The sequence below is a fragment of the Panthera onca genome, chromosome F1, assembly GCF_046562875.1.
Source record: "Panthera onca isolate mPanOnc1 chromosome F1, mPanOnc1 haplotype 2, whole genome shotgun sequence".
Taxonomy (NCBI): Eukaryota; Metazoa; Chordata; class Mammalia; order Carnivora; family Felidae; genus Panthera; species Panthera onca.
The window spans coordinates 37,771,074-38,021,933 of record NC_138355.1 but is presented as its reverse complement, the minus strand read 5'-3'; the positions used below and the strand labels follow the sequence as shown (position 1 = coordinate 38,021,933).

Below are 250,860 nucleotides of genomic sequence, written 5' to 3'. Positions count from 1 at the left end.
ACAGAGGGTAGGGAGCTGTTTTTGCTTGTGGAAAGAGGATGGAGAGAGGGGGGAGGGTACAGGAAAAGCACCCCCCATGAAAGCAACTGGAGAGAAAGAGAAAGAGTGGAAACACCCACAATGGATTGAACAAGAAAGGGAGAAAGGAGAAAAGAGAGAGTTTAAATACCATTAAGACTCTATAAACCGGGGAGCACAGAGTCTGAAACTCTGCAGCTTGATACTAGGTGGAGCTCTGGTGGGGAGGACGAATCCCCAGGAGCAGACAGTGAGGTCTGAGGGGTCCTTGGGCCACATGGGGAGACGCAGTTCCCCTGCTGGGAGGACATTTGGTAGAGGCTGTGTGGCATCCCTACAGGCAAAAGTCCCAGCAGAACCTGGAGAACAACCACGTTCACTGGTGTTGGAACAAGGACATTAAGGATGAAGCCTGGTGCCAGATATGTGTTGTGATTTACCATAATTCCTGAAATGCTGCTGCTACACCATTGTGTGAGCTGGCACCCAGCCACAGTCTCTAGGCATCTGCAGCAGCCCAGTTGTGTGAATGTTCCTAGGGGAGGCGCGGGCATCCAGCCATTGCTGGATGAGACCCTCCCCCAGAGGGTCTGAGCATGTCAAAGCCACAAGGCCTCAGAAGTAAGGAGTTGGGAAAGACAGTCCCATCTGAGATAAAACTCGGGAGGGAGGTGCCACTTGGCAGGCTGATGGCTTGGTCACAGACAGTGTAGAAGCATGGAGTGGAGGGAAGCCAGAGACAAAGGAGGGGTGGCTTGACTGCTGGTGGGCGAGAGCACAGAGTTCTGATACTAGAGACTGAGTAGCTGGGTAACACCATTTTCACTTCTCCTGCGCATGCGCATACATGTGTCATACTGATCCACATCAGTAAACTAAGCAGCGTCATCTAGTGGAGAATGGGGCCATTACACCAAGCCCCATTCAACTGGGGCAACGGTGCTCTAGAGGAACACTACAAGTCTCTGCCTGCTTAGTTACAGACTATAAAGTGCCTCATAGTTTGACTTCTAGGGGAAACTGGATGTAATTTCAATCGTATTTCATTCTGTTAGCTGGTCCACCTATTCAATTTTTTTTCTTTTTCTTTTCTTTCCTTATTCTTGAATACAGAGAAAATTTTGTTTTTGTTTTCCAATTTTATAAAAACGTTTTTATTTAATTTTTTCTACTATATTTTTTACTTTAAAAAATTTTTTTAAATTCTATTTTACTTCCTTCATTTTATTGTATTGTATTCATTTTTTTTTAATTTTCAAAGGTTTTCCTTTTTTTTTCCTTTTTATTCTTTTTTCTTTTCCTCTTTTCTGTATTCTGTCAAGCTTTTGTCAACAACCAGAACAAAATACACCTAGGATCTGGCATCGTTTATTTGATTTTTTTTGTGTGTTGTTTTAAATATTTATTTATTTATTTATTTATTTATTATTTATCATTTAATTCTTTGTCTTCCTTCAAAATGATGAAACAAAGGAATTCACCCTAAAAGAAACAACAGGAAGAAAGGACAGCCAGGGACTTAATCAACACAGATACAAGCAAGATGTCTGAATCAGAATTTAGAACCACGATAATATACTAGTTGGGGGTTGAAAAAAGCATAGAATCCCTTTCTGAAGAGATAAGAGATGTAAAATCTAGTCAGGATGAAATTTGAAATGCTATAACTGAGATGCAATCTTGAATGGCTGACACAGTGCAAGGATGGAAGAAGCAGAGCAGTGAATGAGTGATATAGAGGACAAACTTATGGAGAATAATGAAGGAGAAAAAAAAGAGGGAAACTAAGGCGAAAGAGCACAATATAATAATTAGAGAACTCAGTGACTCATTAAAAAGGAATAACATCCGAATCATAAGGGTCCCAGAAGATGAAGAGAGGGAAAAAGGGGTAGAAGGTTTATGTGAGCAAATCATAGCAGAAAATTTTCCTAACCTGTGGAAAGACACAGACCTCAAAATCCAGGAAGCACAGAGAACTCCCATTAGATTAAACAAAAACCAACCATCAACAAGGCGTATCATAGTCAAATTCACAAAATCCTCAGACAAAGAATCATGAAAGCAGCAAGGGAGAAAAGGTCCTTAATCTACAAGGGCAGACAGATCAAGTTCACAGCAGACCTATCCACAGAAACTTGGCAGGCCAGAAAGGAGTGGCACAATATATTCAATGTGCTGGATTGGAAAAATATGCAGCCAAGAATTCTTTATCCAGCAAGGCTGTCATTCAAAATAGAAGGAGAGATAAAAAATTTCCCAGACAAAAACTGAAGGAGTTCGTGAACACTAAGCCAGTCTTGCAAGAAATTTAAAGGGGGGCTCTCTAAGGAGAGAAAAGACAAAAAAAAACCCAAAACAAAACAAACAAACAAAGAAACAAAACCAAAAAAGGCTAGAAAGAACTGGAGAACACCACCAGAAACTTCAACTCTACAAGCAACACAATAGCAATAAATTCATATCTTTCAGTACTAACTCTAAATGTCAGTGGAGTAAATGCTCCATTCAAAAGACACAGGGTAACAGAATGGATAAGAAAACAAGATCCATCTATATGCTGTTTACAAGAGACCTATTTTAGACCTAAAAATACCTTCAGATTGAAAGTAAGAGGATGGAGAACCATCTATCATGGTAATGGCCACCAAAAGAAAGCTGGAGTAGCCATACTTATATCAGACAATCAGATTTTAAAATAAAGACTGCAACAGAGATGAAAAAGGGCATTATATCATACTTAAGGGGTCTGTCCACCAAGAAGATCTAACAATTGTAAATATTTATGCTCCAAACATGAAAGCACCCAAATGTATAAATCAATTAATCACAAACGTAAAGAAACTAATTGAAAATAATACCATAATAGGAGGGGACTTCAATACCCCACTTACAACAATGGACAGATCATCTAAGCAGAAAATCAACAAGGAAACAATGGCTTTGAATGACACACTGGATAGGATGGACCTAACAGATATATTTAAAACACTTAATCCTAAAGCAGCAGAATACACATTCTTCTCAAGTGCACATGGAACATTCTCCGGAATAGATCACATACTGGGATACAAATCAGCCCCTCAAGTACAAAATGATTAAGATCATACCGTACATATTTACAGGCTACAATGCTATGAAACTCAAAATCAACCACAAGAAAAACTTTGGAAAAACAACAAATACTTGGACACTAAAGAACATCCTACTGAAGAATGAATGGGCTAACCAAGAAGTTAAAAAGGAAATTAAAAAGTACATGGAAGCCAATAAAAATGTCAACACCACAGTCCAAAACCTCTTGGATGCAGCAAAGACAGTCATAAGAGGGAATTATATAGCAATCCAGGCCTTCCTCAAGAAGGGAGAAAGGTCTCAGATACACCATCTAACCTTATGCTTCAAGGAGCTGGATAAAGAAAGCAAATAAAATCCCAAAGCAGCAGAAGATAGGAAATAATAAAGATTAGAGCAGAAATTAATACTATTGAAACAAAAAAACAACCCACAAAAAAGCAAAAACAAAACAAAACAAAACAAACAGTAGAACAGATCAGTGAAACCAGGAGCTGGTTCTTTGAAAGAATTAACAAATTGATAAACCGCTAGCCAGTTTGATTAAAAATGAAAAGGAAAAGACCCAAATAAATAAAATCAAGAATGAAAGAGGAAAGATCACAACCAACACTGCTGAAATATAAACAATAATAAGAGAATATTATGAGCAATTACATGCCAATAAATTGGGCAATCTGGAAGAAATGGACAAATTCCTAGAAACATACAAACGATCAAAACTGAAACAAGGAGAAATAGAAAATTTGAACAGACCAATAACCAGTAAAGAAATTTTATTAGGAGTAAAAAATCTCCCAAAAAACAAAAGTCCAGGGCCGGATGGCTTTCCAGGAGAATTGTACCAAACACTTAAAGAAGACTTAACACCCATTCTTTTGAAGCTGTTCCAAAAAAGAGAAATGGAAGGAAAACTTCCAAACTCATTCCATGAAGCCAGCATTACCTTGATTCCAAAACCAGACAAAGACCCTACTAAAAAGGAGAACTACAGACCAATTTCTCTGATGAACATGGGTGCAAAAATCCTCAACAAGATACTAGCCAACTGGATCCAACAATACATTAAAAGAATTACTCACCACGACCAAGTGGGATTTATATCTGGGATGCAGGGTTGGTTCGATACCTGCAAAACAATCAATGTGATACATCACATTAATAAAAGAAAGGACTGGAACCACAAGATCCTCTCAATAGATGCAGAGAAAATGTTTGACAAAATACAGTATCCCTTCTTGATAAAAACCCTCAAGAAAGTGGGGATAGAAGGATCATACCTCAGGGTCATAAAAGCCATATATGAAAGACCCACCACTAATATCATCCTCAATGGGTAAAAACTGAGAGCTTTCCCCCTAAGGTCAGGAACACGACAGGGATGTCCACTCTCACCATTATTATTCAACATAGTATTGGAAGTCTTAGCCTCAACAATCAGACAACACAAGGACAACACAAAGGAATAAAAGGCATCCAAATCAGCAAGGAGGAAGTCAAACTTCCACTCTTCACAGACAACATGATACTCTTTATGGAAAACCCAAAAGATTGCACCAAAAAAAACTGCTAGAACTGATCCATGAATTCAGCAAAGTCTGAGGGTATAAAATCGATGCACAGAAATCGGTTGCATTTCTATACACCAATAATGAAGCAACAGAAAGAGAAATCAAGAATCAATCCCATTTACAATTGCACCAAACCCATAAAATACCATGAAGAAAACTAACCAAAGAGGTGAAAAATCTATACACTGAAAACTATAGAAAGCTTATGAAAGAAATGGAAGAGGACACAAAAAAAATGAAAAAGTATTCCATACTCATGGATTTTATGAACAAATGTTGTTAAAATGTCAATACAACCCAAGGAAATCTACATATTCAATACAATCCCTATCAAAATAACACCAGCATTCTTCACGGAGCTAGAACAAAGAATCCTAAAATTGGTACAATACCAGAAAAGACCCCAAATAGCCAAAGCAATCCTGAAAAAGGAAATCAAAGCTGGAGGCATCACAATCCCAGACTTCAAGATGCAAATAGAAATACCATACAACCCAACAATCGCTCTACTAGGCATTTATCCAAAGGATACAGGTGTGCTGTTTCAAAGGGGCGCATGCACCCCAAAGCTTATAGCAGCAGTATAGACAATAGTTAAAGTATGGAAAGAGTCCAAATGTCCATCGATGGATGAATGGATAAAGAAGACGTGGTATATATACACAATGGAGTATTACTCGGCAATCAAAAAGAATGAAATCTTGCCGTTTGCAACTACATGGATGGAACTACAGGGTATTATGCTCAGTGAAATTAGTCAGAGAAAGACAAATATATGATTTCATTCATATGAGGACTTTAAGAAACAAAACAGATGAACATAAGGGAAGAGAAGCAAAAATAACATAAAAACAAGGAGGGGAACAAAATATAAGAGACTCCTAAATACGGAGAACAAACTGAGAGTTGCTGGAGGGGTTGTGGGTGGGGGATGGGCTAAATGAGTAAAGGGCACTAAGGAAGACACTTGTTGGGATGAGCACTGGGTGTTTTATATATATCGGATGAATCACTGGAATCTTCTCCTGAAACCATTATTGCACTATCAGCTAACTAACTTGGATGCAAATACATACATACATACAAACAATAAAAAGTGAAAGAGTATGATTCTAGAAAATATCTGACTTGAGAGGCAGTACGATGGAGCTCTTAAGACTACACATTCTTCAAGGCAGGATGGTAAACAAGACTGACTTTTGAAGCTTTCCATCCCAAGCAAAGGCTTAGAAAAACTGGATACAGGGGTGCCTGGGTAGCTCAGTTGGTTAAGCGTCCAACTTTGGCTTAGGTCACGATCTCACGGTCTGGAAGTTTGAGCCCCCATCGGCTCACTGCCATCAGCACAGAGCCCACTTCAGATCCTCTGTCCCCCTCTCCTTCTCTGCCCCGCCCCTGCTCTCTCTCTGTCAAAAATAAATAAAACATAGGGGCATCTGGGTGGCTCAGTGGATTAAGCATCCAACTTTGGCCCAGGTCATGATCTCAGGGTTTGTGAATTCAAGCCCCGCGTCAGGCTGTGTGCTGTCAGCACAGAGCCTGGAACCCACTTTGAGTTCTGTGTCTCCCCCTCTCTCTCTGCTGCTCCCCTGCCCCTGCTCATATTCTGCCTCTCAAAAATAAGTAAACATTAAAAAATTTAAAAGAAAGAGAAAAAGAAATAAAACATTGAAAAAACTGGATACAATAAACTCACATTTCATTTTTTAAACAGACAGCTGAGCTTGAAATTGAGACTAGGAAATCCCCAGATAGAAGAAACAAATAGAATATTCAAAATCAATGCGGTGAGCAAGAGCTAAACCCAGTGACCTGTGGAGGAGCCAGAATGGAGTAAATCCCTATGGGAACCATGGTTTTAACACATACGAAGCTGTAGACTGGAGTCTGAAGTCCCAGGCAGCATTGCCATGTAGAAATGGGCCCTTTCGTAAATCTGAGAGCCAGTCCATGAAATGGAAACTAGAATAGCCTGCTAACTAAGCCAGTGAAGCAGTAAGAGGGTGGAGACAAAAGAAGTCGGAAGCCTGCATCTGAACCTTGCTTGGTGTGGTATATGAATTTGCATTATCCTGTCTATGTGGAAAACCCCAATTTATAAATTCTTATAAAAACGAAAACCTTTGGGGCCTCGGCGGACAGAGTCAAGTGTGCTTCTGCCCCACAGAGGATCCTTCGCGAATCGGGACACTTGATTCCTGTAGAAATAGCTCCCGCTGAAGAAGAGTTCCCAGTGAAAACGTGTGTCCCACGAGAGGAGACCAAGGACTGGGGAAGAGAGAGGACAGTGAATTAGGTAAATCACGTCCAGAGAAATACAGATAATAGAAAAATATAAACATGCCTTAAATAAAGGATCTTTACAATGTTCAAAGAGAAGTAAAGAGTGGAAACCACCATGGAAGAACAAAACACAATGAAAAGGAACAGATAATTTTAAAAAAGGACAAAACAGAAATGCTAAAACTTAAAAAAATACAGTCATTCACACTTCCATACCCAGTACCAGACTTGCCCCGGTACCGTAAACAACAAGTAAACTGGATAAAATACAGACTGCAATTTTCAGGCATTAAAGAACGGCCCGAGAGAAAGAGAAACAATTGCTCTGGCTTCTACATGGGCACATATTTTAGGTCACAACAGCAAAAGGGAAAACCCAAGCGGAACACAGTGGGCTCAGAGACTTGAAGAGACCGAGATCGGTGTTCGGGGAGTCTGGAGTGGCAGGAGTCGCCGGGCAGAGTGCCAGACAGAAGACAGCCACATGCAGAAGGAGCTCCAGGAATCTGCCGAGGGGTCACCTGCGTGAGACCCTGTACCAGACACAGCACTGGCCTGTGATCCTTGTAAGGAGGGGCACAGAAAAGGTGAGCTGCACCGCAGGAACAGCTGGGTACCTGGAGACGGTCACCAAGCCGTAGCACCAGGAGCCAACAGTCTCACCGAGCTGACAGGCAGACGCTGGAGTTTGGTGGGTGCAAGGTGACTCGAATTGCAGGGCTGAGTATCACAGAGAAGACAAGCTGCCCAGAAAGCAACAGAGGGATACGCTCAAGTAGTTGGCGAAGTACTCTCTACACACATATGAGAATTCTCCTGAAGCCAGAGAAACAAGCACCAGGTGGACAAAGGCAGAAAATTCTCGAAGCCCAGCAAGCCTAGGAACAACTTGTTTCCCACTGGCAAAGGTAGAAAGACCTCAACACATGAGGCATCAGGTAGAAACCTAAAAGGCTATTCATTGCTTCACCGCAGAAGCTAAATTAACTCTAAAGGCTCTTCTGAACCCACTTAATAAAACTTAAGAACAGAAAACCACAAATTAAATGCTTTTTTTTTTAAGTATTCTTTGTATTGTGGTAAAATACGCATAGCATAAAATTTACCATTTTAGTTACACCTAAGTATACAATCCAGCAGCATTAAGTATATTCACCACTTTGGGCAACCTTCACCACTACCCATGTCCAGAACTTTTTCATCATCCCAAACTGAAATGGTGTCCTCATTAAACAATAACTTCCTATCCGCCCCCCCCCCCCCCCTCCAGCCCTTGGTGACCTCTGTTCTACTTTCTGTCTCTATAAAGTTGCCTATTTTAGGCACCTCATATAAGTGGGATCACACAGCATTTGTCCTTTTGTGTCTGGCGTATTACACTTAGCATAATGTCTTCTAGGGTCATCCACGTTGTGGCATGGATCAGAATTCCATTCCATTTTAAGGCTGAATTCTAGGCTGTTGTATGTATATATCACTTCCTAAAAATTCGTTTTCTGTTGATGGACCTTTCGGTTGTTTCCTCATTTGGGGTCATATGCTAATTCCATGTCTAACTTTTTGAGGAACTGTCAAACTGTTTTCCATGGCGGCTGCACCATTTTGCATTTTATCAGTAATGCATTAGGGTTCCATTTTCTCCACGTTCTTTTTTTAAACCTCTTAAGACAATTTAATAATTAATTGCATTAATTTCATTAAATTCTTTTTTCCCAGCTGGTGGAAAATTCCTCTTTACTCCTTCCTGTGCCTTCCGTACCCATCCCAGCACTGTATCAAACTCCAAGGGACAGGGTATTAGGGGCTGAGCCCTTTGGCCCACACAGGTGATCATGAAATGATCTTTCCCATTGTCTAACAGATTCAGGGGTGGCAGCTTTCTGTTGTTTTCACACTATCTTTGAGACATGAGACATTCTTATTATGCAGAGAACCCCAGGGTCAGTAATGCAGTCATTTCCCTGACAAATCATGCAAGACCCTAGCACTACCAGAAAGCTCATTCTGATCCCTCGTCCTCTCAAATTCACAGACCCCTCTCTCAATCCCCAGAAGTCACTCTGCTTTCTGAGGGGCAAGTTTCATCTCAGTCCTCCTTCTGTTTCTTCCCAACCCCTAATTTCTCTTAAAAATTTTGCAAACCTTTACACACTCAAACAGAACACCGGAAATCTTGTAGATAACTTCTGCCTTCCTGCTGACCACATAGTTTCCCAGAAGCAAAGTAGCTTGGTTAGTCAGTTACCTGATCAATTGAATGGGAAGGACATGGGGAAATTTGGGAGGGGTGGGTGTCATTAACACTACAAAGTATTACCCGGATAAATAACCAATTGGATTTAAAACAAAAGCAAAAATAAAAACTTTTCCATGCTCATAGAGAAAATCTGAGAAGGGCATTTTAAGCATAAAGAAAAAAAAATGGATATTATTTATAACCACACCATCTAAAGGTAACGCTGTGAAATATATCCTTCCAATCTTTTCTCGGAGCACAGAAAACTACTTTGCAATTTTAAGTTCATACAATGTATGTGCTGCCTTTCAACATTTTATGGCCACTCTTTCTTAAATAACTGAATAAAATATTTTAAGCTTCTATTTCATCAGAAGTCTCATGCCCTCTCCACTAGTTCTGAGACTTCTGAAAGACAGAGAACCTACCTACTTTCTTGTGATTATTTTTTACCCACTGTTTCTAGTTTACCCAGCCTGCAGCCTGCTCTTCACTGTCCAGTATGGTAGCTGTTAACCACATGTGCCAACGCTTTTTGATTTTTTTTTCTTTTTTTAAGAAAACACTTAAAATTTTACTGGTTGAAATTGAACTGTGATTTTATGGAAAAGCACCTATGGAATTGTGGTGTTGGTTGTACATTTTTAAAAAATATAATTTATTGTCAACTTAGCTAACATACATTGTATATGGCGTGCTCTTATTTGGGGGGGGGGGGTAGATTCCCGTGGTTCATTGCTTACATACAACACCCAGTGCTCATCCCAACAAGGGCTCTGTCCTTGATGCCCATGACCCATTTTCCCCTCTCCCCCATCCCCCCCATCAACCCTCAGTTTGTTCTCTGTATTTAAGAATCTCTTATGGGTTTGCCTCCCTCTCTGTTTGAAACTATTTTTTCCCCTTTCCCTATGGTCTTCTGTTAAGTTTCTCAAATTCCACGCATGAGTGAAAACATATCTTTCTCTGACTGACTTATTTCACTCAGCCTAATACCCTCCAGTTCCATCCATGTTGCTGCAAATGGCAGGATTTCATGCTTTCTCATTGCCAAGTAGTATTCCATTGTATATATAAGCCACATCTTCTTTATCCATTCATCTGTTGATGGACATTTGGGCTCTTTCCACGATTTGGCTATTGTTGAAAGCACTGCTATAAACATTGGGGTACAAATGCCCCTAGGAATCAGCACTCCTGTATCCTTTGGATAAATTCCTTGTAGTGGTATTGCTGGGTCGTACAGTAGTTCTATTTTTAATTTTTTGAGGAACCTCCACACTGTTTTCCAGAGCAGCTGCACCAGTTTGAATTCCCACCAACAGTGCAAGAAGATTCCCATTTATCCTTGCCAACATCTGTTATTTCCTGAGTTGTTCATTTTAGCCACTCTGAACAGTGTGAGGTGGTATCTCAATGTGGTTTTGGTTTGTATTTCCCTGATGATGAATGATGTTGAACATCTTTTGATGTGTCAGTTGGCCATCTGGATGTTTTCTTTGGAAAAATGTCTATTCCTGTCTTCTGCCCACTTCTTCACTGGATTATTTGTTTTTTGGGTGTTGAGTTTGGTATGTTCTAAATAGATTTTGAATACTAACCCTTTATCTGATATGTCATTTGCAAATATCTTCTCCCATTCTGAAGATTGCCTTTTAGTTTTGTTGATTGTTTCCTTTGAAGTGCAGAAGCTTTTTATCTTCATAAGGTCTCAATAGTTCATTTATGCTTTTATTTCCCTTGCCTTCAGACATGTGTTGAGTAAGAAGTTGCTGCGGTCAAGGTCAAAGAGGTTGTTACCTGTTTTCTCCTCTAGGGTTTTGATGGTTTCCTGTCTCACATTCAGGTCCTTCATCCATTTTGAGTTTGTTTTTGTGAATGGTGTAAGAAAGTGGTCTAGTTTCATTCTTCTGCATGTTGTTGTCCAGTTCTCCCAGCACCATTTGCTTAACAGACTGTCTTTTTTCCACTGGATACTCATTCCTGCCTTGTCAAAGTTTAGTTGGCCATATATTTGTGGGTCCAACTCTGGGTTCTCTATTCTATTCCATTGGCCTATGTGTCTGTTTTTGTGCCAATACCATACTGTCTTGATGATGACAGCTTTGTAGTAGAGGCTAAAGTCCTGCATTGTGATGCCTCCTGCTTTGGTTTTCTTCTTCAATATTACGTTGGCTATTTGGGGTCTTTTGTGGTTCCATACGAATTTTAGGATTGTTTTTTCTAGAATTTTATAACCGGTGAAACATAAAGGCAAGACAATTTTTTTTCTGACATACCGAAAGAATTCATCACAAGCAGACTGACACTATACGAAATGTTAAAGGAAAAATGGAAATACTGACCTAAACAAAGGAATGTAGAGCTCCAGAAATGGTAACTACATGAGTAAATGTAAGTTTTTTCTTATTATTCTAACACTAAGGGATATTGGAATTCTGAAATGGATCATATAAGCTATTAAGCTGCCACACATGAGTATACGCTATGGGTATCTAGAGGATACTGCGTCCCCAAGAATTTGAGACATACATTGGTAAGAGGAGTTCCAGTGTTAAGTCCTTTGTACTAGATTCTCTTTGCAGGCCAGAAATGATAGTGGAAAATTCTGCTATTGAAAGGGCTTCTTTGAATCCAGTGGGGATGATTGGATCCTGAACTGATAAGGGCCAAGTGGTAACACTTATTTAATGGAGACTTAGATGGTCATTATGATTAATATCAATACCAAAGCAGTAACATGAATGGTTAGCCCACAGATGTCTTTGGCATTGGCTAATTAATTAAAGTTGACCTTTGATATAAACTAATGGTGAGTGGAATTTTGACTCAGGTCCATATCAAAGTGAGCCCATGTGGTTCCTGGACAAATTTCATAAATGTAACAGTGAAGAATTCATTTTAGCTGAGAAGAAGAAAATGAGAACTGCATTTTAAAGAGATCACCCAGGGGTGCCTGGGTGGCTCAGTCGGTTAAGCGGTCGACTTCGGCTCAGGTCATGATCTCGCGGTCCGTGAGTTCGAGCCCCGCATCGGGCTCTGTGCTGACCGCTCAGAGCTTGGAGCCTGTTTCAGATTCTATGTCTCTCTCTCTGTCTGAGCCTCCCCCGTTCATGCTCTGTCTCTCTCTGTCTCAAAAATAAATAAACATTAAAAAAAAATTTAAAGAGATCACCCAGCATGTTGTCAAAAATGGATGAGAATGGGTGACGCACAAGAACTGAAAGGAAATTAATTAAAAGACTAGTTCACTAGAATGGATAGAAGAGATATTTAGAATAAAGAATAAATGATTTCACTCAAATGGGTAATTTGAGAAACATAACAAAGAAAAACAAACAAAAAACACTCTTTTTAAAAAATTTTTTAATGTTTATTTTTGAGAGAGAGAAAGAAAGAGAGAGAGAAAGAAAGAGAGAGAGAGACAGCATGAGCCAGGGAGGGCCAGAGAGAGAAGGAAACACAGAATCCAAGGCAGGCTCCAGGCTCCAAGCTGTTGGCACAGACCCCAACATGAGGCTTGAACCCACAAAATGAGAGATCATGACCTGAGCCAAAATCTGACGCTCAACCAACTGAGCCACCCAGGTCCCCCTGGACTCTTAAATATAGAGAACAAACTGGTGGTTGCCCAAGGTGGGTGGAGAATGGAGAAACAGATAAGAGGAATTAAGAGTACACTTATCGTGATGAGCACTGAGGAATGTACAGACTATTGCATCATTATATTGCATGCCTGAAACTAACAGTGCATGTTAATTATACCTCAATAAAAAAAGAAAGAAATCTCTACCTAGATTTTAAAAAAATAGATGGATCTCAAAGATGGATTAAATGTTGGGGTTTGAAGAGAGTGCAGTTATCATGGATTTTTAACTTATGCCACCGGATGCATGGTGTCCCTATTCAGTGAGATTAGAAACATTAGAGGGAACAAACAAACTTTGCAGGGAGTTTGGCATTTGACATATGGAGGCTAAAGCACCTGCATGGAGATGTAAAATAAGACACATAGGGACGTAGGCTCAGAAGACAGATGTGAACTAGGTTTAGAATTTTTTAAGCCATGTAAATACACTTGGTAACAGCTGCATTTACCTGTGGAAGTATAATAGACTGTGAAGAGATCAGGCTTGAGTCTTGAAAAACCCCAACATTTGGGGCGCCTGGGTGGCTCAGTTGGTTAAGCGTCTGACTTCAGCTCAGGTCACGATCTTGCGGTTTGTGGGTGGGAACCCTGCACTGGGCTCTGTGCTGACAGCTCAGAACCTGGAGCTTGCTTCGGATTCTGCGTCTCCCTCTCCCTCTGCCCCTTCCCAACTCACACTCTGTCTCTCTCTCTCTGTCTCGAAAATGACTAAACATCAAAAAATTTTAATAATAGGGGCGCCTGGGTGGCGCAGTCGGTTAAGCGTCCGACTTCAGCCAGGTCACGATCTCGCGGTCTGTGAGTTCGAGCCCCGCGTCAGGCTCTGGGCTGATGGCTCGGAGCCTGGAGCCTGTTTCAGATTCTGTGTCTCCCTCTCTCTCTGCCCCTCCCCCGTTCATGCTCTGTCTCTCTCTGTCCCAAAAATAAATAAAAAACGTTGAAAAAAAAAAAAATTTAAAAAAAAAAAAAATTTAATAATAAAAAAATAAAAGAAAAACATCAAATTCTACCAAGAACTGAAAAATGTCTATTTGCTTTGGCAATATGGAGGCGATTGCTCACCTGAGTGAGACAGGCAGAGGCCAAATTAAAATAGATTGAACATTAGTAAAAGATGTCAAAAAGAATAGGGAATCTCTAACTCTTTTAATAGGTTAAAACATTTGGCTTTGAAAGTGAGGGGAAAGGTAGGAAGTGAGAGTGAAAAGGGGTCTGAGTAAAAGAAGTTGAAAAAAGGCCTTTAAAACATTTTTTTTGTGTCTCATATATAGGTCCTTAATCCATTTTGAGTTTATTTTTGTACATGGTATAGGAGAGTGGTCTGGTTTCATTCTTTTGCATGTTGCTGTCCAGTTTTCCCAACACCATTCCTAGAGCAGAACACAAGCAGTAATCTCTTTCACATCATCCATATCAACTTTTTACTAGACATGTCTCCTGAGGCAAGGGAAACAAAAGCAAAATGAACTATTGGAACTTCATCAAGTAAAAAGCTTCTGCCTAGCAGGAAGGAAACAATCACCTAAACTAAAAGGCAATCTTCAGAATGGGAGAAGATATTTGCAAATGACATATCTGATAAAGAGTTGGTATCCAAAATGTGTAAAGAACTTATAAAACCCAACACTCAAAAAATGAATAATCCAATTTAAAAAATGGGCAGAAGACATGAATAGACATTTTCCCAAAGAAAACGTACATACATATGGCCACATGAAAAGGTGTTCAACATCACTCATTATCAGAAAAATGCAAATCAAAATTCCAAAAAGATATCACCTCATACCTGTCAGAATGGCTAAAATCAACAATACAAGAAACAGCAGGTGTTGGTGAGGATGTGGAGAAAGGGGAACCCTCCTGCACTGTTGGTGGGAATGCCAACTGGTGCAGCCACTCTGGAAAACAGTATGGAGATTCCTCAAAAAGTTAAAAAATTGAACTACCCTACAATCTACTAATTGCACTACTGGGTACTTACCCAAAGAATATAAAAATACCAGTTCAAAGGGATACATGTACCCCAATGTTTATAGGAGCATTATCTAAAATAGCCAAACTATGGAAACAGACCAAATGTCTATTGACTGATGAGTAGATAAAGAAGATGTGGTACATACAGGCAATGGAATATTGCTCAGCAATCAAAAAGAACGACATTTTGCCATTTGCAACAATGTTGATGGAACTAGAGTGTATTATACCAAGTAAAATAAACCAGTCAGAGAAAAACAAATGCTATATGATTTCACTCGTATGTGGAATTTAAGAAACAAAACAACACAAAACAAACAAGCGAAAGGAAAAAGAGAGAGAGAGAGAGAGACAAGCCAAGAAATAGACTCTCGGCTATAGAGAACAAAATTATGGTTGCAGGAAGGGAAGGGGTTGGGAGATGGGTGAAACAGGTGATGGGGATTAAGGAGTGCCTTTGTCGTGTTGAGCACTGGGTGTCGTATGCAATTGCTGAATTACTATATTGTACACATGAAACTCATATTACACTGTATGTTAACTAACTGGAATTTAAATACAAACTTTTAAAAACCTATTTTTTTAGCATGTTTACATGTCACTGGGAATGATTCAATGTTAGGAAACTGTTGAATATGCAAGAAAGAGAGAGAAGTTGCTTGGTAATGTAACGTTTATGAAAAATCAGGCAAACGTAGAATCCAAGACCCAGGTGAGAGATTGACTTTAAGCAGGAGTGGAGACAAGAGAGAAGGAAAAGATAAATGCAGACAGAGGTTCATAGAATCGGTAGCAGGAAAATGGGACAATAGATCTCCGATGGCTTCTCAGTGAAAAAAGGGAGAACTTCATCTGCTAAAAGTGGGGAAGAAAACAATTTTAAGCTTGCCACGCAAGGTGGAAATCCCATTTGCAATTGGTTACCCTGAATTTATCCATGAGGGCTACCTGCAGCTGATGAAGAAGAAGGTGCAGAGAAAGTGGAAAATACGCCTTTCTAAACACGTGTAGTAAGAAAACAGAAAAGCAATGTGTTTTTGTTATTGGCAATACTGCTGAATTTGTGGTTATAGTCTCTACACTGATTGAGGAACTGAAGAAAGAGTGGGCAGGTAGACTTGGAAGTTGGGGAGGACAGAGTCCCCAACGTGGTCAAACAGCGGTCAAGGGTGAGTCGTTAAGTAAGTTGAACGTAGAGGTTATAGACAGAGAGCAGGATGTTTGAATTCGTGATTTTGGAAGTGGTGCAATATTATGACATAAGGTCAGGGTGTGACCAAGGAAGTAGATTGTTGAAATTCTCTACTTGAAACCATGCTAAATTTTAACCTCACGCTTCAAGTCAGTATAATGACAATTATTTTTAACCCTAACGTTGGGGGTTATACCATTTTTTAAAAAAACAAATCCATTAGGGATAGGTTTGCATGTTCAGTCTTTGAATCAATTCTCATAGAGTTCATTTACATGTCATCGACTGGTAGCAGCTGTGAAGTTTTATATTTAGGGCGCATACTTCCTCTCAATGGCATTCAGATTTCTCTTACCCATTTACCAATTTCCTAGTTCTGTGATTTCACAACCTTGGCTGATCATCAGAATCATTTGGAGAGCTTTTTTAAATTCGCAAGTTCCCAGTCTGCCCATGGTTAACTAGATTCAGCAGTTCTCATCTGGGGCGTGGGAATCTGCATATTAACAAATAGCTTCCCAAGTAATTTTTACCGGTTCGCCATAGATGACTACCCTTTCCCCGAGAGACAGGGAAGGATTCTGGCTCTGACCTCTCAAGTCCTCGATACAAACTTCTGGAGCTAGATACCTCAAAGGACCCAGTTGGAATGATGGAAGAAGGAGACACAAACTAGAAACAAATGGAGCCCAAATTTACATTTCATTGAGCTCATTTATGGATTTTGAAGAAATTAAAGATATAAAATGGTGTCGTTATTTATGATACTGATTTCAAGGTTTCTTATCATTTGATATTCTCCTCTATATCTGGTTTGGGGAGACTGAAAAAAGATAAGTTGGGAAGCTATTGTAGAAGACTGTGCTAAGGAGAATGGTGGTGGAAAGCATAAAAATTGCAAAATAAATCCAAAGAAGAGCAAAAACCGAAAATGATTTTAAGATAGGATGGAGACAACCTGGGGCTGGAAACCTGGGGCTTCAGATTTCGACAGGAACTCTAATCAAGCTTTGTAAGAGCTGTACCTAAAGTGCCACAAAGTAGAAAGCTTTTTTATTTGGCTGTAAGGACTGTATATATAATCTTATTTCAGATAATAGGATTACTCCTAACATTAGCTTATTCTTTAACAAAAACACAGAGGCTTAAAACCAACTTTCAAAGTGAATGTTGTCACACTCTTTAACTCCAGGACCAGAAAAAGAAGAATCGAAACACAGGTGCAACGTACCTTGGTTCCTATTTCCTACGGGAACTCTTTATGAGAGCTTAAGTTAAAACCCACAGGGGAAGGGAGGAAGTGAACTTAATTATGTAAGTCGGATCAACCAGAGAATACCTAGAGTAAAATAGTTTTAAGACTCACCAATTCCAGGTAGAGGAGATGAACCCCTTTTTAAAGTCCACATGCTCAGAAACCTAGTCAATGTCCATAAAACATGACTGAATGTGCATGATCATGAAGCACATCGATGATCTGAGTTTGTGCATAAATTAAACTCATTTTCCCTTGACTTTAATACTTACAAAATAATGATTCCTTGCAAATGATATTGCACCCTAAAAAAAAAAAATATCTGACTTTGGCCCTTTCAGTGACTTGAAAGAATTATTGATGGCTTGTGTGTAAAATTTGTGATTGCTATGATGTAGGAATGAATAGCCAGAGATAGTTGGAAGAATAAGGATGCAAAATAACATCGATCTAGGAAAACTTTAGGTCAAATCCAATATGAAGAAATGTCACAAACGTCTCAATAAACACTGGTACTTAATTTAAAAAAGTCTTCAGATGTTCAAATATGTAAGTTTAGCATGGCCACTGACATGGCTTAAGAGCAGAACATGTAAAAATAACTTCTGGCTTTAATTAACTCGGTATTAGCCAATAATGTGATAGAATGATGTAAGTTGCTTCTGTTACTGGAACACACCCATGCAAGTATAGCATTCAGGAAAAGGGAATTAATCTCAGTTCTGCTGATTACACCGCATGGTGCTGAGGTCCACCATACTTTAGGAGCACAAGCAAACTGGGTTGTACCCGACAGCAGGTGAAGACAATGGTACAAGAACTTGAATCCGTAGTATAATGAATTAAAGAAGTAAAATACTTGGCCTATAGAAGAAAAGACACAGCTGGTGTTAAAAATGTGAAATAACATTAGATTTATTCTGTGTAGTTCCAGATGACAGGACTCAGCAAAGCCAATGAGTAAAAAGAACAGGTTAGACAAATTTTGTCTATACGCCATAACAAAGAAGGAGACGATGCCTCAACAAACTTCACCCACAAGAGGAAACTGGTAAAATTCTTCAGGGATAATGCTAACACAAAGAGTCTTGCATAAGGCAGAGGAATGAAACGTGCAGCAGCCTTCAAAAGTTATTCAAATATCAGTGCCAAGCTGCCAAATAATCACCTGGGAGATCATTTTTAAAAGTTTAAAAAATCATCTAAAAAGTCCTTCACCTGGGGCTTCTAAGTTATTTGAACTACTTTGGGTTGTAGCACAGGAATCTATATTTTTAACATGCTTCTGAGTGATTGTGATGACCGGCCCTGTTCAAAAGCCACTGAATCATATTAAGTCTTTTTTTTTTAAGTTTATTTATTTATTTTGAGAGCAGAGAGAGGCAGAGAGAGAGGGAGGGAGAATGCCGACACATGGGGCTCCAACTCACAAACTGTGAAATCGTGACCTGAATCAACTTAACTGACTGAGTCACCCAGGCATCGCAAATCATATTATCTCTAAAAAATATTCAAATGGATAAAGAAGATGTGGTATACATACAATGAGATTTTACTCAGTTCTCAAAAAGAATGAATCTTGCCATTTGCAACAATGTGGATGGAACTAGAGTGTATCATGCTAAGCGAAATAAGGCCGTCAGATGAACATAGTGGAAGGGAAAGAAAGATAAAAACAGAGAGGGAGGCACACCGTAAGAGACTCAAAATACAGAGAACAAACTGAGGGTTGCTGGAGGGGAGCTGGGTTGGGGGGGATGGGCTGAGCAGGTGATGGGCATTAAGGAGGGCACTTGTTGGGGTGAGCACTGGGTGTTGTACGTAACGTGCGAATCACTAAACTCTACTCCTGAAACCATCACTATGCTATATGTTGACTAACTTGCATTTAAATAAATAAATAAATATGAGTGCCTGGGTGGCTCAGTCGGTTGAGCGTCTGACTTCAGCTTAGGTCAATATCTCATGGTTCGTGAGCTCAAGCCCCGTGTTGGGCTCTGTACTGACGGCTCAGAGCCTGGAGACTGCTTAGGATCTCTCTCTGCCCCTACCCCGCTCACGCTCTGTCTCTAAAAAATGAATGTTAAAAAAAAATAATAAATAAATATAAAAATATATTCCTACTGCAAATGCTATAATTACAAATACTTTTAAAAGATGATGCTATTGGCTAACTTGTCTAATGAAATATTCAATAGGGCTAAGATTTAATTTATGTTTATTAATTTGTCACTAGCTAACTTACATGAATATTCTAGAAATGTGATCTGAAAGAGAATTTGGAAGAAATAAGAAACAAAAACAAACCCTAGCTTGTTTATTGTCTAGTTATTCCACTAGATTCACTAGAAACATTGGCGTTTGCTAGATATTATGGAAGTCCTCAGGTCAAAGACAATACTCCTTTGCCATCCTGCAGAAAGCACCGGTCTTTCTTAGTCTGATACAGGGATTTTCCAAAAGGGAGCAAAGGATCTTTTGTCCCAATAGCCAACTGTATTGCCTGATTGCCATTGCCACTCATTAAAAAAAAAAAAAGATATTATAAAAAATCCGCTATGTTAAAAGTTTCACAAAGCACAGATGTCCTTAGTCAGCATGAAGACAAGCCAGGAAAACACAGGAACTGTTTCTGCAATATCTGATATCTCCCTCTGGATTCTGGCTGCACTGTGCATACGTGCTCACGTGGTACATGGCAACAGGACCTCAGACAACACTTTGTTTCTGTAGAGCAAGGAGAACTGAACTGAAAAGGCTGGGACAAAGTCAGAGCTTCCACAGATTAGGTCATTGCTGTCCTACCCATTTGTCATTAGTGGTTGAGAACTGCTTATAAGAACATGACTTGCCCTCTATGGGCCCAGCATTCTTTCGTAGAGGGGAAAAAAGCAGAAGATCCCAGGGTTTTCAGTGAACAGCCTTGTTGTGTAGAGATGAACTGACAAGGGGCATCCATAGCTGCAGCACCTGTTCTAGACCTTTTCACAATGGATGAAAGATATTCCTCAGGACCAATCTCTGTGCTTCAGTTATTCTCTCCTTGTGTGCAACTCAAACACTTTGTTACTTACCCCTCCCACCTTCTCTGTACTGCAGATTTTTAGTCTATACTTCAAGTCCTGCTTTTCCCCCAAACCCTGGTGCCATATTCCTGGCTGTCAATAGCCTAAGCCCATTTGGAGATCTCATTGTCATGTTCAAAACTCCAAGTCTTTTCTCGTTGTTACAGAAAAGCTTTGTGCTTTTTACAAATATTTGTTGAGCCCTAACTACGGTGCCAGGCATTGCCGAGGTAGTAGGGATATGTCAATAAATAAACTAGATTTGCCTTTACAGAGTTCAAAGTCTGAGGTGAATATAGGAATATAGGCAGACAAACGGGTGATCCTAGAGTGTGAAAAAACCCTGGGTTATGGGGCAGCCCAGAGTCTAGGAGGTGACAAAGGGACATAAACCTGGATGAAGAGTCAAGAATGTTCCTTGGAAGAAATAAGGCCTAAATTGAGACCCCAGGAATAAGTAGGTGTTAATGATCCTTGTCAAGACTGTTCGTTTTCCCAAGACCCAGCACAGGGCCTAGAACACCAGAAATTCCCAATAAGTTCTTGCCAAATGCATGAATGAGAAAACACATTTCAGACTGAGATAAAAATATATGGGAGACTCTTTCCTATATATTTAAGAGAAACCACTTTGCATTTGGACAAACGGTAATAACATTGTACGGATAGGAAAGGAGTAAAAATATCCATCTGGGATCAATGATACTGACGCTGAAAGAGGACTATGTATGCCAATAGACAGAAATGTGACGGTAAACCTTTAAAAGTATTAGAAGGATCATCGGGGGATACGATCTCTAAGTTTGAAACCTGAGAGATGAGTGGGAGTCGTCCAAAAGAGAGGTGGTGGTGGCAGTCATGGCAAAAGAGCTGGAAAAAAGGTCAAAGGAAGACTTTGTTCAAGGTTGACATCTCAGAGACTTGACAAGTTCAGGTGGCAATGCAGGCAATTCAGTAGTGTGGAGGGGAAGACCAGACCAAGAAGCCAGAGGATCTTATCGTAAATCTTACAGATCATGTTAAGATAGTTGGGCTTTGCCTGAGGATAATGATCAATCGAAGGATTATAGATAATCAGGTAGAAGGGAAGAGTGAGATCGTGATAAAATCAGCCTGGCTGACCACCTAGACAAGGTTTCTCAAGGTTAATATTTGTGTCCCCACATTCCAAGGCCTAATTTTTGATTTCACAGTTTCAGAAGTGCGGCTCAGTAGGTTAAGCGTCCGACTTCAGCTCAGGTCACCATCTCATGGTTCATGAGCCCCGCGTCGGAGTCTGTGCTGACAGCTCAGAGACTAGAGCCTGCTTCCGATTCCGTGTCTCCCTCTCTCTCCGCCTCTCCCCTGCTCACGCTCTGTCTCTGTCAAAATATGAATAAATGAAAAATTAAGTCATGATCTTGCGGTTTGTGAGTTAGAGCCCTGCTTCGGGATGTCTAGCAGAGCCTGCTTTGGATTCTCTGTCTCCCTCGCCCTCTGCCCCTGCCCCACTCACGCACGCACTCGCTCTTTCAAAAAAAAAAATAAATAAAACATTTAAAAAGTATTTCAAACACACAGAAAAAAAATAGAATAATAAGCAACTATGAATCCAATACCAAACTTTGCCAAATCTTACCATTTTGTAAATCTTCAGATTTTCTGTAAAATGAAAGATATGAATTTAAGTGCTCTATACGCCATGGTCGCTTCCAATCTCTGTCCTCTGCATGGAGGTGACTACTATCCCCAAAGTGGTAGTCATTATTTCTCTGCACGTTTTATCCTTTTAGCAAAAGTGCATGCATTTTTAAATGAATATAAAAACAGTAGTTTTATATATTTATACTTTTTACATAAATGGCTTCATCCTGCACGTACTAGGCAGTTTTTCATCTTTGCTGAAGAGTATGCTTTTGAGAGTTATTCATGAAGATACTTGTAGTTTTAGTTCAACAATTTTCACTGATGTATAAATTACATAAATTTGTATAAATGTAGCTCTCATGCTACAGTTTCTTTGGGATATATACCTAGAAGTGGAATTGTTGGGTCCACAAGTATATGCACCCTTCACTTTACTAAATGTGACAAGTGTTCTCCATAGAAGCTCTAACTTAATTTCCAGCAGCAGGGCATGAAATTTCCCTTGTGTCACATCTTTATCAACACTTGGCATTGGTGCCGATATCAACTTTCAAACTTTTGCCGATTTCATAGGTACGAAACAATATTGGCATTAATTTGTAATTTTTCAATTACTGGTGAGCGTCTTGTCGTGAATTTATTGGCCACGAAGTTTTCAAGGAAATAAGTAAGAGTCATGACATATTGGAGCCAGCAGCAGAGAAAAGTGTATTACGTGCTTCAGGGAAAATATCTCAACTGTGATTATCGGTGGAAATGCAAAACTGAATACTCATTTGATAATGAATTATGACACATTACATGGAAGTATAGGAGAGATACGTGAAAAGTATACTGACATGTAAAAGCCAAAAGTGGAAAAATGTATGCAGTTAAATGGTTTAGGCAAGCAAAGGACTTGGATGGAACAATGGAAATTATTTTTAAAAAGGAATTCCTCAAGGTACCTGGGTGGCTCTGTCCGTTGAGTGTCCAACCCTTGATTTTGGCTCAGGTCATAATCCCAGGGTCATGGAGCCTGCTTGGGATTCTCTCTCTCTTCCTCTGCTCCTTTCCCTTGCTCATGTGCACTTGAGCACACACACACACACTCTCTCTCTCTCTCTCTCACACACACACACACACACACACACACAAACAAACAAATAAATAAAATAAAGGAAGGGATTCTCCTATATCATTGGCAAAAGAGATTGACTTTTCATAGTTTTTACAAACTTCCACATTTTACCTACCAGATAAATTCTGTCTCATGAGACTTAAGTGAAGAGACTGGGAGAATCATGACAAGATTCACTGACAGGTGGAATTGTAACAGTTGAAGAAACCAATGTTAAAGGTACAAGGAAAGAGTGATGCCATGTGGGAGGGATTCAGAATTAATACAGTGAGAGGGAGACATCAACAAATAACAACCACACCCTTTACTGAGGCCTAAAACAGAGCCTCTGAGTGAGTATGTAGTTTGCTCCATCCAACGCTAAAGGAAAGACTGATGTCCAAGCTAGGTTCCCAGCATCGGATTCTTTCTGCCTGGAGGGTACCTTGTTCTAGAGGCTATCACAAGGTGGTACAGAGAGTATCTAGGCTTGCAAAATCACCAGCCAAAAAAGCAGCAGAGGCTAGGAAAACTAAGGATTCCTAGAGGAAAAACTGCAGGTCTAATCACCTTGAGCAAGTTCAGATTTTATTACTCAGCCTACTTCTTAGGTAAAGTGTTTTGGAGAAGCCAAGTTTTAGATGTATGATTTACAACATACTGCGGAGTTAGTATCTGTAACTTGGGATGGCTGAAAACATCCAAGATGTTAAAGGATGAATGGTTTCTACTAGGACTGGAGAATATGTTTAGATGTAGTGGCTCATTAACATTTTCGTGCATTATTTAACCTCGATGAATACGCTGTTTTCTTTCCTTCCGAAGTAAGAAAGATTTTCTTTTCTTTCATTTGCCATATATCCCAGAACTAAAATGGTCACTAATTACCACTTAAAATTATATGTTAGCTGGCAAGAATTTGTAGACTTTCTGGGAGATTTACAGTTTGGGGGATGATAGTCTAAACTGCTTATCTGCTGTCACTATGGGTTCTATGTATCTTTGCTCCATATTAAGTGGAATCAAAAATGAAATTGTATATATGTATGTGGTTCAGTATATTGACTGTCAATTGTCTTGTGAATTCCAAGTTGTAAACCCTTTATGAGCTTTGACCTTTTCATCTACTTGCTGTATTTGCAAATATTAGCTATCATTGATCGAACTTTTACCAAGTAGGTACAAAAATAGCATAATCCTAAATTATTTTCGTGATTTAGGAGGTTTAAAAAGGGGTCTTTGGAAATGTTTATAAAATGAAGGTTTTGTTCCGTCGATTGTTGCTGTTGTTTGTTATCGCTTTGAGTTTAATTGCTTTCATTTTAATTTTCAAACCCTATGGACTCAAGTGAGCATACTGATTTGGAGCTTTTACAAATGTGTTAAAATTGCTTTAGGAAGTTTACCAACATTTTGTGTATTCCGTTATTTTTGTCACGAACAAATTAATTTTTTCACTGAGCCAATTATTTGTTATATTAATTACTAATTGTATAGCTTATAGATTGTGATAAAATTCAAAACCACTTTACTTGCTTACTCTTTGTCTTATTTCTGGTGTTGAGAATAATTCTTTCTAATTTTTCTTAATACGCAACCTGAACTCCAACTTAGGAAAATTTGCTTCCTCTTCGAATGCCGAATGCCCAGGTTTTTAAACAAAGCCCATGTTGTTCTTTTGTAAACCTGAATATATATTTTAATCAACTGCTAATCATCTGTATCACTTGGCATTGTCTTCACTTAATCTTCAAACCCTCAGTAAAATTTTTTTAAAAAAATCCTTGATTGCTGAGAAAATTAGGGACCTTGATTTCTTTTTAGTGACATTATGTCTTAAGTGTTTGGAACTTAATTTAGTGCCATCAGAAAGTTAGTTGGCACAAGTTCTTTTCAAAGTGAACTCTAGGCAAGAACGATCAATGACAGGACTTCCTCCCATGTCGGGGACAAATAGAAATAAAGACAATGAGCCATGACTCATTCTGTGTCTTCTCGAAACCAAAGATCTTTGTTGACGTGAAAATTTGGATCAATCCCAAGTAAGAGACACAGAGGAATTATGAAGAAAAAGTGGAGAAGGTCTGAAAGGAGTGTGACTGGACACCCTCTTCCACTGCTTAGTAGTCCCTCATTGTCCTTCTTAATCGGGCCACCCTAGGAGGCAAAGATAGGCCATAGATGACTGCAATCGGTCTCCATTCCCAGAGGCGTGGGCGGGGTGCACCTTTTGAGTATTCTGCACTTTGGAGGGCTGTGTCAGGTCTTTGCTTCAGTACCTACAAACACAAGATCCGCAATAGGTGAAATGCAGTAAATTCTGAGATGCAAATCTGTGACTTTTGCAGGAAGGTAGGGCCAAATGGTAGCAAAAGCCCTTCTGGCTCGTCTTTGAAAATGAGAGCAGAAATGGTGATGAAATGTCTGTCGGGATTTAGGTAGCCTGGAAAGCCCCTGTAATGTCTCTGTCCTCCAGCCTCCTGACCCACACCACATCATGAATTACCATCACTACTACCATCACTGAGCTGGTCTTAAGGTTCTAAAATGCAAGCTGACTTCTGACTCGTTTCCTGAAAAGGTCATTCGTTGACTGGTATTGTGTAACAGAACTTTCTTGAGGTAACTCACTGTTGAGTGCATTGGTTTTAAACTGACAGAAATGATCAAGTGGTTGGGGGGGGGAGAAGAAATTGTCCTGGCCACGATCTAGACACTGATTCTATGGAATCTGATATTACATTAATCCTGCTTTCCAAAAGGAAAAGAATATTTCTCTTCATGTGACTCCTGAATGAACTTCTTTCACCATTGAGGGTCCAGCATTACATGCTCTGAAGCCAGTGTGGAAACCCCCCAAAAGGGAGGTTCCTCTTCTGCTTTTTAAATGAACTGACCAAAGTTTTTTTTCCAGGAAATCTCAAGGAATTGGTCTTTCTTTCTTTTCTTTCTTTCTTTCTTTCTTTCTTTCTTTCTTTCTTTCTTTCTTCTTTCCTGTGTGTGTGTGTGTGTGTGTGTGTGCAGGTGCATGTGTGTGTGTGTTTAACATATGACTTTTTATTGCATTCAAGAGACCCACATTCCAAGTTGTGGAGTTATTTCCAGAGGACATACTGTAAGCCCCTGGGAAAGTGGACGGGGTAGTTGCTGGAACATCAGTGATGTTCTGGTCTCAAGGCTGCCTGAGCCCATAGCACTATGAGAACAGAGCCCCATGATCTCCCAGGAGCCAGTTAGGAGACAAACCCACCGTAATTGCCCAGGAGTCCTCGAAACTGCACATTTTCCCTCCATGCTTTCACGTAAACACCAGATGTCTGTTTGGTCTATGTCTAGAGGCCTCTGTGTTTTCCTCCCATGCTTTAACATTCTTTGATGTTTATACCTGGAGGACGTGAAATAAAGACATGTGCAATTTGCTGCTGCTGCTGTTTGCTGGCAGCCCTGAGAACTTTTTCCTCAGTGCGCGGCTACACCCAGTAATGTTACTTTAATAGATGGTAGAAACATTGCAGCTGTTTTTAAATTCCATATTAATGCCATGACAGGATTAGTGTCATGACAGCTTTTTAAAAAAATACTATTTGACTTGGGAAAAATTAAATCTCATGGAGAATAACTTTCTTCTCTTGTGCCCTTCTCTGGGTGCCCCCCGACTATGCCCATAGACCCACTGTTCTTATGTGTTCCTGGCAATACCCCAAGACGTTCAGGTCCCAGGCACCGTCACCACTGAAAACCACAATGTGTAGATGTGTTAGACCCATTTGTATGATGGCAGTTGCTCAGTGCTGGTGCAAGAAGCTCATCTACAACCTGAAGTCCAAGGTTAACCTTAGCACGAATATATATATATATATATATATATATATATATATATATTTTTTTTTATTTATATATTTATATATATTTATATATATATTTATATATATATATATATTTTTTTTTTTTTGTAAGAAAGGGGGATTAGACAGAAATCGTTTAGGATGATTTGATATCAATCTCCTTCCTAATTCACCAGAAGCTAGGAAGTTCCAAAACTGATCGTGGTCATAGACAGTATCTTTTGGTAAGTCACAGGCTGGGAAGCGGTTTGCTAGGGACTTCTGGGTTGGTTCATTCAACAAACTTAGCTGTCTTCTTGATCTCTCTGCAGTAATGACCCCAACATTTCCACTATTCACCATTATTTTTATTTTTATCCTTTATTTTTGATCACTGTCATTATTTGTCCAGTTAATTGGACTTTTTCAAGAACACGACTTGTCTCTTACTTGTTTTCTATTTGATTGATTTTAATTCTTACTTTTAGAATCACCTTCATTCTCCTTTCTTTGGATTTCTTTTCCTAACTTCTTGAAACAGATGTTTTTCAGACTTCCTTTTTTTCCCCCCGGAGAACTGTTTGTCAATTTTTATTTTTATTTTTTTGATATAATTTGTTTCCAAATTGTCTTACATACCACACTCAATGCTTATCCCAACAAATGCCCTCCTCAATGCCTATCACCCATTTTTCCCTCTCCCCCACCCCACCATCTACCCTCAGTTTGTTCTCTGTATATAAGAGTCTCTTGTGGTTTCCCTCCTTCCCTCTCTGTCTGTAACTACTTTTTTCCCTCTCCTTCCCTTCCCCCATGGCCTTCTGTTAAGTTTCTTAAGATCCACATATGAGTGAAAACATACGATATCTGTCCTTTTCTGACTGACTTATTTCACTCAGCATTTTTTCAGTATCCGTGTAAAACTTTGAACTTCCTTCTAGAACCTGCATTAGCTGAATCCCACAAATTTTAATGTGATATACCCCTATGGTTCACTTTGAAATACATACAAATACATGTTAATTTCTACTGTGATTTTTCTCTACTGCATGTATTACTTAAAATGTCTACCTTAATTTTCAAACATACAGATTTTTAAAATTACTTGTCTTTTAGTTATAGATTTTAGGCTTAAGATATGGAGGTCAGAAAACATACACTTTGTGATTTCAATCTTTGAAGTTGTTTTCCTAAATTTTTAAAATTGTTATTTTTAATATAGAATAGTTGACATACAATAGTATATTAGTTTCAGATGTACAACATAGACCACAATAGCCCCCTCTGTGTTACCCAGCTTAATTAAAAAATTTTAGGTCAAGTTGCCTACTCAGTGCACTTCCCTACAAAGCTTAGTCTCCTGATTGTAGTAAAACTTGATGCTTGCCCTCAATACAACCTGCCATATATGTATGCCTATAACTCACTGCCCCAGTTTCAATTTTTTTGAGATTTTATATTGGTCGCGTTGGCAAAAATTTCTATGTATTCTGGGTTTTATTTATTATAAACAATCAGAAAATGTTTCCATTGCATACTAATGTCTTAAGTGCAGTACAGGGGGATTACCATATGTAGAATCCCCAGCCCCCCATGGGATTCATGTATTTATTTATTCAACAGATTTCTATTGAGTGTCCATTAACCATGTGCCAGGTAATGTTCTTGGAACTAGGGGTTTTGTCATAAAAAAATAAATACACATAGACGAAATTCTGCCTTCGTGGGTCTTAGGTTATAGACACAGATAAACAAAATCAATGTAAAATATATAAAGTGTTCAATAGAGCTAAGTACTAAGGAGAAAAAAAATAGATCAAAGGGAATATAAATAGAAAGGTAGGTAAAAATGTGCGATAGACCATCCAGGGAAGACCAAACTAAGAAGGTATCTTTGAATAAAGGTTAAAAAGAAAAGGGCAGCTGGCCATCGGCATATTGTGAGATAATAGAAAATATAAGCATTGGTCTCTGTCCCCAGTTCCTGGCACAGAGCCCCTAAACTCTTGTAATTTCCTAAGTGATAAGAACCTTAGGAACATATTTCATTCTAATGAGGCTACTGTGAATGAGCTCCTCCTGGATGGCTCCTGGGCAGGAGCTGGTCACCACAAAGACCAACCTATGCTTAGAAGCTTGGGATTTTCAGCTCTCTGCCCTTCTCTAGAGACGGGAGTGGGACTGGAAATGAAGTTAATAATTGATCATGCCTGTGTGAAGAAGCCTCCATAGAATCTCAACAAGTTCAGGGTTTGGAGAGTTTCCAGGTGGGAGAACACATCCACACTGGAGGGAGGGTGATGCACCCCAACTCCACAGGGACAGAAGCTAGTGTGCTCAGGACCCTCCCAGACTTTATCCTATGCGTTTTTTCATCTGGCTGTTCATCTGTATCCTGTATCTTTCCCTACAATAAACTGGTAAACATAAGTGTTTCCTGGAGTTCTCTGAGCCACTCTAGCAAATTACTGGAACCTGAGGAAGGGTTCATTGGAACCTCTGATCTATAGCTGGTCAGTCAGAAGCACAGATGATAAAGTGAGCTTGCGTGCAACTGGCATCTGGAGCGGGGGTGGGGGATGGTAGTCTTATGGAACTCAGCCCTTAACCTGTGAGTTCTGATGCTATGTGTAGATAGACCGTGTCAGAATTGAGTTAAGTTACAGGATACCTTGCTGGTTAAAGGTAGGATATCTTGCTGGTGTTGGGACTTGCTTGTTGTTATAGGGAAAACCCTACAAACATTCAGGGACCAAAAGTAAAGTGTCCCACGTAAAAATAAAGGAGACACACAGGGAAGAGACACACGTGGGGAAGAGCTGGGATTTTCCCTACATAGGGAGTTTCTTCTTTATAGGTATTTGGGAGAAGAACCACTGGGTAGAGGAAACAAGGCACTGAGGTCTAAGGACCTCAGTCAGAACATGATGCCTACATTTTAGAATAGCAGAAGCCTTTGCCATCAGAGCACAGGAAGGAAAGGGAAAGCAGCAGATGACTCAGAGAGGTTAAAGACAGCCATATCACATGAGACCTTGTAGGTCAAAGTTACAACATTAGTTTTTACTTTGAATGAGATAGAAAATTAGTGGACAGTTTGGGGAAAAAAGAAGTGATTTTTTTTTTCTGACAAAGATTTACAGAGGATCACTGCAAGATACGAGACACTGAGCACATTTAACCTGCTGAGAACTTGGGTTTTGGTCTTGGTGAAAGGTGTTTATCTCCAAAAGAATATAGTTTGAAGAGTCAAGAACAAGTACAAGAATATACCAAATGTTTTGTGGATTTACCTGTAAAATAAGGAAAATGATACAAGTGCAAGAAAATATGGATGAATTATTTTATTTGTTTATTTTTTGGATGAAATACCTTACAACCGGGGTAAAGGCTTTCTCACTATGGATCATAATCCAGATACAATTTAAAAACAATAGATCAATTTGACTACATTAGATAATGTTTACAAGGCAGAAAAGCCACAAACACATGATATTTGCACACCTGTGCGAAGGGAAAAAACAGAAAGCTGGATAATGTCTAGGGTTGGCAAGAATACAGAGGCAAAATGTCCCTGATTCACTGTTGCTAGAAGTATAGAATGATGCAGAGGATACAATCTGGTATTATTCTATTGAATAACACACATACTCTACAACCCAGTAATTCTGCTCCTAGGTAAATTTCTCAAAGAAATTATTTTATAATTCCATATAGTAAATATACAAGGACATTCATGATAGCATTGTAATGGCAAAGAGTTTAAAACAATCTAGGTTATGTCTCTTGAGGCAAGGGAAACAAAAGCAAAAATAAATGATTGTAACTTCATCAAAATGAAAAGCTTCTGCACAGCAAAGGAACCAATCAACAAAACTAAAAGGCAACTGACAGAATAGGAGAAGATATTTGCAAATGATATATCTGATAAAGGATTAGTATCCTTAGTATCCACACTGAAGTCAGCGGAGATGATGTGTGATAATTAATCTAAGTAACTTTTGAACAGAGCAATGTTATTTTTATGCTCCCAGGCTAAAAAAAAAACCAAAAAACAAAAGTCTTAAAAACTAGTAGGTTTGCTTTCCACCATGGTATTGGATTACAATTCCAAAACTTTCTGTGTATTTTAGGACTGAACAAATAAGTTAATACATGGTGGATATGAGTACTAGGTACCATGCTGTTGAAGAAAGGAAGTACAAATATGGAAAAAGTAAACATTAAAATGACATCTATGGGGCGCCTGGGTGGCTTGGTCGGTTAAGCGTCCGACTTCGGCTCAGGTCATGATCTCACGCTCCGTGAGTTCGAGCCCCGCGTCGGGCTCTGTGCTGACAGCTCAGAGCTTGGAGCCTGCTTCAGATTCTGTGTCTCCCTCTCTCTCTGCCCCTCCCCTGTTCATGCTCTGTCTCTCTCTGTCTCAAAAATAAATAAATGTTAAAAAAATTTAAAAAAAAATAAATAAAATGACATCTATGGTATTGGATTTGAATTTGAAGAACTGATATGAATTCATGACTTAGATATAAAAATAGATTGGAATAGATTTAAATAGATATAGGAATATATATCCATACATATATTTCCTACACTGCCTTCTGAAAGGGTATAGATGCAGTGATATTCCAATAGCAGTGAACATACTTAGCAACCAGATCTTGGCTTTCAAATACTGTGCTCTGCTCAAAAGAACCAACATTCTTACAAGAAATGGTAGATTTCAATGTTGTGTCTGGAAAAATACAAGTTGAGACTGGAACAACTTGTTTGGACAACCTAGAAGAAATGCATAAATTCTGAAAAACATATAACCCACCAGGACTGAATCTGAACAGACCAATTACTAGTGAAAAAATTGAATCAGTAATCACAAACCTCCCCACAAACAAAAGTCCAGACTAGATGGCTTCACTGGTGAATACTGCTAAACATTTAAAGAAGAATTAATATCAATCATTTTCAAAGTCTTTCAAAGAAATAAAAGAGAAGGGAATACTTCCAAACTCATTTTATAAGGCCAGCATTACCCTCAGACCAAAACTAGACAAAGACACTACAAGAAAAGAACACTGCAGAACATTACATCATCAACATAGATGTAAAAATCCTCAACAAAGTATTGGTAAATTGAATTCAACAATACATTGAAAGGATCATACACCATGATTAAGAGGTATTTGTCCTAAGGATGCCAGGATGGTTAAACATCCATAAATCGATCAATGTGATACACCATATGAACAAAATAGAGAGTAAAAATCATATGATTTTTATAGATGCAGAAAAAAATGCATAGATGCAGAAAAAACAGTGTCAAAATCCAACATTTGACAGAAATTCATGATAAAAACTCAACACACTGGGTACAGAGAAATGTACCTCAACATAACAAAGGCCATATATGACAAGCCCACAGCTAACATCATACTCGGTGGTGAAAAGCTGAAAGCTTTACCTTTAAGATCAAGAACAAAACAAGAAGGCCCACTCTTGCCATTTTATTCAAGATGGTACTGGAAGGCCTAGCCAGAGTAATTAGTAAAGAAAAACAGGTAAAAGCCATCCAAATCAGAAAGGAGGAAGTAAAATTATCTCCATTTGCAGATGACATGATATTATATATAGAAAACCCTAAAGGGGCACGTGAGTGCTCAGTCAGTTAAGCATCTGACTTTGGCTCAGGTCATGATCTCGCAGTTCATGAGTTTGAGCCTTGTGTTGGGCTCTGTGCTGACAGCTCAGAGCCTGGAGCCTATTTCAGATTCTGTGTCTCTTTCAGTCTCTCTGTCCCTCCCCCACTCACACTCTGTCTCTCTCTGTCTCTCTCAAAAATAAACATTAAAAAAATTTTTAAATAAAAGAAAACCCTAAAGACTCCATAAAAAAATTGTTTGAACTAATTCAAACAATTTGAATTCAGTAAATTTCAGGATTCAAAATCAATATACAAAAATCTGTTGCATTTCTATACACTAACAACAAACTATCAGAAAGAGAAATTAAGAAAACAATCCCATTTACAACTGCATCAAAAAGAATAAAATGCCTAGGAATACATTTAATCAGGGAGGTGAAAGATCTCCACACTGAAAACTATAAGACATTGATGAAAGAAATTGAAGATGACACTAATAAATGAAAAGATATTCCATACTCATGAATTGGAAGAATTAACATTATTATAAAGGCCATGCTACTCAAAGAGATTTTTGGATCCAATGCAATTCCTATCAAAATTCCAATGGCACTTTTCACATAAACAGGGAAAACATTCCTAGAATTTGTAAGGAACCCCAAAGACCCCGAATAACCAAAGCAGTCTTGAGGAAAAAAATGAAGCTGGAGGCATCACACTTCCTGATCTCAAACTATATTACAAAGCCATAAAAATCAAAACTGTATGGCATTTGCATGAAATCAGGTACATAGTTCAATGGAATAGTTTAGAGTACTTAGAAATATGCTCAAACATATGTGGTTAATTGATTTATGACAAGAGAGCCAAAAATATACAATTGAAAAAGCATAATGTCTTCAGTAAATAGTGTTGATAAAACTGGACAGCCACATGCAAAAGAATGAAACTGGACCACTCTCTTACACCATACACAAAAATCCACTCAAAACGGATTAAAGACTTGAACATAAGACCTGAAACCATAAAACTCCTAAAAGAAAACATAGGGGGTAAACTCCTTGACATTGGTCTTAGCAATGACTTTTTAATTTGACCCCCAAAGCAAGGGCAACATAAGAAAAAATAAATGTGACTACATCAGACTAAAAAGCATCTGCACAGCCACCATGAGAAGATACTCGATATCAATAAATGCAAATCAAAACCACAATGAGCTATCACCTCATACCTGTTAGAATCGCCATCATCAAAAACAGAAGAGGTAAGGGTTGGTGAGGGTGTGGAGAAAAGGGAACCCTCAGGCACTTTTAGTGGGAATATGAATTGTTGCAGCAACTATGGAAACCAGTACAGTAGTTCCTCAAAAAATTACAAATAGAACTATCATATGATCCAGCAATTCCATTTGTGAGTATATATCCAAAGGGGAAAAGAAATCACTGTCTTAATGAGATAGATGAACAGATAAAGAAAATGTGAGATACACACACACACACACACACACACACACACACACACACACGTAGTGGAATATTATTTAGCCATAAAAAAGAATAAAATCTTGGATAGACTTTGAGGGCATTATGCTAAGTGAAATAAGTTATACAGAGAAAGACAAATACTACATGACCTAACCTATATGTGAAATCTGAAAAAAATTGACCTTGTAGAAATAGAGAACAGATTGGTGATTGCCAGATGTGACACAGGTGGGGAGTGGGGGAAATGCGTGAAGGTGGTCAAAAGGCACCAACTTCCTGTTAGGTGATAAATAAATTCTGGGGATGTAATGTACAGCATAGTGACTATAGTTAACAATACCGTATTGTGCATTTATTTTAAATGAATAGATCTTAAAAGTTCTTAATATGAGAAGAACAATTGTAACTACGGTAGTTAACTAAGCTTACTGTGGTAATCATTATCAAATCGTTACATTGTATACCTTAACTACTATGTCAATTATATCTTAATAAAACTGGAGAACAAAATGGAAAGAATAAAAATATCAGTTACCACTGTAAAAAAAAAACTGTTAATCTCATCCCAAAACACCCTTACCGAAAGACTCAGAATAATGTTTGACTATATCTCTGAGCATCCTACAGCCCAGACAAGTTGACACATGAAATTAACCATCGCACTATCCAATAGGATACTGTGGAAATAACATAGAGTGACTTCTGAGAACAGATTATAAAAGACATTGTGGCATCTGCCCTTCTCTCTTTTTCTGGGAGAAGCCAACTGCCATGTCACAAGGAGACTCAAATAGTCCTATGGTGAGGTCCACATGTTGGGACTGTGAGGCCTGCAGCCAACAGCCATGAGTGAGCCCTCTGAGACCTGGATCCTCCAGGGCAAGTCCAGCCTTCAGGTAACCAGTTCTGGCTGATGTTTGGACTATAGCCTCAAGACAAGCCTGAGCCAGAACTGCCTAGCTAAGCTGTTCTTGGATTCCTGACACACAGAAACTGTGTGAGATACTAAATTCTTATCCTTGCTTTAAACCAGTGAGCATAGGGTAATCTGTTACTGTGCAATAGCTAACCAACATAAAAATCGTTCTACAAAAATACTTGCTGTGTACTCTTCAAAAACATCAAGGTCATGAGAGACATAAAAAGGGCCAAGGATCTTTTGCAGATAAATGAGGGGAAATAAAAGACATAACCCGCTAATGTAATGTGTGAACCTTGAATGATTCTGGACCGGAAAAACGAAAGGGTGAGAGAGAGAGATTGCAATAATAAAGATTACTGAGATGAGTGGAGAAATTTGAGTATAGCCTGTTGCTTAGATATTTCAATGTTTATTTCCTGTTTTTGTGCATTTACTTAGTTATGCAAGAGAATGTCCTTGTTTTTAGGAAAAACGCACACCAAGTATTTATAGCAGGGGGTATCATACCTTCACCTTACTTCAACTCCAAAGTAACAATTCTATAATTATAGAATCATATGTATGTATGTGTGCACACATCTAGATCGATCTCTATATAATTATACCTATATGTCATCCGTCTATAGAAGGAATAATAAAGAAAATAATAGTGCCATGTTAACAGTGCATAATCTGGATGACGGGTATATGGGAATTCGTTGTACTGTTCTCAAAACTTTCTGTAGAAATTGCTTCAAAATAAAAAGGGCCAAAGAGCAGAGGGGACTGCTGTTTGTAACTTTCCTTTCTAAGTAAACTATTTCTTTAAACAGAGGATTTGAAACATTAATAGCTTTTGAAAATATTTTAGTGGAGTCAAACCAGAATTTTGGGATAGGATGGGATGGGATGGGATGGGATGGGATGGGATGGGATGGGATGGAGCATTGTAGATTAGCAAGGGTGAGTCCTAGTTTGTGAAACGTGTTTCATTTCTCCAGAAAAGACGAAGTGGACGCATCGTTGCACGGTAGAAAAGGTTGGAAAGCCACAACGCTGAGGGCTAGAGCCTGAGCCAAAGACCGGGTCACAGTTGCTCCGCCCCTCTGCCCCCCTGACCCCGTCGCCCCCTCAGCGGACGCCTCGCAGCCCGGGCCAACCTAACAGGCGCCGGCGTCCCGCCCCAGGCAGCCTGCAGGTGTGCGCGCAAAGCTAGCACGTGGTGCCAGGCTCTATTTAAGGACCCCCTCCGTCCCTCCCTTGTCGCCGTCTGTTGCTTCAGCCGCGTTTTCTCGGAGCTGCCGCAGGCTCGAGCGTCTCGGAACGCATCCCGCCGCTGGGGCTGCCGCCGGGGCATGGGCGCTGCGGGCCTGTTCTGCGTCGTCTTGGCACTCGTCGCGCCGGGGGTCCTCGGTGAGCTGGGAGGGGGAGCACGGAGGTAGGGACACGTCTGGGGCAGGGACGCCTCTGTGCGGCGATGCAAAACGGAGTAAGTGAGAAGGTGGGGTCAGGGCCGGACGCTTGACTGCCTCCCGCTCGCTCTGGGGGACCCCTAGGATCTCCTGGTCCTGAATGTGCTCGCTGGCTCCTCCCGGGGCTGGGATCGCTCGCTCTGCGCTGTCTGGGCTCCCGGGCCCCGGGGACTCAGCTGATGCTCCTCGCACTCGCCCGAGGTCTGCAAGCGCTCATAACGCTGGCCGCGTAACCAAACCCTACGGGGGCCGGGTGTGCGAAGACCTCCCGCTGCGGGCTTGGTTCTCCCACCGTCTGCACTTTGATGCGATGCTGGTAAAGAGATCCTAAATGACAAACACCTAGAGCTATTGGAGGAAACTTGGTATGTGAATTAAAACTACAGCCTTCGTGTTATTTACCTCCTGCAATGGCAAGGGCCCCAGAAGGTCTCCTTCTACGTTGATGCTAACTCCCCCCACCCGCGATTGGCTTCATTTTAGAGAAGCACAGCAGTTTGTTAAGACTAGAATCTCGTGGCTACAACGTGGGTCTAACTTTGTAATTGTCTCCAGGGTAGAGTGAAATCTTAGTTAAAAGTTTACTATCTGCACATTCCAATAACTGGGTGACTTTTGGCAAGTCTTTTAGCTCCCTGACCCTCAGTTTCCTCATCTGTGAAAATGAAGCTAGTGAGGTAAGCTGCCCTACCACCTTACAGCGCTGCCCTGAGTGTGAGATGAAATTAGGCAAATGAAGGTCAGGCGTTACTTGTTACTACTAAATACCAGTCCTGAGATTACTGTATAGATCCGGTTTTATAGAGCCAGCATCTACGCATAATCCACCCCCCCCCCCCCCCCCCCCGCCTTGCTAAGGCATCCTGCATACAATCAATGGTTCTGTTACAGCTTACTTTGCTTCCTGACATTCTGCTTTCTCCGGGCCCTCAGTTGGACATTTCCCCCAGACCAACATCTTCATCTCTCTTTCCTACGCATGAACTCCCTTGGAACAAGTGCACGTTCACAACTTTCTCTAACACCTCTGCATGGCACGGTTCCAGACCTGACTTCTCACTGACGCTCTGTTCCTGTTACTAAATTTTGCAGAGGATATTATCCATTGAAAATCAGGTTCTAGGGGCGCCTGGGTGGCTCAGTCGGTTAAGCGTCCGACTTCAGCTCAGGTCACGATCTCACGGTACGTGAGTTCGAGCCCCGCGTCGGGCTCTGGGCTGATGGCTCAGAGCCTGGAGCATGCTTCCGATTCTGTGTCTCCTTCTCTCTCTGCCCCTCCCCTGTTCATGCTCTGTCTCTCTCTGTCTCAAAAATAAATAAATGTTAAAAAAAAAATTAAAAAAAAAAAAAAAGGAAAAGAAAATCAGGTTCTACACCGGCCCTGCCAGTTCAGCGCCCCTTCCAAGTATGCCCGAGAGTTCCCCGCCCCCCCCTCCCCCGTCCCAGCCCAGTACCAGCGTGCCACCGTCCTCTCTGGCCACTTAACTGCAGACTCATGAACGACCAGGCCTCCCTGCCTGCTTCCAGCTAATGTGCTTCCGTTGTTTGTCTTTGCACCCACACACCAATATTCTAATCCTGAGCATATGATTGATTACCTGTGTAACAGCCTCTTCTCTTACCAGTCACTCTGATACCCGCCTTTAACTTACCAGTGGTGACCACCAACATTTTAACATATCTTATCTAGATCTAGATCTAGATCTAGATATGTTTTTTTCATTACTCCACTCTGTTGCTCAAAAATGTAAGAGGGCTTCCCACTGCCTGTGGGATTAAAAAAAAAAAAAAAAAATCTAATGCCTCAGCCTTTCAAGCTTTTTGTCATTGGATCTCATCTAAACATGCCCCTCCTGACTCCCCATCGCTTCTGCTGTTCATCCTATTGCCTGACTGTCCCCTCCCCCCTGCCACCACCACCACGGTCCTTTGCTGGTGCTGTGCCCACACATCCCTTCTGACTTTTGCTTCTACTGTGTACATCCCGCAGACCGTTCCTTAGCTCATGGCCAGTTCTTGACCTTGAGCATTCTTAAGAAACTCTTGAGGTACCTTTTGCAAAATTTAGTGATTTTTCCAGTTTTGTTGAGAAATAATTGACATACATCACTGTATAAGTTTAAGCCATGATGGCTTCATTTACAGATACTGGAAACGATTACCACCATAGGTTTAGTTAACATGCATCATCTCATTGAGATACAATAAAAGGGAAACGAAAAGTTCTCCTTGTGATGAGAATGCTTGGGATCTATTCTCTTAACTTTCCTATGTATCCTACAGCAGCATCCGCTAGAATCACCATGTTGAGCATTATCTCCTAGTACTTATTTACCTTATAACTAGAAGTTTGCACCTTTTGACCACCTTCTTACAATTTGCCCTCCCCCAGTCCCGCCTCTGGTAGCCGCCAACCTGATCGCTTTCTCTACGAATATGGTGTGGCTCTTTGGATTTTGTTTGTTGTTTGTTTTCAGAGTCCACATATAAGTGAGATCATACGGTATTTGTCTTTCTCTGTCTAACTTACTTCACTTACATAATGACTTCAAGGTCCATCCATGTTATCACAAATGGTAGGATTCTGGCATTTTTAATGGCTGAATAATATTGTATTGTGTATATATATATCACAACTTCTTAATCTGTTCATTTATTGATGGACACTTCGGTGGTTTCCATGTCTTGGCTATTGTAAATAATGCTACAATGAACATGGGGGTGCAGATCTTTCTGAGTGTGTGTTTTCATTTCCTTTCGATATATTCCCAAAGGTGGAATTGCTGGCTTATATGGTAGTTCCATTTTTAATTTTTTGAGGAATTGAAGTGCCTTTTAAAAATTCAGGTTCCTGGGTTCCATCTCATTCTTCAGAGATTCATAGGTTTGGGGTGTGGCCCAGGAAGCTGAGTTTAACAAGTACTCTGGAAGATTCTGAAGCAAGTGTCTATAGGATGCACTGCTATGAGCAAAGTCATAAGGGAAGTGAACTCCCTTCTTAGAGTGTTTTCCCGCTTTTCCCCTTTTGTCTGTTTGCATAAACCGATTCTAATGTCCTGCTCTTAAATTTCACTCTTGCCTAGACTGACCACTTCATTTCATCCTACACTAAGAAAACAAAATCATTAAATAGGAATTCCCTTATTTGCCAATCATCTATCTCCATCTGAGCTCAGATTCTTTCCCCTGCTTAAAACCTGCCAAGGGCTTCCAATCACATTAGAACAAATCCATGCTCTTTAACCTTGACCGTAGATCTGTCTGTCTCTGAAATCCTCTGTTCTCCTCCCTCACTCCCTCTGTTCCAGCCACACTGGCCCTCGTTTCGTTCCTTGAACACAGTCACGTTTGTTTAGCTTTGGCACTAGGGGCTCCCTCCGTTGAAATGCTCATCCTGCGTATCATCCCTTGCCTGTCTCTTCGACATTCAGGTCTCTGCTCCACTGTCACCCTTCTCTGACTCTCATCGGAAGTAGTCTGTACCCCAGGTCACGCTCTATCACACAACCGTGTTCTGTTTTCCACAGAGCACCTATCTCTCATCCTATGAAAGCTTCTTATTTATTTTTTCGCTGGCTTGTCTGTTCTCTCGTTGAAATACAAGTTCCATGAAAACAAGGTCTTTATCTGTCTTACTGCCTGATGAATCCCTCACACTAGCACATAACAAGGAGTTTAGTAAGAACGTTCTTTTTCCTCCTGTAACAATGGAAAAAGTATCCTTTCTCTTGACTGGAGTCCACTCCTCCTTCAGAATTACGGTGTGCAAGGACTTGACTTCTGCGTATACCCCATCTCGTATCACCTATTTGTATCTCCCTGTTGGATCATCCCCACCAGCAGTTAAATATGCTGGGACGTTCTTGATTGAGGTCGTCAGAAGACTTCTCATGGCCTAGTGAAACTCCATTTTCCCAGCCCTCTTCTCATCCTTCTCAGCAAAACTTCTCATGGACTACTTGCTCACTTCTCTTTATCTCCTTCGCCCACTCCAGACAGGCTCCTTCTCCCACATTCTCCCGAAGCTACTCTCTCTAAGGTTACCACTGACCTTCATGCTGACGCATCCAATGGCCATTTTTTCTATCCTTCTCTGTCTCAGTCTTTCAGCAAAAGCTGACTCTTTCTTTTCTCTTGGAACAGTTTTCATTCTCCTCTTCCAAAACAGGGCACTCTTATCAAGTTTTTTTTTTTTCTGTACCTCTCTGGTTGCTCTGGGTCTGTTTGCCCTATCTCTAAATATTATAGGGTTTGGGGGCTCAGCCCTGAGCCTCCTGTTTTTCTCCATTCCTTTTTCCTAAGAGATCTCATCCAGTCTCATGGCTTTAAATGCTATTTATATGTTGATGGCTCATTTACTATCTGTAGTCTTGAACTCTCTCCTGAGTGGAAAGTTTGTACAGCCAACTTCCCTCCTGCGTCTCCATATGGGTTCCCAGTAAATGTGTTAAATATACCAAGACTAACATAAAACCAACCGCACACACTCCACAACACACACACACTGGTGCTTTCCCATCTTAGTTCATGGTCTTACCATCAACCGAGTAGCTCAAGTCACTACAAGTGGCCTAGAAGACATTACTGAATCCTGCCATTTCCTTACCCCCACATCTAATGCAACAAGAAGTTTTTGTTCTAAATTCTACTTGTAAAATATATTCCAAACTTATCCTCACTTGCCAGGATATTCTTTTTAAAAGGTAAATCGGGTCATGTGACTCTCCTGCTTGTACTCTCTGGTAGCTTCCACTTAGAGCATCTAGACTTCTTTCTGAAGCCTAATATGAACCCACCCCCCCCACCCCCCACCGCTGAACTTTCTAACTTGATCTCCTACCACTCTGTTGTGATCACTACATTAGAGCCACACTTGCCTTCCGTCTATCCCTAAAGTATAACAAATCCATCCCTGCTCTTAGACCTCTGCCTAAAATGCTTTTACTCCATGCTTTACCTGACTGGCTCCTTCTCCGGTCACAACCCAAATGCCTCCTCTTCAAAGGCCTTCCTAAACCATCATAAGCTGATGGTCGAATTCCTCTCCATCCCCTCCTCCTTCTGGCACGTTACATTGTGACACATCGCCCCATTTATTTCCTTTACATACCGTTTATTTACTGGTAGTACCTGTCTGTCTGTCTCCCTCTATTGGAGTATGAGTTCGGTGAGCGTGGGAACCTTGTTTCTAATGTTCACTAGAGTGTCTCCTGTGTTTGGGACAGTACCTTGGTTAATATGCATAACTGCCATTCAAAAATGATCAGGGGCGCCTGAGTGGCTCAGTCAGTTAAGTGTCTAACTCTTGGTTTTGACTCAGAACATGATCTCACACTTCGTGAGTTCGAGCGCCACATTAGGCCCCAGGCTGTCAGCATGGCTTCTCTCTCTCTCTCTCTGTCCCTCCCCAGCATGTACACAGCTGTGCGTGGTCTCTCGCTCAAAATAAAAAAGAAAACATTTAAAAAAAGGAAGAACAAAAACAAAAATGACTAGTCAGGAAACCCATTGTTAAAGCATTTGGTTATAATAATTCTCGTTCTCAATAATAATTTTTCCTATCTGCCTTCTGACCTAATTTTCCCTTTCATTTTTATTATCTTATATATGTGTTCTTCATTCATTTCGAACGGATTTCTAAGCAATTCTAGGTAAAGCCCCTTGGACCCAAGCAAAGAGTTAAATGTATCCCTGCTCTCCAGGAACTGCTTGGCCTCTTTAGTTTTCAACACCTTTTGAAGAATGCATATGTCGGTGTCTTAACCACTATCCTCTGTTTTAGATCCAGTCGCGATCTACTCTGATTTTTTTTCCTCCTGATAATAGAAAGATGTAAAGGGGGTACAGTGACCCTGAAGAAAAGTCTTCTTACTCAATGGCTCAGGGACTAACCTTTTTTTTCTGAGATGGCAGAGACCATGATTGATGGAAATTCTTTCTGTGAGCTAGATTTTTGGCAATTCGTTACAAATAACTCTTGTCCCCCAAAAGAGACAGGGTCCTCGAGTCTTCTTATCGGGGATAAGGTTTTATCATTATTTCCCATCCAGAAAGTATGACCCTTCTCTCCTTTCACCCCAGAAGATCATGTTATAAAGTGTTCTGCTCTTGCTGCTTTTAGGTCTCAGTTCCATCTCAGGCCATGTCATTGCTACTGATTATTACAACTTTAAATTGGCTTTCCGGTTTGTAGAGCATTATTTGGTATTGCCCCTATTCACATTATGTATTTAGAGATTAAATCACTTGCTGAGGATGACTTGGTACAAGAAATACCAGGATCGTGAAGATGGTGTTCGTTGAGGTCAAACCTTTACTTTCCCTACAGAGTCTTGCTGTTTTGCACAGGTATGCAATTGGAGCTATTTGTGGGGGTTAATGAAGAAAAACAAAGGAGTTGAGAGAACTAGAAGAAGACCTACAAGTGATCTGGGTCCTGACAGTGATGGCTGTTCTTAGACCCTGTCTATGACTTCTCCAACAGAAGTGCCTGGCTACCGAAAGGCCGAGTCTGGCTACAACCTTGGGAGCTCTACGTTTGCCTTTGTGTCATTTCGTTCATGTTTGTTCTTGGACTTTCACCTGTACCTGTGTCAAACTTCTTTGAAAAAGAAAGATTTATAAATGTGATATTCAGATATTCTGCCATTCTGGCATCGAAACTTGAGCTCTCTTTCATGCCTAGAAAAATGACTTTTCCAGGTACATCCTCAAGTATATAGGTGTTACAGTTTCTCACCCATCACCTATGATGATATTTGTTTCATTAAGCATCATCATCATCATACTATTTTAAATCACAGGGAACTATTTCAAAATGACTAGTTCCTTTTATCTAGTACCCATCAGAATTATATACTGTGGTCTCTTAAGAGGCCTATTACACTATTAGGTTAATGGAATAAAGTAATGAAGAATTAATAAATGTATTTTCGTCTTGCTAAGACCTAAAGGTTTAATGATTAACAGAGTAATGTTAATTCATTAAAGTAATTTTAGAAGATCATACATGTGCTGAGCTTACAAGGTCTCTGATGCACTTTTGTTCCCTGTGCTATCCCAGAAAAGCTTTGATTTATAAGGCTTAGTTTTTTTAATGAGTCTTTAAGGAGATGAAACAACTCCAAGGTCCTTATGGGATTTTGTAAAAATTTATTTTCTCGAGCTCTTCCTCTTAGTCCATTCTAAAAAGTCTTTGAACTTCTGAGCTTATATCTCTGTATATTCACCCATATGTTCTTTGTCCCAGAAAATGTTGCCCTATTTTAGGATTACTTTCTAAAGATCAAAATTGTCAGGATGATCGGTGACAAAAAAGCAGCAGAGTAGCAGTGTTAGCCTTTCCTAGTTTTGATATTCCTGTGGTCTTTGTCTCTAGGTCAGTGTAAGTTCCTGCCAAGGTATCATTTTGCTAAGCCTAAAATTCAGAGTGATCAGTCTGAGTTTGCTGTTGGGACATCTTGGGAATATGAATGCCTTCCTGGGTATATCAAGATGTCATTCCTTATCACCTGCCTAAAAACCTCCAAGTGGTCAGATCCTCAGCGATTGTGTCAACGTGAGTAATCTGTAATAGAAGCATCTTTGGGTCTATCTGTACCTCTGTGAGATAGCCTGTTATTTTCAAGGTGAAAGACCAGAAAATTACTAAATGATTTCAAATGAAGGGTGCTCCTGGGTTCTCCGTGTTTCTTTTACTCCCAAGAATAATATTGGGTATTGGGGTTAAATCATCACAGCTGGCCAGCCCTGTTTATCCTGTAATCTCCACAGCTTTGTTCTACAGTCTCTATACTGTGTTAAATGAGCTTAAGAGTTAGTATACAAGGAACACTTGTGTGTCAACTCATTCTTGTCCCATTCAATTCAAGAAATATTTTTTAGTAACCATCAGGTGTGAAGCATTAGGCTAGATGATGGGGCTGGGAATACACATAAAAATTAGCTAGTCTTTGCCTTTGAGGAGCTCCTATACTAGCTGTAAAGACTGACTTTTAAATAAATGCTGTACTATGATGTAATTTATGTATAGGTATAAAGCTCTGTAGGGAAGTAAATAATACTGTCTTGGAGAATTAGGCAAATGTAGGCATTATAGGCAGAGGAAATAGCATATTCGAAAGCATAGAGCTATAAAAGAACAGGACATCTTTGGAAAATAGAAAAATTCAATGCGGCTGGAGTATAAGGTACATAGTGGGGAATAATAGTTAATTAAGTGCACTGAAGCTTAATTTTGATGGGCCATGCATTTGTTCCCCAATAAACAGTGGTAAGTCATTGTAAGTTTTTCAGTGTGGGGAGGGGCATGGCCATATTTGTGCTTCCAAAAGATAGTGTGTGCTGTGCTATAGAAGATGTATGAAACCAATGGAGACCAAAGATAGAAAGGTAAATTTTGGTACTCAATGATCCAATGAGAGATTACAGCAATGACTACATAGTTGGTTTGGAGAGAGATTTCTGGAATCCAGTCGCTAAAATTTGGTAACCAATTGAGTGAAGAGCAGTAGGTGGAGGATGAGTTACAGAAAGGAAATGACGTCTGTGAGGTTTTTTAAGCCACAGACTTGGTAGATGATGCCATCAACTGACAGGATATAAAAAAGGGGAAATACAGATTATAAATTATGGTTGACCACAAATAATGTTTGCATCCATGCTCAGAAATAGAGAGTGCATGCTTCAAACAGATAGTGTTCTGAAGTTGACTGACCCTTTGGAGGATAGAAGTTTTGTAGATATCAAAACTATCTTTGAATTAATTTAAGTAGGCTAGTTGGCAAGTCCAGTCAGGTTGTATCTAATATGAAACACAGAACATCCCCCAAATCCCAGTCCCAAATTTTGTTTTGTTTTCCATTATAGGTAAATCATGTGGGAGTCCTGGAGAACTCCTCCATGGCTCTGTCCTCATACCCACGGGTGTCCTGTTTGGGTCAACAATTACATATTCTTGTGATAAAGGGTGAGTTGGCAGGAGACATCTCCAGAATACATGGGTATTAGAACAGTGGTTTCAACCATAAACCATCAGTTTTCCAAAAGAGATCCAAGTAATTGCCACTTACCCTTAAACATAGATAAGCAAAAAGAGAATTACCACCCTGATCTGCTCCAGAGACAACACTTCTAGAATACCCACTAGAAGAGAAAGAAATTTGGGCTACTCGTCTTCTAATTTTACATCTCCAGCATTACTGACCAGGAGCCAAATGTCATTTGGCTTCAGATTGTTGAATTTTTTGTATGAGTCCTTAGTTTATCACCATTACTTGTCTTCCATGATGATCTATTCTTTGCCATTATTTCAGTAGAGGAAGAACTAAGCTTTCCTAAAATGTACATCTAGCTGGGAGATGATCACTCATCTGTTTGTCTTTAGATATCGACTCATTGGTGATTCATCTGCTACATGTATTATCTCAGACAATATTGTAACCTGGGATAAGGACATGCCTTTTTGTGAATGTGAGTAAAATGATCCCTTTGTCATACCCTTGGCAATTCCTCTTGTCCCCTTCTAGAGGGAAATTGGGCATCTACACATCAAAACAAGTACCCAGGAGAGTTACACTTGGTTTGGGTAGCTCTGGGTACAGAGCTGTGGTTTATCTTCTTCCATGTCTCCCAGTCTCACCACACTTTCCTTCGATTAATGTTCTTACAGGATAAGTTATTTCATAGTGAATAAGTGCTTGAATCTAAAATACACTATGAGATTACACACTGCCATCTTTATTCTATGCAGAATGTCGGCCATCCTAGGTGTTTCCCAGAATAGTTTATCTGTACTTTGCAGTAGAAGGGGCGACTGGTGACCAGATCATAGGTTTTTTTTAAGTTTTCTTCAGGCCAGTTCCATGAATCTTCCTACCTTGCTACTTCTTATTTAGAACCATCTTTGAGATGAGGATGTAGAGTTTCAACAATCTGGGTTAATTGTTGGCTGAATTGAAGTGTGGTTTGCAAGAGTGAAGACAAGATTCCAAGAAGGTATAACATTTAAATGCCTTCTCTTTTTTCCCACCTACCCCCCAAAAGCTATTCCTTGTGCACCACCCCCAGCCATCTCCAATGGGGATTTTTACAGCAGCAGTAGAGAGAACTTTTACTATGGAATGGTGGTGACTTATAAGTGCCACGTTGGAAAGAATGGAAAAAAGTTGTTTGACCTCGTGGGTGAGAAGTCCATATATTGTACCAGCAAAGACAATCGAGTTGGCATCTGGAGTGGCCCTCCCCCTCAGTGTATTACTTTAGTCAATTGCCCAATTCCAGAAGTCGAAAACGGAATTATAGAATCTGGATTTGGACGTTCATTTTATTTAAATGATACTGTGATGTTTAGGTGTAAGCCTGGCTTTACCATGAAAGGCAGCAACATAGTATGGTGCCAAGCAAACAGCAAATGGAATCCTCCACTGCCAAAGTGCTTTAAGGGTGAGTTGGTCTGAAATTCTGGGGATCTAGAAACAAAATGAAACTTTTAGAGAAATAGATACATGGTACCTGTGGAAAAAAGAAGGGGAAAGATAGTATATGTAGTTCGGTATCTTGGTTAAAGAATTTGAAGGTATACTTTCAAAGCAATATCTAAATGTTGAAGAAGTAGGAAATTTACTATATTCTTGGACAGTACGAGATGTGCATTAGTGTAGAGCAAATTAGAAGACACTTTGAAAAGCGAAGAAAAGCAGAGCCAATGATCAGAGATTTTTTTTCCAGGACATAGGTGATTAGATTTTATTTAAATGAGGATAAAATAAACTCTGAATCCTATTGGCCATGCCAATAGAGGAAATTGACTGATGTCAATTTAATCAAATCAAATCAGAATCTGATTTTAATCAAATCATAATTTGATTAAAAATACTGTAGACATTATACATGCTCCTGTTGAAAATGTGGCCTTTATGGAATAAGGCTAGAATTAAGATTGAGTCACTTCCCCATTCTGCCTTTCTCCCCTACTCTTATTAAGAAATGTCTGACTTACTAAAAACATGACAATATTGGGAGCCCCTCCCACAAGGCTCAGGAACTTCATCAACCTGGTTTGGGGACAGCAGGAAGAAAGAGGTAGATTTTGGCAATAAAAATGTATTATAATAGTTAGGTTCCCTTGGCTACAATATTAGTGAGAGAATACCTGAGACCTTTTTAGTTAAATAAAATGGAAAATGATGAGTGGGTGTAATGTTTTCCAGCATAGATCAAGATAGGGAAAGCAGAGAGTTTCATGGTTCATCATATCTAAAGAAGTAATGCATGTTAGTTCCACGCCACCTCCACCCCACACGAAGGAGTCTCTGCCTTCCGCTTAGGAGAGTTGACATGCCACCTTCATCCCACCCCTACACACCTCAAGTTGGCTTAGGTTGTAGAGGAGAAAGTTCTTATTTCAGGAATAAAAGACCTCTGGTCCTGTTCTTTTCTCAGGGTGTCTACCACCTCCACCTATCAACCATGGTAGTTATAACATCTTGGATAAGGAATTCTTTCCAATTGGACAGGAGGTGTCCTACAGCTGTGACCCTGGCTACACCCTCATTGGAACTAACCCTATTCAGTGCACATCCTTGGGAACCTGGAGCCATACAGCCCCTGAATGTGAAGGTGCCTAAATCTCTATTCCATCTTCAGGAAACTCAATTGTTTCCTACTCTTCATGTGCCAGCCTTGTCTCTTTTTTCCTAGCAAAATCATGTGATGCCATCCCAAACCAACTTCTCAATGGCCGTGTGGTGGTCCCCCCTAATCTCAAGCTTGGGGCAGAGGTTTCGTTTGCTTGTGATAAGGGGTGAGTGTGAGGTGAGAGGGCCTGAATTGAGACGTATAATATAGAGCTAAGCATTGCAAAGAAAAATCTGTAAAGATGGTTAAAAATTTTTTGCTCTTTCTGATTTTTTTCTCTTATTTTCTTTACCTTATATGACTCATAATTCCATTGTTAAGCAAATCCTGTTGATTTTCTCCAACTGTATATATTGTGCATAGCCAGAGAGAGCTAGAAATTGTCCTTTAACCATTTGAAAAAGCAAAATTTAGGGTCAGAAATTAAGGCTCCTATTATGGAGAATAATGGGGGTTCACTAAGAGGGGTTCTTTGGAATGATCTTAGGGAGCAAGGTCTTTGACGTTTTCTTCACTAAGAACTGAGGTTTTTTCCTTCTAAATGGTAAAGAGAATCTTGACATTTGGATGCCAAAGAGGAAACGGAGAGTACAAAAACAGAATATGATTGTTAGGAATTTTTTTTCCCTCTGTGTTTTTACCTGGTCTGAAGTCATCACATAGCTGAGCTGATTCACAAACTTGGACTTTTTCCTTAAGTCAGAAATGATTTAAAAAATAGAGGCCATTAATAACACGTACTTGAGGGAAGTGATTAATTCCATGCAGCCGAGAACTGATTTGTTCTGGTGATGATTTGCTACCCCTTATTGTTTAAGGTACCGATTAAATGGCCAATCTTCTAGTCAGTGTGTCTCAGAAGGAACGAGAGTACTCTGGAATAATAAGTTTCCTGTCTGTGAACGTGAGTAGAAAACAAAAATCATCAAGTATGGATCTTACCCCTTGATTTTTGGTGTATTCCCGTGCATTTATCAATCATAACATCTTCTTCATACGTGTGCTTTGAATGTATGGATGCCAGTCTTCTCTATGTTCTAGGAGGCAGACCAAAGCCAAATTTATTTGACTACCTATTGTATTAGATATTCTATATGTATAAAGACGAATGCTTTGAAAGTTCCCCCTGTTGAAACTGAGTAGCACCAATGTGTTGAAATGGGTTGGCTATGTCTTCTTTTGCCAGTTCCTCTAGTGATGAGCAACTCTTGGGAGCTAAATGGAAATCAGCCATAAGTTGTGGGAATTGGCCATTTTCCCTTCATTCTGAGTCTCATTCAGGAAAGGTGTGCATATATCAACACAGCTGTAAACCATCAATATCCTTCTTGTGCATTAGGACAACTAAATAAAGGATGTGAGGTCATTATTCAAAACCTCTGATCACTTTCTGTGGCTTTTTTAAAGGCGTCCAGCATCAAAGGATGACAAATGATCTGTGGTGAGGCCGTAGTATCTTCACTAGCAAAACAGAATGTGTTCTCACCACTTGTGGCCCCAGTTGTGTGTTTGAAACAGACATTGAATTATTAGTATGTTCCAGGTATTGTGCTTGCCATTTTTAGGTACTCTTAGCTCACTGGCTGCTTCTTGTAACCTTATGAAGTAGCTTGAATTCTACTATAGACTAAGAAATTGAGGGTTAGAGAGGTTAAGACTTGCCTAAGGTCACACAGCTATTGATGACAGTGGGGGTTTGAAACCAGGTCTGTTGAGCCCAAATTTCATTAGTGCATGGTGCCTCCCCACATGTGATTAACATGTGACTAAGATTATTTTCGTGTGCTGTTTGCCTTTTATTTCACTACTAAGATTGATGAGATCCACAACTATTCAATAAATTCTGTTTCATTGTTACTGTTTGGTCGGGATGGTATTTATAGACCAGTTGATTTGTTTGCTGCTGATTGGGAGAAAGGTAAGAACTTACGAGGTTGGGGATAAGCACAGACTATGAGTAAGAAACAAATTACACAAATATCTGTTTCTGAAAAAAAAATGACATGACCTGTATTTGGACGTTTTATCTAAATTTAGATCTTTTCGTTGTCAGGATCAGTATGACCATATCTTTCCTTGTCTACTTTTCAGGAATTTCTTGTGACCCTCCTCCTCCTATCAAAAATGGTTGGAGTAGTTATTCTTCTGGTCCCATACCTCTTAACACTGTGATACGGTACACTTGTTCTGGTAACTTCCGCCTCATTGGAGACAGAGTCATTTTTTGTATAAGTAAAGACCAAGTGAAGGCCATCTGGGATAAAGGTGCTCCTGTATGTGAATATTATAATAAAAATTCTTTTTGCTCCGAGCCCATAGTACCAGGGGGATACAGAGATAAAACATCTAGACCACCATACAGACATGGTGATTCCGTGACATTTACCTGTAATACCAACTTCACCATGAAAGGCAACAAATCTGTTTGGTGCCAGGCAAATAGAACCTGGGGGCCAACACCACTACCCATCTGTGAGAGTGGTAAGTAAAAACCCAACACAATGCTAAGTGGGGAGGCTGGAGCCTTGCATTTCTGTGCAGATCAAGTTTTTATTCTGAAGGAAGAACAGTATGGACATGTGAATGGTGAGGGCGGAAGGAAGGGAAGAGGGTGAAAATTAGGGTTTCTGGCTTGTCCTTAGTTCTGGAGGGATATAAGTGTTCATTCAACAACCATCCACAGAGCAAAGAATAAGGAGGAGATGTAACTGTGAACGTACCTAATAACTGAATGGAATAGATCTCACAAGAATAGGGGCCAATGTTGGTTGGGATGTGGGAATTAGATGGTTTTAAACTGCGTGTCTGGGTTACTGTTAAATTGAGAAGAAATGTGGGATCTAATAGCAAGATGTACGCAATGGATTTAAAACGCATCTTTGAATAGCTGTTGGGATAGTCTGGCAGAAATGATGCCCCTTTTATCTATGGTCTTTGTGGATTTTTTCTGGAGTGATCCACTATTATCCAAGTCACCTACTAAGTCATCGCATTTCAAATCAAATCCCTTTGAAAACAGGGACCACTGTAAGTTCTTAATTTTCTTTTCATTTGGTTTGGTTTATGTCACTGCCAAAACCCGAAGCTGAATTTCAGTTCTACAATTAAACGGACTGGCAATACTTGGCAAAAACTATACCATCAAAATTAGCTATTTTCTTAATAAAGAACACTATTGACCAACTCTAAATCAGTTGAGTTGAACACACTGTTGACTCATTAGAAAAATATGGGTCTATCTATGCATAGGTAAGTATGTAATCTTGGAGGTAGGGAAGATCTTAAGATAGTCACAAAATGGGGTGACCATGGAAAACAATGAGGCCTTTAGAAAGATTTAGATAGATCTATACATATAGACAGATTATGAGGCAAAGAAAAGGCATAGAGTAATTCGTATTAAGTATTACACATACTGTGTAATTAAACAGGTACACATACCTGTGTGTAGATATGTATCATATATAGGATCCCCAAAATCTATGTTACTAATGTCTTTGAGGATCCCCCCGTAAATGATAACCTGCTACTCTTGGAGCAGAGAACAGGCTAAGGGTAGGAGGACAGTATGGGTGTAAAGGAACTTCTTTGGGTAACTGAAATTTTTCACAAGGCAAATGTAACACATAAAGTGTAACTAAGAATGAAAACTACAGTACCATTTGTGGTATAAAATGCATACACTTAAACCACACCTGCCTGATCTTGAAAAGACTGAGTTGAAAATTAGTGATGACTGTTTACCGTCCACCCCATGTCTTCTGTCTGGATCTCTGTTCTAAGTCAAAGTCTAGGTTGTGAAGGATGTATCATCTGACAGCCTTTTTCCTAACGTGTGCATGTAAAGATTTCCCGCGGGAGTGTCCATCGCTTCCCAAGATCCCCAATGGACATCACACAGGGGAGAGTGTTGGCTCCTTTGCCCCAGGATTGTCTGTGACTTACAGCTGTGAACCTGGTTACTTGCTCGTTGGAGAAAAGACCATCAGGTGTCTGTCTTCAGGAAAGTGGAGCGCTGCTCTTCCCAGGTGTAAAGGTACCTAAGTTTGCAACCAGTTTTAAGAATTTGGGCTATTCTGTGATTTGCCAGGCTTCGCTCACCTTTGGCTTGTTTCCTTAGAGGCACAGTGTGAACCTCCAGGACCGTTTCTCAATGGAGAGATAGAGGGCCCTCCCAGTCTTCGGGTTGGTGTAACTGTGAACTTTTACTGTAATGAAGGGTGAGTGTCGGCAGGGCCTGGGAGATTTAATTCATTTGGCTTATGTGTGCACGGTAGGACCCGTGACACCTGCACAAGGCTCCTCCATGAGGATGCAGGGACAGCCTGGTGTGAGTGAGGCTGTGAGAGAGAATGCTTATAAAAGGAGTTGGTACGTGTCAACTAAGTGCATTTGTCTTGGGTTTTAAGCGGGGGCGGTTGCCCTGTAACGCCAACTGCTTAATAGTCCTGAACGTCCGCCTTCCGTCTCCAGGTATTGGTTACAAGGCCAACCTTCTAGTCGGTGTGTAATTGCTGGACAGCGTGCTTCTTGGACCAGAATGCCAGTGTGCAAAGGTATGTTAGGAAACTGGTTTGCAGCTAGTTCTCTGGTCCTTGACCAGAACACCTCATTCTCAGCTTAACTAAAAGTTTTTGGTTCAGTCATTACTATACAGAATCTCATCGAGCAAAGATCTCACGTAGACCTCTCGAAGGGATAGGCTCTTCACTGAAGCATTCTTCAGCCACTTCTTTATTCCCTGCTTCCTCAAGTAAAACGGGGTTCCTAGGCTTTTCTTTGTCTGGAAACTGTGGAGACTTGCCAGCCAGGCCAGGCATATAAAGGAGATTGTATATTCAGTAGAAGAAATCAAAGGATCATGCTAATAGATATAGTCAAGAATAAAGTTCCGAATCATACTTTTAAAATTATACTGCTGTAGGTGTCCTGATTGATATATTACAGATTCAAGTATCACTGTCCCTGAACCTTGGATGGGACCACGGTTTCAAGCAACATCTGAGGCGTTCTTTGTTTGCTGTACAGCTGCAATCTTGTCATTATTTCTGATTTCTCTAGAAATTCTTTGTGGGCCACCTCCTTCTATTCTCAACGGAAGGCATACAGGCAACCCTTCAGGGAACATCCCATATGGAAGCATGGTCACTTATGCTTGTGACCCAGACCCAGAGAGAGGAGTGAGCTTCATCCTTACTGGGAAGAAAACCATCCATTGTACCGCCAATAGTCAGAAGACTGGAGGAGTCTGGAGTGGCCCTGCCCCACGCTGTGAACTTTCTAGTTCTGCCATTCAGTGTCCACCTCCCCAGATCCCAAGAGGCCAAATATCATCTGGATGGAAAGAGCAATATTCCTATAATGACACCGTGGTATTTGCTTGCACATTTGGCTTCACCATGAAGGGCAGCAAGGTGACCCGATGTAATGGCCAAGGTGCATGGGAGCCATCGGTACCTGTCTGTGAAAAGGGTGGGTGTTCCAATACTCAGAAAAGTGCTACTAATTCATCTTTTTGAAGAGTTAGAAGACGGGGTTATAGATTTAAGCAGGGCCTTTTCCAGGTTCTAGTCCCCTCGATTCTACTAAATATAGTGAATATAAATTATATAGGTTTTCTTAACATCATCACCCCACCATTGTTTCATTTTGTGGAAGCATCCTTGGGAGAAAAAACACTGAGGATCACTAAGTTGCCCACTTCTCTAGGGGAAAAAAAATGCTTTTTTGTCTCAGTATTGATTTTTTTTTTAAGAGAAGTCAACAAATCCTCTACCCCACGGATATATCCCATGAAACACATATGAGATCGTTCCTTGAGAAACAAAGAGACAGGAGGGGAGTTGGAGCACCAAATGGAAACTGAACTAAATGCAGAAAAGAAAAAAGATGGAGAACCACTGATTTAAAATTACCCCAAACTGGACTGCACAGATTACTTGTATCCCATATAACTGCCACCAGAGCGGATTGTAGATATTCATGATAATTTCTTTGGCTGTTTCTTTCAGTTGTTTATATAAGAAAATTTTTCTTCTTTTCCTTTAGAGTGCCAAGCCCCTCCTAAAATCCTCAATGGGCAAAAGGAAGATGGACACATGGTCCGCTTTGAGCCAGGAACATCCATAAAGTACAGCTGTGACCCTGGCTATGTGCTAGTGGGAGAAAAATCCATACGTTGTACCTCTGACGGGGTGTGGACACCCACCGCCCCCGAATGCAAAGGTGCCAGGCTTTGAATGCAGATGTTTTGTGGTTTTGAGATTGCCTTGAGTTGATTTCTCATCCCGCTCTCTTTTCTTAGTGGCAGAGTGTGAACCCATAGAAAAACAAGTCTTTAAGAGACCCCGGGATCGATTTATTAGACCAGATGTTAACTCTTCTTGCGATGAAGGGTGAGTGAGGGCTCTCAGCCTGAACCAAGTCTGGCTTATCAGTGCACACTACAAGCTCTGTTGCAAGCATCTATCTCAAAGACCCTTCCCTGTCACACGTTTGCAGAAGGGTTGATTGTGCCGTTGTTCCATGCCTGGAAGCTCTGTCCATGCAATGGGTGGATGGTGTTGATGCTGGCTACATTTTTGCTCCTGTTGTTTCTTATCCTAAAAGTGGGGAGTCCGCTTTGAGCCAATAGCTCTTGCTTAGCTTAGTGGGCACCGGATGGCAAAATGACATGACTCTTTGTCTCCAGGTACCGGTTAGGTGGGAGTGTTTATCAGTTGTGTCAAGGTGCGATTCCTTGGTTTATGGAGCGTCGTCTTTGTGAAGGTGAGTAGCAAAAATTACGGAGGACCTCAAACAGGGTAAGATGTATGCGTTTCCCGGGAGATTTTCACTTGAGGCCCTGTTACGGGAATAAGAATATTAGATTCTATTTGACTCACTCTGTCACCGCTTCTAGTTGTGCAGTCTTGCTGTCTTTCTGCTGTCCCCTCTTTCTACTTCAGAGCATGACCAGCAATGTAAACCTATTTAGTTTCTGATTCTCTTTTGTGATTGAGGAGTATAAGAGTAATAAGGACAGTGAGTATATGAGCCACCATCCTTGATAGAGGGAACACTGGAGTTTAGTGGGGAGAAAGGGGAATCGTGTGGGATCTGAACCCAGAGTCTGCTGCTATTGCTTGATTGGACCTTGGGCAATTTATGTAACTTCTCGGAAATCCTAGACTCTTACCTGTGAAGTTAGCCTAAGGCTGCAGACTTCCACATTATTAGAATTAAGTGGTACTATTCCTATTTAGTAGCTAAGAAAATTGCCTGTCAAAATAGGTGCTCAATCAACAGTCTTTCTTGCATAACCTATCATATCACATCAGCACAAAGATGATACTCAAAAAAGCTTAATTCTACTCCCCTGTGCCTTTTATTCACCTCTTAGTGATTTTTAAAAAAACAATGATTTAAAAAAAATTTTTAATGTTTATTTTTTGAGAGAGAGACCGAGTGTAAGCTGGGGAGGGGCAGAGAGAGAGGGAGACGCAGAATCCGAAGCAGGCTCCAGACTCCGGGCTATCCGCACAGAGCCCAACACGGGGGGCTTATTTTCTACTGGACTTTACTGCCTCACAACATGATACTGATGTACATGTTCACTTTAAACAAAGATTTCCGTTACAAAGATCTTTGCTATGATATCTGTTTAAATCACATTTTACACACATAATGAGCTTTGATGTAACTTCTACCATCAAAACTCATCCATATCCTCCAGGAAACCTGATAACAAGAGGTCTGTAACCAGCCTCCCTTCTCTTCTTTTGTGCCTAATACTGGAACAGAATTCTACAGTAAATTCTTCTCTCTCCAGAAATCACCTGCCCGCCACCTCCTGTGATCTACAATGGGAAACACACCAGGAGTTCCTCTGAAAATGTTCCATATGGTACCACAGTCACCTACACATGCAACCCTGGGCCAGAGAGCGGAGTGGAATTCGTCCTCATTGGAGAGAGCACCATCCGTTGTATAAGCAATGACCAAGAGAGGGGCATCTGGAGTGGCCCTGCCCCTGTCTGTAAACTTTCCCTCCCTGCTGTTCAGTGTCCACCTGCCCACGTGGCAAACGGATACAAGATATCTGGCAAGGAAGCCCCATATTTCTACAATGACAGTGTGACATTCAAGTGTAATAAGGGATTTACTCTGAAGGGCAGCAGTCAGATTCGCTGCAAAGCCAATAACACCTGGGATCCTGAAATACCAGTCTGTGAAAAAGGTAACGACCCAATGAGGTATTTATTTATTTATTCCTATTATCTCCAACCCAAAACTGGAGTCACGGAAAAAGGCAAGCATGCACACATTACTATCCCATCTCTTCCATTCTGTGACGGAATGTTCTATGTGGTTTTATATATTCTTCATGTGAATGCCCCCATGGATCTGTGATGTATTCAGGGTAGGTAATGAGAGGACCTTTTTATGGTTTCCAAGTTTTTAGTTAAATTCCAGTTAGTTAATATACAGTGTAATATTAGTTTCAGATGTAGAACTTGGTGATACAACATCAGCTGCTCATCACAAGTGTCCTCCTTAATCCCTGTCACCTATTTAACCCACCCCCCAACCACCTTCCCTCTGGCAACCATCAGTTTGTTCTCTGTAGCTAAGCATCTGTTTCCCGACCTTTTTAAAGGCGCCTAGTTCCTGCAAAAGAGCAGAAAACATTCAGTAATGAATTAGCACTTCGTGGTCTTTGGCTTAAGTTTCAGATTGTCTGCTGTCGAACGATGTATACTTAATGTTCTCACGTATAAATTCCTTTTTGTTGTTGTTGTTGTTGGTATTTATGTGGGGAGTTTTCTCTTCAGGCTGCCAGCCACCTTTTGGGCTCCAGCATGGTCGGCATACAGGTGGAAATAGGGTCCTTTTTGTCTCTGGGATGACTGTAGACTACACCTGTGACCCTGGCTACTTGCTGGTGGGAAACAAATCCATTCACTGTATGCCTTCGGGAAATTGGAGTCCTTCTGCCCCTCGGTGTGAAGGTACTTTCAGTTCCAGAGTTGTCTTTCTCTGTGATATCAGGCATGTATAAGTAACTCAAACTTTGCTCGTCCAGAAGCACCGTGTCAACCTGTGAGAGAAGATCTTCGAGAGCCTCCTGTTCACTCACACGTAGTACTGGTTAATACGTCCTGTCAAGAGGGGTGAGTAGAAGAGGGTCCACTCTTGGGAAGGGTCTCCACGAGTTTTATGCATTAATCCTATCCTCAACCTGTCTTGGTGACTCCATTTAGAAGTCCCTCATTGTCGCACTCACAGGGAACGTGAGGTTCTAAAGGTCTAACATCTAGGACTTTTCAGTCCTTTCTTGACATGGAAATAACCGTGCTGCGAAAAACTTTGTTTAAAGTAGCTTTTGTGCTTGGAGGGCCGAGAGTTTTAGCTCCTGTCCCCCCGAAGTTCTTATTTAGAAATGCCTCTGCATCTGTGATTTGAGGAAGAGAGACGGCAGAGATGTGCTATCAGGAAGAGGAAATGCATTACAGTCTCTCTCTAGGTACCGGCTGACTGGACATGCTTATCAGAAGTGTCAAGATGCTGAGAATAGGGTCTGGTTCCAGAAGATTCCACTTTGTAAAGGTAAGTCAGAAAAAAAAAGTTGTTGGAGGGGCAGTAGGGGGTTAGAGAGGGCAGGCCACTGAGGAGCTAGCCTATAACTACCTCAGTGGTCTGTGTGTTCAGTCTCCGTGTACATAAGATAAGGCAAATCTTTCCGTGTCTGATGGGCACTGACACTGGGAAATGAAGTTGCCAAGTAGGAACTGAGTATTTGCCGTATATCTGCTCAAGATTTAAGAAAATATATATATGGCCTAGGTTTCTAGTTCATGGTAGCATAGCCGCATTTATTCCTTTCTGAAGACTTCATCGTGTTTCCTGAATTTTTTTTGAATGAGTATGATGTATTAGTCGCATAGAGAATTTAATAAAGTTGTTTTTTTTAATTTTTTAATATTTATTTATTTTTGAGAGAGAGAGAGAGAGAGAGCATGAGAGGCAGAAGGGCAGAGAGAGAAGGAGACACAGAATCCGAAGCAGGCTCCAGGCTCTGAGCTGTCAGCACAGAGCCTGACGCGGGGCTGGAACTCACAGAGTGCAAGATCATGACCTGAGTCGAAGTCAGAGGCTCAACTGACTGAGCCACCCGGGTGCCCCAATAAAGCTGTTTTTAAATATTTAAATTTTTTTTTAACATTTATTCATTTTTGAGAGTGAGAGAGAGCATGAGTGGGGGAGGGGCAGAGAGAATGGGAGACACAGAATCCAAAGCAGGCCCCAGTCCCTGAGCTGTCAGCACAGAGCCTGACGTGGGGCTCGAACTCACAGACCGCGAGATCATGACCTGAGCCGAAGTCGGACGCCTAACCGACTGAGCCACCCAGGCACCCCTAATAAAGCTGTTTTCAAGAAAGTATAACCCGGGTCCTAAAATCTAAGTTATTTTATCGCTCTGTGTAATACCTACAGTTGCCTAGTTTCATTCGTGCCTGAAGGAAGACTGTCCAACTGAAGTAGAATTTCCTAACTCTCTTCTACAGCCGTTCACTGCCCGCCTCCACCAGTGATTGACCACGGAAGGCCCAGGGGTGTGATGGCAGAACGCTTCCTATATGGAAATGAAGTCTCTTATGAATGTGACCAGGGATTCTCCCTTGTGGGAGAGAAAAATATACGATGCATCATTGATTCTAACGGACATGGGTCTTGGAGTGGACCTACCCCCCAGTGTTTCAAATCTCCTCCTGTGACCCACTGCCCTAACCCAGAAGTCAAACATGGATATAAGCTAAACAAAACTCGTTCTTCATATGCCCACGATGACATAGTATATGTCGCCTGCAATCCCGGCTTCATCATGAATGGCAGTAACTTGATTAGGTGTCATACCAACAACCAGTGGGTGCCAGGTGTACCAACTTGTATCAAAATGGGTAAGATATTTTAAGGAATTAAGTATGGGATGGTGCAGAGAATAAAGGAAAGGGCTTTGAATCTCCACCGGCCATTTGAACTGCAGAAAAGCATGTAAAAGCAAAGACAGTCACGTTGTTTTACAAGATACCTGCCTTGTCTTGTCTTTTCATCTGATTCTTTTTTTCCCCTTTTCTTTTCTTTTTTTTTAAATTTTTTTAACGTTTATTTATTTTTGAGACAGAGAGAGACAGAGCATGAACAGGGGAGGGGCAGAGAGAGAGGGAGACACGGAATCGGAAGCAGGCTCCAGGCTCTGAGCCATCAGCCCAGAGCCCGACGCGGGGCTCGAACTCACGGGCCACGAGATCGTGACCTGAGCTGAAGTCGGACGCTTAACCGACTGAGCCACCCAGGCGCCCCTTTTTCCCCTTTTCTAAGTGCGTTGAGCAAAAGTACACGAGAGGATAATGGTTACCTCCCAAACTGATGGAGTCTCTAAAATCTATTCTTTTTACTAATTTATAATTTAAAAAAATACACAGATCTTTGGGAGGGGAAATGTCTGGCGATAATACTGCTTGATGATTTGATATGTAAAACTGTGATAGCAGCCAGAAAGAGAACTTTGTGTTTCTCAAGAGGAATGCTGGCCTTCAAACCCATTGAATTGTCTTTCTTTTTTTAGTTATTGTGTGGCAGTTTTGCTCCTGTCAGAAACTACCTACCACCGAGCCTGCCAATTGGTGCCCTAAGAACCGAAATCAGCTCACCAGAACTGTTCTCTTTGGCTGAAATACGGTGCTTTGCTTTCCTGCAAGGCGCCAGTAGCTTGAATTGGGTAGCAATGGCCGCCATTTTTAGGACAGATGCTCTTGGATTCATCATATATAGCGGCTTCCCTTCCTGGTTCCAGTAGGCATTTGAGTGTGAGACCCTTAAACTACAGCCTCTCTGCTATTTAAAGGGAAAAGAAAAGAATACTATTAGCTGATAGATTACAACTGTGGGCTACAACCATTGATTTTTCATTATTTCACTTCTGACATCTTCAGGTCACGTACGAGAGATGTAGAAAATGCACATTTCCGTCCATTGCTGCTTGGCTTGGGTGGGATGAGTATTTCTGGGTACCAATTCATTGGCTTGTTTCCTACCTTCTTTCAGTATCACTGTCACTCACGGAGAGTGTTGGCTATATGTTCCTCTGTGCTAAATTAACGATCCTTTTTTTTCTTGGTGTCCAAGCTTTCTTAGGATGTCAGCCTCCACTAGATATACCCAATGGGAATCACACTGGTGGAGATATGGCTCGATTTTCTCCCGGAATGTCAATCCTGTACAGCTGTGACCAAGGCTACCTGCTGGTGGGAGAGGCATTCCTCCTTTGCACACATGAGGGAACCTGGAGCCAACCTGCCCCTTATTGTAAAGGTACGGTGTCTATTATTTTCTTATTTGTCAATTAAATTTCTCCCACGTAGATATATTCAGTTCAGTGCTTTCAACTTAAAATAGACAAATGCATTAATTGGATCATTTAATACAATGTATTTGATTGGACTGATTTAATTGGATTAATCCATTAATTAACCACAAAATAAGAAAAAATGACTTAAGGAATAGCTTGTCTGATGAGTGATCGCTTATGTAGTCCTTTAAGTACAGAAAATTGAAGTACTTACACAACTTATATAACTAAATACAGGTTGAATTTATACTACGGTTGTAGTTATGGAAGTGTGCATTCGACAAAATGCTGATACAACGCACAATGACCTTGTCAGTATATTTCCTATGAGTGGTGGTGGCATTATGGGTCTATTTTTTTAATAAAAGTTTCAGGATTTCACTTTCGTTAGCATAAACAACACATGTGAAATACGCAGTGAGTTAATATCCAATACCTGTCGAGCACTTTTTACTAAATACCAGAAACCGTGCACAGCATTTTGCATGCATTATTTCATTAATCCTCCTGAGAACAATATGAAGTTGGTGCCACTATTATTTCTGTATGACAGGTGAGGTCTCGGTAGAATGAGAGATTTCTAACTTACCAGAAGTCACACAGCTGGGAAGTCTAGGACTCATGATTCAAATCCCAAATCTCCCACTATCGCCCCCTACACTGCTAGTTGAAAGAAGAAATGAGGGAGAATGTTCCTGTAAGGAGAATTCTAGGTAACAGTGAAGCAGATGAGATAGTCATTCAGAATTCTTAATATTACCCATTCAGTCCTCACCATTTCTCTGGGAAGCCATCAAAACGATCCAACGCTATCCATGTAGAAACTAAAGCACAAAGAAGGAAAATAATCTGGCTTCAATTGCCTAGAGGTAATCGAGATGGATTGTTGACACAAAAAGACTGCCTAAGATATCCTTTTGTGTTATCACAGTGAGGCTTTACTTAGAATGAACCGAGTTGGTTTCCTAAACCATTCCCTTCAGGGTGGCATCTACTTCCTTGAGAAAAGGCTAAACTATGACCCAGCTTCCATTAGCTTTCTTCCATTTCAGAGGTGAACTGTAGCTCCCCAGAGTATATTAATGGAATCCAGAAGGGGCTGGAGCCTGGGAAAATGTATCAGTATGGAGCTATTGTCACTTTGGAGTGTGAGGAGGGGTATACCCTGGAAGGCAGTCCCCAGAGCCAGTGCCAGGATGATCACCGGTGGAACCCGCCCCTGGCTGTTTGCAAATCGCCAGGTAAGTACCAAGGGCTCTATTGCAGCTCGTGTACTTGCCTCACTGGAGAGAAGACAGCAAGGGCTATGCCTCAGCATTAAGTTCTAGGTTTTAACTTGACATGGGTCTGTGACCAGCACTACACTGATGGAAGAGTTTGAAGTTAGTAGTCGATTCTACAAAAAGCAAAACTCTCTGAGGATGGAGGAAATAAAGAAAGGAAATAACGGGAGAGGAATACTAACTTATAAGGTGCAAGACTAACAACCTTCCGTTTTGAAAGGAGTCACTACTGAGCTTTCCCTTGCTGAATCTTGTTTTATAACCACTTACCAATTGGACAACGGTGAACATTGTTGTTATGCCAACTAAGGGCGTTCGTTCACCTGTTACAAACTATATGGTTCACCTCTGACAACTCTCTATGGTGAACAACCTGTTAGAGTTAATGATAAATATCAACAGCTAATATCTGCATTGTAACCTGAGAAGTCTCTGATTATGAAATTGACTATGTTGGTTTTTTCGTTCAGGAACTACCCCGACTTAAAGTGAATTTTTTTTTTTTTAAGTTCAGTGAGTTGTCACATAAAAAATGAAGCGTGATTATAATCCAGGGTCCCATCACATCTTTTTAAAGTGGATTTTGAGAGAGAGGAGCTGAATGTTAACTTTGGGGACGTGACCATGGGACTTTGGGCTGCACTGAAGCATGCAACTAGACTAATATTTTCATGATTCTGTATTCTCTTTAGCCTCACTTGCTCCTCTTCTTTCTGGTAAGTTTTCTTAAATATTTGAATTAAATCTCTAATGATTTTTTTTAAGTTTATTTATTTATTTTGAGAGAGCTAGAGCACGTGGGAGGGGCAGAGAGGAAGTGGGAGAGAGAGAATCCCAAGCAGGCTCTGCACTGTCTGTCAGTACAGCGACCGATTATATTAACTTCTGGTCATTTGCATGATTCGGTACTATCAAATAGGTTGGCTTATTCTGCAGCGGCCAAATCTATTTCACAGCTGAGTTACGCTGTTAGGCCAAGTCGCGGGACCCCGGTGTCCTGAGCTCCTCATATCATCCCAGGAACGAGAATATTGCTAATAAAACTGAAAGGAGACACAAACGTGACTGGAGCCCTGTGGTCACATGCTCAGTGCTTTAGATTAAATGTGGGCTGGACTGAATCAAAAAAAAACCCACTTAATCCCAAGTATGATTATTTAGGAATTCGGTATTTATATGGCTGAAAAAGGATAGGTATAAAATCACATAACATTCCCCCCACACACTAGGAATAGCCCTGCAATGACTTCAAAACAACACAGGTCACACTTTTCTGGCATTTGATACTTGCTGTTTTGTTTTCTAGGTCTTTCTGCGGGTTCAGTACTTCTTATATTCTTGATTGGTGTCACCTTATGCACGATATTAAAACACAGAGAACGGTAAGTTCATTGCACGCTTGACCAAAAGGCACAAAAGGTTTTGGCTTCTTGCCTGAAACTAAATTCGGAAGCACACGTTATATGCCATGAATATTGTGTTGTGATCACTGGAGTAAGGGATCTTGTGTGGATCCCTTGTCCTCTCAAGGGCTCTTGAGAGGAAGCCCTCTCTGTAAGAACTTAAAAAAATTATCAAACACTTACTTTATTTCAATGATGTTTATTCAGGTGATATATTATTTAAAAAATCTAGAAAATTAAAATTTGAAAAATCGCAGTGGTAACAACTGCAGATATTTTGGTATATTCCTATCTGATCTTTCTCTTACTTTCTTTCTCTTTTTCTCTCTTTAACTGAAATTTTAGCATGATAGTCTCCCACCTAAATTTTTAAAATTTGGCCTTTATCTTTTGTATCATATGTTTTCTTTTTAGTTACTTAACAGCAGATTGTTCTATGTATTTCTGTATTGTAGAAATTTTAGGTTGCTTCCACATTTACTTTGATAATAAATAAAGATACAAGAAACCCCTTTGAACAAAACCTTTTTGAATAAAACCTTTCCCCCCATCTACTTATTTCTGTAGCACAGATGTCTAGAATTACTAAGAGTATGAACATCTAAGGTGCTTAATAAATACTGCCCAATGACTTTCCAAAAAGTTTGCTCTAACTTGACCAAACATTGAGTAATTAATGTATTTTGGATGTGTTGTGTTTCTGGACTTTTTTTTCCTGCTATATCGACTTATCTGTTCTTCTATCACAAATCACTTTGTGTTTAATTAGTATAGTTTTATACTGTTCTAATATACGGCGGGGCAAGAATTCCCTTGCTATAATTTTTACTATTTTCTTTTCTATTGTCTTCTGTTTATTCTTACCAGGCGACTTTTAGATCATTTGCCATTTCCAAAAAAAAACATATGTTGTGATTACACTTAAGTCTATAGATTAGTGGGTGAGAAATTGGCATCTTTTTCTGTAATGTGTTCCTCTTTGGAAGCATCGTAGGCCTTTCTATTCATTCAAGTGATCTTTTCTTCCGCTTGGTTGTTGTTTTCATGACTACTTTTAAATATATTACTAGGTTTTCTGTGTTTTGTTATGTTTTATTATCCAGAGATTAGATCTAGTTTTATTTTTAACTTATTAAAGTTTTAAAATATTTTAATCTATAATGTAATATTGACTGCCATAGTAGGTTATGTGCTATTTGGTGGGTGCACAAAGCAAATGGTCAAGTCACAGAGAATTTGTAGCAGAAAAAAAAAATTCCATGGTGAACAAAATGTTTCAAAAGCGCCTCAAGAAACTGTAGACCAGGAGAGAAAGGCTTTCCTGGAAAGAGTAAGCGAGCAGTTTGAGTGAAAACCCAGAGGCTTGTCATTCCATCATGTGTTATGAGAACTACGCAAGCAATCTGACACAACTGGGACATGGTGACTAAAGGAAAAGGCAGCATAGATTTAGGTGGAGAGATGGCGTAAAAGGCCCCTCTAACCCATAAATCTTGTTTCAAAATATTCTGATAAGTGCAAAGGATACCTTTTTAGCAAATGAGACCATCAGATGTCAGCCTAGGGATGGTCTGTGTGCATAGGTTCTTGAATCTCTGTATGTGCCAGTGTTAGAGAAGATAATCAGGTGAAGCCTTACCACGTCTCAGGTAACCTCTAGTGTGTGTGTGTGTGTGTGGGGGGGGTGACCACGTCATGTCACCCCAAACATGTCACCCATAAACTCCAGCAACATTACTTTCACATGCTAAGTCACTTGGATCTATCAGGGCTGACGCACTGTTCACCGTTGTAAAATGCCTGATGGAGGCATTAGACATGACGGGTTACACTGAACCTCTGTAACGATGACATCTATGAACCTGAGTGCTTTGTTCTGAGCCCGGCGGGGCCTGAGCACCGCAGGTCCTACAAGGATCTACAACTGTGATATACTTTAGCCTGTAGTGTTTACCAGAATACGGACCATAGAGCCCTCATTTTGTCAATGACTTCAGGAAATAAAAAGGGTGTTCTGTGACCAAATAACATGCGTTATCTTTCTCATGAAGATTCACAATGACCATGAGAATATTTAAAGCCCTACAATGAAGAAGCCTGTTTCATTTTATTTTCAAACCGGAGTTCCCCAAATTAATTGGACTGGAGAACTCTTTCTCAACTAATGCTTGAACATCCCATGGAACTAATGTTCCATTGAACAGTCACTGGGAAATCTAGAGAGGTGGGCAGTAGCTAGATCATCAAAAGCCTTGCATACCGTGACAGAGGAGTTGGTGGGTATCCAGTCAGATCTTGAGCAAGGTAATAATATGTTCAGATACGCATTTTCAAAAGAAGGGCAGGATTGGGCTTCCAACCAAAGCAGCCGTGGTGGGGATCGGGAGGATGGAGGTATCATCACTATTTAGAAGAGAGGATTTCTGGGACTTAGTGACTTGCCAAATGCGGGCAGAAGGGAGAGAAAAAGAATGACTCATGTGGAGTGGATCCAGTGGTTCACCAAAAGAGGAGAGGGGCAGTTTTGTGGAGAAAGAGGAGTTCACTTTGGGGGCACTCACGACGCAGGACGCAAGAGAGGGACCCGGACTCTGGCAGGTGACATTTAGATCACATTTGAAGCCTTGAGACCACAAAGAACATAAAAGGTAAGAATAGGGATGAAAACGGACCTCAGAAGGACAGTAATGCTTAAAAGGGAGGAGAAGAAGGGACAGTCAGAAAACGGAAGGAGTAGTCTCACAGAGTCAAGGGAGAAAAGGGTCTCAAAAAAAAAAAAAATAGGGATGTCAGTCACATGGCTTTCCTCACAGGAAGTTAGAAGATAATTTTAGCCAAGAGTAATTAGAAATTTAAATAAATAGAAAATGTGGTCTCTATCACTTTCCTTCATACTACTAATTTTGTTATCAGAGAGTCACATGTGTAGGAAAATTGGCAAACTTTAGGAATGCCTATAAGCTCAAATAATTTATAATGTTCCAGGCAGATTATTTAGTTTATGAATGGGACTATATCATGTACTATACTGAAGCACCTCCATTGATATAAACCAAACCTATATGTTAAACTCCATTCCTAAGCATCACTCGTTTTATTTCCAATTTGTAACTGACTTCAATTTATTTTCTGATAGTTGATCTAGACGTTTGAGCTGCCTTAAATACTTTCTGTAAACGAGATAAATAATCGGTCACTTAGAAATTTTGCCTAAGTAACAAAACTAAATATTTTCTAAAATGTTTATTTATTTATTTTGAGAGAAAGAGTTTGCGTGAGGGTGAGGGGTGGAGAAAGAGAAAATCCCAAGCAGGCCCCACGTTGTCAGCTGTCAGCAAAGCCCAAGGCGGGGCTCGATCAAACTGTGAGATCATGACCTGAGTCGAAATCAAGAGTCAGATGCTCAACTGACTGAGCCCCCCAGGCGCCGCGAAATTAAATATTTTTTAAAGCCACCCAAACATTTGAGAGAGACCACTCTTCTCTAGACATCTAAGATCTTTTAATGAAACCTAAATCTCAAGTAGACCTAAAAATTACCATTGTATAATATTCTTGACGCCTCTATCTATAAGCTGACTTCTTAAATATGGTAGTAAGTGACATGCTCTGAGTAACCTTAGCAGAAATCATTCTTTGGTAATTCTGTAATACTTTATTTCAGAGTGCTACCTGATAATGTGATCACATTTTCATGTCTCTTGCTAATTTTGGCCAAGGGGTTTTAGGAGCACAGTGAAGTGTGTGGGCTTTCAAAGAGTAAAAGTAAAAATGTCCTCTTAAAAATTATCTCAAGCTTTTAGTGCTGTAAGACTACAGAAGGGTTCGGAATTTAACATCAAATATAAAAACTTTCCTTTAAGTTAGACTGGAAGACTGTGTCCCACAAAGGTAAATTTATGGTCATATCCTAAAATTAAAGCTTCTTTTTTTAATTTATTTTTTCAAACTGAGGATCATAGTTCTAAGTTATTGAGGGTCCTGGATCCGAGGGAAGGCAACCTTGTACCAACTTTTGATTTGGACACTTAGCATCCTAGCAAGTTATTTATTTTTAGGGGTCTTTCCAAATAATAGGGGTTATAGTGATCATCTCATATGATACTTAGGACATCAAAATGAACCCATTCATGAAAAGTACTTATCACGTGATGGGAATTACAGAAAACAAATAACTATGACATGTTTATAGTAATCATGGCCAATGAGCAAAGAGTTTACTTTTTTCTTCCTTTTTCCATTTAGGAATTATTATACAAACAAAAGCCCTATAGAAGGAGATCTTCATTTAGAAACACAAGAAGTCTATTCTATTGATCCATACAACCCAGCAAGCTAATCGGCAGACAAACTGGTATCTAATGAAATTGAAATATTTTTATTCACCCATCCGTCAAAATGCCTTCAGTTTATATTTGTCAATAAGTATAGTACTAAATGAGTATGGTTGTATTGCACAAGTCTTCAGCAATCATGCGCAGAAATTGTTAACTTACCTACTTCGTATTGCCAAACTGATGCCATGGGTTCTTTTCAGTTCATTCATCCATTCAACAAATACTGAATACATAGTGTAATAATTAAGGATAAAATGGAGAAGATGATATGTATTTTGAAGAGAAAGAAAGCATACTCCTATAGAGTATGCTGGGTCATTGTAATGAGCTTGGTGAGTATTCTGAGATGGAAACCAGTGGAGGGTTTTAAGCAGAGGGGAGAATGGTCACTTTAACTGCTGTGTGGAGAACGGACTTTAGGAAGACAAAGGTGGAAGATGGAGGCATCCATTAAGACTTTATCACAACAGTCTAGGCAGGAGGTTGTGAGTGGCTGCCACCAGGATGGTGAGAAGAGGGCAGCTTCTGCATTACTTTGAAGTTTATTTATTTATTTTTGAGAGCGAGAAGGAGTGGCGAGGGAGAGGAAGAAGAAGAGCAAGAATCCCAAGTAGGCTCTGCGCTGTGAGCGTAGAGCCCAACATGGGACGCCATCTCACAGCTTATGACCTGAGCCGAAATCCAAGAGTTGGACACTTACTGACTGAGCCACCCAGGGGTCCCTGCATTATTTTTAAGAGAGCAACAGTAGAGTTTGCTCATGGTTTGTAAGGGAGAAGGCAGTGACGATGGCAAGGTTTTTTGGCCTGACGACTGGAAGGACAGAATTGCCACTAATTAGGATGACTGGCAATGTGAAAAGGCGGGATTAGGGAGAAAAAAACAAGAGTTTCACTTTGGAGAGGTTAGAAATGAGATATCTAATGGGCATCCAAGTAGAAGTATCAAGAAGGCAGTGGATGTACAAGTCTGTATTTCAGAGAATAAGTCCAGGCTCAAGACATAAATACGGGCCCTGTCAGCATATGGATGTATGTAATAATGAAATCAAATAAGATTAGCAAGGGGGTGAAAGGGGCTAGGGAAGAGAAAAGGTCCACGTGCCGGACCTTGAGTCCTTCCACATCCAGAGTCATGGAGTATGAGAGGGAACCTCGGTATTATTTTGAGATAATACTCACTTTTCATGCCTTGTCTCAGTCCCCGCTACAACAGTGAAAAGTATTATCTCCAAATAATACCAAGGTGAGCATATACTCTCCAAGGTGAGAGAAGCAAAGCTAAACTATCGGCTAGGGTCTCAGGATCAGTAATGGGCAGAGGCTGAATTCAAACTCAAATCTACATTCAAATTGTTTTCTCTTACATAATCTATAAAATACAAAAATAAACCCCTTTGCCCGCTTGGAACTTATTTACAACAAAAAATAGACAAAACAATAGAACAAAAAATAGAAAACAATAGAACAATATAGAATGGAAAACAGAAATAGAAATATAGAAATAGAAAACAATAGAACAAAATAAAAAACAATAGAACAAAAAATAGACATCGACTTATCATAGTGTGAGAGTAAGTACCTTAAACAAGATACAGAAAAACTGGTGCGGTAGCTAAGAAAGCCAAGATTACCTACTGCTGGTGAACCATGGAAAGAGGAAAGAGAACAGCAGAGACCAGGCCCGAGTGATACCTAAATCCAAACCGCTAGGGGTCCCAAGTAAAACTAGTTTATGAATAATTTGTTGAATGAACGCATGAATGAGAAAGAATGATACCATTGCTTGGATTTCTATCTCATGACTTATTACTTATCAACATAAAATTTAATCATCATTTCCTTCAGATCCTGTTTCTGAAGAAGGGATCTCTTGATAGAAAGTGTCTTCTAAGAGGCTTGATGCTCTATCGGTTATAGCACATTTGGGGGAGAGAGAGAATGTTAACGTTCTCATTATGTAAATTTTGAGTCACATCACTGCTCTTCCTGCTGCCCCCTGAACAGAAATTCTCTATTGCAGTGTGCCTTGTTTGGATCCTACTGAACATCAGTTGGGACGAAACGATTTTAATATCAGCCAGTCTATGAGTATGGTCTCAACATCAGTGAAATGTCTTCATAAGCTGTGATTTCCCATATGCACTTTCTCTCAAGCAGAACAAAGAAAGTTTGCGTGATAATAAAGATGGGATCCCAGTCTCACCGCCACACTCTCTTCAAGGACTTTTTGACGCCTCCCCTGTGATGTGCCTGGAGCCTGGCTATGGCTACAAACAACAGAACTCCTTAAGTGTCGCCATTTTAATTAAGGAAGGCGCTAAAAAGCGCTGCCGTCCTATCTCGACCCTTCTTTTGTAATCAGCATACTTACTGTCACCATATATTTTTGGTTCTAGAGTGGTTTTAACTATTTAAGCAAAGGAGAGAGGATTTCATGCAGTTATGATGGGCATTCTTCTGTTGGGAAGTCTAATTTTATTTTAATAGTAGCATCTTGCTCTCATATGGTTAAACATTTCACCTGTATTTCCGCTTGTTTTGAGGGTTGTTGTTCTTTTTCCACAATGTATACTTTGCCTTTCCATAATCACTCAGTAATTCCAATTTGCACATTTTTTTTTCATTATAGGAGTCAAGTTTTCACTGTAAGGTTTTGGTGTACAATTCAGGCTCTGGATATTTCCTTGGCAGTTTTGTCAAAGCTCTGTGTCCTTTAATAATGTGTACAGTGGTTACTCAAATAAATTTTATCCTTTAACAAAAACATTTGCCTTTCAGGATTTTTTTTTTCTTAGAGCCAATGAACTCTTAGAGTTTTTGTTTTTCATTTTTTGTTTTTAATTTTAATTGCAGTTAGTTAAGGTTTCTGGAGTTCCTGATCTAACATTTATACATTCTGGATCTTCCCACTTTGTTGTTTTAGCCGACTTGCAACCCACAAACTCCATTCCCTCATCCTCAAGATATTCTCTATTCGTCCAGACAACGCCTTTCCCTAGCCCCCTGCCACCACACTCGAAATCCAGCTGACAATTTTCCTTACTGTAGCATTTATACTATTGAGAAAATAAAACCTTGCTCCATGGCTACCACAAATTTCTCTTGCCATCCTCTCCTAGACTACGTATTCTGTTTGGCATCTTTTTTGTTTTAAAATATACATAACATAAAATTTAGAATCTTAACCATTTTCCAATGTACAGTTCATAAATGTTTGCATATTCATTATTGTGCAACAGATTTCTAGAACTTTCTCATCTTAGAACATTGAAATGCTATATCCATTAAACAATAACTCTACATTCCCCTCTTCCTCCAGCCCTCAGAAACCACTACTCTCTGTTCCTGTGAATTTGACTACTTTAGATACCTCCTATATGTGGAATCCTACCGTGTTTGTCTGACTGATTTATTTCACTCAGCATAACGTCAACTTTTCTCCATGGGTAGCATGTGTCAGAATCTCCTTCCTTTTTCAGACTGAATGATATTTCGTTGCTTGTATATATCACATTTAGTTCATTCATCTGTCAGTGGACATTTGGGCTGTTTTCATGACTACCGTACATAATGCTGCTGTGAACGTGAGTGTGCAAATAGCTCTTCAATTCAATTCTTTGCTTTCAATTTCAATTCAATTCATTGCTTTCAATTCAATTCAATTCACTGCTTTCAATTCAATTCAATTCAATTCAATTCAATTCAATTCAATTCATTGTTTTCAATTCGTTAGACACATACCCAAAAGTGGGATGCTGTTCAGCATCTTTTATTCAGTCATAATCAGTACTATTTTCATTCCTCCAAATTATCCGTCCGTGCACCTCAAGCCATCTATTCTACCTTTGTCTCTATTCTCCTTCTCTTAGGAGCTGATGAAAGCATCACAGGGTAACTAGGTCAACCTCCTCTCCCTCCACCTCTGTCACTTCACCCAAATACTTGTGTCTGGCTTGTACAGCTTCCTTAGCTTCTGTGAGTATGGGGATGGTAACAGGAGTAATGGCAGAGAAGGCTGCTCTGAGCTGAGAACTAGACCTTCAAGAAAGGGGGTGAGAAAGCAGATGTCAGGAAATCAGTGCAAAAGGAAGTGGCAATGGGTGGTCTAATATCTGCTACTATATCTTCCCACCCCCATCCTCCTCCCTTCTCTACAGCATTTGACGGTTGCAATTATTCCACTCTCCACACAACTCATTCCAAGTCTTGCTTTACATACAACTGACTCTTATTTTAACTTTTATTTTTTTTATTTATTTTTTTTTAAATTTTTTTTTCAACATTTTTTATTTATTTTTGGGACAGAGAGAGACAGAGCATGAACGGGGGAGGGGCAGAGAGAGAGGGAGACACAGAATCGGAAACAGGCTCCAGGCTCCGAGCCATCAGCCCAGAGCCTGACGCGGGGCTCGAACTCACAGACCGCGAGATCGTGACCTGGCTGAAGCCGGACGCTTAACCGACTGCGCCACCCAGGCACCCCTTTAACTAACTTTTAAATCTGGGGTCCTTAGGGACCACAGACCTCCAAAGGTTTATGGCTAGAACTAAATTTCAATATAGCCGCTTTCCTTTGTAATCCTAGATATTCTAGTTTGTGCATTAAAAAGATTAATTCTAGGGGCACCTGGGTGGCTCAGTCGGTTAAGCATCCGACTTCAGCTCAGGTCATGATCTCACGGTTTGTGAGTTCAAGTCTCACATCAGGCTCTGTGCTGACAGCTCAGAGCCTGGAGCCTGCTTCAGATTCTGTGTCTCCTTCTCTCTCTGCCCCTCCCCTGCTCTCTCTCTCTCTCTCAATATAAATAAACATTTAAAAAAATTAAAAATTAATTCTGGAGGCACCTGGGTGGCTCAGTTGGCTAAGTGTCCAACTCTCAATTTTGGCTTAGGTCATGATCTCACAGTTCTTGAGATCAAGCCCTGCAACAGGCTCCACATTGACAGCTCAGAGCATGCTTGGGATTCTCTCTCTCTCCCTCTCCCCCCCCCCCCACACTCTCTCTCAAAATAAATAAATGAACATTAAGAAAAAATAATTCTGAGAAGGGGTCCAAAGGCTCAGCCAAAGAGACAAATGGGTCCACCATACACAAAAATATTAAAAACCATGAACCACATGTGAACCACATCTAAATGTCTCCATCCTGATCTTCCTATCATTTATTCTACATACATGTTCTCCCTTAAGAGTGCCATCAATTCCTGAGGTTTTGACCCTCTACCACCCATTTCCTTTTCAAAAGGCCTCTTGCTGGACATCTCTGGAAGTCTGGTTTCATAATCAAACTATATTCCCAATATTTTCCTAGAACATTCTCACACTTCCTGGCTCTCACTAAAACTCCATCTGTCTCATGCCCCCAAGTCTTTCTCAGGTTTTAAAAAAAAAAAAAAAAATCCTTTGACACTCTCTCTTTAAAAAAAAAAAAGTTTATTTTTGAGAGAGAGCATGTGAGCTGGGGAGGGGCAGAGGATCCAAAGCGATGCAGGGCTTGAACTCATAAACTGTGAGGTCATGACCTGAGCCAAAGGCTGACACTTTACTAGCTGAGCCACCTGGGTGCCCCAACACACTCTCCCTTGATCAAGTTACCCTCTCTCTCCCATATGTTTCCTACTGGTGCTGCAACAAGTTACTTTGTAGCTGGAAATGACTCAGATTTATTCTTTTACCAGCCTGGAGGTCAGGAGGCAAAATGAATCCTACAGAGCTAAGACCAAGGTGCTGCCTTTTCCAGCATCTAGAGGTGGCTGTCATTCTGTTCGGCTCATGGCAGCACCTCTCCAGTCTCTGCTCCGGTCATTGCCTTCTCTCACTCTAATCTAGTGCCTCCCTTTCATAAGGACCCCTGTGATAATACTGCCCACCTGGATAATCCAGGGTAATCTCCCATCTCAAAGCCCTTAAATCAATCACATTTGCAAACCCCCTCTTGCCGCCTAAGATAACATAATCACTGGTCTGGGGATTAGGATGTGGGCATCTTTGGGGTCATTATTCAGCCCATCACAGACACCCATTTCTCTCACCCTTGAATTCTTAACCCCCTGCTCCAAATGCATCCTTCCCCCACGTTTTTGTTCATTTCAATAAATAGCACCATCATTCATTTTGAATCATGAGGCTAATTCAGGATTCAAGGCTAATTCTCTTTCTCAGCACTAACTTTAAGAAAGGAAGTAACCAAAATCCAATGCATGAATAAATTCTGTTCATTTTGTCTCCAGTTTCTTAATTGTCCACTTTACCTCCAGTCAAGGCCACCATCAAATCTCACCTGGATGATGGCAAAACCTCCTTGCTGGTCAGCCCCATTCACTATTGCCTTATTCCAAGCCAGTCTCCCCGCCGTATAGACAATTATATGTTTAAAATGTAAATCTGATTAGGTCAGCTAAAAAATTTTTTTTCCAGTGGCTTGGTATCTCTCAATTCAACTTAAAGGAATTAGTTCCTGGTATTTCCTACATACTGTACATGTTGCCCCAAACGGTGGCTTTCACACAAGGAGCAGGCATTTCGTTTGCTGACTTATTCACGCGGATTCTTGACCAGAGGAAAAGTCATGCGGAGGCGTTGGAAAGCTGAGCAGCAAGATTCCACCGCCTTTATCCGGAGCCGCCCAGCCTCCACGCGGACGACATCAAGGAAACGAAGCATCACCAGCTTTTGCTCCTGCGGAGGGCTCCCGATGGTGGTCGTGGGAGCGAAACTCGTTAGAAACGATGCAAATTAGTAGTAAACAGGACCTCGCCCCTTAAGGGGAAGCTGCGGTCAAAGTCTTCTTTCCGCCCCTCCCAGCTGCGCTCTCCACACTCCGCAGCGCTGGGAGCGAGCGCGTTGCCTCTCATCTCCCCGCTGCGCTCTCTGCTGCGCTTTCCTTCGAGGTCGCACCTCTTCCTGGAGAGGATGGGAGCCTCTTCTCGGAGGAGCCCGCAGCCTCTCGGGCCGCCGGCGCCCCCTCTCTCCCGCTCCGGAGGAGCCCTCCTCGCGGTTCTGCTGCTGCTCACGCTGCCGGCGGCCTGGGGTGAGACTCGGGGCTGGGCGCTGGGTGGGGCGAGAAGGCAGGGGGACTCTGAGATCCCCGCCCATGCCCGGACCCTGGTGGCTCTGGGTGATCCCCTCTGCCGGGGCTTGTGTTGTGCCAGCGGCCCGGGAGCGCGCAGGTGCCGAGCAGGTGCCGAACAGGTGCAGCAGGAAATTTCTCTGCCTTTGTCTGTTAACAAAGGCCGGCGAGAGCGGAGCGTAGTGCGGATTGCAGCCAAGAAATGGGGGGCTGGAAATACGACCACCTTGGGTTCTGATCCTAGCAAGTTCTTAAGTGTGAGGAAGGTTCCTGCACCTGCCCGAGTCCGTTTCCTTTTCTGTGTGGTGTGAACCCGGATTTCTACCTCGCGGTGTTGTTACCTAAATGGCATGAAGTGCGTCCAGGGGTCTAACACACAGCCTGTCACTTAAGTTCTTTCCTCCAGCCATTCTTTCTGAACTTTGTGCATGAGCGTGTTTGGACAAGGAGTCCTGCCGGTGGAGTTTTCACCGTAAACTGCCTCGCATCTGGTTGGATGCGACCCACTCACACCCCAGACCACCACGTGCACCTATTGAGCGCCAACGTGTGAAGAAGTCCCACGGGGTTGGAAGAGCCAGCGAAGTTCCAGAACCCTCAGTGTCACTAGTCGCAGATAGAAGGGAAGTGTAGAGATGTTTTCACGGTGTGGCAGTTTGGTCATGTGTTTTAGTAGAAAATAAAGCCTGTTATAACTGATGGGAAATTTTGAGGTGGCATCTTCCCTTCCTTCCTTCCTTTTAAATAGGTAAACATTTTCAGTTTGAACCCTTCTCTTCTTATTTTTGGCTTTCTGAGAAGTCTTAGTTGCTTGGACTCATTGGTAAAACCTCTCCGTTGAAATGAGAGTCTTAATTATTTTTGTCCAGCCTCTTCTTGACCAAGTGACTTTGTTCTCTGTTGTCACTAGACATTGTGTGTTCATTGTTTGTGCCGTCTAAGAGAGTAAGGAAAAAGGAAAACCAAGTTTCCACTGAAGTCATTACTAATAGACATCCTAAAGTAACCAACCAGGTGAAGAAACGTGATAAAGCCGAAAGTTTTATTACTAGAAGAGAAGCAAGCCAAGTGTATTAAGCAATCTATGGTCAATGCGTAGAAATTTTTGTGAACCTTTTGAGTATATTTGTGTCTCTTCTTACTGGAATGTTAATTACAAAAAAAAAATATTTACTAAGGTTATCATAATAACCTGAAAATGTGAAACAGCTTAGTAATTTACTTGCCAAAGGAATTTAGGTAAAGAAAATGTTTATGGAATGCTGACAGTGTGCACAGCACTTTGGACTTTATGAGAGAGCTATTTCTCCAAGGTGCATTCATGTAGAAGCTGTGTGGTGTTTTATGAACTTTTCTTAATTAGGAGGCCTGGGTTCTGTTTTTTTCAGCCGCTACTTACTATCTGTCGGCCTGGAGCCCAGCAAGCCAATCACATCCCTGACTTTCAGTGTCCATACATACAAAATGAACATAGTCGACATCCTGCCATATGAGAGGACTATTGTGAAAATCAAATGAGGTAGTGTATGTGACAGTGTTTTTTGTAACCTGAAAAGCCCCTGTAGATCTGAGAAACCATGAGTAGGACCTTCCCTGACAAGAGCCTAAAGACCACAGCATGACTCAAAAGGGGGACATCTCAGCTTTGATGATCAGAGAAGGCAGAGGGCAAGGAGCATGGCGCTCGCAGCATTTAAGGAGTGAATCCAAATTGGACATGCGGATTCACCCGGATAGTTATTTCACATACACATGAGCACACTCGGGGTACTAGGGCAGTGTGGAACATAGGACGGACTCTGGCGCCCTCACCTGGTCCTTGGGGCAGCTCTCACTCTGTTGCCGCGCTGTGTAAAGACGCAAGGTAGAAAAGATGGCAAGTCCAGTGGCTTTCTGTGAATTGTCCCCTATTTCAGTTTACATGTGTTCAGATGAGCAGGTTTATGGTTTATGTTACCTCGTCTTATCTAATATAACCTCTGTGATTGCACAAGTAACTTCGAAGTGTTTCCACATAGAAACAGAATGAAGATAATTCTAATAAGACCAACTTAAGCAAACAAGACAATCCCTTCCACGCATGGACACACGCAGACATGCGCACACAGACACACGCAGGCGCACACATATCCAAGCTCTTTGTCAGAGACACTAAGAGGAAGAAACATTGTCAGTCTAATCACAAGTCACCAGAAGTTCACAAAATTAAAAAAACGAGAAAATGTCAAGACTACTTGAAATGAACATCCACCTTGTGAACAGAGAAACTCATTGACTATTTTGTCCCTTTAGACATTAATTAATGATCATATTAAGTCATCATGATTAGCAAAGCGTTTAAAATGTTTATTTCATCTCTATCGCATATTTTTAAATTTCTATTTATGTATAACATGTGATATTATATAGTTTTATAAATATAAAATTATCACATATATTTAAATATATTTACTATTTTAATATATGATACATGTAATATAGTTCTTTTATATAACAATGTTATATAAATTATGTTATATTTATATATATATAACATGACATGACAATTTTTTATATAATTAACATATATAATGACATCATACACATGTGAAATTTATTAAGTGGTATAATATGAATATAATTTAATGTGTAGTATTAAGTTGTTATAGTTTGTATATATAGTTTATAAGTAATTTATAATACACATTAATCTGTATAATAGATATAGTATATATTATATATTATAATATAATAAATTAATATGTTATATATAACATAATATTCCAAACTATATATTATAATACATAATATTATATATTACATTAGATTACATAATATACCAAATATAATATGTAGTATGTACTAATATTATAAAATATATAAATATTTTTAAATATTAAATATAAGTACATTAAATTTTTTTTAATGTATGCTTTCTTTCCTTAACTGATGAAGGTGTTTTAACAAAACATTTGCAGACATTTGCAGATCTTTTCATAAAAGAGTAGAATCTGCAGACTGGAGACCAGAGTGTGCCCCAGGTTGACAGTTCATGTTTGAACAGAGGCATGGAAGTAATAAGTAAATTGTGTTTCTAGCACAGAATAAAACAATCTGCCTTGAATGGAAGTTTGGATTGGGAGTATTTCAATGTGGGCTGGGTCACCCAAGACAAAACCACAGCGAGATGATTGCATACACCCACTAGAATAGCTAAAATGTTAAAAATTGCCAACAGTGTTGGCAATAAGATGAACTAACTGGAATGACTTCCAACTCCTTTGGAAAACAGTTTGGCAGTTTCTTAAAAAGTTAGGCACAAATGTGTCATACGACTGAGCGTTTTACCCCTAGGTATTTACTCAAGAGATGTGAAAGCATGCGACCACACAAAGACTTCTATAGAATTTTCACAGTGGCTTCACTTGTAATAGCCCACAACTGGAAACAATCCAAATAACCTCCAGCAGCTAAAGAGATGAACTAAATTAAGTATATTTGTACAACTGAAGATTACCGAGCAAAAAGAAATAATTTTTTTTTTAACGCAACAACCCGGATAAATCTCAAAATAAGCTTTCTGTGTAAAAGCTAGACCAAAAGAAAAGAAAAAAAAAAGTACCAACTGAGTGATGTGGTTTATATGAAATTCTAGAAGGTCAAATCAGTCTGTTGGAAGAGGAAGCAGGTCAGAGATCACCTAGAGGAGGAGGTGGAGAGATGGATGCATTACAAAGGGACCTGAGGAAACTAGAGGGAGCCTGATGGAAGTGTTTGTTATTTCCATTGTGGTAATAGTTTCATGAGGCATACATGTGTCAAAAGTCATCAAATTGAATACTTCAAATATTTTTCAGTTATTGTATTTAATATACTGTAAAGCTATGCGGAAGAGGTTTTTTTTAATAAATTAGAGTAGATCTTGAGTTTATGGAGTTCACGTTAATATATTTATTATAGGACAAATAGGATAAATAATTTATTTATTATAGGATAAATAATTTGAGGGATTGGAAATGAAGGAGGAAAAGGAAGCTAGGTCAAGCTTTCTCTAGTGAGGATTCATACATTCTTTTTTATTTGGGCTATTATCCATATTTGCATTTTTACTTTTGCCTCACAGCTAGTAAGTAGAAGTTCAAGTCCAGATCGATACGAATCCAGTTCCTAACACTATACACCATTATATTTTGTATTAGTTTCTTATTACTGCTGTTACAAATTACCACAAGCTTAATGAACCAACTTCAGTTCAGGTCATGATCTCACAGTTTGCAAGTTCAAGCCCCACATCGGGTTCACTGCTGTCAGTGCAGATTCCCTTTGGATTTTTTGTTGCCCTCTCTCTGCCCCTGCCCCACAGGAGTTCTCCCTCTCCCAAAAATAAATAAAAATTTTAAAAAATTTAAAAAAATTTAAAAAATTTTTAAATAATAAAAATTAAAAATTTGAAAAAACAAAACCGACAGATTTCCAAACCTAGAATAAAATATTTTTCCAACAGATATTTCTTCTTGATTACATACTGTTTGACTGTAAATATTATTTTTATTACCTTAACTTAAACCTATTAGGCCTGAAGGGGAGATAGCTGAGTCTAGTATTTAAATATATATATATATATGTATATATATAATATACATATATTATTAATGTATAATAATTAAATAGATATTTATATATTAAATATATTTTATATATATTAAATATGTATAAATTATATATTATATATAAATATATGTAAATATATATTTATATATTATATATTATATATTTTATATTTTATATTATATTTTATATTATATATATTATATATTATATATATTTATATTATGTATTATATATATTTTATATTATATTTTATATTTTATATTTTATATATATTTTTATATATATTACATATATATTTATATATATATTTATATATTTTTATATATTTTATATTATATATTATATATTTTATATATTTATATATATAATTATATATATATAAATTATATATATAAATATATATGTACATATATATACATACACATACACACATATATATATATTTAACTCTTAATTGCCTTCAAAATAGCAATGACTTTCTAAGTGAGTAGATGCTGATTTAAAAAGTTCATATCTAAGATCGCTACTAAGGGAAGCAATAATTTTACCATTATTACAGTATTCTTCTTCTTTGATCACATCCATGAAGCATATTGGAGACAAACAGACAGCAGAGTAGAAGTTTCTCCATTAACTTTGATGCCACTGTGGTCTTGGTCTCCAGGTAATTGCAAAGCCCCGGCACAGCTCCCGTTTGCCAGGCCTACAGAACAGATTGAGAAGTCTGAGTTTCCCATTGGGGCATCTTTGAACTACATATGCCGCCCTGGTTACTACAAGAAACAGTTCCGTATCACCTGCCAAGAGAACTTGACCTGGTCAAGTGCTGAAAACAAATGTGAACGTAAGTACCTTTAGACTGAGAATTCCACTGTGTCAGTTAAATGTCCATAAGAGCTGATTCAATTGTTCAGGTTTTGGAACCAAGATGCATATGACTTAATAAGTTTGCCTAAAAGGGATTGCAGATGTGAGAGTTATTCTTTGCGTCCTATCTTCCTATTGCTTTGACTTCCTGACACCTTCATTACAAGTTCGATTCATGAGAAATGACTATCACAAGGCATGACTGAGGGAAAACCTCCATTCAGTAGGGGTTCCCCGTTGTCACCACTGAAACTGAGTAACGAGTGACTTGGGAAAGGAAAGAGAAGTGTAGGCGGGGAGAAAATCCCACACTTCGAGACCCCGATTTACACTGGTTGAATTACAAAGTGAACACTTTGGGAATAAGGGAAGTTTACATTTTTCTGGGAGGCACAGTATGAGGATGAGGTAGATCTGGAGGAAGGCTCTTTTTGAAAGTGGTGCTTAGTGGGTGGCTGGTCCTAAGGCAGTCTTGTAAGTGTCTTTCAAGGGGGCAAAAGCCTTGGAACTACAAATGCTTTTCAGTAAAGGTTGGGACAGCCAATTGGGATCTTATGTACTTACTAAGAGAAGTTTGGAGTGTTCGATGTCCGGTCCCCAAATTCTACTTCTTTCCCATAGGTAAATCATGTGGAACTCCTCCAGAACTCATCAATGGCAGAATGACCATAAACGGAGACACCAAGTTTGGATCAACTATTAATTATGCTTGTAATGAAGGGTGAGTCTAGTGCCAAGCATCACTGTTTGGGAGGACAGTTCCAGAATTGTAGCACCAATCTCTAAGCAATAGTCTTAGAAAGTCTACCTGCCTATTAAAAACATAGCAATAAGAGAGGTGCCCGGGTGGCTCAGTTGGTTAAGCTTCTGACTCTTGGATTTGGCTCAGGTCATGATCCCGATATCATGAGTCTGAGCCCTGCCTCGGGCTCTGCTCTGATGCTGAAAAGCCTGTTTGAGATTCTCTCTCTCACCCTCTCTCTCTCTGCCCCTCCCCTGCTCTCTCTCGCTCTCTCTCAAAATAAATTTTTTAAAAAAGAGGTTAAAAAAACAGCAATAAGATTTCTAAATAGAAGTGGTGGCTTGAATCCAGGCATTCAACTCTGCCTGAAATGACTAAACAAATATTGGAAAAATAGGAAAAAACCTATATCCATGCTAGAAACCTGGGGGTGGAGAGGAAAGATGCCTACTGCACAACCAATTAATGTACCTAAAACCAAGCGAAACATTCATTAAATGGGAAGGACCAGCTCTCTAAAGACGCAAATGGAACAAACAGTAGTTGATCCATGCATATATTCTTGCCCCAAAGCGCCAAGAACTAGAAATGTTGGACTGAGAAGTGGGAAAGAATGATTTGTTTGGGATGATGGAGCTGAATGGTAGACAGGCAAATTTCGATTGTTAGAGCACCTCTCCAGAAACGCACACAGTGCAGAAATCTTGCTGTGGGCATATTCTTGGCTTATCCTGAAGGGAGACAACCAATTCAGGAAAGAAGTAGAGAGACTGCTTTACCATAGATCTTAACTTTTGCTTTGTTTTTATTATTTATTGCTCACTTAAAATACATTTACTATAGCATAAGCAATAACGATAAAATGAACTTCGGCGTATACACCACCTACCTTAAGAAACATTGCTAGTACCTTGGAAGCCACCTATGTGCCTTTTCCAATTCCCCTTCTACCTCCAACATCTGTGTGGAAGGAACGACCATCCCGAATTTTGTGTGGTTCGTTCCCTTCCATTTGTTCCCCTTTTCTCCCATACATACTCCAAGTCAGTTTCTATTTAGCTTTCCCTAGTTTAAGCTTTATGTCACTGGCATGATACGCTATGTACTTCTCTTCAACTGGCTTTTCTATTTAACAGTTTGTTTTTGCCAATTATCTATGTGGTTGTGGTTAATTCATTTTCACTTGGGAGAGTATTTCCTTATGTGGGTATGCCACAATTTATTTTTTCTTGCTTGTTATATTTGGATTGTTGCCAGTTTGTTTTACTTTGTTTTGTTTTGGCTACTCTAAGCATTCCTGATATGAATATACATGCCTCCTAGCGCACATGTACAAAAGTTTCCTTAGGACAGTGGTTTTCAAACTTCTCTTCCCATGATCCACAGCTAAGAAATGTAGTTTTATAACACACACACACACACACACACACACACACACACACACACACATACACATCACACACAATTTTAATATAAATTAAAAGTTATTGAAAACTTCTTACCACTTCTAATCAACATTGTACTGGAGGTTCAAGCCAGGACAATTAATCAAGAAAAAGAAGCAAAAGGCATCCAAATTGGAAGGAAGGATTAAAACAGTTTCTGTTTGGGGGCACCTGGGTGGCTCAGTCAGTTAAGAATCTGACTTCAGCTCAGGTCATGATCTCACAGCTCATGGGTTTGAGCCCCGCATTGGACTCTGTGCTGACAGCTCAGAGCCTGGAGCCTGCTTCAGATTCTGTGTCTCCCCCTCTCTCTGTCCTTCCCCTGCTCACGCTCTCTCACTCTCTCACTCAAAAATAAACAAACATTAAAAAATTTAAATAAATAACTGTTTGAAAATGATGTGTGTTGTATAGAAAATCCTAAGGAATGTACACACACACACACACACACACACACCAAAAAACCTATTACAGCTAATAAATAGTTCAACAAGTTTCAGGATATCAGACCAATACACAAAATTAAATTGTGTTTCTATACTCTAGCAATAAACAATCTGAGAATGAAATTAAGAAACCAGTTCCACTTACAATAACATCAAAAAAATAAAATCACTTAGAAATAAACTGAACCAAAGAAGTATAAAAGTATACACTGAAGATTATGAAATATTTTTGAAAACAAAATTAAAGAGGATCTACATAAATGGAAATATATTCTATATTCATAGATTGGATGACTTAATATTGCTAGTGTTATAATAATATTGAATATTATAGAATTATAGAATATTGACTTCACCAAATTGACCCGCAGATTTAATACAATCCCTATAAATTCCAGCATCCTTTTGCAGAAATCGACAAGTTGACCCTGAAATTCTTATGGAAGTGCAAGGCACCCATACAGTCAAAAAAAAATCTTGAAAAAGCAGAACTTCTCAATTTCAAAACTTACTATAAACCTACAGCAATCAAGAATGTGTGATACTGACATGAGGACAGATGTACAGATCAGTAGAACAGAATTGGGAATCCAGAAGTAAAACCGTACATTTATCATCAACTATTTTGCAACAAGGCCCCAAGACTGTTCAAAGGTAAAAGAAGAATCTTTTCAACAACGGGGCCTGGGGCGACTGAATAACCAAATACAAAAGAGTGAAGTAGGAGGAATGCATGTCATGAATTGCGCTAACAGATTAAACCTGAAATGTTGGAGGAACCCAACTCAGTCTGGAAGTATAATAAATATTTTCTATATACTGCTAGATCTGTTTTATCATATTTTATTTCAGATTTTTTTCCTTTTTATTCTCATAAGTATGATAGGCCTCATAATTTCCCATTCTCATGCTGTCCTTGTCTGGCTTTATAACCAATTTATCCTCATAAAATGAGCAGAGTGTGTTTCTTTTCTAAAGCAGGCTTGATCTATCAATTTTTTTTCCAATTTCCTCTTGTATTTCTGGGTTTTGTTTTATATATTTGAGGCTATGTAATTAGGTGCATACACATTTAATACTTCCATTATCTTCCAAGAGCATTAAAACTTATGTCGATTGCAAGAACTTCCAGTTCTAGGACACGATGGGCAGACTCACTTTTCTCTGCATCTCTCTATGTAGCTAAATACCCTGGAAACTGGTCAACACGTAACCATGAAAGGACCACAAAAGGTGGAAAGGAGATGGGCTGGAGGACTATAAAACTTAAAGAATGACCCCGTAGTGAGGTCCCTGGATTTCCTTTTTATCTCCAAGACTGGGTGCTTGGAAGGAACGCAGCCCTGAATATTCAGCAGGCAGGAAGAGAGGGAGAGAGAAGCCTGTTCTCTGGTCAAAGGGCTGGGAAAAGGGAAGCTTAGTGGGGAGGTGGTGGGGAGACATGTGGATGGCAATAGTGGTCTAATCTGCCCAGCTTAGCAGCATAAGCAGAAATCACGGATAGGGCAGGGGAGCATCTCTCCTTCTCAGAGAAGCCCTGAGAAGCAGCAGGTCCCCAGGTCACCAGCAGCTGTATCAATGGTAGAACCTGGGCTTCAGTCCCAATGACAATTTTATCTAATGCCCCACACCAGCCAGCAGCAGTGAGCTCTCTTCTGCCGGTGGTGACGGCGTCAACAGAACCCAGTTGGTGAGACCTAGACTTCAACCCAGCAGCAGAAAGGGAACCAGGTTCGGGGTTTCCTCCTCCTCCATGCAGTAGGAGAGAGCCTCCCAGACCCATGACTCCTGGTTCTCCACCCAGCAGCAAAATGCAGCCTAGATAGGGACTTCCCTCCCCTGGTGGCCACAACACAGAACGAAGGGGGAGCTCCCCCCTCCCCAGATAGCCAGAGAACAGGCCAGAGGGGTTCCTCTCCATGCAAGGGTTGAACATCTCTCACGCCTCACCTAGTGGTACCAGGCAGGTCAGAGAAGCGCCTCCGCCGTCCCAGGCAGTGTCAGCAGGGATGCGGAGCCAGGAGAATGAAGCCGACCAGAATAGCCCTGCAAGACTGGAAAATCCAATTGTCGTTGGAACTAAAGCCCACAAAAATAGGCCAGAATCTACACACTACCCTAAAGAGAGCGGTTACGTGCTAAACTTGATTTCACTAAGAGCAAGAGTCGCTTAACACAATATCCCAAGTGTTAGGATCCAAGAGAAAAATCACATGTCACATCAAGAACCAGGGAAATCGCAGCTTCACTGAGAAGGGATAATCAATACCAGTAAGGATGCCAATGCCAAGATGAGTCAGATGTTGGAACTATCTAACGAAGATTTTAAAGCAGCCTTCATAAAATCGCTTCAATAAGTAATTACAAATTCCCTTGAGAAAAATCTTAAAGGCAAGCAAAGAGAAAGGACACACTACCTATAGGGGAACACAATTTGAATGGCAGTGGGTTTACTATCTGAAAATATGGAGGCAAGAAGGAAGTGGCACACCTTTTCCAAATACGAAAGAGAAGAACTTATTAACTGTGAACTCCATGTCTTTAAAAATATTAATCGCATACCTGGAATAAATCCCAGTTGGCTATTGTAAATGATTCTTTTTATGTACTGTTGGGTTTGATTTGTTAATACTTTATTGAAGTTTTTTACCATCTATAAAATGTTAGCAAATCAAACCCAGTAAGGCATTAAAAAAATTGCCTACAGTGACCACAGTGGAAACTACTCCGGGTATGCAAGACAGATTCAACATCCAAAAATCAATCAACATAATCAACTATATTAACGGGCTAAAGAGGAAAAAAATTTTAATATTTTAGAAGTGTTTTATGTATGTATTTTAAGAGAGAGAGAGAGCGGAAGAGGGGCAGAGGGTGAAGGAGAGAGAGAGAATCCCGAGCGGGCTCCACACTGTTAGCATAGAGCCCGATGTGGGTTCTAGCTGGTGAACTGTGAGATCATGACCTGAGCTGAAATTGAGTCAGACACTTAATCAACTGATCCACCCAAGCTCATATTAATTTGTATGCTCAAAGTAGAAAATATATATGCTCATATCAACGGTCCCAGAAATTGTAGTTGACAAAGTCCAGTAACAAATCATGGTAAAAACTCACAGCAAGTTAGGGATGGAATTGAACAAGTCTGAAATCAAGGTGTTAGCAGGTTGGTTCCTACTGGAGGCTCTAAGGAAGAATTTATTCCATGCTTTTCCTCTAGCTTCTGGTGGTTACCAGCAGTCCTTGGCATCACTTGGCTATAAACACATCTCTCCATCTCTGCCTCTGTCTGGCTTTGCCTCACATGACTTTGCCTCTGTACGTGTTACCTTTGTCTTCCCTCTGTGTGTCTCTTTGTCCAAACTTCCTTCTTCCTTTGAGGACACCAGTCATTGGAGTAGGGCCCCCGCTAATCCAGTGTGACCTCATCCTAACTCTGTTACATCCGCCACAAACTTATTTCCAAATAAAGTCAGATTCTGAGGTTTCAGGACGTAAATTTAGAGGCATACTATTGAATCCAGAATGGACATGAATGGACATGTCATCGAAGAGAATATGCGATGTAAGTACATGAACATATATTCAGCTTCATTAGCCATTAGGAAAATGCAAACTAAAACAACATGGCGGGGGGGGGAGGCGCGCCTGGGTGGCTCAATTGGGTGAGCGTCCGACTCTTTGGATACATGTCATTTTACATGTGTCCAAGCCCATAGAATGTCCAACACCAAGAGTGAACCCTGATGTAAACTATGGACTTGAGATGATAATGATATGTCCACGTAGCTTCATCAATTGCAACAAATTGTACCATTCTGGTGGGGGATGTTGGTAATGTGGGAGGTTGTGCATGTGTGTGGAAAGGGAGTATATGGTAAATCCCTGTACCTTCTGGTCAATATTTCTGTAAACTTGAAACTCCTCTTAAAAATAGTCTGTATAAAAAAAAAATTGCATAGATGTAAATACACATGCACCCCTCACACAAACTAGCACAAATAAAACTGAGGAAATTTGAACCAAATTGGCAGATCATACCTATGCCAATGTCCTGGTTGTAATATTCTACTATAGTTTTTGCAAGACCTTATCAATGGGGGAGATATTCCACATTTATGGCACGCTTGGAATAGTTTGTGGCATACTAAGTGAGAATTTCTGCCTTGACCATTTTAAATATGAAATCAGTGTTGGACTTTTGTTGTTCTATTTGGATTTCCTTTGGTTTGAGGTTGATGAATCTTAAATACTGTAGGCTTCTACAAAACCGTGGCTTAAAGTAGAGAGAGCCCATTTAGTTGAGAAGGCGTGAAGAAAAAAATTTAAAGTCCAAATGAAGACATAAACTTTGGGAAAGTGATCGTACTATGACAAATGGAAATTGTCCTGAATTCTCCAAGATTGTGAGCTCTAGTTAGTAGCAATATAAGTAGGAAAATGAACAGGGAATATAACATTCATTCTTCTTTATCTTTAGATACCGACTCATTGGTCAGCCCTCTAGCACGTGCCTCATCTCGGGCAATATTGTCGTCTGGGATAACAGCCCACCTACTTGTGAAAGTGAGTTGAGATATTCTTTCCTGTTACCTTCACCAATGGATTCTAAGTTTCCTCCTTGAGTTGTAAAAATCTTAATTGAATTCCTTTTGTGCATTTGTCCCTCAATCCCTAGGGGGTTTCTGGCAACTCTTTCCTTAAATGTTTCCTTATCCCAGGATGTACCTTTTCTGAATCTGGGGACTTAAATGCAGAAAAGCCTTCAAACTTTATTTTTACTTCAAATAATTTGGAATTATGTTGACTGTACCACCCCCAGTATAACAATCATTCTGCTTGGCAAATTAGTGAAGATTTTTTTTTAAGTGTTACTCTCCAAGGTTGGTGAAGCTGTGTATGAATCAACACTTTCATGTACCTAGAGTTACACAAAACCTCTTGAAGGGTACCGTGTACTGTGACCCTCAAAAGTGGGCATCTATTTTGACCCAGTTCTTAGAACCTATGCTTGGGAAATAAACACAGACTTTTACTAGGAGTTCACTGTAAACGTTTCATTGCTGCATTCTTTATAATGGCAAAAATGTTAAAGTAACCTAAATGTTTCAAATCATGGTCTGGAAAGTACTGGAAGGAGTCATGTTAAAATGACTATGGAGAGGGGCGCCTGGGTGGCTCAGTCGGTTAAGCGGCCGACTTCAGCTCAGGTCATGATCTCACGGTCTGGGAGTTCGAGCCCCGCGTCGGGCTCTGTGCTGACCGCTCTGAGCCTGGAGCCTGTTTCCGATTCTGTGTCTCCCTCTCTCTGACCCTCCCCCATTCATGCTCTCTCTCTGTCTCAAAAATAAATAAACATTAAAAAAAAAATGACTATGGAGAATTCCCTAAGAAACATAAAATCAAAGTTACAAGAAATACCAGCCATGCACCAGAATATTATTCAGCCATTAAAAAAAGGGGGGGGGGGTCACCTGGGTGGCTCAGCTGGTTAAGCTTGGGACTTCAGCTCAGGTCATGATCTTAGAGTTTGTGGGTTTGAGCCCCTCCATCGGGCTCTGTGCTGACAGCTCAGAGCCTGGAGCCTGCTTCAGATTCTATGTATCCTCTCTCTCTGCCCCTTCCCAACTCTTTCTCTCTCTCTCTCTCTATCTAAAAAATAAATAAGCATTAAAAAAAAAGATGTCATGGAAAAGCACTTCATGACATGTAAAGATGTTAATTATATATTTTATGTGAAAACATTAGGTGACAGGACAGTACTCTGGCTAGATCTCTTAATTTAAAGATAACACACCTATATCTATTCCTGTATTTTCATCTCTGTTTCTAAATCTGTAACCTTTTGGGGCGCCTGGGTGGCTCAGTCGGTAAAGCGTCCGACTTCAGCCCAGGTCACGATCTCGCGGTCCGTGAGTTTGAGCCCGGCGTCGGGCTCTGCGCTGATGGCTCAGAGCCTGGAGCCTGCTTCCGATTCTGTCTCCCTCTCTCTCTGCCCCTCCCCCGTTCATGCTCTGTCTCTCTCTGTCTCAAAAATAAATAAACGTTAAAAAAAATAAATTAATTAAAAAAAATAAATAAACCTGTAACCTTTTGTATATCTAAACCTTGGTGAATGGCTTTCCACCTCCTTGGTGAAAGTGGGAGGAAACTTCTGGTATACATTTTGACTGTGCAGCTGCATGCTTTCTCAAGAAGATCCAGTCTCCTATTTATTCAAACTGCCCTAGGTCCATAAACTGGCTCTCAAGTCTGGGCATTGGTTGGTGAATAACCATAACTTTTTTTTTTTTTTTTTTCAGTGATTCAAGTCAAACCTAGATCTTTTCTGCTTCTGCCCATCTAATAACACTGTAGTCCGTTATTCTTCTATTTCGGTTTTAGAGATTCCGCAATCAATCAGCCCGGAGCAACGATTTCTGCAGGCAAATCATTCTCATTTCTGTTTCAATTGTCTCTGGCCCTCTGGCCCTCGAGTGCTGCCACTTGACCTCTACCATCCTGAGGTCCTTCCGTCACCATTAAATTCAGGGAAGACAATTCCATAACTAAATCCCAACGTCATTCCCAGCCTACAGAGAATAAGCACCATAGATGTTTTTCAAGGTTACTGAATATTCTGCATGAATGTATTACTCAAAGCCTTGGGTGAAAAGATAAATGTTCTCTCTTTCTTTTTTTTTTTTTATTTTTTTAACACTTATTTATTATTGAGAGACAGAGCATGGGCTTGGGAGGGGCACAGAGAGGGGGAGACACAGAATCGGAAGCAGACTCCAGGCTCTGAGCTGTTAGTACAGAGCCCAATGCGGGGCTTGAACCCACAAACCGCGAGATCCGGACCTGAGCCCAAGTTGGATGCTCAACTGACCGGTCCCCCCAGGCGCCCCTAAAAGTTCTCTCTTTCAACACCCCACCCCTGTGCACACCCCTGGTGGGGAGTTGACAAACAGATACTACATAAATCCACTCTGGCATTCGTAAATCCCCAAGTCATAGAATTGCTTCCTCAATAGTATCCTGAAAAAGATCTGGTATTTCAGCTTCGTTCAGCAGAGGCCAGACTCTGACCCGCTGAATTCACAGTCTCATTTCTGGTGTTCTGCACCTTCTTGTAGGTCATAACTTGTACTCCCCACCCCCTCCTGTACTTCCAGGTCTGCCAGGACTTAAATCAGGTTTAAGGACCAGAAACAATGCGAAGTAGTAGGGGTAGGTCCGGAGGAAGATCAGCGGTCCCTGAAATTTGGGCTGCCCGATTTAGTAAATAAAAATACATGATGTTCAGTTAAACTCAAATTTCAAATAAGCAACAAATACTTTTGTATTCTAACTATGTGCCTTGTGATATTGGGGATATACTTACCCTTAGAGCTTTTTCAATGTTTTTCTGAAATTCACATTTAACTGGACATTCTATATTTTCTCTGGCAATCCTATCAGGGCAGCTGCCTCATGAGAGATCATTACAGTTTCTTTAGAGAAGGGGAGGACCCCCTCAGACAGGGGAGGAGGGCCTGTTTCCCCTAGCAAAGGAGACTCAGCAGAACTCCCAGGTTCAAGGTATTCAGCTTTGTTCGAATCTGTCCATATATCTCCATCCCAATTTTCAGAGTCCTCCTTCCAATCAGCTCTCAAACTTTAACATAAGAGACCCTGTCGTGAATTCAATTTGTCGTGGAATCCAGCTACAGGATTGATTAGATGTTAGATTTGTGCTTCAGAAGTTTTGGCTCTGTGGCTACGGAATGCAAGTGTTTTTCTTTTGTTTGTTTTTTTTAAGTTTATTTATTTATTTTGGGAGAGAGAGAGAGGAGAGACAGTGAGCATGGGAGCTGGGGAGGAGCAGAGAGAGAGGGAGAGGGAGAGGGAGAGAGAACGCTGTCAGCGCAGAGCATGAAGCGGGCTCTATCACACCAACCTTGAGATAATGACCTTAGCCCAAATCAAGAGTCAGACACTCAACTGACCGAGCCACCTAGGTGCCCTACAAGTATTTATTTTAGGGCAGGTAGAGAAGCTTTCAGAACCAGACCCTGAACAGGAATTTAGAGCATTTTCTTTCTCTTAAGTTCTCCAAAGCACTTGGAAGCAAGCAACCAACCAGCTCGCTTTTCCTCCCTCCCTCCCTCCCTCCCTTCCTTCCTTCCTTCCTTCCTTCTCTCCTACTTGCTTCCTCCCTTCCTCCCTCCCTCCTTGTCTTCCTTCTCTCTTTTGTTCATATACTAGATAGGACCCCTAATAAAATCTTGATGAAGGTATCTTTGTCTTGTTCCCCATCTCAAAGGGAAAGATTGAAATATTTCACCATTAACCAATATTTGCTGTAGGCTTTTGTAGATACCCATTTTTAGATTAAGAAAATTCCCTTATAATATTCTTCATTGCTAAGAATTTTTTTTTATCATTAAACCGTAAAGTTTACCAAACACATTGGCTACATATATTGAACAATCGTATCTGTTTCTCTGTTACTCTCTCTCTCTTTTTTTAATGTTTATTTCTTTTTGAGAGAGACAGAGACAGAATGCGAGTGGGTTGGGACAGAGAGAGAGGGAGACACAGAATCCGAAACAGGCTCCAGGCTCTGAGCTGTCAGCACAGAGCCCCACGCGGGACTCGAACCCACGAGCTGCAAGATCATGACCTGAGCTGAAGTCGGATGCTCAACCGACTGAGCCACCCAGGCGCCCCTCTCCATTACTCTTTTAATGTAATGAATTGTTTTAGTTTCTTTTTGAAAGACAAACTGATTTTGAATTCCAATTTTATATTCTTGGAATACATCAACTTGACAAAATATTTTATAATTTTTGTATGTTGTTTAATGTGCTTTTGTAATGTATTTTAGATGTTTTTGAGATATAATTTACATATCATAAAGTTGCTCTTTTAAAGAATACACTGTAATGATTTTTAGTATATTCGTAAGGTTGTGCGACCAGCACCACTCATTCTAGAACACTTTTATCACCCCATTCCTAATGTTTTTTAGAGAGATCAGACTGTAATATTTTTCCCGTGATTTAAATACCCCGTGTAATATTTTTCCCATTTCATTTCTCCCGTGAGAAAAAAAAAATGAAATATTGTTCTCATGTCCTTATGAGGTTTTGGTATCAAACTTACAATAGACTCATAAAGCCACCTGATTGTGTTCCATAGATTTGTTTCCCTTTAAGGCATTATTTCTTCCTTAGATATTTGAAAAAAACTCACCAATAAAGCCCTATTGCCTATAGTTTATGTTGCTGGCAGTTCTTTCTTTCTTCTCCTTTTTTAAATCTCCAAGTTTTTATTTAAATTCCAGTCAGCTAACATATAGTGTAATATTAACTTCAGGAATAGAATTGAGTGATTCATCACTTATATACAACAGCCAGTGCCCATTACAAAGAGTGCCCTCCTTGATAGCCATCACCTACTTAACCCATCCCCCTGCCCGACTCCCCTGGAAGGTCTTTTTTGCAACATTTTTTTCACACCATCTAGACTTTTTATTGAAAGACATATATTTGTATATTACTACATATATATATAAAGTGCTCAGTAGCAATCATTCACTTCAATGAAACTTTACAAAGTGAACACACCCACATTAATAGCATTCAAATAAGATATAGCACATCAGAAGCTTCCCCATGCTCTTCCTCAGTGATCATCTTTCCCAAATAACCATTATTCTGGCTTCTATCACAAGGATTAGTTTGCCCCGTCTTGAATTTTCTATTAAAGGAAACAAAAAGCATGTACTCTTTTGTGTCCAACTTCTGTTGAGTGTTATATGTAGGAGACTTATCCATGTTGTTGTATATGGATCAATTGGATCTTTTTTTTAATTGTTGTATGTATTTGTTGTATGTAATTGTTGTATGTAATTGTTGTAAGAACTTAACAATTAATTTGTAAACTCGGCTGTTTATATATCAGCAGTATTTTATGCATGTGCATATGCAATAAATATCCATATATATGCAAATACAAATTTTCAAATCTTTATATATATATATATATATATATGCACATCTATATAGTGTTTATATTTACATAAGTGGAATTGTTGAGTATGAACGTAGCCAGTCTTAATAGATACTGCCATAAGATTTCATACTGTGGTTGTACACATTACACTTCTACCAAAATCAGATGAAAATTCCAGCTGCTCAATATCTTTGTCAACTTGATAGTTACCAATTGTTTAAATTTCAGCGATTCTAGGGTCTCACTGTGGCTTTAATTTGCATTTTCCTAATGACTGATGATGCAGAGCACCTTTTCATATCTTTGTGCAGTGCCTGTTCAAAATTTTCACCCAATGTTTGCTAGTTTGTGTATCTTTTTTATTGTCTTGTAGAAATTCTTCATACACAATGAACATAACACAATAAACAAAACACATTTTCTTCCAGGCTAAAATTGGTCCTTTTGCTTTCTTAATGATGTCTTTTGATGATAGAAGGTATACATTTTTATAGTGTTTTTTAATAAGACTTAATAAATCTTTTCCTTTCTAGTCACTACTTCCTCTGTTCTTTTTTTTTAATGTTTTTATTTTTTATTTTTGAGAGAGGGAGAGCAAGTGTGAGTGGGGGAGGGGCAGAGAGAGAAGGAGAGAGAGAATCTTAAGCAGGCTCCACACTCAACATGGAGCCTGACATGAGGCTCGACCCCACAATCCTGGGATCATGACCTGAGCCTAAATCAAGAGTTGGATGCTCAACCAACTAGACGGGCCACCCAGGCGCCCCACCACTTTCTCTGTTCTATGTAAGGAAGCTTTGCCTGTCATTTTATCTCTTAAGTTGATGATTCACCTCAGATTTATTTTTTGTGTGGTGTCAAGTATGGTCAAGGAATGTATTTCCTTTTTTGTATGTGTTTTTGTTTGTTTTTTTTCCTAATGGGTAGGCAATTCACCTAATACTACTGATTTTAAAAACCATTAAAAAAACATTTTTGTATATCACAATACAATAGTTTAATATCTGTGTCAGGTGTCATTATATGTGGGTCTCATTTCAGAGAGGTTCTGTGCTATTTTCATTACTATAGTTTTCATTACTATAGTATTTCATTGCTATAGTATTCATTACTATAGTATTCATTACTATAGTATTCTAATAAGAGTTGATATCTGGTGGCATCTCCTCTGCCATGTACTTCTTCCAAGATTTATTTGGTGATTCTTGGCCCTTTGCATTTCCATATAAAATTTAGAACCAGTTTGTCAGTTTCCACAAAAAGAATACTGCTTGAATTGGCATTCGGTTTCTATTGACTCAGCAGATGCAATTGTGGGCCACTTACATTTTTTAATTTTAAATTCATGAACATGAATTTTTGAAATTTTTGAAATCTTAATAATATTTGCCAATTTACATTATAGAAAATAATGTAAACATAGATATGTAACATTGAAAAATGTAACATTTTCTAATTGTTTCTTAAACACGCAATCATTTGACCTTGGAACCAACAATCTTGCTAAATTTACTTAGAAATGCAGTAGTTTATCTGCATATTCTTTTGGATATGCTGTATACATAATCATGTCATTGGTAAATAATTATCCTATTTTTTTAATCTTTTCCTTTCTTGCAGCTTTTTATTTCTCTTGCTTTACTGCATTGGCTAGAACCTCCAGTACAATGTTGAATGGAAGAGAAGATACTGGGTTTTAAAAAAAATTTTTTTGTAATGTTTATTTTTGAGAAAGAGAGGCAAAGTGTGAGTGGGGGAGGTGCAGAGAGAGAGAGAGAGAGAGAGAGAGAGAGACAGAATCCAAAGCAGGTTCCAGGCTCCAAGCTATCATCACAGAACTTGATGTGGGGCTTGAACCCACAGACTGTGAGATCATGACCTCAGCCGATGTCAGATGCTTAACAGACTGAACCACCCAGGTTTTTTAATAGTCATTATATTGGTTTTTTAATATTGGTTTTTTAATAGTCATTATGAAGCATGATGTTTACAGAAGGTTTTAGGGAGATATTCTTTATCAGATTAAGGAAGTTGCTTTTTATACCTAAGTTGCTAAAAGATTTATCACGAATGTGTATTCTAATTTATCACTGTGTATCTAATGAGGCGATCAGATCCTATTTCTCCTTCATTGTGTCAGTTTTTGTGCTTTTACATTGATCTCACAAGACATTATTGTTGTTTTTATAAACAGAGTATTTATACTCCTCCATCTATTAACTATTTCTGCTATACTTCCTCCAAATGGCAGTTCAGTCAGTTAAGACACTATTTTCCTTCAATCTAAAAAATTATCTTTTAGCATTTTTGTATTGTAGGTCTTCTGGCAAAAGATTCTTTAAATATTTTTCTAGGCATGGTTTCTTAAAAGTTATCACCCCTGTTTTCTGGCTTCTTTTAAAATTGATTGCTCTTGATTTTTTTTTTTTTTTTACAATATTACTATGATGTGTCTAGGTAAAGTTTTTCCTTTTTTTTTTTTTTTAGTATTTGTATTGTTTGAGTTTGTATGGCTTCTTGAATCTGTAGGTTTAATGATGTCTTTTATTGGTTTTGGAAAACTCTCAGCCATTACTTCTTCAAATGTTCATGCCCTGTGTTATCACTCTCCTCTGATTATCGGAATTCACTTAAATATGCATTAGGCCTTCCTTATCCCTCTATCCTATAAGTCTATTACTCTTTTTTAAGTATTTCTGATCCTTCTGTGTCTCTGTGTTTTATTCTGGATATTTTCTTCAGTCCTGGCTTCCAATTCATTGATCTTTATTCAACTGTGTCCCACCTGCTGTTAATTCCATCGGATTCTTAATTTCAGTAACTGTATGTATTTTACAATGACAACAACTTTTATTTGATTCCTTTCAAAATTTTCCCTGTTGTTTTTAATTGTTTCTTGTTCTTACCAAAAGTTTGGGTTTCGTATATTTTACCTTTGAATAGATAAACATAATTATCTTAAATCTGCGAGTGAAAATTCCAATAGCTGGGGTCCTAACGGTTCAGTTTCTATTGTCAGTGATAACGCTGCTTCTCATTCATGTTATTTTATCTCATTAAGTACTCATTAAGTATTTTATCTCATTAAGTATCTCATTGATTGTATGTCAGGAATTATACTTGAGAACCTTTCTCCGTACAAATAAATTCAAGGTCTTAGAAAACGAACCTTCTTCAGGAAGGATTTTTGTTGTTATTTCTTCCAGAAACCTGGGGACCTAGCAGTCTGGGACCACTTTCATTCAATTTCAGAAACTGTTATTTTTCTAGGCCACCCACAGTACTTGAGGAACAACTCCAGTAATCTTGATTCCCAAGGCCTATTTCTTTGAGGTCCCTATTAGTATACAGCAGAAGATATTACCAAGGCTTCCACCTTGCAAGATCTGGATTCCACTTTAGTTCCTTGACTCCATGAGACTATCAAAGTCTGCTCACCACTCGGATCCCCCCTCCTGATTCAGCTATCCTTCCCGCAGAACAGCAGCCTAAATGTCTCTTACCCAGCTTTTTATCTTCTATAAGATTATGGTCTGGTAATGCTTCACTAGTTCATTGCTTTCTGATACATCCACAGACATAGTTTATATTTTATCCAGCATTTATAGTCTTTCTTGGGGCTGGGGGGAGAATGCAGGGGTAGAATGATGTTTGATTTAAATTGTTAAGGTTACCCTTATCAGAAGGAGTATCCTTCTTAAGAATTTCTATTTTTAATTTCAAGTGTTTTGGAGTTTTGGCTGAAGTTACTTCATTCTAGTTATATAGTATTATAGTCGTACAATGTACTATGTCCTACTTCCAGATTTTCAACTGTATTGCGAGTTGTTTTTTTTTTTTTTTAATGAGCTAATATATGATCCCTTTTACATGGGTATCATGTTGTGATACCAAACTTAGGCTTGATGAAATGAGTTGGTAAGTTTTCTATTTTCTACATCTTGTGAAAAATTTGAAATTACATTTGAAAGTACATATTACCTGAAAGTAACTTGATAGCATTTTTATGTAAAATATTTTCTTCTATTCTTACAAGTTTTTTTGCCCATTCTGGCTTTCTATATCTTCTTGAATGCATATTGGTAATTTACATGTCCATTTATATCATTTAGATTTTCAAAATGTTTAATTAACATATATTAGCCTACAGCTTTATAAATTTCTCATATATATGCAAATATATTTAATACTATTTCCCACTGTTGTATATCTGTGTTGTTTCTCTTCCCTTACATTTTTTTCTTTTAGCAAGGGTTTTTTTTTTTATTTTTTTAAAGCTTTACTGAGCTAATAACAAAAATGAAAATTAAGAAGGAAAATGGAAAAGAGTAGGGGAAAGCTGTGTAAAGTATGGTAAAATAAAATGATCAAAGAGCTGTTTAAGATGAAAGGAATGTGAATTATATTAAAAATGCATATGCTTATAGGAAATAATGTAAGTAAGAAAGGCAGTATGCATGCTATTTATTATGCCCACCTAAATTACGACTTTGTACATTGAGGAGGGCACCTGTTGGGATGAAAACTGGGTGTTGTATGGAAACCAATTTGACAATAAATTTCATATTAAAAAATAAATTAAAAAATAAATTATGACTTTGTAAAAACATACCCACATGTGAAGAAAGATCAAAAGCAAATAGCAAATGTAAAAAGAGTTATACTCATTGGATCTCTGACTAGTTATTTTAATTCACTATTATTTATTTATTTATTTATTTTTTTTTTTTTTATTTTATTTTTTAATATATGAAATTTACTGTCAAATTGGTTTCCATACAACACCCAGTGCTCATCCCAAAAGGTGCCCTCCTCAATACCCATCACCCACCCTGCCCTCCCTCCCACCCTGCCCTCCCTCCCACCCCCCATCAACCCTCAGTTTGTTCTCAGTTTTTAACAGTCTCTAATGCTTTGGCTCTCTCCCACTCTAACCTCTTTTTTTTTTTTTTTTTTTTTTTTTCCTTCCCCTCCCCCATGGGTTTCTGTTATGTTTCTCAGGATCCACATAAGAGTGAAACCATATGGTATCTGTCTTTCTCTGTATGGCTTATTTCACTTAGCATCACACTCTCCAGTTCCATCCATGTTGCTACAAAAGGCCATATTTCATTTTTTCTCATTGCCACGTAGTATTCCATTGTGTATATAAACCACAATTTCTTTATCCATTCATCAGTTGATGGACATTTAGGCTCTTTCCATAATTTGGCTATTGTTGAGAGTGCCGCTATAAACATTGGGGTACAGGTGCCCCTATGCATCGGCACTCCTGTATCCCTTGGATAAATTCCTAGCAGTGCTATTGCTGGGTCATAGGGTAGGTCTATTTTTAATTTTCTGAGGAACCTCCACACTGCTTTCCAGAGCGGCTGCACCAATTTGCATTCCCACCAACAGTGCAAGAGGGTTCCTGTTTCTCCACATCCTCTCCAGCATCTATAGTCTCCTGATTTCTTCATTTTGGCCACTCTGACTGGCGTGAGGTGGTATCTGAGTGTGGTTTTGATTTGTATTTCCCTGATAAGGAGCGACGTTGAACATCTTTTCATGTGCCTGTTGGCCATCCGGATGTCTTCTTTAGAGAAGTGTCTATTCATGTTTTCTGCCCATTTCTTCACTGGGTTATTTGTTTTTCGGGTGTGGAGTTTGATGAGCTCTTTATAGATTTTGGATACTAGCCCTTTGTCCGATGTGTCATTTGCAAATATCTTTTCCCATTCCGTTGGTTGCCTGTTAGTTTTGTTGGTTGTTTCCTTTGCTGTGCAGAAGCTTTTTATCTTCATAAGGTCCCAGTAATTCACTTTTGCTTTTAATTCCCTTGCCTTTGGGGATGTGCCAAGTAAGAGATTGCTACGGCTGAGGTCAGATAGGTCTTTTCCTGCTTTCTCCTCTAAGGTTTTGATGGTTTCCTGTCTCACATTCAGGTCCTTTATCCATTTTGAGTTTATTTTTGTGAATGGTGTGAGAAAGTGGTCTAGTTTCAACCTTCTGCATGTTGCTGTCCTTAATTCACTATTATTTAAGTCACTGTCTCTTTTCCCAGGAATTCCTTGTGGGCCGCCCCCGAACATTGCCAATGGAAGTTTCACTAGCATCAACAGAGAATATTTTCCATACGGGACGGTGGTGACCTATCGCTGCAATTCTGGACAGAGAGGGAAAAAGCCGTTTGAGCTTGTGGGCCAGCCGTCAATATATTGCACCAGCAAAGACAACCGCGTCGGCACGTGGAGCGGCCCTCCCCCTCAGTGCATCATACCTAATAAATGCACACCTCCGGAAATTGAAAATGCAATAATAGTATCTGAGCGCAAAACCTTATATTCCTTGAATGAAATCGTGGTGTTTATGTGTGAGTCCGGCTTTGACATGAAAGGACCCTCCAGTGTGAAATGCCAACCTCGAAACAGATGGGAGCCACAGCTGCCAAGCTGCTCTAGGCGTGAGTCTGACTGAGGCTTTGAAGGGGCCTACAAATGGCATGAGTTGTAAAAGGATCGGGAGATTAGTGTTTGTTCCGGGGGAGGATGCGTGGGAAGCAGTGTGGGTCAATTTGGGGGGATGGAGCATGAAATTAAGAATCTCTCTCTGCCCCTCCCCCGTTCATGCTCTGTCTCTCTCTGTCCCAAAAATAAAAATAAAAAACGTTGAAAAAAAAAATTAAAAAAAAAAAAAGAAAGTGGGCGTGTGCATGTATGTGTGTGTGCACTTATGTGTACGCGCCTTCGTTTTGAAAGCAGGAGCTTAGTTAATCAAGGAAGGAGACATTTGAGACTCTCCTGTTGAGCACGTCTCCGGGCGAAATACCAGCTCCAGTATCTCTCAAATATATTGAAAACTGAGGTGGACTTTCTAGTCAGCTGTGTCACAAGCACTCCAATTTTTTTAGTCTTTATTTATGTTTGAGAGAGCAGGCAGGGAAGGGGCAGAGAGAGAGGGAGACAGAGCATCCGAGGCAGGCTCTGCACTGTCAGTGCAAAGCCTGATGCGGGGCTCGAACCCACTAACTGTGAGATCGTGGACCTGAGCCGAAGGCAAACGCTCAACCGGCCAGGCGCCCCTGCGATCAGCACCTTAAATGCATGATCTCATCTACCCTTCACAACACTCCTTTACAATAGGGCTATTCTTATATCCATATGGCAGTGAAGTTTGTTTGGTATTTCAGAGGTTGAGTAAACCGTCCAGATCACGTGCTGTTAAGTGGAGTACCCAGGAATGGAAGCAAATGGGTCAGACTCCAGGGCCCGAGTTCCCTGGTCCTAGTTATACTTCAGTCAGCATCTCTCCCAGAAAATCAGAAACTGGCTTATGAAGACAGATATCATAGCCTCAGACTAGTGGCCAAGACCTTAGAGTTTGTCTGTTCTGGTCCATCTCCTACATTTTATCATTAGGAATCTCAAGTTGAGAGTGAAAGTTGCTTAAAGCCAAACAGATTTTCCCTCATTGTTAATTGGATATAGATTAGGTTGAAGTGCAAATGAGCTCAGATGCCTTGAGCACGAAGAGGGCTATGAATGGAGGTTGCCAGACCTTGAGTCAAATACTCTTTAAGCAATATGCCCTCTCGTTACAAGGATGGGTTTATTGAGTGGACGTTGTTCTCAATGGCTTCTCTCAATGGCCTTGTATGCCACAATAGCTGCCTTAGGAGTGGATGGGTAAATGCTGTGGCTGATCCGTAGGGACAAAGACGGAGTTTACCAACTTGTAAACTTGTACCAACTAACACCAGCCTTGTACAACCACTGAGAGCTGGAAGGACAAACAGACAAAGTGATATAAATATGAATGATTACTACATTCGATCATAGGAGTACAGTAAAAGACATGGGAAATCTATTAAATAGATTTAGGCTCCAGCAGCCCTCTCTTCTGAAAGATGAGCCTATAAATTGGATCGCCTTTCTACCAAATATGTGGGTGGAGAACCCCACCAATACTAATAACTCCATCTTGAATAGCCAGCACTAGAAGAAGGGACTTGTAAATGTATTTCACCTTGTGCTGGGGAGAACTTGGCTCTAATTATCTGCTTCGGACCAGCTGTGAGGTCTTCGGCTACATCTCCATATTTTTAACTGCCATATCAGTAAAAGGAGGGGGCTAGAGTATCGTTTGATTTCCCTTCTTATAACACCAAACCCCTTTAACTGTGTCTCTGACTCCTCAGAAGGGTTAGAATTTAGCAAAAGATATTTCTCCATAAATGACTGGTACTTTGCACCTGTGCTTTCCACAGTATGTGCGCCGCCTCCAGAAATTCCGCATGGTAAGCCCACCCCAAGCGACAAGGACAGTTTTTCCCCTGGGCAGGAAGTATTCTACAGTTGTGAGCCTGGCTATGATCTCAGAGGGACCGCTTCTGTGCGCTGTACGCCCCAGGGAAACTGGAGCCCAGCAGCCCCTACATGTGCAGGTACCTGCGGTTTCCTCTGGTTTGCAGATCAGTCTTCTTGTTCTTCACAGAGGCAGTCTTACCTCTTTGTTGTTGTTGTTGTTGTTGTTTTCCTAGTGAAATCATGTGATGACTTCCTGGACCAACTCCCTAACGGTCGTGTGCTCTTTCCACTTAATTTCCAGCTTGGGGCAAAAGTGTCCTTCATTTGCAATGAGGGGTGAGTATGATGACCTGGCACGGAGACCAGGGACTCAGTTCTGGATGCTAATATGATGGTGCCCTGGGCAGTGGGGGTTTATCCAAAAAGCAAGCTGTCTAATGGAACAGAAGTACCAAAAAAGACTAGTATTTGAGGCAACGATTGGGAAGTATTGTAGCAACCACATAGAACCATGAACGGATGCTTAAAAAGGAAGAACAGTAAAATATACTGAACAGCGGAAGTATAACAACTGATCTTGACTATTGAAGTGAAACTATTTATTACTACTGATGCCTATTTATTACACGTATGAATAAAAAGTAATTTGTAGGCGCGAAGGGAGAAATATTGCAGAGGGCTTGTTTTAAAAAAGTTTGATATAGAAAAGAAAGTTACTTATAAGGTAAGTGACATGCAGGGACTGTTTCAAGAAAATCTGAAACCAGTCAGTAGTGAAATGTGGAATAGGAATGAAAGAGTAAATGGGAGTATTTTTAAATCTAATTATATGTCATCTGATTAGGATTAGGCAGTGTTGAAGGAGCATGAAGACTGATGTTCATGTTCCAAGCAATGTCATTAACTCTTTATGTGACTGTAAGTGATCTTGGTATTATGTTCCCACACCGCTGACAGGTAAAAAGCATGTTGTTCTCAGTACATTCCAAGGGCCCTTCATCAGGCATCAAATATCTGTCACCCAATAAACACCTGGAGGCAACTCAGGCAGCTATTGGTCCAACAATAAGCCAGATGTTTGGGGATGATTGTCCTCCAAAGAATCCTCTCTTCTCACCTTTTCTTATTTTTCCTAGATAATTTGGTTTTCTCATCAATAATCTGGATATGCCACAGGTGTCATTCGGGAACATTCCGAATGTGTTGGCAAAAAAGGGCACTCTCTGATGCCTTTCTCTTTGCTAACTTGAATTGGAAGTTGTTTCCCTCCTGGTCCAGTAAGAAAGGAAAGGGCTACGGGTTGCGTTAGAGGACAAAGTTCCTTACAGAGACAAATAGGGAGCTGTCCGAGGGCAGTCAGGGGCAGACGACCTCCTGAAGGCCGAGGACCAGAGACAGTTGTTACTGCTCTGTCCTCACTGGAAACTGCAATCTCTCCAGACGTCTTGGTGTCAGACCCTCTATCAGCTGAGAAAACAAATGAGCGGAACTTTTTCACCCGGGGTTTAACTTAGGAACGAAACTGTATTTCAGCAGAAGGACAGAAGCTGAGATCTGTCAGTGAAGGGGAGAGAGACATGTGCGCTCGCCCGGTCACTACTGCTTTTGTTCCTCAGGTTCCGTTTAAAGGGAAGTTCTGCTAGTTACTGTACCTTGGTTGAAATGAAAAGCCTTTGGAACAACAGTGTTCCTGTGTGTGAGCGTGAGTACAAGGGATATCTGTTCAGGTCTGCACCTTCCTCCTTGTTTGTTTGTTCAATGTGCTTTGCCTGTAAAATTATCTAATGTTTGCCCCTCTGTTTATCTTCACTTTTGATTGAAATATTTCTTTGTTGCAAGGATTGTTTCTGGGGGAAATAAATCTGCGCATCGTGTGTTTTGGATACCATGCTATAAACGTTTACGAGCATCCTTTGTGCTCCAGGTGGAGAGACATGCTTCACAGAAGGAGAGAAATTTAAGGCCTGGGCTCTTCTTCCTGTCAAAAATGATACTCCCGCTTCTGCTTTTCTGTCCTTCTTCGATCATCTATTCATTCCTGTCCTCATTCTTTTAACAAAAATTTTTGAGCACCTGTTATGTGCCAACAACCAGTCTTCTAGACACTAGTAATATACCTGTCAACAAGAAAGACTAGGACCCTGCTTTCGTGTTGTTTATATTCTTGTGCAGAAGGAAAGACAAAGAAAATAACAAGCAAACGCATAAATAGATGATTTCAAATAACACCAAGTGTTATTAAGAAAAAAAAACAGAGTGACGCAATAAAATGGTTATATGAAGGGGGATAAGGAATGCCAGGAAAAGAATAAAGTCTCCATTTAAAATAAGGTGATTATAGAGGGGCACCTCGGTCCCTCAGTCAGTTGAGCATCCAACTCTTGGTTTCAGCTCAGGTCGTGATCTCATGGCTTGTGAGACTGAGCCCACGTCAGGTTCTGCACTGGACAGCATGGAGCCTGCTTGGGATTCTCTCTCTCTCTCTCTCTCTCTCTCTCTCTCTCTCTCTCTCTCTCTCTCAAAATAAATAAATAAACATTTAAAAATAATAAATAAGTAAAATAAGGTGATGATGAGAATCCTCACTGAGAAAGTGACATTTGAGTATTGGTGGGAAGTGGTTACTACCAATGGACATAGACAGAGGAATAACTTCCCATACAGATGGTAGAAAGGCCCAAGGCAGACACGTTCCCGGCATTTTCTTTGGCAAACCTGTTTTTGACATGTTCTCAGAAGCCGATATGGCTGATACGGGGCGAGCAAATAGAGGAGTGGTCGGAGGTGATAAGAGAGCGGTAACTGTACATCCCGTAACAACGTGGGTTTTCATTCTGAGCAAGATAGAAAGCCACTGGAGCATTGTAAGTAGAAAAGTAACATGATGGAATTTATTTTTAATGATATCACTTTGGCTACTCTGGAGAGGACTCAGTTGGAAGGAACATACCTTAGATCGAGATTCCCTGGAAAACAGTGTTGGAGGCAAAGCATAAATTGTCACGCTCTATTAGAGGGTGCCGTTCTGGAGCAACAAGAGTGAAGGAGGAAAAAAGGGTGCAGGAAGGAAAGAAAAGCTGATAAATAAAATATGTTGTGTTGCTGAGGTGGCCGTAGGCTTTACCAAAACGAGCAAACAAAAAAAACCAGCTGGCTGTTGGCTCATATAACACATCCCTGAAGAGGTTCTGTGAAACCAGAACTGTCTAGTAGAAAGAGAAAGAATGAGCAGTTTATTTGCTGGATCTTCCCTGTCTCTTGTCTCCTGTTTATCCCAAGGGTATTAAGGCTCTTGTTTCTACGCTGTATTATCTCATCCCTCTGGACAAACTCTGAAGACACTGGAACCCATGACCTGCTCCATTTAAGACCAGAAGTGGTGGAAGGAGCCAGAGTGGCCATGGATCCCAGTCATGTTGGCTTGGATGTGGGAGTTACTGTGACCTCTACGTAATGTGCGAGAGCCCCTATCTCCCCCTCACTTCCGGGGGGCTGAGACAGCCAGTACTGTTAGAAAAGGAGGTGACAGGGGTGTCAATCAGCATTCCCAAGTGAGAAAGCAGCTGAGGGCCCAAAAGGGAGATGCAGCCAAGGAAATGTAGGGGGATGGCTGAGGGTATAAGTTGGAAGGCTGTTACACAGATCTAACCACAGATGTTGGATAGCAGTGGGAGAAGAGGTAAGAAGTGGTCACAGGCTGGGTATACTCTGAAAGGTGAAATGACACAATTTGCCGATGGTTTAGAAACAGAGTTTTTTTTTAATGTTTTTATTTATTTTTGAGACAGAGCATGAGCAGGGGAGGGGCAGAGAGAGAGAGAGACACAGAATCCGAAGCAGGCTCCAGGCTCTGAACTGTCAGCACAGAGCCCGACGTGGGGCTCGAACTCATGGACCGTGAGATCATGACCTGAGCCGAAGTTGGATGCTTAACCAACTGAGCCACCCAGGCGCCCCAAGAAACAGAGTTTAAAATAGAAATTCAGTGAGATCACCGAGGTGGGGAATGGGGCCAGAAAAGGAATGCGTGGGCTGAGCCTTGTAAATCCAACACTAATAAGTTGGAAAGGTGAGAATGAATCAACAAAAGAGATGAAGAAGAAGCAGCCAGTATATTAAGAGAAAAACCAGGAAAGAAGGAGGTACAGGCTTCTGGTTACAGAACGAGTACGTCACGGGAACAAAAGATGCAACGTAAGGAATACAGTCAATGATACTGTAATGGCAATGGGTGCGGACATACAGGAGCTTCACTTGTGGAGAGCAGAGTGTAAGATACGGGAAGGGATAGGGTTGTCCAGTCACTATGTGGGTCAACCGTACCCAGGGAGAGAGAGAGGGAGACAGAGACAGAGAAACAGGAGGGTGATATATCTTAGAAGCCAAGAGAAAATTCTCTGAAGGAGGTGAGATTCTCCAGAGAGGTCAAATAAGATGGTGGAAAATTATTATGGGGTATAATGACTTGAAGGTACCAATTGGCCTTAACAAGGAGTTTCAGTGGAATTGTGGGACAAATGTCTGATTGGAATGAGTTCAAGGGGGAGTGAAGGGAAGGAAGGGCAGACCATAGGCCACATCTCAGAGGAGTCCTGGTGTCACAGGAGTAGAGAAATGGGATTATTGCTGCACAGGGAAGTGGGATGAAGGGAGCTAGTTTTTTGGTTTTGGTGTTTGTGTGTGTGTGTGTGTGTGTGTGTGTGTGTGTGTGTGTGTGTTTTAATGTTTATTTTTGAGAGAGAGAGCTCAAGCAGGAGAGGGGCAGAGAGAGAGGGAGACAGAGGATCTGAGGCAGGCTCTGTGCTGACAGCAGAGAGCCCGATATGGGGCTCAAACTCACAAACCATGAGATCATGACCTGAGCCGAAGTCAAACCCTCAACCGACTGAGCCACCCAGGCGCCCTAGTTTTTGTTTTTAAGAGGACAGAAATATAATGTGTTAAATACAGAAATACTATGAATATATTCAGTCTGCCCATTTACTTCTTCACTAAAACAAACAGGATGTTGCTTTACCTTCTGATCATAACTATTGAAAAATATGTTTACAATAGAATTTTTTTTTTTTCAAATGAATGTTTTGCTCTAAAATTGTTTGGAACTTTTGTATTTATATAACGAAACTTGATCATTATATCCTTCATATTTGGAAGCCAGCTATTTGAAAATGTTAACTTTCTTAGCATATAGTTAATTAAGAAGCATGAAAGAAAGAAAAAAATGCTCCCGAGAAGCCAGATACAGCTAAAATCACTTGCTAGAGGACAAACGTTGGTTAGGTTAGTCCACCTTTGATTAGCTTATCCATAATCCTTTCAAGAGTATCATCTTCCCAAATATAGATCAAAGCAGAAGGGGAAAGGAGCTTCTCCAGATCGTTATTTAAAAACAAACACACAGGGGCGCCTGGGTGGCTCAGTCGGTTGAGCGTCCAGACTCCCTCTTGGGTCATGATCTCACGGTTTGTGAGTTCGAGCCCCGCATCAGGCTCTGTGCTGACAGCTCAGAGCCTGGAGCCTGCTTTGGATTCGGTGTCTCCCTCTCCCTCTCTGCTTCTCCCCCGCTCTCTCTCCTTCAAAAAAATAGAAACATTAAAAAATTAAAAACAAAAACGAATAAAAACAAACAAACAAAAACCCCTGTAGAAACCAATAAGTATCTCAAAGTCGTAAAACATTTCTGAGTCTTCTGGAGCATGCACAGGGGCATTGGGATGTTTCATTTCATTATGATGGCATTACTACAACCATTCATTTTGCTTTGGAGCCTAACAGCCTCAAGTCATCAAGAAAAGATTAAATCAGGGATGCCTGGGTGGCTCAGTCGGTTGAGCGGCCGACTTCGGCTCAGGTCATGATCTCACGGTCTGTGAGTTTGAGCCCCACGTCGAGCTGTGTGCTGACAGCTCAGAGCCTGGAGCCTGTTTCAGATTCTGTGTCTGCCTCTCTCTGACCCTCCCCCGTTCATGCTCTGTCTCTCTCTGTCTCAAAAATAAATAAACGTTAAAAAAAAATTTAAAAAAAAAAAAGAAAAGATTAAATCAGTGATAGATAGTAAATGTATAATATATTTTGAAAGATTTCTCTGGGATGAAGAGCCTCGATGTTAAAAGACTTGGTCTATCTTGTACTTAAAATAGTAGGGGATGTACAGTAGGTCCTCAAAAAAATTCCTGTTGAATTAATGGATAACTTTCTTATTAAATGAATGCCTTCCTTGTCAATGTGGTTAAGATTTTTGTCTATTTTAAAAGAATGAGCTCTCAATTATCCAGAAGTTTTACGTCTTCAAAGAGTTCAGGATGATTAAGTCCCTCCTAGACTTTGTAATAATAAACATTGGTTTCAGTGTCATTTCATTTGGAAGCATCTCAACAGCGGCCTAATATATTTATTTTATGGTTTATACTCTCCCTGAGAGTTTAATCATTTAATTGGCTACACAGTCACAGCATCCCATAATTGTAGAATCAACTCGGGTTAAAATGTAAACATTTTGATGTAACTTATAGCTCTTGTGTTCCTTCTAGAAATCTTTTGTCCAAGCCCTCCATCTATCCTTAATGGGAACCACACCAGAACTCCTCAGGGAGGAGTTCCCTATGGAGAGGAAATTACTTATATGTGTGACCCCCGCTCAGCCAGAGGGATGACCTTCAACCTCGTCGGGGAGAGCACCATCCGCTGCACAAGCGACAGTGAAGGGAACGGGATTTGGAGCGGCCCTGCCCCTTCCTGTGAACTTGCTGGTCCTGCTGGTCAGTACCCACGTACCCCAAGTGGATTCAGAATATCAGGCCCAGATCCTTCATATGTCTCTAAGATTATGGTGTGTGCTTGTGAGTTCAACTTTGTCATAAGTGGAAGCGTCAAAGCTCTAAAACTCTTCTTGCTGGTGCAGTGGTGAGCAGAGTGGGGTAAGAAGGGAGAGGGACGGGGAGGGGAAGATCAAGAAGAAAAACGTATTCACTGGAGAGGACATGAAAACAACTGGCTATGAACAGTAACGAATGCCGGATGATTGCCAAACACTCCCCGCAAGTTCATCGTCTGCCAAACTGGCAATATGGATATTATTTAGCTAAGGCTTTAGCCAGTCCTATGCCAAATAGGCTAAGTGACCAAAGAAACTACTTTTGTAGCTTAAGACCTTGACTCAAAATATGCCCATCTGTCCACTGGCTTGTGGGGCCCACCTTAATCTTTGCCCTTGAACTTATCCGTTCTGAGAGTTAGAAGCAAGGAAAGATCAGCTCAAGGGAAAGAGTATGGAAAGGAGGAGGCTGTTTCTTCCGAAGGACTGAAAATTACCTGGTTCTTGAGGACTGACTGTAGGCCTTCCCAAGACAGAAGCAGGGTACACAGGGAGGTGGCACCAGACTTGGGATACCACATGACAGAGAAAAGCAATCTGATGAGAAAAGGCAACACATGATAAAACGCGTTTAACTTTTCTTTGCTGCCCCTCCCCTTCCCATTAGAATCTAGTGAGATTTCTTTAAAAGCAGTTGCCTAGGCCACCAGGCACGCTTATGGAATGGCAAACAGAAGCAGTCTCCTCCAAAAAGGAGATCGTTGAGGTCAGACTCTATTTGAAATATGCAGCACACAATATACCCTCTCATAAAAAAAGACATAGCTTCTTTTTTTTTTTTTTCCAGTGCAAAAAGGTGTTTTTATTAAAGGATGGAGACAGGACCCATGGGCAGAAAGAGCTGCCTCGGGACCTTGAGGAGAGACTGGTTATATGGGTGGGGGTGGGGGGCATGGCGGGGAGGTAAAGGCAAGGGGAAGGGGAAGTTTCCAAAGGGATTTTCATATGCTAAAGAAGCTACTTGATGGCTTCCTCTGTTTTGTCCTTTTCCTTAAATCTCTGGTTTAGCATCAGAAGAAGAGCGGTCTGTTCATTCCCTAGGACTGTGTACAAATTACCACAAACTAGGTGGCTTAACACAATAGAAATTTATTCTCTTCACTGATCTGGAGGCTAGAATTCTGAAATCAGGGTTTTGGTGGGGCCGTGCTCCCTCCTGTGACTCTAGAGGAGAATCCTTCTTTACCTCTCTTAGATACTGGTGGCTCCTGGCATTCCAGGGCTAGTGGACACATCGTTCTAATCTTTGCCTCTGTCTTCACATGGCCTTCTCCCCTGTGTCTCTGTGTCTCAAATGTCCCTCTCGTTTCTCTTATAGACACCACCAGCCATTGGATTGAAGGCCCACCCTGGTAATCCAGGATGATCTCATCTTGAGATTGTTACCCTTAATTATAGCTGAAAAGATCCTTATTCCAAGTACATTTCCATTGTGAGGTCCTGGATGCATGTATCTTTTCGGGGGACATCATCCAACCCACTACAAGTAGTGACTGCTATTTAGTGCCAGAGAAGCTACTTATGGTGGACACCCTGAGAATGAGGTTGGGAGGAACAAATGGAGAGAGATGTGTCTCCAAGATGTGTCTCCAAGAACAAATATGTCTTGATGGATATGAGTATATTAACGCAAATAAATTAGGGTATGAATGGTTAACTCTACACAGAGGCAGTCTGATAGGCCTGACACATGATACCCTTAGCTAAAATCCTTGCTTTGGGTGCCCAGGTGGCTCAGTCGGTTACGCGTCCGACTCTTGGTTTTGGCTCAGTTCATGATCCCATGGTTTGTGAGTTTGAGCACCGCATTGGGCTCTGTGCTGGTGGTGTAGAGCTGGCTTGGGATTCTCTCTCTCCCTCTCTCTCTGCCCCTCTCTTGCTTGTGCTCTCTCTGGCTTTCAAAATAAATGAATAAACTTTAAAAATCAATGAAATTCTTGCTTTGATGAAACAAGAGCAAAAAGGCCAAAAAGGTGAATCGTCTTCCAAGTAGTAAAAATTTCCTGATGAGTAAATGCTGCTGGAAAGCCCCATCCTAAGGTAACTTGAAGGGGAAAAAGACCTTTTGCCGTTTTTAGAAGTCTGTCTCCATGAACCCATCTATCAGCTTAACTGGACAGAAAGAGGAGGAAGGGCGGAAATCTCTCGGCTCACTTTTGTATTCCTGTGGTTTTGCTCTCCAGGTTACTGTAAAGCCCCAAAAGAGTTTCCATTTGCCAAGCCTACAACTCAGACTGATGAATCTGAGTTTCCAGTTGGGACATCTTTGACTTTTAAATGTTCCCCTGGGTATTTTGAGTCCACGTTTTCTATCACCTGCTTAGAAAACTTGGTCTGGTCCAGTGCCGAAGATACGTGTAGACGTAAGTAACCCCATCCTGGGAGCTAATTCATGTATGTCAAAGCGTCTGTGGGATCTCATTTAATTTGTTCAAATTTTGTAGACATCTAAGTTTGCCCACGGTATTTAAATGGAGGGTGAACTTGTAGGTCAACCTTTCTTACTGCCTGGAGTTTTTGCGGTCTTGACTCAATATTTATTTTGCAAGAATGTCTCTCACAAAAAGAATCAGGGGGGAAGTTTCCATTCCCTGGAGGTTACTTTTGATGGCTAAAACCATGACATGAGTGAAATAGGGACACAAAAGAAAATCACTTAGACCACAGTGACCTGTGCTTCAATAACCAAGATGGAGGGGAAATCTCAAATTCTGAGGCCTTTGATTTAGGCTCGTGGGATGAGAAAACAATTCTCTATCCATATATTTCTTCTGTTGGGAGATTCAGGCATCATCTTTTATTTTTTTTTTTTTAATTTTTTTTTTCAACATTTTTTATTTATTTTTGGGACAGAGAGAGACAGAGCATGAACGGGGGAGGGGCAGAGAGAGAGGGAGACACAGAATCGGAAACAGGCTCCAGGCTCCGAGCCATCAGCCCAGAGCCTGACGCGGGGCTCGAACTCACGGACCGCGAGATCGTGACCTGGCTGAAGTCGGACGCTTAACCGACTGCGCCACCCAGGCGCCCCAAGGCATCATCTTTTAAAAAGCAGTGCTCCAGAGCTGCTTGAGTCTGTAGTTGGTGCACTTCCTCGATGTGGTCAATCCTTTGGAACAATCAGAAATAAATAGACTGTTCAGTCTGCTACACTCCAGACTGAATCGTAAAAGCAAAGGTAATTTGAACTCTACACCTAGTCCCAAATTTTCCTTCTCTCCCGTAGGAAAATCATGTGAAGCTCCTCCAGAACCCTTCAATGGCGTGGTACATATAAACACAGATACCCAGTTTGGATCAACAGTTAATTATTCCTGTAATGAAGGGTGAGTTGAAAGCACTATCCCTGGAAGATGAGTTTCAGAACAACAATGCTATCTCTGACCTACTCCCAACCAGACACACTAGACTATCATCTACACTTCAAAAAGTTGCCAATAGGAACTTCCGGATAGAGATGGTAGCTTGAACATGGGCATATGACCAAAGGAATATAAAAAAGAAATAGCAACAGCTGGAATGCCCAGGTGGCTCAGTTGGTTGAGTGTCTTGACTCTTGATTTCTGCTCAGGTCAGTATCTCATGGTCTGTGGGTTCAAGCGTCGTGTTGGGCTCTGTGTTGGGCACAGTGCAGAGCCTGCTTGGGATTCTCTCTCTCTCTCTGCCCCTCCCCCCCACCTCTCTCAAAATAAATAAGTGAACTTTTAGAAAAAATAATTTAAAAAATAAAATAAATTCTCAAAATAAAAAAAGGAGTAGCAAGCAATTTGTATTTTAACTAGAGGACAGCACCAGGTTCCTGCTGAAGGTAGTATGTGTGAAGCCTGGTAAGATATTCACTGGATAAAAAGGACCAGTCTATTGGGGCGCCTGGGTGGCTCGATCGGTTAAGCGTCCGACTTCGGCTCAGGTCATGATCTCACGGTCCGTGAGTTTGAGCCCCGCGTCGGGCTCTGTGCTGACAGCTCAGAGCCTGGAGCCTGTTTCAGATTCTGTGTCTCCCTCTCTCTCCGCCCCTCCCCTGTTCATGCTCTGTCTCTCTCTGTCTCAAAAATAAATAAACATTAAAAAAAAAAAAATTTTAAAAAAAAGGACCAGTCTATTAAATGAGTAAAAGGAAAAATGCTAGTTGTACCATGCATGGAACATTCTTTAAAAAAATTATTTTTAATTAATTTTGAGAGAAAGACAGAGTACAAGCAGGGGAGGGGTGGAGAGAGAGGGGGACACAGAATCGAAGCAGGCTCCAGGCTCTGAGCTGTCAGCACAGAGCCTGACGCGGGGCTCGAACTCAAGCTCTGCGAGATCATGACCTGAGCTAAAGTTGGAGGCTTAACCAAATGAGCCACCCAGGCGCCCCCATGCATGCAATGTTCTTAACTAAGATCAGCGAGCACTATAGCTGAATTGGAGGACCTTGAATTAGGGGTTGCAAGGTAAATCTTAACGTGACAGCAGCTCTGGGAAATGGAAGTATGAACATGCACAGAGCGGGAACATTAATGAGTTCTTGCTCTGAACTTTTCCTTGGCGCAGGGAACCATGCCAGAAACATCGCCTCAACTTAGAGGGAGCAATTAAAGAATGTGTATTAATTTTCAGTTGCCACAACAAATTCAGAGAAAAAAATAGAATTTTATTGGATTGTAAAATCCAATGAATTTTATTGGATTGCACATATTTATTGGATTGAACATATATTCATTAGACATACTTGGAAGCCATGATCAAAAAACCAAAAGATCCTAAAGATCAAAAAAGAACCCAAAAGATCAAAAAAATCACCACCCACAGTTCTACCACTCATCGTAGTTAATATTTCGCTATGAAGTCTTCTAGCCTTTTTTACCTGAAAATATGCATGTAACCCACATGTCAGTTGAGCTCAGTTACCCTTAGAAGAGAGAGGTGGTTAAATTGGACACAAGTATCAGTTGCATTATCTAGAAAGTATAGGTTTTGCCCTGCTCACCCCTTGCCCCCAACAAGGAGTTCTGACTTCTTAGTTCATCAGTCCTTCAAATGACGGGAGCCCCCAGGCAACACCAGGGACATATCAAGGCAGTGACAGGACAGCCCACAGAATGGGAGAGAATATTTGCAAATCATTTCTCTAATAAGGGTTTGATATACAGACTATATAAGGAAGTCCTGCAACTAGACAACAAAAAAACTAACAACCCAACTTAAAAATGGGCAAGGGATTTGAGTAGACATTTCTCCAAAGAGGACAGACAAATGTCCAGGAAACACATGAACAGATACTAAATATTATCAGTCATGAGAGAAATGCATATCAAACCCACTCCATACCTTATAGGCTGGCTATAATGGAAAACAAAAGTGTGGTGAGGCTGTGGACAAAATGGAACCCTTGTGATTGCTACTGGGAATGGAAAATGGTGCAGCCTCTGAGAAAAACCGTTCGGTGATTCAAAAGTTAACACAGAAGTACCATATGATCCAGCAATTCTGATCCTAGGTACATATCCAAAAAGATTAAAAACATACGCTCAAACAGATACGGGTTTATCAGCTGTTCTCCCTATTTTTAAATACATCCTGATACATTTTATTTTTCCTTTAGATTGATCCATCTCATGGATGTTTTCAATTTCAGTAAGATAGAGAGGATATAATATTTTGATAAAGTATTGAGTTGTTTTTTTTTTAATTTTTTTTTTAACGTTTATTTATTTTCGAGACAGAGAGAGACAGAGCATGAACGGGGGAGGGGCAGAGAGAGAGGGAGACACAGAATCGGAAGCAGGCTCCAGGCTCTGAGCCATCAGCCCAGAGCCCGACGCGGGGCTCGAACTCACGGACCGCGAGATCGTGACCTGAGCTGAAGTCGGAGGCTTAACCGACTGAGCCACCCAGGCACCCCTTGAGTTTTTTTAATATCTGTGATGATAACTACTTTCTCGTTCATGTATATATATTTGTAGATGTGTCGTTTTGTGAGGTTACAATTGGCCAAGTTCTGTTTATTTCAATCAACCACTTTAAAGAAATGGCTCTTAGATTTATTCATCATTTATATTCTATTTTTCTTACTTATTAATTTATTTTAGTAATTCCTCAGACCAGCTTCTTTCATATGTTCATGTTTATAGTCTATAAACATCTAACATAAAATGTTGTGTTCATTTATTTGAAAATTTTCTTGTCAAATAACAAAAGTACTAAATATTTCTCTAAGGACGGTTTTGGCATCAGTGTCCTAGAAATTTTCAAAGAGTAATATTTGCATCAGCATTTATAATGAAGTAGCTGAATAATGTAAGGTTTATTACTACAGGCTGTTAAGGCCAATTAACATTATTCAAACTCGAACCTCAATATCTGTCATGTGAATTTGAACAAATTTGTTAAACTCTCTGTTTCCTCTTTTGTAAAATGGGAGCTATGCATAACATTCACTTCAAAGCATCATTTTAAAGATTAAATTAATTGGGGGCGCCTGGGTGGCTCAGTCAGTTAAGCGGCCGACTTCAGCTCAGGTCACAATCTCACGGTCCGTGAGTTCGAGCCTCGCGTCGGGCTCTGGGCTGATGGCTCAGAGCCTGGAGCCTGCTTCCGATTCTGTGTCTCCCTCTCTCTCTGCCCCTCCCCCATTCATGCTCTGTCTCTCTCTGTCTCAAAAATAAATAAACGTTAAAAAAAAAATTTAAAAAAAATAAAGATTAAGTTAATTGATGCAAAGCACTTTGAAGAGTTTTGGGCACATGACTCAATGATCATGCGTCATTGTTATCCTATAGGTAATCTGCAATGGCTGTTTTACTTTTGTCTTTGACCAAGATCCAAAACTTTCAATTTTGTGTTTATTCTGTGATTATTAATTCCTAGTGTTGTTATATTATAATGAGGGTGTAGAGCTGTTTTGATTTTTTCTATGTGCAAATTCTTGGGGTACACTCTGCTGAGTGATATGATACAACTTTTATAAATGGCTCCTGGAGAGAAAGTTGATATTCTCTGTGAGATGCAAAGTTTAATACACAATTGTGTTATGATTTATTGTTATGATTTATCATATTGTTATATGATTTGTGCCACAGCATCCTATCTGTGAGCAACTTTTAATCATTTGCAGCCTATTGAATATCTCCATAGATTCCCTCTACTCCCAAATACTTAGAAGTCCGTGAACAAATAGGAAGGATGGAAAGAGCACCACCCTCCAGCCCTTAATTATCCCATCCCTGACCTCATGCAATGGACTCTCCGATGCCTGTCTCAGCATGCTTCTCACAGTGTGTATATTTGCTTATAGGGAAGGGAATCTCATGGCTCTTCTTGAACAGTGGTTTCGCTTTATGGCCACCCAAATTTCTAAAGCTGATGGAAGCTAAGGAGTAAGGCTTGAGTAAAATTATGAGTTTCGGAGAGATGGGTAATCGAGTCAGGAAGAATTACAACATAATGGCGATCGTAGCATATTAGTGTCTTATAATACTTTAAAAAATATTCACTGTTTTTTACAGCCACACATAGGCTGGAACCTGCTTCACATTTTTTTTACTGCAGTTCTCTAACTTAGTCATAGTGAACACATTAAGAGCAACCTCTATAGTCAGAAGTCGAGCAACATCCGTGATGTTGTGCTCGTAAGACAACTTTTAAATGTAGGACAGAAAGCAGGCGGAAGGAAACATACTTGTGTCTCTCAAGCTGTTTCTTTGAAGAAATTTTGAAGATTAAATATTTGTTGGCACATTTGAAAGGATTTTACACTATAATCAATGAAAAGTAACAGTAAGTAAAATTCACTCAATTTGTCTACGATTTGTCAACCAAAGTGACTCAATATGCCTCCAAAAGTATTCACTGTCATTGCTATACCCACATAGCTCCCCATCATATTTATATCACTATTTTTGCAAGAGCTGGTATATATTAGGGTTAGATTAAGCTATAAAAGAACAAATAAAATAATAGGAGCTTAAACAAGATAGTAGCTTACTTCTCTCTGAGGTTAAGAACAGGGGCAGTCCTTCAAAGAAGACTGTAAAGTTTCCAACTCCAGGGCTGATAGCTGGCTCCATGATCCACATAAACCTGGGAGCCTTCTATTTGAGACTCTGTGTCATCACATGGCCCAAACTCCAGCCAGCAGAGAGAAATAATGGAAGAAGAGAACACCCATTCCTTTAAAGACACTTTCCAGAAGTTTCACAAGACCCTCCAGGGGCATCCCTTTAGCCAGAACTTAGCCATATGGCTGTATGCAACTGTAGGGAAGCTGAGAAATGAAGCCTTTAATGAGGTGGCCAATGGCCCAGTTAAAAACACACAGTTTCATTACTAATGAAGAAGAGGAAAGGAGATACTGGAGATATCAGTAGACTCTGCTACAAATGGTTACTGTCCTGATCACGTGTCTTGGGTAACCAAGAAGCCAAGTTCTTAGCTGTTCCAGTAACTGCTCACTATTATATGACATTGCATTATATCCCTTACCTTTTACTTAATCAAGTTTAACCCTACTGTACATGGAACACGTGAATGGTTTAGCTGGATATCCTTTGTGACTTGTCTCACAGTAACAGTATAGTTACCTAATCAATAAAAAATAAGTGATGACAAAATGTTCCAAATTTTGTGGCCTACTCTGAGTGATTTGATGGCAAAATAGTTAAGTACCCCTGCCTTTTACATTTAAGGTGTGAAGATGGTTAGCTGTTTCGCCTGCTTCTCACTTTTGAATCTTCTTAGTAAGGCCGTCTTTCTGTCCTTTGAGTACCAGTTGCTTGATCTCTAGGCAAGGTGCTAGAGGATGTGAATATTTCAATAAGGCATCTTCCCTGTTAATCAAGGAGCTTATCATTTCCTTGATGGAAGTGCGCATGAATAAAATAACTCCTGAGGTTCCCTAAAGACCAGTACAAAATGTCCCACGATGAAGGGAATTTTTGTGTTCAGTGGTGAGGCACTAGCAGTAAGCATGGATAAAAGCAGTAAGAATATAAGCTTGTCCTTAGAAATAAAGGACTAATTCGCAGATAGAGATGAGGTTTCTTCCTTGACTTCTCCTGTTTTAATCTGCCTGTAATTTGTAGCATCTACCTGCAATTATTTTCTCATGGCGACTTAAGTAAGAAGTGTAGAGTATAATCATTTTTCATTCTTTGCTTCTAGGTATCGACTCGTTGGCTCCCCTTCTGCAGCTTGTCACCTCTCAGGCAATACTGTCACTTGGGATAAGGAAACACCTGTTTGCAAGAGTGAGTTGAAGTATTTTTTCCCATAATTCCCTCTGCTCCATCCATATCTGCCTCATGTTACGAAGAGGAAATCCAATCCATCTTGCAGAGAGTAGTCTCCCCGATATTTGAAATCCAGAGTCCTATGCTACATAGTTGTCCAGATTTTTCTTTATTTTAGGAGGTTATTTGTCTAAAACTGTGAACCTGAACTCAGGTAAAATTGCTCTCCTTTCCTACTTTGATAGTAAATGCTTCCCAGTGGAAGGCTTTTCCCCATGACTAAATTAAAAGACATTGAAGAAAATAAAATTTGTCTCTGCCACCTCTTAGTAGCATATGATAAGCCCAAGAAGTAGGTAACTCCCTTTCTTATTATTTTTACTCTGAAAAAGGAAATAAGATCTCGTAAATCTTAGCAATTGCCCCAAGCCTCTGATTGTTCTGCGCTTTATCCTTTCTTTAAATTCTTCCAGGTTGTATTTGTTCTTGATTAGTTGACCCTGCATCTTTTCAGTGGGATATTACAAAGTGAACCTCCAAAACTTTGAGGAACGTGGAAGAATGACCGATTGCAAATTGGTAAAATTTTAAGGCTCTGAGGAAGTCAGGATCAAACACACAGGACTGATGGCAGTAAAAGTGGGCACAAACTTCTGGAAGGCTTATGAGCAATATATACAAAAGCCTAATGTAAATACCCTTTGACCTAGTAATTCAATTTCCCAGAGTTTATCCCAAGAAAACCATCATGGAATTTTCCCATGATTTTGGTTCACAGACACTCAATGCAACAATACTTATGACAGTGGAAAATGTTAAAAATCTAAATGTTCAGCATGGTTGGAAAATAGCTAATGGAAGAAATAAAACTTATTAAAAATAAGTCTGATAAATTTTTAAGAAACGTAAAAAGTATACCATGAGGAATTAGAGATTGCCCTTTTTAAATCAGACTGTTTGGCTTTTGCCAGTGAGTTGTTTTATGAGTCCTTTATATTTTTTGGATATCAACCCCTTTATCTGCTATATGATTTGTAAAAGTTTTCTCCCATTCTGTAGATTGCCTTTTCATTTTGTGAATTGTTTCTTTTGCTGTGCAAAAGTTTTCAGGTTTGTTGTAGTCCCATTTGTTGATTTTGCTTTTGAGGTTTGTGCTTTTGGTGTCATGTCCAAAAAATCAATGCCTAGACCAATGTTAAGGGCATTCTCTTCATTTTCTGCCAGGAGTCGTATAGTATCAGGTCTTTGATCCATTTCGAGTTAATTTTTGTGAGTGGTGCTCTTGGCTGTCTTGCCAACTATTAACTGACTGTATAACCAGGAATTTCATTCTGGGATTTCTATTCTATTTTATTGGTCTATGTATCTGTTTTTGTGCCAGTACTCTACTGTTTTTATTACTGTAGCCTTGTAGTATAGTTTGAAATCAGAATGTATGATACCTCCAGCTTTGTTCTTTTTCATCAAAATCGCTTTGGCTAATCTGGGTCTTAGTGTTTTGATTTGTTTTTACATTGTGATTCCAAACAAATTTTAGAAATGTTTTTTTTTCTATTTTCTGTGAAGAATACCATTGATATTTTGATGTGGATTGTACTGAATCTATAGATGGGTTTGGGTAGTGTAGACATTTTAACAGTATTTATTTTTCCAATCCATGAACATAGGTTGTCTTTCCATTTGTTTGTGTCTTCTTTGATTTCTGTCAGCAAAGTCTTGTGATTTTCATTGTACAGATCTTTCATTTTCTTGGTTAGACTAATTCCTAAGTATTTTATTCCTTTTGATGTTGTTGTTAATGGGAAATTTTTCTTGATTTCTTTTTCAGATGTTTCATCCTTAGTGTATAGAAATGTATCTTGATTTCATATCCTGCAGCTTTACTGAAATCATTGGTTAGTTCCAGCTGTTGTTTGATTCATTTGAATTTCCTATATATAGAATCATATCATCTGCAAAGAGTGACAGTTTTACTTCTCCCTTCCTGGTTTGAATGCCTTTTATTTCTTTGTCTTACCTAATTGTTCTAGCCAGGATGTCTAATACTACATTGAATAAGACCAGTGAGAGTGGGCATCCTTGTCTTGTTCCTGATCTTAGAGAAAAAGCTTTCAACTTTTCTCCACTGAGTATAATGTTGGCTGTGAGTTTGGCATATATGGTATTTATGACATTAAGGTATGTAAATACTCCTTCTATACCTAATCTGCCAAGGGTTTTTATTATGAAAGGATGCTGTATTTTGTCAAATGTTTTTTCTGCGTCTGTTGAGATGATCATGTGATTTAAAAATTTTCATTTTATTAATGTGATATATTATATTTATTGATTTGTGTATGCTAAAGCATCCTTGCATATCAGGGATTAATCCCACTTGGTCATAGTGTACAATCCTTTTTTTGTGTTCTTGAGTTTGGTTTGTTTGCTAATATTTTGTTGAGAATTTTTGCATCTATATCATCAGGAATATTGATCTATAGTTTACTTTTTTGTTGTGTCCTTATCTGGCATTGGTGTCAAGGTTTCATAGAATGAGTTTAGATGTAGTTTAGATGTAGTCCCACCTCTGCAGTTTTTTGGAAAGGTTTGAGTGGGATTGGTATTAATTTTTCTTGGAACGTTTGGTAGAATTCACCAGTGAAGTGATCAGCTCTAGAGTTTTCTGTGTTGGAAGGCTTTTGATTCCTGAGTCAATCTCTTTGCTTGTCATTGGTCTTTTCAGATTTTGTATTTCTTCCTGAGTTGGTCTTGGTAGGTGTTATGTTTCTAGAAACTTATCCATTTCTTCTAGGTTATCTAATTTGTTGGCATATAATTGTTCATAATAGTGTCTTATGGTCTTATGTATTTCTGTAGTATCAGTTGTCTCCTTTTTCATTTCTAATTTTATTTATTGAGTCTTCTCTCTCTTTTTTTGGTGAGTCTGGCTAAAGGTTTGTCAGTTTTTGTTTACCTTTTCACAAAACCAACTTTTAGTTTTGTTGATACCTTCTATTGCTTTTCTGTTCTCTATTTCATTTATTTCCACTCTGATCTTTATTATTTCCTTTCTTCTCATAACTTTGGACTTAATCTGTTCTTCTTTTTCTAGTTACCTGAGGTGTAAAGTTAGGTTATTTGAGGTCATTCAATTTCTCAATATATGCGTTTATCACCACAAACTTTCCTTTCCGAACTGCTTACGCTCCGTCCCATTAGATTTGATATGTTGTATTTTCATTTTTACTTCTTTCAAGATAACTTTTTAATTTCCTTTTTGGTTTCTTCTTTGATCCATTGGTTGTTCAGAAGTGCGTTGTTTAGTGCACATATTTGTAGATTTTCCAGTTTTCCCCTTGTTGTGGATTTCTGGTGTCCTATTATTGTAGTCAGAAAAAAATAGTTGGTATGATTTCAGTCTTCTTCAATTTGCTGAGATTTGTTTTGTGCCATATCATATGATCTACCATGGAAAATGTTTTGTGTGCACTCAAGAAGAATGTGTATTCTGCTACTGTTAGGTAGAATGTTCTATATATGTATGTCAAGTCCATTTGTTCTAGAGCATGGTTCAATTCCAATGTTTCTTTGTTGGTTTTCTGTCTGATCTATCCTTTGCTCACAGTAGGGGTACTGAAGTCCCCTACTATTATTGTAGAGTTTTCTGTTTCTCTCTTTATATCTCTCAGTATTTGCCTAATCTATTTAGTGCTCCAGTGTTGGGTGTGTATATTCGTACAATTGTTATATCTTCTAGATATATTGACCCGACCCTTTTATCATTATATAATGACGTTCTTTGTCTCTTATCATTTTTGGCATGAAGTCTATTTTGTCTTATAGAAAGTATGGCTATGCCCACTTTCTTTTGATTTCCACTTGCACAGAATATCCCCTTCTATCTATCCACTTTGAGCCTATGTGTCTTCAGAGCTGAAATGAATTTCCTGTGGGCAGCATGTGTTGGGTGTTATATTTTATCCACTCAGCTACTCTGTGCCTGGTGATTGGTGAATTCATCCATTTATATTTAGAGTAACTGTTGCTACATAAGGACTTACTACTGCCATCGTATCATTTGCCTTCTGGTTATTGTCTTGTTTCTCCTCCCGCCCCCCCCCCCCCGTTTTTGTCTTTGCAAAATGGTGGTTTTCTAGGGTGATTTGCTCATTCTCTTCATGTTTTATGTTTCATGAGTCTATTCTCAACTTTTGCTTTGTTGTTGCCATGTGGCTTACATGAAGCATCTCATAGATAAACAGTCCTTTTTTATGTTGATAACACCTTATCTTCATTCACCTATAAAGCTTCCACCCTTCTACTCGTCCCCTTTTATATTTTTGATGTTACAGTAAGACCAGGGTATATTTTTTTAAGTTTATTTATTTGTTTTGGGAGAGAGAGGGAGAGGGTCGGGGAGGGGCAGAGAGAGAGAGAGAGAGAATCCCAAGCACAAAGCCCAGCATGGAGCTGGAACCCATGAACCATGAGATCATGACTGGGCCAAGATCAAGAGTTGGACACTTAACTGACTGAGCCACCCAGGTGCCCCTCTGTAAGCTTTTATATTATAATTAAGTGGTTAATATGCCATTCCAATATAGAGTTACAGTTTTCTTTATTTTTTGCCTTGGCCAGAGTGCTGTGTACTTTCATCTGCTATCATGTCACTCGTTAACGTCCCTTCGTTTCAGCTGAAGGGCTTCCTTCAACATTTCTTGTAAGCAGGTCTAGCGGTGATGAGCCTCCCTCAGCTGTTTTATTTTCTGGGAAAGCCTTTATCTCCCATTCATATTTGAAGGCCAGTTTTGCTAGATAAAGTGTTGGTGGCTGGCAACTTTTATCTTTCACCACTTTGAATATATCATTCCTCTCTCCTGGCCTATAGAGTTTCTGCTGAGAAATACACTGATAGCCTAATGGGGGTTCCTTTGTAGATTGTTTTATTCCCCACCCCCCTCCACTAACTGCTTTTAAGATCCTTTCTTGATCATTGATTTTGACAGTTTCATTATAATATATTTTAGGAGGGTCTTTTTGCAATGGGATAATAGGGTGTTCTAGTAGCTTCTTAGATGTGTATGTTCAATTTCTTCCCCACGTTAGAAAAATTCTCAGCTACTGTTTTCCAAAAGACACTTCTTGCTCCCTTCCCCCTCTCTTCTTCTTCTGGCAAACCAGTTATATTTGTTTTTCTCATATCGCATAGCTCTAATAGGGTTTCATCACTTTAAAAAAATCTTAGCTCTCTCTCCTCTTCAGAGTCCTTTCTAAATTCCTATCCTCCAAGTCACTAATTTGTTCTCCAATCTGATCCATCCTATTTCCTAAGCTCTCCATTCTGTTTTTCATCTGATTCATTGAATTTATCATCTCCGGAATTTCTGGGTTTTTTTTTTCTTTTAGAGAAATAGAAAACTTTATTGTACATGAATAAAAGGGTAGTTCAGTGGGTGTCTGGTTCTTTTTTTTTTTTTTAATTTCAGTCTCTTTGGTAAAGAACTCTTGTCCATTAATTTTATTCCTAAACTCATCGACTCGTCATGCTGAATTTTCTTGTAGCTCATTGAATCTCTTCATAACAGCTGTTTTGAATTCTTTATCAGTTAGATTGCAATACTCCATGCCTTTGTAACCGATCGCTGGAGAATTATCATTTCCTCTTTGCGGTTCAATATTCCTGTGATTTTTCATTGTGTTTGACAAAATGTATCTCTGCCATTGCATTTTTTTAATATGAAATTTACTGTCGAATTGGTTTCCATGCAACACCCAGTGCTCATCCCAACGGGTGCCCTCCTCAATGCCCATCACCCACCCTCCCCTCCCTCCCAACCCCCATCAACCCTCAGTTTGTTCTCAGTTTTTAAGAATCTCTTTTATGGTTTGGCTCTCTCCCTCTCTAACTTTTTTTTTTCCTTCCCCTCCCCCATGGTCTTCTGTTAAGTTTCTCAGGATCCACATAAGAGTGAAAACATAGGGTATCTGTCTTTCTCTGTACGTTCCTCTGAAAATTAAAAATAGATCTGCCCCGTGGCCCAGCAATAGCGCTGCTAGGAATTTACCCAAGGGATACAGGAGTGCTGATGCATAGGGGTACTTGTACCTCAATGTTTATAGCAGCACTTTCAACAATAGCCGAAGTTTGGAAAGAGCCTAAAAATCCATCAACTGATGAAGGGATAAGGAAATTTTGCTTTATATACACAATAGAATACTACTTGGCAATGAGAAAGAATGAAATATGGCCTCTTGTAGCAACATGGATGGAACTGGAGGGTGTTCTGCCATTGCACTTGAAGTAACACACACCTTTATTTTACTCCAGTTCAACTAACTTGCAATTAGAAACCATTCTTTTGTTTTCCAGAAGGTGGCGCCTTAGCTCAAGTTTTTGGTTTCTCTTCACCTGCAGTGGCTCTGGGCTGCACAGGGGCGCATGCTGGTTTTGAAAAGCTGGTGTAGAAACAGCTGACGGTGGAGTGGGAGGAAGTGTGGGTTTAACACCTGTTGCTCTGTGGGTGCCCACTGCCCACAGACCAGGGGTACTCCCAGAGGTCTGAGAGCAAACCTCCCGCTAACATCGCAAAGCTGATAGGCAGGGAACAGGTCCCTTCAAGGCCCTTTGTTATTCTTGACTGCCTCTCCTTCCCTTTCCTCTCTCTCCCAGGTGCACAGGTGCCCCCCTCAGAAATCTGTGCAGCTGGATAGAAATGGGTCACAGTCACTCACCACTTTCACTTTCCACCTCTTCTGTGAGGGAAGTCACTGGCCCTAAAGAGGGAGCTGGCTCCTCAAGATCCTTCTCCTCTGCCTCTGTCCTGCCTAGATGGGTGCCCGCTTCTCCCATCAAGTTGGCTGGGCCTCTGCAAAACCTCTGTCTCTGGTGCATGTCCACCATGTTTTTCTCTCTCCAGCAAATGTGGGTGGGGCAATTCCCCCCAATTCCCTTGGATCCCAGCTCCCTTGGATCCATAGCAGCCTCTGAGATAACTACCCTCATTGTTTTTCGAAGCGCAGGTGTGCAGAAGTGTAATGTACAGAGGCACCTTTGTTCACTTGTGAATGGCTATTTTCATCTGGATTTTGTTGAAATATCTTTGCTAGAAATCTATTTGGACACCTGATGGGATCGTGATGGAACTTTACAAGAACAATCGGTATAAATAAAACTCAGATATCCGACAAAAACAAACTCTACTTTCCTGAGACATGTAAATCTGAAAGTAAATACATAAATAAACTTTAGATAAACATAAACACATGGGTAAAATCCAGATATGAGAAGTCAATCACTGTTTGACGTCCTAGGACCTTCACTTCGTTTATTCACACAATTCTGACAGGCTTGGGTATCTATTCTTAAGTTCATGCCAGATTCAAAGCATCAGATTAGTTTAGGGAGGGAACTGCTAGAAACAGATACACTAACAGCAGAAAGAAAGGACAGCTGGTCACCTGAAAGAAAGAAAAAAAAGCAAAAGGGAAAAAAAAAGCCTCCCTAGAGCCACTTAAAAGCTCTGTAAAGCTCTGAAAAGCCCTGTAATCAGTGTATCCTGAAGATATTATTGTGTATTTGTTAGTGACACAGATAATGGTCTTGAATTATCAAGAAACGTTTATATCTGCTGAAGGTGGTCATCTGTGTTTAATAAAGATTTACAAAGATTTCTTGGCAACTTCGGATCTTTGAGGGCCAATCTTGTCTGTCTTGTGTCTCAGTGTCAACCCAGGACCGTCTTTATGCCAAACAGAAAGTAGACAAATGATAGTTGCTGAAAAAGCAAATTAGTTACCTTTCAAATTGATTAAAACCTTAGCTACCTGGAGGGTCTTGGCACTTTTGCAATAAACTGTAATTAAAGTCTCACTTCAGTTCGTTCCTTCTCAGAAGAAGCCTTACATACTTAAGTCCACCCACTGTAGTTGTGTTCTCATGGAAAAAATACAGTCCCAGGGCACCCCTGCTACATGTACGATCGTTTTGATTAAAACTCTAATGGGATCTAAAGCTCTTGCTCTCTTTCTAGGAATCTTTTGTCCAAGTCCTCCATCTATCCCTAATGGGAACCACCCCAGAACTTCTCAGGGAGACGTTCCCTATGGAGAGGAAGTTACTTACATGTGTGAACCCCGCTCGGCCAGAGGGATGACCTTCAACCTCGTTGGGGAGAGCACCATCCGCTGCATAAGCGACGGTGAAGGGAACGGGATTTGGAGCGGCCCTGCCCCTTCCTGTGAACTTGCTGGTCCTGCTGGTCAGTACCCACATCCCTGTGCCCCAGCCGGATCAGAATATCTAGGCTAGAATGTCCTCATTTCTGTGGTGACAGCTGTTTTTGCTTGTGAACGTGGCTTTGTTATAAAAGTCAGACACACAGAATTACCTGCTGAGCAACTTAAGAGATGGGTTCTAGACGTGCCATGCTGTGTCCCAATCCGTGGTACTCTGATGATCCTTCCCACGGGGGCGAGGAGTGTGGGACAGTGAAAAGAGGAGGAGGTGGAGAATGGGGAGAATCAGCGAGGCCCAGATTTTCTCGAGAGTATTTTCAAAGCAGTAAAATACAAGTGCCAAAGAAAAAACTCTGTCCTGCCATCTCCAGTACAAGTTGTCTTTATACTCGCTAAGTGGGTGTGCAGAGCAAAAAGCACATGTTGATGGCCTCATTTTACTTCAGACTGGAGGCTACAGAAATAAAGAAACTCCAATGTAGGCACTTGTATTCCTTTTGTTACTTCTAAGTGTTCTGCTCAGCCTGTAACTGCATTTTGGTGACCCTTTGTCTCACTTGTAGCAATAGGAACTCAACACGCCCTAGAGAAGCGGAGTTCAAGGTTGTGCTCTTAGCAGCTCATTCCTTTTACACATTAGTCTGGCATGAAGTGACAGTGCCTGGCACTTGGAGGCTCATCTGTGGCTGTGATTGTCCACACAAGCTCTGTGAGCCAGCGAGGACAGACAGCATGCAACTGGTCATTTGAGATCCTGGTGGTATTCCCAGCCAGTGCAGTTTGCAAGGGACAACGCAGATGGTCCTGCTTAAAGGCTGAGAGGTCTCCATTTGAAGAATCATTCTTCCCAGGGATCAGTAAATATTTAGTGCCTTTGGAACCTGCCTGCCTTGGGTCTCCGTGTGGCTCTAATAGAAATGTTATTAGATATGTTGGCGTATTTGTACTTCTTTGTTTAACTGAATGTCTTTTCTTGTGTTTTTTTTTTTGGGGGGGGGGGGTCTTGTTCTTAGCATGCCCACATCCACCCAGAATCCACAATGGGCATTACATTGGAGAACATCCATTTCCATATCTTCCTGGGATGACGGTCAGCTACACTTGTGATCCAGGCTACTTGTTGGTGGGAAGGAACTTCATCTTCTGCACATACCTGGGAACCTGGAGTCATTTTGAACATTATTGCAGAGGTATTTCTTATTCTTGCTGGGTTTTGTTAATGGAAAATTGATGAATGAGGCTGCTAAGGCTAAACCACCTTTCTGAGAGGATTGTGAAATGAGTATCAATAGAAGGGGGAGAAAAGCAGAGAAAAAGATAGGAAGGAGGCTGCCCAAGGATTCTCAGCTCTACCAAACAAGTAAGAAGAACTGATGGAATTTCCGGTAATACAGTAGACATCAAACACCAATTTAAAATGCTTTGCCGGCTTTTCACTAATAAAATATCTCAGCTCTAAGAGACCTCAGAGGAGTTACAAGTGGTCCTCATAAATACCTTCGAGAGGAGGCTGGAAGCACACTTGCTTGTGAGGAAAACTGAAATATGGAGGAAGGTTGAGAGCAATTAATTACTGGAATTACTGGATATGGGTCCTCATTATAATTTCCAAGACCAAAGGTGAAATGTCTGTTTCATCTCTTCCTTAAAACAAGTGCCAAAACTTACTTCCTTTATTCCTGTCTATGTTTGCGAAACTGGCATCTGACTCAAAACGTCTTTTGTTGGCAATATTCTTTAAAAAAAAAGCCCACAATTGGGGCGCCTGGGTGGCTCAGTCGGTTAAGCATCCGACTTCGGCTCAGGTCATGATCTCGTGGTCCGTGAGTTCGAGCCCCGCATCAGGCTCTGTGCTGACAGCTCAGAGCCTGGAGCCTGTTTCTGATTCTGTGTCTCCCTCTATCTCTGACCCTCCCCCGTTCATGCTGTCTCTCCCTGTCTCAAAAATAAATAAACGTTAAAAAATAAATAAATAAATAAACCCCCACAAAATATGGAATTAAAAATATTATTCAGTGACTAAGCATGGTACCGAGGTCTTTATAAAAGTCATTTGTGTTAGTCTCCAAAAGAATCTGATGAGATGGGATTATTCTTGCTATTTTACAGAAGAGGAAATAGAGAGCCCCAGTAACCAGTCGACGATAGGCAGCTCCCAGACGGGGGTGCCAAGACTGGGTGACTGCCCAGCCCATGCTTTGGAACACTGCACTGTATTCTGTCTCCTATTAAATGTGGTTCTTTTGACTTGGCACAACTTTAAGTTAGCAGTTTGCTCTTTGTCTCCTTTGTAGTAAACTAGGCGAAGGGCAGGGATGAGGTAGGAGGGACTTCAGACAGGCCTGTGTTTCCAACGTTAAGGAGCAGTTAGTCCTATGGCTGCTGGGGTGGTCACAGGATCATGGGGCTCTCCCCAACCTAAAAGTCTTAGAAGTCCTTCTTGTCTAGCCGACCTGTGGTTTTAGAGATAGAGAAAATATCCTCTACAGAGACGGTAAGTGGCTCTTCTCTATTTATTCTCCACGAACTGTGGAGTCCCTGCGCCTCTGCAGGAACAGGAAGAAAGCTCACCCCTCTTTGCTTTAGTTACATGGAGAAGTACGAAGATTCAGAGAATACTTCAATGACGGATTATTCAAATTAAGACTCCGGGAAGTTTCTTCTCCTGAATATAAAAGGGTACTATTCTAGCCTCTTGGCCGCTGCTTCCAAGTGAAATTCGTTTTGTCTTAATAATTGTCCTCGTCAAACGTGCTTTATAGCGGTCATTCCGTATTTAGCATTAGCAAAATCAGCCAGGCACCTAGTTAAGAAGATTCCAGTCTCAAGCTCCATTCCTAAGAACTCTGATTCTGACATTTTGAGGTGGGATCTTGAGGTCTATTTTTAACAGACCCATCAGCATATTCTGATGTAGGAAGGCCACAGACCATATTTTGGGAAATGCCACTTCGCCTTGTTGGTTCTTTGAAAATAATAATTTCGCCTAGTTTTGAGACAATTACAACTGGAAAGCGGGCTTTGCTGGTTGAAGGAGGTATCAATAGCTGGGCAGAGAAAGAAAGCAAAACAAAGGATAAGATAAATGAGATAAAATAAATTAAATTTTAAAATTATGTTTTAAATTGAGAATCATGATTTACTAGCTTCTATGCATAGAAATGAGCCAGAAACATGCATTTAACCAAGAAGCAAAATACCAGTATTTGTTGTATACCTAGAGAGAGTTAATGTGATATTCCTCTTTCCTTACGGTGTGACCCAAGCGGATCCAGGATTAGAACATGGTTATCATAACTCCCAACCTGTCGACCACTTTACAGTTGCAGAGTTGTCAATAATTAAAAGCGGACTGCAGTACCTTCCGTATTCTCTTTCTTTACCTAAGAAATGAAAGAGAATTTAAAATTGTACGGTGTTGGGTAGGTGTCAATAGGTCTTGATTGAAAACATGACTCATCTTTGCTGAAGGCAGGGTAGTTTGGGGGTCATAGATTTTTGCATTATGGCAGTTTGAACTAAAAATTAATAAAATGTCCATTTCCTTCTGATTTTTCTATTTTCAGAGGCAAAATGTAGACTCCCAGCGCATATGAATGGAATCCGGAAGGACGTGGAAATGAAAAAAGTCTATCACCATGGAGATAATGTAACTTTTGAGTGTGAAGAGGGGTATACTCTGAAAGGTAGTCCCCAGAGCCAGTGCCAGACAGATAACACGTGGGACCCTCCTCTGGCCATATGTGCATCTAGTAAGTGCACCTGCAAGAAATGTAGGTCCTTCCTTCGTCATGGTCACTGTTCATTCACTCGTTCATCCTGTCATTGAATGTGGTGTGACGTTCATGGCACCTGCTAAGAACGAAGGAGTCCAGTGGGAGAGCCCCTAATTCTTCCAAGAAAGCCCTTGGCAATGAAAGTAAAGCGAGCCTTGCTCTTCTCACGGTGCTCAACCCATTCAACTCTCCTCAGGACCCCCTCTGACCCTTTTTTGTCTATATTACTCTACCACTGATTGCATGGCATGGAAATGATTTCATAGCCTGTGGGCCTTAAGAGTCAGAGGAAGCACATCAGTGGTAAAGTAGACCTTCAAGAATATTTCAACATGAGTGAGGGAGCACTTTCCAAGTTGCAGAGACCAGATGGTCAGCCTCGCTCACTGGTGTAGGCTACAGGATTTTAAGCTGGTAGAGTTGACTAGAGCAGTTTAGAAATCATGTATCCTTGAGCTCAGTAGACGAGTAGCCCTCTGCTGGAAAACAGAGAATGATGTAAGATAGAAAATCCTAAACCCCAAACTCGTACACAGCAAGTTGCTGATGAGCAAAGTCAACAATGCATAATCATCCTTAATCTAAAGTAGTGCTAGGCTGCCCTCCATAATTCTTGTACCTTTTTTTTTTAAAGAGGATTTATTACAATATTTGTTGGGCAGAAGAAACAGGTAATAAAAAAAATCATTTATTTCAACAGTCTCAATTAGTGCTAGGCTGCCCTCCACAATGCTTAGAACTCTTTTTTATAATACATGATTGAATACTAAGATTGTTCAGGATCTATTTTTTTATAGTTAATCCCTTAAACACGTTAATTAAGCTGACTCAGTAATATTTCCAAATTGTAAACTTGACCCTCCCTTCATGTCAAATTATATTCACTTCTTTGGCAAAAATCTCACCATGGAACTGACTGGATGCCTTTAGAGTATCCTGAAGAGGTGGCTGTGAGAGAAAATTCACATAATTGAGGAACCAGCCCTACCAGATATCAAAACAAAATATAAAACCACATTACATAAATCACTTTATGCTAGCACAAAAATAAACTTATTTTTTGTAAGTGGAACAAAACAGATATTAATAAAATAACGATTACTAAAAAGAAAAGTTGTAAGTAAAATTTAATAACGAACATCAACCCATGGGAAAGGAAAAGATGGTCAGATACTCGAGGTAGCATGGAAGAAAATTTAGACCCTTTCTTTTTATCTTACAATAAACACCAGATTGAATAAAGAGAAGTTTTCAACGCAAATACGGAAAAGCCAAGGTAAACCATAAAAAAAGAATGTTTATGAAACAGCTAGAAGAAGGCCAACAGCTTGAGCCTGTTGATAGGATGGAGGAAATCATGAAAGGTCAACAAATTTGACTTAGAATTTACGTACGTTGAAAAGTAAATGGGCGACGTTAGCCAGATGAGAAATATGTTCAATATAACGAAGAGCTAATATGTTATCGTGCAAATTAGCAATAGTGATGGTTGTGAGGATTGCAAAAGTTGATTCCATCGTTCAAATATTAGATGCATATAGAGAGTCTAGAACCACGTAAAAACTTAGATGCATGGGAAAATGTCCCAGGAAAGAACGTACCAAAACATTTCAGGATATTAAAAAAAAAAAACAAAAACAGAAACCAAAAAACAACAGTGCTTCTCAACCAAAGTGATTTTGTTGTCTAGAGAAAATTTGGCAAAGAAAAAAAAAAGAAAGAAACAAAGAAGAAAGAAACAAAGAAATCACTTGATGCTTCCTGGATGAATACTGATTATAACCAGTTTTTGGCTTATTACATCCTGAGAATTCATTTCATAGATGCCCTAGGAAGAAAAGTCCACCAAATACATTGAGCCTTTTTTTTTTTAATGTTTATTCACTTCTTGAGAGACAGAGACAGAGTTTGAGCAGGGCAGGGGCAGAGAGAGAGGGAGACACAGAATCCAAAGCAGGCTCCAGGCTCTGAGCTGTCAGCACAGAGCCTGACGCGGGGCTCGAACTCACGAACCGTGAGATCATGACCTGAGCCGAAGTCAGATGCTTAACTGACTGAGCCACCCAGGCCCCCCCCCCCCCAAATTCTTAACAGTACAGGAGAATATTACAGGGACTCTTATTTTTCCTTCACATGTTTGTACATTATTTGGATACTATTACATTTGTGATGAAGAAAAAATACATATACATTATGAACAGTAAACAAGAACTAATATCTATTTATTAATACCTTTACGACAAGCACTTCTCTGAGTCCTTTACATTTGTTCTTTTAATTCTATGAAATCTTGAGCAAGTTAATTAATGATTATGCCTAAAGTAATAAAAAGTTTGTCCCATTAAGTGGTTTTTAATATTTTTTTTTTAATTTTTTTTTAACATATATTTATTTTTTGAGACAGAGAGAGACAGAGCATGAACGGGGGAGGGTCAGAGAGAGAGAGAGGGAGACACAGAATCTGAAACAAGCTCCAGGCTCTGAGCTGTCAGCACAGAGCCCGACGCGGGGCTTGAACCCACGGACCGTGAGATCATGACCTGAGCCAAAGTCGGACGCTTAACCGACTGAGCCACCCAGGCGCCCCCTTTTTTTTTTTTTTTTTAATTTTTTTGGTTTTTAATATTAAATTGGGGGAAATATATGACTATAGATAGAGAGATAGAGAGATATAGGAATATAGATGTATAAAACCTCCATGAGGGCAGAGATTTTTGCTCTTTATTTCACTTCTGTGTCCCCAGTACCCAGAACTAAATAGCTCATAATATGTGCTCCATAAATATTTACTGAATGAACGATGTTATGAGGTAGATGTACTGTGAACCCCAATATACAGATAAGATAAATGAGACACAGAGAAATCAACTAACATGGCAAATATATGGCTATTTAGTAATAAAACTGATTTTTAACCAAGCCAAATTGACTGCAAGGACTTGTACCCTCTTCTATCATTCTCCTATTATTCTTTTTAGAACGAGGTAAAAAAGAGATAGAAGGAGAATTAGTCCTAAAAAGTAAGATCGAATTAAAGTCCCTCTAGTCCCTGAAGACTTAACCAGAGTTATGAAATCATAACTTCCAGAAATAACTTTTTAGAGCTGAATGTGGAAAAAAGGTACCATTAGGCAAGCATAGTCTGCTTAGGAGCTGGATAAATGTACCCCACAATTTTTGGACAATCTTACCAAGAACAAAAAATTTCAGGGTAGTGGGACCAGGTGTGATATTTTTCTTTTGTACTGTTTTAGAACTCTCTGCTGTAATTATGTTACTTTTATGCTAAAATGTTAAGTTAAAAAGAAATAAAAACATACTTTGCTGAGAGCACAAGATAAAATGAGGTCGTGTGAGGGAAACCAATGGCTTTTTATATCAGAAAAACGTTAGACTGTGTGCTGAAAAATATCAGATGAATTTTCACTGGCTGAGAGCTCCTGTTTGATCACCCTGTGTACCAGACTGATGTCGTCCTGGCTTCTGTCTTCCCTTTAGGCACACATGATGCTCTCATAGCTGGTAAGTTCTGTGAAGGGTTTGCTGAGGAGCTCTAGCACGTTCCACAGTAAGTACTCACTTACAATGGGTGAGATGTATAAGGAGAGATCAAAATCTGTAACGTTACAATTTCAGTCAGAAGGAAAAGAGTCTACATTCAGGCCATGGTATCTTCACAGGCACAGAGTGAGTGAGTGTCCTCTGTCGAAGGTTCTACACCGTCTTTGAATCATTACAAATGAATAATCGTCATCCTTCCTATTTTAACGGGGCTGGAGAACACAACGTCCCCTTTGGTTTACAACCCGGGAAGATTCTTCAGGATGGTAGTTATGCCCGCTTGCGCAGATTAGAAGCCACAAAGATCAATTTTCTTAGCCATTTCTGTGACCTGCCTGTGCAAGAGGAGTGGTTTGTTGAGACTTTGCCTATAGGGATCAGTGGAGTCGGTAGCCTGTGCCTGACATAAGACACGAGTGCGAGTGCGGGGCCCTGGGTGCCACAGCCAGGAGCTCCCGGGTGGTTCTCGGCTTCTTGATGAAAGCCTGCTTTGGACCAAAGGTTACGCACTGCTCTGCTCACCCCTCGTCTGTGACCCTGGGGCAGGAAGACTAATGTGCCAGATCAAACCAGGAGCAGAGGGAAAATCTTCAAGCTAAGCCTGTGTGAGGGGTTTCTTAAAGGCAGAATTTATAGTTTATAAAAAACTCACTGGCAGCCTCTAGCGGGACTAGATATTCATTGTTTAAGACCCATGGGTTATATTTGCCATGCACTCAATGACTCTGTTTTACTGCCTAGGCATTTTCTTTGGCACGATCTTCTTTCTTTTACCCATCATCGTGGCCGGTTGGATAATTGTAAAGCACAAACAAGGGTAAGTACAACCAAACTCGCCTAGAAAAAGGTTGTAAGTGTCCTTGCCTCCTCTTGGAAGTCAAGAGGAATAAAAAAGAAAACCTAAAAAAAAAAAAATAAAAAAAAAAACAACACCCCACCACTACTATATAAACAGATGTAATAATCGTCAAGAAGGCCCTGAGGCACACTGTGGATAGGTAAGTATTCACACTAAAAGAAATATATATAATAATATGTTTTTAAAAAGCTTAGGATTTTAAGGACTCAAATTTTGCAAAAGGGAAAACAGAAGGAATTTTTCCAAAGATGAGTGAGACAGTTAGTATCCCAGTTTTGCCGAAACATTCCAGACTCAGACCTCTATACACAGCCCTCATCAAGGCACTAGAAGTTAGAGAATGTGACCCACTGGTTGCCATCACAGGCTGCCAGTATGGAAGAAGTGAGACTTGCTTTGGAGTATTCAAAAAAAACCCAAACTTTTATAAACACCATTTACTTTTTAACCTTGCAAAACCTTTGCAAAGATTAAGATCTAAATAAACATTTTGACTGGGAAAAGAACGCATACAGCTTTTGTACTATTTATTTCTAACAAAATCACTGCGTCAAAGTCAATGAGATCAATGTTATAAGATTGATGAGCAAATCCTAGATCTATGAGAAAGTTTATAACTTTAAGTGAACGGTTTTCTGCGGTAAATGTTCTAAGCAAAGAGTCTCTTAAACAAGCTTTACAGAAACTGAAATGTTGATAATTTACAGAGGATGCCAATCCAATGTAAACTTTTTAAAAAGCAGAGGGTCATGTGTTTCCTCTCTCTGCCCTGCATTGGGCCTTCCCATGCTCTATTAAATTAGCTCTTGTCTCCTCAGTCCCATCCCTAGACGATGAACATTTTATGAGCAGGGACCGCCTGTAGCTACTCAAAATCATTTTTTAGGTGATTTCTTTTGTTTTTGTTTTGTATACATATTTTTGAGAGACAGAGCATGTCTCTTTGGAGACGGAGCCTCCAAAGCAGGCTCCAGGCTCTGAGCTGTCAACACAGAGCCCGACGTGAGGCTCGAACCCACGAATCTTTAAGATCACGCCCTGAGCTGAAGTCGGAGGCTTAACGCACTGAGCCACGCAGGCGCCCCTAAGTGATTTCTTTTTAACTGAGGTATAATTGACATATAACATTATATTGGTCTCAGGTGTGCAACATAACGAGTTGGTATTTGTATACGTCGCAAAATGATAACAACAGCAAGTCTAGTTTAAAAATAATTTTAATGATTTTTTTTTTTACTTTTCCTTGCATTAGTAGTTAAGATTCATGAAGAGTTGTAACAGCTAATATATTTGTTTACAAAATACTTTGCCATTTATTGTCTTGTTTCTTCCTCAAAGCAACCCTGTGAGGTAGGGAAGCCCAAAAACGGTGTTATCCCAAAGCAGAAGGCTCTGAGTTTGCAGAGACATTCAGTGGCTTGCTTAAAATTGTACCAGCAGGAAGTTGTTCAGGGGTAGGGCTTCAGCCTGATGATCTTAGAATCCTGAACCCATTTGGCTCTCAGGTAAAAATTTCAGCTGCTCATTTCTGAATCTGATTCTGTATCATCCAGTACAGCATACAGCACAAAACGGGAATAATTCTGTTTTTCTTTCAATATTTCCCATCTGCTTTATTGGATTTTTTTTTTTTTTTAGGGACTCTGGTACATTAAGAGTACATTGTTCTCCTAGAGAATAGTATGCAATCTCTTCCTTTTTATTCTCAGTTATCTATAGGATAATTATAATTATCTATAGGATAATTATAATATTTCCGTCAGGGCCTCCGTCCTTATGAAGCCCTTCATTAGCCTTTATTAGGTTTGCTGAAAACTTAGGGAAGTCCATTCATGCAGACTTAAAGTTCTGTGACTTTTTAAAATCGTTACTAAATAGGTCCTTTTAGGCTCTGAAGATCATGTAGACCAGAGTAAATTACAGTTTGGTTTGGGTCACTATTCATTGTCAAGTTCATTGGGATGATCATGTTTGATAAATGCGTGTTCACTGGAAATATTTTGTTTTCAGATGCTTAACTGGGCAATGAAAAGTAACCACGGGTTCAACTTTCTCCTGCTTAATCTCAGGCTAAATGTAAAGGTTGTTTGTAAGGTGTGAATAAAAGTCTGCTTACTCATTTTGAGTGACTGCATGTTTAAAAATTGAAATTGTTCATTTTGTGATTACAAAACCTCACTGGCCTGATATTTCACTAGTGAAAAATGCTGTTATCTGCACAGTTGGCATTTCACTGTGTATTTACTAAATACTTGCGACAAATGTTAACAAGGTAAGTCATGCGCTTGATCACTGAGGAGTAATGCTGTTACACTTGTCCATTCAGAGCCCGTTTATCCTTGCCTCGTTTCTGCCGCTGATCTATTTCCTTTTCTCTACAAACAGCCTTCTTGTCCATAGTGAGACAGCACTTTAAGGCCTTTGTTGGCTTAATGCTTAGTGTGACAAAACTATTAAAGCCCCTCTGTGCAAAGGCTCCCTGTGTTTTCCTATGTTCACATTAACCACAATATTACAAAAATCTGTCTTTCCTCCTGTGGGTCCCCTTCACTACTCGCACAGAACACTTCACTTTTGACTTCTGGTCACTAAATGTGTGGGGGTTTTTTTTCCCCCCATACCAAACAATTCTGTGACACCAGCTGTGTGTCCTACAATTTAACTTAATTCAATTCTTAAACTGTCTACCTGGAGATAATGTCAGATCGCACAGCTTCGGGTCTCAGTTCTGCAAGACTATTCCCACCCCACTTCACATGTCAATCTCAAGTACAAGTTGTCATCTGTGCTTCTGACAGATGGGCTATAAATCTGAGTTCCCGGGAATCCCTCCTTGAGTTTGATGTATTTGCTAAAGTGGCTCATAGAACTCAGGGAAGCATTTACTTATATTTATCCGTTTATTAAGGGATATGAGAAAGAATACAATGAACAGCCAGCTGAGGAAAGACATAGGGTGTGGTCTGGAAGGGTCCCAAGCACAGGAGCTTCTGTCCCTACGGAGCTGGGGTGCATCACATTCCCCAAACATGGATACATTCACATGCTAGGAAGCTCTCTGAACCCCATACCTCTGAGATTTTATGGAAGTTTGTTGATGTAGGCATGATCAATTATTAATTTCATTTCCAGACTCTCTCCCCTCTCTGGACGGTAGGGGATGGGGCTGAAATTCCAACCTTCTGATCACAGTTTCATCATTCTAGTGACCGATGAGCTATCCGGGAGCCATCCAGGAGCACAGCCAGAGTCACCTCATTTGAAAAAAAGATTCTCCTAGTGCTCTTACCACTTAGGACTTCACAAGGATTTTAGGAGAACTGTGTCAGAGATGGGGTCAAAAAATAAATATTAAAACAAGAGATCATCCTAGTGCTCTTAAAATTATACACGGGCTTCAGATATCCATGCCAAGGACTGAGGGAAGAAAACAATATATATTTTCTGTTATCTCATAACCACCATCAATCAACTGGATAGGTATTCATTCAATGTATATTAAGGTTGTATTTTCTCACACCCCACGTACCACTCACCCAAGACTGCTTTTACGCCATTCCTCGGCTAACCACTTAGTCATTGCTCCGTGGACGCCCATAACACCTGTCAGTACAACCCTCTACTCTTCCTCAGGCGTGGATCTCAAGTTTGTCCTTCCTCATTCTGGGAACACTTTGGCTTCTGACTCAGTCTTCCTCTTTGTCTCAGGGACACCCTCATTCTAATTTCCACCAAAGGGTAAAGACGAACTGAGCAATGAGGAAGTACTGGGAGGCAGTGGAGTGAGTTAACTCTGTGCTTCGATCCTTAAGTCCCTAATACCAACACATATTTGACCTCTAAGAGTACTGGTATTGTACCATTTACCATTTCGTTTATGTAAAATGAAGTGCTTAAACAACTGCCAAAGAGGCAGAGTAGCATCCCAGGTAAGATGATGGGCTTTGCAATCATTAGGAGCCGTGTCATACCCACGTACTAGCTATGAAACCCTCAGCAAGGCACTCATCTTCTCTAAACTTTATTTTCCTTGTCTGTAATGTGGGGACAATAATAGCTCCTACCTCACTTAACATGGTGCCTCAGTTAGGATGAATGTCAGAAAGTGTGAGCTATTGTTATTTACATGTGATTGTTATTGACATTTAAAAGTGCTTAGGGGTTCCTGGCTGGCTCGGTTGGTTGAGCAGCGAACTTCGGCTCAGGTCATGATCATGGCTTCAAGCCCGGAGTCAGGCTCTGTGCTGACAGCTCAGAACCTGGAGCCTGCTTCCGATTCTGTGTGTCCCTCTCTCTCTGCCCCTCCCCCACTAACATTTCAAAAAATTAAAAATAAACAAAAGTGTTTAAATGCTTGGATTTACCCTAGTCCTCATATGCCTCCGGACAACTGCTGCTGCTGTCCAAACTGTGGGTGTTAACTGTACACAAAACAGAACTTCTATCTTCGCTGTAGCAGAAGAAGGAAGCCTTGTGTAAGATTGTTGTGCAAAGCTGTTGCCCTTGTGAAGCCTAAATGTCACCACCTGGTGGTAAACAGTATTTACCAGTCAAAATGACTTTGGAAGCAAATGTCCTTTGAAGGCATGGACACTTGTGTATCAGCAATTCAGTCTCCTGGCAACGTACAGGATGGTTTTAGTTTTATTTCCTACTCTGAGCTATTTAGTCTTGAGAGGTGGGATTTGGTTGTTTTCCTCTTACATATTGTGCAAAGATTTCAGAAACATGAGGCAAGTTATGCCCTCAATTTCAAAATGAAAGCCACTGACTACTTTCTTCCAAGACTGAAATGTATAAAATTATTTGTCTTATTTTTCTCCCTCTGCCAATTAGCAAAACTACAGATGAAAAACGTAAGGAGAGTATCCATTTACATCCTCAAGAAGACAGCGGTGTAAGTCCTCAAACTGTGCAAACAAATCAGGAGAACAGCAGGTACCTAATGTATATATTGAATTCATAATGTTGTCAGTAACTCAGAGCGAAAGTGAGAACAGGATGTGCCTAAGATGTTGCTCTGGCTGGATCCCTGGGACCACCGGAGATAGAAAGTTCTTCAGGAACTGGAAATGCCTTGGTTGTTGTTTTCTTAGATTCTTGTTTCCAGGGAGTTGGGTGATGGCTGTCAGCGCTGTGCTCCGGGCACTGTTTTCTCAAAGCATTCTTGTATTTTTGTGCGCTGGTGCTATAAACCTTTGAGAAGAAGCAAGCTTTTGTTTTCTTGTGGAACGCAAGCATTTGGCACTTGGGTGTCCCCCTGGCTCCCCCTTCCCTTAAATGTGCAGGATCACCTGGGGATCCTGTGGAGACTTTGCATTTACCTCCCCCTGCTTTCTGACTCCCACTGAATTCTCTGCCTCACCAGGTCTCCTAGGACTGCTCTCTCCTTCCTGTTTCCTGTCCTCCCCAACAGGGGCTTGTCACCACACCTCATTCCTGCATGCCACCTAGTCAAAGTACCAGCCTACTACCATAGCTGTTGGGTGCTCACTGTTTAGCTGTTTGCTACAGGACCGGGGTGAAAAGGGAAATTACCAAATTATGTGTGCCGAAGTGGCACACACGTAGAAGTGAATATTAGAAATCAATGGACTAAAAAGTGACTGTTTTGTAAATATAGGTATTGGAACCCAGCCTCCCCCACTATTAGCCTATTTATGGCTGCTTTCATGCTCTAACAGCAGAATTGAGTAGAAGCCACACAGACCAAGACTTACTATCTGGTCCTTCAGAAGAAAAATGCCAAACCCTGAACTCTATCATATGATCAGGGTTTTCTCACTGTTTAGTTTCCCTGTAAGCCTTGGCTTTCCAGTCTTTTCCTAGGCCACTCTCACATTAGACACTTGTCAGTTTTGTTAAAATCTTTAATGTGTTCTCAGGGTACCTCATTTTGACTCTTGGTCTTGTCGTAAATTCAAAATTCCATTTTTCTTTACCATACAGAGCAATTCACCCAGTCCTTGCTTCCTCTGGCTGTGCCTAAGTATCCTAAAATTTTTATTCAGATTCTTGGGTGTCTGAAACACCAGCACGAAAATGCCATAAAGGGGATTGGCCACTCCTGTAGAAAGCAGAAGCAAAAAGTATCATGTGTTTTCGTCAATTTCCTTTCTGTCCTCTTTCCCATATATCAATGTGCACTTATCTAAACTTGGCATTTTATATCTGCACACATGTCCCAAATCTTAAATTCAACATCGGACAGTAGAAGTGGCCACAGGAAAAGGCAAGGGGTCAGAGAGGCATTTTATAATCAAGACATAGGCAATTCAAATCGTTTGAACAAATATATCGGGTATGGTCAACTTTCTCCTAAATAGAAATTTGCAAATCCCTACGTTTATTTTCTGGCTTGTACTCACCTTGCTTTTGCTGAACAGTTTGTTTTTCATGACTGTTTATGGAAGCAAATGAAATGTGCATTGCTTTTTAAAAACTCAGTATTAGTAATTAACTTTTTGAAGCTATAATAACCATCAGCCTGATTCTTCTCAAAAGAGCATATACTTAGAGAAGCTTGACTAGTGTATCAGTAGGATATAGAAGTCATGAGACAGGAATGGCATGATTTCCTAAGAGAGTGTTTTTTTTTCCTACTGTGATCCCAGTAGTTTGAAATGAAAAGAGCATTATTTATATCTTAACACAAATACATAGGTATAGGAACAGAAGTCAAATAATGCAAATAATAAAATAAAAATTTTATTTTAAGATAAAATAAGACAGATAATACTATGCTTTCAGGAATACTTTACATTATGCCTCCGAGGCTCTTGGGGTGATGTACTGCTTTACTATGTAAAGTACTATAAAAGTACTTTGTAAAGTACTATAGTACTTTACATATAGTACATATAGTACATATAAAAGTACAATGTAAAGTACTATAGTCCTTTACTATGATGGAAAAGCTGGGCCAGACTGATTCATCCCTAGCCAGATTGCCACCCACTGTAAACACACAAAGTAACTGCCCACTGTGAGGGCAATGGTTGTCTTTACGAAAGTCCATTCAAAAATAATACAGAATTATACTTAAAATATCATTTGATATCTCCTCAATCCTGGCCGGTTACCCACCTAAACGCTTTACCATTTTCCTTCCAATCCTATCTGCATTACTCCACTCAGAATTCACTCACCCAAGAAGCCCTCCCAATGTGCTGTGGTCCAAAGTAATGTCTTTCTTTGGCACTCATAGAACTTAGTGCCTATACCATTTTTAAAATAGTGTCTTTTAATAGTAATATGTGCTTATTGAAAAGGTAGAAAATACAGAAAATATAAAGTATATAAAAATGACCTATAATAGCCTTCATCCAGTGGCTAGTACTCTTAAGCTTCTTCACATTTACAGGGTTATACACTGAGATTATATTGACTGTATAACATTATTCCTGGTGTGGTTTCTACCAAATAACCACCATCCTTTTATCATTAAAAACTGTATATACGCTTATATGCCATAGTATCCAATATTTCATTTATTGTTTTTGCCCAGTAACACCAATGCATTCATTCGCTTGCTCATTCATTCTTCAAACATTTGTCACTTGTAATCTACCAATATCATACTTATGTGTTTTCTTTCCCATGCTAAATTAACTTATGAGTAAGTTAATTTCCCCAAATTCTAAGTACAGACTTACTAAAATGAGAAGTGTACACTAAACAGTTGAGAATACATTTATCAAAATTTCATTTATCCTCAACTTTTTGGACACATTTTTTTATATCAAGGTGCATCTCAAATTGTGTGGACTGACTGTTGACCACCGTTTTAATAATAATACAGGAAGTCTGAAATAAATTTGTCACAAGTCTCTTTTTCAAGATTGGGATTTTGGCCACAGTGCTCCACATGAGCAAGGTTGATCATCTGTGGCCACATATGGCAGACAAGGAGTGAGTTAGTGTCTGTACCAAGCTTAGGACCCGTGCACTCGAGCTAAGTGCAAGGGCAGAGGGTGATACAGGGCAAGAGGCAGACTCCAAAGACACAGCTGCATGCCGAAGGACGTGAGAATGTTCAAAGATGACGCAGGTACCAAGCGTTGGGACGTGTCACGAGGTAGAAAGGGAACAATGATGGGGGATCAGGTGGCAGTAATAGCGGGGTGTCCGGTGAGCCGATGGGCCTCAACAGGGATCTGTCCGCTGGCGGAAGGACAGTCTTCCCGGCCTTGAGGAAGAGGAGAGGCTTCAGCATGGGCAGGGAAGCATTTGGACATCACGGACCATACAATAATTTCTTTCAGTCTTGACGGTGTTGGGGGACGAGGACCTGTTCTCTGAGGCTGGCCCTCCTCCAAACTACCAGCTCCTGTTTGCTTTCCCCTGCCACAACATGGCTCAGAAGAGACTCAGAAATATTTGGTGTGTTATGAGGAACCTCTGTTTTTGGAATGAGGCTCTTTTTATTTAGTTGCCCAACGCTGAGAAACATTTTTCCTTTGATAAAAGCAGCAACGGGGAAAGGTCAGCTTATTCATTAATCTCTCTCTTATCTATTAAGTGTCTCAGCTTTTGCAATACCTTCTTGTGCCCTGCACAGCAACCGCTAAAGAAGGCAATAAACACTTCTTCTGAACTCATAATTGGTGTAATACTGTCATCATGATTATTAGCAGTAAGTTCTGGGTAATTCATTTCAGCCATGCTGTCATCTGAATAAAAATATCCTGTTATTTCAGTGTCCTTCCTTGACAAAGTATATAAAGCTGGAGAACACCTCGAATTAAAACGTTGGTCGGGAAGGAAGCGATTCATTTCAACAGAATAAGATGTGAAACGCATAAAATCCCAACTGGAAGTGACCTCACAGAGATGCAAGCATGTGCACTTGAAGATGCCGAAGTGCCTCCAGAATCTAGGAAAAGCTCCCTCCTCTTAGTTTGGATTACTGTCACCCCTTCACCTTCTGTCCTTGTGCTCAAAGCACACACCATCCATTTAGGGGAAAAGACTGCCCTTGGGCTATATAAATAGCCTCACTTACTTAAAGGACAAAGGTGTTGCCTAGGATCTTGGTTTACCAGTTTGTATTTTCCTTTCTTATTTTCAAATGTCCATACTATGGAATGGGTTCATTAACGAGAATTTGAAAATCCAGAGGGACGATGTGAAAAACAAGTCACATAGAATTATACTACTCTGTGATAACCGCTGGTAATATTTTGATTTTTCTGCTAACCTTTGATTTTTTGCTAACCTTCCTTCATGTATGTTTCTTTATACATAAGTCTTACTTAAATAGTTAGGTTTTCTGTTATAGAGCAAAATCTCCTCCTATTAGATCTGAGTAAAATATAGCTATATCAGTTTTTACTTTCCTTAGAAAAAAGAATATTTTCTGTTTATTAAAAAAACATTAAATGATTCTGGAGAAGAGGTTTTCAAGAGAAATATCTGAAACAATGAGTTTTGGATATTCCTAAGTTGATTTTCAAAAGCACTTTTACTCTATTCTTTACAAAAACATAACTATTTTAAATAAAAGAATAATTTTATTATAAAAGCAAGTGGCTTACTTTTGTATGGATTCAGAATACACTAAATAAACTAAGAAACTATGACTTTAAGAAGTTAAAAAATTGGGGCTCCTAGGTGGCTCAGTCGGTTGAGTGTCCGACTTCGGCTCAGGTCATGATCTCACAGTTCAGGAGTTCGAGCCCCGCATTGGGCTCTGTGCTGACAGCTCAGAGCCTGGAGCCTGCTTCAGATTCTGTGTCTCCCCCTCTCTCTGCCCCTGCCCTGCTCATGCTCTGTCTCTCTCTGTCTCTCAAAAATGAATAAACGGTAAAAAAAAAAATTTTTTTTAAAGAAGTTAAAAAATTAATATATAAATAAGTGGTCTTGGAGTCCTTAACTAGTCCACATACTTACGGATCAAAAATTATCTGGTGTGATATTATGGGTCATGCTAATAATCTAGAAAATATCAGAATCTTCCTGGATATTTAACAATAGATTCGCATATGACTACTGCTATCTACCATGTAATCCTGGGTTTTAAGCTGCTTTTAGAGTGTATTCTGCCAAATTGACCTTGATAAATATAAAGAGTGAGCTGAACATCAACTTGAGGTTTTCTTTAAAATCATGGAAGGTAGGGAAAAACAGAATAAGCAAAGTCAACTGACAGACCAGAAGAAAAAATTACAGCTTATATCATGGACAGGGGAAACAGGCATATTTAGAGAGTTAAAAATTCAAAAACCATCCCTCTCCATTCCCCCTCCCTGCAAAAGGGCAAAAGATATACAGCCAGGTCACCAAAAGAAGAAAGGGAAGTGACCTATGAATATATAAAAAGATCCTAAATGGCTTTGCTTAGCTGGAACATAGGGAAATCTATTACATCTTAAGCTTCTGAAGAGTACATTTTTTTAAAAAAATTTTTAACGTTTTATTTATTTTTGAGACAGGGAGAGACAGAGCATGAACAGGGGATGGTCAGAGAGAGGGAGACACAGAACCTGAAACAGGCTCCAGGCTCTAAGCTGTCACCACAGAGCCCGACCCGGAGCTTGAACTCACGTACCGAGAGATCATGACCTGAGCTAGAGTCGGCCGCTTAACTGACTAAGCCACCCAGGCACCCCTGAAGAAGTACATTTTAAAGGAGGGCTAGAAAATAGTTGTTGGGGACTGGGCTGTTTTCGAATCAAAATTCCCTATCACATGAAAAAAATGTAAATTCCTTTTTTTCCACCCAGAATGAAGTAGGTCTGTGAGTATTGTGATTAACAACTATCTGATGCCTGGGACATTTAATTTCAAGAAATTCATGAGACTTTTTTTACCTGTACAACATTTATATAAGGGAAATACTCTATATACTAACTATGGGTAAAATACTGAATTTCAAGTTTAAAAATTTTTAAATACAAACTTTATTTGTATTCTTGAGCAATTGTGTTAACCTCTGGCCTTACATTTTCCTTCTGAAAAGCAGGGGCTGGTCCAGCTGGTCTCCAAAGTTATTCCTAGTGCTAATATTCTCTTTTTTCTCATTTGCCTTTTGTGTGCATGCAAGTGTGAGGTGTACGTTAGTTTAAATCTATGACGTTTAAATAAAATGTTCTGTCTCCATCATTATAATAAGAAAGGGATAAAAGATGTTCCTTTCTAAATCTACTTGTGGACTATGGTTTGTAATATATTTACATTTTAAACCTTCACAAGCCAAGAGGAAACAAAATGAGTATGTGTTCCTTCTAAGAAATGCCTTCCTTTCTGCACTTGGTTGTTTTAGAATCCCGGGGCAGGTAATGGCTTACCACAGGAATGCCCTCGCTGGTAAGAGCTAAATAAGAAGGTCAACTGAATGGCAGGTGTTTACCAGATACAAAGGGCGGTGGCACAGCCCCCAGGGCCAACATCAGCAAGATGGTTGAACCATCCTGTTTAGCCATCCTCTTTCGGGTTTTCACAAACGCCTCGTGTGTAATTCACCATGGCAGCGGAAAGCCTCTCCTGAGAGCACTCACAGGCCCATTCCTGCTGCTAGCCCGACCTCTGATAAGCGCGATGCAAACAGACTAATTTAGGAGGCCAGGGATCATCCAACATGACCATTTATTTTCCAGAAGTTGGCCTGTGTTTAATGACAGCCTCACACACCTACCTCCTCCCCACTGGCCTTCACACAGTCTGAAAGGAGATGTAGCACGTAGCTCCAGACCTGGTCTACGCACAGGCATGTTCTCCGTGCTCTCCTCTCCTGCACTTCAGCAGTGTGACAGAATCTCCAGGGGGAGCGGCAGAAACCATGAGTGTTTACTCCCCTGCTTCACTCAAAGCCTGGACTCTTGAGTGCCATTCCCGTCAGGGCTTCAAGGAGTTCACTGTCGACACTCTCCCTTTGAACCAAGTCACTAAAACGATCTCAAGGCTAAGGGACAGACAGCGGCTCTGCTTCGTAACACAGCTTGCAGTGCCCGATCCAGGAACGGTTTGTGTGCACACAGTTGTAGCTCGTTCCTTTTAGAGGCAAACCCCACTTTGCTCCCAGTATCTTAAAATTCTTACAACAAAATCTCTCAGAGCTTCCCCGGCATTTGGTAAACCCATGGTGGCGGAGAATTGGCAGAGGCATGTTAGATGCACGAGACAGCAACCCCCATTTATTTCATTCAGTATATATAGGTTTTTATTATACACCTTACAGACACAGAACTGTCTCAGCACTGAAGCTACAGCAAGAGAACTCTGTCCCTGTCTCATGGAGCTTGTCCAGAAAAATAAGGAACAGGGCTCGGGACCTTTCAGATAAATTATGTGATGCATCGCGTCAAATAAAAATAATCAATGTGAAAGTACTCAATTATATTAAGAGTGGTTTGATGAACGCCAGGCATAGAAACTTGACTGATTGAAAGTTCCAGCAAAACCCCAAGTCTTGAATCTAATCTAGTGTATGACACTAAGAAACCAAACACTAGCCATATACCGTTCCACATCTTTTAAATTTTTTCATGAGAAAATGTGACTTCCAAGCCTAGAAATAAATGTGGAAGTTTTTTTCAGCTTTACTGAGATACAACTGACATATATCGTTGTGTACAGATGGTTGCAAAGAGTAAGAAATAGATTGTCTGTTTGCAGAAATAATGTCAACATTGAGCTGAAAAACATTTCTGTCCTATCACTCTTAACAATTCTAAGAATTTCCAGAAATGATAATTCTCCCTCATTTGAGTTTCCAGTGTCTCCTTAATTATATATACCTCCTTCAATTAAGTGTCATCATGGAGTGTCTAGTTTTTATACTCCAAGATAGTAGGTAAGGTATTGATTTTATACAACAATCCACAATTTTGTGGCCTACAGGCTGCCCCCAGAATTGAAAATAATGTTTTGGTCTGGGAAGAGGAAATTCTACGGTTTGTCCAACCCAGAATGTCTTCAGTGCATTTTGGGTACAGAATTTTAAAAATAGAGATTTCTGTAATTCCAGAATATGAAACTGAAGTTTATGCAGAGAGCTTACATGTCCTTCCCATCGTCTCATACCTTGACTCTTTGTGGTGCAGGTTTCATCAGTACCATTCGTGAAAACAATAGCAGTTGGGTTTTTTTTCTTTACTGATTCCAAATGTAATGTAAGACCGTAACAGAAAACTGAAAAGCACAAAGAAAATGAAATATCCATAATCCTCTCAAGTATTAGTTAATTTTGGTATATGTCCAACTAATCTCTATTTACATGTATGAATATACTACTTTCGTTTTAATAAAAGAATACCAAAAGGCACATACTGATCTGGAATCTGCTTTTTCCACTTACATAGGTATCATATTTTTAACATGGATTTTTTTTTTTACACTGCTTGCTGCCTAGACATTCATACCGTAAAGCCACCTATCAAAACTGCCTTCTACTTTTGCTAGACACTTAGGATTTATTTTCCCCCCCTAAATTATACATCTTTGATCACAGCTCTGACGATTTCTTTGGCATGAACCCTAAATGGAACAACTAGTGGTTTAAAAGTCATGTCCATTTGAAAACTTAATATATGGACAAGTTAACTTGAAAGCCAAAAGTTTGAGGGTGTTGGCCCCCCGATACATTTACTCACGCTGGTTGAAAGCCAAAAGTTTGAGGGTGTTGGCCCCCCGATACATTTACTCACGCTGGTTGACATTTATCCTTCTTTGCCAGCTAATAGGAAGAAAATGTCACCTCCTTTTGTGTGCTCTTTTAATAAAGGTCATGTTACTTCTCCTCTTACTAGTCATACAGGTTTAATCACAACGCTACAAATAGATCTGGCTCATTCTTCATTTTCCGCTTGACTTTCCACCGAGAGATTGTTTCCCCAGAAAAGCTCTCTCTTATCAATTCCTCACATCCCGACAATAAAGGCTTTGAGTTATCTCCAGGAGATTGGCAATTAATACTCCCTTGTCCTTACCTTTTTCGTGCATATTTTTTCCTCTTCAATAAAACATTCAGTTGCTCAAGGGCAAGGGCCCCAGAGAGGTGAGGCCCGATATGCTAATGGCCCGGTGTCCTTTAATAATTCATCTCCTATCCTTTCCTTAGGGGTTGGGAGTGCAGTGGCCAAACCTTTGAGATTCTGAAATCTAGCAGGCCTTGAGAAGATCCAAGAGCAGGTGCTGAGCCCCAAAAATCACAAGTATTGTCCCTAAATATGCCCGATCACTGCCAACTCTTGAAACAAGGGCCCAGGGGGTCCGGACAGTCCCGAGTGCCTCAGGACACGACCGGAGCCCCGAGGGGTGCTGGCCCCACGACGACCCGCTGCCTGGGCTCTGGGTTTGTATTTTCAGGGCGAGGCGCTTTTCCGCTCCGGAAAGGAGCGGAGAGGATGACCCCCCCAGCTCTCGTTTCTTTTCGACCCTTCCAGATGCGGTGGGGAGCCGGCCGAGTCCCGCAAGCCGCCGGGGGCCTCGCGTAGGTGAGCAGACGGGGGCGCCGCAGGGCGCCCGCGGTAGTGGACGCAGGCGGCTGCCCACCGGGTGGGGAGACCCCAGTCTAACAGGCCCCGCTCGCAGGCCCCGCCTCCAGCCGCCTGCCGGCCCCGCCCACACTGACTGGAAGTCCAGGCACTTCCGCCCAAGCACCGCCCAGGCCACGCCCCCGCGCCTGGGCGAATGACACCTGGGTACTGGGGGAATTGTTGCGTCTGGTACCGGACTCGGGACGGTCCCTGCTCTGCGGACTCTCGGGTTCCCACAGATATCCAGGAGGATGATGGCGTCCTGCGCGCGGCGCCCTTGCCGTCCCCGCCTCCCCGAGAGGCGCCTTTCTTGGCGCGTGGTCGGGATTCTTTTGGTAGCCCCAGTGCTCCTGCTCTCTCTAAACTCTGGTAAGAGCCTGGAGAGGGTGTGTCCCCTGGCTGCAAGGGGGAGCGGGTCCAAAGGCCCAAGGCCCCGGACCTTTACTTTCCTAACTTTCGGATCCTTGTCTCACTATTGATCTGGTTGCAGTCACATCGATAAGCAGAGACTGCATGAGTCACTGTGAGACCCCCAGTGCCGTGCACACAGTGGCCGTCAAGAAATAGTTGCTAAAATCTATTGGGAGTGGCAGACACCAAGCATACTACTAATAAATATGTTGTAGCGCAGAAGTGCTCTGGAGGAAAGGAGCTTGAGTCCCTGACAGCATTTAACTGGAGGCAGGAACAGTTTTCTCTTTAAACAGGCCATGCTCTGCCACTGTGGGGCTTCTGCACTTGTTATTCCCTTCGACTTGGAGCATCCACCCCCGGCCCCTTGTGCCGAAGGCTCCTTTTTGTCCTTCACACTCAGCTGAGATGTCGCCCCCTCGGAAGGCCCCTCTCTGACCACCCCGTCTCAGGTGGACCCACTCACTCCACCTCAAATCCCCCGCCTGGGAGTCACCCTTGCAAACCTGTGTCTTCTGCTCTCCCCACTAGAATGCAGAGAGCTCCTCTGTCTTGTCACACTTGTGGTTCCAGATGCCCATTTTCTGCGGCAGCATCAACACTCTTGTATACACATTAAGTACCAGAAAATGAAATAAAGGATTCAGGTGAGGCTTACAGTACCGGAGGAAGGTTCTTTAAAGAATCGTGCTTAGGATGGCCTATCCGTGGTGCCTAAGCTGAGGCAGGGGCGCCTGTCAGAGGGGCTCTGTCTTCCATTGTTTATGTAGAGTCTTGCTTGATACTGATCATCAAACAGTTCATTTCTGTGTGGGGGGAGTGGAGTGGAGAGGGGCCAGTGGTGGTAAAAAGAAAACAAAAAGAAGTTTTTAAAAAGGATCAAGGTTAGATTAGCCTTCTAGCTAAAAGTGGAAGGAGACTCTGAATGTTATTTGGAATAGAGGAAAGAGACAAATGAAATGAACAGAGTGCAACATGGAAGGAAATAAAACTTAAAAACGAAGAAAAGGGAAATCAAGGCCAAATGTAAGGTTCAAAGGTAAAATCATGGGGTGCCTGGGTGGCCCAGTCGGTTGAGTGTCCGACTTCAGCTCAGGTCATGATCTTCCGATTCGTGAGTTTGAGTCCTGTGTCGGGCTCTGTGCTGATGGCTCGGAGCCTGGAGCCTGCTTCAGATTCTGTGTCTCCCTGACTCTCTGCCCCTCCCCTATTTGCACTCTATCTCAAAAATAAAGATTAAAAAAAAATTTTTTTTTAAAGGTAAAATCAGGACAGGTATGAAATTAGGAAAAATACAAATGAGCCCTCATTACGTTGGGCAGGGAAACAGTGGGAAGGGCATACACGGTTCAGTTTTGATGCCTCTCATCCTCTCAGGAGAAGGTGTGTAGGCAGACAGTGTTGTGCCCGGAAGCCCACCACCTCAGAGGTAGTTAGTTGCCAGCTGCACGAGATGGCAAGAAGGGAACATTTGTCCAGTTTCGGGACCAATCTCATTCTTCTCCAAAGGGTCTGCTGTTTTGTATAAAACCCACTATCTCCTGTTGTGGGTCATATCGTTAGGTCTTTTCTTTCTCTCTAATTAAAGAAGCCAAGATCTACAAGTGCTTACATGCTAGTTTCTTAGTTTCTTTACTCTACATATTGTAATACCCAGAGGACAGTCCTTCTGGTCAGTTGCTAGGTTACAGAATACTGGGAGATAGGCAACAGAAGGAATGACATGGCCAGATCTTTCTCCAGTGCTTAAAGCTTAAAGATGGTTAGTTTCAGTGTCAGATGCCTGACAGCGTATTCTTCCCCATGGTGTTCTGTTTGACACCAGTGGTCCTTTGAGTGCCATGTTGTTTTGCCTCGCTACTCTGAGGGACATGGTGTGCTTGGTGTTGTGGCTGCATGGATGAATGGAGCCAGCCATGGGAACTGTTAAACACAAAAACATGTGATAGTGACTTGAGAGGTCCATGCAAAGGACGGTGCAAGGGAAGGGGAAGGGGCCCTGCCTCCCCGGGGAAGTGGAAAACGCTTGCTGGAGGAACAGTTGAGTGGATTCAGTGTAAGGAGACGAGAGTTGAACAGGGCTTGCGGGTGAGCAGGTAGGAAGGGTGTTCAGAGCAGAGGGAACGCTGTGATCAGAGGCTTAGAATTGTGACATGGCTTAGGGCATCCATGGACTGTGGAGCTACCCGGTGTGGCAGCAGGAGGACACAGAGGCGAGAGAAAGGCAGAGGACTAGATCACAGAGCAGATCACTGTGAAAGCAACAGGATAGTCAAGAATGAACAATCACCATCATTAAAATTCAGCATGACGTTAGCATCTGTCCTTTTAGGGCACCTTGAGCCCTTTTGTTTGACTTGGCACATGGCAAATCTAAACCAGAGTTACTTTAATTTCTCTAGACTCGGTAGAAGATCATTTCTTGAGGACCACATTGTAGATTGTTGGTGTAAGCGCGGGAGGGTTTCAGACGAATGTGGTGGGAAGAAGTGTTGGTAGTGGAACCATGGTGCCTCGCTGCTGGAATATTTTGGGGGGTAATTTACTTAGTCCCCTTGCCTCAGTTTGCTCATCTTATGGGGTGGGGTGGGGAGAGGGTGGATGGAACCCAACTCATTGGATGCATATGAAGATTGTTAGTTAAAATGCTCTTAAAATAATGGTTGCACAAGTAGTGTTGAATGTTTGCAATTTCTAAAATTATTAATGTCACCACTGTTGTTTGAGAAAACAAGATACGGAATCCTTCATTACTGTACTTTGGGAGAAAATAAAATCCCCAGTGTTTGGAGTTCACCTTCTGTAATGTCAAAATACTGTTTCTAATAATAGCAGTAAGGGAGAAAGCGTTCATAATAAAACAAGAAAGCATAGAAAGATTGACATGAAAGAAATTAAATACTCTGACAAGGGGAAATAGTTGTCATTAAACCGAAGGAAAAAGTTTGAAGACAGGCATAAAACAGCAGAGAAAAAAAACAAACCAACTGTAATTTGCCGCTATCTCCGGAAGAAGTTAGCTGAGCAGAAAAGAATTTGAGTTTTGATCTGAGAGCGTATGGAATTGATGACAGTGCTCATTCAGCTCTGGCACCAGGCATTGGAAGTGCAGTGATGAATCACACATGGTCCTCAGAAGGTGACCGTCTCATAGGGAGTATGCACAATAAAGACTAACACTTTGAAGTGTTCTCTGGAAGAGGTAAATGGGACATCATGAGGATACCTAACCCAGTTTTTCGATGAGAGATGTCAAGAGCCATAAGAAGTGGCATCTCAGCGGAAGCTGACGGATGAGTGGGCGGGAGGGACTTGGAGTCTCTCTGGTCGAAAAGTTAAATGATGCATGGGAGGTCTGGAGTGCTGATGGCATTCAGAAATGCTAGTGGCAATGTAGATAAGACAGGGTGGTGATTTGAGCTCAAAGGAAAGGCAGAATTAGAGAGATGGAACAGGAATTTCAGTTGTGAAAACCCTCTATCTTGTTTGCTGGGCATACGTGAGGCTGAAGAGTCAAGAGGCCACACTCTGCCTTCATAATGTTATTTGAGATAGCTTGACACTTTCCAAGTGGAGCGTGTGGGGATTGAACCAAAGACAAATTCATCTGCCTGATATGCAGTAAAGCCCAGCACAAAGCTATCAGATGTGCAGCGAGGAAAGTTTATTTGAGAGGCAACCCAAGGAGGGGATGGGAGAACAAGCCCCAAAGCCCCCTCTCTGAAGGAGGCAAGAACAAGCTTTTTTTTTTAAATAATCATAGGGTTGGGATTATATACATATTGATAAAACAGTGGGGAAACTTACAACTAATCATGAGGAGAGGTAGAGCATGTGCATTCAGTGACCGCAAGCATATATCCCACGTTCCCTTTGGGGTGGATACTTAGCATCAGAAGGAGGCAAAATTTAGCCCCCGGCCTCATGCAGTTATCTTAGGACAAGGAGAAGGGGCTATGGGTCTGCTCTGAGAGCCAGTATAACCTGGATTGGGTCTTGGACTCCTTATCTCGGGTAAGGAATGTACGGCCTTGCTTGTTCATCCATTGACCTTGAAACCAGGCTGCTGCAGAAAAATCTTCTGAGTTTTTTTAGTAGGGTCTGAAAAGAAACAGTAGCTGATCAGGGAGAAACAGTTCTCTGGAAGAAAAAATAACAAAGGTTTAAATTAAGCTTTCTGCTAGTTTCAACCTCATTAAGCCGATGGGGTACAGTTTCAGGGAGGCAACTGAATATATGCAGTAGGCTCCCTGGCTAGAGATCGAGGATCTCCCTGGCAGACCAGGAGATGAGAGGCAGGTCTTCTCAGTGCTAATGAAGTCATGAGAGTATGCACACTCACCCCCGGAAGGATCTACAGAATGAAGTAACAAGAGCTCCTACAGGAACCCGTCGGGAACATCACATTATCTAATGAGGCGGAGAAGGAAAGGTAGCCAGAGGACAAGCTGAAAACCAGGGTGGTTTGCTATCCTGGAAACCGAGGAGAGAGCTTTTTGGGCAGGAGACAGCTAAGAGTCATCAATGGCTACACATGTTATACACAGGGTAACTGACATCACTCAGGAAGAAACTGTTAAGATGAATTTACCAAGAAGAGAGCCACCTAATGACTTTGAATAATTTAAGTGATTTTTATAGACTCAGAAGTGAGTGGAAAGTGAGATTACAATTGACAGGGGTAGATGCCACAGTCTGTGTTTTAAGGAAGCAAAGAAAACTAGGTTGTGTAGATGCAAGAGATGTAGCGGGTAGGTCAGGTTTCACTGAGATTACAGTTTTGGTCAGAGACCATGATTTTCTGAAGGTAGCGTTTTGGGTGGAGCTGTGGGTGGGTGCAGCTATCTGGGAGTTATTTTAATTGTTGCAAGGTTAGGGAGTGCTTGCATGATTTTTGCAAGTGTAGAGGTGAACAGTTGTCTTGATCCATAGTAGAGCACTATTTCACTTTCTTGAAACTCCTTTGGAACATTGGGGAGTTTTCTGTATACTGCCTATGGTATTATATAATGGCATCTATTATTAAAGTATACCATTGCCGGGTAATAGTAATTACATGTAAACTATCTAGAACAAACTAAGCCAAGATACTCTTTTTCTGGAGCTGGAAATATTTAGTTTCAAAATCCCCATAGGAAAAAAATTCTGAGCAATAGAAGAAGTCTGATTATAAGAGGTATAAAGCTTGTAATCAATCAACTGGTTGCGAAACTAAATTATAAACTCTGCATGTTGTTGAAAGCATGTCCTTTATAGTGCATGTTAGGAGGAAGAAATACTTCAACTTAGTTGAATAAGTTAAACAATCCAATTGATTATTTCTTTTTCCATACAGATCACGGTCTATGAAAGTCATATTTGGAATTCTATCTTCTTTATCTGCTTTCAAGATAGTTACTGAAATTGAATGCATAAAACAGGAATACTTGTATAATTTAATCAGGGGTATGCTGTTACTTAATCTTTTTCTTGGTGGTTCCAGGATTTCTAATGATGTTATATATTTGTATCTACAATGGAATTATGTAGCATTTTTAGCTTTTTTTTTTTCCTATTGTAAAATGACTCAGGGTATTCAGTGCATGTAATGTCATTAATACAACTCTATATTAGTCCTTTTTTTAAACAATGCTTTTAATTACTATGATTTTTTGTTTGCTTTTAGCTTTTGTTCTAATTTGGACAGTTGATTGAGGAACACTCACTTATCTTGGTCAGCATAGTGGAAATGTTAAAAACAAAACAAAACAAAACAAAACAAAACATATTGCCAGTAGGTGGATTTGAGGACATGATGTAAAGGAAATGTTAGACGGTGTTTATAGATACAATTTTAGGATTTAGGAATATGGTGTAAAAGGAGAGTAATATTTCACTTGAGTAGAGTTCTCTTGACCAGTCTCTTAATCTGAAGTAAGACGGAGATCCAAGGAGTAAGAAAGAAAAGTTTCCTCAGGGATCAAAGTAGATCTATCTCCTTTGTCCTGAGGTCCTCACCCTTACAGGAGAGGCCTCCATGTTCTTTTAGCCCTTTAGGACTTTACTGGATGTGTCTCCATCATGTTGTTTTACAGAATTGTTCTGACAGATCTGTTCGGTTTTCAAGCTCATGGTCAATTAAAAAGGAAGAGGAGTTGCTGAAGTAGAAATGACACTATTCTAGGGGGAAAAATCTCCCCTCCACTCCCCTCAAAATTCTAAAAGCATAGCAACATCGTAGCTTTTCTGTAAGTGGATATTGGATAAACAGCCCAGACAGCTACCTCAGGGAGTTTCTGAAGGAATGTGTGATCCACTGATCAGTAGAGGAAGATGAACTTTTATTTGACATAATGCCCTAAAACGCAACCTTTTTTTTTCCATGTAGGGCTACTCAGAGTAGTAAATTTTGATATTTAAGTGACATCTTTTCACTTATGAAAAGCTCAGTTCACTAACATGAAATGAAGCCTTATATTTTGAAAGCCTTTAATGCATATTTATTTTGAGCTATGAAATATGTAATGCTTATTTAATAATCACTTGTTACTATACCATTTCTTAAGCATCCACTGGGTACAGAGTATACTAGAAAAAGAAGACATAAGTTGCCTGACCTCTAGGACCTTTCCTTCTGAGAGAGACTGAACCTGAAGTGACAAGTTATCATTAGTTTGTTTCAGATCATGGGAGAATAATCAGAGCAGAGTGCTTGCTATATGCTGTAGAAGGCTTCTTAGAGGAGGAGCAAGGTTTTTTTTTTTTAACTTTTTTTTAACGTTTATTTATTTTTGAGACAGAGAGAGACAGAGCATGAACGGGGGAGGGTCAGAGAGAGAGAGAGGAAGGCACAGAATCTGAAACAGGCTCCAGGCTCTGAGCTGTCAGCACAGAGCCCGACGCCGGGCTTGAACTCACAAACTGTGAGATCATGACCTGAGCCGAAGTCGGCTGCTTAACCGACTGAGCCACCCAGGCGCCCCAAGGAAGAGCGAGTTTTGAAATGAATTTAGATAAAAGTGGGGAAGGTTGCCTATCTGTATATATTTTAAGAACATGAACATTAATTTTGTCTTTTCAGTTTTATTGTTGAATGTAAATTCAGCTTGTTCCCCATCAAATCAAAAGCTAATAGGCGGTTATTTAACGCAAGCAAGGCACACATCTTACATACTCCCACTAAGTGGGTGAAAGCATGGAAGAATCATTAAAATCTTGCAAAGATCTTTCCCTTTTGTATTCTATTACCTACCTGCTGCCAGACCAGAGCCTTGGCTGGTGAAAGAGATAAATACTTCATTTTCATATTCTCGTTGTCTTATCACTAGATGCCTGTGGTGAACCACCAAAATTCGAAACTATGAAGCTCAAGGGTAAACCTAAAAAATATTATGAGGTTGGGGAGAAAATATATTATGAGTGTCTTCCAGGACGCATTACTGTGTTTCCTGTCATGGCTTATTGTGAGCAGAATCACTCGTGGTTCCCTCTCCAAGAAGCTTGTATGAGTAAGTAAACAAAACAACGTATATGTATATATATTGTTTTCTCTAGAGATTTTTACAAATATTAGGGTCCAGTTTCCACTACCGCAATTTTTCTCATGTGAAAAATTAGTTTCAGATAGCAATATTTTTTCCAGAATTTGATAAATCTCCAGGGGATCTTTTTCTTGGCAATAATTGTTTGCCTGGTTGAATGTGAATTTTTAAGTTTGCATAACAGCTAGGTATAGAAGATAATATTGCGTTAGTTGCAGAGAGTCGTGCAGAATTTTGACCTTGATTTAAATCTGTTCTGAAATTGGCATTAAAGTTTTTTTTCAATCTTATTTCAGAAAAAGAATGCGATTGGCTAGCACTTCAACATGGTGAAGTTGTTGCCCCAAATAAAACCTTTTCGTTTGATCACGAAGCTCACTTTTATTGTGATGAGGGGTAAGTTGCTCCTTAGAGAAAATCAGGTGAATGTCACTAATTCCATTTTTGTTTTGTTTCGCAAGCGTTCCCATAAAGTTTATTTCATTAATTTGTGTGTGACAACTCACACTTATAGCCAAACAACTCTTGGGCTTTTTATGGAGACTGAAAAGATGCATAATTAATTCAAAGAAATTTATATTGAAGTGAAGCAAAATTGTCTAATACTATACCTAATAATAAGTTTATTGTAAGCATCAAAAATGTAGTAATCATGGTGACTTTATTCTTGACCAAGTATATCCTATTTAAAATGCCAACTCTCAGTTTGAAGGAGGACGTACAGAAATGTTGTGTTCTTAAAGTCCTCTATTTCTTTCTTTACTTACATTGTCTGCTTGTTCTATCCATTATTGTGAATGGGGTAGTGAGGCTTCCAACTACTGTTGTAGAAATGCCTATTATGTAGAAATGTGTATTGTTTTGTCCAATTCTGTCAGTTTTTGCTTCAGATGTTTTGACAGTCTGCATTAGGTGGCATAAATGTTTACAATTGTGACATCTTCTTGTTGCATGAACCCTTATTAATTAGTAACATATAATATCCTTTGTCTCTGGTAACCTTTTTTAATTTAAAGTCTACTTGGTGTGATATCAGTATAGCCAACCATACTCTCTTTTGGTTACTATTTGCTGAAATATCTTATTTAGTCCATTTACTTTCAGCCTGTTTTCATCTTTGGATCTCAAGTGAGTCTCTTATACATAGCATATGGTGGGATCATGTGTTTTTATCTATTCTACCAATCTCTGTCTTTTGATTGGAGAGTTTTAATCCACTTAAATTTGAAGTAATTACTGATAAGGAGAGGAATTAGTTCTGTCATTGTGCTATTTGTTTTCAGTATGCCTTACAGCTTGTTTTGGCCCTCATCTCCTGCATTACTGTCTTCTTTGTTTATTTGACTTTTTCTGGTAAACTGTTCTTATTCCTTTCTCATTTCCTTTTGTCTATACCCTATGGCTGTTTTTTTGTGGTTACCATAGAGATTACATTTAACATCCTAAAGTTAAAACATTCTAATTTGAATTTATACCAGTTTAACTTCATAACATACAAAAACTTTTATCCTTTATAACTCCATCCCCACCCCATTTGGTTGTTAATTACACAAAAGTACATCTTTATACATCATGTGTGCCATAACATAAACTAATAGTTCTTCTAAATTAGTCCTTTCAGTTATGTAGAAAACAAGATTTGGTGTTAAAAACAAAGTCACAGTAATACTATGTTTTACACTGATTGTTTCTTTTTTTTCTTTTAAATGCACTAGTCTCTTAAGTTATAAAGAAAATAAAAATTGCAATTATAAGCCATTGTTACAATAATACAAGCTGTAATAATTTCCCATGTATTTACCTTTAGTGTGATATTTATCTCTCCTTATGGCTCAAAGATACTTTCTAGTATCCCTTCATTTCATCTTGCAGGACTCCCTTGAGAATCTATTTCTTGCAGGGAATGTCTAGTGGTCACTAACTCCTTCAGCTTTTGCGTATCTATCAAATCTTAGTTTCTCCTTTACTTTTTTTTTTTTTCAGAAATACACATTTAACCTTTATTTTTTTTAATATGAAATTTATTGTGAAATTGGTTTCTATACAATACCCAGTACTCTTCCCAACATCCCCTTCACTTTTGAAAGACGCTTTGCTGGATAGAGGATTCTTGGTTGACAGTTTTTTTTCTTCTAGCACTTTTTGAGTATATTGTCCCACTGTCTTCTGGCCACCAAAGCTTCTGATAAGAAATCTGCTGATAGTCTTATTAAGGATCCCTTGTATGATGACTCACTTCTGTCGTCCTTCTTTTGAAGATTCTCTCTTTGTCTTTGTCTTTTGAAAGTTTGAGTGTTATGTGTCTTAGTTACTCTTTGAGTTCACTTTACCTGGAGGTTTTTGAGCTTCTTGGATGTTTATATTTATGTCTCTTTTTCTTTAATTTTATTTATGTATTTTGAGAGACAGAGAGAGAGAGAATATGTGTGCTAGAACAGGGGAGGGGCAATAAGAAAGAGAATCCCAAGGGCTTCATGCTGTCAGCCCAGAGCCCGACATAGGGCTCGATCCCATGAACCATGAGATCATGACCTGAGCCAAAATCAAGAGTCGGAGGTTTAACTGACTGAGCCACCCAGGCGCCCCCAATATATTCATGTCTTTCATTCAATTTGGGAAGTTGTCAGCCATCACTTATTCAGATGTTCTCTCTGCCTCTGTCTGTCTCTCTTCTCCTTCTGGGACTCCCACAATATGTATGTTGGTCCACTTGATGGTGTCCCACGGGTCCCATATGTTCTGCTCACTTTTCTTCACTCTTTTTTCTTTCTTTTCCTCAGACTCAATAATTCCCATTGTTCTGTCTCCATGTCCACTAGTTTCTCCTGCTGCTCAAATCTGCATTCAATTCCTCTAGTGAATTTTTCATATCCCAGTTATTTTAATGTTCCAGAATTTATTTTTTATTTCTTTTTAGGGTTTCTGTCACGCCATTGACATCTCCATTTTGATCATGCATGATTTTCTTGACTTTCTCCAGTTCTTCCTTAGTTTTTTGAGCATGTAAAAATAGTTATTTTGAAGTCTTTGTCTAGTAAATCTGCCATCAGGTCTTTTGGGGGAACAGTTTTCGTTTATTTATTTTTTTCTTTTCAGTGTTCTAAACTCTCCCGTTTCTTTGTATATCTTGTGATTTTTTTGTAGAATACTGGACATTTGAATCTAATAATGTGGGCACTCTGTAAACCAGATTCTTCCCTTTCCCCAGGGCCAGTTGTTTTATGTTATTGTTCATGTTTTTTTGTTTTGTTTTGTTTTTGAATGTTGTACAATATCTCTGTTGAAGACCAGCCTGAAATTTAAACTGAAGGCCTTCTCAGTCTTTTCTCAGCCTTTCCTTGGCCATGCACATTCACTTTTTAACTTTATTCACATATTAAGATGTTTCTGAATAATCTTTAATGTCTGGCTCCTGAGAGGGGAAAAATGAAAAATGATATGAGGATCAAAGAGCACTGGCTGTTTAAATCCCCTGGAAGTCACTTCAGCCAATTAGGAAGGGGCTTAAAAGAGTTAGGAGTAGATGTGACAGCAATGGCTGCCCACCTCATTGACTACATCTCTGTGACCAGAACCAGAATTCAGTGATAAGAGCACAGATCCCTGCTATTCAGAGGACGGGGCCCTTTTTGTCCACCCTTGATCCCCCAAACTGCTTCCAAGCTGCTCCAGGAATATATGCACAGCTGCCTGCTGGGGGTCAGGGATGGGTACCTGACACTGTGCTAAGATGAAATCGACTGAAATTAATGGAGTTTACCTGTCCAAGTCTTTCCTGGGAAGTTGCAAGCCATCAACAGACTCCAGAGTTCCACAGTAGTAACCCTTGACAGATTCTGCCCTTGCAGTTGTTGCCCAGTTGGGTAGACAGGTTCCTGGCACTTCCCACTCTGCCATTTTCCTGGAATTCTCCCCCAAACACTCTAATATAGAGAAAAGGCTAACCGCATCCATGTATAGACATTTTCACTGACTACTTTTTTCACTTGATCAAGAAAACATACTGGAATGTCCAGTCAGTAGTTTTAGAGAGAGAGCCTGCTAGGCAGTTTGAGGGATGCCGAAAGTTTAAGACCTATTCTTTTCTCCAAGAAGTTATAGCCTTGTTGAGAAACACAATGTATACAGAGAGGTGTCAAAGCAAAATAATTAATGAGAAGTAGCAAATAAATAAAATTATTCATGATTGTTACAAAAAAGTCGAGCAGAAGAGAGTACTGTGAATTTAAATCATGAGAGAAAATTTCATTATGTAGTATTCCTGAGCTATTCCCAGAAAAATATTCTTGCCTAAAAATATTAAAGGGGCTGAAAACTACCCGGCACTCACTATGGACCAGATGCTAACTCATCTAATCCTTAAAACAATCCCATGGAATATTTACTATGATCCCCTTTTCATAGATGAGGAATCTGAGCAAGAGAAACACTAAAGGACTTGCCTGAGCTCAAACAGAAAGTGAGTCATGGAACTGGGACTCAGATCCAGGCAGGCAAGCTCTAGGGCCTAATGTCTCTACTTGGTTGCTTTTACTTGAGAAGAAGGGAGTGAGCACAGACATAGAAATGGATGTGTAATGTGGTTGCTGGAGATGACAGAGAGACCAGACTGACAGGTACGACAGAGTTATTTCAAAATCTTCTGGCTTTTGGTCAGTGAGCATTCACCTGTGGAAACTCTATTTCATTAAGTGCAGACATGGTTAGCGCTTTCACGGTATAACGTTGTTTAAGAAACTTCTCCCTCAGACTACTGTAGTGCAGAAACGCAACAGTATTGAAATTTTCATTATTATGCACATCTTGTTAACTAATAGAGAAAACAGTAAGTTTTTCTTTTCTCATTTAGTTATTACTTAGTTGGGCAACAAGTTATAGTTTGTAACCTTCGTGGAAATGACGTGTATTGGAGTGATAACCCCCCACAATGTAAAAGTAAGTAAATTTTCAGTTTAGAATTTAGACTAGCAAGCCTCAGTCTTTTTTGACCTCATATCCCCTTTAAGCTTTTAAATTGTCAAAGATCCCAAAGAGATTTTTTTTTTTTTTTATGTGGGCTGTGTTTATTGATATTCATTATATTGGAAGAAAAACTGAGAAGTTTGGAAAATAATTATATATTCATTCCTGTTTAAGAACAGTAAGCTCAATACATGTTAATGTATGTAGCATATTTTTATGAAAAATAATTTTCTGAAACAAAGGCTGAAAATAATGCCTTTCTTTTTTTACATTTTTGCAAATCCCTTTAATATCTGGCTTACAGAAGGACATCTGGATTCAGTCTGTTGTGAAAGCTCACAATTTGTAGCTTGGAAAATTTCACTGTACATTCATAAGGATGTAAAGAAAGACAATATCTTGGCATTATTGTGAATCACCCATTTAGCAAATGGATATATTTAAATATTATAAAGAATTTCTCAAATAGCAGTGAATTTTATTTTTAATCACAAGCATTTTTTCTCATTACATTTTCAGTAATGAGACTAGAACGAAACTTAGCATGGCCTTCTAAAGTAATAATAGGTTTTTCATAGAGGTATTTGAGAAAAAGAGTTTTGTTCTGAAAGTTCATTTGTATATGGCTTGAATTGGGGATAATAATACATTTTCTCATAGAAGCCTAAATAAACAGCTTGTAGAAATCATGTTAATGAATTTACTGAAGGCAGTTCATAGGACTTTACAATGCTATCTTGACACTTTTCCTTTGGCCCTGTCTTGCCTCTTTGTATTTCCTTTTTAAGAGATTTACTGTCAACCGCCTGCAAAAATAAATAACGGAAAATACAGCAATAGCCACAGAACTATATTTGAATATAATGAACTAATAACTTACAGTTGTAATCCTTCACAAGGATCAGACGAATTTTCACTTGTTGGAGACAGCAAACTTATTTGTGTTGGGAATAACAAGTGGAGTAGTGACCCTCCTCAGTGTAAAGGTAATGATGTTTCCATTTATTTCCTTCTTCATTTGTTAATTGTAAGTTTGGAAACAGTTTGTAAATGGTTTTATCTGTAAGTAAGCAAAACAGTCACATGTGCTTCCTCCTCCTGTTAAATTGACTCCCAACGTAGATTAATATAGAGAAAGTCAAATCAGTTTTAGTTACAGAGCTACCCACCCCCCATTTCACACGTTCTCAGAATTCTAGTTCACACATTGTGAACCACTGCGTTTATGGCATGAGTTAGGAATTTTTTGCTTGAAAGAACTCAAAAATTCAACATATACTGTCTTAAAAATAAGAAATCCTTTCTTATGTTACAAGATGTCTGAGAGTTCTGGCTAGACAGTAAATTATAAAATCTAACCCTCTCACAGCCAAGATTGATAAGCTCTGTACAAAACATATTTAAAAAACGGGATCGCCTGGGTGGCTCAGTCAGTTGAGCGCCGACTTCAGCTCAGGTCATGATCTCACGGTCCGTGGGTTCGAGCCCCGCATCAGGCTCTGTGCTGACAGCTCCGAGCCTGGAGCCTGCTTTGGATTCTGTGTCTCCCTCTCTCTCTGCCCCTCCCCCACTCACGCTCTGTCTCCCTCTGTCTCAAAAATAAATAAACGTTAAAAAAAATTAAAATAAATAAAATAAAAAACAATGATTAAGACACTGGAGAACGATCAAAAGCAGGGGGTCACTGGAGAGGATTTGACTCTTGGAAGAAAGGGACCACTGAATAATAGCAAAATATTTACTGTTTTCGAGCACACGTGGAGCATTCTCTAAAATGAGCAAGATAATTTTTAACAAATTTCAAAAAATTGATATGATTCCAAGTACATTACCTGATTACAGTGGAATGAATGTAGAAGTCAAAACAGGTTAATAACCTAGAAATCTTCAAATATTTGAAAATTATGCAAGATACTGCTAACCAACCCATGAATCAAAGAAGAATTCATAAGGCAATTTAGAAAGTGTTTTGAATTGAATAAATTGGATAAAAAGGAAAATACAGCATATCACAATATCAAAAACATTGCTTAGAGGAAAATTTATGACATGAAATAGTTAATGTTAGAAAAAAAGAAAAGTCTCAATAACCTGTGCTTCTAAAAAAGAACAAACTAAGCTCTAAACAAGGAGACAGAAAGAGAGAATATCTTTAGAAATAAATCAATGAAATTGAAAAGAGAAAATTACTGAAACCAGCACCTGGTTTGGGGGGAAAACCAATAAAGTAGATAAAGTTATAGCCAGACTGAAAGAAAAAAAAGAAGATACTTATTATTAACATCAAAAATTAAAAAAAAACCCCAAATATCCTACAGATGTTTAAGGGATAATAGGGGAATATTATGCAAACAAATTTGTGTTTATAAATTTGACAACATATGTATGAAATTGACAAATTCCTTCAAAGACACAAAATACCAACCCAAACTTATTCAAAGATGTACATAAGCTGAATAATTGTCTCTTTCTTCTCCTTCCCCTCTTCCTCCTCCTCCTTTTGCTTTTTTAAGTAAGTTCTATGCCTAATATGAGGTTTGAACTCACAACCCTGAGATCAAGAGTCACATGCCATACCCACTAAGCCAGCTAGGCACCTCTGAATAGTCTTATATCTATTAAAGAAATAGAACTTACAGTTAAAAACCTTCCTAAAGGGGCGCCTGGGTGGCTCAGTCAGTTGAGCATGGGACTTCGTCTCAGGTCATGATCTTGCGGTTTGTGAATTCGAGCCCCGGTCGGGCTCTGTACTGATAGCTCACAGCCTGGAGCCTGCTTCTGATTCTGTGTCTTCCTCTCTCTCTCCCTTCCCCACTTTTTGCTCTTCCCCCCCCCCACCTCAAAAATAAGTAAACATTAAAAAAAAACAAAAAACTTCCCACAGTGAGAACTGCAGGCCCACATGGCCTCCCTGGGGAATTCTAGCAAACATTTCAGGAATGAATAATAGTACCTTCATGCAAGCTTTGCAAGACATATAAGAGGAGAGGGACACCTGGGTGGCTCAGTCAGTTGCATCCAACTCTTGGTTTCAGCTCGGGTCATGATCTCATGGTTCCTGAGTTTGAGCCCAATGTCAGGCTCTGTGCTGACAGTGAGGAGCCTGCCTTGGATTCTCTCTCTCTCCCTCTGTCTCCTTCTCTGTCCCTCTCTGTCCTTCTCTCCCTGCTCCTTCTACATGCTTTCTCTCTCAAAAATAAAAACAATAATGAAAAAAATTTAAAGACATATAAGAGAAAGGAATATTTCTCAACTCATTTCATGAGGACAGCATTATCCTGATGCCAAAACTGGACAAAAACATTGCAAGAAAATTACAAACAATATCTTTAACGACCATAGAACCAAAACTTCTCAACAAAATGTAACAAAGCAAATCCTGCCATGTATAGCAATAATAATACATCACAACAAAGTAAGATTTATCCCATAAATGCAAGATTCGTTCAGATTCAAAGATTAATCAGTATACTAGATGAGGAGACTATAAATAAAAAAAAAGTGAAACTTTTAATAGATATTTAAAAAAAAGCACTTCACAGAATTCATCATCTTTTTCAGGATAAAATTTCTCAACAAAGTGGGAATAGAAAGGAAGTAACTACTTCATTCTGATAAAAGCCATCAACAAAAATCTCAGAGCTAACATTATACTTAATGTTAAGACTAATTTTCCCCCAAGCAGGAACAAGAGAAGGAAATCCACTCCCACCACTCCCCAGCGTTGTACAAGAGGTCTTAGCTACTATACCAAGGCAAGAGAAAGAATTAGACATACACATTGGAAAGTAAGAAATATAGTCTCTATTCACTTACGACTTGGTTGTATACAATATTCCAATGACTGAAGTTTTAACAAGGTTTCAAAATATAAGATCAGCATATGGAAGACAGTTATATGTCTATATACTAGGAATAAGCCATTAAAAATTGAAATTTTAATTAACAAAACTAAAAGGCAAACGACAGAATGGGAAAAGATATTTGCAAATGACCTATCGGGTAAAGGGCTAGTATCCAAAATCTGTAAAGAACTCTCCAAACTCCACACCCGAAAAACAAATAACCCAGTGAAGAATTGGGCGAAAGACATGAATAGACACTTTTCCAAAGAGGACATCCAGATGGCCAAGAGATACATGAAAAGATGCTCAACATCACTTGTCACCGGAGAAATACAAATTAAAACCACATTGAGATACCACATCACACCGGCCAGAGTGGCTAAAATGAACAAATCAGGAGACTACAGATGCTGGCAAGGATGTGGAGAAACGGGACTCCTCATGCACTGTTGGTGGGAATACAAACTGGTGCAGCCACTCTGGAAAACAGTGTGGAAGTTCCTCAAAAAATTTAAAAAAAGATCTATCCAATGACCCAGCAATAGCACTACTAGGAATTTACCCAAGGGATACAGGAGTGCTGATGCATAGGGGCACGTGTACCTCAATGTTTATAGCAATGCTCTTAACAATGGCCAAATTATGGAAATAGCCTATTGTCCCATCAACAGAAGAATAGATTAAAAAGATGTGGTTTCCTATATACAATGGAATGCTACTTGGCAATGAGAAGGAATGAAATCATGCCATTTGAGCAACGTGGATGGAACTGGAAGATATTATGCTAAGTGAAATATGTCAGTCAGAGAAGGACAGATATCATATGTTTTCACTCATATTTGGATCTTGAGAAACTTAGCAGAAGGCCACGGGGGAAGGGAAGGGAGAAAAAAAATAGTTACAGAGAGGGATGGAGGCAAACCACAAGAGACTCTTAAATACAGAGAACAAACTGAGGTGGATGGGGGGGGTGGGGGATAGGGGAGAATGGGTGATGGGTATTGAGGAGAGGGCTCTTGCTGGGATGAGCACTGGGTGTGGTATGCAAGCCAATTTGACAATAAGTTATATTCATAAAAAAAAAGAAATTGAAATTTTAAGAAGTATTTACAGTAGTTCCAAAATATGAAATTCTTGAGTATAAATCTAACAATATATGTGAAAGATATTAATGCTAAAACCTACTAAACACTAATAATGGAAACTAAAGAAATCCTTAATCAATGAAGGGATACACACTAGGTATGGTTTGGAGAATTCAATGTAATAGTCAAGCCTCTCTAATTTATCTAAACTCAGCACAATCCCAACAAAAATCCTAGCAGAACCTTTTTTTAATGGTTATTTGTTCTTGAGAGACAGAGAGACAGAGCATGAGTGAGGGAGGGGCAGAGAGAGAGAGAGACAGAATCCAAAACAGACTCCAGGCTCTGAGCTCTCAGCACAGAGTCCTTCGCGGGGCTCAAACCCACAAGCCATGAGACCATGACCTGAGTCGAAGCTGGACACCCAACTGACTGAGCTCCCCAGGTGATCCCAGCAGAACCTTTTGTATAAATTAAACTGATTCGGAAATTTATGTGGAAAGACAAAATATCTAGAATAGTGAAAATAATTTTGAAAAAAATTAGAAGATTCGCTCTACCGGACGTTAAGACTTAATATAAAGTACACTTAAAGCATATAATCAAAACAATGTGGTATAGGTAAAAGGATAGCCATATACAGCAATGGAATAGAGTACTACATCCAGAATTAGATACCTGCCAATATGTCCAATGGATTTTCTTCAGGTGTACAGGTATACAAACAGTTCAGTGGAAAATGATGATATTTTCAACAAATGGTACAACACAATCGGATATCCATGTGCCAAAAAAAGGGAACTTTCATCGATGTTAGAACCATAGACAAACATTTATTCAAAATGAATCATAGAGATCCAATAATTCCACTACTGCGTATTTACCCAAGGAAAATGAAAACACTAATTTGAAAAGATATATGCACTCCTGTGTTTATTGCAGCATTATTTAGAAGAGTCAAGCTATAGAAGCAACCTGAGTATCCATCAAGAGATGAATGGCTAAAGAAGATGTAATGTATGCGCGCGCGTGTGCGCGCGCGCGCGCGCACACACACACACACACACACACACACACACACACAGGAATATTACACAGCTATAAAAAGGATGAGATGAGAACTTGCCACTTGCAACATGAATGGACCTAGAAACTTTATGCTAAGTGAAATAAGTTAGACTGAGAAAGACAAATGCCATATGATTTCATTCACGTGTGGAATTTAAGAAACAAAACAGATGAACATAGGGAAAGGGAAGGAAAAATAAGATTAAAACAGAGAGGGAGGCAAACCATAAGAGCCTCTTAAATACGGAGAACAAACTGAGGGTTGCTGGAGGGGAGGGTGGTGGGGGATGCACTAAATGGGTGATGGGCATTAAGGAGGGCACTTTTGGGGATGAGCACTGGGTGTTATGTGTGATGAATCACTACATGCTGCCTCTGACCACAATACTGCACTGTATGTTAACTAACTTGAATTTAAATAAATAAATTAAAAAATATATAAAAAAGGAAAAAACTAAAAATGACTTCTATTTCTTTGCATAATGAATTCTACACGCTGAACTGTGATGTGTAATTCTCATGCTAAAAAAATAAAAGAGCAATTAAAATTAAAAAATTAAAAATAAACTTTGGGAAAAAATGGATCATAGAATTACATGTAAAACCTAAAACCATAAGATTTTTGCAAGAGAACATACAAAATACTTGTGACCTAGCCAAAAATTTCTTAAATACCACCCATAAAGTGTGATCCTTTAAAGAAAAAAACTTGGATGTTCCAAATTCGAGACTTCTGGTCTGCAAAAAAATTGTTAAAGGAATGGGGAAAAAATTAGCAATAGACTGGGAAAAAAATATTAGCAAAGCATATATCAAATAATAACTTTTACCTATGATACATAAAGAATTCTCCAAGCTCAATCATAGAAAACAAGCCAATTTTTTTAAAAAATGGATAAAATATTTGAGTAGACCTATTTCAACAAACATGATATATGGAAGACAAAAAAGCACATGAACATTTCTCAATGTAATTAGTGATTACAGAAATGTAATTTAAAACCACAAAGAGATACCACTCAACACCCCTAATAAAAGAACTGAAATTGAATACAAAAAACTAACAATACCATGTACCAGCAATGATGTAGAACAATTGGAATTTTCACACATTGCTAGTAAGAATACAAAGTGGTATATGACCGCTTGGAATATATTTTTACATTTTTCATAAAGTTAAACATATACTTACCATACAACTCATCAATCCACGTAAATGAAAACATGTTCACACAGAAACCTGTGTGAGAATATTCAGCTGCCTTAGTCGTAATTGTCCCGCACTGGAGACAACCCACTAGCCCTTTAGCTGGTGAATGGCAAACCACCATGGTACGTCCATACAATGCAATTATACTCAGCAATCGAAAGGAGTGAGCTCTAACCCATGCAGCAATAGGAATGACTCTCAAATGCATGATGCTGAGTGAAATAACTCATACTCAGAGGCCGTGATCCCCTTATGACATTCTGGAAAAGCGACTCTTTAGGAATGGACAACAGACCAGTGTTTGGCTCGTTGGTGAAGGTGGTTGTGGGGGTGGGAAGGGTTGATTCCAAAGCGGCATGAGGAAATGTTGGGGGGCAATGGAGCTTTTCTGTGTCTTTATTGTGGTAATTACATGATTATTTGCCTCTGTCAAACCTCATACAGCTGTCCGCTTAAGAGGACGAGCTTTGCTGTACGTAAATTATGTCTAGCCAGCATAACATAAAGAAAATTATTAGTGCAGTTAACAGTAGTTTCGCACAACGGCGAAAAGATTAATTAATAGATTAATTCATAGATTCTGAAATGAATCTATCAGGTCATGAGCAGTAGTTTACTTCCCAAGAGGTGGAGTAGAATGGAAAACAGCAGAGCACGCTGGTATGAGGCTGACCTGTATTTCAGGCCTGTGTGCTTATATACGGGTTTACGATGTAAAATGTGCCTTTCGATCTCTGGCTTGCAGGCCAAGATGTTTGGAAAACACTGCCCTAACTCCACTGGCCTTTCTGTTTCTTGAACATCCCATTTGTGTATGTTGTTGCTACCTGAGCACTTTCTTTTTGGGTATCTTTGCATGGCTACTTGCTTTTCAACTTTTAAATCTGAACTCAAGTATTACCTTCTCAGAAGTCTTTCCTACCTTTCTAGAAAAGCAGGGTACTGCAGCCAGTGTCAGCATGACCTTTTAAAAAATCCCTAGAATTGATGAAGATCAAAACTTGCCTCAAATTTGTATGTGGTGGTCAGACCTTTCTCAAAAATTGTCAGTAATGGAGGGGCGCCTGGGTGGCTTAGTTGGTTGAGCGTCCGACTTCAGCTCAGGTCATGATCTCACAGTTCATGAGTTCGAGCCCCACATCAGGCTCTGTGCTGACAGCTCTGAGCCTGGAGCCTGCTTCGGATTCTGTGTCTCCTTCTCTCTCTGCCCCTCCCCAACTTGTGCTCTGTCTCTCTATGTCTTTCAAACAATAAATAAATGTAAAAAAAAAAAATTGTTAGTAATGGGAAAAAAATATAGGAAAGTCAATAAAGTCTAATGACAGTCTTTCTAGGTGGAAAAAAGTTATTAGATTTCTCTAAATCCATTTCCTTCGAATTAAAATGTGCATATGTATAAAGGTTTCTTGGGTATTTTTTTTTCCTTTTAATTAACACCTTGCCTTTCATTCCTTGTATGTTTCTTCCCGCAGGAAATTACTACTTGGCGCTATTTTTTCTAATCCTATGTTAAAGCAGCTTTCCATTAATTCTAGAGTTTCTGTACTTTTCAGTGGTCAGATGTGAACATCCAGTACTTGTGAATGGAAGACTGGTATCAGGAGTCAGAGAAACCTATTCCTACCAAGCAGTGGTTCTATTTGAATGCCTCCCAGGTTTCTATCTTAATGGCAGCAACCCAGTGTTCTGTGGTGGGAGAAATACTTGGGAACCTGAGATGCCAACATGTATTAAAGGTACAAATGTGGTTTTTTTTCCCATCTTTTTAGTTTTAATTTTTTTGACATGAAATATCAGTGAAAACAAATAATTAAAAAAATTTAGTATTTTGTTCCATCTTGTATTTATTTACATGATGGAGATATGACATCATTCCTATGTTGTGATTTTGTACATCTTCATAGGGTCTTTCCACGTTATCTACATCACATACAAATTTCTCATTTAGTATTTTTATGTATAAAAATGTATAGCAGCCACTTTTAGAGTAGACTGAAGCATGAGAATTTTTTACATTTGTAAGTCAAGACTAAAAGAATTTTATGTACATTTATTTACACTTATAAGTCAAGAATAAAAGAATAATATTCATTTATATAAATGAAGCCAATAATTCTGAAGTCGTTGATTCTACATTATTTCGTTTTTCGGTACAGATTTCTCCCAAAATAAAACCTCTAGTTTTGAGTCATTCCGATTTGTACTTTCCTGCTTATATTTTACAACAATCCTTTACATTTATGTGATTTATAGTCATTCACATTTTGAGTAGTGAAAGGGTGAAGGACGTATTTACAGCCATTTTAGTTCTATTTAGTTTTTCTAAAATTATTTGGCAGAGTTCACAGGTATAAACAGGTATGTAAACTTGGGAAGGTTACATACCGTTTAAGTGGGATGCATTTAACACTTAGCATAGTGCCTGGCATATGGGGAGCTTGTAAAGGTAGCTCATATGACTTATAGCATCACTCGAATTAGTATCAGTGAAGAGGAAGGCTTATGGCTTCTGTTTTTTAACATGTGTGTTTTCTGGGTCGACTTTGCTGTTTCTTTTTTTTTTTTTTTTAAAGTGATCAGTTTGCTCCCAGGGTGTCTTCCTGGTCTAGGACTATGTTTCACTTGCTGGACTACAACCAGTTTAGTTTGTTGTTTTTTACGTAGCACAATTTAAACTGGGAAATATCTGCTATCTCCAAATAAGACCCGTATGTCTTCCCCCACCCCCACCCCTTCCAACTTCATACAATTTTTCTTTTTCCCTTTACTGGGCATTTTTATTTGGCAACTGCACCTAAACTTCATAGCAACTGAAAGGCAGGAAAAATCCTTATTCATTGAAATGAAATGAAATGAAGGATTTCCTATAGGTCAGCTACTTTGTTTAAGACTTAAAAGATTATTTTTACTATGTTGGAAGGAAATATCTTCCTGATTTCAGTGCTCCTATCTTTGGCCTCTCTTTCCATCAGAAGCAAGAGACAACAGGAATAGTGGGAAGAACATTATCCTGGGCAACCTCACTAAGGTCCTAGTTTGGCTCAGCTTACTCAAGTAACCTCATTTCTGTGGACTTTAGCTTCCTGTTTTTTGAAAGTGTTGAACTCAAACAGATCATGATTAATAGCTTTTAATTTGTTTGTATATTTCCTATGGCCATAGTATTTTAAAGGATTTGTGGAATTATGCATGTTAATACGGTAATTAGAATATATTTTTTAAATAATTCCTGTAAACCTGGTACCTGATACCCTCCTTGTGTGCTTTAGTTGAGGGCTATGAGGTTTGGGGGGGAAAGAAAATGGCTTTTTGGTGGACTGATTTATTAAGATTGCATATGAAATTTATACTCCATGAACCATCCGTATTTACTTACATGATCCTAGTGAGTACATGCACTGTGGTATATCCTATGTTTGTTGATATGCTCTTTTGAAAGAGTTGAACCATAAGCATTTCATAGACTTATAAAACACTGATACAGTTTAGTTTTTAGAAGAAAAATTGTAAGAAAAAGCTTATAAAGAAGAGAAACTACAGGGATCCTTTTTAAAAAATCAAAATCAAAACTCTCCATGGGATTGTCAATCATTTTTTTTTTCATCAGTCAAAGAAAGACTATATCAAAAGGACCAGCAACAGATAATGGTGTTAAAGCAGATCTAAATGTGCAAATATTTTTTAAGTCCAAGAAATACAAGGCAGAAGAGAAAAAGGTACACCTTCTTACGTAGTATGATACGACTTGGATGGTATTTTTTTTTAAAGATATGTGTGTTTACTCTGAACACATTAATTTTATGATTTACTATTAGTCAACTTCTAGGATTTCCATATAAAATACAAAGTTGTAGGGAACATTCTTAGTCATACATGCTTATGAACTTGTGCAAATATATGTTAGACTACATTCCCAGAAGTAGAATTGCAAACTTTGGAAAGTATTTGTATTTTTCATTTTGAGAAATAATGAGTCTTTTTTGAAAATAATTCAAAATTAAATCCATAATTTTGTGTTGATAAGGCTAGTGAATTGTATCCAATTTACTTTTCCAGGTTTCAAGCCTACTCATCCAACCAAACCTCCAGTTTCAAAGTATCCAGGTTCAGTAATTTTCTCCTGTTTATATAGTTAACAACTTTATAGGGGCGCCTGGGTGGCGCAGTCGGTTAAGCGTCCGACTTCAGCCAGGTCACGATCTCACGGTCCGTGAGTTCGAGCCCCGCGTCAGGCTCTGGGCTGATGGCTCAGAGCCTGGAGCCTGTTTCCGATTCTGTGTCTCCCTCTCTCTCTGTCCCTCCCCCGTTCATGCTCTGTCTCTCTCTGTCCCACAAATAAATAAACGTTGAAAAAAAAAAAAAAAATTAAAAAAAAAAAAAAAAAAAAAAAAAACAACTTTATAAGGTGATGAATGCCACGTTGTGTCTTGTTCTAATTTGCATTTCTTTACTTATCATCAAAGAATTTGAACTTTTTTGCCCCACTTTGATTTATCCAGGCCCTTTGCTCATTTTTTAAAGATTAGATTTCTAAAATATTTTTCTTGTTGATTTATGAGAGTTCATTATAAGTTAAAACACTTTTAATACGAAGTGAACATTTTTTCAGGGGCTTTGGGGCCTTATTTTCACTGGTCAGTTTTCTTTCAAGATTTTTATGGTGTACTATTGGTTATAGATGGCTTTTTGTAACATTTTGTTACATGAGTGGTAAATGGATGATATATTTTTATAAATTTTCAAACATTGTGAAAGTATACAGAGTAAAGAATTACCTTAGTCTTTAGATACATCCTTAGATACATATAGTTGGGCATTTTTTCTTTTATCTTAAACAAAATTGACATCTTGTATGTAATTTTTTGAAACTTGCCCTTTTCCCATTGAATGTCTTATAGTGGGGTTGTATTTAGATTTATTGCCATTCTTTCCGATGATGACTGAAATGTATACCGTATTTATTTATTTGACTATTCTGTTAGTGGTCTTTTACATGTATAGAAATTTTACATCAATAAGTAGATGGACTGACGGACGTATCGATCTTCTCCCTAATGGCTGTGTGCGTTTTGTCTGTCTTATAAAAGCTTTAGGCTTTTCCCATGCTAAAACTTTATAAACATTTCAACCCTGTGTTCTGATTGTATTCTTTGCATTTAAATCATTGGTGCATCTGAAATTCATTCTGACAAATGGAGTGAGATAGGTCTCCTCTCCACTCTACCCACCCCCTTGTAATGGTGAAATAGCAACATCTGTTGAAGAAGCTGTCCTCTCTCCAACTGTTTTCCAGTCATCTTTATGTTTCCTTGAACTCTGGCCATTCTTGTAACAGCACTGAGTCATTTTTTTCCCCCACTATAATACTATGATATGTTTTGGGTTTTTTAAATTTTTATTTAAGTTTATTTATTTTGAGAGGGAGAGAGCGAGAGCAGAGCAGAGGAGGGGCAGAGAGAGAGGGAGAGAGAGAGAATCCCAAGCAGTCTCCTCACTGACCGCACGGAGCCCGACGTGGGGCTTGAACCTGCGAACCATGATGTCGTGACCTGAGCTGAGCCATCCAGGTGCCCCACTATAATTTGTTATAATATCTGGCATAACACTTCCTTTTTAGCAACATTTAGACTATTCTGTATATTAGTTTTTCTAGATAAACTTGTTTTATATTTTATTACTGTTTTAACCATTTTCAGTGTGCATTTCAGTGGCATAAAGTGCATCCATATTGTTTGTAACCAGCACTATCCCCCAAACTTTTTCATCATCTCAAATTGAAACCTTATACACATTAAACAATAACTCTCAATCCGCCCCCGCCCCCCTCCCCCCCCACCCCATCCCTGGTAACCATTCTGTTTTCTGTCTTTATAAATGTGACTAGTCGAGCTACTTCATAGAAGTGGAATCATTTCTGCCTTATTTCATGTAGCATAATGTTTTCAAGGTTCATCCACCTTGCAGCATGTATCAGAACTTCATTCCTTTCTATGGCTGAATAATATTCCATTGTTTTGTACATTTTGTTTGTTCATTGATCTGTTGAAAAGACACTTGCTTGGGTTTTTTCCACATTTTGGCTATTCTGAATAATGTATCTCTGAATATTGGCTTTCAAGTGTTTGAGTCCTACTTTCAATTGTGAACTTAACAATTGAAAAGTTTTAATTTTGGGCCCCTGTTTGCAATTTTGGGGTGCTATATATCTAGGAGAATTGCTGGTTATATGACAATTCGGTGTTTACTTTTTCGACGAACAACCATACTGTCTTTCATAGTGGCTACACCATTTTACATTCCCATCAGCAACAAAAGTTCTGATTTCATGGGGTGCCTAGGTGACTCGCTCGGTTAAGCGTCCAACTCTTGGTTTCGGTTCACGTTATGATCTCAGTATCATGAGATCAGCTCCGTGTCAGGCTCTACACTGGGTATGGAGCCTGCTTGGGATTCTCTACCTCTATTGCCTGTGCTCTCTCTCTCTCATAAAAAAAAAATTTTAATTTCTTTTCTTTTTGTTTTAATTTGAAAAAGTTTCAATTTCTTGACCTCTATCAACACGTATCATTTTCTGCTTTTTGGTAATAACCATCATAATATATGTTAGGTAATATACATGAGATATATTGTGGTTTTTACTTACATTTCCTTAACAATTAATAATGTGTTGAGCATCTTCTTGTGTGCTTAATGGCCATTTGTATATCTTCTTTGAAGAAATGTCTATTCAAGTCCTTTGTCCATTTTTGATGGGTTGTTTTTCTGTCTTGTTTTTGAGTTTTAGGAGCTCATTTTATATTTTGGATATCAATCCCTTATTAGATATATGATTTTCAGATTTTTTTTCCCGTTCTGTGGGTTGTTTTTTCACTCTATTGTTAGTGTCCTTTGGTGCACAAAAGTTTTTAGTTTTAATGTGGTCTAATTTGTTTGGTTTTTCCTTTTGCTGCCTATGCTTTTGGTGTCACATTCAATAAAACATTACCAGATCCAACATCATGAAACCAGATCCAACATCTTATTTTCTTCTAAGAGTTTTATGGTTTTAGATATTTAGGGTCTTTGATCGATTTTGAATTAATTTTTGTGTTTGTTGTAGGGCAAGAGTTAAAATTCATCCTTTTGTGTATGTGGATATCCAGTTTTCAAAACCATTTGTGAGAAGTTTGCTCTTTCCCTATTGAATTTTGATAGCACCCTTGTAGAGAATTATTTGACTATATATGCAAAGGTTTATTTTGTGGCCTCTCTTCTATTCCATTGGTCTGTATGTCTGTCTTTTTTTTTTTTTTTTTTTTTTTTTTTTTTTTTTTTTATGTTTATTTACTTTTGAAAGACAGAGAGCAGGGGAAGGGCAGAGACAAAGGGAGAGAGAAAATCCCAAGCAGGCTTCATGACATCTGCTGAGTCTGACATGGAGCTTGAACTCACAAACCATGAGATCATGACATGAGCTAAAATCAAGGGTCAGACGCTTACCTGACTGAGCCACCCAGGTGCCCTGTACACCTGTCTTTATGCCAGTGCCATTCTGTTCTGATTATTGTACTTGTAGTAAGTTTTGAAATCAGGAAGTACAAGTCCTTCCAACTTTGCTCTCTCTTTTCATGATTGCTTTAACTATTCCTCGTGCCTTGAGATTCCATATGAATTTTCAAATGGATTTTTCTATTTCTGCAAAGAGCATCATTCGGCTTTTGGTGGGTTGCACTTCATCTGTAGGTTGCTTCATATCACATTGGCATCTTAACTTTATTAGGTCCTCCAATCCACGAACACAGGATTTCTTTCCATTTACTTATGTCTTTTTAAATTTCTTACTGCGGTGTTTTATAGTTTTCAGTGTACAAATCTTTTACTTCCTTTGTGAAGTTTATTCCGAAGTCTTTTATTATTTTTTTAAGAACTTTATTTAAATCCAAGTTAGTTAACTATAGTGTAATTATGGTTTCAGGAATAGAATTTAGTGATGCATCACTTACATATACACCTAGTGCTCATCCCATCAAGTGCCTTCCTTAGTGCCCATCACCCGTTTAGACCATTCTGCCACCAACCACCCCTCCAGCAATCCTCAGTTTGTTCTCTGTATTTAAGAGTTTCCTTATAGCAGCACTATCAACAATAGCCAAATTGTTGACTGTCCATCAACTGATGAATGGATAAAGAAGATGTGGTTTACAGATACAGTGGAATACTACTTGGCAATGAGAAAGAATGAAATCTGGCCATTTGCAACTACATGGATGGAACTGGAAGGTATTATGCTAAGTGAAATAAGTCAGTCAGAGAAATACAGATACCATATGTTTTCACTCATACGTGGAATTTGAGAAACGTCACAGAAGACCATGGGGGAAGGGAAGGGGAAAAAATAGTTACGAAGAGACAGGGAGGCAAATCATAAGAGACTGTTACATACAGAGAACGAACTGAGGGTTGAGGGGGAGGCAGGAGGGAGGAGGAAATGGGTAATGGACATTAAAGAGGGCACTTGTTAAGATGAGCACTGGGTGTTGTATGTAAGCAAGAAATCATGAGAATCTACTCCCCAAACCAAGAGCACACTGTATGCGCTGTATGTTAGCTAACTTGACAATAAATTATTTTTAGAAAAATAAATAAACAAACATTTTTTAAAAAGGGCCTCTTATGGTTTGCCTCCCTCTGTTTTTCTCTTACTTTTCCTTCTCTTCCCCTATGTTCATCTGTTTTGCTTCTTAAATTCCACACATGAGTGAAGTAATATATTTGTCTTTCTCCAACGGACTTATTTCGCTTCGCACGTATTGAATGTATTCGTTCTAATTCCATCCACATTGTTGCAAAGGGCAGGATGTCATTGTTTTTAATCACTGAGTAATATTCCATTTTAAATATATTCCTTATCTTCTTTATCTATTCATCAGTCAATGGGCATCTTTCCATAATTTCGTTATTGTCAATAGTGCTATAAACATCGGGGTGCGTGTGCCCCTTTGAATCAGCATTTTATATCCTCTGGATAAATATCTAGTAGTGCAATTGCCAGGTCATAGGGTAGCTCCTTTTCATTCAATTGTAAATGGAATTGTTTTCTTAATTTCCTTTTTATATTGCTTACTGTTAGTGTGTACAAACACAATTGATGTTTTTTAATTTATTTTATTATTTTTTTTATTTGAAATTTATTGTCAAGTTGGTTTCCATAAAACACCCAGTGCTCATCCCAACAGGTGCCCTCCTCAATACCCATCACCCGCCCACCCCTCCCTCCCACTCCCCATCAACTTTTATTTTTTTAAATGTTTTTATTTATTTTTGAGACAGAGAGAGACAGAGCATGAGCAGGGGAGGGGCAGACAGAGGGGGAGACATAGAATCCGAAGCAGCTCCAGGCTCTGAGCTGTCAGCACAGAGCCCCACGCAGGGCTCGAACCCATAGAGTGTGAGATCATGACCTGAGCTGAAGTTGGATGCTCAACCGACTGAGCCACCCAGGCGCCCCAAAACACAACTGATTTTTGCATGTTGATTTTGTATCCTACAACTTTACTGAATTCATTTATTGGTTGTACTAGGTGTGTGTGTGTGTGTGTGTGTGTGTGTGATCTTTAGAGTTTTCTATGTAAAAGATCATGTCATGTGTGAACAGAGATCATCTTATTTCTTCCCAATTTGGATGCTTTTTATTTTATTTTTTTTACCTAATTGCTCTAATATGAACTTGCAGTATTTATGTTGAATAGAAGTGACAAACATAAGCACCCTGTCCTGTTCCTGATCTTAAAGGAAAAACTTTCAGTCTTAAATAGGATGTCGGCTATGGGTTTTTCATAAATGGCTTTTATTATGTTGAAGAGTCTTTCTATTCCTGATCAACCTCTAAATTGTTTTAAAGTCCTCCTCTATCTTTTAATTTTAAGTAGACTCATGTTGAATTCAGGCTAATTTTGAGGCTGCGGTGGTGATAAATTTGCTTGCCATACTGCAGAATCTTGTCACAGGAAATACCAATGTACAGGAAGAAGATTGTTGGTGACATCAAATATAAATTTATAACTTATGATATTTTTATTAAGAAACATTAATATATAAGGAAAATGAAATTATTAGCAGTTTCATACAAAAGCAAAAAATGAAAACCAGTGAATTTATGGATCTTTAAGGTTTAGTCTTCCTTCTTTTTTTCCATTTTGCCCCCCAGGCTATCCTGAGCCCAATGAATCAGCATTATTTGAAGAACTGGAGGAATTAGGTATTATTTTGGCTATTAATTACTCTTCCTTATGAAACCTCGGAGTACTATATAGAAATAGCTATCACGTTCCAATTATTTGTAGTTAAGGAAGGAGCCAAGTTTCACAAAATTTGACATCGATAGGGATTTTAGTAGTCCAGATAACATGATAAACATAAGTGGTGCTTATGTGTAGACACATGTAGGTAATTTCCTCCCATCTAGGGAATTCTAAGCGCCCAAGAAGCTTTACTAAATAACCTGATATGGCAACGACAGCACAAAACAATGAAAAGTGAGGTTCCTCTGAAGAGTCTTACAAGGTGGACCCTGGATGTGGGATCAGAGTCCAAGGGCTCTGTGATCAGAACGATCTGGACACACTAGCAGTCGTGCTAAAACTACACTGAGGACCTCTTTCTTTGCTGTCGTGTATCGATGTAGTGTATGATCCGAGCAAGGTTAAATGCGACTACTCTCTGGGACCCTTGTGCGCTCAATGATCTTCAAACTGTTTTCATGTTTTCCCAGATGCAGGTATCATTGCTGTGATTATTCTTACTCTCCGTAAGTAGCCCAAACTTCAATGCCACTTAAATCAAAATAGTATTGCGAGGAAGTGCATTATTTTTTAAGTGACTTTTCAGTTTCTGTGGTTTTTATAGCTTGAAATGAAGTACAGCAGTCTAGAACAGTCTGACCTTGTATATGATACTACACGTTTTGCTGGTGAATGTATATTCTTTTATATTCCACTTGTCCACTTAGTAACAGACCTAAATACTCCATGTGTCCTCAGGACGATTAGTCATGACTCTGCGTCCCAAATATGCTTTGGGTACTTTTCTAAACTCAGCAAGGATTCTTCCCTGACTTACTGTGGACTGTTCACGAACTTCTGATAGTGAAGAGTCTAGACGGAATATGAATATATATGTGCTTAAATGAAGTAGCATTTTCTGACCACTGAAATGTAACCAACACTTACTTATTTCTGCTGCTACAGTTTGAATCTTGGCAATTAGCTCTCAATTACATGTCCTTTGTTTCCTGGTTTCTTGTAGTTGTCGGCCTTGGAGTACTTTGCACCTGCCTGTACAGATGTCTTCAAAGAAAGAAAGGGTAAATTAAAGGACATTTCTTCCAACTTCCGGTCCTTCTCACTCCTCACCTACGTGCGCGCAGCATTTGCACCTGTGCCTGTGCCATCTCTCCCTAAGCTGAGCCCGCATCAGTGTGCCCTGCCAGTCGCATCTGTTTACTAACAATATTTTAGGCTGCTTTTCCTGTCCCGGCGGCCAGAGCGACCTGTGCAGACTTGCTTCGTCTGTTATGACTTCACGAAAAATTTCTGTGGGACTTGAGACCTAAGTTCTATAGCAAATCATGGACTGTTACGGGGCCTTCCCCACCCAGCTTCCCCCTATTTCCTAAATTGGACCAGGGGCCAAGATGAAACTTAGAACAGTTCACTGTGGAGACTCGGACAGTTGTATTCAGTGGAGTTTTTATGTGAAAGTTTCCATTTGTCCGGAGAAGTTAGGGAATTGTTAGAAGCTGTGCAGGTGTCTCTTTCGAATACCCAGTTTGATTTCTTTTCCTTTAGAGCTGTTACTTACACTTGTTAAACCGGGGAGTGAAAAGCAGCAGTGTTTGATTTCCCTCTTATGTTCTCTCAATTTACTAGGTTGCAGTAAAACTGTTGGGGTTAAACTTAACATTACTGAGGGGTAAGATTTACAAGGCACCTCATTACCCTTATTTTTGTTTTCATCTATAAAAATGAAAAATGTGGGGGAGGGACTTATAATAGAAAAAAAAGTGTACAAGTACGTGTCTTCTAGGGAGAATAGGGTTTTTAAACATCAAACTTAAATTTTAATGAAATACTTTTCAATGTTGTGAAAGACTTAGAATAAATCCTGGAGCATAGACTAAGGTTAGGTACTTTGAAATTTGATTTTTATTGATTTTCAATAATTTTCTTTCCTTGTAGTTTTGGAAATGACTTTCACAGCAAACCTAATAATTTTAAGACTTTTGGTATTCATGGTTTTATGATATATTTTGCCTTTATACTAGTCATCTGGTTTAGGGCATGTAATAAAAATACATTCTCTACACATAACGAGCTCAAACTCTTTTATGTTATTGGTTATCTTTTTTAAATCACAATGCCTCCACTTGAATCTTCAATCTTCTATTTGTAGGACACTTGATGTGCATATTTGATTTGTCAATCACTAGCATACATTTTTTAAATTACACATACACATAGCGTGAGTAGGAAATATTGTCAGTAGAATATTCTTACAAGTCTCAAAAAGCTTTGTGCAGAGAGCAAAACAAGATAGCTTTTTGCTCCTCACTTTCCTTTTTTGTTTAAATTCTCTGCATCAATATGCTGCTTCCTTCAAAGTGTTAATCGAAATCTCTTCAGCTACCAAGTAATGGGTCTTGTAAGCTGAGCCTCTGGTTCAAGATGGCAACGTGAGAGGATCCCCTGAACTCACCTCCTGTCCGACACGCGATGTCTATAGCCACGTTCGGAACAGTTTCTCTCTGAAGGAGATCTGAAAACTAAATCTCCGTTGGGTGGATACAAAACCACATCAAGGGGTGCCTGGCTGGCTCAGTCAGTGGAGCATGTGACTCTTGGTCTCAGGGTCATGAGTTCAAGCCCCACATTGGGTGTGGAGCCTACTTGAAAAAGAAAAAGAAGACAAACAAACAAACCCACATCAAAAATGAGTAGGAGATAGTGTCTCACCATAAACTCCTCCCCCAGTGTGGCAACCCACAGTCAGATAGAAGCTCACAACTCTGAGCTTCTTCCTGGGAAGCCAAATGTTTGAACCCCACGTCTGGCACCCCAGCTTTTAAGACCTGCACCCCAGAGATGGGTCCACAAAACATCTGGCTCTGAAAGCCAGTGGGGCCTATGTCCACAAGGCTACAGCCAACTGAGAAACAGTTCTTAAAGTGCTCGTGTGGTTTTACTTTGGCCAACCCTCCAGGGTACAGCACAGACACAGCAGTCTGAAATGCACCCCCAGTCTTTCTGGGAAAGAGGCCTATTAGCTTATCTGTGTAGCTGAGGCCTGAGGTGACAGGCTTCTACCTAGACCCAAGTCTGGCCGCAGTCCTCTCCACAGACCTTGGAGAGCCGGAGCGACCTTTCACCCTCCCTCTGCCGTGCTCCACATCGCCGGTACCTCCCGAAAAGGAGCTTGTGCACCTGTCTGGTGGCCCTCAGGGCTTATGTTGGCAGGTCACGTAGGACTGGAATAAATGGAGAAACAGTTGTTAACTGGCCGCCCTACCCAGGACATAGCACAGAGGTGGCCAACTGAAATCATCCCGGTCTTTCTGTGACTCGCCTTTTAGCTTATCTGCATAGCTATGGCCTGAGGAACGGGCTTCTAATTAAACACATGTCGGTGAGCCCAAGGCAATCCCCCCCACCAGAAACTGGGGAGACTGGTGGGCAGGCACCATCCTTGAACTCGCCTATCCTGCCCCAGATTGTCGGTGTCTCTGAGAAAGGACCTCATACACACGTCTGGCAACACAGCTTTTGTGGCTGCAACTCACACGACACATCCCTTGATAGCCAGGCCCTGCTGGTCAGCAGTACAGTAACAAGTAAAGAGACGGTTCTTTTTTTTATGTTTATCTTTGAGAGAGATGGAGAGACAAAGCATGAGCAGAGAAGGGGCAGAGAGAGAGACACAGAATCCAAAGCAGGCTCCAGGCTCCGAGCTGTCAGCACAGAGCTTAACGTGGGGTTCAAATTCACGAACCCTGAGATCATAACCTGAGCCGAAGTCTGACGCTTAACCTACTGAGCCACCCAGGCACCCCGACATGTGAAATTATATTGAAAAGAATCATTTATTTCCTAGATCAGGGTCTCTTGCTACTACAAATATATGTTTTTAGTTGTCCATTTTCCTACTAGGTCTCTGGATTTAACTCCTGTACTAAATTATGCTATCTGTATACCTTGCCTTTTAGTGAAACAGAGGTTAGAGGTGAATATACCACTTACTGGAATAGATCAACCACTGAGGCAGAGCAGATGTACCAAGTGGTTTCTACGAATGAGGGCATCACTTTATCTTTCGATACAATTAAAATCTTAAGATCTACAGAAGCTGTTCTCTAGTGCTTGTACTCTCACGATGCAACCATTAAGCCATAAGGCTGACATTTCAATGCGGTTTGAGTGTAATCACCACCCTTTGATGCTGCTTTGAATGGTGTATGCATTTGGGTATGAACATCTGGCCTGTTTTCCCTTAAATAACACTTGTATTTATAAGGCAACTCTGTACAATACCCCTGGGAGTATTTAGATGGGGAAATAATTTTTAAACTAAATCTCCATATCTAGGGAACTATCGTCCAAAATAAATTACATTGCATTTGTAAAGAAAGTTATTTTAGGGACGCCTGGGTGGCTCAATCGGTTAAGCGGCCAACTTCGGCTCAGGTCATGATCTTGCGGTCCGTGAGTTCGAGCCCCGCGTCGGGCTCTGTGCCGACAGCTCAGAGCCTGGAGCCTGTTTCAGATTCTGTGTCTCCCTCTCTCTGACCCTCCCCTGTTCATGCTCTGTCTCTCCCTGTCTCAAAAATAAATAAATGTTAAAAAAAAAATAAAAAAAAAAGAAAGTTATTTTAAAGTCTCTTTTGTTCACAGAGTAATGCCAAGTCTTAAGATTCATTCTTTCAACAACTCTAAAATGTGTTTTATATATGGTTGGGTGTTAAATGCATTTACAAATATATATATATTCTACCTCAGCCCTTAAACATTAGAAACAAGAACACTGAAAACTGGGAATGTGAAGAAGTTTGACTTCCTGAACTAAGAATATTATTGAGAAATACTCAAAGTAAATAGGGTAGAATTCTATACACTTTTTAGCTATTTATAATATCTTGGTGACCGAAGGAAGCTATAAAGTTTATGGCCTTTGTTCTTCACTTTTTCAAACAACAATACCAGTGAGAAATCAGTTAGGAATTCAGAATCAGTCAGAAACTTCTGTACGTTAGAGAGCTCTCACACTCGTAGCAGTGCTGGGCGGGGGCAGAGTGAACCTGTGGCCTGTAGTCTTCTCGAAGAGGATTTCGCTCTTTAAGAAAGTTAGATTCCACTCTAAATTCCAGCAATGGGTGATTTTCTCCCCGTACTTGAATAAGGACATGTCTTACTTTAAACAATGTCATATAAGAGTAGTGAGTTTTGGGGCGCCTGGGTGGCTCAGTCGGTTAAGCGTCCGACTTCGGCCCGGGTCACGATCCCGAGGTCCGTGAGTTCAAGCCCCGTGTCGGGCTCTGGGCTGATGGCTCAGAGCCTGGAGCCTGCTTCCGATTCTGTCTCCCTCTTTCTCTGCCCCTCCCCCATTCATACTCTGTCTCTCTCTGTCTCAAAAATAAATAAACATTAAAAAAAAAAGTAGTGAGTTTGGCAGGAACATCTCCAATAACCTCAGGTTGTATCAGAATCTTAGTGGTGTTTTTTTTTTGTTTTTTTTTACTGTTACTTACTTTTGAGAGAGAGAGAGAGAGAGAGAATGAACGGGGAAGGGGCAGAGAGAGGGGGACAGAGAATCCAAAATAGACTCCTTGCTGAAAGCAGAGAGGCTGACACAGGGCTTGAACCCACAAACCGCAAGATCATGACCTGAGCTTAACGGACTGAGCCACCCAGGTGCCCCCGGAATCTTAGTTTTTATGTGCATCTTACCATATCTGCTAAATGCACAGTAAAAATTAAGCCATGCATTTCAGGAAAGGAAACAGTATCTGCTGTCAGTGGAACAAAGGAACCAAAAAAAGCAAACAGCTGTGCTAGCACCGGATGCTGGGGTGGAACAGACCGTGACCTCGCTGAGTCCTCACATCAGGCAGGGTCTCTTTCAAACAAACCACTGGGCAGAGAGGAGGGACGGCCGCTCACATTCAGAGTACGGTTTTACAAATTTTGTTTTGCACTTTCATAGTTAGTAGCATAAGTTAGGCCAAAGAAACGCTGCCTTGAGAAGGACATGATTGGGAATCATGTTTTACAAGTATTGGTTTACGGATAAAGCATGTTTATGATGCACTGTAAGTGTCCCCTTCCTGAGGGATCGTGAGGTACTTCGGGAAGATCCGCTTGAGCAGAAAGAAACAGGAATTTTGAATTAAGTACAGAGTTGAAGTTTTACTATACCCATTTGCACATACTTTTCAGGGATGTAGCACTTGCTCAGGAACAAGAGATGGCTGTACTGTTGATTTTTAACAAGCCCAGTTGACTCTTTTGCAACCAAAGATTGTTATGCTATTTTCCAAAAAAATTGTTATGTTATTGTTACGTTGTTTTTCCAAAACAGACTTTTATACTAGTTTCTGCTTCAAATTTATTTTTTTTTATTTTGTATATTTATACAAAATTGCTCTCGATAGGTAAATCTAAATTTTGTTTTTCAAATAATGGCAATTATATATGCCATTATATACATTTATATATATGGGATAAAATGAAAAGTTTCTCTAATGACGTGGAAAGCAGCATATGTGAAAGGTTGCTAAAACCGGAAGAATGTATTTGCAGTGAGATGAGAAGTCCCATGTGGGGGGGGGGGGGTCTTTATTGTTCATATTTTGAAAATGGGATCTTCAAGTGTTGTGAAAAATAAAATCCAAGATTGGGAGAGTTTTCGTTTGTGACGATGCGTTCATTTCCAGTGTGTTTTAGCTCAGAGCAGAGCATGCTTGTACTTGGCCCGACTTCTATACATGTTCCACTGCAGCCCCTCACATTGCAGAGCCTTGAATGTGTCCAGGCTCCTCGCCCAGCCCGTCCTGGGCCCCTCCTGCTCAGAGGTGTTCAGTCCCAGGTGCACGGCGTCAAGTGCAAGGTTTCTCGCAGGCACCCTGAAGCTTTCTACAATTAAATCCCAACTTGCCTTCCGAAGACTTCCGCTCCATTTCTTCAAAGAACCTATTGTCCATCGAGCGGACCGTCTGCCCCACGTGCTGGGCTGTGTTCCCGGTTCACTGTCGCCTGTAGCACTTCTAGTCCTGGCCGGGTCCTGGACATCTTCCCCAAGGCTCAGCTCCTACTGCCTGTTCCGTGAAGCTTCTCCCAACTGGCCCAGGTCTTAGAGCCTTTGTGATGTTACTGAACCTTGAGTTAACTGGGTGTCTATATGCCTGTATCTGGTGGCAGATATACCTTCCACATCACGTCAGTGCGTGGGTATGATTAAGTGCTTACAAACCCAAGCCCCAATGATGAAAGTAGAAAGTTTGATTTGTGTAATAACAGGGTTTGCTTTTGTTTACACAAAAAATTTTCTTGGTCTTTTTTGCAGATTCGAATTAAATCAGATTGCTACATGTCTGAGATCAGACCTCGGTATTTTTTGTATCACGGCTGCACATTAGAATAGCCTGGGGAGTTTTGCTGATGCCTGGGTCCCACCCCCCATAAGTTTCTCATATCATTGATCTGGGATGATGCTTTGGCATTGATATTTTTTCTAAGTTTCTCAAGCGATTCTAATAATGCAGCTATGGTTTAGAACCTCTGCATTAGTGATTCTCAAGCTCCATAGCCCATTTCTACATATAAACTAATAAAAACAGGACGTAAAGGCTTATATTTACAAAATGCTGTTTGTTTTAATTGAGCATATTACATCACAATACAGTTTGAAACTTAAAATGTTATTGCCTGGTTAACAAAACAAGACTTTTTGTGGTTTGAAATAAACAGAGGCAATCTTTCTGATAACAGCTCTGGATGAAAGTTAGGTTGTTTATAAATATAGAAAATAACTTACTAAATTCTATATGGCTTTAGATTGAGAGTGTAGCATATTTTTTAAATTGGCATAAAATATACAAGGAAGTTTTTTTGTTGTTTTTGGTTTTTGGTTTTTTTGTTTTTTGTTTTTTTGGTAACCAGGGGAGCTTTTAAGGTGAAAAGGTGACTACCAAAAGTCTTCTCAAACAATGCTGAAGAGAGAGAGGATGGGCACAGATCCGAATTTGCATTGTTACAGAATACTCTAGCTTTAAAGAAACAACCGCTCTGGTATTTGAAAACTTAATAATGTCTGACAGCTAAACTTAATTTTAACCAAGAATGCACTTTCTTAGATCTTTTACAAATTTGCATATTTTTACTTAAGAGCAGGATTTAACATAGTCTACTGACTTCCAGAAAGATGTTAAAAATTGAGTGTCCATGCATTTCCTCCCCCCCTTACGCATGGTTGCTTTCATCATTTTCAGGTTCGTTTCAGAAAAGGTGACACTATGGGGCGCCTGGGTGGCTCAGTCTGTTAGGCGTCCCACTTTGGCTCAGGTCATGATCTCATGTTCTGTGAGTTTGAGCCCCATGTCAGGCTTCGTGCTGACAGCTTGGAGCTTGGAGCCTGCTTTGGATTCTGTGTCTCCTACTCTCTGCCCCTCTCCTGCTCACGCTCTGTCTCTCTCATTCTTAAAAATAAATAAACATAAAAAATTAAAAAAAAAAAAGGTTGCACTAAACTGAAACGGTCAGCCTTTGCATGACGGGGCACTGCTGCCCTCCTGTGGCCTTCCCGGGCATTGACAGTCCCAAAGTCCTTCCAACTTTGTCATCTTTCAGAGGCTCTGACCATTGCGGTGATTCCCAGAAGCCCTTTTTAATTTCATGTTGTATCCAGTATTAACTAGGTCTTTTCTGCTTTCCTTCTGTGAAATTACCATTCTAAAAGGGCTTAACTCTGCCCCTTGTTGCTTAAATATGGGAGAAACCCAGTACTGGGGTCTGTAGTCAATAACATTTTCCTTCCCTCTCACATCCGAACCTGAAGGTAAACAAACCGCCACAAGTATAGATCACCTGGAGGAAGTTCCCCACTCTGATTCCTGACTTGCTACCCCAAGAACATTTGCATCTGGGTAATAAAACTGATGTTCGCATAAGCTACTTACGTTAACATCATTTATCTCCCTTACGCAGCTTTTAAAAACTTGAACCATTTTCTGTGGCCGTGGCAAGCCTTGTGCCGATCTATGGAAATCAAGCAAGAGCTCTGCCATCCTGGTGCTTAGGGCTGGTGGCTTCAGTGAGAATCTGGAAACCACCATTGTTTAGATGACACTTAGTTATGGTGTTTGGGAAAATGACTGGTCAACTGGTCACCCAGCACCACCTGAAAAGGCTCCCAGGAAAACACCCCTTCGATTTGTAATCGATGTTCGTTATTGGAGAATTCCTGGTATAGGACCCCATGGGACTGCGCTTCAATTTCGTGTGTAGTAAGTCTTTTTGAAATGCAGATTCTGATTCCCTAGGTCCCAGGTGGGGCCAGGGTTCAGCATTTCCATGAGTTCTACCTACTGCCATTTGTGGTAGGCTAATGGCCTCCGGCCCAGTGCCTGGGAGGCACAGAAGAGTGTGGAGGGAAACAAACTGGCCCACTCATGCTAGGGGCACTGGGAGGACAGCCTGAACAGAGTGGTTTGGGACACCTGGTGGGGAGGGTGGAGAGACTGGGGTGTTGTTATTTTTTGCCTGACGACCAACATGGTGGGGCTTCAGGGAATCGACAGTGGGCCCACAGTGGAGGCGGGACCCACCTACACCAAACCACACCCCTCCGTGGGACCAAACCAGATGGCCCCTCCTCCAGACCAGTGCAGCCACTGGTTCCAAGGCACCATCAGATATCGGTCCAGTGGCTTTCAATTTTCTGATTTGATTCTTGGTCAATTCTTATATATATATGAAGGGGAAGGAGGCAGACTTCCAAATCCAGGAAGCATAGAGAACTCCCTTCAGATTTAACAAGAATAGTTCTTCTCCACGGCATATTAGAGTGAAACTGGCAAAATACAAAGATAAAGAGAGAATTCTGAAAGCAGCTAGGGACAAACGGGCCTTAGCCTACAAGGTAAACACATAAGGGTAGTTAGCCAGAAGGGAGTGGCAGGAAATATTCAATGTGATGAATAGGAAAAATATGCAGCCAAGAGTCCTTTATCCAGCAAGGCTGTCATTCAGAATAGAAGGAGAGATAAAGGCTTTCCCAGAAAGACAAAAACTGAAGGAGTTCATGACCACAAAACCATCCCTGCAGGAGATCCTAAGGGGGACTCTGTGAATGGAAAGCAGCAAAGACCACAAAGGACCAGAGATATCACCACAAGCCTGAAACCTACAGCTATCACAATGGCACTAAATCCATATCTTTCAATAATAACTCTGAATATAAATAGGCTAAATGCTCAGATCAAAAGACATAGGGTATCAGAATGGATAAAAAACAAGATCCATCTATATGCTGTCTACCAGAGACTCATTTGAGACCTGAGGACACCTTCAGATTGAAAGCGAGGTGACGGAGAACCATCTATCATGCTAGTGGAAGTCAAAAGAAAGCTGGAGTAGCCATACTTATATCAGACAAAACAAATTTTAAACTAAAGACTGTAACAAGAGATGAAGAAGGGCATTATATCATAATTACGGGGCCTATCCATCAAGAAGAGATAATAATTGTAAACGTTTATGCTCCCAACTTGAAGGCACCCAAATATACAAATCAATCACACACATAAGCGATCTTATTGATAAGAATACAGTATTTGCAGGAGACTTTAATACTCCACTTACAACAATGGACAGATCATCTAGGCAGAAAATCAATAAAGAAACAATGGCCTTGAATTATACACTGGACCAGATGGACTTGACAGATATATTCAGAACTTTTCATTCAAAAGCAGCAGAATACACATTATTCTCGAATGCACATGGAACATTCTCCAGGATAGACCACATACTGGGTAACAAAACAGCTGTCAATAAATATAAAAGAGTTGAGATCATCCCATGCATATTTTGAGATCACAATGCTATAAAACTTGAAATCAACCACAAAAAATTTTTTTGGAAAGCCTCCAAATGCATGGAGGTTAAAGAACATCCTACTAAAGAATGATTGGGTCAACCAGGCAATTAAAGAAGAAATTTAAAAATATATGGAAGCAAATGAAATTGAAAACACAACAGTCCAAACCCTTTGGGATGCAGCAAAGGCAGTACTAAGGGGAAAATACATTGCAATTCAGGCCTACCTTGAGAAGCAAGAAAAATCCCAAATACAAAACCTAACCACAAACCTAAAGGAACTAGAAGCAGAAAAGCAAAGAAATCCCAAAGCCAGCAGAAGAAGAGAAATAATAGAGATTAGAGCAGAAATAAACAATGTAGAATCAAAAAAAAAAAAACAAAAAAAAAAACAGTAGAACAGATCAATGAATTTAAGAGCTGGTTTTTTGAAAAAATAAACAAAATTGAAAACCCCCTAGGCAGACTTCTCAAAAAGAAAAGAGAGAACCCTGATAATATCATGAATGAAAGAGGAGATCACAACCTACACCAGAGAAATACGAACAATTATTAGAGAACACTATGAGAAATTATATGCCAACAAACTGGACAACCTGGAAGAAATGGACAAATTCCTAGACACCCACACACTACCAAAACTCAAATGGGAAGAAATAGAAAATGTCAACAGACCCATAACCAGTGAAGAAATTGAATAAGTTATCAAAAATCTCCCAACAAATAAGAGTCCTGGGCCAAATGGTTTTCCAGGGGAATTCTACCAGACACTTAAAGCAGAGTTAATACCTATCCTTCTTAAGCTGTTCCAAAAAATAGAAATGGAAGGAAAGCTTCTGGACTTATTCTCTGAAGCCAGCATTACATTGATTCCCAAACCGGAAAGAGATCCCACTAAAAAGGAGACTACAGGCCAATATCCCTGATGAATATGGATGCAAAAATTCTCAACAAGATACTAGTAAATCAAATTCAACAGTACGTTAAAAGAATTATTCACCATGATCAAGTGGGATTCATTCCTGGGTTGCAGGGCTGGTTCAATATTCACAAATCAATCAATGTGATACATCACATTAATAGAAGAAAGAATAAGGACCATATGATTCTGTCAATAGATGCAGAAAAAGCATTTGACAAAATTCAGCATCCTTTCCCAATAAAAACCCTCAAGAAAGTTGGGATAGAAGGAACATACTTTAACATCATAAAAGCCATATATGAAAAGCCCACAGCTAATATCATCCTCAATGGGGAAAAACTGAGAGTTTTCCCCTGAGGTCAGTTTTCCCCTGAGGTCATCCCACAACGGGGATGTCCACTCTCACCAGTGTTGTTTAACATAGTGTTGGAAGTCCTAGCATCAGCAATCTGACAACAAAATGAGATAAAAGGCATCCCACTTGGCAATGAAGAAGTCAAGCTTTCGCTTTTTGCAGATGGCATGATATTATACATGGAAAATCCGATAGACTCCACCAAAAGTCTGCTAGAACTGATACATGAATTCAGCAAAGTTGCAGGATACAAAATCAATGTACAGAAATTGGTTGCATTTCTATACACCAATAATGAAGCAACAGAAAGAAAAATTAAGAAATTGATCACATTTACAATTGCATCGAGAACTATAAAATACCTAGGAATAAACCTGAGCAAAGATGTAAAAGATCTGTATGCTGAAAACTATAGAAAGCTTAGAAAGGAAATTGAAGAGGAACACAAAGAAATGGAAAAATAGAGTAAAATATTCAGGTCAGGATGCATGAATAGACTCTTCTTTTAAAAAAATTTTTATGTATTTATTTTGAGAGAGAAAGAGAACATACACAAGCAAGGGACAGAGAGAGGATCATGACCTGAGCCGAAATCAAGAATCGGACGTCCGACCGACTGAAAACCCACATGAATAGACCTCTTAACAGAAAGAGAACTGGACAGCAGCCATTTACAGAATATACAGCACTGCCACATTTTAGCAAAATGCACCCCAGGACATCATAAACATTATAGTGATTTGTTTCAAAAATACATTAAATTCTCTTTTACCTCTGGAATAATGTATCATTAATGCAGTGAAAGAAGTTAGTGAAAAAAGCGTGATCGTCCTTCCCCGCCTTCTGCCCATCCGTCTTCCGGGAGACCACGTCTTCCAGGAGAACAGAGGCTGTTGCTCACCAGACTTGGCGTGAGGTTTCGAGGCTGCTGTTTTTCCCCCTACATCATAACCGATTTCAAATGGTGCTAGACAAAAACAGACTCTGAACACCAGGAGAAATCAGTCAGCCTGTGTAAGAGATGGGTCCAGTGGTGCTCCCGGGGGTCCGGCACTTGACCGTGCAGGTGGCAAGTCTGATTCCAGCCGCACTGCAAGTGCAGCTGGGTGTTCCGGGGCCTCTAGGAGGGGGTGCAAGTCTGATGGGGATGGAACCGTCCTCCAGGCACACAGCCAGTCACACAGTCCGGGTACAACGGAGAAAATCTCAGGGGTGCTTGGGTGGCTCAGTCAGTTAGTTGAGTGCCTGTCTCTTGGTATCAGCTGAGGTCATGATCCCAGGATTATGGGATCGAGGTCTGCATTAGGCTCCACGCTGAGCATAGAGTCTGCTTAAGATTCTCCCCCTCTCTCTCTCTCTCCCTCTTTCTCTCTTCCTCTACCCCTCCCCTCCTGGCTCTCTTGCACATGTGCTCTCTCTCTCCCTCTCAAAAAAAGAAAAAAAAAGGAGAGAAAGATAAAAATCTCTTTTTATTATTATCATTTTTTATTTTGGACAGAGAAAGAGTATGAGCAGGGGAGAAGGGCAGAGAGAGAGAGAGAGAGAGAGAGAGAGAGAGAGAGAATCCAAAGCAGGCTCCATACTGAGCCCAACACAGGGCTCAATCTCACAAAGTGAGATCATGACCTGAGCCAAAACCAAGAGTCAGACGCTTAACCAACTGAGCCACCCAGATGCTCCTCAAAATCTCTTACAATTTCAGTCAGAAGGAAAAGAGTCTACATTCAGGCCATGGTATCTTCACAGGCACAGAGTGAGTGAGTGTCCTCTATCAAAGGTTCTACACCGTCTTTGAATCATTACAAATGAATAATCGTCATCCTTCCTATTTTAACGGGGCTGGAGAACACAACGTCCCCTTTGGTTTACAACCTGGGAAGATTCTTCAGGATGGCAGTCATGCCCACTTGCGCAGATTAGAAGCCACAAAGATCAATTTTCTTAGCCATTTCTGTGACCTGCCTGTGCAAGAGGAGTGGTTTGGTGAGACTTTGCCTGTAGGGATCAGTGGAGTCGTAGCCTGTGCCTGACATAAGACACGAGTGCGGGGCCCCGGGCGCCACAGCCAGGAGCTCCCGGGCGGTTCTCGGCTCCTTGATGAAAGGCTGCTTTGGACCAAAGGTGACGCACTGCTCTGCTCACCCCTCGTCTGTGACCCTGGGGCAGGAAGACTAATGCGCCAGATCAAACCAGGAGCAGAGGGAAAATCTTCAAGCTAAGCCTGTGTGAGGGGTTTCTTAAAGGCAGAATTTATAGTTGCCTTTAAAAAACTCACTGGCAGTCTCTAGCGGGACTAGATATTCATTGTTTAAGACCCATGGGTTATATTTGCCATGCATCCAATGACTCTGTTTTACTGCCTAGGCATTTTCTTTGGCACGATCTTCTTTCTTTTACCCATCATCGTGGCCGGTTGGATAACTGTAAAGCACAAACAAGGGTAAGTACAACCAAACTCGCCTAGAAAAAGGTTTTAAGTGTCCTTGCCTCCTCTTGGAAGCCAAAGAGAAGTAAAAGAAAACCTCAGAACAAGCACTACTAGATAATCTCTGATACGATTCATAATTATAAAGAAGGCCCTTGACACACATGATGGATAGAGAAATATTCACACTAAAAGAAATACATGATAATAAGAATACTTTAAAAAAAAAAAAAAAAAAAAAAAAAAAAAAAAAAGCTTGGGATTTTAAGAAGTACTCAAGTTTTACCCAGAGGAAAATAGAAGGAATTTTTCCAAAAGTGTTGATGAGGCCGTTGCTATCCCAGTTTTGCTGAAACATTCCAGACTGAGGCCGCTAGATACAGGCCTCATCAAGGCACTAGGAGTTACAGTGTGCCCACTGGCACATACATCACAGGCTGCCAGTGTCGAAGAACTGAGGCTTTGTGTAGGGTGTTAAAAAATATTTTATAAATCCACCTAATTTTTTTAAAGTTTATTTATTTTCACAGAGAGAGAGAGTGCGCATGCGTGTGGGTGCGAGAGGGGGAAGGGCAGAGAGAGAGAAGGAGAGAGAGAATCCCAAGCAGGCTCTGAACCGTCAACATGGAGCCCAACTCAGGGCTTGATCTCACAAACTGAGATCATGACCTGAGCCCAAATCCAGAGTCAGGTGCTTAACCAACTGAGCCATCCAGGCGCCCTACACCCACCCAAGTTTTAAACTTGCTAAAACCTTGCAAGGATTAGATAAAGAAACAGTTTTGACTAGGAAGAGAACATATACGGTTTTTGTGTTAATTGACTTATTTAGAACAAAATCTGGGAGCTCGAAGTCAATCAGATCAGTGTTATAACCTTGATCAGCAAATTCGACACCCATGAGAAACAGTTTATAACTTTTTCTAAGCAAATGCAGTCTCCTAAAAGAAGCCTGACAGAAACGAAAGTTGCTATTTCACGGAGGAGGCCAGTGTAAACTTTTTAAAGGCAGAGCATCACAGCAGAACATCTTAATGATCTAGTCAGGAACTTAATTTCATGGTAAAGCAATTAGTAGGGATTTACATTTAAGATACGGTTTTATCTTTCATAACAAATGTTTTCTAGATGTTGCGGTTTGACAAGTAAATATGCTTCCCTCATCTGCACTATAAATAGAAAGTGAAAGTAGCCTTAATGCTCGATGTTAGCAAAAGCCTTTGTGTCAATAACCTTTTCCCCTCAAAGTTTCTCTTTTATTACTACTATAATTTGAGTCAAAAAATTTTTTAATTAGGCTGTTTTAAAAATTAAGGCTGAATTAAAGTAGTTGGGGCTCCTAATTTTCTATTTCTGGACCAATGTCCGGCTAAAACCAGCCAGAGTACACGACTCTTCTCTTAGAGATATTCACAACAGTGTCTCTCTTCCTCCCTTCCAACTACTTCATTCCAACTCCTGTGGCCTGGTCCAAGTTCATCAACTGCCGATCGAATTCCCTAGCCCAGCTATTGATTCGTTTCACCCATGTAACTTAAGATGGTTCCCTCCTATTATCATCCTTGGGCATGAAAAAGATTCAACAGCCATTTCATAAAAATGATTTCCTTAGAAATGGTGATCTCATCCCCTCTAAGTACCCTCAGATCATATGACATTTCTTCGTGTACTCCATGGCTTTGAACCTGCCTCCTGTCGTCCCTATGTTCTTTAGAAGTGTAAAGCCATGGCATAAGCATTTGCTGACCAGTAGCAACCAGGGATGTGGCAGGGAAAAAGATCATGGAGTAAAACCTCCCAAATGTCTAAATAATCCACCATGGAACATATCATACATATGTAATCCATAAAAATTTCAAAACCTAGCTAAACATGTATGTATTTGGCCTGTTTTCACTTCTTGGAGTAATGAGTGAATTACTTTAAGAAAATGCCATTTATTTTCATGTTAGAAATAACACGTGAGATTAGTAGGAGGGGGTGTTGTGCTTAAATAATCCAAGACCTTGTTCTTGGAAGCAGTTGGGTGAGTAATCATTGTTCTGTGTCCTTGTGTGGGTGTAGATTGATTATTCTTATCTGGATCTCAAGCTTTCCTCACAGGAAGGGAAGAAAGTTCCTTACAGTAACGAGAAGGAAGCCATGTGACAGGCACAGAATATGACCTCGACAGAAGAGCAGTTTATGTCAGAGCCCCAAAAGACTGACTGACAGAACAGTGTAGAAGGAGTGGCCTGCTCCATGGGAGACGCAGGATCACACCAGGCCTGGAGGGTTGCAGGCACAAGTCTACCTCTCGGACACGGGAGACAACACGCTACATTTTGTGGGAACACTCTTAGATGATGTTTTAGCACAGCTCATTTCATTTTGTAAATATTTTATTGAGTACTTCCCTGTCCCAAGGACAGTTCTGAGGTTTGTTACATATCCATCAGCAAAGATGGACTCCTTTATGGAGTTTTCATTCCAGTGGTGGCACAGAGACTATAAATTAGACACACAATTAATTAATTAATTAGAATAAAGGCGATGAAGGGATGCCTGGGTGGCTCAGTTGGTTGAAGTGTCCAACTTCGGCTCAGGTCACGATCTCTCAGGTTCGTGAGTTCGAGCCCCACGTTGGGGTCTGTGTTGACAGCCCGGAGCCTGGAGTCTGCTTCAGATTCTGTGTGTCCCTCACTCTCTCTGCCCCTCCCCTGCTCACACTCTGTCGCTGTCTCTCAAAAATGAATAAATGTTAAAAAAATTAAAAAATAAAGAGGATAAAAAGACTAGGAGAAAACTGAGCAGAAGAACAGAGTTTCGAAACGTGGATGTGGGAAAGACACAATCTTTAATACCATGATCAGCATGGTCCCCATTGAGGAGTGCTTTAAAGTGAGATCATTCCTGTATGTCTGTGTGCATCCTATTTTTGTCTAATTTTTTAAAGATGTCTATATTGAGAGAGCAAGCGAGTGAGTGCGAGTGGGGAAGAGATAGAGACAGATGAAGAGAGAGAATCTCAAGCGGGCCCCGTGATCTCAGTGCAGAGCCTGACGCGGGACTTGATCTAATGAAACGTGAGATCATGACTTGAGCTGAAATCAAGAGTCAGTTGCTCAGCTGACTGAGCCCCCCATGCACTCTGAGATTGCCTCATTTTAATTAGTTAGTAAATCTTTAAACTGCTTATGCTGTCTTAAGAAAAGAAGATTGTTTTCTTCTGCCCTGTTTAAAGAGCAAGGCAGGAGAAGTGGCCCGAAGTGGGGTTAGCATGGAAAATACCAGCTACAAAATATGAGTCAACAGGCTGAGGTGTTGGTTAGTGTCCAGCACAAAGCAGGGTTGTGATCAAATAGTGGCATCTTCCTGTGGTTGTGTTATGACCCAGGACTGAAGGACTTGACGACTGTAGCTAGCCCTCTCCTCCGCCAGGGAGTTCGGCGGCAACTGTCTACCAGGTAGTACGTTTTTAATTGTCCTAAACTTACCACAGGTTTCAAGGATGCTCGTTGTTTTAATATTCTGCCGCTGGACTTGGTAAGCAAGCCTGCTTTGGACTTATGTCACATCACTGATGATTTCATATGCCTCCTCGGTCCTTAGCTTTCCCAGATTCAGCATGTCTAATTACTCGGTACGTTTGCTCCCTCTGCCCCATGCTGCGTTCCCCACACTCTGTTAAATTATTTCTCGTCTCCTTAACCCCCCTCCCGCCCCAAATCACACACACACACCAAGCAGAAAATGAGCTTCTCGTAAGCAGAGACCACCTCTAGGCGCAAAAAAATCATTTTCAGTTAATGATTTTTGACTTCCAATTGTACAGCAGTCAGGATTAATAGGATAATAGCAACAGCTAATGTATTTGTTTACAAAATATTTTACCATTTATTGTCTTCTTTGACCCTCAGAGCAACTCTGTGAGGTAGGTAGGTCCAATTGCATTGTTATCCCAAAGCAGGGAAGGGTCTGAGGTGCACAGAAATTCAGTGGCTTGCTTAAAATCGTACCAGCAGGTGGTCCTTCAGGAGTAGGGTTTCAGTCCTGATGATCTTAGGACCCTGAACCCATTCAGCTACCCGGTAATAATCTCACCTGCCACTTCTGAATTCGGTTCTGTACCACCCAGAACTGCATATAGCACAAAAGTGGGAGGTTTCCTTTTTTTTCTTATAGTACTTTAACCTGTCCATTTTATTGGTATGTGTGTTGTTGTTTGTTTGTTTTAGCTAGTCTGGTACATGGGGCAGGTATCCTAGAGAATAGTATGCAATCTCTCCCTTTTACTCTATCCTGAGTTATCAGCCTCTAAGGAAATTACAGTAATTCGGGAAGGGCTTCTGTCCTTACTAGGCTTAGTGAAAATTTTCCTGTCCATTCACATAGACTAGCAAGTTTGATGACTTAACTTTACTGGTTTTCCACTAGTAAAAAACACATCATCTCTGCATACATTCCATTTCAACGTGTATTTACACAAGAATTTGTGGCAAATGTTGTTTTTTGTTTTTTAGAGAGAGAAGGGGGGTGCAGAGGGAGAGAGAGAGAGAATCTTGAGCAGGCTCCGTACTCGCTCAGTATGGACCCTGACACAGGGCTTGATCCCACGACCCCGGGATCATGACCTGATCAAAACTCAAGAGTCAGATGCTCAATGGACTGAGCCATCCAAGCACCCTGATTTGTGGCAAATGTTAAGCAGGATAAGTCACGCACTGATCACTGAGGAATAATATTGTTAAATTCCTGCATTCATAGCCCATTTAGCCTTGCTCCTTGTTTCGGCCTCTGATCCATTCCCATTCCCATACAAAACAGCCTTCTTGTATATACTCAGATAAAGCTATAAAGTCTTCATTGGTATGATGCTTGGAGTGACAAAATTACTAAGACCGCCCTCTATGAAGTATCCCTGCATTACCCCATGCCCACATTGACTACCACCAATCAAGTGGATAGCCATCCACTCAGCACATACTGAGGTTGTATTCTCTCAGGCGCATGTACTGGTCATCATCCAAAACCCCTTTCAGCCATTCCTTGGCTAACCACTTACTAGTCATTGCTCCGTGGACGCCCATAACACCTGTCAGTACAACCCTCTACTCTTCCTCAGGCGTGGATCTCAAGTTTGTCCTTCCTCATTCTGGGAACACTTTGCTTCTGACTCAGTGTTCCTCTTTGTCTCAGGGACGCCCTCATTGTAATTTCCACCAAAGGGTAAAGACGAACTGAGCAATGAGGAAGTACTGGGGGGCGGTGGAGTGAGTTAACTCTTTGCACTTCCATCCTTAAGTCCCCAATACCAACACATATTTGACCTCTAAGGGTACTGGTATATTGTACCATTTACCATGTCGTTTATGTAAAATGAAGTGCTTACTTAAACAACTGCCAAAGAGGCAGAGTAGCATCCCAGGTAAGATGATGGGCTTTGCAATCATTAGGAGCCGTGTCACACCCACGTACTAGCTATGAAACCCTCAGCAAGGCACTCAACTTCTCTAAACTTTATTTTCCTTGTCTGTAATGTGGGGACAATAACAGCTCCTACCTCACTTAACATGGTGCCTCGGTTAGGATGAATGTCAGAAAGTGTGAGCTATTGTTATTTACATGTGATTGTTATTGACATTTAAAAGTGCTTAGGGGTTCCTGGCTGGCTCGGTTGGTTGAGCAGCGAACTTCGGCTCAGGTCATGATCATGGCTTCAAGCCCGGAGTCAGGCTCTGTGCTGACAGCTCAGAACCTGGAGCCTGCTTCCGATTCTGTGTGTCCCTCTCTCTCTGCCCCTCCCCCACTAACATTTCAAAAAATTAAAAAAAAATAAACAAAAGTGTTTAAATGCTTGGATTTACCCTAGTCCTCATATGCCTCCGGACAACTGCTGCTGCTTTCCAAACTCTGGGTGTTAACTGTACACAAAACAGAACTTCTATCTTCGCTGTAGCGGAAGAAGGAAGCCTTGTGTAAGATTGTTGTGCAAAGCTGTTGCCCTTGTGAAGCCTAAATGTCACCACCTGGTGGTAAACAGTATTTACCAGTCAAAATGACTTTGGAAGCAAATGTCCTTTGAAGGCATGGACACTTGTGTATCAGCAATTCAGTCTCCTGGCAACGTACAGGATGGTTTTAGTTTTATTTCCTACTCTGAGTTATTTAGTCTTGAGAGGTGGGATTTGGTTGTTTTCCTCTTACATATCGTGCAAAGATTTCAGAAACATGAGGCAAGTTATGCCCTCAATTTCAAAATGAAAGCCACTGACTACTTTCTTCCAAGACTGAAATGTATAAAATTATTTGTCTTATTTTTCTCCCTCTGCCAATTAGCAAAACTACAGATGAAAAACGTAAGGAGAGTATCCATTTACATCCTCAAGAAGACAGCGGTGTAAGTCCTCAAACTGTGCAAACAAATCAGGAGAACAGCAGGTACCTAATGTACATATTGAATTCATAATGTTGTCAGTAACTCAGAGAGCGGAAGTGAGAACAGGATGTGCCTAAGATGCTGCTCTGGCTGGATCCCTGGGACCACCGGAGATAGAAAGTTCTTCAGGAACTGGAAATGCCTTGGTTGTTGTTTTCCTTAGATTCTTGTTTCCAGGGAGTTGGGTGATGGCTGTCAGCGCTGTGCTCCGGGCACTGTTTTCTCAAAGCATTCTTGTATTTTTGTGCGCTGGTGCTATAAACCTTCGAGAAGAAGCAAGCTTTTGTTTTCTTGTGGAACGCAAGCATTTGGCACTTGGGTGTCCCCCTGGCTCCCCCTTCCCTTAAATGTGCAGGATCACCTGGGGATCCTGTGGAGACTTCGCATTTACCTCCCCCTGCTTTCTGACTCCCACTGAATTCTCTGCCTCACCAGGTCTCCTAGGACTGCTCTCTCCTTCCTGTTTCCTGTCCTCCCCAACAGGGGCTTGTCACCACACCTCATCCCCGCATGCCACCTAGTCAAAGTACCAGCCTACTACCATAGCTGTTGGGTGCTCACTGTTTAGCTGTTTGCTACAGGACTGGGGTGAAAAGGGAAATTACCAAATTATGTGTGCCAAAGTGGCACACACGTAGAAGTGAATATTAGAAATCACGGGACCAGGGGCGCCTGAGTGGCTCAGTAGGTTAAGTGTCCAACTTTGGCTCATGTCACCATCTTAACCCTTGAGGGTTTGAGCCTTGTGTTGGGCTGTGTGCTGACAGCTCAGAGCCTGGAGCCTGCTTTAGATTCTGTGTCTCCCTCTCTCTCTGCCCCTTCCCTGCTTGTGCTCTCTCTCTCAAAAATAAACAGAAAAAAAAAAATCACTGGACTAGAAAGTGACTGTTTTTGTAAATAAAGCTACTGGAACACAGCCTCCCCCACCGTTAGCCTATTTATGGCTGCTTTTCATGCTGCAACAGCAGAGTTGAGTAGAAGCCACAGAGACCTAGACTGCGTGGTTGTCTTTACAAAAGTTACTTTAAAAACTATTTCAGAAGAGGGCTTAAAATATCATTTGATTTCTACTCCTTCCTGCCTGGTTATGTACGTAAACACTTTGCCACCTTTTTCCAATCTAAGTGGCATTAATCAGGCTCAGAATTCACTCATCTAAGGAGCTCTCCCAAAGTGTGCCAGTCCAAAGTGATGTCTTTCTTTAAAACTCACAGAACTTCCTATCTATAACATTTTTTAAATAAACTGTTACCTTTCAAGACTAGTAAGTGCTCATTGCCAAAAATACATCGAAAATAAACACATAAAGAATATACAAATTATCTGTAATAGCTTCCACCCAGTGGTTAGTATTTTAAGTTTCTTTTATTTACATATTGTTTAATATTTGCAAGATTATGCACTGAGAGTATATTCACTGTGTAATACTGAATCCGGATTCTGTTTTCACCAAATGAAGACCATTTTCGTTATCATTAAAAACTTATGTCACACAGCAGTCAATGACATTTGTTGTTTTTTGCCTGTTACCACTATTGTATTCACTAGCACATTCCTCTGTTCTTCAAACATGAATTAGTCACTTGTAACACGTACTATGCATTGTGCTTATGTTTTCTTTCTCATGATAACTTATGAGTAATGACTCCTTTTTAAATTTCCCAAAATTTCTGTGTATGGACTTAATCAAATGAGAAGTATAGATATTTGAGAGGGAACTGTTTGAAATTTCATTTTAACTAACTTTTTGGAAATGTTTTTTGACATCAAGGTGCATCTCAAATTGTGTAGACTGACTGTTGACCACCGTTTTAATAATACAGGAAGTCCGAAATGAATTTGTCACAAGTCTCTTTTTCAAGATTGGGATTTTGGCCACAGTGCTCCACAGGAGCGAGGTTGATCATTTGTGGCCACATATGGCAGACAAGGAGTGAGTTAGTGTCTGTATCAAGCTTAGGACCCGTGAACCCGAGCCAAGTGCAAGGGCAGAGGGTGATACAGAGCAAGAGGCAGACTCCAAAGACACAGCTGCATGCCGAAGGACGTGAGAATGTTCAAAGATGACGCAGGTACCAAGCGTTGGGACGTGTCACGAGGTAGAAAGGGAACAATGATGGGGGATCAGGCGGCAGGAATAGCGGGGTGTCTGGTGAGCCGATGGGCCTCAACAGGGATCTGTCCGCTGGCGGAAGGACAGTCTTCCCGGCCTTGAGGAAGAGGAGAGGCTTCAGCATGGGCAGGGAAGCATTTGGACATCACGGACCATACAATAATTTCTTTCAGTCTTGACGGTGTTGGGGGACGAGGACCTGTTCTCTGAGGCTGGCCCTCCTCCAAACTACCAGCTCCTGTTTGCTTTCCCCTGCCACAACATGGCTCAGAAGAGACTCAGAAATATTTGGTGTGTTATGAGGAACCTCTGTTTTTGGAATGAGGCTCTTTTTATTTAGTTGCCCAACGCTGAGAAACATTTTTCCTTTGATAAAAGCAGCAACGGGGAAAGGTCAGCTTATTCATTAATCTCTCTCTTATCTATTAAGTGTCTCAGCTTTTGCAATACCTTCTTGTGCCCTGCACAGCAACCGCTAAAGAAGGCAATAAACACTTCTTCTGAACTCATAATTGGTGTAATACTGTCCTCATGATTATTACCAGCAAGTTCCGGGTAATTCGTTTCAGCCATGCTGTCATCTGAATAAAAATATCCTGTTATTTCAGTGTCCTTCCTTGACAAAGTATATAAAGCTGGAGAACACCTCGAATTAAAACGTTGGTCGGGAAGGAAGCGATTCATTTCAACAGAATAAGATGTGAAACGCATAAAATCCCAACTGGAAGTGACCTCACAGAGATGCAAGCATGTGCACTTGAAGATGCCGAAGTGCCCCCAGAATCTAGGAAAAGCTCCCTCCTCTTAGTTTGGATTACTGTCACCCCTTCACCCTCTGTCCTTGTGCTCAAAGCACACACCATCCATTTAGGGGAAAAGACTGCCCTTGGGCTATATAAATAGCCTCACTTACTTAAAGGACAAAGGTGTTGCCTAAGATCTTGGTTTACCAGTTTGTTATTTTCCTTTCTTATTTTCAAATGTCCATACTATGGAATGGGCTCATTAATGAGAATCTGAAAATCCAGAGGGACAATGTGAAAAACAAATAAGTCACGGAGAATTATACTACTCTGTGATAACCGCTGGTAATATTTTGATTCATTTTCTGCTAACCTTTCTTCATGTATGTTTCTTTATACACAGTCTTACTTAAATAGTTAGTTTTTCTTTTATAGAGCAAAACCTCCTCCTATTAGATCCGAGTAAAATATAGCTATATCAGTTTTTACTTCCTTAGAAAAGAATATTTTCTGTTTATTTAAAAAAAAAAAACATTAAATGATTCTGGAGAAGAGGTTTTCAAGAGAAATATCTGAAACAATGAGCTTTGGATATTACCTAAGTTCTATTTCAAAAGCACTTTTACTCTATTCTTTACAAAAACATAACTATTTTAAATAAAAGAATAATTATATTATAAAAGCAACTGGCTTACTTTTGTATGGATTCAGAATACACTAAATAAACTAAGAAACTATGACTTTTAAGAAGTTAAAAAATTGGGGCTCCTGGGTGGCTCAGTCGGTTGAGCGTCCGACTTCGGCTCAGGTCATGATCTCACAGTTCAGGAGTTCGAGCCCCGCATTGGGCTCTGTGCTGACAGCTCAGAGCCTGGAGCTTGCTTCAGATTCTGTGTCTCCCCCTCTCTCTGCCCCTTCCCTGCTCATGCTCTGTCTCTCTCTGTCTCTCAAAAATGAATAAAGGGTAAAAAAAAAATTTTTTTTTAAAAAGAAGTTAAAAAATTAATATATAAATAAGTGGTCTTGGAGTCCTTAACTAGTCCACATACTTACGGATCAAAAATTATCTGGTGTGATATTATGGGTCATGCTAATAATCTAGAAAATATCAGAATCTTCCTGGATATTTAACAATAGATTCGCATATGACTACTGCTATCTACGTGTAATCCTGGGTTTTAAGTTGCTTTTAGAGAGTATTCTGCCAAATTGACCTTGATAAATATAAAGAGTGAGCTGAACATCAACTGGAGGTTTTCTTTAAAATCATGGAAGGTAGGGAAAAACAGAATAAGCAAAGTCAACTGACAGACCAAAAGAAAAATTACAGCTTATATCATGGACAGGGGAAACAGGCATATTTAGAGAGTTAAAAATTCAAAAACCATCCCTCTCCATTCCCCCTCCCTGCAAAAGGGCAAAAGATATACAGCCAGGTCACCAAAAGAAGAAAGGGAAGTGACCTATGAATATATAAAAAGATCCTAAATGGCTTTGCTTAGCTGGAACACAGGGAAATCTATTACGTCTTAAGCTTCTGAAGAAGTACATTTTAAAGGAGGGCTAGAAAATAGTTGTTGGGGACTGGGCTGTTTTCGAATCAAAATTCCCTATCACATGAAAAAAATGTAAATTCCTTTTTTTCCACCCAGAATGAAGTAGGTCTGTGAGTATTGTGATTAACAACTATCTGATGCCTGGGACATTTAATTTCAAGAAATTCATGAGACTTTTTTACCTGTACAACATTTATATAAGGGAAATACTCTATATACTAACTATGGGTAAAATACTGAATTTCAAGTTTAAAAATTTTTAAATACAAACTTTATTTGTATTCTTGAGCAATTGTGTTAACCTCTGGCCTTACATTTTCCTTCTGAAAAGCAGGGGCTGGTCCAGCTGGTCTCCAAAGTTATTCCTAGTGCTAATATTCTCTTTTTTCTCATTTGCCTTTTGTGTGCATGCAAGTGTGAGGTGTACGTTAGTTTAAATCTATGACGTTTAAATAAAATGTTTTGTCTCCATCATTATAATAAGAAAGGGATAAAAGATGTTCCTTTCTAAATCTACTTGTGGACTATGGTTTGTAATATATTTACATTTTAAACCTTCACAAGCCAAGAGGAAACAAAATGAGTATGTGTTCCTTCTAAGAAATGCCTTCCTTTCTGCACTTGGTTGTTTTAGAATCCCGGGGCAGGTAATGGCTTACCACAGGAATGCTCTCGCTGGTAAGAGCTAAATAAGAAGGTCAACTGAATGGCAGGTGTTTACCAGATACAAAGGGCGGTGGCACAGCCCCCAGGGCCAACATCAGCAAGATGGTTGAACCATCCTGTTTAGCCATCCTCTTTCGGGTTTTCACAAACGCCTCGTGTGTAATTCACCATGGCAGCGGAAAGCCTCTCCTGAGAGCACTCACAGGCCCATTCCTGCTGCTAGCCCGACCTCTGATAAGCGCGATGCAAACAGACTAATTTAGGAGGCCAGGGATCATCCAACATGACCATTTATTTTCCAGAAGTTGGCCTGTGTTTAATGACAGCCTCACACACCTACCTCCTCCCCACTGGCCTTCACACAGTCTGAAAGGAGATGTAGCACGTAGCTCCAGACCTGGTCTACACACAGGCATGTTCTCCGTGCTCTCCTCTCCTGCACTTCAGCAGTGTGACAGAATCTCCAGGGGGAGCGGCAGAAACCATGAGTGTTTACTCCCCTGCTTCACTCAAAGCCTGGACTCTTGAGTGCCATTCCCGTCAGGGCTTCAAGGAGTTCACTGTCGACACTCTCCCTTTGAACCAAGTCACTAAAACGATCTCAAGGCTAAGGGACAGACAGCGGCTCTGCTTCGTAACACAGCTTGCAGTGCCCGATCCAGGAACGGTTTGTGTGCACACAGTTGTAGCTCGTTCCTTTTAGAGGCAAACCCCACTTTGCTCCCAGTATCTTAAAATTCTTACAACAAAATCTCTCAGAGCTTCCCCGGCATTTGGTAAACCCATGGTGGCGGAGAATTGGCAGAGGCATGTTAGATGCACGAGACAGCAACCCCCATTTATTTCATTCAGTATATATAGGTTTTTATTATACACCTTACAGACACAGAACTGTCTCAGCACTGAAGCTACAGCAAGAGAACTCTATCCCTGTCTCATGGAGCTTGTCCAGAACAAGAGGGAATGGGGCTCAGAACCTTTCAAAGGGAGCCTTAATTGGGTCATTTGAAAATTAATTAATCAATGTGAAAGTACTCAATTATATTAAGAATGGTTTGCTGAACCCCAAGGACAGACTTTGCTGACAGAAGGAAAGTTCCAGTGCAACCGTGCAACCCCCATTCCTGAATCTAATCCAGCACTTGTAACTAACAAACCAAACCCCAGCCATGTTCTGAACCTTTAATTTACTCATAAGCAAAAAACCCACTTACTTCTAAGACCAGAAATAGATGGGAAAATGCTTTCATCCTATTGAGATGTCAATGATATATACCATTTTATACAGATGGTTACAGAGAACAATAAATCCATTCTCTGTTTTTACGCGTTAAGTATCAACATTGGTCCATAGGACACTTCTGTTCTGTCAGTCTTTTGCAACTGTTAAGAATTAACAGAAATAATTCCCCCTCACTGTCTCCTTAACTATACTTCCTTCAAGTCAATGTCATCACGGAGTGTCTGGATTTTACAATCTAAAATGCTAAGGTGTTTGTTTTATGTATCACTTTACATAACGTTTTATACGCAGTGCCAAGAATCTAGACATTGTTTTGTTCTGGGAGAAAGAGGAAATTCCACGGTTTGTTGAACCCACAATGTTTTTAGTACATCTCTGCTTTAGAATTCTTTAAATGCATACAGCATTTTATAATTCCAGAAGATGCATTTGAAGTTAATACAAAAAGCTTACATTTCCGCGCCATTCACATTATAACTTAACTCTGAGAGATTCTATGAACGAAATAGCAGTGGATGTAGAAGTTGGACTTTGACAATTTTTTTCTTCATCTGATTCCCAGTGTAGCACAGGGGCATTAAAGAAAACTAAAAACCACAATGAAAATGAAATCTCCATTATCCTATTGAAGTTTTGGGGTGATGGGGGGTTCGTGGGGTCTGGCACCAAGGGCCAAGAAAGCACTCTTGGAGCCGGCTTTGGTGCAAAAAGGTGATTTTGTGAAAGCATGGGGACAGGACTCATGGGCAGGAAGACCTGCACTGTAAGTGTGGGGGTGACCATTTTATGGAGGCTGGGGACAAAAAGTCAAGAGGGAGTTTGCTAAAGACTTACTGGAGGCCTAGCTATTGCCCAGCTAAGGTTGTTTTTCCCTCTAGCAAGGCATTAACACTGAGACAGTAGGGAGAGCCTGAATTTTAGGCTGTTGATGGGACTGACTTTTTCTGGTAAACTGGTGGAGACTCTCATCAGTTTAACCATTTGGTTTTTTGTCCTTTCTGGTTTGGGGGTAGGTGGAAGTGTCCAAGGAATATCACACATGTCCCACTGTGGGAGAGAGGGGTGCTAGTTTGTGTTTTGCCCTCAGCCTGCCTCATACTCCCTCATCACTATCACCATTAGTTAATTCTGGAATATTTTACACTAATTCCTCTAGAATGCCAAAAGTCAAATACTTTATGGAGGTTTTTTTTTTTTTTTTTTTTTTAAACTCACAAAAATATTGCGTAGTTTCTCGCGTGGATTTTTAACTGCTTCTGCCTAGACATTCATACCGTAAAGCCACCTATCAAAACTGCCTTCTACTTTTGCTAGACACTTAGGATTTATTTTTCCCCCCTAAATTATACATCTTTGGTCACAGCTCTGACGATTTCTTTGGCATGAACCCTAAATGGAACAACTAGTGATTTAAAAGTCATGTCCATTTGAAAACTTAACATATGGACAACTTGAAAGCCAAAAGTTTGAGGGTGTTGGCCCCCGGATACATTTACTCACGCTGGTTGATGTTTATCCTTCTTTGCCAGCTAATAGGAAGAAAATGTCACCTCCTTTTGTGTGCTCTTTTAATAAAGGTCATGTTACTTCTCCTCTTACTAGTCATACAGGTTTAATCACAACGCTACAAATAGATCTGGCTCATTCTTCATTTTCCGCTTGACTTTCCACCGAGAGATTGTTTCCCCAGAAGAGCTCTCTCTTATTAATTCCTCGCATCCCGACAATAACGGCTTTGAGTATCTCCAGGAGATTGGCAATTAATACTCCCTTGTCCTTACCTTTTTCGTGCATGTTTTTTCCTCTTCAATAAAACATTCAGTTGCTCAAGGGCAAGGGCCCCAGAGAGGTGAGGCCCGATATGCTAATGGCCCGGTGTCCTTTAATAATTCATCTCCTATCCTTTCCTTAGGGGTTGGGAGTGCAGTGGCCAAACCTTTGAGATTCTGAAATCTAGCAGGCCTTGAGAAGATCCAAGAGTAGGTGCTGAGCCCCGGAAATCACAAGTATTGTCCCTAAATATGCCCGATCACTGCCAAGTCTTGAAACAAGGGCCCAGAGGGTCCGGACAGTCCCGAGTGCCTCAGGACACGACCAGAGCCCCGAGGGGTGCTGGCCCCACGACGACCCGCTGCCTGGGCTCTGGGTTTGTATTTTCAGGGCGAGGCGCTTTTCCCTCAAAGCGGCGTTCCGCTCCGGAAAAGGGACAAAGATGACTCCCTAGCCCTCCTTTCCTTTCCACCCTTCCGGATCCCTTTCTCATCCTAAGCCAGCCAAGACCCGCACGCCGCCAGGCAGGTCCCGCTTCCAGCTGCTGGCTAGCCCCGCCCAGTCCGGAAGTCCTCTCACTTCCGCCCAACTCCGTCACTTCCACTCACTTCCGCAGGCCACGCCCCTGCGCCTGGGAGCCTGACACCTGCGTACGAGGGGGATTGTTGCGTCTGGTACCCGGACTCGGGAAGGTCTTTGCCCGGCGAGCTCCCCGGTTCCCGCTGGTCTCCCGGAAGATGATGGCGTCTTGCGCGCTGTTCCACGCAGATCCCGGCCTCCCCGAGAGGCGCTCTTCACTGTCCTGCTTTGTAATCCTTTTGGTGGCCTCAGGGCTACTGCTACCCATGCCCTCCGGTAAGAGCCTGGATCGGGTGTGCGCTCAAATGGCGAGCCGGAGCGGGTCTGCGAGCGGGCCGACCGGACCCAGGGCCCCGGAGCTTTCTTTGGTGGGTCGGGAGCAGGCGCGGGCCGGGGGTGCCCCTGGACGTGCTGTGCGAGCACCTATCGGTTGGGGATTCTGGGGTGCCGGAGGTGAAGACTTGTGAGGCGTTGGAGTAAGTCTTGCGGGCGATGGGTGCGGCGGGTGTTTTCCCAGGGCGGATCCCTGACCCCAGCGATAGTTTGCAGTGTGCTTCCGGGCCTGAGCACTTGCGGACCTGGAGTTCAGGGTGAAGGTTTGGTCTTCGTGTTCAGTGCGTGCAGCTGTTGCTAGGATCCGCGCTGTGCCTGTGGGGATATTTGCCCTGTGTTTCTTGGAGGGGTGCTGCCTTGGGAAGAGGGTATAATTTGTGCGGGGCTAGGGGACCCCAGGCTGGGTGTTACCGGGTGTGTGCTTTACGGAAGTGACCAGGCCTATGCTGTCGAGTGTTGGGTAAGGAAGCTCTCTGCTTGGTTTACACGGGGGCTGAGAACCCCCCGTGTGTGTGCAAGCTTGACTGAGAGCCTCTGAGTGTAAAAATGCTGTGGGTCCCTGGGGCTTAGAGTTTGGGAAGGCCACACCTTGCTTTTTGTACCTAAAGACAACAGTCTCCTTGTTGTCCAAGATCATATTGGTGTTGGTCGAATGCTGTTCTTTTTTTTTTTTTGGACATAGAATCATCTTCCTGTTCCTATCCAATAGACATTACCCAATTCCATTACCTAATGGCTTTTTGGCCATTTCCTTCTTTTCATTAGGGTGGGTCATATTTGAGGGAATTTTTTTTTTTAATTTAATTGTATTTATTTTGAGAGAGAGAGTGAGAGAGCGTGCGCTCTCAAGCAGAAGAAGAGCAGAGGCAGGGAGAGAGAATCCCAAGCAGGTGCCCCGCTGTGTGGGGTCAGATGCAGGGCTCCAACTCACCAACCATGAGATCATGACCTGAGCCAAAGTCAGGAGTTGGAGGCTGAACTGACTGAACCATTCAGGTGCCCACTGAATGAATCAAAAAGATTGGTAGCTTACTGATAAATGAGTATCCTAAGAAATAACATGATAAATAATGTCAGTGTGGTTTTCTCTTGCACGCATTAACAGAAGCTGAAGGCCCATCCGTTAAGTTTGTGTAATGTTTCATTGAATAGGAATGAGTGCTTATAATATGTGTGTGTGTGTGTGTGTGTGTACGCATGTGTGTTAAAAAAGAGTGCTCGTGGGGCGCCTGGGTGGCGCAGTCGGTTAAGCGTCCGACTTCAGCCAGGTCACGATCTCGCGGTCCCTGAGTTCGAGCCCCGCGTCAGGCTCTGGGCTGATGGCTCGGAGCCTGGAGCCTGTTTCCGATTCTGTGTCTCCCTCTCTCTCTGCCCCTCCCCCGTTCATGCTCTGTCTCTCTCTGTTCCAAAAATAAATAAAAAATGTAAAAAAAAAAAAAAAAAAAAAAGAGTGCTCGTTGTTTAACACTTAACATTCAAGCAACAACCATTTTCAGCACTTTAGTATATTTCATTCTGTCTATATCTGCACCTGTGTTTCTCTGCCCAAGTTATTTCTAGGAGCCTATTAGGTATACGTTATGCATGCTCATTCTTTCCTTAGTAGCATTCATTCACCAAATATTTGTCTTCTGTGTGCCAGGTTCTGTGCTGGTCCTCAGGATACACTGGTGAGCACTCACAAAACTGCCCCATTTTCATGATCCTGATTTCACTATTGATCTGGCTGCAGTCACATCGATATAAGCAGAGACTGCATTACTCACTGTGAGACCCCCAGTGCCATGCACACAGTGGCCGTCAAGAAATTGTTGCTAAAATCTATTGGGAGTGGCAGACACCAAGCATACTACTAATAAATATGTTGTAGCGCAGAAGTGCTCTGGAGGAAAGGAGCTTGAGTCCCTGACAGCATTTAACTGGAGGCAGGAACAGTTTTCTCTTTAAACAGGCCATGCTCTGCCACTGTGGGGCTTCTGCACTTGGTATTCCCTCCGACTTGGAGCATCCACCCCCGGCCCCTTGTGCCGAAGGCTCCTTTTTGTCCTTCACACTCAGCTGAGATGTCGCCCCCTCGGAAGGCCCCTCTCTGACCACCCCGTCTCAGGTGGACCCACTCACTCCACCTCAAATCCCCCGCCTGGGAGTCACCCTTGCAAACCTGTGTCTTCTGCTCTCCCCACTAGAATGCAGAGAGCTCCTCTGTCTTGTCACACTTGTGGTTCCAGATGCCCATTTTCTGCGGCAGCATCAACACTCTTATATACACATTAAGTACCAGAAAATGAAATAAAGGATTCAGGTGAGGCTTACAGTACCGGAGGAAGGTTCTTTAAAGAATCGTGCTTAGGATGGCCTATCCGTGGTGCCTAAGCTGAGGCAGGGGCGCCTGTCAGAGGGGCTCTGTCTTCCATTGTTTATGTAGAGTCTTGCTTGATACTGATCATCAAACAGTTCATTTCTGTGTGGGGGGAGTGGAGTGGAGAGGGGCCAGTGGTGGTAAAAAGAAAACAAAAAGAAGTTTTTAAAAAGGATCAAGGTTAGATTAGCCTTCTAGCTAAAAGTGGAAGGAGACTCTGAATGTTATTTGGAATAGAGGAAAGAGACAAATGAAATGAACAGAGTGCAACATGGAAGGGAATAAGACTTAAAAACGAAGAAAAGGGAAATCAAGGCCAAGTGTAAGGTTCAAAGGTAAAATCATGGGGTGCCTGGGTGGCCCAGTCGGTTGAGTGTCCGACTTCAGCTCAGGTCATGATCTTCCGATTCATGAGTTTGAGTCCTGTGTCGGGCTCTGTGCTGATGGCTCGGAGCCTGGAGCCTGCTTCAGATTCTGTGTCTCCCTGACTCTCTGCCCCTCCCCTATTTGCACTCTGTCTCTCAAAAATAAAGATAAAAAAAAAAAGTTTTTTTAAAGGTAAAATCAGGACAGGTATGAAATTAGGGAAAGTACAAATGAGCCTTCATTACGTTGGGCAGGGAAACAGTGGGAAGGGCATACACGGTTCAGTTTTGATGCCTCTCATCCTCTCAGGAGAAGGTGTGTAGGCAGACAGTGTTGTGCCCGGAAGCCCACCACCTCAGAGGTAGTTAGTTGCCAGCTGCACGAGATGGCAAGAAGGGAACATTTGTCCAGTTTCGGGACCAGTCTCATTCTTCTCCAAAGGGTCTGCTGTTTTGTATAAAACCCACTATCTCCTGTTGTGGGTCATATCGTTAGGTCTTTTCTTTCTCTCTAATTAAAGAAGCCAAGATCTATAAGTGCTTACATGCTAGTTTCTTAGTTTCTTTACTCTACATATTGTAATACCCAGAGGACAGTCCTTCTGGTCAGTTGCTAGGTTACAGAATACTGGGAGATAGGCAACAAAAGAAATGACATGGCCAGATCTTTCTCCAGTGCTTAAAGCTTAAAGATGGTTAGTTTCAATGTCAGATGCCTGACAGCGTATTCTTCCCCATGGTGTTCTGTTTGACACCAGTGGTCCTTTGAGTGCCATGTTGTTTTGCCTCGCTACTCTGAGGGACATGGTGTGCTTGGTGTTGTGGCTGCATGGATGAATGGAGCCAGCCATGGGAACTGTTAAACACAAAAACATGTGATAGTGACTTGAGAGGTCCATGCAAAGGACGGTGCAAGGGAGGGGGAAGGGGCCCTGTCTCCCCGGGGAAGTGGAAAACGCTTGCTGGAGGAACAGTTGAGTGGATTCAGTGTAAGGAGACGAGAGTTGAACAGGGCTTGCGGGTGAGCAGGTAGGAAGGGTGTTCAGAGCAGAGGGAATGGTGTGATCAGAGGCTTAGCGATGTGACATGGCTTAGGGCATCCATGGACTGTGGAGCTACCCGGTGTGGCAGCAGGAGGACACAGAGGCGAGAGAAAGGCAGAGGACTAGATCACAGAGCAGATCACTGTGAAAGCAACAGGATAGTCAAGAATGAACAATCACCATCATTAAAATTCAGCATGACGTTAGCATCTGTCCTTTTAGGGCACCTTGAGCCCTTTTGTTTGACTTGGCACATGGCAAATCTAAACCAGAGTTACTTTAATTTCTCTAGACTCAGTAGAAGATCATTTCTTGAGGACCACATTGTAGATTGTTGGTGTAAGCGCGGGAGGGTTTCAGACGAATGTGGTGGGAAGAAGTGTTGGTAGTGGAACCAGGCTGCCTGGCTGAAAGATGGGTGGTAGGTAAGGAGGCCTATTCATAAATGCTAGTAGCAATGTAGATAGAAATGATGGTGATCTGATCTCAAAGGAAAGGCAGAATAAAAGAGAAGGAACAGGAATTTCTGTTTTGAAGACCATCTATATTTAACTCAAGAACAAAAAACCCCAAATAATCTAATGAAAAATAGAAGGCATGAACAGACATTTCTATAAGAAGACAGACAAATGGCAAAGAGACACATGAAAAGGTGCTCAACATCACCAGTCATCAGAGAAAGCAAAACAAAACCACAATGAGATACCACCTCACACTTGTCAGAATGGCCAAAATCCAAAATACAAGGTTGTGGGTAAAAAGTCCTCCTTGTCCACTCTTGGTGGGAATTCAGACTGGTGCAGCCACTGTGGAAAACATAGAAGATTAAGAATACAATTACTGGGGGCGCCTGGGTGGCGCAGTCGGTTAAGCGTCCGACTTCAGCCAGGTCACGATCTCGCGGTCCGTGAGTTCGAGCCCCGCGTCAGGCTCTGGGCTGATGGCTCGGAGCCTGGAGCCTGTTTCCGATTCTGTGTCTCCCTCTCTCTCTGCCCCTCCCCCGTTCATGCTCTGTCTCTCTCTGTCCCAAAAATAAATAAAAAATGTTGAAAAAAAAAAAAAAAAAAAAAAAAAAAAAGAATACAATTACTGTATGATTCATAATTCCACTACTAGGTATTTACCCAAAGAATGTGAAAACACTAATTTGGTAAGAGACATGTATCCCTATGTTTATTGCAGCATTAACTTACAATAGCCCAGATACGGAAGCAACCCAAGGGTGAGTTGATAGATGAATGGATAAAGAAGCTATATATAATGGACTATTACTTAGTTATGAAAAAGAATGGAATCTTGCTATTTGCAGCAAGAAGGTATAATGCTAAGTGAAATAAGTCAGTGAGAGAAAGACAAATACTCTACGATTTCACTCATATATTGAATTTAAGAAACCAAACAAATGAACAACAAAAAAGATAAACTAAAAAACAGACTCATAAATATAGAGAAGAAACTGGTGGTTATTAGAGGGTAGGTGGGTGGGGAGATGAATGAAATAGGTGAAGGGGATAAAGAGTATGTTTATCGTGATGATCACTGTGTAATGTATAGAGTTGTTGAATCACTGTATTGTACACCTGAAAACTAATAACACTGTATGTTAATTATACAGGAATTGAAATTTTAAAACCCATCTATTTTGTTTGCTGGGCATGTGTAAGTATGAAAAGAATCAAGAGACCACACTTTGGCTTCAAAATGTTATTGGAGATAGCGTGACATTTCCAAGTGGAGCATGTGGGTGGGCAATTGGATATATACATTTGGCACCCTGGCTAGAGATTGAGGATGGGGACCAGGATGCGGGAGGCAACTCCTCTCAGTGATAATAAGGTCATGGGAGTATACATATTCACCCTGAGGGATCTGCAGAATGAAGTAACACAAATTCCTAGAGCAAGCCATCAGGAATATCACATTATCCAATCAAGCAGAGAACAAAGGGTAGCCAGAGGGTTAAAAAAAAAAAAAAAAATCATCAGTGTTCCCAGCAAGAGAAGAAACTATTGTAAAACAGTGCAATATTGGACTCAATTATTATAGTGTATAAAGCTTGCAAACCAAGTTGTCAACTTTGCATGTTTTTGAAAGCATGTCTTATAATTATGCGTGTTAGGAGGAAGAAAATACTTCAAATTAGTTGAATGGATAAACCATCCAATTGACATTTCTTTTTCCATACAGGTCACTATATATGAAAGTCATATTTGGAATTCTAAAATGCTTATCTGGTTTCAATATAGTTACTGAAGTTGAATGCATAAAACAAGGAATACTTGCATAATTTAATCAGAGGAATGCTGTTACTTGATTTATTTCTTGGTGGTTCCAGGATTTCTAATGACATGGTGCATTTGTATCTAGATTGGAATTATATTAGCATTTCTAGCTTTTTTCCCCCTATTATAAAATGACTCAGCGTATTCATTTTAATGTAAATGTAATGTTATTAATAAAATTCATCTCTTTATTAATCCTCTTTTTAATGCTTTTAATTGCTATGACTTTTTGTTTGCTTTTTGCTTTTGTTCTGATTTGGACAGTTGATTGAGGAGCATTCACATATCTTGGTCAGCATAGTGGTAATGTGGAAAACATATTGCCAGTAGGTGGATTCGAGGACATGATGTAAAGGAAATGTTGGCCAGTGTTTATAGATACAATTTTAGAATTTAGGAATATGGTGTAAAAGGAGAGTAATATTTCACTCGAGTAGAGTTCTCTTGACCAGTCTCTTAATCTGAAGTTAAGACGGAGATCCAGGGATTAAGAAAGAAAAGTTCCCTCAGGGATCAAAGTAGATCTGTCTCCTTTGTCCTTAGGTCCTCACCCTTACAGGAGAGGCCTCCATGTTCTTTTAGCCCTTTAGGACTTTACTGGATGTGTCTCCATCATGTTGTTTTACAGAATTGTTCTGACAGATCTGTTTGGTTTTCAAGCTCATGGTTAATTGAAAGGGAAAAGGAATTGCTGAAGTAGAAATGACACTATTCTAGGGAGGGGAAAAAAAACCCTCCCTTCACCCCCTCAAAATTCTAAAAGCATAGCAGTATCGTAGCACTCCTGGAGGTGTGTATGGGATAAACAGCCCAGACAGCTGCATTCAGGGAGCGTCTGAAAGAATGTGTGATCCATTGATCAGTGGAGGAAGATGAAATCATACTTAAAATAATGTCCCCCAAAGCAACGTATTTTTCATGTAATGCTATTGAGAGTAGTCAGTTTTGAGTGGTGCCTGGCTGGCTCAGTCAGAAAAGCCTGCAACTCTTGATCTTGAGGTCATGAGTTTGAGCCCCACGTTAAGTGTAGAGATTACATAAATAAATAAACTTAAAAAAAGGATTTCAGAATAGTAAATTTTGATATTTAAATGGTGTTTATTCACTTATAAAATGCCCAGTTCACTAATATGAAACAAGAAATGAAGTCTTGTATTTTGAAAGGCTTTAGTGAATATTTATTTTGATCTATGAAATATGTTACGCTTATTTAATAATCACTTGTTACTATAGCATTTCGTAAGCACCCACTGGGTACAGTAATAGAAAAAGAACACATATGATCCCTGACCTCTAGGAATTTGCCTTCTGAGAGGAAACTAAGCCTGAAGTGACAAGTTATTTTAGTTTGTTTCAGGCTATGGAAGAGTATTCAGAGCAGAGTGCTACATATACTATAGAAGGCTTCTTAGAGGAAGGGCAATTATTCATAGGTTTTTTTTTGTTTTTTGTTTTTTTTTTTTCATTTTTGAAAGAGTGTGAATTGAGGAGGCGCAGAAAGAGAGGGAGAGAGAGACTCCCAAGCGGGCTCAGGGCCCGATCTCACAAAACCATGAGATCATGACCTGAGCTGAAACCAAGAGTTGCACCCTTAACTGACTGAGCTACCCAGGCACCCTGAGGAGAGGCGAGTTTTGAAATGAATTTAGAAAAAGATGGGGAAGGATGCTTTTTTACATATATCATTAAGACAAAAACCACTGATTTTGTTTCTTCAACTTATTATTGAAAGAAAATTCATCCTATTCCCCAAACCTAGTAGGATATTATTTTTATTTAAAATGAGCAATGCACATCCTTGACTGCTATCACAACTTTGGTAAAGGAATGGAAGAATCATTTAAAATCTTGGATTTTTCCTTCTATTCTGTATTACGTTCCTGCTGGGAGACCACAGTCCCTGCTTGGTGACAGAGAGAAAATACTTCCTTTTCATGTTCTCATTCTCTTATCCCTAGATGCCTGTGACCCTCCGCAGTACAACTCTATGAGGCCAACTGTTGTTAAATCCAGTTATGATCCTGGGGAAAATATACAATTTCAGTGTCGCCCAGGATACAAGCGTATTATACCTCTTCTTCCCATATCTTCTGTTTGTTACCCTAATAACACATGGACACCTCTCCAGGAGGCTTGTACAAGTAAGTGTACAGATTTTTTTTTTTTTATTGCTCTAGAGATTTCACACATTTGAGATTGCATATTCCACTAGTGCAGTGATTGTTTTCTCATGTGAATGTAGGTTTTAAATAGTAGTTTTTCAGTCCTCGAAAAATCCCCAAGGAATCTTTTTCTTGGCAATTGGTTATCTGGTTAAATGTGAATCTTAAGTTTGGCTTTATAATAGTCAAAAATAGAAAATGCTCTCATGAATTCAGATAAGCAATGCAGAATTGTTACTTTAATTCAAGTATTTTGAAATTGACATGAAACAACAAATTTGAAAATCTTCTTTTAGAAAAATCATGTCAACATCCAGGAGATCCCATAAATGGCCATATGGTCAGCGTAAATGGAAGTTTTCTCTTTGGATCACAGGTTCACTATGCTTGTAATGAGGGGTAAGTAAATTGTTCCTTAGAGGAAATAAGGTAAATATTCCTAATTCCATTTTTGTTTTGCTTCTCTTCATCAGCGTTCCCATAAAGTTGATTGCATTTTCCTCCTATTGACAAGTCGTACTTACCGCCTAACAAGGCTCAGGCTTTTTATGGAAACTGAAAAGATGTGTAATTAGTAGAAAGAAATTTAAATGAAGAAAAACAAAATTCTATAATATTTACCATATCTACTATATATCTATTGTGAGCATTAACAATGGTGACTTCATTTTTTACAATAAAGTGCACCCTATTTAAAATGGCCAACTCTCAGTTGAAGTTGGGCTTATAGAAATGAAAGACCAAATTGCCAACTGAAGATATTCTTATATTGAGAGCAGACCAAAATTCACCTGGTTAACCTGAACCGTTAGGTTGATCAAGATCTGTTAGAATTTTGTGATTGTTACAAAGGTTAAGTATCTCAAAAAGAGGTATTGAGCACTTAAGAATAACAGCCTTTGAGGCCTCTCCTCTGAGTGGCTTGGTTGGTTAAGCATCTGACTTCAGCTCAGGTCATGATCTCAAGGCTCATGAGTTCAAGCCCCACATCGGACTCTGTGACTACAGCTCAGGGCCTGGAGCCAGCTTTGGATTCTGTGTCTCCCTCTCTCTCGGCCCCTCCCTCACTCACACTGTGTCTTTCTCTCTCTCTTTCAAAAATAAACATAAAAAAATTTTTTTAAAAAGATTAACAGCCTTTGTTCTATAGGGTTCTTTCAATAGTATATATTGGGGATACTGGACATTTATGAAAAATGTTCATTTAGAAGGTAAACGGAATACAATATGAAAATGCATCTGATTTTTTTTTTATATTGTCTTTTATCCTGCTACTTTGCTGAATTCATTTATTAGCGCTACTAACGCTTGTTTTGTTCTGGTGGAATCTTTATGATTTTCTATAGATAAGATCACATTGTCTACAAACTGATAATTTTACTTCTTCGTTTCCAGTTTGGATGTCTTTTATTTCTTTTTCTTGCCTGATTGCTATGGCTAGAACTTCCAGTACTATGTTGAATAGAAATGGTAAAAACAGGCATCCTTGACTTGTTCTTGATCTTACAGGAACAGCTTTCAGCTTTTCACCATTGAGTATAATATTTGCTGTGGGTTTTTCATGAATGGCCTTTATTATCTTAAGATAGTTTTCTTGTCTTCCTAGTTCATTGAATATATTTACCATGAAAGAGTGTTGAATTTTGTCAAATGCTTTTTCTGCATCAGTTGAGATAATTGTGTGGTTTTTGTCCATTCTGCTGATGTGGCATATGACATTGGTCATTTTTCATATGTTGAGCCATCCTTGCATCCCAGGAATAAATTTTGCTTGTTCATGGTATGTAATATGCTACTGAATTTTGTTGGTTAGTATTTTTTGATGATTTTTTGCATCATGGTTCATAAGAAGTATTGGTGTGTAGCTTTATTTGCTTGTAGTGTCTTTTGGTATCATGTTGATGCTGGTTTCATTGAATGAATTGGGAAGATTTCCCTCCTCTTAAATTTTTTGGAAAAGTTTGAGAAGGATAGGTATTAGTTCTTTAAATGTTTAGTGGAATTCACCCATGAAACCATCAGGTCTGGGGTTTTTCTTTATTGAGAGAATTTCAATTACTGATTCAATCTCCTTACTAGTTATAGGTGAGTAAGTAGTCGTAATTTCTGTTTCTTCATGGTTTAGTTTTGGTAGCCTTTGTGTTTCTAGGAATTCGTCCATTTTATCTAGGTTATCCAACTTGTTGGTGCAAAACTGTTAATAGAACTCTTTTATTATATTTTATATTTCTGTAGAATTGATAGTAATGTTCCCACTTGCATTTCTGATTTCAATAAATTGAGTCTTCTCTCTCTCTTAGTCCATCTAACTAAGGTTTGTGAATTCAGTTGATCTTTACAAAGAACCAACTTTTGGTTTTTCTCCTCTATTTTATTTATCTCCTCTCTAGTCTTTAATACTCCCTTCTGCTAGGTTTGGGTTTAGTTTATTTTGACAGAAAGAAAGAATTGAGTTGGGGAGGGTCAGAGAAGGAGAGAGAATCCTAAGCAGGCTATGTGTTGTCAGCACACAGCCCAACACAGTTTGATCCTATAAACTGTGAGATCATGACCTGACACAAAATCAAGAGTCAGATGCTCAACTGACTGAGCCACCCAGGTCCCCCTGGATCATGCATGTGTTTTCATCCATTCTGCTGATCACTGTCTTTTGATTGGAGAATTTAATCCATTTACATTTAAAGTAATTACTGGCAAGGAGGCACTTTTGAAATTGTGCTATTTTTTTCTATATGTCTTATACCTTTTTATGTCCCTCATTTCCTGTATTACTGTTTAATTTTTTGTTTAGTTTATTTTTACAGTGAAATGTTTAAATTCCTCTCTCATTTCCTTTTGTGTATATTCTACAGCTATTTTGTTTGTAGTTACCATGGGGACTACAGTTAACATCCTACACTCTTAGCACTCCAGTTTGAATTTATACCAGGTTAGCTTCAATAAATTACAAAAACTGCTCATTTACAGCTTCATCCCCACCCTTTTGGTTGCTGATGCCGCGCTGATCTCTACACTAATAATTGTAATACTAGCTTCTGCCCTAATAATTTTTTTTCTTCTAAAAGATTGGTGTCTTAAATCATATAGAAAACAAAAATTTTACTTACAAACCATTGTTACAATAATACTAGCTTTTAATGTTGCCCAGGTATTTACTTTATTGAGATCTTTATCCATACAGCTTCAAGTTACTTTTTAGTGTCCATTCATTTCACCTCATAGACTCCCTTGGACATTTCCTACAAGCGAAATTGTAGTCACAAACTGTTGGTCACAAACTCCCTCAGATTTTTTTTTCTGGGGAAGTCTTGATTTCTCCCTCACTTTTGAAGGACAGTTTTACTGGATAGAGGAATTTTGGTTGCCAGTTCTTTTTCTTTTAGCCCTTTGAGCTTTCAGTCCATCCACTATCTTCTGACCTCTAAGTCCTGATGTGAAATCTGTTGAGAATCTTATTTAGGATTCCTCCTAGGCGATGATTCACTTCTTTCTCCCAGCTTTCAAGATTCTCTGTCTTTGTCTTTGTCTTTTGAAAGTTTCTTATGCTTTCTAGTGTGGGTCTCTATGCATTCTTCTTACTTGGAGTTTGTTGAGCATTTTAGATGTTTATATTCACAACTTTCATCAAAATTGGGAAGTTTCCAACCATTATTTCTTCAGATATTCTCTGTGCCCTTTCTGTCTTCTTCTCGTTGTCTTACAGCATGTATGTTGGCTAGCATATTGGTGTCACCTAAGTACCTGTTGTTGTCTACTTTTCTTCAATCTTTTCTCTTTCTGCTCCTCAGACTCCATAATTTCCATTGCCCTCTCTTCACCAATTCTTTCTTCTGCATGTTCAAATCTGTATTCGATTCCCTAGTGAATTTTTCATTGTAGTTATTATGCTTTTCAACTCCAGAATTTCATTTTGGTTTTGTTGTAGGTTTTCTGTCTCCAGTAGATGTTTCCATTTTCTTCACACATTGTTTTCTTGACTTTCTACATTTCTTCCTTTAATTCTTTGAGCATCTTTAAGACTTTTATTTTAAAGTCTTTGTCTAGTTCTGTTAATTTCTGTCAATGTATATTTTCCTTTGAATGGACCAGACTTTCCTCTTTCTTTGCATACCTTGTAACTTTTGTTGAACTGTACGTTTGAATCTACTAATGTGCTAACTCTGGAAATCAGATTCTCCTCTTTCCCTAGGGTTTGCCATTTTATGTTATTCTTGTAGGCTGTCTCCATGCGAAGGATCAGCCTGACATGTAAACTGAAGGTCTTTTCAGTTTTTTCTAGCCTTTCTCTGGGCATGCACATTCACTTTTACTTTTTCCCACATATGCAATTGTCTTTCAGTGTTCTAGTCTTTAATGTCTGGCTCCTGAGTGGAGAAAAATGAAACATGAAATGAGAAGCAGAGGGCACTGGATGTTTAGTCCCCTAGAAGTCACTTCAGGCTGGTAGAAGGGGGCTTACAAGAGTTAGGGGCAGGTGTGACAACAGTAACTGCCTGCCTCACTGCTTCTCTGTGATCAGAAGCAGAGTTCAGTGATAAGAGCACAGATCCCCGCTATTTGGAGGACAGAGTCTTTTTTGCCCACCCTGGATCTCCCAACTGCTTCTAAGTTGCTCCAAGAATGCATGCACAGCTGCCTGCTGGGGGGTGGAGGATGGGTACCTGACACTCTGCTGAGATGAAATTGACTGAAATCAATGCAGTTTACCTGTCCAAGTCTTTCCTGGGAAGTTGTAAACCATCAGCAGACTCCCTAGTTCTAAAATATTTACATCACATAGATCCTAAGAGTGCAGTTGTCTTCTAGATCGAGAGACAGATTCCTGGTGCTTACCACCTTGCCATTGTTCCAGAATAATCTCCTAATACATTTTAATAGAGAATCAGTGATTGACTGATTCTGGGGGAAAATTCAGCTAGAAGCATTTGCAGGCAGTTTCACTGTCTGTTTTTTAACTTGGTCCAGTAAAAATATTGGAGCATGCTGTCACCATAGGCATACCTCAGAGGTTGAGGGTTTGGTTCCATAACCCCTCAATAGAGCAAGTATTTCAAAAAAGTGAGTGAAATTAATTATTGGGTTTTCTAGTGCACATAAAAGTTAGGTTTATGCCATGATGGAGTCTAGTAAATGTGCAATAGCATTATATATTAAAAAAAAAAACAATGTACATACCTTAATTTAAAGATAAGTTTACACAGAGACGCGAAGTGAGCCAATGCTGTTTGAAAAATGCACTGATTGACTTGCATGTTGTAGTATTGCCACAGATCTTCAGTTTATTAAAAAAAATACAGTATCTGCCAAGTGCACACACACACACAAAAAACACAATAAAATGAGGTAGGCCTATAGTTATTTAGAGATAGCTTGTTAGGCACTTTAAGGAACAGTAAAAATTTAAGACCTATTTCTCAGAGAAGTTGTAGCCTTATTGAGAAACAAAATACATACAAAAAGATGTCAAAACAAAGTAGCAAATGAATAGTCCCAAATAAATATAATGATTCATGATCATTACAGTGAGAGTTCAGGAGAAGAGAGTACTGTGAATTTAAATCATCAGAGAAGATAATGAGTAGGCATATCCCTGAGCTACTCCTTGTTAGAAAGATACTATGGGGACACCTCGGTGGCTCAGTCAGTTGAGGAGCCAGCTCTTGGTTTCGGCTCACGTCATGATCCCACGGTTTGTAGGATATAGCCCCACATCGGGCTCTGCACTGTCAGCTTTTCTCTCCCTCTCTTTCTGTCCCCCCCCCCCCCCAATGAATAAGCATTTATAAAAACAGATACTGTGATGTAAACATGAATAAGAACTAAAACTCACCTAACACTTGCTATGTGCCAGATGGCAACTCATCTAATCCTCAAAAGAGCTCCATGATGGGGGCGCCTGGGTGGCTCAGTCGGTTAAGCGTCCAACTTCGGCCCAGGTCATGATCTCACGGTTCGTGAATTCGAGCCCCGCATCGGGCTCTGTGCTGACAGCTCAGAGCCTGGAGCCTGTTTCAGATCCTGCGTCTCCCTCTTTCTCTGACCCTCCCCTGTTCATGCTCTCTCTCTCTCTGTCTCAAAAATAAATACATGTTAAAAAAAGAGCTCCATGATGTATATGCTGTTATCCTCTTTGGCGGGATGAGGAAGCTGAGCAAGAGGAACATTAAGGGACTTGCCTGAGGTCAGATAGAAAGCGAGTCATGGAGCTGGGACTCAGCTCCATCCAGGCAAGCCCTAGGGCCTAATCTCTCTGCTTGGTTGTTCTGACTGAGAAGAATGGCCAGAGCATAGAAGTGAATGTGTAATGTGATTGCTGGAGATAGCAGAGAGGCCAGACTGACAGATGTGACAGATTTATTTAGAAATCTTTGCTCTAGGCCAGTGTATATTTCAGTGCAGAAATTCTTTATTTGGTTAAGTTGCAGCTATGGTTACCATTCTCATTATATGTCCCTTAAGGAACTTGTTCCTCAAACTACTGTAGTAGAGAAAAACAACCATGTGAAATGTTTTTTCGGGGCGCCTGGGTGGCTCAGTCGGTTGAGCGTCCGACTTCAGCTCAGGTCACGATCTCATGGTCCATGAGTTCGAGCCCCGCGTCAGGCTCTGGGCTGATGGCCCAGAGCCTGGGGCCTGCTTCCGATTCTGTGTCTCACTCTCTCTCTGCCCCTCCCCCGTTCATGCTCTGTCTCTCTCTGTCTCAAAAATAAATAAATGTTAAAAAAAAATTTAAAAGAAATGTTTTTTCATTGCTCTACACGTCTTGTTAACTGCTGAAGAATCCAGTAACTTTTTTTCTTTTCTAGTTATCGATTATTTGGGGCAAAAGTTATTTATTGTGAACTTTCTAGTATCGACGATAATACAGTGACTTGGAGTCATAATCCCCCTCTATGTACTAGTAAGTATATGCCTTCTTTTGAATTTAGAGGATTAGTCTTTAAAATAGCAGCACTTTCAACAGTAGCCAAATGATGGAAAGAGCCTAAATGTCCATCAACTGATGAATGGATAAAGAAATTGTGGTTTATATACACAATGGAATACTACTTGGCAATGAGAAAGAATGAAATCTGGCCTTTTGTAGCAACGTGGAGAGTGTTATGCTAAGTGAAATAAGCCATACAGAGAAAGACAGATACCATATGTTTTCACTCTTTTGTGGATCCTGAGACTTAACAGAAGGCCATGGGGGAGGGGAAGGGGGAAAAAAAAGTTACAGAGAGGGAAGGAGGCAAACCATAAGAGACTCTTAAAAAACTGAGAACAAACTGAGGGTTGATGGGGGGCGGGAGGGAGGGGAGGGTGGGTGATGGGTATTGAGGAAGGCACCTGTTTGGATGAGCACTGGGTGTTGTATGGAAACCAATTTGACAATAAATTTGATATTAAAAAAATAAAGTCTTATAGCAACAACAACAAAAATAAAATAAAATTTTGCTGTTGGGATCCCTTTATGCTTTGAAATTAATAAAAACCACAAAGAGCTTTTCCTATGCAGGTTATGTCTATTGATATTCATAATTATTTATTAATTCACTTTTAAGAACTGTAAGCTCAATGCATGTTAGCCTATGCAACAATTTTTTTTAAATGTTTATTTGTGGGAGACAGAAAGAGTGTGAGCAGGGAAGGGCAGAGAGAGGAGACACAGAATCTGAAGCAGGCTCCAGGCTCAGAGCTGTCAGCACAGAGCCCGATGTGGGGTTCGAACCCATGAACAGTGAGATCATGACCTGAGCTGAAGTCAGACACAACTGACTGAGCCACCCAGGCCGCCCCAACAAATTTTTTAAAAAAGCAGAATTTTCGGGGTGCCTGAGTGGCTTAGTACGTTAAGCGTCCGACTTCGGCTCAGGTCATGATCTCACGGTCTGTGAGTTCAAGCCCCGCGTCGGGCTCTGTGCTGACAGCTCGGAGCCTGGAGCCTGCTTCGGATTCTGTGTCTCCCTCTCTCTCCCTGCCCCTCCCCTACTTGCACTCCGTCTCTCTGTCAAAAATAAACATCAAAAAATAAATAAATTTTAAAAAAGCAGAATTTTCCACAAGAAATAGAATAGGGTATGGTTTTCCATTTTTGCAAATCTCTTCAAAATCTGGCTTAAAGGAAGATGTCTGGATTCAGTCGGTGGTGTTATCACACAATTTATAGTATCTGGATGATTTCACCATAGACTCATATGGATAAAAGTGAAAACAGATAATAATATTTTGATACTGTGAACTATCAGTTTAGTGAATGGTTATACAATTGACTCTTGAAAAGCACAGGTTTTAACTGTTGTGGGTCCACTTACTTGTGGTTTTTTAACAGTACAGTATGGTAAATGTGCTTCTTCTTCCTTGTGGTTTTCTTAATAACATTTTCTTTTATCTACCTTGTTTAATTGTAAGAATACAGCATATACTACATATAACAAAAATATGTGTTAATCAACGTTTTATGTTCTTGGTAAGGCTCTGGTCAGTAGGAGCCTATTAGTAGTTAAGTTTGGGGGGAATCAAAAGATATGAGGAGTTTTAACTGCAGGGGATCAGTTCTAACCCTGATGTTGTTCAAGTGTCAAGAGTATTTATAAATTATAAAGCATTTCTCAACTAGCACTGTGTTTTATTTTTAATCACAAGCATATTTTCTCATTAAAGCATCAGCATCTCTTATGATGAGAACTTAGAATGGTCTTGCAGATAAACATAGGTATTTCATATAGGTATCTTTTGTAAGTATTTAAGAAAATGAGTTTTATGCTAAAAGTTCATGTCTATATTAATGGTTTGAATTTGGAAGAATACATTTTCTCACAGACACTTTCTTGTAAATGGATATTGGATTTATAGCCAGCTTGGAGAAATCATGTGTTAATGAATTTATTGAAGGCAGTTCATAGGACTTCACTAATGTTACCTTCATCTTTTCCTTTCCTTTTGCCTTTCATGTCCTTTTTTTTTTTTTTTTTTTCATTTTTTAAGGGATATTGTGTCTACCACCCCCAAAAATAGCAAATGGGAAATATACCAATAGTGGCAAGGAAGAATATGAATATAATGAAGTGGTAACTTACAGTTGTGATCAATCAAATGGACCAGATGCATATTCACTTATTGGAGAGAGCAGACTTGTTTGTACCGGAGATGGTGAATGGAGTGATAACCCTCCGCAGTGTAAAGGTAATACTTCCGTTTTCTTCCTTCTTCATTTGTAAATATGTTGGAAACCCTTGGTAGATACCTACCTACAAGTAAACAAAACAGCCCCATGTGCTCGTTCCTCCTGTTAAATTGGTTTCTAATTCAATTTAATACAGGTAAAATTGACTCAAAAATAGTTCTATTTATAGAGTTCCCCAGCCCTTACCCTACACATTCTTAGCATTCTAATTTATTTATTGTGAACTCCTCTGTGTATGTGTGAGTTAGGATTTTTCTTTTTTCTTTTTTTTTTTTTTTTGGGAGAAACATCAAAAAAACACAGCACACACTGGCTTAAAAATAACAATTTTCTCTTCTATTACAAGATGTTTGAGAGTTCGGGCTATAGGAAATGATAGAATAAATTGTAAAAGACTACCCATCTCAAACAAGAATAACAAACCCTAGACAAAACATATTTAAAAATTAATGTATAAGGGTCTAGAGAGTGACATAATGCGGGGAGACACAGGAGGGGATTTGATTGTTAGAAGAAAGGGACCACTGAAGAGCAGTAAAATATTCATTCTGTTCAGGTACACATGGAACATTTTCTAATACCATATTCTATGCAATATGATAGTTAAAAATTTTTTTTAATTGAAATGATTCAGAGTGTAATATCAGATCACAATGGAATGAATGTAGAAATCAAAAGTATCTATAAAAGTCCCAAATATTTGAAAACGATGCAAGACACTTCTAACCAACCCATGAGTCAAAGGAGACGTCACAAGGAAAATTGCAAAATGTTTTGACTTGAATAAAAATGAAAAGACAACATATCAAAATCTCACTATTTGTGGGATACAGCAAAAGCATTACTTAGAAGGATATTTATAGCCTGAAATACTTATATTAGAAAAAAGTCTCAAACCCATGATCTAAGCTTCCACCATAAGAAACTAAAAAAGAAGAAATTAAGCTCATTATGACATTCTGGAAAAACCACCCCATAGGAATAGACAACAAATCATTGTTTGGTTGGTTGGTGAAGGTGGTTGTGGGGGTGGGAAGGGTTGATTCCAAAGCGGCATGAGGAAATGTTGGGGGGCAATGGAGCTTTTCTGTGTCTTTATTGTGGTAATTACATGATTATTTGCCTCTGTCAAACCTCATACAGCTGTCCACTTAAGAGGACGAGGTTTGCTGTACATAAATTATGTCTAGCCAGCATAACATAAAGAAAATTATTAGTGCAGTTAACAGTAGTTTCGCACAACGGCGAAAAGATTAATTAATAGATTAATTCATAGATTCTGAAATGAATCTATCAGGTCATGAGCAGTAGTTTACTTCCCAAGAGGTGGAGTAGAATGGAAAACAGCAGAGCACGCTGGTATGAGGCTGACCTGTATTTCAGGCCTGTGTGCTTATATACGGGTTTACGATGTAAAATGTGCCTTTCGATCTCTGGCTTGCAGGCCAAGATGTTTGGAAAACACTGCCCTAACTCCACTGGCCTTTCTGTTTCTTGAACATCCCATTTGTGTATGTTGTTGCTACCTGAGCACTTTCTTTTTGGGTATCTTTGCATGGCTACTTGCTTTTCAACTTTTAAATCTGAACTCAAGTATTACCTTCTCAGAAAAGTCTTTCCTACCTTTCTAGAAAAGCAGGGTACTGCAGCCAGTGTCAGCATGACCTTTAAAAAAAAAAATACCTACAGCTGGCGCACCTGGGTGGCTCATTGGGTCAAGCATCTGACGCTTGATTTCAGCTCAGGTCATGATCCCAGGATTGTGGGATTGAGCCCCAAGTTGCTCAGCACTCAACCTGCTTAAGATTCTCCTCCTTTCTCTTCTGCTCATGCTCTCCTTCTCTCTAAAATAATAATAATAATAATAATAATAATAATAATAATAATAATTAATTAAAATTCCCGGAGCTAATGAGGATCAAAAGTTGCTCTTGAACTTGCCCTGGATTTGTATGTGGTGGTCAGACCTTTCTCAAAACCTGTCAGTAATGGAAAAAAAGTAGGAAAGTGAATAAACTCTAATGACAGTCTTTCTAGGTGGAAAAAAGTTACAGATTTCTCTAAATCCTTTTTCCTGGAATTAAAGTGTACATACACATAAAGATTTCTTGGGTATTTTTTTTTTTTTATTTTAATTAACACCTTGCCTTTCATTAGTTGTATGTTTCTTCCTGCTGGAAATGACTACTGTGCACTATTTTTCTTTTTTCTTTCTTTTTTTTTTTTGGTCCTTTGTTGAAACAGCTTTCCATTGATTCTGGAGTTTCTTTGCTTTTCAGTGGTCATATGTCCACATCCTGAACCCGCCAATGGAAGACTGACGTCAGGATTTGGAAGAAAATTTACCTACAAAGCAACAGTTATGTTTACGTGCTCAGAGGGTTATTACTATAATGGAACCAACATAGCAGTCTGTGGCAGTAACAGCACTTGGGAGCCTGCAGCCCCAATGTGTTACAAAGGTACAATGGGTATCTGTTTCCTCCCCTCTCTCTCTTTTTTTGTAATTTTGTTTCTTTGACGTTTAATAACAATGACGCCAAAAATAGGTGCACGGTCGCAACTCTAGTATTTGACTCTGCCTTATATTCAGTTCCATGACAGATGTATTACAGAATTCACGGAAGCATTCTGCTGCTGTGATCTTACCCGTTTTCCTAGGGTCTTTGCATGTTACGCTGTGATCTTATCCGTTTTCCTAGGGTCTTTGCGTGTTACGTATGTCACACAGGTATATAAGTTTCTCTTGTATGGCTTTTTTGTGTGTAAAAATGAAGGGGAGGTGGGTGGGAGATGGGGTGAATGGATGACCGGCATTAAGGAGGGCATGCTTTGGGACAAGCACTGAGTGTCCTGCGTAAGAGGTGAATCCCTGGGTTCTACTCTTGAAGCCAAGACTACACTCACTGTATGTTAACTAATTTGAATTTAAATTAAAAAAAAAAAAAGAAAGATATAATTCACTTAAAAGAAAGCAGTAATTCGGGGGGAGGGGTGTACTAATCCAGTCTACATTATTTATTTATTTTTTTGTCAGTACTGATTCCTCTCAGTGCTAGTCCTCCGATTTTGAATCATTCAGATTTAGTTAACTTTCTGCTTATATTTTCCAAAAGTCTTTTAAATTCCTGGTGCAAATGCCAGCAATAACCCCAAGATTTGATGCATCTACATTATTTTGTTTTCCAGCGTCAACTCCTCCCAGTACAAAACCTCCAATTCCGAGTGTCTCAGGTTTAGTACCTTCCTGCTTATATTTTTCAAAACCTTCTAAATCTCTAACGCTTTACACACATTTATCATGTTTAGTAATGAAAGGAGGAAGAACGTATCGATAGCCGTTTTAAGTTGTTAGCGATTCTAAAATTATTTGCCATAGTATGCAGATATAAACAGGTATGTAAACTTGGGCAAGTTATATAAACTTTAAATGTATTTACGTATTTGTAAAATGATTTTTTTTTTTTTTTTTTTTTTTTTTTTTTTGAGAGAGAGAGATAGAGCACTAGCGCTCAAGCAAGGAAGGGACAGAGAGAAGGGGAGGGAGAGAGAGAGTCCTAAGCAGGCTTTACTCTGTCAGCACAGAGCCCAATGCGGGGCTCGATCTCACCACCGTGAGATCATGACCTGAGCCTAAATCAAGTCAGACACTTGACCAACTGAGACACCCAGGAGCCCCTGCAAAATGATTTAATGCCTTCCTCAATGAGTGATGGTAAATGTTTAATGGAATTCATTTACTTTTTTTTTAATGTTTATTTTTGAGAGAGAGAGAGAAAGAGAGGGTTGGGGGGAGGGGCAGGGAAGGGGGGGACACAGAATCGGAAGCAGGCTCTAGGCTCTGAGCTGTCAGCACAGAGCCCAGTTGCGGGGCTCGAACTCATGAACCGTGAGATCATGACCTGAGCCGAAGTCTGATGCTCAACCCACCGAGCCACCCAGGCGCCCCTTAATGGGATTCATTTAAAACAGCACAGTGCCTGGCACATGGGAAGCTCCTAAAGGCAGCTTATATGACATCACTCAAATTAATATTAGTGAAAAGCAAGGCCCTTGGCTTCTGTTTTTTAACATGTACATATTCTGTGCTTTTGACTTTGATGTTTTACTCCTTTCAGAAGTGATCTGTTGGCTCCTTTAGGGTATCTTCCTGGTCCAGAACAATGTTTCAGTTGCTGGACTGCAACCAGTTTAGCTTAGGGTTTTGTTTCTTTTTGTTTATAGATGTGTGTGTGTGTGTATATATATATATAATATATATATATATTACATATATATTATATATATATAAATAATATATATAATATATATTAATAATATATATAAGTATATATATAATATATATAATATATAAATAATATATATACATATATGTGTGTGTATATATGTGTGTGTATATATATAAATAATATATATAAGTAATACATATATGTAAGTAATATATGTATAAATTATATATATATATATATATATATATATATATATATATATATATATATACATATACACACACACATAATTATTTTGTAGCTCAGTTTAAACTGGGAAATTTCTGCTACCTCTAGAATTAAAGACCTGTATTTCCATCCCCCACCTCCACCAACCCTCCTCACCTCGTACACTCATTCTTTTTCTCTTTACTGGCATTTTTATTTGGCGATAGAAACTAAATTTCATAGTCACCGAAAGGCGGGAATAGTCTTTATTCGCTGAATCTTGCATGTTCTGCTAATGAGCTACTCTGCTTAAGAACCGAAAAGATTATTTTGCTAGGGTTGGAAGGAAATATCTTCCAGGGTTCAGAGTTGCTATCTCTGAACACATTATTTTTGTGATTTATTGCCAGTTAACTTCTGGGATTTCCATTTTAAAACACAAAGCTACAGCAAACGTGGTTACTATGCATACATTCTGATGGACTTGTGCAAATAGATACTTAGTTTAAATTCCCAGAAGTAGAATTACAAAGTTCAAGAAGTATGTATTTTTTTACATACTCTTTTTTACATAATCTTTTTAAAGTCAAAATCAAAACTAAATCCGTAGTTTTGTATTAATAAATTTGGTGAATTGAAACATTAATTTTTTCAGAATCCAAGCCTCCTCTTATGACTACGACTCCGGGTTCAAGCCATCCAGATTCAGATCATCCAGGTCCAGCACTCTTTATCCTACTTACATTGTTAAGAGCTTTATAAGGCGATGCATTAAAAATGATGTCCTACATTAATTTGCATTTCCTTTGCTCGTTTTTCTACTAGGTTTCTACAATATTTTTCTCGATTGTAAATGAAAGCCCTGTTAATATGAAGTGAACAATTTTTTCCTGGGTTTTTTTCTTTGTTTTAATTTTACTAGTCAGTTCTTTTAAGATTTTTATACTCTTAGATGTAGATTGTTTTTCATAATTTTTTTTTTTTAATTTTATTTTTATTTCAGAGAGAGAGCTCACGAGTAGGGGAGAGAGGGAGAGAGAGAGAGAGAGAGACGAGAATCTTTTTTATATGTAAATTTTTTTAGCATTTATTTATATTTGAGAGAGAGACAGTGTGAGAGCGGGAGAGGGGCAGAGAGACAGAGACAAAATCTGAAGCAGGTTCCAGGCTCTGAGCAGTCAGCACAGAGCCCGACGTGGGGCTCGAACTCACAAGTCATGAGATCGTGACCTGAGATGAAGTCAGATGCTTAACCAACTGAGCCACCCAGGCGCCCCAAGAAAGAGCAAGAATCTTAAGCAGGCTCTTTTCTCAGTGCTGAGCCTGACAGGGGGCTCGAACCCACGACCCTGGGATCATGACATGAGCTGAAATCAAGAGTCGGACACTCCACCAACTGAGCCACCCAGGCACCTTACATCGTATAATTGTAATATATAAGTAGTATACAAATATAAGTTTATAAAATTTCAAACATTACAAAAGTATTTAGAGTAAAAGATTAGTTCTCATTCTCTTTCTCTAGTCTGTTACTTGAGTTAATCACTTAATAGTTTAGGGTATTTTTTCATCTATTTCTGTACATAAGCATCCTTTTATGTGTAGTTATACATACTTTGGTGCTTTTTTTTTTCTTTATTCTTAAATAAAAATGGCATCATGCTGTTTTTTCTGAAACTTGCACTTTTCCACTTCATGGATTGTGGTTGTATTTAGATGACTATATCCCATCCTTTTAATGGTGACTTTAAGATGTGCCAGAGTTGATATAACTATTCTCCTATCAGGGGTCTTTTATATATGAAGACGTTTTATATTAACAAGTAGTTGGATATATTGATCTCTTCTCTAATGGCTGTGTGTATTTTGTCTTCTTCATAAAAGCTTTAGGCCTTCCCCTCGCTGAAATCTATTAACCATGCATTCTGATTACTTTCTGTGCATTTAGATCATTGGTGCATCTGAAATCCACTGTGGTATATGGTGTGATGTAGGGCTCCTCTCTACTCCACCCACCCCTACCTGGTGGCAAAACAGCAACATTCATTGAATAAGTTGTTTTCTCTCCAACTCTTTTCAAGTGCCAATTTTTATTATATATTAAATTCATGGGTATCCTACACATCCTTCTGTGCCCTTGAACTCTATACACTCCTATGCCAGCACGAAAGCATTTTTTTTACTATGGGACTATGATATGTTTTAGTATCTGGCAGAATACTTCATTTTCAGGAATGTTTAGACCATTCTGTATGTTAGTTTTTCGAGATAAACTTTTATTACCATTTTAGCCATTTTAAATGTACATTTCAGTGGCATTACGTGTATCCGCATTATTTGCCACCATCACTGCTATCTGTGCCTCCAAAACGTTTTCATCATCATCTCAAACTGAACCTTTATACCCATTAAACAATAACTCTCCATCCCTTCTCCCCCCCACCCCCCTTTAGCCCTGGTAACCACTATTCCACTTTCTGTCTTTACGCGATTTCACTATTGCAAATACCTCCTAGAACTGGAGTCATTTCTAGCTTATTTCAGTTAGCCAGTGTATTCTGGCTTATTTCACTTAGCATAGTGTTTTATTTATTTATTTTTTTAAGATAATCTATTGTCAAGTTGGTGAACATACAGTGTATACAGTGTGCTCTTGGCTTGGGGGGTAGCACGGATCAGAACTGACTTCCTTTTCTGGCCGAATCCTATTCCGTTGTATTATGTACCATATTTGTTTATCCATTCATCTGTTGACCGATGCTTGGGTCGTTTCTGCCTTTTGGCTCTTCTGGATAACGTTCCTCTGAATAGTAGCACCTAACTGTCTGAGGCCCTTTTTTGCACTCTTGGTGGCTCATACACCTAGGAGTAAGGAGTACGATTGCTGGGTCATGTGCTGGTTCTGTGTCTACTGTTTTGAGGAGCAGTCCTGCCGTCGTCCACGGTGGCTGCGCCGTGTTGCATTCCCATGAGTGATGCACAGATATTCCAGTTTCTCCACCTCTTCGGCACCACCTGTTCTTTCCCGGATTTTGAGAGTAGCCATCCTAGCACACGCGAAGTGGCATCTCCTTGTGGCTTGTATTGAATTCCCTAATGGTTAGTGATTCATCATCTTTTTATATGTTTCTTGGTCTTTTGCAGATCTTCGGAGGAAGGTCTTTTCAAAGTCTTGGCCCATTTTTTCTTATTAAATATAATTTATTGTCAAATTGGTTGCCATACAACACCCAGTGCTCATCCCAACAGGTGCCCCCCTCCATGCCCATCGCCCTTTGCCCATTTTTTTAATTGGCTTGTTTTTTGTTACTGAGTTTTAGGAGTTCATTGTGTATATTGTGTATGGAGGTCTTATCAGGTGTATGATTTGCAGATGTTTTCTCTCATTCTGTGGATTGCCTTTTCACTATTGACAGTGTCCACAGATGGACAGAAGTCTTACATTTTCACGAAACCTAACTTTACCTATTTTTTTCTTTTGTTGCCTGCGCTTTTGGTATCACCTCCAAGCAATCGTTGCCAGATCCAGCATCACAAAAGCGTGTTCTATATGTTTTCTTTGAAAAGTGTTACACTTGTAGCCCTATTTTAGTTTTCTGTGAGTTTTGAATTTTTGTGTGTAGTATAAAGTGAGGGTCCAACTTCATTCTTTTGTGTTTGGATATCCAGTTTTCTAAGAACCATTTGTTGAAAATTTTGCCCTTTCTCCATTAAATATTCCTAGCACCTTTGTGGGCAATCATTTGACCACAGACATAAGGGTTTATTCCTGGGCTTTCTATTCTGTTCCATTAGTCTTGTGTCTCTTTATGTCGGTACCACTCTGCTTGATTATTGTAGCTTTGTAGTAAATTTTAAAATCAGGAAGCGTCAGTCCTCTCAACTTTGCTCTTTTCTTTTCAAGATTATCTTGGGGGCACCTGGGTGAAGTCGGTTAAACGTCCGACTTTAGCTCAGGTCATGATCTCAAGGTTCGTGAGTTTGAGCCCCACATCGGGCTCTGTGCTGACAGCATGGAGCCCACTTCGAATCCTCTATCCCCTTCTCTCTCTGTCCCTCCTCTGCTTGTGCTCTCTCTGTCTCAAAAATAAACATTAAAAAAAAAAAAAAAAGAATATCTTGGCTATTCTTAGTCCCTTGAGATGCCATATGAATTATAGGTTAGTTTTTTCTGTTTCTGCAAAATGCATATTCAAGATGGTGATAGGGGTTGCATTTAATCTGTAGATTGCTTTGTGTAGTATGAACATTTTAATAATAGTCTTCTAATTCGTGAACACGGGATGTCTTTCCATTTATTTATATCTTCAGTTTGTTTCAGCACCATCTTGTAGTTTTCAGTGTATGAGTTTTTCGTCTTGTTTTATTCCTGAGCATTTTGTTCTTTTTTGATGCTATTGTAAATGGGATTTTCTTAATTTCCTTTTTGGATTGTTCATTGTTAGTGTATAGAAATACAACTGATTTTTGTGTGTTGGTTTTGTGCCCTGCAACTTTGCTGAATTCATTTATTCTAATAGGGGTGTGTGTGTGTGTGTGTGTGTGTGTGTGTGTGAGAGAGAGAGAGAGAGAGAGATCCTTAAGACTTTTCTGTGTAAAGGTCACATCATGTGGAATAGAGATCATTTTAGTTCTTCCTTCCCAATTTGGATGCTTTTTATTTCTTTTTCTTGCCTAATTGCTCTGACTAGAACTTCTAATATTATGTTAAATAGTAAGTGGAAAACACAAGCATCTTGTCTTGTTCCTGATCTTAAGGGGAAAACTTTTCAGTTTTCGAGTAAGCTAATGATGGCGTTTTCATAAATGGCCTTTATCACAACGGTGTCTCCTTCTATTGCAGATCAACATCGAAATAGTTTATTAAGCCCCCCCCACATTTTTACTTTTAAGTAGAATCCCATTGAATCCATAGGCTAACTATGATGCAGTTGCTTGTTATACCATAGAATATTATCACAGGAAATGTTACTGAATAGGAAGAATACTAATAATATACAAATTTATGATATATTATGATACTACTTTTAATGGGAAACATTTAACATAGTTTACATAAGGAAAATGAAATTACAAGGGTTTTTATACAAAAGCGAGAAATCAAAACCTCTAAATTTGGAGGCCTTTAAGCTTTATTATTTTCTTTTTTTTTTCTTTTTAACTTATTTCCATTTTTTCCCCCCTAGGAGCTCCCACTACACCACCATCTGGAGACGTTAATACTTTAGGTACTATTTTGGTTATTGATTGCTTTGTATTATGAGACCCTAGAGTTCTACGTGTAAATATCATATTTCAGTTATGTGTAGATAAGAAAGAGCATGTCACAAATTGGTAATATGTCACATTTGGAGTTATTTTGATAGTGCAGATACGATGACAGATGTAAGCAGTATATGTAGATACATGTATACAGTATAGTTTTTAAGAGCTGTCCCCAAATAGGATTCCTAGTAGGGTGAGGTCACTTTCTTAAATACTATGATTATATGTAGGTTAAAATACATACAACATAACTTGCTGTTCATGGGGTAGTGTTATTTTTTTTGTGGCAATTTGGAGATAAAGTTTCTTTCTACTTGTACCTTGTATACATAAGCCTTAAAATGCTACAGGTTGGGTTAGTTTTTTTCTGTTACAGGCTGGTATGGCAAACTTGACATAGGCTCGCATGGCTCACACAATGTATGTTAAAGAAAATGAAGAAAAAGCTATAGTTGCGACAGTTAAATGGAAATATAAAGGTTTCTTGATAAGTAAATGAGAAATGCCTATTACTTTTATTTATATTAGACTAGTAAGTAAGGCTAACCTTTTTATAACTCTTTAGGCTTGTTGTATTTTCCCTCTGAACACTGTAGTCAGACCGTCATTGTACCAGTAAAACCAGTGCCATCCTAAGATGGTAAACGCTTCCTAATATTTTATGAAATGAAAAGAACAGATGTAAACATGACATTTTATGCTCTGACTTCCAGAACTTTAATATAAGTAATGGCAGTTCACAAGCCGAGGTACTCCTGACATCATTTCTAAGAATTAAGATTTTGTAGTATGATTTATTGCTCTCTGGGTAGTCAACAATGCATGTTTAAGTCTCTATACATTATTTTCATCTATGTGCCCTGGTGTTTCATTTACATATGTAGAATCTCCTTGGTAATTAGGATTATGTCTTACTTTTTTTAGGGGGTAGAGGATCAGGAGGGGTTGATGATAAAATATTATTTTGAAGATTCTGAAACTGACATCCTTGTTTGTGATACATGAGTAGAGATTTATTTATGACCCAGTCCACAGAGCCCATTTTGGTGGAAAAAATACAAATTCCTAACAAAATCATAAATGATAGGATGAGTACTGATTCAAGTAAACCAACTATAATGGGGTAATACATTTTAAAGCAATTTCCCTCTGATCTACTGAATTCTTAGTTGTCCTAGTAAGCTTTACGAAATAACCTGATACGGCAACGACAGCACAAAACAATGAAAAGTTAGGTTCCTCTGAAGAGTCTTACAAGGTGGACCCTGGATGTGGGATCAGAGTCCAAGGGCTCTGTGATCGGAATGATCTGGACACAGTAGCAGTCGTGCTAAAACTAGACTGAGGAACTCTTTCTTTGCTGTCGTGTATAATCTGAGCAAGATTAAATGCGACTACTCTCTGGGTCCCTTGTGTGCTCAATTATCTTCAAACTGTTCTCGTTTTTTTCTCAGGCAAAGGAATCATTGCTGTGATTGTCATTGTTGTTCGTAAGTAGCCCAAACTTGATGTTACTTAAATAAAAATAATACTGTGAGCAAGTGCATTTTTTAATGTATGCAGTTAAGTTGTTTTTAATTTAACTTTCCAATTTCTATAGTTTTTATAGCTTGAAGTGAAGTACACCAGTCTAGAATGGTCTGACTTTGTATATAATACACTATGTTTTGTTGGTGAATGTATATTCTTTTATATTCCACTTGTCCACTTAGTAACAAACCTAAATACTCCATGTGTTTTCAGGGTGATGAGTCATGACTCTGTGTCCCAAATATGCTTTGGGTACTTTTCTAAACTAAGCAAGGATTCTTCCCTGACTTACTGTGGACTGTTCACGAACTTCTGATAGTGAAGAGTCTAGACGGAATATGAATATATATGTGCTTAAATGAAGTAGCATTTTCTGACCACTGAAATGTAACCAACACTTACTTCTGCTGCTACAGTTTGAATCTTGGCAATTAGTTCTCAGAGTTACATGTCATTTGTTTCTGGTTTCTTGCAGTTGCTGGCATTGTATTCCTTTGCTGCATCCTGGTCATATTTTATCGACACAAGAAGAAAGGGTAAATTAAAGGACATTTCTTCTAACTTCCGGTCCTTCTCACTCCTCACCTACGTGCGCGCAGCATTTGCACCTGTGCCTGTGCCATCTCTCCCTAAGCTGAGCCCGCATCAGTGTGCCCTGCCAGTCGCATCTGTTTACTAACAATATTTTAGGCTGCTTTTCCTGTCCCGGCGGCCAGAGCGACCTGCGCAGACTTGCTTCATCTGTTATGACTTCACGAAAAATTTCTGTGGGGTGGGACTTGAGGTTTAAGTTCTATAGCAAATCACGGAGCGTTACGGGGCCTTCCCCACCCAGCTTCCCCCTATTTCCTAAATTGGACCAGGGGCCAAGATGAAACTTAGAACAGTTCACTGTGGAGACTCGGACAGTTGTATTCAGTGGAGTTTTTATGATGAAAGTTTCCATTTGTCCGGAGAAGTTAGGGAATTGTTAGAAGCTGTGCAGGTGTCTCTTTCGAATACCCAGTTTGATTTCTTTTCCTTTAGAGCTGTTACTTACACTTGTTAAACCGGGGAGTAAAAAGCAGCAGTGTTTGATTTCCCTCTTTTTGTTCTCTCAATTTACTAGGTTGCAGTAAAACTGTTGGGGATAAACTTAACATTACTAAGGGGTAAGATTTACAAAGCACCTTCTTATTTAACTTTATCTGTGTTTTAATCTATAAAAATGAAAAGCAGGGGATCTTAAAATAGAAAAAAAAATACAAGTATATATCTTCTGAGCAGAATAGGATGTTTAAACATCAAACAAATCTTAATGAAATAATTTACAATTTATGAAAGACTTGGAATAAATCCTGGAGCATAGACCAAATTAGGTGCTTTGCAATTTTTAAACTTTAGTGATTTATTTTTTTCCCTGTTGCTTTGAAAATACCTTTGAAATCAAACTAATAATTTTAAGACTTTTGGTATTCATAGTTTTTTGATACAGTTTCCCTTTATATTAATCATCTGGTTTGGAATATGTAATAAAAGAACATTCTTTACGCATAAAGAGCTCAACTTTTAAATTTTTTTTTTTTTTTTAACGTTTATTTATTTTTGAGACAGAGAGAGACAGAGCATGAACGGGGGAGGGGCAGAGAGAGAGGGAGACACAGAATCCGAAACAGGCTCCAGGCTCTGAGCTGTCAGCACAGAGCCCGACACGGGGCTCGAACTCATGGAGTGTGAGATCATGACCTGAGCCGAAGTCGGCCACTTAACCGACTGAGCCACCCAGGCGCCCCAAGAGCTCAACTTTTAAAACAAAGTACCGCAGTGCCTTCACTTGAATCTTCAGTCTAATATTTGTAGAACATATGATATGCATATTTGATTTCTCAATCAGCAGTATATTTTTAAAATTGTACATACACAGCACTCTGAGTAGGAAATACTGTCATGGAATGTTTTTGCAAGTCCAAAATGTTTGTATAGAAATAGCTTCTCACAATAACAAATCAAAATAGCCCTCTGGGGGCATGTGGGTGGCTCAGTATTAAGCCTCCCACTCTTGATTTCGTCTCAGGTCATGATCTCACAAGCCCCGGGTCAGGCTCCAAGCTAAGCACGGAGCCTGTTTGGGATTCTCTCTCTCCCCTCCCCTGCTCCCTCATGCTCTCAAAATAAATATTTAAAAAAAAAAAAAAAAAAAACAACCCCTAAAATAGCTCTCTTCTCCTTATTTTACTTACTTTACTATTTATAATGACAATCAAAATACGTGTAGATTCCTTAACAAGTATTAATGATACTCTCTCTAGCCACCATTAATGGATTTTTTAAAGTTGAACAATTGAGCATTGTACCCCAGATGAAAGATTCAGTGACATTAGTGATCTGAGATTCCATGTCTAATGAGCCCCCGGCGATGTTGCTGCCAGCCGGGGCGACACTCTGAGTTACCAAGTGTAGGTTATTAGTGATGCACCCATAGTCTTGAAATTGGAAGAAATGCCATCAAACATAAAGGTGAAATTTCCTCCTGTTTAAGATAATTGAATTTTCAAAAGGTACCACATCTATGTGTATGTTTTTAAAAAGTGCGTGGGCTAAAGTTTGCCTTTATGTTGCTTTTCTTTAAAAAGAAAGAAAGAAAGAGAGAAAGAAAGAAAGAAAAGAAGAAAGAAAGAAAGAAAGAAAGAAAGAAAGAAAGAAAGAAAAAGAAAAGAAAGAAACAAAGTAAAGATTTCTATTATATCCTTTGCACTGTTTAATGTCCTTCATCTGTTCCCCTGAAACGGAGCATTGTTGCCTTAGAAACTTCCTTACAAGACTATGAAACGTAGGCAGTTCCTTGTCTATTTCTAGGCAGGTAAGAACTCTGGAAGCAGGGCACTAGGCACAGATAGTCCCAAATGGCTGCTAAAACTTGGTACAAAACGGATTTTGATGTAAACTTGTATTTATGATGACCTGGGAACACCGTTACCCTCCTGCAGCCTCCATCCCAAAGTAGTGTAAGTAGTCATTTTTTTTTTTTCAACGTTTTTTTTTATTTTTTTAATTTTTGGGACAGACAGAGACAGAGCATGAACGGGGGAGGGGCAGAGAGAGAGGGAGACACAGAATCGGAAACAGGCTCCAGGCTCCGAGCCATCAGCCCAGAGCCTGACGCGGGGCTCGAACTCACGGACCGCGAGATCGTGACCTGGCTGAAGTCGGACGCTTAACCGACTGCGCCACCCAGGCGCCCCAGTAGTCATTTTTCAGATCGATGGACAGATCCCTAAATTACGTGATGAAAAGTGGCCCCCGGTTGGAGTGTTCTGCTAGGGTTGCGTAGTCTCAGCTGGGAATAGAACGGGATCCCAGAGCCTCGGAAATGCACCTTCTCCTGCCGGTTGCCTTTAACTAATTTGCTCCCGTCTCCAGTCTTGGAATCCGCAGCCCTTGCCCTGTGTCTTGCTATTGCTCGAGTTCTGTTTTGCTTGTCGTGACTGTGTGGTTCTAGAAAACATGCCATTTGTTGACAGCAGTGTTCTCATGCACGTGTTTCATAAATGCATGGTTTTCTTGCGTCCGGTTAAATCATCTCTGGATAAGTGAGAGTTGGCTTAAATCCATTCGACTCATATACATACTTTATGTATTTTATCACCTGTGACTAAATCGTTTCTCCTTTATTTCCGTTAAGGATATTTATTATTTGGTATAACTTAAACCTGTTTTTAATGTTATATTAACAATGACTGACCCACTAACTTTGTAACTTTTTTTTACATTTTTTAAAAATTTGCACTTCTTAAGCTGTCTGTGCTTAAGTGAATGTTACACAACATTTTGGGATGTACTACATAGAGTGTGGCCAGATCAGGTGGTGGGGAGTATAGTGACATGGGGGAAAAAACCCAAAAGATCAAATTAACTTGAACATTGTTCTACTTGGCTCTCGAATTCTGGAGCTGTAAACTTCAAAAAATTGTATAAATAACAAAGGATGCTGTAGTTAGTTGAGAGCAAACTTTAGATCCATCCCAGGAAAATGGGATGTTACGTAGTAAGTTTTACAGAGGTCTTTCCGCGGGGTGAAAACAGATGTGCCGCAGGGAGAAACTGTACTCGATGCAAAAGTCAGGATGCATCTGAAAATGTCTGGCTTGTCCTAAAATTGATTGCTAAGATAATGTTTAATATATGCTCTGTGTATTCCCTCTAAATCTAAGATGTGAGAGACAAGGGCCGTTTGTCCTCACACAGTCTTACTCTATGGGAGAGAGTTTACATTGTTCGTATCAGGCTAATTGGTTTTAGAGGTAAACAGATTGCACAGAAATTCCGAATCAGTTCATCTGCCAGACGATCTGTAAGATATCAACATTAGAGTAGCTCCCTGCACCTAATTCCTGTTTCAGATTCCTAAAGGAGAATCAGAAAAGTCGTACTTTGTGACTCTGATTGTCAGCCCTACTTCCATTCTCTTTGTCATTCATTTTATCCCACCTGTTGTGCCATTCTGCTTCCTTTTGGTTTGTTGTGACTATTTTATTCAGCATTTTCCCTTCCTCTGTTCAGCACATACCAAACTGGTGAGAGCCACAGAGAAGTAAAATTAAATTCTCTCTGAGAAGAAGAGATGAGAGAAAGGTTTGCTTTTATCATTAAAAGGTACCTGCTTCTGTATGTTTCTTTTCAGAGATACCCTTTCTAGAATAGAAAACACCCAATGACTATTTAGATATCAGTACCTTGAACTAAGATATGGTGGCTTTAGTAAACATCAGGGGGAACACTTAGATTCCTGTTCCCTTTGCTAAATTATTGGTCTTTATACCACTCCTGTTTTAAAAGTAAAAACAAAAAAATACATACTGGCAGACTTTTACTTTGACGTAGGCTCCAACTGAGTAATGTCCCCATTGTCCTTTTATTAGACTATCTAGCTTCCTTGACCTCATAGTAGCTGTGAATCCAAAATGCAGACATTTTTTTAGCCCAGTGGGAAATTATCCTAGAATCTTATTATTTTAAGTGTAGGGAGGAAAAATACCCCTTTTCAGAAACTTAAATACATTTTACTTAAGCTTGTAAATGCATTCAATTTTTTTTAATGTTTTTAAATTTATTTTTGAGAGAGAGAGCTAGAACGTGAGCGGGGGAGGGGCAGAGAGACAGAGAGACCCAGAATCTGAAGCAGGCTCCAGGCTCTGAGCTGTTAGCGCAGAGCCTGATGTGGGGCTCAAACTCACAAGCAGTGAAATCATAACCTGAGCCAAATTTGGACGTTTAACCAACTGAGCCACCCAGGCACCCCGCAATTTCAACTTGTAAATATTAATTCTGTAAAGACATTTATGTTTTCCTTTACCAGAATATTTTTAGCATAGGAGAGAGAAACCAACAACAAAAATCCTAGATTTTGGAAAATGATGAATTGTGTTGCCTTAGACCCTTCGAGCCCCACTGCCCTGTGTCTGAGTGAAATGAAGTGTTCTTCTGTTTGTGCCAGAATGTGTGTCTGCATAGCCAGGAAGAGAGCAGATACGTATCCCACCCACTCACAATGTGAGGTGCTCCTCTCCCTTACGGTCTAGAGTTTGGGAGCAGACTGTGTCAAAGCCAACAGGAAGGGCAGTTTCTTGGTAAAAGCAGAGTGGTGTCTTGGGTCACAGCAGCAAAGGGCAAGACAAGACATAGGAACTAGAACTGGCAGCCGAGGCCTACCCAGCCCAGTGTATCTTCCTGGTCCCAGAATTCCTCTGAGGCTAAAGCCAACCAGGAAGGGAGATTTCAGTCTGTCGTGAGCTTTACGGTGTCTGTGAACACCTGAAGGTAATCTAATGGATGCTGAAGATAACGTGAACTTTCTGTGATTAGTAATCCAGTGTTAGATTTTCACCGTCTTGAAATAGCTTCGTTGTTACGCCAAATAAATGTGTCTTACAATGTAGGAGAGTCTTTTTGATCTTTCTCCCGTATCGGATTCTGTTTAAAATTCCATCAGAAGAGGATATGCCACTCCCACACCCACAAAAGGAGTTTTGACTCCAAAAAACTAGAAAACGAGAGCAGTCGTGGAGAATTCAGTGACAGTCCTGACCCACAATCGAAAGACGCTCCCCGTCGCCCTCAGGAAGTGGCTCTATGACGAGTGTAGTTCGGTGACGGTGGTGGCTCCCAGGACGGCCTCCCCCACAAGGAGAAACGGGAGGGGATCCAAAGCCGCCATGGTTGGCTGTTGTGTTGGGTAGCATCGAGCGTCCCTGAAGTGTTGGCTGGGGCGCACGCACCGGTGAACAGCTGACTGGCCACCGTTAGTTTCCGTCTGCCTGTTCTAGTCTGTTTACTGAGGCAGGGACTACACCTGCGTTTTCCAGTTCCATCGTCCGTAGTCCCGTGTGGCTACTGTGGACTTGAACGTGGCTGGTCCCGCGTAAGTTGTGCTTATAAAACACACGCCGGACTCTAAAGACTCAGTACACATAAAATGTAAAATAACATGCATGTTCGGTTAAGCAAAATACATTAAGATTAATTTTGCTTGCTTCTTTTACTTTTTTAATGTGGCTTCTAGAAAATGTAAAATTACCTGTGTGTCTCACAGTGTATTTCTTGGGATGGCACTGGACTGGAATAATCGATTTTAGATGTCTACTGCCACCATAAAATTGTGACGTAAATTTCAGTTATTTAGGAGAATCGCTTACCAAAACTCATGGCTTCCTTGACAGTGAGGGCTAAATGGGGCATGATTGAACTTGAGCACTGGTGGAATCGTTCTCCCTTTAAACATTTCATTTCAGAGCCAGATTTAAAATGTTGGTATTAGGAAAATAAGTGTTTCTCTCCACTAGCCCTCATTTTAACTTAAATGGGAAAATATTTACAAAGTACTTTGTGTCACGCTGTTCTGTTGTTTCGAAGAGAATCAAAAATGTAATACAGGGATAGAAGCGTTTCTAGACTGGCAGTAGCTGCACATTCGAAATCGTTTCTAAAAAACCATTTATCTCCCAGTCCTGGCACCCCCGCAGTTTTTTGTTTGAACTGTGGATTTTCTACATAGGCTTTGGAATTGATTTTATGCTGCTCTCTGATACTGTCTTTTTTACCTCGCCTTCTAGGAAAACAGGAGTTAGCGCCTCATACAGCACTTACCAGGATAAATCCACTTCGCCAGCAGAGTCCACACAGTAAACGGTTTCCACACAGTGCATCTCCTGATTCTTTTAGAATGTTGACATCGATGGTAAATTCATATCGCCTCTATGGAAAACATATACGCCTTCCTCGAAAAACTAAAAACCAAACCAACGAATGATTCACCAGTTCCACTTGCTGGTATATATCCAAAGGAAACAAACAAACAAACAAACAAAAACACTGCAGCTCTCTGTTCTCTGCAGCATTATTTACGACGGCCACCACACGGATGCCAACCTAAGTGCCCCCGGACAGATGAATCGTTAAAAGAAAACATGGCATCCAAATACGGTGGCAGACTGTCCAGCCATGAAAAAGGAAGGAAATCTTGCTGTTGGCCACAAAATGCACGGACCTTCAGGCATTTTGCTAAGTGAAATAAGGTCGAACAAAGACAAAATACTGTATGATCTCATTTGTAGAATCTAAAAGGAAAAAAAAAAAAAAACCCACAAAACAAAAACAGACCCTAGAAACAGATTGGGGGTTGCTGGGGGGTGGGGGGCAGATTCGGCTGAAGGTGGTCAAAAGGGACACACTTCCAGTTCTAAGACTAACAAGTGCTGGGATGTAATTATCGTTCAGTCTGCTGTCAGTAGTATATTGTATTTTTGGAGAGTTGCTGAGCAGAAGACAAACGCTTTTATAATTGAAGTAATGGATGTGAACTAAGTTCGTTGTGGTAATCATTTCATAGTATATACATTCTCACATTATGCTCCTACACCTTATACACAATGTTACGTGTCAGTTAATAAAACCAGAAAGGGGGAGAGAAAGGATGTATAAAAACTATTCCCTAGGGTTTTTTCCCCCACTTCCATGAATGCAACTGTTAATTAAGCCATCGTGCTAGCGTTTTAATGTGCTTTGAATGTACTCACCATTTTCGATGCTTCTTTGAACCGTATATGCATTTGGGTATCAACATCTGGCCTGTTTCTCCTTAAAATAACACGTGCATTTATAGGGCAACTCAATACAATATCCCCGGTATTTAGGTGCGGAAATTATTTTTTAAAATGAAATTTCCAACTTTAGACAACTATAGTGCAAAATAAATTACATTTCCTTTGTAAAGAAAGTGACAAATCTTTTTTGTAAAAAGATTAATGAGAAGTCTTAAGATTCATCCTCTCCACAACTCTAAGACATGTTTTACATATTGTTCAGTGTAAAAAGTCTTTCAAATATGTGTATGCTACTCTCACCCTTCACATTAAAAAGAGGAACACTGAAAATTGGGATTTTGAACAAGTTTGACTTCCTTAACTGAGAATATTATCAGAAAACAAAGTAAATAGGGTTGAATTCTATATGTTTTTTAACTATTTGTAATTTCTTGGTGACTTCCAGAAGCTAGAAAGTTTATGGCCTTTGTTCTTCACTTTTTCAAACGTCAGTAAACAGAGAAGTCAGTTAGGAATTCAGAATCCGTTGGAAACTCCTGTACAACTTTAGAGAGTTCTCACACTCATAAAAGGAATGGCAGCTGGGGGTACAGAGTGAACCTGTGGCCTATAATTTTCTCTAAGACGATTCTGCTCTTTAATAAAATTAGATTCCACTCTAAATTCCAGCAACGGGTGATTTTTTCCCTGTACTTGAATAAGACGATGCCTTTAAACAACGTCATGTAAAAGTAGTGACTTTGGCGGGAATATCTCCATCCGATAACCTCAGGTTGTATCAGAATCTTAGTTCTTACGTGCATCTCACCTTAACTGCTAAAAACAGTAAAAATTCAGCCACATTATTTCAAGAAAGGAAACTGTGTCCACTATTGGCCGAACAAAGGGACAGAAAGCAAACGGCTGCAGTGGCCCCTGGGGCTCAGGTGGCACTGACCGTGACCTGAGTCCTTACACCAGGCAGAGTCTGAAATAAGCCACTGGGCAGAGAGGAGGGACGGCCACTCACATTCAGAGTACGGTTTTACAAATTTTGTTTTGCACTTTCATAGTTAGTAGCATAAGTTAGGCCAAAGAAACGCTGCCTTGAGAAGGACATGATTGGGAATCATGTTTTACAAGTATTGGTTTACGGATAAAGCATGTTTATGATGCACTGTAAGTGTCCCCTTCCTGAGGGATCGTGAGGTACTTCGGGAAGATCCGCTTGAGCAGAAAGAAACAGGAATTTTGAATTAAGTACAGAGATGAAGTTTTACTATACCCATTTTCACATACTTTTCAGGGATGTAGCACTTGCTCAGGAACAAGAGATGGCTGTACTGTTGATTTTTAACAAGCCCAGTTGACTCTTTTGCAACCAAAGATTGTTATGCTATTTTCCAAAAAAATTGTTATGTTATTGTTACGTTGTTTTTCCAAAACAGACTTTTATACTAGTTTCTGCTTCAAATTTATTTTTTTTTATTTTGTATATTTATACAAAATTGCTCTCGATAGGTAAATCTAAATTTTGTTTTTCAAATAATGGCAATTATATATGCCATTATATACATTTATATATATGGGATAAAATGAAAAGTTTCTCTAATGACGTGGAAAGCAGCATATGTGAAAGGTTGCTAAAACCGGAAGAATGTATTTGCAGTGAGATGAGAAGTCCCATGTGGGGGGGGGGGGGGTCTTTATTGTTCATATGTTGAAAATGGGATCTTCAAGTGTTGTGAAAAATAAAATCCAAGATTGGGAGAGTTTTCGTTTGTGACGATGCGTTCATTTCCAGTGTGTTTTAGCTCAGAGCAGAGCATGCTTGTACTTGGCCCGACTTCTATACATGTTCCACTGCAGCCCCTCACATTGCAGAGCCTTGAATGTGTCCAGGCTCCTCGCCCAGCCCGTCCTGGGCCCCTCCTGCTCAGAGGTGTTCAGTCCCAGGTGCACGGCGTCAAGTGCAAGGTTTCTCGCAGGCACCCTGAAGCTTTCTACAATTAAATCCCAACTTGCCTTCCGAAGACTTCCGCTCCACTTCTTCAAAGAACCTATTGTCCGTCGAGCGGACCGTCTGCCCCACGTGCTGGGCTGTGTTCCCGGTTCACTGTCGCCTGTAGCAGTCCTGGCCGGGTCCTGGACATCTTCCCCAAGGCTCAGCTCCTACTGCCTGTTCCGTGAAGCTTCTCCCGACTCGCCCAGCTCTTAGAGCCTTTGTGATGTTACCGAACCTTGAGTTAACCGGGTGTCTATATGCCTGTATCTGGTGGCAGATACCTTCCACATCACGTGGAAGCCCCAATGATGAAAGTAGAAAGTTTGATTTGTGTAATAACAGGGTTTGCTTTTGTTTGTACAAAAAATTTTCTTGGTCTTTTTTGCAGATTCAAATTAAATCAGATTGCTAAATGTCTGAGATCAGGCCTCAGTGTTCTGAACCATGTTGCACATGGAATCACGGGGCATTTTACCCATGCCTGGGTCCCACCCCTCTTGGATTTCTTATGTAACTGATCTGGGATGTGGCCTGCCTGGGCATAGAGATTTTCCCAGCTTCCCAAGTGATTCTAATATGCAGCTAAGGCTGAGAACTTCTGCATTAGTGACTTACAAGTTTATAATGACACAGGCTTATATTTACAAAAGAAAATCGAGGTTTTATTCATTCAGCGTACTTAATAAACCCGAAAACGTCTAAGACTTAAAATCATGGTCTTGTTGCATGGCTAACAAAGCTCTGGTTTAAGAAAAAACAAAAGCTGTCTTTACAATATCAACACTTGATGTAAATTAGGTTCTCTATAAAATTTTTTTTTAACCTTTATTTATTTTTGAGACAAAGAGAGACAGAGCATGAACGGGGGAGGGTCAGAGAGAGGGAGACACAGAATCCGAAACAGGCTCCAGGCTCTGAGCTGTCAGCACAGAGCCCGACGCGGGGCTCGAACTCATGGACTGCGAGATCATGACCTGAGCCGAAGTCCATGACCTCAGCCGAAGTCGGACGCTTAACCGACTGAGCCACCCAGGCGCCCCAATTAGGTTCTCTATAAATGAAATTAAATTTTATTGGGCTTTAATTTGAAACCACACCCTATTTTTTAAATTATCATAAAATATACAGGGAGAAGTAACAAAAAGTCTTTTGTAGGAATGCTTAGGAGGGTAAGGCAGAATTGCACTGTTAAGGAATATGCTTGGTTTAAGGAAAACAGGCAACTTCAGTAGTCTAAAATTTAGTGATGCCTGCCAACTAGCTGCAACCAAGAATGAGCTTCCTTGCGTATTCTAAATATTTGCATATTTCCACTAAAGAGCAGGATTTAACATAGTCTACTGACACCCAGAAATGATGCAAAAATCAAGTGCCTGTGCACCATCTATTTTTAAATTTTTTTTTTTTTTTTTTTTGTCCTAAGTGATGTTGCTTTCATCATTTCCAGGTTCATTTTAGAAAAGGTTGCACTAAACTGAAGCGGTCAGCCTTTGCATGACGGGGCACTGCTGCCCTCCTGTGGCCTTCCCGGGCATTGACAGTCCCAAAGTCCTTCCAACTTTGTCATCGTTCAGAGGCTCCGACCATTGCGGTGATTCCCAGAAGCCGTTTTTAATTTCATGTTGTATCCAGTATTAACTAGGTCTTTTCTGCTTTCCTTCTGTGAAATTACCATTCTAAAAGGGCTTAACTCTGCCCCTTGTTGCTTAAATATGGGAGAAATCCAATACTGGGGTCTGTGGTCAATAACATCTTCCTTCCCTCTCAGTTCCGTACCTGAAGGTAAACAAATCGCCACAAGTATAGATCGCCTGGAGAAAGTTCCCCGCTCTGATACCTGACTTGCTACCCCAAGAACACTTGCAGCTGGGTAGTAAAACTGATGTTCGCATAAGCTACTTACGTTAACATCATTTATCTCCCTTACGCAGCTTTTAAAAACTTGAACCATTTTCTGTGGCCGTGGCAAGCCTTGTGCCGATCTATGGAAATCAAGCAAGAGCTCTGCCATCCTGGTGCTTAGGGCTGGTGGCTTCAGTGAGAATCTGGAAACCACCATTGTTTAGATGACAGTTATGGTGTTTGGGAAAATGGTCAACTGGTCACCCAGCACCACCTGAAAAGGCTCCCAGGAAAACACCCCTTCCATTTGTAATGGATGTTCGTTATTGGAGAATTCCTGGTGTAGGACCCCATGGGACTGCGCTTCAATTTCGTGTGTAGTAAGTCTTTTTGAAATGCAGATTCTGATTCAGTAGGTCCCAGGTTGGGGCCAGGGTTTAGCATTTCCATGAGTTCTACCTACTGCCATTTGTGGTAGGCTAATGGCCTCCAGAGATTTCAGAGTCCTAACACCTGACACCTGTGAGTGTCACCTCTCTGGCAGAGGGTCTTTGCAGATGGGATCTTGGGTGGGGCCCTGAATGTAATCACAAGGTTCCCTAGAAGGGAAGGCAGGGGGGACCTGACTGCAGCACAAGGAGGTGTGACCCGGAAGCAGAATGTTCTGCTGTTGGCCGTCAGGATGGAGGCAGGGGCCGCAAGCCAAAGGACGCAGTTCTAGAAGTGGGGAAAGGCAAGTAAATGTTTTTTTCTAGGACCTCTGGAGGGAGACCGGCCCTGCCAATGCTTTCATTTCAGCCTAGTGAAATGATATCACACTTTTGACTTCCAGAACTAAAATAAATGATGTGTTTTTTTTGTTTTTGTTGTAGAGAATGTACGTAAACGGGGTAGAGGAACGGCGGGGAGAGAGAGAATCTTAAGCAGCCTTCACCCATAATGAGCGTGGACTCTGGGGCTTGATTCCGGGACCCCGGTGTCACAAGCCAAAATCAAGAGTCAAATGCTTAACCAACTGAGCCACCCAGCTCCTGTGTGGTAAGACAATCACTGTGTGAATGTGTCCCACGAAAATCCTGTTAAAGTCCTGACCCCCAGTGTGATAGTATTAGGAGGTGGGGCCTTTGGGAAGGGATTAGGTCATGAATGGGTTTAGTGCCCTAATAAGAAGAGGTCCAAGAGAGTTCCCTCAGGCCCTCTGCCCTGGGAACGCACAGCCAGAAGGCACCGTCTTTGAACCAGAAAGCGGACTCTCACTCGACACTGAATCTGCCAGTGCCTTGATCTTGGACTTCCCAGCATCCAAAACAGAAATATCTGTTGTTTATAAACTTCCCAGTCTAGTATTTTCTGACAGCAGCCCGAGGGGACTAAGACCAACACCAAGTTGTGGAATTTGTTACAGAACATGAATACACCCTTGCTAGGGGTCCTCCCACCGCAATTGGAGTAGAAAGCCTCTTAGAACAAGACCACAGAGGAGCGGCTCTCACCCGTTGCTGCCAATCAGAATCATCTGGAAAAACCTTAGAACAAAAATGTAAGCCCCTAAAACAGTATAACCAGAACCCGTACAGGTGGGCCCGAAGTATCACTAATTCAAAGGCTACTTGGGTGAATCTAACTATAGAACACTACTGGGTTAGTATAAACCAAAAGTATGACTTGTGTTCAAGGAATGGTCTTAACCTTACCCCAAATATGGACGCCCTAGTCTGCTAGGTAGCCCCTAAAACATCCACCAGCTTCTCGTTGCAGGCCAGGCCAACATCTTCCATGAATTACCAGTTTCAAGACTTAAAACATTCTGTTTTACCTCATTTGATCAGGTTGGATTTGTGTCATATTAATTCACCTGCACTCATTTTCACAGACGGGAATTAGTCGCCAGTTTCCAACTTGCATGAGGCTTAGATTCAATCCTCCCTCTACACTTAAGATGTGGTAAAACTGAGGTGATGGGGACCCATGCCTGACACGGCATTTCCTATCTAGATCGATAGCGTGGCCTTAAAAACAGATTCAAGATGTCTCCAGGAGAGGGACGCCTGGGTGCTTCAGTCAGTCGAGCATCTGACTTTGGCTCAGGTCATGATCTCACGGTTTGTGGTTCGAGCCCCACAGTGGGCTCTGTGCTGTCAGCATGGAGCCCGCTCTGGACTGTCTGTCCGCCCCCTGCCCT

At 40.2% G+C, this 250,860-nt stretch overlaps 4 protein-coding genes and 5 long non-coding RNA genes across 25 annotated transcripts; 6 read left to right on the top strand and 3 right to left on the bottom strand.

Moving 5' to 3' along the window:
- Positions 1-36,115: 36,115 nt before the first annotated feature.
- Positions 36,116-70,133, top strand: CR2 (complement C3d receptor 2). 9 transcript variants are annotated; one of them, XM_060643960.3, is made up of 27 exons: positions 36,124-36,303; positions 43,741-43,920; positions 45,231-45,330; positions 45,748-45,833; positions 46,407-46,805; positions 47,805-47,981; positions 48,063-48,165; positions 48,818-48,903; positions 50,091-50,480; positions 51,847-52,035; positions 52,120-52,219; positions 52,473-52,555; positions 53,061-53,471; positions 54,048-54,224; positions 54,304-54,394; positions 54,691-54,767; positions 55,810-56,217; positions 56,813-56,989; positions 57,064-57,151; positions 57,505-57,587; positions 58,547-58,939; positions 60,168-60,353; positions 61,443-61,631; positions 62,366-62,389; positions 62,980-63,055; positions 67,322-67,430; positions 69,436-70,133. In XM_060643960.3, the coding sequence occupies exons 1-26, from the start codon at positions 36,246-36,248 to the stop codon at positions 67,413-67,415; spliced, it is 4,425 nt and encodes a 1,474-aa protein (XP_060499943.3). In that variant the 5' UTR covers positions 36,124-36,245; the 3' UTR covers positions 67,416-67,430; positions 69,436-70,133. The 9 variants fall into 9 exon arrangements, with proteins under 9 accessions (XP_078297523.2, XP_060499943.3, XP_060499944.3 ...); XM_060643961.3 differs by lacking the exon at positions 56,813-56,989 and having other exon boundaries at positions 36,128-36,303; XM_060643962.3 differs by lacking the exon at positions 46,407-46,805 and having other exon boundaries at positions 36,130-36,303.
- On the bottom strand, positions 69,961-73,805 carry LOC132686283 (uncharacterized). The gene is made up of 2 exons (XR_013553326.2): positions 73,697-73,805; positions 69,961-71,453 (listed from the first exon to the last, which is right to left on the bottom strand). It is a non-coding gene; the product is annotated as an uncharacterized LOC132686283 (long non-coding RNA).
- A 401-nt stretch (positions 73,806-74,206) lies between these two features.
- Positions 74,207-142,479, top strand: LOC132686278 (complement receptor type 1-like). Of its 2 annotated transcripts, XM_078441403.2 has the most exons (20): positions 74,331-74,446; positions 75,874-76,004; positions 79,740-79,919; positions 80,564-80,663; positions 87,056-87,141; positions 98,603-99,001; positions 100,805-100,981; positions 101,078-101,180; positions 102,461-102,546; positions 107,375-107,602; positions 109,902-110,081; positions 110,945-111,044; positions 116,863-116,948; positions 124,940-125,167; positions 126,158-126,334; positions 128,711-128,896; positions 132,419-132,442; positions 133,223-133,298; positions 138,177-138,278; positions 142,040-142,479. In XM_078441403.2, the coding sequence occupies exons 4-20, from the start codon at positions 80,605-80,607 to the stop codon at positions 142,050-142,052; spliced, it is 2,310 nt and encodes a 769-aa protein (XP_078297529.1). In that variant the 5' UTR covers positions 74,331-74,446; positions 75,874-76,004; positions 79,740-79,919; positions 80,564-80,604; the 3' UTR covers positions 142,053-142,479. The 2 variants fall into 2 exon arrangements, with proteins under 2 accessions (XP_078297528.1, XP_078297529.1); XM_078441402.2 differs by lacking the exon at positions 75,874-76,004 and having other exon boundaries at positions 74,207-74,446.
- LOC132677740 (uncharacterized) lies at positions 127,165-147,895 on the bottom strand. 4 transcript variants are annotated; one of them, XR_014136434.1, is made up of 4 exons: positions 147,269-147,626; positions 146,364-146,471; positions 128,362-128,527; positions 127,165-128,191 (listed from the first exon to the last, which is right to left on the bottom strand). It is a non-coding gene; the product is annotated as an uncharacterized LOC132677740 (long non-coding RNA). The 4 variants fall into 4 exon arrangements; XR_014136435.1 differs by lacking the exons at positions 127,165-128,191; positions 128,362-128,527 and adding an exon at positions 138,543-139,407 and having other exon boundaries at positions 147,269-147,895; XR_014136433.1 differs by lacking the exons at positions 127,165-128,191; positions 128,362-128,527 and adding an exon at positions 140,048-141,528 and having other exon boundaries at positions 147,269-147,886.
- A 109-nt stretch (positions 147,896-148,004) lies between these two features.
- On the top strand, positions 148,005-179,284 carry LOC132686279 (membrane cofactor protein-like). Of its 5 annotated transcripts, none has more exons than XM_081791899.1 (10): positions 148,005-148,186; positions 155,536-155,715; positions 156,045-156,144; positions 160,598-160,683; positions 161,610-161,696; positions 169,454-169,654; positions 171,975-172,022; positions 178,105-178,155; positions 178,669-178,704; positions 179,202-179,284. In XM_081791899.1, exons 1-10 carry the CDS (start codon positions 148,069-148,071, stop codon positions 179,261-179,263), a joined length of 969 nt encoding a protein of 322 aa, XP_081648025.1. In that variant the 5' UTR covers positions 148,005-148,068; the 3' UTR covers positions 179,264-179,284. The 5 variants fall into 5 exon arrangements, with proteins under 5 accessions (XP_081648025.1, XP_081648024.1, XP_081648023.1 ...); XM_081791898.1 differs by having other exon boundaries at positions 161,499-161,696; positions 169,472-169,654; XM_081791897.1 differs by having other exon boundaries at positions 161,499-161,696.
- Positions 179,285-192,586: 13,302 nt separating this feature from the next.
- Positions 192,587-202,269, top strand: LOC144614961 (uncharacterized). The gene is made up of 3 exons (XR_013553324.2): positions 192,587-192,757; positions 199,061-199,162; positions 201,882-202,269. It is a non-coding gene; the product is annotated as an uncharacterized LOC144614961 (long non-coding RNA).
- LOC132686280 (uncharacterized) lies at positions 200,995-207,857 on the bottom strand. Its single transcript, XR_014136436.1, has 2 exons — positions 207,263-207,857; positions 200,995-201,370 (listed from the first exon to the last, which is right to left on the bottom strand). It is a non-coding gene; the product is annotated as an uncharacterized LOC132686280 (long non-coding RNA).
- A 36-nt stretch (positions 207,858-207,893) lies between these two features.
- On the top strand, positions 207,894-246,599 carry LOC132686276 (membrane cofactor protein-like). The gene is made up of 12 exons (XM_078441404.2): positions 207,894-208,106; positions 216,171-216,353; positions 216,671-216,773; positions 223,181-223,275; positions 225,345-225,542; positions 227,823-228,005; positions 228,733-228,777; positions 230,635-230,697; positions 235,166-235,207; positions 236,699-236,734; positions 237,250-237,310; positions 243,863-246,599. The coding sequence occupies exons 1-12, from the start codon at positions 207,989-207,991 to the stop codon at positions 243,933-243,935; spliced, it is 1,200 nt and encodes a 399-aa protein (XP_078297530.1). The 5' UTR covers positions 207,894-207,988; the 3' UTR covers positions 243,936-246,599.
- LOC144614962 (uncharacterized) lies at positions 238,895-241,407 on the top strand. Its single transcript, XR_013553327.2, has 2 exons — positions 238,895-239,762; positions 239,989-241,407. It is a non-coding gene; the product is annotated as an uncharacterized LOC144614962 (long non-coding RNA).
- Positions 246,600-250,860: the final 4,261 nt, after the last annotated feature.

Bases quoted from the DNA above. Each gene is read 5' to 3' on its own strand.
- LOC132686278 (XM_078441402.2), top strand. From the start codon at position 74,329: ATGGGAGCCTCTTCTCGGAGGAGCCCGCAGCCTCTCGGGCCGCCGGCG. The intron at 102,547-107,374 runs GTGAGTACAAGG...TGTTCCTTCTAG, and splicing joins CAGTGTTCCTGTGTGTGAGC to AAATCTTTTGTCCAAGCCCT. The intron at 133,299-138,176 runs GTAAGTACAACC...TCTGCCAATTAG, and splicing joins ATTGTAAAGCACAAACAAGG to CAAAACTACAGATGAAAAAC.
- LOC132686276 (XM_078441404.2), top strand. From the start codon at position 207,989: ATGATGGCGTCTTGCGCGCTGTTCCACGCAGATCCCGGCCTCCCCGAG. The intron at 216,354-216,670 runs GTAAGTGTACAG...ATCTTCTTTTAG, and splicing joins TCTCCAGGAGGCTTGTACAA to AAAAATCATGTCAACATCCA. The intron at 228,778-230,634 runs GTTTAGTACCTT...TAATTTTTTCAG, and splicing joins TCCAATTCCGAGTGTCTCAG to AATCCAAGCCTCCTCTTATG.
- CR2 (XM_060643960.3), top strand. From the start codon at position 36,246: ATGGGCGCTGCGGGCCTGTTCTGCGTCGTCTTGGCACTCGTCGCGCCG. The intron at 52,036-52,119 runs GTACCTAAGTTT...TTGTTTCCTTAG, and splicing joins TGCTCTTCCCAGGTGTAAAG to AGGCACAGTGTGAACCTCCA. The intron at 52,220-52,472 runs GTGAGTGTCGGC...TTCCGTCTCCAG, and splicing joins AACTTTTACTGTAATGAAGG to GTATTGGTTACAAGGCCAAC.
- LOC132686279 (XM_081791897.1), top strand. From the start codon at position 148,069: ATGATGGCGTCCTGCGCGCGGCGCCCTTGCCGTCCCCGCCTCCCCGAG. The intron at 148,187-155,535 runs GTAAGAGCCTGG...TCTTATCACTAG, and splicing joins CCTGCTCTCTCTAAACTCTG to ATGCCTGTGGTGAACCACCA. The intron at 178,705-179,201 runs GTAAGTAGCCCA...GGTTTCTTGTAG, and splicing joins TGTGATTATTCTTACTCTCC to TTGTCGGCCTTGGAGTACTT.